At 36.1% G+C, this 260,717-nt stretch overlaps 96 non-coding genes across 96 annotated transcripts; all 96 read right to left on the bottom strand.

Annotated features, from left to right (window-relative positions):
* Positions 1-6,830: 6,830 nt before the first annotated feature.
* TRNAT-UGU (transfer RNA threonine (anticodon UGU)) lies at positions 6,831-6,923 on the bottom strand. Its single transcript is given in 2 exon segments — positions 6,831-6,866; positions 6,886-6,923. It is a non-coding gene; the product is annotated as a tRNA-Thr (tRNA).
* Positions 6,924-15,802: 8,879 nt separating this feature from the next.
* Positions 15,803-15,895, bottom strand: TRNAT-UGU (transfer RNA threonine (anticodon UGU)). The gene is given in 2 exon segments: positions 15,803-15,838; positions 15,858-15,895. It is a non-coding gene; the product is annotated as a tRNA-Thr (tRNA).
* A 1,713-nt stretch (positions 15,896-17,608) lies between these two features.
* Positions 17,609-17,701, bottom strand: TRNAT-UGU (transfer RNA threonine (anticodon UGU)). The gene is given in 2 exon segments: positions 17,609-17,644; positions 17,664-17,701. It is a non-coding gene; the product is annotated as a tRNA-Thr (tRNA).
* A 7,987-nt stretch (positions 17,702-25,688) lies between these two features.
* On the bottom strand, positions 25,689-25,781 carry TRNAT-UGU (transfer RNA threonine (anticodon UGU)). Its single transcript is given in 2 exon segments — positions 25,689-25,724; positions 25,744-25,781. It is a non-coding gene; the product is annotated as a tRNA-Thr (tRNA).
* Positions 25,782-27,494: 1,713 nt separating this feature from the next.
* TRNAT-UGU (transfer RNA threonine (anticodon UGU)) lies at positions 27,495-27,587 on the bottom strand. The gene is given in 2 exon segments: positions 27,495-27,530; positions 27,550-27,587. It is a non-coding gene; the product is annotated as a tRNA-Thr (tRNA).
* A 1,713-nt stretch (positions 27,588-29,300) lies between these two features.
* Positions 29,301-29,393, bottom strand: TRNAT-UGU (transfer RNA threonine (anticodon UGU)). The gene is given in 2 exon segments: positions 29,301-29,336; positions 29,356-29,393. It is a non-coding gene; the product is annotated as a tRNA-Thr (tRNA).
* A 1,712-nt stretch (positions 29,394-31,105) lies between these two features.
* On the bottom strand, positions 31,106-31,198 carry TRNAT-UGU (transfer RNA threonine (anticodon UGU)). Its single transcript is given in 2 exon segments — positions 31,106-31,141; positions 31,161-31,198. It is a non-coding gene; the product is annotated as a tRNA-Thr (tRNA).
* Positions 31,199-32,910: 1,712 nt separating this feature from the next.
* TRNAT-UGU (transfer RNA threonine (anticodon UGU)) lies at positions 32,911-33,003 on the bottom strand. The gene is given in 2 exon segments: positions 32,911-32,946; positions 32,966-33,003. It is a non-coding gene; the product is annotated as a tRNA-Thr (tRNA).
* A 4,402-nt stretch (positions 33,004-37,405) lies between these two features.
* TRNAT-UGU (transfer RNA threonine (anticodon UGU)) lies at positions 37,406-37,498 on the bottom strand. Its single transcript is given in 2 exon segments — positions 37,406-37,441; positions 37,461-37,498. It is a non-coding gene; the product is annotated as a tRNA-Thr (tRNA).
* Positions 37,499-39,209: 1,711 nt separating this feature from the next.
* Positions 39,210-39,302, bottom strand: TRNAT-UGU (transfer RNA threonine (anticodon UGU)). Its single transcript is given in 2 exon segments — positions 39,210-39,245; positions 39,265-39,302. It is a non-coding gene; the product is annotated as a tRNA-Thr (tRNA).
* Positions 39,303-40,111: 809 nt separating this feature from the next.
* On the bottom strand, positions 40,112-40,204 carry TRNAT-UGU (transfer RNA threonine (anticodon UGU)). Its single transcript is given in 2 exon segments — positions 40,112-40,147; positions 40,167-40,204. It is a non-coding gene; the product is annotated as a tRNA-Thr (tRNA).
* Positions 40,205-43,720: 3,516 nt separating this feature from the next.
* On the bottom strand, positions 43,721-43,813 carry TRNAT-UGU (transfer RNA threonine (anticodon UGU)). Its single transcript is given in 2 exon segments — positions 43,721-43,756; positions 43,776-43,813. It is a non-coding gene; the product is annotated as a tRNA-Thr (tRNA).
* A 13,447-nt stretch (positions 43,814-57,260) lies between these two features.
* On the bottom strand, positions 57,261-57,353 carry TRNAI-UAU (transfer RNA isoleucine (anticodon UAU)). The gene is given in 2 exon segments: positions 57,261-57,296; positions 57,316-57,353. It is a non-coding gene; the product is annotated as a tRNA-Ile (tRNA).
* Positions 57,354-59,066: 1,713 nt separating this feature from the next.
* Positions 59,067-59,159, bottom strand: TRNAI-UAU (transfer RNA isoleucine (anticodon UAU)). Its single transcript is given in 2 exon segments — positions 59,067-59,102; positions 59,122-59,159. It is a non-coding gene; the product is annotated as a tRNA-Ile (tRNA).
* Positions 59,160-59,969: 810 nt separating this feature from the next.
* Positions 59,970-60,062, bottom strand: TRNAI-UAU (transfer RNA isoleucine (anticodon UAU)). The gene is given in 2 exon segments: positions 59,970-60,005; positions 60,025-60,062. It is a non-coding gene; the product is annotated as a tRNA-Ile (tRNA).
* Positions 60,063-61,775: 1,713 nt separating this feature from the next.
* TRNAI-UAU (transfer RNA isoleucine (anticodon UAU)) lies at positions 61,776-61,868 on the bottom strand. Its single transcript is given in 2 exon segments — positions 61,776-61,811; positions 61,831-61,868. It is a non-coding gene; the product is annotated as a tRNA-Ile (tRNA).
* An 810-nt stretch (positions 61,869-62,678) lies between these two features.
* TRNAI-UAU (transfer RNA isoleucine (anticodon UAU)) lies at positions 62,679-62,771 on the bottom strand. The gene is given in 2 exon segments: positions 62,679-62,714; positions 62,734-62,771. It is a non-coding gene; the product is annotated as a tRNA-Ile (tRNA).
* Positions 62,772-65,387: 2,616 nt separating this feature from the next.
* On the bottom strand, positions 65,388-65,480 carry TRNAI-UAU (transfer RNA isoleucine (anticodon UAU)). Its single transcript is given in 2 exon segments — positions 65,388-65,423; positions 65,443-65,480. It is a non-coding gene; the product is annotated as a tRNA-Ile (tRNA).
* Positions 65,481-68,096: 2,616 nt separating this feature from the next.
* Positions 68,097-68,189, bottom strand: TRNAI-UAU (transfer RNA isoleucine (anticodon UAU)). The gene is given in 2 exon segments: positions 68,097-68,132; positions 68,152-68,189. It is a non-coding gene; the product is annotated as a tRNA-Ile (tRNA).
* Positions 68,190-69,902: 1,713 nt separating this feature from the next.
* TRNAI-UAU (transfer RNA isoleucine (anticodon UAU)) lies at positions 69,903-69,995 on the bottom strand. The gene is given in 2 exon segments: positions 69,903-69,938; positions 69,958-69,995. It is a non-coding gene; the product is annotated as a tRNA-Ile (tRNA).
* A 6,228-nt stretch (positions 69,996-76,223) lies between these two features.
* TRNAI-UAU (transfer RNA isoleucine (anticodon UAU)) lies at positions 76,224-76,316 on the bottom strand. Its single transcript is given in 2 exon segments — positions 76,224-76,259; positions 76,279-76,316. It is a non-coding gene; the product is annotated as a tRNA-Ile (tRNA).
* An 810-nt stretch (positions 76,317-77,126) lies between these two features.
* Positions 77,127-77,219, bottom strand: TRNAI-UAU (transfer RNA isoleucine (anticodon UAU)). The gene is given in 2 exon segments: positions 77,127-77,162; positions 77,182-77,219. It is a non-coding gene; the product is annotated as a tRNA-Ile (tRNA).
* An 810-nt stretch (positions 77,220-78,029) lies between these two features.
* Positions 78,030-78,122, bottom strand: TRNAI-UAU (transfer RNA isoleucine (anticodon UAU)). The gene is given in 2 exon segments: positions 78,030-78,065; positions 78,085-78,122. It is a non-coding gene; the product is annotated as a tRNA-Ile (tRNA).
* A 1,713-nt stretch (positions 78,123-79,835) lies between these two features.
* On the bottom strand, positions 79,836-79,928 carry TRNAI-UAU (transfer RNA isoleucine (anticodon UAU)). Its single transcript is given in 2 exon segments — positions 79,836-79,871; positions 79,891-79,928. It is a non-coding gene; the product is annotated as a tRNA-Ile (tRNA).
* An 810-nt stretch (positions 79,929-80,738) lies between these two features.
* Positions 80,739-80,831, bottom strand: TRNAI-UAU (transfer RNA isoleucine (anticodon UAU)). The gene is given in 2 exon segments: positions 80,739-80,774; positions 80,794-80,831. It is a non-coding gene; the product is annotated as a tRNA-Ile (tRNA).
* A 2,616-nt stretch (positions 80,832-83,447) lies between these two features.
* TRNAI-UAU (transfer RNA isoleucine (anticodon UAU)) lies at positions 83,448-83,540 on the bottom strand. Its single transcript is given in 2 exon segments — positions 83,448-83,483; positions 83,503-83,540. It is a non-coding gene; the product is annotated as a tRNA-Ile (tRNA).
* Positions 83,541-86,156: 2,616 nt separating this feature from the next.
* TRNAI-UAU (transfer RNA isoleucine (anticodon UAU)) lies at positions 86,157-86,249 on the bottom strand. Its single transcript is given in 2 exon segments — positions 86,157-86,192; positions 86,212-86,249. It is a non-coding gene; the product is annotated as a tRNA-Ile (tRNA).
* Positions 86,250-87,962: 1,713 nt separating this feature from the next.
* On the bottom strand, positions 87,963-88,055 carry TRNAI-UAU (transfer RNA isoleucine (anticodon UAU)). Its single transcript is given in 2 exon segments — positions 87,963-87,998; positions 88,018-88,055. It is a non-coding gene; the product is annotated as a tRNA-Ile (tRNA).
* Positions 88,056-89,768: 1,713 nt separating this feature from the next.
* TRNAI-UAU (transfer RNA isoleucine (anticodon UAU)) lies at positions 89,769-89,861 on the bottom strand. Its single transcript is given in 2 exon segments — positions 89,769-89,804; positions 89,824-89,861. It is a non-coding gene; the product is annotated as a tRNA-Ile (tRNA).
* Positions 89,862-91,566: 1,705 nt separating this feature from the next.
* TRNAI-UAU (transfer RNA isoleucine (anticodon UAU)) lies at positions 91,567-91,659 on the bottom strand. The gene is given in 2 exon segments: positions 91,567-91,602; positions 91,622-91,659. It is a non-coding gene; the product is annotated as a tRNA-Ile (tRNA).
* A 2,617-nt stretch (positions 91,660-94,276) lies between these two features.
* Positions 94,277-94,369, bottom strand: TRNAI-UAU (transfer RNA isoleucine (anticodon UAU)). The gene is given in 2 exon segments: positions 94,277-94,312; positions 94,332-94,369. It is a non-coding gene; the product is annotated as a tRNA-Ile (tRNA).
* Positions 94,370-100,593: 6,224 nt separating this feature from the next.
* On the bottom strand, positions 100,594-100,686 carry TRNAI-UAU (transfer RNA isoleucine (anticodon UAU)). Its single transcript is given in 2 exon segments — positions 100,594-100,629; positions 100,649-100,686. It is a non-coding gene; the product is annotated as a tRNA-Ile (tRNA).
* A 5,320-nt stretch (positions 100,687-106,006) lies between these two features.
* TRNAI-UAU (transfer RNA isoleucine (anticodon UAU)) lies at positions 106,007-106,099 on the bottom strand. The gene is given in 2 exon segments: positions 106,007-106,042; positions 106,062-106,099. It is a non-coding gene; the product is annotated as a tRNA-Ile (tRNA).
* A 1,712-nt stretch (positions 106,100-107,811) lies between these two features.
* On the bottom strand, positions 107,812-107,904 carry TRNAI-UAU (transfer RNA isoleucine (anticodon UAU)). The gene is given in 2 exon segments: positions 107,812-107,847; positions 107,867-107,904. It is a non-coding gene; the product is annotated as a tRNA-Ile (tRNA).
* An 810-nt stretch (positions 107,905-108,714) lies between these two features.
* On the bottom strand, positions 108,715-108,807 carry TRNAI-UAU (transfer RNA isoleucine (anticodon UAU)). The gene is given in 2 exon segments: positions 108,715-108,750; positions 108,770-108,807. It is a non-coding gene; the product is annotated as a tRNA-Ile (tRNA).
* Positions 108,808-112,320: 3,513 nt separating this feature from the next.
* On the bottom strand, positions 112,321-112,413 carry TRNAI-UAU (transfer RNA isoleucine (anticodon UAU)). Its single transcript is given in 2 exon segments — positions 112,321-112,356; positions 112,376-112,413. It is a non-coding gene; the product is annotated as a tRNA-Ile (tRNA).
* An 809-nt stretch (positions 112,414-113,222) lies between these two features.
* Positions 113,223-113,315, bottom strand: TRNAI-UAU (transfer RNA isoleucine (anticodon UAU)). The gene is given in 2 exon segments: positions 113,223-113,258; positions 113,278-113,315. It is a non-coding gene; the product is annotated as a tRNA-Ile (tRNA).
* An 811-nt stretch (positions 113,316-114,126) lies between these two features.
* Positions 114,127-114,219, bottom strand: TRNAI-UAU (transfer RNA isoleucine (anticodon UAU)). The gene is given in 2 exon segments: positions 114,127-114,162; positions 114,182-114,219. It is a non-coding gene; the product is annotated as a tRNA-Ile (tRNA).
* A 1,714-nt stretch (positions 114,220-115,933) lies between these two features.
* On the bottom strand, positions 115,934-116,026 carry TRNAI-UAU (transfer RNA isoleucine (anticodon UAU)). Its single transcript is given in 2 exon segments — positions 115,934-115,969; positions 115,989-116,026. It is a non-coding gene; the product is annotated as a tRNA-Ile (tRNA).
* A 2,610-nt stretch (positions 116,027-118,636) lies between these two features.
* On the bottom strand, positions 118,637-118,729 carry TRNAT-UGU (transfer RNA threonine (anticodon UGU)). The gene is given in 2 exon segments: positions 118,637-118,672; positions 118,692-118,729. It is a non-coding gene; the product is annotated as a tRNA-Thr (tRNA).
* A 6,394-nt stretch (positions 118,730-125,123) lies between these two features.
* TRNAI-UAU (transfer RNA isoleucine (anticodon UAU)) lies at positions 125,124-125,216 on the bottom strand. Its single transcript is given in 2 exon segments — positions 125,124-125,159; positions 125,179-125,216. It is a non-coding gene; the product is annotated as a tRNA-Ile (tRNA).
* A 1,714-nt stretch (positions 125,217-126,930) lies between these two features.
* TRNAI-UAU (transfer RNA isoleucine (anticodon UAU)) lies at positions 126,931-127,023 on the bottom strand. The gene is given in 2 exon segments: positions 126,931-126,966; positions 126,986-127,023. It is a non-coding gene; the product is annotated as a tRNA-Ile (tRNA).
* Positions 127,024-127,833: 810 nt separating this feature from the next.
* TRNAI-UAU (transfer RNA isoleucine (anticodon UAU)) lies at positions 127,834-127,926 on the bottom strand. The gene is given in 2 exon segments: positions 127,834-127,869; positions 127,889-127,926. It is a non-coding gene; the product is annotated as a tRNA-Ile (tRNA).
* Positions 127,927-129,634: 1,708 nt separating this feature from the next.
* On the bottom strand, positions 129,635-129,727 carry TRNAT-UGU (transfer RNA threonine (anticodon UGU)). The gene is given in 2 exon segments: positions 129,635-129,670; positions 129,690-129,727. It is a non-coding gene; the product is annotated as a tRNA-Thr (tRNA).
* Positions 129,728-133,243: 3,516 nt separating this feature from the next.
* TRNAI-UAU (transfer RNA isoleucine (anticodon UAU)) lies at positions 133,244-133,336 on the bottom strand. The gene is given in 2 exon segments: positions 133,244-133,279; positions 133,299-133,336. It is a non-coding gene; the product is annotated as a tRNA-Ile (tRNA).
* An 810-nt stretch (positions 133,337-134,146) lies between these two features.
* TRNAI-UAU (transfer RNA isoleucine (anticodon UAU)) lies at positions 134,147-134,239 on the bottom strand. The gene is given in 2 exon segments: positions 134,147-134,182; positions 134,202-134,239. It is a non-coding gene; the product is annotated as a tRNA-Ile (tRNA).
* Positions 134,240-135,946: 1,707 nt separating this feature from the next.
* On the bottom strand, positions 135,947-136,039 carry TRNAT-UGU (transfer RNA threonine (anticodon UGU)). The gene is given in 2 exon segments: positions 135,947-135,982; positions 136,002-136,039. It is a non-coding gene; the product is annotated as a tRNA-Thr (tRNA).
* A 3,513-nt stretch (positions 136,040-139,552) lies between these two features.
* Positions 139,553-139,645, bottom strand: TRNAI-UAU (transfer RNA isoleucine (anticodon UAU)). Its single transcript is given in 2 exon segments — positions 139,553-139,588; positions 139,608-139,645. It is a non-coding gene; the product is annotated as a tRNA-Ile (tRNA).
* An 810-nt stretch (positions 139,646-140,455) lies between these two features.
* Positions 140,456-140,548, bottom strand: TRNAI-UAU (transfer RNA isoleucine (anticodon UAU)). The gene is given in 2 exon segments: positions 140,456-140,491; positions 140,511-140,548. It is a non-coding gene; the product is annotated as a tRNA-Ile (tRNA).
* A 1,707-nt stretch (positions 140,549-142,255) lies between these two features.
* On the bottom strand, positions 142,256-142,348 carry TRNAT-UGU (transfer RNA threonine (anticodon UGU)). Its single transcript is given in 2 exon segments — positions 142,256-142,291; positions 142,311-142,348. It is a non-coding gene; the product is annotated as a tRNA-Thr (tRNA).
* A 10,854-nt stretch (positions 142,349-153,202) lies between these two features.
* TRNAI-UAU (transfer RNA isoleucine (anticodon UAU)) lies at positions 153,203-153,295 on the bottom strand. The gene is given in 2 exon segments: positions 153,203-153,238; positions 153,258-153,295. It is a non-coding gene; the product is annotated as a tRNA-Ile (tRNA).
* Positions 153,296-155,001: 1,706 nt separating this feature from the next.
* TRNAV-UAC (transfer RNA valine (anticodon UAC)) lies at positions 155,002-155,094 on the bottom strand. Its single transcript is given in 2 exon segments — positions 155,002-155,037; positions 155,057-155,094. It is a non-coding gene; the product is annotated as a tRNA-Val (tRNA).
* Positions 155,095-156,809: 1,715 nt separating this feature from the next.
* On the bottom strand, positions 156,810-156,902 carry TRNAI-UAU (transfer RNA isoleucine (anticodon UAU)). Its single transcript is given in 2 exon segments — positions 156,810-156,845; positions 156,865-156,902. It is a non-coding gene; the product is annotated as a tRNA-Ile (tRNA).
* Positions 156,903-158,608: 1,706 nt separating this feature from the next.
* On the bottom strand, positions 158,609-158,701 carry TRNAV-UAC (transfer RNA valine (anticodon UAC)). The gene is given in 2 exon segments: positions 158,609-158,644; positions 158,664-158,701. It is a non-coding gene; the product is annotated as a tRNA-Val (tRNA).
* Positions 158,702-160,412: 1,711 nt separating this feature from the next.
* Positions 160,413-160,505, bottom strand: TRNAV-UAC (transfer RNA valine (anticodon UAC)). The gene is given in 2 exon segments: positions 160,413-160,448; positions 160,468-160,505. It is a non-coding gene; the product is annotated as a tRNA-Val (tRNA).
* Positions 160,506-163,092: 2,587 nt separating this feature from the next.
* Positions 163,093-163,185, bottom strand: TRNAI-UAU (transfer RNA isoleucine (anticodon UAU)). Its single transcript is given in 2 exon segments — positions 163,093-163,128; positions 163,148-163,185. It is a non-coding gene; the product is annotated as a tRNA-Ile (tRNA).
* A 1,715-nt stretch (positions 163,186-164,900) lies between these two features.
* On the bottom strand, positions 164,901-164,993 carry TRNAI-UAU (transfer RNA isoleucine (anticodon UAU)). Its single transcript is given in 2 exon segments — positions 164,901-164,936; positions 164,956-164,993. It is a non-coding gene; the product is annotated as a tRNA-Ile (tRNA).
* Positions 164,994-166,699: 1,706 nt separating this feature from the next.
* TRNAV-UAC (transfer RNA valine (anticodon UAC)) lies at positions 166,700-166,792 on the bottom strand. Its single transcript is given in 2 exon segments — positions 166,700-166,735; positions 166,755-166,792. It is a non-coding gene; the product is annotated as a tRNA-Val (tRNA).
* A 1,711-nt stretch (positions 166,793-168,503) lies between these two features.
* Positions 168,504-168,596, bottom strand: TRNAV-UAC (transfer RNA valine (anticodon UAC)). Its single transcript is given in 2 exon segments — positions 168,504-168,539; positions 168,559-168,596. It is a non-coding gene; the product is annotated as a tRNA-Val (tRNA).
* Positions 168,597-172,086: 3,490 nt separating this feature from the next.
* On the bottom strand, positions 172,087-172,179 carry TRNAV-UAC (transfer RNA valine (anticodon UAC)). The gene is given in 2 exon segments: positions 172,087-172,122; positions 172,142-172,179. It is a non-coding gene; the product is annotated as a tRNA-Val (tRNA).
* A 1,712-nt stretch (positions 172,180-173,891) lies between these two features.
* On the bottom strand, positions 173,892-173,984 carry TRNAV-UAC (transfer RNA valine (anticodon UAC)). The gene is given in 2 exon segments: positions 173,892-173,927; positions 173,947-173,984. It is a non-coding gene; the product is annotated as a tRNA-Val (tRNA).
* A 1,711-nt stretch (positions 173,985-175,695) lies between these two features.
* On the bottom strand, positions 175,696-175,788 carry TRNAI-UAU (transfer RNA isoleucine (anticodon UAU)). The gene is given in 2 exon segments: positions 175,696-175,731; positions 175,751-175,788. It is a non-coding gene; the product is annotated as a tRNA-Ile (tRNA).
* A 1,685-nt stretch (positions 175,789-177,473) lies between these two features.
* Positions 177,474-177,566, bottom strand: TRNAI-UAU (transfer RNA isoleucine (anticodon UAU)). The gene is given in 2 exon segments: positions 177,474-177,509; positions 177,529-177,566. It is a non-coding gene; the product is annotated as a tRNA-Ile (tRNA).
* Positions 177,567-178,349: 783 nt separating this feature from the next.
* On the bottom strand, positions 178,350-178,442 carry TRNAI-UAU (transfer RNA isoleucine (anticodon UAU)). Its single transcript is given in 2 exon segments — positions 178,350-178,385; positions 178,405-178,442. It is a non-coding gene; the product is annotated as a tRNA-Ile (tRNA).
* Positions 178,443-179,248: 806 nt separating this feature from the next.
* On the bottom strand, positions 179,249-179,341 carry TRNAI-UAU (transfer RNA isoleucine (anticodon UAU)). The gene is given in 2 exon segments: positions 179,249-179,284; positions 179,304-179,341. It is a non-coding gene; the product is annotated as a tRNA-Ile (tRNA).
* Positions 179,342-180,124: 783 nt separating this feature from the next.
* Positions 180,125-180,217, bottom strand: TRNAV-UAC (transfer RNA valine (anticodon UAC)). The gene is given in 2 exon segments: positions 180,125-180,160; positions 180,180-180,217. It is a non-coding gene; the product is annotated as a tRNA-Val (tRNA).
* A 1,711-nt stretch (positions 180,218-181,928) lies between these two features.
* On the bottom strand, positions 181,929-182,021 carry TRNAI-UAU (transfer RNA isoleucine (anticodon UAU)). The gene is given in 2 exon segments: positions 181,929-181,964; positions 181,984-182,021. It is a non-coding gene; the product is annotated as a tRNA-Ile (tRNA).
* Positions 182,022-182,826: 805 nt separating this feature from the next.
* On the bottom strand, positions 182,827-182,919 carry TRNAI-UAU (transfer RNA isoleucine (anticodon UAU)). Its single transcript is given in 2 exon segments — positions 182,827-182,862; positions 182,882-182,919. It is a non-coding gene; the product is annotated as a tRNA-Ile (tRNA).
* Positions 182,920-183,724: 805 nt separating this feature from the next.
* TRNAI-UAU (transfer RNA isoleucine (anticodon UAU)) lies at positions 183,725-183,817 on the bottom strand. The gene is given in 2 exon segments: positions 183,725-183,760; positions 183,780-183,817. It is a non-coding gene; the product is annotated as a tRNA-Ile (tRNA).
* A 5,377-nt stretch (positions 183,818-189,194) lies between these two features.
* Positions 189,195-189,287, bottom strand: TRNAI-UAU (transfer RNA isoleucine (anticodon UAU)). The gene is given in 2 exon segments: positions 189,195-189,230; positions 189,250-189,287. It is a non-coding gene; the product is annotated as a tRNA-Ile (tRNA).
* Positions 189,288-191,020: 1,733 nt separating this feature from the next.
* Positions 191,021-191,113, bottom strand: TRNAI-UAU (transfer RNA isoleucine (anticodon UAU)). Its single transcript is given in 2 exon segments — positions 191,021-191,056; positions 191,076-191,113. It is a non-coding gene; the product is annotated as a tRNA-Ile (tRNA).
* A 1,684-nt stretch (positions 191,114-192,797) lies between these two features.
* TRNAI-UAU (transfer RNA isoleucine (anticodon UAU)) lies at positions 192,798-192,890 on the bottom strand. Its single transcript is given in 2 exon segments — positions 192,798-192,833; positions 192,853-192,890. It is a non-coding gene; the product is annotated as a tRNA-Ile (tRNA).
* Positions 192,891-193,673: 783 nt separating this feature from the next.
* On the bottom strand, positions 193,674-193,766 carry TRNAI-UAU (transfer RNA isoleucine (anticodon UAU)). Its single transcript is given in 2 exon segments — positions 193,674-193,709; positions 193,729-193,766. It is a non-coding gene; the product is annotated as a tRNA-Ile (tRNA).
* An 806-nt stretch (positions 193,767-194,572) lies between these two features.
* Positions 194,573-194,665, bottom strand: TRNAI-UAU (transfer RNA isoleucine (anticodon UAU)). Its single transcript is given in 2 exon segments — positions 194,573-194,608; positions 194,628-194,665. It is a non-coding gene; the product is annotated as a tRNA-Ile (tRNA).
* Positions 194,666-195,470: 805 nt separating this feature from the next.
* TRNAI-UAU (transfer RNA isoleucine (anticodon UAU)) lies at positions 195,471-195,563 on the bottom strand. Its single transcript is given in 2 exon segments — positions 195,471-195,506; positions 195,526-195,563. It is a non-coding gene; the product is annotated as a tRNA-Ile (tRNA).
* Positions 195,564-204,593: 9,030 nt separating this feature from the next.
* TRNAI-UAU (transfer RNA isoleucine (anticodon UAU)) lies at positions 204,594-204,686 on the bottom strand. Its single transcript is given in 2 exon segments — positions 204,594-204,629; positions 204,649-204,686. It is a non-coding gene; the product is annotated as a tRNA-Ile (tRNA).
* Positions 204,687-206,370: 1,684 nt separating this feature from the next.
* TRNAI-UAU (transfer RNA isoleucine (anticodon UAU)) lies at positions 206,371-206,463 on the bottom strand. The gene is given in 2 exon segments: positions 206,371-206,406; positions 206,426-206,463. It is a non-coding gene; the product is annotated as a tRNA-Ile (tRNA).
* Positions 206,464-207,246: 783 nt separating this feature from the next.
* Positions 207,247-207,339, bottom strand: TRNAI-UAU (transfer RNA isoleucine (anticodon UAU)). Its single transcript is given in 2 exon segments — positions 207,247-207,282; positions 207,302-207,339. It is a non-coding gene; the product is annotated as a tRNA-Ile (tRNA).
* An 806-nt stretch (positions 207,340-208,145) lies between these two features.
* Positions 208,146-208,238, bottom strand: TRNAI-UAU (transfer RNA isoleucine (anticodon UAU)). The gene is given in 2 exon segments: positions 208,146-208,181; positions 208,201-208,238. It is a non-coding gene; the product is annotated as a tRNA-Ile (tRNA).
* An 8,119-nt stretch (positions 208,239-216,357) lies between these two features.
* Positions 216,358-216,450, bottom strand: TRNAI-UAU (transfer RNA isoleucine (anticodon UAU)). Its single transcript is given in 2 exon segments — positions 216,358-216,393; positions 216,413-216,450. It is a non-coding gene; the product is annotated as a tRNA-Ile (tRNA).
* A 1,733-nt stretch (positions 216,451-218,183) lies between these two features.
* On the bottom strand, positions 218,184-218,276 carry TRNAI-UAU (transfer RNA isoleucine (anticodon UAU)). The gene is given in 2 exon segments: positions 218,184-218,219; positions 218,239-218,276. It is a non-coding gene; the product is annotated as a tRNA-Ile (tRNA).
* Positions 218,277-219,960: 1,684 nt separating this feature from the next.
* Positions 219,961-220,053, bottom strand: TRNAI-UAU (transfer RNA isoleucine (anticodon UAU)). The gene is given in 2 exon segments: positions 219,961-219,996; positions 220,016-220,053. It is a non-coding gene; the product is annotated as a tRNA-Ile (tRNA).
* Positions 220,054-220,836: 783 nt separating this feature from the next.
* Positions 220,837-220,929, bottom strand: TRNAI-UAU (transfer RNA isoleucine (anticodon UAU)). Its single transcript is given in 2 exon segments — positions 220,837-220,872; positions 220,892-220,929. It is a non-coding gene; the product is annotated as a tRNA-Ile (tRNA).
* Positions 220,930-225,020: 4,091 nt separating this feature from the next.
* Positions 225,021-225,113, bottom strand: TRNAI-UAU (transfer RNA isoleucine (anticodon UAU)). The gene is given in 2 exon segments: positions 225,021-225,056; positions 225,076-225,113. It is a non-coding gene; the product is annotated as a tRNA-Ile (tRNA).
* A 2,631-nt stretch (positions 225,114-227,744) lies between these two features.
* Positions 227,745-227,837, bottom strand: TRNAI-UAU (transfer RNA isoleucine (anticodon UAU)). The gene is given in 2 exon segments: positions 227,745-227,780; positions 227,800-227,837. It is a non-coding gene; the product is annotated as a tRNA-Ile (tRNA).
* Positions 227,838-229,518: 1,681 nt separating this feature from the next.
* On the bottom strand, positions 229,519-229,611 carry TRNAI-UAU (transfer RNA isoleucine (anticodon UAU)). The gene is given in 2 exon segments: positions 229,519-229,554; positions 229,574-229,611. It is a non-coding gene; the product is annotated as a tRNA-Ile (tRNA).
* Positions 229,612-234,564: 4,953 nt separating this feature from the next.
* On the bottom strand, positions 234,565-234,657 carry TRNAI-UAU (transfer RNA isoleucine (anticodon UAU)). The gene is given in 2 exon segments: positions 234,565-234,600; positions 234,620-234,657. It is a non-coding gene; the product is annotated as a tRNA-Ile (tRNA).
* Positions 234,658-236,338: 1,681 nt separating this feature from the next.
* TRNAI-UAU (transfer RNA isoleucine (anticodon UAU)) lies at positions 236,339-236,431 on the bottom strand. The gene is given in 2 exon segments: positions 236,339-236,374; positions 236,394-236,431. It is a non-coding gene; the product is annotated as a tRNA-Ile (tRNA).
* Positions 236,432-240,475: 4,044 nt separating this feature from the next.
* Positions 240,476-240,568, bottom strand: TRNAI-UAU (transfer RNA isoleucine (anticodon UAU)). The gene is given in 2 exon segments: positions 240,476-240,511; positions 240,531-240,568. It is a non-coding gene; the product is annotated as a tRNA-Ile (tRNA).
* A 2,630-nt stretch (positions 240,569-243,198) lies between these two features.
* TRNAI-UAU (transfer RNA isoleucine (anticodon UAU)) lies at positions 243,199-243,291 on the bottom strand. The gene is given in 2 exon segments: positions 243,199-243,234; positions 243,254-243,291. It is a non-coding gene; the product is annotated as a tRNA-Ile (tRNA).
* A 3,476-nt stretch (positions 243,292-246,767) lies between these two features.
* TRNAI-UAU (transfer RNA isoleucine (anticodon UAU)) lies at positions 246,768-246,860 on the bottom strand. Its single transcript is given in 2 exon segments — positions 246,768-246,803; positions 246,823-246,860. It is a non-coding gene; the product is annotated as a tRNA-Ile (tRNA).
* A 2,630-nt stretch (positions 246,861-249,490) lies between these two features.
* Positions 249,491-249,583, bottom strand: TRNAI-UAU (transfer RNA isoleucine (anticodon UAU)). The gene is given in 2 exon segments: positions 249,491-249,526; positions 249,546-249,583. It is a non-coding gene; the product is annotated as a tRNA-Ile (tRNA).
* Positions 249,584-251,264: 1,681 nt separating this feature from the next.
* On the bottom strand, positions 251,265-251,357 carry TRNAI-UAU (transfer RNA isoleucine (anticodon UAU)). The gene is given in 2 exon segments: positions 251,265-251,300; positions 251,320-251,357. It is a non-coding gene; the product is annotated as a tRNA-Ile (tRNA).
* A 4,949-nt stretch (positions 251,358-256,306) lies between these two features.
* TRNAI-UAU (transfer RNA isoleucine (anticodon UAU)) lies at positions 256,307-256,399 on the bottom strand. The gene is given in 2 exon segments: positions 256,307-256,342; positions 256,362-256,399. It is a non-coding gene; the product is annotated as a tRNA-Ile (tRNA).
* Positions 256,400-258,081: 1,682 nt separating this feature from the next.
* TRNAI-UAU (transfer RNA isoleucine (anticodon UAU)) lies at positions 258,082-258,174 on the bottom strand. The gene is given in 2 exon segments: positions 258,082-258,117; positions 258,137-258,174. It is a non-coding gene; the product is annotated as a tRNA-Ile (tRNA).
* A 783-nt stretch (positions 258,175-258,957) lies between these two features.
* On the bottom strand, positions 258,958-259,050 carry TRNAI-UAU (transfer RNA isoleucine (anticodon UAU)). Its single transcript is given in 2 exon segments — positions 258,958-258,993; positions 259,013-259,050. It is a non-coding gene; the product is annotated as a tRNA-Ile (tRNA).
* Positions 259,051-260,717: the final 1,667 nt, after the last annotated feature.

The following is a 260,717-nucleotide window of genomic DNA, read 5'->3' as shown; positions in this document are numbered from 1 at the left end:
AAGCAAGGATAAAATATCAACTCTAGTGATGAGACACTTGATGTAATGACTTCCAACTGAGATGGGACTTAAACCCACAACCATTGTCTTAGGAGAACAGTGCCTTATCCATTATGCCAGTGGTGCTTACTGATGTCCTAATTTAAGACTGATAGGTTTTTAATAGTCAATTATTTATTTTTGAAAAAAGTGAAGCTGTTTACTGTGTTCTTTGCATTACCAAGTCCAGCAAGAAATGTGCTGGTACTAACCAGAGCTGTCAGTATGGATTATCATGCTATATTGCAGAAAATCAATTTGATGCAACTGCTTTACCAACAGTATGTTAATCTTTTCCATTGCTGTTTTGTTGGCTGACTGAAGGAAGATATGCAGTGCATTTGAACCAAAGCAGATGTGTGCTGACAACTTAAATGCACAATCATGTTTGTGTTTTTTCTTTCTTTCTTCCATCCTTTGTAATATCATATTAAATATTAAGGTAGCAGATTATAATCAATGACTAATGACATAAGAAAAGAAAAAAAAATGTATACTAAGCTGCTCCAGGTGAGGCTTGAACTCACAACCTCGGCATTGCTCAACAGATACTGTCTTACAAGCGCCGCACGCTGACCAAGTGCACCACTGGAGAACTTTGCAGCATTTGTTGGTTATGCTAGATGTGGATTTTATTCAATACAATCAGTACAGTCATAAGAATTGAAAAAGAAAATCATTTTTGGTGATGAATGATGAGCAACAAAGGAACATGCATGCCAGATGGCACTTAAATAAGCTGTCCACGGTGATAGAAAAGGTTTAAAAAACAACAACAGTAATGTTATCATAATAAATGTCATATTTTAGCTTCTGTGGTCATTTTTTACAAGCTAAACACTGCAAGACTGTTTTACAGTTGAAGCAAGGATAAAATATCAACTCTAGTGATGAGACACTTGCTGTAATGACTTCCACCACAGATGGGACTTGGACCCACAACCCCTGGCTTAGGAGAACAGTGACTTATCCATTATGCCAGTGGTGCTTACTGATGTTCTTATTTAAGACTGATAGGTTTTTAATAGTCAATTATTTATTTTTGAGGAAAAAGTGAAGCTGTTTACTGTGTTCTTTTCATTACCAAGTCCAGCAAGAAATGTGCTGGTACTATACAGAGCTGTCAGTATGGATTATCATGCTATATTGCAGAAAATCAATTTGATGCAACTGCTTTACCAATAGTATGTTAATATTTCCCATTGTTGTTTTGTTGGCTGACTGAAGGAAGATATGCAGTGCATTAGAACCAAAGCAGATGTGTGCTGACAACTTAAATACTAACTCATGTTTGTGTTTTTTCTTTCTTTCTTCCATCCTTTGTAATATCATATTAAATATTAAGGTAGCAGATTATAATCAATGACTAATGACATAAGAAAAGAAAAAAAACCGTATACTAAGCTGCTCCAGGTGAGGCTTGAACGCAAAACCTCGGCATTGCTCAACAGATACTTTCTTACAAATACCGCATGCGGACCAAGTGCACCACTGGAGAACTTTGCAGCATTTATTGGTTATGCTAGATGTGGATTTTATTCAATACAATCAGTACAGTCATAAGAATTGAAAAAGAAAATAATTTTTGGTGATGAATGATGAGCAACAAAGGAACATGCATGCCAGATGGCACTTGAATAAGCTGTACACGGTGATAGAAAAGGTTTTAAAAAAACAACAACAATGTTATCATAATAAATGTCATATTTTAGCTTCTGTTGTCATATTTTACAAGCTAAACACTGCAAAACTGTTTTACAGTTGAAGCAAGGATAAAATATCAACTCTAGTGATGAGACACTTGCTGTAATGACTTACACCCCAGATAGGACTTGGACCCATAACCTCTAGCTTAGGAGAACAGTGACTTATCCATTATGCCAGTGGTGCTTACTGATGTTCTTATTTAAGACTGATAGGTTTTTAATAGTCAATTATTTATTTTTGAGGAAAAAGTGTAGCTGTTTACTGTGTTCTTTGCATTACCAAGTCCAGCAAGAGATGTGCTGGTACTATCCAGAGCTGTCAGTATGGATTATCATGCTATATTGCAGAAAATCAATTTGATGCAACTGCTTTACCAACAGTATGTTTATCTTTTCCATTGCTGTTTTGTTGGATGACTGAAGGAAGATATGCAGTGCATTTGATCCAAAGCAGATGTGTGCTGACAACTTAAATACAAACTCATGTTTGTGTTTTTTCTTTCTTTCTTCCATCCTTTGTAATATCATATTAAATATTAAGGTAGCAGATTATAATCTATGACTAATGACATAAGAAAAGGAAAAAAACAGTATACAAAGCTGAACTCACAACCTCGGCATTGCTCAACAGATACTGTCTTACAAGTACCGTGCGCTGACCAAGTGCACCACTGGAGCACTTTGCAGCATTTATTGGTTATGCTAGAAGTGGATTTTATTCAATACAATCAGTACAGTCATAAGAATTGAAAAAGAAAATCATTTTTGGTGATGAATGATGAGCAACAAACGAACGTGCATGCCAGATGGCACTTGAATAATCTGTCCACGGTGATAGAAAAGGTTTTTAAAAACAACAACAACAATGTTATCATAATAAATGTCATATTTTAGCTTCTGTGGTCATTTTTTACAAGCTAAACACTGCAAGACTGTTTTACAGTTGAAGCAAGGATAAAATATTAACTCTAGTGATGAGACACTTGCTGTAATGACTTCCACCCCAGATGGGACTTGGACCCACAACCACTGGCTTAAGAGAACAGTGCCTTATCCATTATGCCAGTGGTGCTTTCTGATGTCCTTATTTAAGACTGATAGGCTTTTAATAGTCAATTATTTATTTTTGAAAAAAAGCGAAGCTGTTTACTGTGTTCTTTGCATTACCAAATCCAGCAAGAAATGTGCTGGTACTAACCAGAGCTGTCAGTGTGGATTATCATGCTATATTGCAGAAAATCAATTTGATGCAACTGCTTTACCAACAGTATGTTAATCTTTTCCATTGCTGTTTTGTTGGCTGACTGAAGGAAGATATGCAGTGCATTTGAACCAAAGCAGATGTGTGCTGACAACTTAAATGCACAATCATGTTTGTGTTTTTTCTTTATTTCTTCCATCCTTTGTAATATCATATTAAATATTAAGGTAGCAGATTATAATCAATGACTAATGACATAAGAAAAGAAAAAAAAATGTATACTAAGCTGCTCCAGGTGAGGCTTGAACTCACAACCTCGGCATTGCTCAACAGATACTGTCTTACAAGCGCCGCACGCTGACCAAGTGCACCACTGGAGAACTTTGCAGCATTTGTTGGTTATGCTAGATGTGGATTTTATTCAATACAATCAGTACAGTCATAAGAATTGAAAAAGAAAATCATTTTTGGTGATGAATGATGAGCAACAAAGGAACATGCATGCCAGATGGCACTTAAATAAGCTGTCCACGGTGATAGAAAAGGTTTAAAAAACAACAACAATAATGTTATCATAATAAATGTCATATTTTAGCTTCTGTGGTCATTTTTTACAAGCTAAACACTGCAAGACTGTTTTACAGTTGAAGCAAGGATAAAATATCAACTCTAGTGATGAGACACTTGCTGTAATGACTTCCACCACAGATGGGACTTGGACCCACAACCCCTGGTTTAGGAGAACAGTGACTTATCCATTATGCCAGTGGTGCTTACTGATGTTCTTATTTAAGACTGATAGGTTTTTAATAGTCAATTATTTATTTTTGAGGAAAAAGTGAAGCTGTTTACTGTGTTCTTTTCATTACCAAGTCCAGCAAGAAATGTGCTGGTACTATACAGAGCTGTCAGTATGGATTATCATGCTATATTGCAGAAAATCAATTTGATGCAACTGCTTTACCAATAGTATGTTAATATTTCCCATTGTTGTTTTGTTGGCTGACTGAAGGAAGATATGCAGTGCATTAGAACCAAAGCAGATGTGTGCTGACAACTTAAATACTAACTCATGTTTGTGTTTTTTCTTTCTTTCTTCCATCCTTTGTAATATCATATTAAATATTAAGGTAGCAGATTATAATCAATGACTAATGACATAAGAAAAGAAAAAAACCGTATACTAAGCTGCTCCAGGTGAGGCTTGAACGCACAACCTCGGCATTGCTCAACAGATACTTTCTTACAAATACCGCATGCGGACCAAGTGCACCACTGGAGAACTTTGCAGCATTTATTGGTTATGCTAGATGTGGATTTTATTCAATACAATCAGTACAGTCATAAGAATTGAAAAAGAAAATCATTTTTGGTGATGAATGATGAGCAACAAAGGAACATGCATGCCAGATGGCACTTGAATAAGCTGTACACGGTGATAGAAAAGGTTTTAAAAAAACAACAACAATGTTATCATAATAAATGTCATATTTTAGCTTCTGTGGTCATTTTTTACAAGCTAAACACTGCAAAACTGTTTTACAGTTGAAGCAAGGATAAAATATCAACTCTAGTGATGAGACACTTGCTGTAATGACTTACACCCCAGATAGGACTTGGACCCATAACCCCTAGCTTAGGAGAACAGTGACTTATCCATTATGCCAGTGGTGCTTACTGATGTTCTTATTTAAGACTGATAGGTTTTTAATAGTCAATTATTTATTTTTGAGGAAAAAGTGTAGCTGTTTACTGTGTTCTTTGCATTACCAAGTCCAGCAAGAGATGTGCTGGTACTATCCAGAGCTGTCAGTATGGATTATCATGCTATATTGCAGAAAATCAATTTGATGCAACTGCTTTACCAACAGTATGTTTATCTTTTCCATTGCTGTTTTGTTGGATGACTGAAGGAAGATATGCAGTGCATTTGATCCAAAGCAGATGTGTGCTGACAACTTAAATACAAACTCATGTTTGTGTTTTTTCTTTCTTTCTTCCATCCTTTGTAATATCATATTAAATATTAAGGTAGCAGATTATAATCTATGACTAATGACATAAGAAAAGGAAAAAAACAGTATACAAAGCTGAACTCACAACCTCGGCATTGCTCAACAGATACTGTCTTACAAGTACCGTGCGCTGACCAAGTGCACCACTGGAGCACTTTGCAGCATTTATTGGTTATGCTAGATGTGGATTTTATTCAATACAATCAGTACAGTCATAAGAATTGAAAAAGAAATTCATTTTTGGTGATGAATGATGAGCAACAAACGAACGTGCATGCCAGATGGCACTTGAATAAGCTGTCCACGGTGATAGAAAAGGTTTTAAAAAAACAACAACAACAATGTTATCATAATAAATGTCATATTTTAGCTTCTGTGGTCATTTTTTACAAGCTAAACACTGCAAGACTGTTTTACAGTTGAAGCAAGGATAAAATATTAACTCTAGTGATGAGACACTTGCTGTAATGACTTCCACCCCAGATGGGACTTGGACCCACAACCACTGGCTTAAGAGAACAGTGCCTTATCCATTATGCCAGTGGTGCTTTCTGATGTCCTTATTTAAGACTGATAGGCTTTTAATAGTCAATTATTTATTTTTGAAAAAAAGTGAAGCTGTTTACTGTGTTCTTTGCATTACCAAATCCAGCAAGAAATGTGCTGGTACTAACCAGAGCTGTCAGTGTGGATTATCATGCTATATTGCAGAAAATCAATTTGATGCAACTGCTTTACCAACAGTATGTTAATCTTTTCCATTGCTGTTTTGTTGGCTGACTGAAGGAAGATATGCAGTGCATTTGAACCAAAGCAGATGTGTGCTGACAGCTTAAATGCACAATCATGTTTGTGTTTTTTCTTTCTTTCTTCCATCCTTTGTAATATCATATTAAATATTAAGGTAGCAGATTATAATCAATGACTAATGACATAAGAAAAGTAAAAAAAAAACGTATACTAAGCTGCTCCAGGTGAGGCTTGAACGCACAACCTCGGCATTGCTCAACAGATACTTTCTTACAAATACTGCATGCTGACCAAGTGCACCATTGGAGAACTTTGCAGCATTTATTGGTTATGCTAGATGTGGATTTTATTCAATACAATCAGTACAGTCATAAGAATTGAAAAAGAAAATCATATTTGGTGATGAATGATGAGCAACAAAGGAACATGCATGCCAGATGGCACTTGAATAAACTGTACACGGTGATAGAAAAGGTTTTAAAAAAAACAACAACAATGTTATCATAATAAATGTCATATTTTAGCTTCTGTGGTCATTTTTTACAAGCTAAACACTGCAAAACTGTTTTACAGTTGAAGCAAGGATAAAATATCAACTCTAGTGATGAGACACTTGCTGTAATGACTTACACCCCAGATGGGACTTGGACCCATAACCCCTGGCTTAGGAGAACAGTGACTTATCCATTATGCCAGTGGTGCTTACTGATGTTCTTATTTAAGACTGATAGGTTTTTAATAGTCAATTATTTATTTTTGAGGAAAAAGTGTAGCTGTTTACTGTGTTCTTTGCATTACCAAGTCCAGCAAGAGATGTGCTGATACTATCCAGAGCTGTCAGTATGGATTATCATGCTATATTGCAGAAAATCAATTTGATGCAACTGCTTTACCAACAGTATGTTAATCTTTTCCATTGCTGTTTTGTTGGCTGACTGAAGGAAGATATGCAGTGCATTTGATCCAAAGCAGATGTGTGCTGACAACTTAAATACAAACTCATGTTTGTGTTTTTTCTTTCTTTCTTCCATCCTTTGTAATATCATATTAAATATTAAGGTAGCAGATTATAATCTATGACTAATGACATAAGAAAAGGAAAAAAACAGTATACAAAGCTGCTCAAGGTGAGGCTTGAACTCACAACCTCGGCATTGCTCAACAGATACTGTCTTACAAGTACCGTGTGCTGACCAAGTGCACCACTGGAGCACTTTGCAGCATTTATTGGTTATGCTAGATGTGGATTTTATTCAATATTATCAGTACAGTCATAAGAATTGAAAAAGAAAATCATTTTTGGTGATGAATGATGAGCAACAAAGGAACTTGCATGCCAGATGGCACTTGAATAAGCTGTCCACGGTGATAGAAAAGGTTTTAAAAAAAACAACAACAATGTTATCATAATAAATGTCATATTTTAGCTTCTGTGGTCATTTTTTACAAGCTAAACACTGCAAGACTGTTTTACAGTTGAAGCAAGGATAAAATATCAACTCTAGTGATGAGACACTTGCTGCAATGACTTCCACCCCAGATGGGACTTGGACCCACAACCCCTGGCTTAGGAGAACAGTGACTTATCCATTATGCCAGTGCTGCTTACTGATGTTCTTATTTAAGACTGTTAGGTTTTTTATAGTCAATTATTTATTTTTGAGGAAAAAGTGAAGCTGTTTACTGTATTCTTTTCATTACCAAGTCCAGCAAGAAATGTGCAGGTACTATACAGAGCTGTCAGTATGCATTATCATGCTATATTGCAGAAAATCAATTTGATGCAACTGCTTTACCAACAGTATGTTAATCTTTTCCATTGCTGTTTTGTTGGCTGACTGAAGGAAGATATGCAGTGCATTAGAACCAAAGCAGATGTGTGCTGACAACTTAAATACAAACTCATGTTGTTGTTTTTTTCTTTCTTTCTTTCTTTCTTCCATCCTTTGTAATATCATATTAAATATTAAGGTAGCAGATTATAATCTATGACTAATGACATAAGAAAAGGAAAAAAACAGTATACAAAGATGAACTCAAAACCTCGGCATTGCTCAACAGATACTGTCTTACAAGTACCGCGCGCTGACCAAGTGCACCACTGGAGCACTTTGCAGCATTTATTGGTTATGCTAGATGTGGATTTTATTCAATACAATCAGTACAGTCATAAGAATTGAAAAAGAAATTCATTTTTGGTGATGAATGATGAGCAACAAAGGAACATGCATGCCAGATGGCACTTGAATAAGCTGTCCACGGTGATAAAAAAAGGTTTTAAAAAACAACAACAATGTTATCATAATAAATGTCATATTTTAGCTTCTGTGGTCATTTTTTACAAGCTAAACACTGCAAGACTGTTTTACAGTTGAAGCAAGGATAAAATATCAACTCTAGTGATGAGACACTTGCTGTAATGACTTACACCCCAGATAGGACTTGGACCCATAACCCCTAGCTTAGGAGAACAGTGACTTATCCATTATGCCAGTGGTGCTTACTGATGTTCTTATTTAAGACTGATAGGTTTTTAATAGTCAATTATTTATTTTTGAGGAAAAAGTGTAGCTGTTTACTGTGTTCTTTGCATTACCAAGTCCAGCAAGAGATGTGCTGGTACTATCCAGAGCTGTCAGTATGGATTATCATGCTATATTGCAGAAAATCAATTTGATGCAACTGCTTTACCAACAGTATGTTTATCTTTTCCATTGCTGTTTTGTTGGATGACTGAAGGAAGATATGCAGTGCATTTGATCCAAAGCAGATGTGTGCTGACAACTTAAATACAAACTCATGTTTGTGTTTTTTCTTTCTTTCTTCCATCCTTTGTAATATCATATTAAATATTAAGGTAGCAGATTATAATCTATGACTAATGACATAAGAAAAGGAAAAAAACAGTATACAAAGCTGAACTCACAACCTCGGCATTGCTCAACAGATACTGTCTTACAAGTACCGTGCGCTGACCAAGTGCACCACTGGAGCACTTTGCAGCATTTATTGGTTATGCTAGATGTGGATTTTATTCAATACAATCAGTACAGTCATAAGAATTGAAAAAGAAAATAATTTTTGGTGATGAATGATGAGCAACAAACGAACGTGCATGCCAGATGGCACTTGAATAAGCTGTCCACGGTGATAGAAAAGGTTTAAAAAACAACAACAACAATGTTATCATAATAAATGTCATATTTTAGCTTCTGTGGTCATTTTTTACAAGCTAAACACTGCAAGACTGTTTTACAGTTGAAGCAAGGATAAAATATTAACTCTAGTGATGAGACACTTGCTGTAATGACTTCCACCCCAGATGGGACTTGGACCCACAACCACTGGCTTAAGAGAACAGTGCCTTATCCATTATGCCAGTGGTGCTTTCTGATGTCCTTATTTAAGACTGATAGGCTTTTAATAGTCAATTATTTATTTTTGAAAAAAAGCGAAGCTGTTTACTGTGTTCTTTGCATTACCAAATCCAGCAAGAAATGTGCTGGTACTAACCAGAGCTGTCAGTGTGGATTATCATGCTATATTGCAGAAAATCAATTTGATGCAACTGCTTTACCAACAGTATGTTAATCTTTTCCATTGCTGTTTTGTTGGCTGACTGAAGGAAGATATGCAGTGCATTTGAACCAAAGCAGATGTGTGCTGACAGCTTAAATGCACAATCATGTTTGTGTTTTTTCTTTCTTTCTTCCATCCTTTGTAATATCATATTAAATATTAAGGTAGCAGATTATAATCAATGACTAATGACATAAGAAAAGAAAAAAAAACGTATACTAAGCTGCTCCAGGTGAGGCTTGAACGCACAACCTCGGCATTGCTCAACAGATACTTTCTTACAAATACTGCATGCTGACCAAGTGCACCATTGGAGAACTTTGCAGCATTTATTGGTTATGCTAGATGTGGATTTTATTCAATACAATCAGTACAGTCATAAGAATTGAAAAAGAAAATCATATTTGGTGATGAATGATGAGCAACAAAGGAACATGCATGCCAGATGGCACTTGAATAAACTGTACACGGTGATAGAAAAAGGTTTTAAAAAAAACAACAACAATGTTATCATAATAAATGTCATATTTTAGCTTCTGTGGTCATTTTTTACAAGCTAAACACTGCAAAACTGTTTTACAGTTGAAGCAAGGATAAAATATCAACTCTAGTGATGAGACACTTGCTGTAATGACTTACACCCCAGATGGGACTTGGACCCATAACCCCTGGCTTAGGAGAACAGTGACTTATCCATTATGCCAGTGGTGCTTACTGATGTTCTTATTTAAGACTGATAGGTTTTTAATAGTCAATTATTTATTTTTGAGGAAAAAGTGTAGCTGTTTACTGTGTTCTTTGCATTACCAAGTCCAGCAAGAGATGTGCTGATACTATCCAGAGCTGTCAGTATGGATTATCATGCTATATTGCAGAAAATCAATTTGATGCAACTGCTTTACCAACAGTATGTTAATCTTTTCCATTGCTGTTTTGTTGGCTGACTGAAGGAAGATATGCAGTGCATTTGATCCAAAGCAGATGTGTGCTGACAACTTAAATACAAACTCATGTTTGTGTTTTTTCTTTCTTTCTTCCATCCTTTGTAATATCATATTAAATATTAAGGTAGCAGATTATAATCTATGACTAATGACATAAGAAAAGGAAAAAAACAGTATACAAAGATGAACTCAAAACCTCGGCATTGCTCAACAGATACTGTCTTACAAGTACCGCGCGCTGACCAAGTGCACCACTGGAGCACTTTGCAGCATTTATTGGTTATGCTAGATGTGGATTTTATTCAATACAATCAGTACAGTCATAAGAATTGAAAAAGAAAATAATTTTTGGTGATGAATGATGAGCAACAAAGGAACATGCATGCCAGATGGCACTTGAATAAGCTGTCCACGGTGATAAAAAAAGTTTTTAAAAAACAACAACAATGTTATCATAATAAATGTCATATTTTAGCTTCTGTGGTCATTTTTTACAAGCTAAACACTGCAAGACTGTTTTACAGTTGAAGCAAGGATAAAATATCAACTCTAGTGATGAGACTCTTGCTGTAATGACTTCCACCACAGATGGGACTTGGACCCACAACCCCTGGCTTAGGAGAACAGTGTCTTATCCATTATGCCAGTGGTGCTTACTGATGTTCTTATTTAAGACTGATAGGTTTTTAATAGTCAATTATTTATTTTTGAGGAAAAAGTGAAGCTGTTTACTGTGTTCTTTTCATTACCAAGTCCAGCAAGAAATGTGCTGGTACTATACAGAGCTGTCAGTATGGATTATCATGCTATATTGCAGAAAATCAATTTGATGCAACTGCTTTACCAATAGTATGTTAATATTTTCCATTGTTGTTTTGTTGGCTGACTGAAGGAAGATATGCAGTGCATTAGAACCAAAGCAGATGTGTGCTGACAACTTAAATACTAACTCATGTTTGTGTTTTTTCTTTCTTTCTTCCATCCTTTGTAATATCATATTAAATATTAAGGTAGCAGTTTATAATCAATGACTATTGACATAAGAAAAAGAAAAAAAACAGTAAACAAATCTGCTCTAGGTGAGGCTTGAACTCACAACCTCAGCATTGCTCAACAGATACTGTCTTACAAGTACCGCGTGCTGACCAAGTGCACCACTGGAGCACTTTGCAGCATTTATTGGTTATGCTAGATGTGGATTTTATTCAATATTATCAGTACAGTCATAAGAATTGAAAAAGAAAATCATTTTTGGTGATGAATGATGAGCAACAAACGAACGTGCATGCCAGATGGCACTTGAATAAGCTGTCCACGGTGATAGAAAAGGTTTTAAAAAAACAACAACAATGTTATCATAATAAATGTCATTTTTTAGCTTCTGTGGTCATTTTTTGCAAGCTAAACACTGCAAGACTGTTCTACAGTTGAAGCAAGGATAAAATATCAACTCTAGTGATGAGACACTTGATGTAATGACTTCCAACTGAGATGGGACTTAAACCCACAACCATTGTCTTAGGAGAACAGTGCCTTATCCATTATGCCAGTGGTGCTTAATGATGTCCTAATTTAAGACTGATAGGTTTTTAATAGTCAATTATTTATTTTTGAAAAAAGTGAAGCTGTTTACTGTGTTCTTTGCATTACCAAGTCCAGCAAAAAATGTGCTGGTACTAACCAGAGCTGTCAGTATGGATTATCATGCTATATTGCAGAAAATCAATTTGATGCAACTGCTTTACCAACAGTATGTTAATCTTTTCCATTGCTGTTTTGTTGGCTGACTGAAGGAAGATATGCAGTGCATTTGAACCAAAGCAGATGTGTGCTGACAACTTAAATGCACAATCATGTTTGTGTTTTTTCTTTCTTTCTTCCATCCTTTGTAATATCATATTAAATATTAAGGTAGCAGATTATAATCAATGACTAATGACATAAGAAAAGAAAAAAAAATGTATACTAAGCTGCTCCAGGTGAGGCTTGAACTCACAACCTCGGCATTGCTCAACAGATACTGTCTTACAAGTGCCGCACGCTGACCAAGTGCACCACTGGAGAACTTTGTAGCATTTGTTGGTTATGCTAGATGTGGATTTTATTCAATACAATCAGTACAGTCATAAGAATTGAAAAAGAAAATCATTTTTGGTGATGAATGATGAGCAACAAAGGAACATGCATGCCAGATGGCACTTGAATAAGCTGTCCACGGTGATAGAAAAGGTTTAAAAAACAACAACAATAATGTTATCATAATAAATGTCATATTTTAGCTTCTGTGGTCATTTTTTACAAGCTAAACACTGCAAGACTGTTTTACAGTTGAAGCAAGGATAAAATATCAACTCTAGTGATGAGACACTTGCTGTAATGACTTCCACCACAGATGGGACTTGGACCCACAACCCCTGGCTTAGGAGAACAGTGACTTATCCATTATGCCAGTGGTGCTTACTGATGTTCTTATTTAAGACTGATAGGTTTTTAATAGTCAATTATTTATTTTTGAGGAAAAAGTGAAGCTGTTTACTGTGTTCTTTTCATTACCAAGTCCAGCAAGAAATGTGCTGGTACTATACAGAGCTGTCAGTATGGATTATCATGCTATATTGCAGAAAATCAATTTGATGCAACTGCTTTACCAATAGTATGTTAATATTTTCCATTGTTGTTTTGTTGGCTGACTGAAGGAAGATATGCAGTGCATTAGAACCAAAGCAGATGTGTGCTGACAACTTAAATACTAACTCATGTTTGTGTTTTTTCTTTCTTTCTTCCATCCTTTGTAATATCATATTAAATATTAAGGTAGCAGATTATAATCAATGACTAATGACATAAGAAAAGAAAAAAAAAACGTATACTAAGCTGCTAAAGGTGAGGCTTGAACGCACAACCTCAGCATTGCTCAACAGATACTTTCTTACAAATACCGCATGCTGACCAAGTGCACCACTGGAGAACTTTGCAGCATTTATTGGTTATGCTAGATGTGGATTTTATTCAATACAATCAGTACAGTCATAAGAATTGAAAAATAAAATCATTTTTGGTGATGAATGATGAGCAACAAAGGAACATGCATGCCAGATGGCACTTGAATAAGCTGTACACGGTGATAGAAAAGGTTTTAAAAAAACAACAACAATGTTATCATAATAAATGTCATATTTTAGCTTCTGTGGTCATTTTTTACAAGCTAAACACTGCAAAACTGTTTTACAGTTGAAGCAAGGATAAAATATCAACTCTAGTGATGAGACACTTGCTGTAATGACTTACACCCCAGATGGGACTTGGACCCATAACCCCTAGCTTAGGAGAACAGTGACTTATCCATTATGCCAGTGGTGCTTACTGATGTTCTTATTTAAGACTGATAGGTTTTAAATAGTCAATTATTTATTTTTGAGGAAAAAGTGTAGCTGTTTACTGTGTTCTTTGCATTACCAAGTCCAGCAAGAGATGTGCTGGTACTATCCAGAGCTGTCAGTATGGATTATCATGCTATATTGCAGAAAATCAATTTGATGCAACTGCTTTACCAACAGTATGTTTATCTTTTCCATTGCTGTTTTGTTGGATGACTGAAGGAAGATATGCAGTGCATTTGATCCAAAGCAGATGTGTGCTGACAACTTAAATACAAACTCATGTTTGTGTTTTTTCTTTCTTTCTTCCATCCTTTGTAATATCATATTAAATATTAAGGTAGCAGATTATAATCTATGACTAATGACATAAGAAAAGGAAAAAAAAACAGTATACAAAGCTGAACTCACAACCTCGGCATTGCTCAACAGATACTGTCTTACAAGTACCGCGCGCTGACCAAGTGCACCACTGGAGCACTTTGCAGCATTTATTGGTTATGCTAGATGTGGATTTTATTCAATACAATCAGTACAGTCATAAGAATTGAAAAAGAAAATCATTTTTGGTGATGAATGATGAGCAACAAACGAACGTGCATGCCAAATGGCACTTGAATAAGCTGTCCACGGTGATAGAAAAGGTTTAAAAAACAACAACAACAATGTTATCATAATAAATGTCATATTTTAGCTTCTGTGGTCATTTTTTACAAGCTAAACACTGCAAGACTGTTTTACAGTTGAAGCAAGGATAAAATATCAACTCTAGTGATGAGACACTTGCTGTAATGACTTCCACCCCAGATGGGACTTGGACCCACAACCACTGGCTTAAGAGAACAGTGCCTTATCCATTATGCCAGTGGTGCTTTCTGATGTCCTTATTTAAGACTGATAGGCTTTTAATAGTCAATGATTTATTTTTGAAAAAAAGTAAAGCTGTTTACTGTGTTCTTTGCATTACCAAATCCAGCAAGAAATGTGCTGGTACTAACCAGAGCTGTCAGTGTGGATTATCATGCTATATTGCAGAAAATCAATTTGATGCAACTGCTTTACCAAGAGTATGTTAATCTTTTCCATTGCTGTTTTGTTGGCTGACTGAAGGAAGATATGCAGTGCATTTGAACCAAAGCAGATGTGTGCTGACAGCTTAAATGCACAATCATGTTTGTGTTTTTTCTTTCTTTCTTCCATCCTTTGTAATATCATATTAAATATTAAGGTAGCAGATTATAATCAATGACTAATGACATAAGAAAAGAAAAAAAAACGTATACTAAGCTGCTCAAGGTGAGGCTTGAACGCACAACCTCGGCATTGCTCAACAGATACTTTCTTACAAATACTGCATGCTGACCAAGTGCACCATTGGAGAACTTTGCAGCATTTATTGGTTATGCTAGATGTGGATTTTATTCAATACAATCAGTACAGTCATAAGAATTGAAAAAGAAAATCATATTTGGTGATGAATGATGAGCAACAAAGGAACATGCATGCCAGATGGCACTTGAATAAACTGTACACGGTGATAGAAAAGGTTTAAAAAAAAACAACAACAATGTTATCATAATAAATGTCATATTTTAGCTTCTGTGGTCATTTTTTACAAGCTAAACACTGCAAAACTGTTTTACAGTTGAAGCAAGGATAAAATATCAACTCTAGTGATGAGACACTTGCTGTAATGACTTACACCCCAGATGGGACTTGGACCCATAACCCCTGGCTTAGGAGAACAGTGACTTATCCATTATGCCAGTGGTGCTTACTGATGTTCTTATTTAAGACTGATAGGTTTTTAATAGTCAATTATTTATTTTTGAGGAAAAAGTGTAGCTGTTTACTGTGTTCTTTGCATTACCAAGTCCAGCAAGAGATGTGCTGATACTATCCAGAGCTGTCAGTATGGATTATCATGCTATATTGCAGAAAATCAATTTGATGCAACTGCTTTACCAACAGTATGTTAATCTTTTCCATTGCTGTTTTGTTGGCTGACTGAAGGAAGATATGCAGTGCATTTGATCCAAAGCAGATGTGTGCTGACAACTTAAATACAAACTCATGTTTGTGTTTTTTCTTTCTTTCTTCCATCCTTTGTAATATCATATTAAATATTAAGGTAGCAGATTATAATCTATGACTAATGACATAAGAAAAGGAAAAAAACAGTATACAAAGTTGCTCAAGGTGAGGCTTGAACTCACAACCTCGGCATTGCTCAACAGATACTGTCTTACAAGTACCGCGTGCTGACCAAGTGCACCACTGGAGCACTTTGCAGCATTTATTGGTTATGCTAGATGTGGATTTTATTCAATATTATCAGTACAGTCATAAGAATTGAAAAAGAAAATCATTTTTGGTGATGAATGATGAGCAACAAACGAACGTGCATGCCAGATGGCACTTGAATAAGCTGTCCACGGTGATAGAAAAGGTTTAAAAAAAACAACAACTATGTTATCATAATAAATGTCATTTTTTAGCTTCTGTGGTCATTTTTTGCAAGCTAAACACTGCAAGACTGTTCTACAGTTGAAGCAAGGATAAAATATCAACTCTAGTGATGAGACACTTGATGTAATGACTTCCAACTGAGATGGGACTTAAACCCACAACCATTGTCTTAGGAGAACAGTGCCTTATCCATTATGCCAGTGGTGCTTACTGATGTCCTAATTTAAGACTGATAGGTTTTTAATAGTCAATTATTTATTTTTGAAAAAAAGTGAAGCTGTTTACTGTGTTCTTTGCATTACCAAGTCCAGCAAGAAATGTGCTGGTACTAACCAGAGCTGTCAGTATGGATTATCATGCTATATTGCAGAAAATCAATTTGATGCAACTGCTTTACCAACAGTATGTTAATCTTTTCCATTGCTGTTTTGTTGGCTGACTGAAGGAAGATATGCAGTGCATTTGAACCAAAGCAGATGTGTGCTGACAACTTAAATGCACAATCATGTTTGTGTTTTTTCTTTCTTTCATCCATCCTTTGTAATATCATATTAAATATTAAGGTAGCAGATTATAATCAATGACTAATGACATAAGAAAAGAAAAAAAAATGTATACTAAGCTGCTCCAGGTGAGGCTTGAACTCACAACCTCGGCATTGCTCAACAGATACTGTCTTACAAGCGCCGCACGCTGACCAAGTGCACCACTGGAGAACTTTGCAGCATTTGTTGGTTATGCTAGATGTGGATTTTATTCAATACAATCAGTACAGTCATAAGAATTGAAAAAGAAAATCATTTTTGGTGATGAATGATGAGCAACAAAGGAACATGCATGCCAGATGGCACTTGAATAAGCTGTCCACGGTGATAGAAAAGGTTTAAAAAAACAACAACAATAATGTTATCATAATAAATGTCATATTTTAGCTTCTGTGGTCATTTTTTACAAGCTAAACACTGCAAGACTGTTTTACAGTTGAAGCAAGGATAAAATATCAACTCTAGTGATGAGACACTTGCTGTAATGACTTCCACCACAGATGGGACTTGGACCCACAACCCCTGGCTTAGGAGAACAGTGACTTATCCATTATGTCAGTGGTGCTTACTGATGTTCTTATTTAAGACTGATAGGTTTTTAATGGTCAATTATTTATTTTTGAGGAAAAAGTGTAGCTGTTTACTGTGTTCTTTGCATTACCAAGTCCAGCAAGAGATGTGCTGATACTATCCAGAGCTGTCAGTATGGATTATCATGCTATATTGCAGAAAATCAATTTGATGCAACTGCTTTACCAACAGTATGTTAATCTTTTCCATTGCTGTTTTGTTGGATGACTGAAGGAAGATATGCAGTGCATTTGATCCAAAGCAGATGTGTGCTGACAACTTAAATACAAACTCATGTTTGTGTTTTTTCTTTCTTTCTTCCATCCTTTGTAATATCATATTAAATATTAAGGTAGCAGATTATAATCAATGACTAATGACATAAGAAAAGAAAAAAAAAATGTATACTAAGCTGCTCCAGGTGAGGCTTGAACTCACAACCTCGGCATTGCTCAACAGATACTGTCTTACAAGTACCGCGCGCTGACCAAGTGCACCACTGGAGCACTTTGCAGCATTTGTTGGTTATGCTAGATGTGGATTTTATTCAATACAATCAGTACAGTCATTAGAATTGAAAAAGAAAATAATTTTTGGTGATGAATGATGAGCAACAAAGGAACATGCATGCCAGATGGCACTTGAATAAGCTGTCCACGGTGATAGAAAAGGTTTTAAAAAAACAACAACAATGTTATCATAATAAATGTCATATTTTAGCTACTGTGGTCATTTTTTACAAGCTAAACACTGCAAGACTGTTTTACAGTTGAAGCAAGGATAAAATATCAACTCTAGTGATGAGACACTTGCTGTAATGACTTCCACCCCAGATGGGACTTTGACCCACAACCCCTGACTAAGGAGAACAGTGACTTATCCATTATGCCAGTGGTGCTTACTGATGTTCTTATTTAAGACTGATAGGTTTTTAATGGTCAATTATTTATTTTTGAGGAAAAAGTGAAGCTGTTTACAGTGTTCTTTTCATTACCAAGTCCAGCAAGAAATGTGCTGGTACTATACAGAGCTGTCAGTATGTATTATCATGCTATATTGCAGAAAATCAATTTGATGCAACTGCTTTACCAATAGTATGTTAATATTTTCCATTGTTGTTTTGTTGGCTGACTGAAGGAAGATATGCAATGCATTAGAACCAAAGCAGATGTGTGCTGACAACTTAAATACAAACTCATGTTTGTGTTTTTTCTTTCTTTCTTCCATCCTTTGTAATATCATATTAAATATTAAGGTAGCAGATCATAATCTATGACTATTGACATAAGAAAAAGAAAAATAACTGTAAACAAAGCTGCTTCAGGTGAGGTTTGAATTCACAACCTCGGCATTGCTCAACAGATACTGTCTTATAAGTACCGCGTGCTGACAAATTGCGCCACTGGATCACTTAGCATAATCAGATGGTTATGCTACATGTGGATTTTATTCAATACAATCAGTACAGTCATATGAATTGAAAAAGAAAATAATTTTTGGTGATGAATGATGAGCAACAAAGGAACATGCATGCCAGATGGCACTTGAGTAAGCTGCCCACGGTGATAGAAAAGGTTTAAAAAAAACAACAACAATGTTATCATAATAAATGTCATATTTTAGCTTCTGTGGTTATTTTTTACATGCTAAACACCGCAAGACTGTTTTACAGTTGAAGGAAGGATAAAATATCAACTCTAGTGATGAGACACTTGCTGTAATGACTTCCACCCCAGATGAGACTTGGACCCACAACCCCTGGCTTAGGAGGACAGTGACTTATCCATTATGCCAGTGGTGCTTTCTGATGTTTTTATTTAAGACTGATAGGTTTTTAATAGTCAATTATTTATTTTTGAGGAAAAAGTGAAGCTGTTTACTGTGTTCTTTGCATTACCAAGTCCAGCAAGAAATGTGCTGGTACTATCCAGAGCTGTCAGTATGGATTATCATGCATTATTTCAGAAAATCAATTTGATGCAACTGCTTTACCAACAGTATGTTAATCTTTTCCATTGCTGTTTTGTTGGCTGACTGAATGAAGATATGCAGTGCATTAGAACCAAAGCAGATGTGTGCTGACAACTTAAATACTAACTCATGTTTGTGTTTTTTCTTTCTTTCTTCCATCCTTTGTAATATCATATTAAATATTAAGGTAGCAGATTATAATCAATGACTAATGACATAAGAAAAGAAAAAAAAACATAAACTAAGCTGCTCCAGGTGAGGCTTGAACGCACAACCTCGGCATTGCTCAACAGATACTTTCTTACAAAAACCGCATGCTGACCAAGTGCACCACTGGAGAACTTTGCAACATTTATTGGTTATGCTAGATGTGGATTTTATTCAATACAATCAGTACAGTCATAAGAATTGAAAAAGAAAATCATTTGTGGTGATGAATGATGAGCAACAAAGGAACATGCATGCCAGATGGCACTTGAATAAGCTGTACACGGTGATAGAAAAGGTTTTAAAAAAACAACAACAGTGTTATCATAATAAATGTCAAATTTTAGCTTCTGTGGTCATTTTTTACAAGCTAAACACTGCAAAACTGTTTTACAGTTGAAGCAAGGATAAAATATCAACTCTAGTGATGAGACACTTGCTGTAATGACTTACACCCCAGATAGGACTTGGACCCATAACCCCTAGCTTAGGAGAACAGTGACTTATCCATTATGCCAGTGGTGCTTACTGATGTTCTTATTTAAGACTGATAGGTTTTTAATAGTCAATTATTTATTTTTGAGGAAAAAGTGTAGCTGTTTACTGTGTTCTTTGCATTACCAAGTCCAGCAAGAGATGTGCTGGTACTATCCAGAGCTGTCAGTATGGATTATCATGCTATATTGCAGAAATTCAATTTGATGCAACTGCTTTACCAACAGTATGTTAATCTTTTCCATTGCTGTTTTGTTGGATGACTGAAGGAAGATATGCAGTGCATTTGATCCAAAGCAGATGTGTGCTGACAACTTAAATACAAACTCATGTTTGTGTTTTTTCTTTCTTTCTTCCATCCTTTGTAATATCATATTAAATATTAAGGTAGCAGATTATAATCTATGACTAATGACATAAGAAAAGGAAAAAAACAGTATACAAAGCTGAACTCACAACCTCGGCATTGCTCAACAGATACTGTCTTACAAGTACCGTGCGCTGACCAAGTGCACCACTGGAGCACTTTGCAGCATTTATTGGTTATGCTAGATGTGGATTTTATTCAATACAATCAGTACAGTCATAAGAATTGAAAAAGAAAATCATTTTTGGTGATGAATGATGAGCAACAAACGAACGTGCATGCCAGATGGCACTTGAATAAGCTGTCCACGGTGATAGAAAAGGTTTAAAAAACAACAACAACAATGTTATCATAATAAATGTCATATTTTAGCTTCTGTGGTCATTTTTTACAAGCTAAACACTGCAAGACTGTTTTACAGTTGAAGCAAGGATAAAATATTAACTCTAGTGATGAGACACTTGCTGTAATGACTTCCACCCCAGATGGGACTTGGACCCACAACCACTGGCTTAAGAGAACAGTGCCTTATCCATTATGCCAGTGGTGCTTTCTGATGTCCTTATTTAAGACTGATAGGCTTTTAATAGTCAATTATTTATTTTTGAAAAAAAGTGAAGCTGTTTACTGTGTTCTTTGCATTACCAAATCCAGCAAGAAATGTGCTGGTACTAACCAGAGCTGTCAGTGTGGATTATCATGCTATATTGCAGAAAATCAATTTGATGCAACTGCTTTACCAACAGTATGTTAATCTTTTCCATTGCTGTTTTGTTGGCTGACTGAAGGAAGATATGCAGTGCATTTGAACCAAAGCAGATGTGTGCTGACAGCTTAAATGCACAATCATGTTTGTGTTTTTTCTTTCTTTCTTCCATCCTTTGTAATATCATATTAAATATTAAGGTAGCAGATTATAATCAATGACTAATGACATAAGAAAAGAAAAAAAAAGTATACTAAGCTGCTCCAGGTGAGGCTTGAACGCACAACCTCGGCATTGCTCAACAGATACTTTCTTACAAATACTGCATGCTGACCAAGTGCACCATTGGAGAACTTTGCAGCATTTATTGGTTATGCTAGATGTGGATTTTATTCAATACAATCAGTACAGTCATAAGAATTGAAAAAGAAAATCATATTTGGTGATGAATGATGAGCAACAAAGGAACATGCATGCCAGATGGCACTTGAATAAACTGTACACGGTGATAGAAAAGGTTTTAAAAAAAACAACAACAATGTTATCATAATAAATGTCATATTTTAGCTTCTGTGGTCATTTTTTACAAGCTAAACACTGCAAAACTGTTTTACAGTTGAAGCAAGGATAAAATATCAACTCTAGTGATGAGACACTTGCTGTAATGACTTACACCCCAGATGGGACTTGGACCCATAACCCCTAGCTTAGGAGAACAGTGACTTATCCATTATGCCAGTGGTGCTTACTGATGTTCTTATTTAAGACTGATAGGTTTTTAATAGTCAATTATTTATTTTTGAGGAAAAAGTGTAGCTGTTTACTGTGTTCTTTGCATTACCAAGTCCAGCAAGAGATGTGCTGATACTATCCAGAGCTGTCAGTATGGATTATCATGCTATATTGCAGAAAATCAATTTGATGCAACTGCTTTACCAACAGTATGTTTATCTTTTCCATTGCTGTTTTGTTGGATGACTGAAGGAAGATATGCAGTGCATTTGATCCAAAGCAGATGTGTGCTGACAACTTAAATACAAACTCATGTTTGTGTTTTTTCTTTCTTTCTTCCATCCTTTGTAATATCATATTAAATATTAAGGTAGCAGATTATAATCTATGACTAATGACATAAGAAAAGGAAAAAAAAACAGTATACAAAGCTGAACTCACAACCTCGGCATTGCTCAACAGATACTGTCTTACAAGTACCGCGCGCTGACCAAGTGCACCACTGGAGCACTTTGCAGCATTTATTGGTTATGCTAGATGTGGATTTTATTCAATACAATCAGTACAGTCATAAGAATTGAAAAAGAAAATCATTTTTGGTGATGAATGATGAGCAACAAACGAACGTGCATGCCAAATGGCACTTGAATAAGCTGTCCACGGTGATAGAAAAGGTTTAAAAAACAACAACAACAATGTTATCATAATAAATGTCATATTTTAGCTTCTGTGGTCATTTTTTACAAGCTAAACACTGCAAGACTGTTTTACAGTTGAAGCAAGGATAAAATATCAACTCTAGTGATGAGACACTTGCTGTAATGACTTCCACCCCAGATGGGACTTGGACCCACAACCACTGGCTTAAGAGAACAGTGCCTTATCCATTATGCCAGTGGTGCTTTCTGATGTCCTTATTTAAGACTGATAGGCTTTTAATAGTCAATTATTTATTTTTGAAAAAAAGTGAAGCTGTTTACTGTGTTCTTTGCATTACCAAATGCAGCAAGAAATGTGCTGGTACTAACCAGAGCTGTCAGTGTGGATTATCATGCTATATTGCAGAAAATCAATTTGATGCAACTGCTTTACCAACAGTATGTTAATCTTTTCCATTGCTGTTTTGTTGGCTGACTGAAGGAAGATATGCAGTGCATTTGAACCAAAGCAGATGTGTGCTGACAGCTTAAATGCACAATCATGTTTGTGTTTTTTCTTTCTTTCTTCCATCCTTTGTAATATCATATTAAACATTAAGGTAGCAGATTATAATCAATGACTAATGACATAAGAAAAGAAAAAAAAACGTATACTAAGCTGCTCCAGGTGAGGCTTGAACGCACAACCTCGGCATTGCTCAACAGATACTTTCTTACAAATACTGCATGCTGACCAAGTGCACCATTGGAGAACTTTGCAGCATTTATTGGTTATGCTAGATGTGGATTTTATTCAATACAATCAGTACAGTCATAAGAATTGAAAAAGAAAATCATATTTGGTGATGAATGATGAGCAACAAAGGAACATGCATGCCAGATGGCACTTGAATAAACTGTACACGGTGATAGAAAAGGTTTTAAAAAAAACAACAACAACAATGTTATCATAATAAATGTCATATTTTAGCTTCTGTGGTCATTTTTTACAAGCTAAACACTGCAAAACTGTTTTACAGTTTTAAGCAAGGATAAAATATCAACTCTAGTGATGAGACACTTGCTGTAATGACTTACACCCCAGATGGGACTTGGACCCATAACCCCTGGCTTAGGAGAACAGTGACTTATCCATTATGCCAGTGGTGCTTACTGATGTTCTTATTTAAGACTGATAGGTTTTTAATAGTCAATTATTTATTTTTGAGGAAAAAGTGTAGCTGTTTACTGTGTTCTTTGCATTACCAAGTCCAGCAAGAGATGTGCTGGTACTATCCAGAGCTGTCAGTATGGATTATCATGCTATATTGTAGAAAATCAATTTGATGCAACTGCTTTACCAACAGTATGTTAATCTTTTCCATTGCTGTTTTGTTGGCTGACTGAAGGAAGATATGCAGTGCATTTGATCCAAAGCAGATGTGTGCTGACAACTTAAATACAAACTCATGTTTGTGTTTTTTCTTTCTTTCTTCCATCCTTTGTAATATCATATTAAATATTAAGGTAGCAGATTATAATCTATGACTAATGACATAAGAAAAGGAAAAAAACAGTATACAAAGCTGAACTCACAACCTCGGCATTGCTCAACAGATACTGTCTTACAAGTACCGTGCGCTGACCAAGTGCACCACTGGAGCACTTTGCAGCATTTATTGGTTATGCTAGATGTGGATTTTATTTAATACAATCAGTACAGTCATAAGAATTGAAAAAGAAAATCATTTTTGGTGATGAATGATGAGCAATAAACGAACGTGCATGCCAGATGGCACTTGAATAAGCTGTCCACGGTGATAGAAAAGGTTTTAAAAAACAACAACAACAATGTTATCATAATAAATGTCATATTTTAGCTTCTGTGGTCATTTTTTACAAGCTAAACACTGCAAGACTGTTTTACAGTTGAAGCAAGGATAAAATATTAACTCTAGTGATGAGACACTTGCTGTAATGACTTCCACCCCAGATGGGACTTGGACCCACAACCACTGGCTTAAGAGAACAGTGCCTTATCTATTATGCCAGTGGTGCTTTCTGATGTCCTTATTTAAGACTGATAGGCTTTTAATAGTCAATGATTTATTTTTGAAAAAAAGTAAAGCTGTTTACTGTGTTCTTTGCATTACCAAATCCAGCAAGAAATGTGCTGGTACTAACCAGAGCTGTCAGTGTGGATTATCATGCTATATTGCAGAAAATCAATTTGATGCAACTGCTTTACCAAGAGTATGTTAATCTTTTCCATTGCTGTTTTGTTGGCTGACTGAAGGAAGATATGCAGTGCATTTGAACCAAAGCAGATGTGTGCTGACAGCTTAAATGCACAATCATGTTTGTGTTTTTTCTTTCTTTCTTCCATCCTTTGTAATATCATATTAAATATTAAGGTAGCAGATTATAATCAATGACTAATGACATAAGAAAAGAAAAAAAAACGTATACTAAGCTGCTCAAGGTGAGGCTTGAACGCACAACCTCGGCATTGCTCAACAGATACTTTCTTACAAATACTGCATGCTGACCAAGTGCACCATTGGAGAACTTTGCAGCATTTATTGGTTATGCTAGATGTGGATTTTATTCAATACAATCAGTACAGTCATAAGAATTGAAAAAGAAAATCATATTTGGTGATGAATGATGAGCAACAAAGGAACATGCATGCCAGATGGCACTTGAATAAACTGTACACGGTGATAGAAAAGGTTTAAAAAAAAACAACAACAATGTTATCATAATAAATGTCATATTTTAGCTTCTGTGGTCATTTTTTACAAGCTAAACACTGCAAAACTGTTTTACAGTTGAAGCAAGGATAAAATATCAACTCTAGTGATGAGACACTTGCTGTAATGACTTACACCCCAGATGGGACTTGGACCCATAACCCCTGGCTTAGGAGAACAGTGACTTATCCATTATGCCAGTGGTGCTTACTGATGTTCTTATTTAAGACTGATAGGTTTTTAATAGTCAATTATTTATTTTTGAGGAAAAAGTGTAGCTGTTTACTGTGTTCTTTGCATTACCAAGTCCAGCAAGAGATGTGCTGATACTATCCAGAGCTGTCAGTATGGATTATCATGCTATATTGCAGAAAATCAATTTGATGCAACTGCTTTACCAACAGTATGTTAATCTTTTCCATTGCTGTTTTGTTGGCTGACTGAAGGAAGATATGCAGTGCATTTGATCCAAAGCAGATGTGTGCTGACAACTTAAATACAAACTCATGTTTGTGTTTTTTCTTTCTTTCTTCCATCCTTTGTAATATCATATTAAATATTAAGGTAGCAGATTATAATCTATGACTAATGACATAAGAAAAGGAAAAAAACAGTATACAAAGTTGCTCAAGGTGAGGCTTGAACTCACAACCTCGGCATTGCTCAACAGATACTGTCTTACAAGTACCGCGTGCTGACCAAGTGCACCACTGGAGCACTTTGCAGCATTTATTGGTTATGCTAGATGTGGATTTTATTCAATATTATCAGTACAGTCATAAGAATTGAAAAAGAAAATCATTTTTGGTGATGAATGATGAGCAACAAACGAACGTGCATGCCAGATGGCACTTGAATAAGCTGTCCACGGTGATAGAAAAGGTTTAAAAAAAACAACAACTATGTTATCATAATAAATGTCATTTTTTAGCTTCTGTGGTCATTTTTTGCAAGCTAAACACTGCAAGACTGTTCTACAGTTGAAGCAAGGATAAAATATCAACTCTAGTGATGAGACACTTGATGTAATGACTTCCAACTGAGATGGGACTTAAACCCACAACCATTGTCTTAGGAGAACAGTGCCTTATCCATTATGCCAGTGGTGCTTACTGATGTCCTAATTTAAGACTGATAGGTTTTTAATAGTCAATTATTTATTTTTGAAAAAAAGTGAAGCTGTTTACTGTGTTCTTTGCATTACCAAGTCCAGCAAGAAATGTGCTGGTACTAACCAGAGCTGTCAGTATGGATTATCATGCTATATTGCAGAAAATCAATTTGATGCAACTGCTTTACCAACAGTATGTTAATCTTTTCCATTGCTGTTTTGTTGGCTGACTGAAGGAAGATATGCAGTGCATTTGAACCAAAGCAGATGTGTGCTGACAACTTAAATGCACAATCATGTTTGTGTTTTTTCTTTCTTTCGTCCATCCTTTGTAATATCATATTAAATATTAAGGTAGCAGATTATAATCAATGACTAATGACATAAGAAAAGAAAAAAAAATGTATACTAAGCTGCTCCAGGTGAGGCTTGAACTCACAACCTCAGCATTGCTCAACAGATACTGTCTTACAAGCGCCGCACGCTGACCAAGTGCACCACTGGAGAACTTTGCAGCATTTGTTGGTTATGCTAGATGTGGATTTTATTCAATACAATCAGTACAGTCATAAGAATTGAAAAAGAAAATCATTTTTGGTGATGAATGATGAGCAACAAAGGAACATGCATGCCAGATGGCACTTGAATAAGCTGTCCACGGTGATAGAAAAGGTTTAAAAAAACAACAACAATAATGTTATCATAATAAATGTCATATTTTAGCTTCTGTGGTCATTTTTTACAAGCTAAACACTGCAAGACTGTTTTACAGTTGAAGCAAGGATAAAATATCAACTCTAGTGATGAGACACTTGCTGTAATGACTTCCACCACAGATGGGACTTGGACCCACAACCCCTGGCTTAGGAGAACAGTGACTTATCCATTATGTCAGTGGTGCTTACTGATGTTCTTATTTAAGACTGATAGGTTTTTAATGGTCAATTATTTATTTTTGAGGAAAAAGTGTAGCTGTTTACTGTGTTCTTTGCATTACCAAGTCCAGCAAGAGATGTGCTGATACTATCCAGAGCTGTCAGTATGGATTATCATGCTATATTGCAGAAAATCAATTTGATGCAACTGCTTTACCAACAGTATGTTAATCTTTTCCATTGCTGTTTTGTTGGATGACTGAAGGAAGATATGCAGTGCATTTGATCCAAAGCAGATGTGTGCTGACAACTTAAATACAAACTCATGTTTGTGTTTTTTCTTTCTTTCTTCCATCCTTTGTAATATCATATTAAATATTAAGGTAGCAGATTATAATCAATGACTAATGACATAAGAAAAGAAAAAAAAAATGTATACTAAGCTGCTCCAGGTGAGGCTTGAACTCACAACCTCGGCATTGCTCAACAGATACTGTCTTACAAGTACCGCGCGCTGACCAAGTGCACCACTGGAGCACTTTGCAGCATTTGTTGGTTATGCTAGATGTGGATTTTATTCAATACAATCAGTACAGTCATTAGAATTGAAAAAGAAAATAATTTTTGGTGATGAATGATGAGCAACAAAGGAACATGCATGCCAGATGGCACTTGAATAAGCTGTCCACGGTGATAGAAAAGGTTTTAAAAAAACAACAACAATGTTATCATAATAAATGTCATATTTTAGCTACTGTGGTCATTTTTTACAAGCTAAACACTGCAAGACTGTTTTACAGTTGAAGCAAGGATAAAATATCAACTCTAGTGATGAGACACTTGCTGTAATGACTTCCACCCCAGATGGGACTTTGACCCACAACCCCTGACTAAGGAGAACAGTGACTTATCCATTATGCCAGTGGTGCTTACTGATGTTCTTATTTAAGACTGATAGGTTTTTAATGGTCAATTATTTATTTTTGAGGAAAAAGTGAAGCTGTTTACAGTGTTCTTTTCATTACCAAGTCCAGCAAGAAATGTGCTGGTACTATACAGAGCTGTCAGTATGTATTATCATGCTATATTGCAGAAAATCAATTTGATGCAACTGCTTTACCAATAGTATGTTAATATTTTCCATTGTTGTTTTGTTGGCTGACTGAAGGAAGATATGCAATGCATTAGAACCAAAGCAGATGTGTGCTGACAACTTAAATACAAACTCATGTTTGTGTTTTTTCTTTCTTTCTTCCATCCTTTGTAATATCATATTAAATATTAAGGTAGCAGATCATAATCTATGACTATTGACATAAGAAAAAGAAAAATAACTGTAAACAAAGCTGCTTCAGGTGAGGTTTGAATTCACAACCTCGGCATTGCTCAACAGATACTGTCTTATAAGTACCGCGTGCTGACAAATTGCGCCACTGGATCACTTAGCATAATCAGATGGTTATGCTACATGTGGATTTTATTCAATACAATCAGTACAGTCATATGAATTGAAAAAGAAAATAATTTTTGGTGATGAATGATGAGCAACAAAGGAACATGCATGCCAGATGGCACTTGAGTAAGCTGCCCACGGTGATAGAAAAGGTTTAAAAAAAACAACAACAATGTTATCATAATAAATGTCATATTTTAGCTTCTGTGGTTATTTTTTACATGCTAAACACCGCAAGACTGTTTTACAGTTGAAGGAAGGATAAAATATCAACTCTAGTGATGAGACACTTGCTGTAATGACTTCCACCCCAGATGAGACTTGGACCCACAACCCCTGGCTTAGGAGGACAGTGACTTATCCATTATGCCAGTGGTGCTTTCTGATGTTTTTATTTAAGACTGATAGGTTTTTAATAGTCAATTATTTATTTTTGAGGAAAAAGTGAAGCTGTTTACTGTGTTCTTTGCATTACCAAGTCCAGCAAGAAATGTGCTGGTACTATCCAGAGCTGTCAGTATGGATTATCATGCATTATTTCAGAAAATCAATTTGATGCAACTGCTTTACCAACAGTATGTTAATCTTTTCCATTGCTGTTTTGTTGGCTGACTGAATGAAGATATGCAGTGCATTAGAACCAAAGCAGATGTGTGCTGACAACTTAAATACTAACTCATGTTTGTGTTTTTTCTTTCTTTCTTCCATCCTTTGTAATATCATATTAAATATTAAGGTAGCAGATTATAATCAATGACTAATGACATAAGAAAAGAAAAAAAAAATGTATACTAAGCTGCTCCAGGTGAGGCTTGAACTCACAACCTCGGCATTGCTCAACAGATACTGTCTTACAAGTACCGCGCGCTGACCAAGTGCACCACTGGAGCACTTTGCAGCATTTGTTGGTTATGCTAGATGTGGATTTTATTCAATACAATCAGTACAGTCATTAGAATTGAAAAAGAAAATAATTTTTGGTGATGAATGATGAGCAACAAAGGAACATGCATGCCAGATGGCACTTGAATAAGCTGTCCACGGTGATAGAAAAGGTTTTAAAAAAACAACAACAATGTTATCATAATAAATGTCATATTTTAGCTACTGTGGTCATTTTTTACAAGCTAAACACTGCAAGACTGTTTTACAGTTGAAGCAAGGATAAAATATCAACTCTAGTGATGAGACACTTGCTGTAATGACTTCCACCCCAGATGGGACTTTGACCCACAACCCCTGACTAAGGAGAACAGTGACTTATCCATTATGCCAGTGGTGCTTACTGATGTTCTTATTTAAGACTGATAGGTTTTTAATGGTCAATTATTTATTTTTGAGGAAAAAGTGAAGCTGTTTACAGTGTTCTTTTCATTACCAAGTCCAGCAAGAAATGTGCTGGTACTATACAGAGCTGTCAGTATGTATTATCATGCTATATTGCAGAAAATCAATTTGATGCAACTGCTTTACCAATAGTATGTTAATATTTTCCATTGTTGTTTTGTTGGCTGACTGAAGGAAGATATGCAATGCATTAGAACCAAAGCAGATGTGTGCTGACAACTTAAATACAAACTCATGTTTGTGTTTTTTCTTTCTTTCTTCCATCCTTTGTAATATCATATTAAATATTAAGGTAGCAGATCATAATCTATGACTATTGACATAAGAAAAAGAAAAATAACTGTAAACAAAGCTGCTTCAGGTGAGGTTTGAATTCACAACCTCGGCATTGCTCAACAGATACTGTCTTATAAGTACCGCGTGCTGACAAATTGCGCCACTGGATCACTTAGCATAATCAGATGGTTATGCTACATGTGGATTTTATTCAATACAATCAGTACAGTCATATGAATTGAAAAAGAAAATAATTTTTGGTGATGAATGATGAGCAACAAAGGAACATGCATGCCAGATGGCACTTGAGTAAGCTGCCCACGGTGATAGAAAAGGTTTAAAAAAAACAACAACAATGTTATCATAATAAATGTCATATTTTAGCTTCTGTGGTTATTTTTTACATGCTAAACACCGCAAGACTGTTTTACAGTTGAAGGAAGGATAAAATATCAACTCTAGTGATGAGACACTTGCTGTAATGACTTCCACCCCAGATGAGACTTGGACCCACAACCCCTGGCTTAGGAGGACAGTGACTTATCCATTATGCCAGTGGTGCTTACTGATGTTCTTATTTAAGACTGATAGGTTTTTAATAGTCAATTATTTATTTTTGAGGAAAAAGTGTAGCTGTTTACTGTGTTCTTTGCATTACCAAGTCCAGCAAGAGATGTGCTGATACTATCCAGAGCTGTCAGTATGGATTATCATGCTATATTGCAGAAAATCAAGTTGATGCAACTGCTTTACCAACAGTATGTTAATCTTTTCCATTGCTGTTTTGTTGGCTGACTGAAGGAAGATATGCAGTGCATTTGATCCAAAGCAGATGTGTGCTGACAACTTAAATACAAACTCATGTTTGTGTTTTTTCTTTCTTTCTTCCATCCTTTGTAATATCATATTAAATATTAAGGTAGCAGATTATAATCTATGACTAATGACATAAGAAAAGGAAAAAACCAGTATACAAAGCTGCTCAAGGTGAGGCTTGAACTCACAACCTCGGCATTGCTCAACAGATACTGTCTTACAAGTACCGCGTGCTGACCAAGTGCACCACTGGAGCACTTTGCAGCATTTATTGGTTATGCTAGATGTGGATTTTATTCAATATTATCAGTACAGTCATAAGAATTGAAAAAGAAAATCATTTTTGGTGATGAATGATGAGCAACAAACGAACGTGCATGCCAGATGGCACTTGAATAAGCTGTCCACGGTGATAGAAAAGGTTTTAAAAAAACAACAACAATGTTATCATAATAAATGTCATTTTTTAGCTTCTGTGGTCATTTTTTGCAAGCTAAACACTGCAAGACTGTTCTACAGTTGAAGCAAGGATAAAATATCAACTCTAGTGATGAGACACTTGATGTAATGACTTCCAACTGAGATGGGACTTAAACCCACAACCATTGTCTTAGGAGAACAGTGCCTTATCCATTATGCCAGTGGTGCTTACTGATGTCCTAATTTAAGACTGATAGGTTTTTAATAGTCAATTATTTATTTTTGAAAAAAGTGAAGCTGTTTACTGTGTTCTTTGCATTACCAAGTCCAGCAAGAAATGTGCTGGTACTAACCAGAGCTGTCAGTATGGATTATCATGCTATATTGCAGAAAATCAATTTGATGCAACTGCTTTACCAACAGTATGTTAATCTTTTCCATTGCTGTTTTGTTGGCTGACTGAAGGAAGATATGCAGTGCATTTGAACCAAAGCAGATGTGTGCTGACAACTTAAATGCACAATCATGTTTGTGTTTTTTCTTTCTTTCTTCCATCCTTTGTAATATCATATTAAATATTAAGGTAGCAGATTATAATCAATGACTAATGACATAAGAAAAGAAAAAAAAATGTATACTAAGCTGCTCCAGTTGAGGCTTGAACTCACAACCTCGGCATTGCTCAACAGATACTGTCTTACAAGCGCCGCACGCTGACCAAGTGCACCACTGGAGAACTTTGCAGCATTTGTTGGTTATGCTAGATGTGGATTTTATTCACTACAATCAGTACAGTCATAAGAATTGAAAAAGAATATCATTTTTGGTGATGAATGATGAGCAACAAAGGTACATGCATGCCAGATGGCACTTGAATAAGCTGTCCACGGTGATAGAAAAGGTTTAAAAAAACAACAACAATAATGTTATCATAATAAATGTCATATTTTAGCTTCTTTGGTCATTTTTTACAAGCTAAACACTGCAAGACTGTTTTACAGTTGAAGCAAGGATAAAATATCAACTCTAGTGATGAGACACTTGCTGTAATGACTTCCACCACAGATGGGACTTGGACCCACAACCCCTGGCTTAGGAGAACAGTGACTTATCCATTATGCCAGTGGTGCTTACTGATGTTCTTATTTAAGACTGATAGGTTTTTAATAGTCAATTATTTATTTTTGAGGAAAAAGTGTAGCTGTTTACTGTGTTCTTTGCATTACCAAGTCCAGCAAGAGATGTGCTGATACTATCCAGAGCTGTCAGTATGGATTATCATGCTATATTGCAGAAAATCAATTTGATGCAACTGCTTTACCAACAGTATGTTAATCTTTTCCATTGCTGTTTTGTTGGATGACTGAAGGAAGATATGCAGTGCATTTGATCCAAAGCAGATGTGTGCTGACAACTTAAATACAAACTCATGTTTGTGTTTTTTCTTTCTTTCTTCCATCCTTTGTAATATCATATTAAATATTAAGGTAGCAGATTATAATCAATGACTAATGACATAAGAAAAGAAAAAAAAAATGTATACTAAGCTGCTCCAGGTGAGGCTTGAACTCACAACCTCGGCATTGCTCAACAGATACTGTCTTACAAGTACCGCGCGCTGACCAAGTGCACCACTGGAGCACTTTGCAGCATTTGTTGGTTATGCTAGATGTGGATTTTATTCAATACAATCAGTACAGTCATTAGAATTGAAAAAGAAAATAATTTTTGGTGATGAATGATGAGCAACAAAGGAACATGCATGCCAGATGGCACTTGAATAAGCTGTCCACGGTGATAGAAAAGGTTTTAAAAAAACAACAACAATGTTATCATAATAAATGTCATATTTTAGCTACTGTGGTCATTTTTTACAAGCTAAACACTGCAAGACTGTTTTACAGTTGAAGCAAGGATAAAATATCAACTCTAGTGATGAGACACTTGCTGTAATGACTTCCACCCCAGATGGGACTTTGACCCACAACCCCTGACTTAGGAGAACAGTGACTTATCCATTATGCCAGTGGTGCTTACTGATGTTCTTATTTTAGACTGATAGGTTTTTAATGGTCAATTATTTATTTTTGAGGAAAAAGTGAAGCTGTTTACAGTGTTCTTTTCATTACCAAGTCCAGCAAGAAATGTGCTGGTACTATACAGAGCTGTCAGTATGTATTATCATGCTATATTGCAGAAAATCAATTTGATGCAACTGCTTTACCAATAGTATGTTAATATTTTCCATTGTTGTTTTGTTGGCTGACTGAAGGAAGATATGCAATGCATTAGAACCAAAGCAGATGTGTGCTGACAACTTAAATACAAACTCATGTTTGTGTTTTTTCTTTCTTTCTTCCATCCTTTGTAATATCATATTAAATATTAAGGTAGCAGATCATAATCTATGACTATTGACATAAGAAAAAGAAAAATAACTGTAAACAAAGCTGCTTCAGGTGAGGCTTGAATTCACAACCTCGGCATTGCTCAACAGATACTGTCTTATAAGTACCGCGTGCTGACAAATTGCGCCACTGGAGCACTTAGCATAATCAGATGGTTATGCTACATGTGGATTTTATTCAATACAATCAGTACAGTCATATGAATTGAAAAAGAAAATAATTTTTGGTGATGAATGATGAGCAACAAAGGAACATGCATGCCAGATGGCACTTGAGTAAGCTGCCCACGGTGATAGAAAAGGTTTAAAAAAAACAACAACAATGTTATCATAATAAATGTCATATTTTAGCTTCTGTGGTTATTTTTTACATGCTAAACACCGCAAGACTGTTTTACAGTTGAAGGAAGGATAAAATATCAACTCTAGTGATGAGACACTTGCTGTAATGACTTCCACCCCAGATGAGACTTGGACCCACAACCCCTGGCTTAGGAGGACAGTGACTTATCCATTATGCCAGTGGTGCTTTCTGATGTTCTTATTTTAGACTGATAGGTTTTTAATAGTCAATTATTTATTTTTGAGGAAAAAGTGAAGCTGTTTACTGTGTTCTTTGCATTACCAAGTCCAGCAAGAAATGTGCTGGTACTATCCAGAGCTGTCAGTATGGATTATCATGCATTATTTCAGAAAATCAATTTGATGCAACTGCTTTACCAACAGTATGTTAATCTTTTCCATTGCTGTTTTGTTGGCTGACTGAATGAAGATATGCAGTGCATTAGAACCAAAGCAGATGTGTGCTGACAACTTAAATACTAACTCATGTTTGTGTTTTTTCTTTCTTTCTTCCATCCTTTGTAATATCATATTAAATATTAAGGTAGCAGATTATAATCAATGACTAATGACATAAGAAAAGAAAAAAAAACATAAACTAAGCTGCTCCAGGTGAGGCTTGAACGCACAACCTCGGCATTGCTCAACAGATACTTTCTTACAAAAACCGCATGCTGACCAAGTGCACCACTGGAGAACTTTGCAACATTTATTGGTTATGCTAGATGTGGATTTTATTCAATACAATCAGTACAGTCATAAGAATTGAAAAAGAAAATCATTTGTGGTGATGAATGATGAGCAACAAAGGAACATGCATGCCAGATGGCACTTGAATAAGCTGTACACGGTGATAGAAAAGGTTTTAAAAAAACAACAACAGTGTTATCATAATAAATGTCAAATTTTAGCTTCTGTGGTCATTTTTTACAAGCTAAACACTGCAAAACTGTTTTACAGTTGAAGCAAGGATAAAATATCAACTCTAGTGATGAGACACTTGCTGTAATGACTTACACCCCAGATAGGACTTGGACCCATAACCCCTAGCTTAGGAGAACAGTGACTTATCCATTATGCCAGTGGTGCTTACTGATGTTCTTATTTAAGACTGATAGGTTTTTAATAGTCAATTATTTATTTTTGAGGAAAAAGTGTAGCTGTTTACTGTGTTCTTTGCATTACCAAGTCCAGCAAGAGATGTGCTGGTACTATCCAGAGCTGTCAGTATGGATTATCATGCTATATTGCAGAAATTCAATTTGATGCAACTGCTTTACCAACAGTATGTTAATCTTTTCCATTGCTGTTTTGTTGGATGACTGAAGGAAGATATGCAGTGCATTTGATCCAAAGCAGATGTGTGCTGACAACTTAAATACAAACTCATGTTTGTGTTTTTTCTTTCTTTCTTCCATCCTTTGTAATATCATATTAAATATTAAGGTAGCAGATTATAATCTATGACTAATGACATAAGAAAAGGAAAAAAACAGTATACAAAGCTGAACTCACAACCTCGGCATTGCTCAACAGATACTGTCTTACAAGTACCGTGCGCTGACCAAGTGCACCACTGGAGCACTTTGCAGCATTTATTGGTTATGCTAGATGTGGATTTTATTCAATACAATCAGTACAGTCATAAGAATTGAAAAAGAAAATCATTTTTGGTGATGAATGATGAGCAACAAACGAACGTGCATGCCAGATGGCACTTGAATAAGCTGTCCACGGTGATAGAAAAGGTTTAAAAAACAACAACAACAATGTTATCATAATAAATGTCATATTTTAGCTTCTGTGGTCATTTTTTACAAGCTAAACACTGCAAGACTGTTTTACAGTTGAAGCAAGGATAAAATATTAACTCTAGTGATGAGACACTTGCTGTAATGACTTCCACCCCAGATGGGACTTGGACCCACAACCACTGGCTTAAGAGAACAGTGCCTTATCCATTATGCCAGTGGTGCTTTCTGATGTCCTTATTTAAGACTGATAGGCTTTTAATAGTCAATTATTTATTTTTGAAAAAAAGTGAAGCTGTTTACTGTGTTCTTTGCATTACCAAATCCAGCAAGAAATGTGCTGGTACTAACCAGAGCTGTCAGTGTGGATTATCATGCTATATTGCAGAAAATCAATTTGATGCAACTGCTTTACCAACAGTATGTTAATCTTTTCCATTGCTGTTTTGTTGGCTGACTGAAGGAAGATATGCAGTGCATTTGAACCAAAGCAGATGTGTGCTGACAGCTTAAATGCACAATCATGTTTGTGTTTTTTCTTTCTTTCTTCCATCCTTTGTAATATCATATTAAATATTAAGGTAGCAGATTATAATCAATGACTAATGACATAAGAAAAGAAAAAAAAAGTATACTAAGCTGCTCCAGGTGAGGCTTGAACGCACAACCTCGGCATTGCTCAACAGATACTTTCTTACAAATACTGCATGCTGACCAAGTGCACCATTGGAGAACTTTGCAGCATTTATTGGTTATGCTAGATGTGGATTTTATTCAATACAATCAGTACAGTCATAAGAATTGAAAAAGAAAATCATATTTGGTGATGAATGATGAGCAACAAAGGAACATGCATGCCAGATGGCACTTGAATAAACTGTACACGGTGATAGAAAAGGTTTTAAAAAAAACAACAACAATGTTATCATAATAAATGTCATATTTTAGCTTCTGTGGTCATTTTTTACAAGCTAAACACTGCAAAACTGTTTTACAGTTGAAGCAAGGATAAAATATCAACTCTAGTGATGAGACACTTGCTGTAATGACTTACACCCCAGATGGGACTTGGACCCATAACCCCTAGCTTAGGAGAACAGTGACTTATCCATTATGCCAGTGGTGCTTACTGATGTTCTTATTTAAGACTGATAGGTTTTTAATAGTCAATTATTTATTTTTGAGGAAAAAGTGTAGCTGTTTACTGTGTTCTTTGCATTACCAAGTCCAGCAAGAGATGTGCTGATACTATCCAGAGCTGTCAGTATGGATTATCATGCTATATTGCAGAAAATCAAGTTGATGCAACTGCTTTACCAACAGTATGTTAATCTTTTCCATTGCTGTTTTGTTGGCTGACTGAAGGAAGATATGCAGTGCATTTGATCCAAAGCAGATGTGTGCTGACAACTTAAATACAAACTCATGTTTGTGTTTTTTCTTTCTTTCTTCCATCCTTTGTAATATCATATTAAATATTAAGGTAGCAGATTATAATCTATGACTAATGACATAAGAAAAGGAAAAAACCAGTATACAAAGCTGCTCAAGGTGAGGCTTGAACTCACAACCTCGGCATTGCTCAACAGATACTGTCTTACAAGTACCGCGTGCTGACCAAGTGCACCACTGGAGCACTTTGCAGCATTTATTGGTTATGCTAGATGTGGATTTTATTCAATATTATCAGTACAGTCATAAGAATTGAAAAAGAAAATCATTTTTGGTGATGAATGATGAGCAACAAACGAACGTGCATGCCAGATGGCACTTGAATAAGCTGTCCACGGTGATAGAAAAGGTTTTAAAAAAACAACAACAATGTTATCATAATAAATGTCATTTTTTAGCTTCTGTGGTCATTTTTTGCAAGCTAAACACTGCAAGACTGTTCTACAGTTGAAGCAAGGATAAAATATCAACTCTAGTGATGAGACACTTGATGTAATGACTTCCAACTGAGATGGGACTTAAACCCACAACCATTGTCTTAGGAGAACAGTGCCTTATCCATTATGCCAGTGGTGCTTACTGATGTCCTAATTTAAGACTGATAGGTTTTTAATAGTCAATTATTTATTTTTGAAAAAAGTGAAGCTGTTTACTGTGTTCTTTGCATTACCAAGTCCAGCAAGAAATGTGCTGGTACTAACCAGAGCTGTCAGTATGGATTATCATGCTATATTGCAGAAAATCAATTTGATGCAACTGCTTTACCAACAGTATGTTAATCTTTTCCATTGCTGTTTTGTTGGCTGACTGAAGGAAGATATGCAGTGCATTTGAACCAAAGCAGATGTGTGCTGACAACTTAAATGCACAATCATGTTTGTGTTTTTTCTTTCTTTCTTCCATCCTTTGTAATATCATATTAAATATTAAGGTAGCAGATTATAATCAATGACTAATGACATAAGAAAAGAAAAAAAAATGTATACTAAGCTGCTCCAGTTGAGGCTTGAACTCACAACCTCGGCATTGCTCAACAGATACTGTCTTACAAGCGCCGCACGCTGACCAAGTGCACCACTGGAGAACTTTGCAGCATTTGTTGGTTATGCTAGATGTGGATTTTATTCACTACAATCAGTACAGTCATAAGAATTGAAAAAGAATATCATTTTTGGTGATGAATGATGAGCAACAAAGGTACATGCATGCCAGATGGCACTTGAATAAGCTGTCCACGGTGATAGAAAAGGTTTAAAAAAACAACAACAATAATGTTATCATAATAAATGTCATATTTTAGCTTCTTTGGTCATTTTTTACAAGCTAAACACTGCAAGACTGTTTTACAGTTGAAGCAAGGATAAAATATCAACTCTAGTGATGAGACACTTGCTGTAATGACTTCCACCACAGATGGGACTTGGACCCACAACCCCTGGCTTAGGAGAACAGTGACTTATCCATTATGCCAGTGGTGCTTACTGATGTTCTTATTTAAGACTGATAGGTTTTTAATAGTCAATTATTTATTTTTGAGGAAAAAGTGTAGCTGTTTACTGTGTTCTTTGCATTACCAAGTCCAGCAAGAGATGTGCTGATACTATCCAGAGCTGTCAGTATGGATTATCATGCTATATTGCAGAAAATCAATTTGATGCAACTGCTTTACCAACAGTATGTTAATCTTTTCCATTGCTGTTTTGTTGGATGACTGAAGGAAGATATGCAGTGCATTTGATCCAAAGCAGATGTGTGCTGACAACTTAAATACAAACTCATGTTTGTGTTTTTTCTTTCTTTCTTCCATCCTTTGTAATATCATATTAAATATTAAGGTAGCAGATTATAATCAATGACTAATGACATAAGAAAAGAAAAAAAAATGTATACTAAGCTGCTCCAGGTGAGGCTTGAACTCACAACCTCGGCATTGCTCAACAGATACTGTCTTACAAGTACCGCGCGCTGACCAAGTGCACCACTGGAGCACTTTGCAGCATTGTTGGTTATGCTAGATGTGGATTTTATTCAATACAATCAGTACAGTCATTAGAATTGAAAAAGAAAATAATTTTTGGTGATGAATGATGAGCAACAAAGGAACATGCATGCCAGATGGCACTTGAATAAGCTGTCCACGGTGATAGAAAAGGTTTTAAAAAAACAACAACAATGTTATCATAATAAATGTCATATTTTAGCTACTGTGGTCATTTTTTACAAGATAAACACTGCAAGACTGTTTTACAGTTGAAGCAAGGATAAAATATCAACTCTAGTGATGAGACACTTGCTGTAATGACTTCCACCCCAGATGGGACTTTGACCCACAACCCCTGACTTAGGAGAACAGTGACTTATCCATTATGCCAGTGGTGCTTACTGATGTTCTTATTTAAGACTGATAGGTTTTTAATGGTCAATTAATTATTTTTGAGGAAAAAGTGAAGCTGTTTACAGTGTTCTTTTCATTACCAAGTCCAGCAAGAAATGTGCTGGTACTATACAGAGCTGTCAGTATGTATTATCATGCTATATTGCAGAAAATCAATTTGATGCAACTGCTTTACCAATAGTATGTTAATATTTTCCATTGTTGTTTTGTTGGCTGACTGAAGGAAGATATGCAATGCATTAGAACCAAAGCAGATGTGTGCTGACAACTTAAATACAAACTCATGTTTGTGTTTTTTCTTTCTTTCTTCCATCCTTTGTAATATCATATTAAATATTAAGGTAGCAGTTTATAATCAATGACTATTGACATAAGAAAAAGAATAAAAACAGTAAACAAAGCAGCTCCAGGTGAGGCTTGAACTCACAACCTCAGCATTGCTCAACAGATACTGTCTTACAAGTACCGCGCGCTGACAAATTGCGCCACTGGAGCATTTAGCAGCATCAATTGGTTATACTAGATGGGAATTTTATTCAATACAATCAGTACAGTCATAAGAATTTAAAAAGAAAATTATTTTTGGTGATGAATGATGAGCAACAAACGAACGTGCATGCCAGATGGCACTTGAATAAGCTGTCCACGGTGATAGAAAAGGTTTAAAAAAAACAACAACAATGTTATCATAATAAATGTAATTTTTTAGCTTCTGTGGTCATTTTTTGCAAGCTAAACACTGCAAGACTGTTGTACAGTTGAAGCAAGGATAAAATATCAACTCTAGTGATGAGACACTTGCTGTAATGACTTCAAACTGAGATGGGACTTAAACCCACAACCATCGGCTTAGGAGAACAGTGCCTTATCCATTATGCCAGTGGTGCTTACTGATATCCTAATTTAAGACTGATAGGTTTTTAATAGTCAATTATTTATTTTTGAAAAAAAGTGAAGCTGTTTACTGTGTTCTTTGCATTACCAAGTCCAGCAAGAAATGTGCTGTTACTAACCAGAGCTGTCAGTATGGATTATCATGCTATATTGCAGAAAATCAATTTGATGCAACTGCTTTACCAACAGTATGTTAATCTTTTCCATTGCTGTTTTGTTGGCTGACTGAAGGAAGATATGCAGTGCATTTGAACCAAAGCAGATGTGTGCTGACAACTTAAATGCACAATCATGTTTGTGTTTTTTCTTTCTTTCTTCCATCCTTTGTAATATCATATTAAATATTAAGGTAGCAGATTATAATCAATGACTAATGACATAAGAAAAGAAAAAAAAACGTATACTAAGCTGCTCCAGGTGAGGCTTGAACTCACAACCTCGGCATTGCTCAACAGATACTGTCTTACAAGTACCACACGCTGACCAAGTGCACCACTGGAGAACTTTGCAGCATTTATTGGTTATGCTAGATGTGGATTTTATTCAATACAATCAGTACAGTCATAAGAATTGAAAAAGAAAATCATTTTTGGTGATGAATGATGAGCAACAAAGGAACATGCATGCCAGATGGCACTTGAATAAGCTGTCCACGGTGATAGAAAAGGTTTAAAAAACAACAACAATAATGTTATCATAATAAATGTCATATTTTAGCTTCTGTGGTCATTTTTTAAAAGCTAAACACTGCAAGACTGTTTTACAGTTGAAGCAAGGATAAAATATCAACTCTAGTGATGAGACACTTGCTGTAATGACTTCCACCCCAGATGGGACTTGGACCCACAACCCCTGGCTTAGGAGAACAGTGACTTATCCATTATGCCAGTGGTGCTTACTGATGTTCTTATTTAAGACTGATAGGTTTTTAATAGTCAATTATTTATTTTTGAGGAAAAAGTGAAGCTGTTTACAGTGTTCTTTTCATTACCAAGTCCAGCAAGAAATGTGCTGGTACTATACAGAGCTGTCAGTATGGATTATCATGCTATATTGCAGAAAATCAATTTGATGCAACTGCTTTACCAATAGTATGTTAATATTTTCCATTGTTGTTTTGTTGGCTGACTGAAGGAAGATATGCAGTGCATTAGAACTAAAGCAGATGTGTGCTGACAACTTAAATACTTACTCATGTTTGTGTTTTTTTCTTTCTTTCTTCCATCCTTTGTAATATCATATTAAATATTAAGGTAGCAGATCATAATCTATGACTATTGACATAAGAAAAAGAAAAAAAAAGTAAACAAAGCTGCTTCAGGTGAAGTTTGAACTCACAACCTCGGCATTGCTCAACAGATACTGTCTTATAAGTACCGTGCGCTGACCAATTGCGCCACTGGAGCACTTAGCAGCATCAATTGGTTATGCTAGATGTGGCTTTTATTCAATACAATCAGTACAGTCATAAGAAATGAAAAAGAAAATCATTTTTGGTGATGAATGATGAGCAACAAACGAACGTGCATGCCAGATGGCACTTGAATAAGTTGTCCACGGTGATAGAAAAGGTTTAAAAAAAACAACAACAATGTTATCATAATAAATGTCATTTTTTAGCTTCTGTGGTCATTTTTTGCAAGCTAAACACTGCAAGACTGTTGTACAGTTGAAGCAAGGATAAAATATCAACTCTAGTGATGAGACACTTGCTGTAATGACTTCAAACTCAGATGGGACTTAAACCCACAACCACTGGCTTAGGAGAACAGTGCCTTATCCATTATGCCAGTGGTGCTTACTGATGTCCTTATTTAAGACTGATCGGTTTTTAATAGTCAATTATTTATTTATTTTTAAAAAGTGAAGCTGTTTACTGTGTTCTTTGCATTACCAAGTCCAGCAAGAAATGTGCTGGTACTATCCAGAGCTGTCAGTATGGATTATCATGCTATATTGCAGAAAATCAATTTGATGCAACTGCTTTACCAACAGTATGTTAATCTTTTCCATTGCTGTTTTGTTGGCTGACTGAAGGAAGATATGCAGTGCATTTGAACCAAAGCAGATGTGTGCTGACAACTTAAATGCACAATCATGTTTGTGTTTTTTCTTTATTTCTTCCATCCTTTGTAATATCATATTAAATATTAAGGTAGCAGTTTATAATCAATGACTAATGACATAAGAAAAGGAAAAAAACATTATACAAAGCTGATCCAGGAGAAGCTTGAAGTCACAACCTCGGCATTGCTCAACAGATACTGTCTTAAAAGTATTGTGCACTGACCAATTGCACCAATGGAACACTTTGCAGCATTAATTGGTTATGCTAGATGTGGATTTTATTCAATACAATCAGTACAGTCATAAGAATTGAAAAAGAAAATCATTTTTGGTGATGAATGATGAGCAACAAAGGAACATGCATGCCAGATGGCACTTGAATAAGCTGTCCACGGTGATAGAAAAGGTTTAAAATAAGCCAACAACAATGTCATCTTAATAAATGCCATATTTAGCTTCTGTGGTCATTTTTTGCAAACTAAACACTGCAAGACTGTTGTACAGTTGAAGCAAGGATAAAATATCAACTCTAGTGATGAGACACTTGCTATAATGACATCAAACTCAGATGGGACTTAAACCCACAACCACTGGCTTAGGAGAACAGTGCCTTATCAATTATGCCAGTGGTGCTTACTGATGTCCTTATTTAAGACTGATCGGTTTTTAATAGTCAATTATTTATTTATTTTAAAAAGTGAAGCTGTTTACTGTATTCTTTGCATTACCAAGTCCAGCAAGAAATGTGCTGGTACTATCCAGAGCTGTCAGTATGGATTATCATGCTATATTGCAGAAAATCAATTTGATGCAACTGCTTTACCAACAGTATGTTAATCTTTTACATTGCTGTTTTGTTGGCTGACTGAAGGAAGATATGCAGTGCATTTGAACCAAAGCAGATGTGTGCTGACAACTTAAATGCACAATCATGTTTGTGTTTTTTCTTTCTTTCTTCAATACTTTGTAATATCATATTAAATATTAAGGTAGCAGTTTATAATCAATGACTATTGACATAAGAAAAAGAATAAAAACAGTAAACAAAGCAGCTCCAGGTGAGGCTTGAACTCACAACCTCAGCATTGCTCAACAGATACTGTCTTACAAGTACCGCGCGCTGACAAATTGCGCCACTGGAGCATTTAGCAGCATCAATTGGTTATACTAGATGGGAATTTTATTCAATACAATCAGTACAGTCATAAGAATTTAAAAAGAAAATTATTTTTGGTGATGAATGATGAGCAACAAACGAACGTGCATGCCAGATGGCACTTGAATAAGCTGTCCACGGTGATAGAAAAGGTTTAAAAAAAACAACAACAATGTTATCATAATAAATGTAATTTTTTAGCTTCTGTGGTCATTTTTTGCAAGCTAAACACTGCAAGACTGTTGTACAGTTGAAGCAAGGATAAAATATCAACTCTAGTGATGAGACACTTGCTGTAATGACTTCAAACTGAGATGGGACTTAAACCCACAACCATCGGCTTAGGAGAACAGTGCCTTATCCATTATGCCAGTGGTGCTTACTGATATCCTAATTTAAGACTGATAGGTTTTTAATAGTCAATTATTTATTTTTGAAAAAAAGTGAAGCTGTTTACTGTGTTCTTTGCATTACCAAGTCCAGCAAGAAATGTGCTGTTACTAACCAGAGCTGTCAGTATGGATTATCATGCTATATTGCAGAAAATCAATTTGATGCAACTGCTTTACCAACAGTATGTTAATCTTTTCCATTGCTGTTTTGTTGGCTGACTGAAGGAAGATATGCAGTGCATTTGAACCAAAGCAGATGTGTGCTGACAACTTAAATGCACAATCATGTTTGTGTTTTTTCTTTCTTTCTTCCATCCTTTGTAATATCATATTAAATATTAAGGTAGCAGATTATAATCAATGACTAATGACATAAGAAAAGAAAAAAAAACGTATACTAAGCTGCTCCAGGTGAGGCTTGAACTCACAACCTCGGCATTGCTCAACAGATACTGTCTTACAAGTACCACACGCTGACCAAGTGCACCACTGGAGAACTTTGCAGCATTTATTGGTTATGCTAGATGTGGATTTTATTCAATACAATCAGTACAGTCATAAGAATTGAAAAAGAAAATCATTTTTGGTGATGAATGATGAGCAACAAAGGAACATGCATGCCAGATGGCACTTGAATAAGCTGTCCACGGTGATAGAAAAGGTTTAAAAAACAACAACAATAATGTTATCATAATAAATGTCATATTTTAGCTTCTGTGGTCATTTTTTAAAAGCTAAACACTGCAAGACTGTTTTACAGTTGAAGCAAGGATAAAATATCAACTCTAGTGATGAGACACTTGCTGTAATGACTTCCACCCCAGATGGGACTTGGACCCACAACCCCTGGCTTAGGAGAACAGTGACTTATCCATTATGCCAGTGGTGCTTACTGATGTTCTTATTTAAGACTGATAGGTTTTTAATAGTCAATTATTTATTTTTGAGGAAAAAGTGAAGCTGTTTACAGTGTTCTTTTCATTACCAAGTCCAGCAAGAAATGTGCTGGTACTATACAGAGCTGTCAGTATGGATTATCATGCTATATTGCAGAAAATCAATTTGATGCAACTGCTTTACCAATAGTATGTTAATATTTTCCATTGTTGTTTTGTTGGCTGACTGAAGGAAGATATGCAGTGCATTAGAACTAAAGCAGATGTGTGCTGACAACTTAAATACTTACTCATGTTTGTGTTTTTTTCTTTCTTTCTTCCATCCTTTGTAATATCATATTAAATATTAAGGTAGCAGATCATAATCTATGACTATTGACATAAGAAAAAGAAAAAAAAAGTAAACAAAGCTGCTTCAGGTGAAGTTTGAACTCACAACCTCGGCATTGCTCAACAGATACTGTCTTATAAGTACCGTGCGCTGACCAATTGCGCCACTGGAGCACTTAGCAGCATCAATTGGTTATGCTAGATGTGGCTTTTATTCAATACAATCAGTACAGTCATAAGAAATGAAAAAGAAAATCATTTTTGGTGATGAATGATGAGCAACAAACGAACGTGCATGCCAGATGGCACTTGAATAAGTTGTCCACGGTGATAGAAAAGGTTTAAAAAAAACAACAACAATGTTATCATAATAAATGTCATTTTTTAGCTTCTGTGGTCATTTTTTGCAAGCTAAACACTGCAAGACTGTTGTACAGTTGAAGCAAGGATAAAATATCAACTCTAGTGATGAGACACTTGCTGTAATGACTTCAAACTCAGATGGGACTTAAACCCACAACCACTGGCTTAGGAGAACAGTGCCTTATCCATTATGCCAGTGGTGCTTACTGATGTCCTTATTTAAGACTGATCGGTTTTTAATAGTCAATTATTTATTTATTTTTAAAAAGTGAAGCTGTTTACTGTGTTCTTTGCATTACCAAGTCCAGCAAGAAATGTGCTGGTACTATCCAGAGCTGTCAGTATGGATTATCATGCTATATTGCAGAAAATCAATTTGATGCAACTGCTTTACCAACAGTATGTTAATCTTTTCCATTGCTGTTTTGTTGGCTGACTGAAGGAAGATATGCAGTGCATTTGAACCAAAGCAGATGTGTGCTGACAACTTAAATGCACAATCATGTTTGTGTTTTTTCTTTATTTCTTCCATCCTTTGTAATATCATATTAAATATTAAGGTAGCAGTTTATAATCAATGACTAATGACATAAGAAAAGGAAAAAAACATTATACAAAGCTGATCCAGGAGAAGCTTGAAGTCACAACCTCGGCATTGCTCAACAGATACTGTCTTAAAAGTATTGTGCACTGACCAATTGCACCAATGGAACACTTTGCAGCATTAATTGGTTATGCTAGATGTGGATTTTATTCAATACAATCAGTACAGTCATAAGAATTGAAAAAGAAAATCATTTTTGGTGATGAATGATGAGCAACAAAGGAACATGCATGCCAGATGGCACTTGAATAAGCTGTCCACGGTGATAGAAAAGGTTTAAAATAAGCCAACAACAATGTCATCTTAATAAATGCCATATTTAGCTTCTGTGGTCATTTTTTGCAAACTAAACACTGCAAGACTGTTGTACAGTTGAAGCAAGGATAAAATATCAACTCTAGTGATGAGACACTTGCTATAATGACATCAAACTCAGATGGGACTTAAACCCACAACCACTGGCTTAGGAGAACAGTGCCTTATCAATTATGCCAGTGGTGCTTACTGATGTCCTTATTTAAGACTGATCGGTTTTTAATAGTCAATTATTTATTTATTTTAAAAAGTGAAGCTGTTTACTGTATTCTTTGCATTACCAAGTCCAGCAAGAAATGTGCTGGTACTATCCAGAGCTGTCAGTATGGATTATCATGCTATATTGCAGAAAATCAATTTGATGCAACTGCTTTACCAACAGTATGTTAATCTTTTACATTGCTGTTTTGTTGGCTGACTGAAGGAAGATATGCAGTGCATTTGAACCAAAGCAGATGTGTGCTGACAACTTAAATGCACAATCATGTTTGTGTTTTTTCTTTCTTTCTTCAATACTTTGTAATATCATATTAAATATTAAGGTAGCAGTTTATAATCAATGACTATTGACATAAGAAAAAGAATGAAAACAGTAAACAAAGCTGCTCCAGGTGAGGTTTGAACTTACAACCTCGACATTGCTCAACAGATACTGTTTTATAAGAACCGCGCGCTGACCAATTGTGCCACTGGAGCACTTAGCAACATCTGTTGGTTATGCTAGAGGTGTATTTTATTCAATACAATCAGTACAGTCATAAGAATTGAAAAAGAAAATCATTTTTGGTGATGAATGATGAGCAACAAATGAACGTGCATGCCAGATGGCACTTGAATAAGCTGTCCACGGTGATAGAAAAGGTTTAAAAAAAACAACAACAATGTTATCATAATAAATGTCATTTTTTAGCTTCTGTGGTCATTTTTTGCCAGCTAAACACTGCAAGACTGTTGTACAGTTGAAGCAAGGATAAAATATTAACTCTAGTGATGAGACACTTGCTGTAATGACTTCCAACTCAGATTGGACTTAAACCCACAACCACTGGCTTAGGAGAACAGTGCCTTATCAATTATGCCAGTGGTGCTTACTGATGTCCTTATTTAAGACTGATCGGTTTTTAATAGTCAATTATTTATTTATTTTAAAAAGTGAAGCTGTTTACTGTATTCTTTGCATTACCAAGTCCAGCAAGAAATGTGCTGGTACTATCCAGAGCTGTCAGTATGGATTATCATGCTATATTGCAGAAAATCAATTTGATGCAACTGCTTTACCAACAGTATGTTAATCTTTTACATTGCTGTTTTGTTGGCTGACTGAAGGAAGATATGCAGTGCATTTGAACCAAAGCAGATGTGTGCTGACAACTTAAATGCACAATCATGTTTGTGTTTTTTCTTTCTTTCTTCAATACTTTGTAATATCATATTAAATATTAAGGTAGCAGTTTATAATCAATGACTATTGACATAAGAAAAAGAATGAAAACAGTAAACAAAGCTGCTCCAGGTGAGGTTTGAACTTACAACCTCGACATTGCTCAACAGATACTGTTTTATAAGAACCGCGCGCTGACCAATTGTGCCACTGGAGCACTTAGCAACATCTGTTGGTTATGCTAGAGGTGGATTTTATTCAATACAATCAGTACAGTCATAAGAATTGAAAAAGAAAATCATTTTTGGTGATGAATGATGAGCAACAAATGAACGTGCATGCCAGATGGCACTTGAATAAGCTGTCCACGGTGATAGAAAAGGTTTAAAAAAAACAACAACAATGTTATCATAATAAATGTCATTTTTTAGCTTCTGTGGTCATTTTTTGCAAGCTAAACACTGCAAGACTGTTGTACAGTTGAAGCAAGGATAAAATATCAACTCTAGTGATGAGACACTTGCTGTAATGACTTCCAACTCAGATTGGACTTAAACCCACATCCACTGGTTTAGGAGAACAGTGCCTTATCCATTATGCCAGTGGTGCTTACTGATGTCCTTATTTAAGACTGATAGGTTTTTAATAGTCAATTATTTATTTTTGAAAAAAAGTGAAGCTGTTTACTGTGTTCATTGCATGACCAAGTCCAGCATGAAATGATGCTGGTACTATGCAGAGCTGTCAGTATGGATTATCATGCTATATTGCAGAAAATCAATTTGATGCAACTGCTTTACCAACAGTATGTTAATCTTTCCATTGCTGTTTTGTTGGCTGACTGAAGGAAGATATGCAGTGCATTTGAACCAAAGCAGATGTGTGCTGACAACTTAAATGCACAATCATGTTTGTGTTTTTTCTTTCTTCCTTCCATCCTTTGTAATATCATATTAAATATTAAGGTAGCAGTTTATAATCAATGATTATTGACATAAGAAAAAGAATGAAAACAGTAAACAAAGCTGCTCCAGGTGAGGTTTGAACTTACAACCTCGACATTGCTCAACAGATACTGTCTTATAAGTACCACGCACTGACCAATTGCGCCACTGGAGCACTTAGCAGCATCTGTTGGTTATGCTAGAGGTGGATTTTATTCAATACAATCAGTACAGTCATAAGAATTGAAAAAGAAAATTATTTTTGGTGATGAATGATGAGCAACAAACGAACGTGCATGCCAGATGGCACTTGAATAAGCTGTCCACGGTGATAGAAAAGGTTTAAAATAAACCAACAACAATGTCATCATAATAAATGCCATATTTAGCTTCTGTGGTCATTTTTCACAGGCTAAACACTGCAAGACTGTTTTACAGTTGAAGCAAGGATAAAATATCAACTCTAGTGATGAGACACTTGCTGTAATGACTTCCACCCTAGATGGGACTTGGACCCACAACCCCTGGCTTAGGAGGACAGTAACTTATCCATTATGCCAGTGGTGCTTACTGATGTTCTTATTTAAGACTGTTAGGTTTTTAATTCTCAATTATTTATTTTTGAGGAAAAAGTGAAGCTGTTTACTGTGTTCTTTGCATTACCAAGTCCAGCAGGAAATGTGCTGGTACTATCCAGAGCTGTCAGTATGGATTATCATGCTATATTGCAGAAAATCAATTTGATGCAACTGCTTTACCAACAGTATGTTAATCTTTTCCATTGCTGTTTTGTTGGCTGACTGAAGGAAGATACGCAGTGCATTTGAACCAAAGCAGATGTGTGCTTACAACTTAAATGCACAATCATGTTTGTGTTTTTTCTTTCTTTCTTCCATCCTTTGTGATATCATATTAAATATTAAGGTAGCAGTTTATAATCAATGATTATTGACATAAGAAAAAGAATAAAAACAGTAAACAAAGCTGCTCCAGGTGAGGTTTGAACTCACAACCTCTGCATTGCTCAACAGATACTGTATTATAAGTACCACGCGCTGACCAATTGCGCCACTGGAGCACTTAGTAGCACCAGTTGGTTATGCTAGATGTGGATTTTATTCAATACAATCAGTGCAGTCATAAGAATTGAAAAAGAAAATCATTTTTGATGATGAATGATGAGCAACAAACGAACGTGCATGCCAGATGGCACTTGAATAAGCTGTCCACGGTGATAGAAAAGGTTTAAAAAAAAATAACAACAATGTTATCATAATAAATGTCATTTTGTAGCTTCTGTGGTAATTTTTTACAAGCTAAACACTGCAAGACTGTTTTACAGTTGAAGCAAGGATAAAATATCAACTCTAGTGATGATACACTTGCTGTAATGACTTCCAACTCAGATGGGACTAAAACCCACAACCACTGTCTTCGGAGAACAGTGCCATATCCATTATGCCAGTGGTGCTTACTGATGTCCTTATTTAAGACTGATAGGTTTTTAATAGTCAATTATTTATTTTTGAAAAAAAGTGAAGCTGTTTACTGTGTTCATTGCATTACCAAGTCCAGCATGAAATGTGCTGGTACTATGCAGAGCTGTCAGTATGGATTATCATGCTATATTGCAGAAAATCAATTTGATGCAACTGCTTTACCAACAGTATGTTTATCTTTTCCATTGCTGTTTTGTTGGCTGACTGAAGGAAGATATGCAGTGCATTTGAACCAAAGCAGATGTGTGCTGACAACTTAAATGCACAATTATGTTTGTGTTTTTTCTTTCTTCCTTCCATCCTTTGTAATATCATATTAAATATTAAGGTAGCAGTTTATAATCAATGATTATTGACATAAGAAAAAGAATGAAAACAGTAAACAAAGCTGCTCCAGGTGAGGTTTGAACTTACAACCTCGACATTGCTCAACAGATACTGTCTTATAAGTACCACACGCTGACCAATTGCGCCACTGGAGCACATAGCAGCATCTGTTGGTTATGCTAGAGGTGGATTTTATTCAATACAATCAGTACAGTCATAAGAATTGAAAAAGAAAATAATTTTTGGTGATGAATGATGAGCAACAAACGAACGTGCATGCCAGATGGCACTTGAATAAGCTGTCCACGGTGATAGAAAAGGTTTAAAATAAACCAACAACAATGTCATCATAATAAATGCCATATTTAGCTTCTGTGGTCATTTTTCACAGGCTAAACACTGCAAGACTGTTTTACAGTTGAAGCAAGGATAAAATATCAACTCTAGTGATGAGACACTTGCTGTAATGACTTCCACCCCAGATGGGACTTGGACCCACAACCCCTGGCTTAGGAGGACAGTGACTTATCCATTATGCCAGTGGTATTTACTGATGTTCTTATTTAAGACTGTTAGGTTTTTAATTCTCAATTATTTATTTTTGAGGAAAAAGTGAAGCTGTTTACTGTGTTCTTTGCGTTACCAAGTCCAGCAGGAAATGTGCTGGTACTATCCAGAGCTGTCAGTATGGATTATCATGCTATATTGCAGAAAATCAATTTGATGCAACTGCTTTACCAACAGTATGTTAATCTTTTCCATTGCTGTTTTGTTGGCTGACTGAAGGAAGATATGCAGTGCATTTGAACCAAAGCAGATGTGTGCTGACAACTTAAATGCACAATTATGTTTGTGTTTTTTCTTTCTTCCTTCCATCCTTTGTAATATCATATTAAATATTAAGGTAGCAGTTTATAATCAATGATTATTGACATAAGAAAAAGAATGAAAACAGTAAACAAAGCTGCTCCAGGTGAGGTTTGAACTTACAACCTCGACATTGCTCAACAGATACTGTCTTATAAGTACCACACGCTGACCAGTTGCGCCACTGGAGCACATAGCAGCATCTGTTGGTTATGCTAGAGGTGGATTTTATTCAATACAATCAGTACAGTCATAAGAATTGAAAAAGAAAATAATTTTTGGTGATGAATGATGAGCAACAAACGAACGTGCATGCCAGATGGCACTTGAATAAGCTGTCCACGGTGATAGAAAAGGTTTAAAATAAACCAACAACAATGTCATCATAATAAATGCCATATTTAGCTTCTGTGGTCATTTTTCACAGGCTAAACACTGCAAGACTGTTTTACAGTTGAAGCAAGGATAAAATATCAACTCTAGTGATGAGACACTTGCTGTAATGACTTCCACCCTAGATGGGACTTGGACCCACAACCCCTGGCTTAGGAGGACAGTAACTTATCCATTATGCCAGTGGTGCTTACTGATGTTCTTATTTAAGACTGTTAGGTTTTTAATTCTCAATTATTTATTTTTGAGGAAAAAGTGAAGCTGTTTACTGTGTTCTTTGCATTACCAAGTCCAGCAGGAAATGTGCTGGTACTATCCAGAGCTGTCAGTATGGATTATCATGCTATATTGCAGAAAATCAATTTGATGCAACTGCTTTACCAACAGTATGTTAATCTTTTCCATTGCTGTTTTGTTGGCTGACTGAAGGAAGATACGCAGTGCATTTGAACCAAAGCAGATGTGTGCTTACAACTTAAATGCACAATCATGTTTGTGTTTTTTCTTTCTTTCTTCCATCCTTTGTGATATCATATTAAATATTAAGGTAGCAGTTTATAATCAATGATTATTGACATAAGAAAAAGAATAAAAACAGTAAACAAAGCTGCTCCAGGTGAGGTTTGAACTCACAACCTCTGCATTGCTCAACAGATACTGTATTATAAGTACCACGCGCTGACCAATTGCGCCACTGGAGCACTTAGTAGCACCAGTTGGTTATGCTAGATGTGGATTTTATTCAATACAATCAGTGCAGTCATAAGAATTGAAAAAGAAAATCATTTTTGATGATGAATGATGAGCAACAAACGAACGTGCATGCCAGATGGCACTTGAATAAGCTGTCCACGGTGATAGAAAAGGTTTAAAAAAAAATAACAACAATGTTATCATAATAAATGTCATTTTGTAGCTTCTGTGGTAATTTTTTACAAGCTAAACACTGCAAGACTGTTTTACAGTTGAAGCAAGGATAAAATATCAACTCTAGTGATGATACACTTGCTGTAATGACTTCCAACTCAGATGGGACTAAAACCCACAACCACTGTCTTCGGAGAACAGTGCCATATCCATTATGCCAGTGGTGCTTACTGATGTCCTTATTTAAGACTGATAGGTTTTTAATAGTCAATTATTTATTTTTGAAAAAAAGTGAAGCTGTTTACTGTGTTCATTGCATTACCAAGTCCAGCATGAAATGTGCTGGTACTATGCAGAGCTGTCAGTATGGATTATCATGCTATATTGCAGAAAATCAATTTGATGCAACTGCTTTACCAACAGTATGTTTATCTTTTCCATTGCTGTTTTGTTGGCTGACTGAAGGAAGATATGCAGTGCATTTGAACCAAAGCAGATGTGTGCTGACAACTTAAATGCACAATTATGTTTGTGTTTTTTCTTTCTTCCTTCCATCCTTTGTAATATCATATTAAATATTAAGGTAGCAGTTTATAATCAATGATTAATGACATAAGAAAAAGAATGAAAACAGTAAACAAAGCTGCTCCAGGTGAGGTTTGAACTTACAACCTCGACATTGCTCAACAGATACTGTCTTATAAGTACCACACGCTGACCAATTGCGCCACTGGAGCACATAGCAGCATCTGTTGGTTATGCTAGAGGTGGATTTTATTCAATACAATCAGTACAGTCATAAGAATTGAAAAAGAAAATAATTTTTGGTGATGAATGATGAGCAACAAACGAACGTGCATGCCAGATGGCACTTGAATAAGCTGTCCACGGTGATAGAAAAGGTTTAAAATAAACCAACAACAATGTCATCATAATAAATGCCATATTTAGCTTCTGTGGTCATTTTTCACAGGCTAAACACTGCAAGACTGTTTTACAGTTGAAGCAAGGATAAAATATCAACTCTAGTGATGAGACACTTGCTGTAATGACTTCCACCCCAGATGGGACTTGGACCCACAACCCCTGGCTTAGGAGGACAGTGACTTATCCATTATGCCAGTGGTATTTACTGATGTTCTTATTTAAGACTGTTAGGTTTTTAATTCTCAATTATTTATTTTTGAGGAAAAAGTGAAGCTGTTTACTGTGTTCTTTGCGTTACCAAGTCCAGCAGGAAATGTGCTGGTACTATCCAGAGCTGTCAGTATGGATTATCATGCTATATTGCAGAAAATCAATTTGATGCAACTGCTTTACCAACAGTATGTTAATCTTTTCCATTGCTGTTTTGTTGGCTGACTGAAGGAAGATATGCAGTGCATTTGAACCAAAGCAGATGTGTGCTGACAACTTAAATGCACAATTATGTTTGTGTTTTTTCTTTCTTCCTTCCATCCTTTGTAATATCATATTAAATATTAAGGTAGCAGTTTATAATCAATGATTATTGACATAAGAAAAAGAATGAAAACAGTAAACAAAGCTGCTCCAGGTGAGGTTTGAACTTACAACCTCGACATTGCTCAACAGATACTGTCTTATAAGTACCACACGCTGACCAATTGCGCCACTGGAGCACATAGCAGCATCTGTTGGTTATGCTAGAGGTGGATTTTATTCAATACAATCAGTACAGTCATAAGAATTGAAAAAGAAAATAATTTTTGGTGATGAATGATGAGCAACAAACGAACGTGCATGCCAGATGGCACTTGAATAAGCTGTCCACGGTGATAGAAAAGGTTTAAAATAAACCAACAACAATGTCATCATAATAAATGCCATATTTAGCTTCTGTGGTCATTTTTCACAGGCTAAACACTGCAAGACTGTTTTACAGTTGAAGCAAGGATAAAATATCAACTCTAGTGATGAGACACTTGCTGTAATGACTTCCACCCCAGATGGGACTTGGACCCACAACCCCTGGCTTAGGAGGACAGTGACTTATCCATTATGCCAGTGGTATTTACTGATGTTCTTATTTAAGACTGTTAGGTTTTTAATTCTCAATTATTTATTTTTGAGGAAAAAGTGAAGCTGTTTACTGTGTTCTTTGCGTTACCAAGTCCAGCAGGAAATGTGCTGGTACTATCCAGAGCTGTCAGTATGGATTATCATGCTATATTGCAGAAAATCAATTTGATGCAACTGCTTTACCAACAGTATGTTAATCTTTTCCATTGCTGTTTTGTTGGCTGACTGAAGGAAGATATGCAGTGCATTTGAACCAAAGCAGATGTGTGCTGACAACTTAAATGCACAATCATGTTTGTGTTTTTTCTTTCTTTCTTCCATCCTCTGTAATATCATATTAAATATTAAGGTAGCAGTTTATAATCAATGATTATTGACATAAGAAAAATAATAAAAACAGTAAACAAAGCTGATCCAGGTGAGGTTTGAACTCACAACCTCAGCATTGCTCAACACAAACTGTCTTATAAGTACCGCGCGCTGACAAATTGCGCCACTGGAGCACTTAGCAGCAACAGCTGGTTATGCTAGATGTGGATTTTATTCAATACAATCAGTACAGTCATAAGAATTGAAAAAGAAAATCATTTTTGGTGATGAATGATGAGCAACAAACGAACGTGCATGCCAGATGGCACTTGAATAAGCTGTCCACGGTGATAGAAAAGGTTTAAAATAAACCAACAGCAATGTCATCATAATAAATGCCATATTTAGCTTCTGTGGTCATTTTTTACAAGCTAAACACTGCAAGACTGTTTTACAGTTGAAGCAAGGAAAAAATATCAACTCTAGTGATGAGATACTTGCTGTAATGACTTCCACCCCAGATGGGACTTGGACCCACAACCCCTGGCTTAGGAGGACAGTGACTTATCCATTATGCCAGTGGTGCTTACTGATGTTCTTATTTAAGACTGTTAGGTTTTTAATAGTCAATTATTTATTTTTGAGGAAAAAGTGAAGCTGTTTACTGTGTTCTTTGCGTTACCAATTCCAGCAGGAAATGTGCTGGTACTATCCAGAGCTGTCAGTATGGATTATCATGCTATATTGCAGAAAATCAATTTGATGCAACTGCTTTACCAACAGTATGTTAATCTTTTCCATTGCTGTTTTGTTGGCTGACTGAAGGAAGATATGCAGTGCATTTGAACCAAAGCAGATGTGTGCTGACAACTTAAATGCACAATCATGTTTGTGTTTTTTCTTTCTTTCTTCCATCCTCTGTAATATCATATTAAATATTAAGGTAGCAGTTTATAATCAATGATTATTGACATAAGAAAAAGAATAAAAACAGTAAACAAAGCTGATCCAGGTGAGGTTTGAACTCACAACCTCAGTATTGCTCAACAGATACTGTCTTATAAGTACCACGCGCTGACCAATTGCGCCACTGGAGCACTTAGCAGCATCAGTTGGTTATGCTAGATGTGGATTTTATTCAATACAATCAGTACAGTCATAAGAATTGAAAAATAAATTCATTTTTGGTGATGAATGATGAGCAACAAAGGAACATGCATGCCAGATGGCACTTGAATAAGCTGTCCACGGTGATAGAAAAGGTTTAAAATAAACCAACAACAATGTTATCATAATAAATGTCATATTTAGCTTCTGTGGTCATTTTTTACAAGCTAAACACTGCAAGACTGTTTTACAGTTGAAGCAAGGATAAAATATCAACTCTAGTGATGAGACACTTGCTGTAATGACTTCCACCCCAGATGGGATTTGGACCCACAACCCCTGGCTTAGGAGGACAGTGACTTATCCATTATGCCAGTGGTGCTTACCGATGTTCTTATTTAAGACTGTTAGGTTTTTAATAGTCAATTATTTATTTTAGAGGAAAAAGTGAAGCTGTTTACTGTGTTCTTTGCGTTACCAATTCCAGCAGGAATTGTGCTGGTACTATCCAGAGCTGTCAGTATGGATTATCATGCTATATTGCAGAAAATCAATTTGATGCAACTGCTTTACCAACAGTATGTTAATATTTTCCATTGCTGTTTTGTTGGCTGACTGAAGGAAGATATGCAGTGCATTTGAACCAAAGCAGATGTGTGCTGACAACTTAAATGCACAATCATGTTTGTGTTTTGTCTTTCTTTCTTCCATCCTCTGTAATATCATATTAAATATTAAGGTAGCAGTTTATAATCAATGATTATTGACATAAGAAAAAGAATAAAAACAGTAAACAAAGCTGCTCCAGGTGAGGTTTGAACTCACAACCTCGGCATTGCTTAACAGATACTGTCTTATAAGTACCGCGCGCTGACCAATTGCGCCACTGGAGCACTTAGCAGCATCAGTTGGTTATGCTAGATGTGGATTTTATTCAATACAATCAATACAGTCATAAGAATTGAAAAAGAAAATCATATTTGGTGATGAATGATGAGCAACAAACGAACATGCATGCCAGATGGCACTTGAATAAGCTGTCCACGGTGATAGAAAATTTTTAAAATAAATCAACAACAATGTTATCATAATAAATGTCATATTTAGCTTCTGTGGTCATTTTTTACAAGCTAAACACTGCAAGACTGTTTTACAGTTGAAGCAAGGATAAACTATCAACTCTAGTGATGAGACACTTGTTGTAATGACTTCCACCCCAGCTGGGACTTGGACCCACAACCCCTAGCTTAGGAGGACAGTGACTTATCCATTATGCCAGTGGTGCTTACTGATGTTCTTATTTAAGACTGTTAGGTTTTTAATAGTCAATTATTTTTTTTTGAGGAAAAAGTGAAGCTGTTTACTGTGTTCTTTGCGTTACCAAGTCCAGCAGGAAATGTGCTTTTACTATCCAGAGCTGTCAGTATGGATTATCATGCTATATTGCAGAAAATCAATTTGGTGCAACTGCTTTACCAACAGTATGTTAATCTTTTCCATTGCTGTTTTGTTGGCTGACTGAAGGAAGATATGCAGTGCATTTGAACCAAAGCAGATGTGTGCTGACAACTTAAATGCACAATCATGTTTGTGTTTTTTCTTTCTTTCTTCCATCCTCTGTAATATCATATTAAATATTAAGGTAGCAGTTTATAATCAATGATTATTGACATAAGAAAAAGAATAAAAACAGTAAACAAAGCTGATCCAGGTGAGGTTTGAACTCACAACCTCGGCATTGCTCAACAGATACTGTCTTATAAGGACCACGCGCTGACCAATTGCGCCACTGGAGCACTTAGCAGCATAAGTTGGTTATGCTAGATGTGGATTTTATTCAATACAATCAGTACAGTCATAAGAATTGAAAAAGAAATTCATTTTTGGTGATGAATGATGAGCAACAAAGGAACATGCATGCCAGATGGCACTTGAATAAGCTGTCCACGGTGAAAGAAAAGGTTTAAAATAAACCAACAACAATGTTATCATAATAAATGTCATATTTAGCTTCTGTGGTCATTTTTTACAAGCTAAACACTGCAAGACTGTTTTACAGTTGAAGCAAGGATAAAATATCAACTCTAGTGATGAGACACTTGCTGTAATGACTTCCACCCCAGATGGGATTTGGACCCACAACCCCTGGCTTAGGAGGACAGTGAGTTATCCATTATGCCAGTGGTGCTTACCGATGTTCTTATTTAAGACTGTTAGGTTTTTAATAGTCAATTATTTATTTTTGAGGATAAAGTGAAGCTGTTTACTGTGTTCTTTGCATTACCAATTCCAGCAGGAAATGTGCTGGTACTATCCAGAGCTGTCAGTATGGATTATCATGCTATATTGCAGAAAATCAATTTGATGCAACTGCTTTACCAACAGTATGTTAATATTTTCCATTGCTGTTTTGTTGGCTGACTGAAGGAAGATATGCAGTGCATTTGAACCAAAGCAGATGTGTGCTGACAACTTAAATGCACAATCATGTTTGTGTTTTTTCTTTCTTTCTTCCATCCTCTGTAATATCATATTAAATATTAAGGTAGCAGTTTATAATCAATGATTATTGACATAAGAAAAAGAATAAAAACAGTAAACAAAGCTGCTCCAGGTGAGGTTTGAACTCACAACCTCGGCATTGCTCAATAGATACTGTCTTATAAGTACCGCGCGCTGACCAATTGCGCCACTGGAGCACTTAGCAGCATCAGTTGGTTATGCTAGATGTGTATTTTATTCAATACAATCAATACAGTCATAAGAATTGAAAAAGAAAATCATTTTTGGTGATGAATGATGAGCAACAAACAAACATGCATGCCAGATGGCACTTGAATAAGCTGTCCACGGTGATAGAAAAGGTTTAAAATAAACCAACAACAATGTTATCATAATAAATGTCATATTTAGCTTCTGTGGTCATTTTTTACAAGCTAAACACTGCAAGACTGTTTTACAGTTGAAGCAAGGATAAACTATCAACTCTAGTGATGAGACACTTGTTGTAATGACTTCCACCCCAGCTGGGACTTGGACCCACAACCCCTGGCTTAGGAGGACAGTGACTTATCCATTATGCCAGTGGTGCTTACTGATGTTCTTATTTAAGACTGTTAGGTTTTTAATAGTCAATTATTTATTTTTGAGGAAAAAGTGAAGCTGTTTACTGTGTTCTTTGCGTTACCAATTCCAGCAGGAAATGTGCTGGTACTATCCAGAGCTGTCAGTATGGATTATCATGCTATATTGCAGAAAATCAATTTGATGCAACTGCTTTACCAACAGTATGTTAATATTTTCCATTGCTGTTTTGTTGGCTGACTGAAGGAAGATATGCAGTGCATTTGAACCAAAGCAGATGTGTGCTGACAACTTAAATGCACAATCATGTTTGTGTTTTTTCTTTCTTTCTTCCATCCTCTGTAATATCATATTAAATATTAAGGTAGCAGTTTATAATCAATGATTATTGACATAAGAAAAAGAATAAAAACAGTAAACAAAGCTGCTCCAGGTGAGGTTTGAACTCAGAACCTCGGCATTGCTTAACAGATACTGTCTTATAAGTACCGCGCGCTGACCAATTGCGCCACTGGAGCACTTAGCAGCATCAGTTGGTTATGCTAGATGTGGATTTTATTCAATACAATCAGTACAGTCATAAGAATTGAAAAAGAAATTCATTTTTGGTGATGAATGATGAGCAACAAAGGAACATGCATGCCAGATGGCACTTGAATAAGCTGTCCACGGTGATAGAAAAGGTTTAAAATAAACCAACAACAATGTTATCATAATAAATGTCATATTTAGCTTCTGTGGTCATTTTTTACAAGCTAAACACTGCAAGACTGTTTTACAGTTGAAGCATGGATAAAATATCAACTCTAGTGATGAGACACTTGTTGTAATGACTTCCACCCCAGATGGGACTTGGACCCACAACCCGTGGCTTAGGAGGACAGTGACTTATCCATTATGCTTGTGGTGCTTACCGATGTTCTTATTTAAGACTGTTAGGTTTTTAATAGTCAATTATTTATTTTTGAGGAAAAAGTGAAGCTGTTTACTGTGTTCTTTGCGTTACCAATTCCAGCAGGAAATGTGCTGGTACTATCCAGAGCTGTCAGTATGGATTATCATGCTATATTGCAGAAAATCAATTTGATGCAACTGCTTTACCAACAGTATGTTAATCTTTTCCATTGCTGTTTTGATGGCTGACTGAAGGAAGATATGCAGTGCATTTGAACCAAAGCAGATGTGTGCTGACAACTTAAATGCACAATCATGTTTGTGTTTTTTCTTTCTTTCTTCCATCCTCTGTAATATCATATTAAATATTAAGGTAGCAGTTTATAATCAATGATTATTGACATAAGAAAAAGAATAAAAACAGTAAACAAAGCTGATCCAGGTGAGGTTTGAACTCACAACCTCGGCATTGCTCAACAGATACTGTCTTATAAGTACCACGCGCTGACCAATTGCGCCACTGGAGCACTTAGCAGCATCAGTTGGTTATGCTAGATGTGGATTTTATTCAATACAATCAGTACAGTCATAAGAATTGAAAAAGAAATTCATTTTTGGTGATGAATGATGAGCAACAAAGGAACATGCATGCCAGATGGCACTTGAATAAGCTGTCCACGGTGATAGAAAAGGTTTAAAATAAACCAACAACAATGTTATCATAATAAATGTCATATTTAGCTTCTGTGGTCATTTTTTACAAGCTAAACACTGCAAGACTGTTTTACAGTTGAAGCAAGGATAAAATATCAACTCTAGTGATGAGACACTTGCTGTAATGACTTCCACCCCAGATGGGATTTGGACCCACAACCCCTGGCTTAGGAGGACAGTGACTTATCCATTATGCCAGTGGTGCTTACCGATGTTCTTATTTAAGACTGTTAGGTTTTTAATAGTCAATTATTTATTTTTGAGGAAAAAGTGAAGCTGTTTACTGTGTTCTTTGCATTACCAATTCCAGCAGGAAATGTGCTGGTACTATCCAGAGCTGTCAGTATGGATTATCATGCTATATTGCAGAAAATCAATTTGATGCAACTGCTTTACCAACAGTATGTTAATATTTTCCATTGCTGTTTTGTTGGCTGACTGAAGGAAGATATGCAGTGCATTTGAACCAAAGCAGATGTGTGCTGACAACTTAAATGCACAATCATGTTTGTGTTTTTTCTTTCTTTCTTCCATCCTCTGTAATATCATATTAAATATTAAGGTAGCAGTTTATAATCAATGATTATTGACATAAGAAAAAGAATAAAAACAGTAAACAAAGCTGCTCCAGGTGAGGTTTGAACTCACAACCTCGGCATTGCTCAACAGATACTGTCTTATAAGTACCACGCGCTGACCAATTGCGCCACTGGAGCACTTAGCAGCATCAGTTGGTTATGCTAGATGTGGATTTTATTCAATACAATCAGTACAGTCATAAGAATTGAAAAAGAAATTCATTTTTGGTGATGAATGATGAGCAACAAAGGAACATGCATGCCAGATGGCACTTGAATAAGCTGTCCACGGTGATAGAAAAGGTTTAAAATAAACCAACAACAATGTTATCATAATAAATGTCATATTTAGCTTCTGTGGTCATTTTTTACAAGCTAAACACTGCAAGACTGTTTTACAGTTGAAGCAAGGATAAAATATCAACTCTAGTGATGAGACACTTGTTGTAATGACTTCCACCCCAGATGGGACTTGGACCCACAACCCGTGGATTAGGAGGACAGTGACTTATCCATTATGCCAGTGGTGCTTACCGATGTTCTTATTTAAGACTGTTAGGTTTTTAATAGTCAATTATTTATTTTTGAGGAAAAAGTGAAGCTGTTTACTGTGTTCTTTGCGTTACCAATTCCAGCAGGAAATGTGCTGGTACTATCCAGAGCTGTCAGTATGGATTATCATGCTATATTGCAGAAAATCAATTTGATGCAACTGCTTTACCAACAGTATGTTAATCTTTTCCATTGCTGTTTTGTTGGCTGACTGAAGGAAGATATGCAGTGCATTTGAACCAAAGCAGATGTGTGCTGACAACTTAAATGCACAATCATGTTTGTGTTTTTTCTTTCTTTCTTCCATCCTTTGTAATATCATATTAAATATTAAAGTAGCAGTTTATAATCAATGATTATTGACATAAGAAAAAGAATAAAAACAGTAAACAAATCTGCTCCAGGTGAGGGTTGAACTCACAACCTCGGCATTGTTCAACGGATACTGTCTTATAAGTACCGCGCGCTGACCAATTGCGCCACTGGAGCACTTAGCAGCATCAGTTGGTTATGCTAGATGTGTATTTTATTCAATACAATCAATACAGTCATAAGAATTGAAAAAGAAAATCATTTTTGGTGATGAATGATGAGCAACAAACAAACATGCATGCCAGATGGCACTTGAATAAGCTGTCCACGGTGATAGAAAAGGTTTAAAATAAACCAACAACAATGTTATCATAATAAATGTCATATTTAGCTTCTGTGGTCATTTTTTACAAGCTAAACACTGCAAGACTGTTTTACAGTTGAAGCAAGGATAAACTATCAACTCTAGTGATGAGACACTTGTTGTAATGACTTCCACCCCAGCTGGGACTTGGACCCACAACCCCTGGCTTAGGAGGACAGTGACTTATCCATTATGCCAGTGGTGCTTACTGATGTTCTTATTTAAGACTGTTAGGTTTTTAATAGTCAATTATTTATTTTTGAGGAAAAAGTGAAGCTGTTTACTGTGTTCTTTGCATTACCAATTCCAGCAGGAAATGTGCTGGTACTATCCAGAGCTGTCAGTATGGATTATCATGCTATATTGCAGAAAATCAATTTGATGCAACTGCTTTACCAACAGTATGTTAATATTTTCCATTGCTGTTTTGTTGGCTGACTGAAGGAAGATATGCAGTGCATTTGAACCAAAGCAGATGTGTGCTGACAACTTAAATGCACAATCATGTTTGTGTTTTTTCTTTCTTTCTTCCATCCTCTGTAATATCATATTAAATATTAAGGTAGCAGTTTATAATCAATGATTATTGACATAAGAAAAAGAATAAAAACAGTAAACAAAGCTGCTCCAGGTGAGGTTTGTACTCAGAACCTCGGCATTGCTTAACAGATACTGTCTTATAAGTACCGCGCGCTGACCAATTGCGCCACTGGAGCACTTAGCAGCATCAGTTGGTTATGCTAGATGTGGATTTTATTCAATACAATCAGTACAGTCATAAGAATTGAAAAAGAAATTCATTTTTGGTGATGAATGATGAGCAACAAAGGAACATGCATGCCAGATGGCACTTGAATAAGCTGTCCACGGTGATAGAAAAGGTTTAAAATAAACCAACAACAATGTTATCATAATAAATGTCATATTTAGCTTCTGTGGTCATTTTTTACAAGCTAAACACTGCAAGACTGTTTTACAGTTGAAGCATGGATAAAATATCAACTCTAGTGATGAGACACTTGTTGTAATGACTTCCACCCCAGATGGGACTTGGACCCACAACCCGTGGCTTAGGAGGACAGTGACTTATCCATTATGCTTGTGGTGCTTACCGATGTTCTTATTTAAGACTGTTAGGTTTTTAATAGTCAATTATTTATTTTTGAGGAAAAAGTGAAGCTGTTTACTGTGTTCTTTGCGTTACCAATTCCAGCAGGAAATGTGCTGGTACTATCCAGAGCTGTCAGTATGGATTATCATGCTATATTGCAGAAAATCAATTTGATGCAACTGCTTTACCAACAGTATGTTAATCTTTTCCATTGCTGTTTTGATGGCTGACTGAAGGAAGATATGCAGTGCATTTGAACCAAAGCAGATGTGTGCTGACAACTTAAATGCACAATCATGTTTGTGTTTTTTCTTTCTTTCTTCCATCCTCTGTAATATCATATTAAATATTAAGGTAGCAGTTTATAATCAATGATTATTGACATAAGAAAAAGAATAAAAACAGTAAACAAAGCTGATCCAGGTGAGGTTTGAACTCACAACCTCGGCATTGCTCAACAGATACTGTCTTATAAGTACCACGCGCTGACCAATTGCGCCACTGGAGCACTTAGCAGCATCAGTTGGTTATGCTAGATGTGGATTTTATTCAATACAATCAGTACAGTCATAAGAATTGAAAAAGAAATTCATTTTTGGTGATGAATGATGAGCAACAAAGGAACATGCATGCCAGATGGCACTTGAATAAGCTGTCCACGGTGATAGAAAAGGTTTAAAATAAACCAACAACAATGTTATCATAATAAATGTCATATTTAGCTTCTGTGGTCATTTTTTACAAGCTAAACACTGCAAGACTGTTTTACAGTTGAAGCAAGGATAAAATATCAACTCTAGTGATGAGACACTTGTTGTAATGACTTCCACCCCAGATGGGACTTGGACCCACAACCCGTGGATTAGGAGGACAGTGACTTATCCATTATGCCAGTGGTGCTTACCGATGTTCTTATTTAAGACTGTTAGGTTTTTAATAGTCAATTATTTATTTTTGAGGAAAAAGTGAAGCTGTTTACTGTGTTCTTTGCGTTACCAATTCCAGCAGGAAATGTGCTGGTACTATCCAGAGCTGTCAGTATGGATTATCATGCTATATTGCAGAAAATCAATTTGATGCAACTGCTTTACCAACAGTATGTTAATCTTTTCCATTGCTGTTTTGTTGGCTGACTGAAGGAAGATATGCAGTGCATTTGAACCAAAGCAGATGTGTGCTGACAACTTAAATGCACAATCATGTTTGTGTTTTTTCTTTCTTTCTTCCATCCTTTGTAATATCATATTAAATATTAAAGTAGCAGTTTATAATCAATGATTATTGACATAAGAAAAAGAATAAAAACAGTAAACAAATCTGCTCCAGGTGAGGGTTGAACTCACAACCTCGGCATTGTTCAACAGATACTGTCTTATAAGTACCGCGCGCTGACCAATTGCGCCACTGGAGCACTTAGCAGCATCAGTTGGTTATGCTAGATGTGTATTTTATTCAATACAATCAATACAGTCATAAGAATTGAAAAAGAAAATCATTTTTGGTGATGAATGATGAGCAACAAACAAACATGCATGCCAGATGGCACTTGAATAAGCTGTCCACGGTGATAGAAAAGGTTTAAAATAAACCAACAACAATGTTATCATAATAAATGTCATATTTAGCTTCTGTGGTCATTTTTTACAAGCTAAACACTGCAAGACTGTTTTACAGTTGAAGCAAGGATAAACTATCAACTCTAGTGATGAGACACTTGTTGTAATGACTTCCACCCCAGCTGGGACTTGGACCCACAACCCCTGGCTTAGGAGGACAGTGACTTATCCATTATGCCAGTGGTGCTTACTGATGTTCTTATTTAAGACTGTTAGGTTTTTAATAGTCAATTATTTATTTTTGAGGAAAAAGTGAAGCTGTTTACTGTGTTCTTTGCGTTACCAATTCCAGCAGGAAATGTGCTGGTACTATCCGGAGCTGTCAGTATGGATTATCATGCTATATTGCAGAAAATCAATTTGATGCAACTGCTTTACCAACAGTATGTTAATATTTTCCATTGCTGTTTTGTTGGCTGACTGAAGGAAGATATGCAGTGCATTTGAACCAAAGCAGATGTGTGCTGACAACTTAAATGCACAATCATGTTTGTGTTTTTTCTTTCTTTCTTCCATCCTCTGTAATATCATATTAAATATTAAGGTAGCAGTTTATAATCAATGATTATTGACATAAGAAAAAGAATAAAAACAGTAAACAAAGCTGCTCCAGGTGAGGTTTGTACTCAGAACCTCGGCATTGCTTAACAGATACTGTCTTATAAGTACCGCGCGCTGACCAATTGCGCCACTGGAGCACTTAGCAGCATCAGTTGGTTATGCTAGATGTGGATTTTATTCAATACAATCAGTACAGTCATAAGAATTGAAAAAGAAATTCATTTTTGGTGATGAATGATGAGCAACAAAGGAACATGCATGCCAGATGGCACTTGAATAAGCTGTCCACGGTGATAGAAAAGGTTTAAAATAAACCAACAACAATGTTATCATAATAAATGTCATATTTAGCTTCTGTGGTCATTTTTTACAAGCTAAACACTGCAAGACTGTTTTACAGTTGAAGCATGGATAAAATATCAACTCTAGTGATGAGACACTTGTTGTAATGACTTCCACCCCAGATGGGACTTGGACCCACAACCCGTGGCTTAGGAGGACAGTGACTTATCCATTATGCTTGTGGTGCTTACCGATGTTCTTATTTAAGACTGTTAGGTTTTTAATAGTCAATTATTTATTTTTGAGGAAAAAGTGAAGCTGTTTACTGTGTTCTTTGCGTTGCCAATTCCAGCAGGAAATGTGCTGGTACTATCCAGAGCTGTCAGTATGGATTATCATGCTATATTGCAGAAAATCAATTTGATGCAACTGCTTTACCAACAGTATGTTAATCTTTTCCATTGCTGTTTTGATGGCTGACTGAAGGAAGATATGCAGTGCATTTGAACCAAAGCAGATGTGTGCTGACAACTTAAATGCACAATCATGTTTGTGTTTTTTCTTTCTTTCTTCCATCCTCTGTAATATCATATTAAATATTAAGGTAGCAGTTTATAATCAATGATTATTGACATAAGAAAAAGAATAAAAACAGTAAACAAAGCTGATCCAGGTGAGGTTTGAACTCACAACCTCGGCATTGCTCAACAGATACTGTCTTATAAGTACCACGCGCTGACCAATTGCGCCACTGGAGCACTTAGCAGCATCAGTTGGTTATGCTAGATGTGGATTTTATTCAATACAATCAGTACAGTCATAAGAATTGAAAAAGAAATTCATTTTTGGTGATGAATGATGAGCAACAAAGGAACATGCATGCCAGATGGCACTTGAATAAGCTGTCCACGGTGATAGAAAAGGTTTAAAATAAACCAACAACAATGTTATCATAATAAATGTCATATTTAGCTTCTGTGGTCATTTTTTACAAGCTAAACACTGCAAGACTGTTTTACAGTTGAAGCAAGGATAAAATATCAACTCTAGTGATGAGACACTTGCTGTAATGACTTCCACCCCAGATGGGATTTGGACCCACAACCCCTGGCTTAGGAGGACAGTGACTTATCCATTATGCCAGTGGTGCTTACCGATGTTCTTATTTAAGACTGTTAGGTTTTTAATAGTCAATTATTTATTTTTGAGGAAAAAGTGAAGCTGTTTACTGTGTTCTTTGCATTACCAATTCCAGCAGGAAATGTGCTGGTACTATCCAGAGCTGTCAGTATGGATTATCATGCTATATTGCAGAAAATCAATTTGATGCAACTGCTTTACCAACAGTATGTTAATATTTTCCATTGCTGTTTTGTTGGCTGACTGAAGGAAGATATGCAGTGCATTTGAACCAAAGCAGATGTGTGCTGACAACTTAAATGCACAATCATGTTTGTGTTTTTTCTTTCTTTCTTCCATCCTCTGTAATATCATATTAAATATTAAGGTAGCAGTTTATAATCAATGATTATTGACATAAGAAAAAGAATAAAAACAGTAAACAAAGCTGCTCCAGGTGAGGTTTGAACTCACAACCTCGGCATTGCTTAACAGATACTGTCTTATAAGTACCGCGCGCTGACCAATTGCGCCACTGGAGCACTTAGCAGCATCAGTTGGTTATGCTAGATGTGGATTTTATTCAATACAATCAATACAGTCATAAGAATTGAAAAAGAAAATCATTTTTGGTGATGAATGATGAGCAACAAACGAACATGCATGCCAGATTGCACTTGAATAAGCTGTCCACGGTGATAGAAAATTTTTAAAATAAATCAGCAACAATGTTATCATAATAAATGTCATATTTAGCTTCTGTGGTCATTTTTTACAAGCTAAACACAGCAAGACTATTTTACAGTTGAAGCAAGGATAAACTATCAACTCTAGTGATGAGACACTTGTTGTAATGACTTCCACCCCAGCTGGGACTTGGACCCACAACCCCTAGCTTAGGAGGACAGTGACTTATCCATTATGCCAGTGGTGCTTACTGATGTTCTTATTTAAGACTGTTAGGTTTTTAATAGTCAATTATTTATTTTTGAGGAAAAAGTGAAGCTGTTTACTGTGTTCTTTGCGTTACCAAGTCCAGCAGGAAATGTGCTGGTACTATCCAGAGCTGTCAGTATGGATTATCATGCTATATTGCAGAAAATCAATTTGATGCAACTGCTTTACCAACAGTATGTTAATCTTTTCCATTGCTGTTTTGTTGGCTGACTGAAGGAAGATATGCAGTGCATTTGAACCAAAGCAGATGTGTGCTGACAACTTAAATGCACAATCATGTTTGTGTTTTTTCTTTCTTTCTTCCATCCTCTGTAATATCATATTAAATATTAAGGTAGCAGTTTATAATCAATGATTATTGACATAAGAAAAAGAATAAAAACAGTAAACAAAGCTGATCCAGGTGAGGTTTGAACTCACAACCTCGGCATTGCTCAACAGATACTGTCTTATAAGTACCGCGCGCTGACCAATTGCGCCACTGGAGCACTTAGCAGCGTCAGTTGGTTATGCTAGATGTGTATTTTATTCAATACAATCAATACAGTCATAAGAATTGAAAAAGAAAATCATTTTTGGTGATGAATGATGAGCAACAAACAAACATGCATGCCAGATGGCACTTGAATAAGCTGTCCACGGTGATAGAAAAGGTTTAAAATAAACCAACAACAATGTTATCATAATAAATGTCATATTTAGCTTCTGTGGTCATTTTTTACAAGCTAAACACTGCAAGACTGTTTTACAGTTGAAGCAAGGATAAACTATCAACTCTAGTGATGAGACACTTGTTGTAATGACTTCCACCCCAGCTGGGACTTGGACCCACAACCCCTGGCTTAGGAGGACAGTGACTTATCCATTATGCCAGTGGTGCTTACTGATGTTCTTATTTAAGACTGTTAGGTTTTTAATAGTCAATTATTTATTTTTGAGGAAAAAGTGAAGCTGTTTACTGTGTTCTTTGCGTTACCAAGTCCAGCAGGAAATGTGCTGGTACTATCCAGAGCTGTCAGTATGGATTATCATGCTATATTGCAGAAAATCAATTTGGTGCAACTGCTTTACCAACAGTATGTTAATCTTTTCCATTGCTGTTTTGTTGGCTGACTGAAGGAAGATATGCAGTGCATTTGAACCAAAGCAGATGTGTGCTGACAACTTAAATGCACAATCATGTTTGTGTTTTTTCTTTCTTTCTTCCATCCTTTGTAATATCATATTAAATATTAAGGTAGCAGTTTATAATCAATGATTATTGACATAAGAAAAATAATAAAAACAGTAAACAAAGCTGCTCAAGGTGAGGTTTGAACTCACAACCTCGGCATTGCTCAACAGATACTGTCTTATAAGTACCGCGCGCTGACCAATTGCGCCACTGGAGCACTTAGCAGCATCAGCTGGTTATGCTAGATGTGGATTTTATTCAATACAATCAGTACAGTCATAAGAATTGAAAAAGAAAATAATTTTTGGTGATGAATGATGAGCAACAAACGAACGTGCATGCCAGATGGCACTTGAATAAGCTGTCCACGGTGATAGAAAAGGTTTAAAATAAACCAACAACAATGTCATCATAATAAATGCCATATTTAGCTTCTGTGGTCATTTTTTACAAGCTAAACACTGCAAGACTGTTTTACAGTTGAAGCAAGGATAAAATATCAACTCTAGTGATGAGACACTTGCTGTAATGACTTCCACCCCAGATGGGACTTGGACCCACAACCCCTGGCTTAGGAGGACAGTGACTTATCCATTATGCCAGTGGTGCTTACTGATGTTCTTATTTAAGACTGTTAGGTTTTTAATAGTCAATTATTTATTTTTGTTGAAAAAGTGAAGCTGTTTACTGTGTTCTTTGCGTTACCAATTCCAGCAGGAAATGTGCTGGTACTATCCAGAGCTGTCAGTATGGATTATCATGCTATATTGCAGAAAATCAATTTGATGCAACTGCTTTACCAACAGTATGTTAATCTTTTCCATTGCTGTTTTGATGGCTGACTGAAGGAAGATATGCAGTGCATTTGAACCAAAGCAGATGTGTGCTGACAACTTAAATGCACAATCATGTTTGTGTTTTTTCTTTCTTTCTTCCATCCTCTGTAATATCATATTAAATATTAAGGTAGCAGTTTATAATCAATGATTATTGACATAAGAAAAAGAATAAAAACAGTAAACAAAGCTGATCCAGGTGAGGTTTGAACTCACAACCTCGGCATTGCTCAACAGATACTGTCTTATAAGTACCACGTGCTGACCAATTGCGCCACTGGAGCACTTAGCAGCATCAGTTGGTTATGCTAGATGTGGATTTTATTCAATACAATCAGTACAGTCATAAGAATTGAAAAAGAAATTCATTTTTGGTGATGAATGATGAGCAACAAAGGAACATGCATGCCAGATGGCACTTGAATAAGCTGTCCACGGTGATAGAAAAGGTTTAAAATAAACCAACAACAATGTTATCATAATAAATGTCATATTTAGCTTCTGTGGTCATTTTTTACAAGCTAAACACTGCAAGACTGTTTTACAGTTGAAGCAAGGATAAAATATCAACTCTAGTGATGAGACACTTGCTGTAATGACTTCCACCCCAGATGGGATTTGGACCCACAACCCCTGGCTTAGGAGGACAGTGACTTATCCATTATGCCAGTGGTGCTTACCGATGTTCTTATTTAAGACTGTTAGGTTTTTAATAGTCAATTATTTATTTTTGAGGAAAAAGTGAAGCTGTTTACTGTGTTCTTTGCATTACCAATTCCAGCAGGAAATGTGCTGGTACTATCCAGAGCTGTCAGTATGGATTATCATGCTATATTGCAGAAAATCAATTTGATGCAACTGCTTTACCAACAGTATGTTAATATTTTCCATTGCTGTTTTGTTGGCTGACTGAAGGAAGATATGCAGTGCATTTGAACCAAAGCAGATGTGTGCTGACAACTTAAATGCACAATTATGTTTGTGTTTTTTCTTTCTTCCTTCCATCCTTTGTAATATCATATTAAATATTAAGGTAGCAGTTTATAATCAATGATTAATGACATAAGAAAAAGAATGAAAACAGTAAACAAAGCTGCTCCAGGTGAGGTTTGAACTTACAACCTCGACATTGCTCAACAGATACTGTCTTATAAGTACCACACGCTGACCAATTGCGCCACTGGAGCACATAGCAGCATCTGTTGGTTATGCTAGAGGTGGATTTTATTCAATACAATCAGTACAGTCATAAGAATTGAAAAAGAAAATCATTTTTGATGATGAATGATGAGCAACAAACGAACGTGCATGCCAGATGGCACTTGAATAAGCTGTCCACGGTGATAGAAAAGGTTTAAAAAAAAATAACAACAATGTTATCATAATAAATGTCATTTTGTAGCTTCTGTGGTAATTTTTTACAAGCTAAACACTGCAAGACTGTTTTACAGTTGAAGCAAGGATAAAATATCAACTCTAGTGATGATACACTTGCTGTAATGACTTCCAACTCAGATGGGACTAAAACCCACAACCACTGTCTTCGGAGAACAGTGCCATATCCATTATGCCAGTGGTGCTTACTGATGTCCTTATTTAAGACTGATAGGTTTTTAATAGTCAATTATTTATTTTTGAAAAAAAGTGAAGCTGTTTACTGTGTTCATTGCATTACCAAGTCCAGCATGAAATGTGCTGGTACTATGCAGAGCTGTCAGTATGGATTATCATGCTATATTGCAGAAAATCAATTTGATGCAACTGCTTTACCAACAGTATGTTTATCTTTTCCATTGCTGTTTTGTTGGCTGACTGAAGGAAGATATGCAGTGCATTTGAACCAAAGCAGATGTGTGCTGACAACTTAAATGCACAATTATGTTTGTGTTTTTTCTTTCTTCCTTCCATCCTTTGTAATATCATATTAAATATTAAGGTAGCAGTTTATAATCAATGATTAATGACATAAGAAAAAGAATGAAAACAGTAAACAAAGCTGCTCCAGGTGAGGTTTGAACTTACAACCTCGACATTGCTCAACAGATACTGTCTTATAAGTACCACACGCTGACCAATTGCGCCACTGGAGCACATAGCAGCATCTGTTGGTTATGCTAGAGGTGGATTTTATTCAATACAATCAGTACAGTCATAAGAATTGAAAAAGAAAATAATTTTTGGTGATGAATGATGAGCAACAAACGAACGTGCATGCCAGATGGCACTTGAATAAGCTGTCCACGGTGATAGAAAAGGTTTAAAATAAACCAACAACAATGTCATCATAATAAATGCCATATTTAGCTTCTGTGGTCATTTTTCACAGGCTAAACACTGCAAGACTGTTTTACAGTTGAAGCAAGGATAAAATATCAACTCTAGTGATGAGACACTTGCTGTAATGACTTCCACCCCAGATGGGACTTGGACCCACAACCCCTGGCTTAGGAGGACAGTGACTTATCCATTATGCCAGTGGTATTTACTGATGTTCTTATTTAAGACTGTTAGGTTTTTAATTCTCAATTATTTATTTTTGAGGAAAAAGTGAAGCTGTTTACTGTGTTCTTTGCGTTACCAAGTCCAGCAGGAAATGTGCTGGTACTATCCAGAGCTGTCAGTATGGATTATCATGCTATATTGCAGAAAATCAATTTGATGCAACTGCTTTACCAACAGTATGTTAATCTTTTCCATTGCTGTTTTGTTGGCTGACTGAAGGAAGATATGCAGTGCATTTGAACCAAAGCAGATGTGTGCTGACAACTTAAATGCACAATTATGTTTGTGTTTTTTCTTTCTTCCTTCCATCCTTTGTAATATCATATTAAATATTAAGGTAGCAGTTTATAATCAATGATTATTGACATAAGAAAAAGAATGAAAACAGTAAACAAAGCTGCTCCAGGTGAGGTTTGAACTTACAACCTCGACATTGCTCAACAGATACTGTCTTATAAGTACCACACGCTGACCAATTGCGCCACTGGAGCACATAGCAGCATCTGTTGGTTATGCTAGAGGTGGATTTTATTCAATACAATCAGTACAGTCATAAGAATTGAAAAAGAAAATAATTTTTGGTGATGAATGATGAGCAACAAACGAACGTGCATGCCAGATGGCACTTGAATAAGCTGTCCACGGTGATAGAAAAGGTTTAAAATAAACCAACAACAATGTCATCATAATAAATGCCATATTTAGCTTCTGTGGTCATTTTTCACAGGCTAAACACTGCAAGACTGTTTTACAGTTGAAGCAAGGATAAAATATCAACTCTAGTGATGAGACACTTGCTGTAATGACTTCCACCCCAGATGGGACTTGGACCCACAACCCCTGGCTTAGGAGGACAGTGACTTATCCATTATGCCAGTGGTATTTACTGATGTTCTTATTTAAGACTGTTAGGTTTTTAATTCTCAATTATTTATTTTTGAGGAAAAAGTGAAGCTGTTTACTGTGTTCTTTGCGTTACCAAGTCCAGCAGGAAATGTGCTGGTACTATCCAGAGCTGTCAGTATGGATTATCATGCTATATTGCAGAAAATCAATTTGATGCAACTGCTTTACCAACAGTATGTTAATCTTTTCCATTGCTGTTTTGTTGGCTGACTGAAGGAAGATATGCAGTGCATTTGAACCAAAGCAGATGTGTGCTGACAACTTAAATGCACAATCATGTTTGTGTTTTTTCTTTCTTTCTTCCATCCTCTGTAATATCATATTAAATATTAAGGTAGCAGTTTATAATCAATGATTATTGACATAAGAAAAATAATAAAAACAGTAAACAAAGCTGATCCAGGTGAGGTTTGAACTCACAACCTCAGCATTGCTCAACACAAACTGTCTTATAAGTACCGCGCGCTGACAAATTGCGCCACTGGAGCACTTAGCAGCAACAGCTGGTTATGCTAGATGTGGATTTTATTCAATACAATCAGTACAGTCATAAGAATTGAAAAAGAAAATCATTTTTGGTGATGAATGATGAGCAACAAACGAACGTGCATGCCAGATGGCACTTGAATAAGCTGTCCACGGTGATAGAAAAGGTTTAAAATAAACCAACAGCAATGTCATCATAATAAATGCCATATTTAGCTTCTGTGGTCATTTTTTACAAGCTAAACACTGCAAGACTGTTTTACAGTTGAAGCAAGGAAAAAATATCAACTCTAGTGATGAGATACTTGCTGTAATGACTTCCACCCCAGATGGGACTTGGACCCACAACCCCTGGCTTAGGAGGACAGTGACTTATCCATTATGCCAGTGGTGCTTACTGATGTTCTTATTTAAGACTGTTAGGTTTTTAATAGTCAATTATTTATTTTTGAGGAAAAAGTGAAGCTGTTTACTGTGTTCTTTGCGTTACCAATTCCAGCAGGAAATGTGCTGGTACTATCCAGAGCTGTCAGTATGGATTATCATGCTATATTGCAGAAAATCAATTTGATGCAACTGCTTTACCAACAGTATGTTAATCTTTTCCATTGCTGTTTTGTTGGCTGACTGAAGGAAGATATGCAGTGCATTTGAACCAAAGCAGATGTGTGCTGACAACTTAAATGCACAATCATGTTTGTGTTTTTTCTTTCTTTCTTCCATCCTCTGTAATATCATATTAAATATTAAGGTAGCAGTTTATAATCAATGATTATTGACATAAGAAAAAGAATAAAAACAGTAAACAAAGCTGATCCAGGTGAGGTTTGAACTCACAACCTCAGTATTGCTCAACAGATACTGTCTTATAAGTACCACGCGCTGACCAATTGCGCCACTGGAGCACTTAGCAGCATCAGTTGGTTATGCTAGATGTGGATTTTATTCAATACAATCAGTACAGTCATAAGAATTGAAAAATAAATTCATTTTTGGTGATGAATGATGAGCAACAAAGGAACATGCATGCCAGATGGCACTTGAATAAGCTGTCCACGGTGATAGAAAAGGTTTAAAATAAACCAACAACAATGTTATCATAATAAATGTCATATTTAGCTTCTGTGGTCATTTTTTACAAGCTAAACACTGCAAGACTGTTTTACAGTTGAAGCAAGGATAAAATATCAACTCTAGTGATGAGACACTTGCTGTAATGACTTCCACCCCAGATGGGATTTGGACCCACAACCCCTGGCTTAGGAGGACAGTGACTTATCCATTATGCCAGTGGTGCTTACCGATGTTCTTATTTAAGACTGTTAGGTTTTTAATAGTCAATTATTTATTTTAGAGGAAAAAGTGAAGCTGTTTACTGTGTTCTTTGCGTTACCAATTCCAGCAGGAATTGTGCTGGTACTATCCAGAGCTGTCAGTATGGATTATCATGCTATATTGCAGAAAATCAATTTGATGCAACTGCTTTACCAACAGTATGTTAATATTTTCCATTGCTGTTTTGTTGGCTGACTGAAGGAAGATATGCAGTGCATTTGAACCAAAGCAGATGTGTGCTGACAACTTAAATGCACAATCATGTTTGTGTTTTGTCTTTCTTTCTTCCATCCTCTGTAATATCATATTAAATATTAAGGTAGCAGTTTATAATCAATGATTATTGACATAAGAAAAAGAATAAAAACAGTAAACAAAGCTGCTCCAGGTGAGGTTTGAACTCACAACCTCGGCATTGCTTAACAGATACTGTCTTATAAGTACCGCGCGCTGACCAATTGCGCCACTGGAGCACTTAGCAGCATCAGTTGGTTATGCTAGATGTGGATTTTATTCAATACAATCAATACAGTCATAAGAATTGAAAAAGAAAATCATATTTGGTGATGAATGATGAGCAACAAACGAACATGCATGCCAGATGGCACTTGAATAAGCTGTCCACGGTGATAGAAAATTTTTAAAATAAATCAACAACAATGTTATCATAATAAATGTCATATTTAGCTTCTGTGGTCATTTTTTACAAGCTAAACACTGCAAGACTGTTTTACAGTTGAAGCAAGGATAAACTATCAACTCTAGTGATGAGACACTTGTTGTAATGACTTCCACCCCAGCTGGGACTTGGACCCACAACCCCTAGCTTAGGAGGACAGTGACTTATCCATTATGCCAGTGGTGCTTACTGATGTTCTTATTTAAGACTGTTAGGTTTTTAATAGTCAATTATTTTTTTTTGAGGAAAAAGTGAAGCTGTTTACTGTGTTCTTTGCGTTACCAATTCCAGCAGGAAATGTGCTGGTACTATCCAGAGCTGTCAGTATGGATTATCATGCTATATTGCAGAAAATCAATTTGATGCAACTGCTTTACCAACAGTATGTTAATATTTTCCATTGCTGTTTTGTTGGCTGACTGAAGGAAGATATGCAGTGCATTTGAACCAAAGCAGATGTGTGCTGACAACTTAAATGCACAATCATGTTTGTGTTTTTTCTTTCTTTCTTCCATCCTCTGTAATATCATATTAAATATTAAGGTAGCAGTTTATAATCAATGATTATTGACATAAGAAAAAGAATAAAAACAGTAAACAAAGCTGCTCCAGGTGAGGTTTGAACTCACAACCTCGGCATTGCTCAATAGATACTGTCTTATAAGTACCGCGCGCTGACCAATTGCGCCACTGGAGCACTTAGCAGCATCAGTTGGTTATGCTAGATGTGTATTTTATTCAATACAATCAATACAGTCATAAGAATTGAAAAAGAAAATCATTTTTGGTGATGAATGATGAGCAACAAACAAACATGCATGCCAGATGGCACTTGAATAAGCTGTCCACGGTGATAGAAAAGGTTTAAAATAAACCAACAACAATGTTATCATAATAAATGTCATATTTAGCTTCTGTGGTCATTTTTTACAAGCTAAACACTGCAAGACTGTTTTACAGTTGAAGCAAGGATAAACTATCAACTCTAGTGATGAGACACTTGTTGTAATGACTTCCACCCCAGCTGGGACTTGGACCCACAACCCCTGGCTTAGGAGGACAGTGACTTATCCATTATGCCAGTGGTGCTTACTGATGTTCTTATTTAAGACTGTTAGGTTTTTAATAGTCAATTATTTATTTTTGAGGAAAAAGTGAAGCTGTTTACTGTGTTCTTTGCGTTACCAATTCCAGCAGGAAATGTGCTGGTACTATCCAGAGCTGTCAGTATGGATTATCATGCTATATTGCAGAAAATCAATTTGATGCAACTGCTTTACCAACAGTATGTTAATATTTTCCATTGCTGTTTTGTTGGCTGACTGAAGGAAGATATGCAGTGCATTTGAACCAAAGCAGATGTGTGCTGACAACTTAAATGCACAATCATGTTTGTGTTTTTTCTTTCTTTCTTCCATCCTCTGTAATATCATATTAAATATTAAGGTAGCAGTTTATAATCAATGATTATTGACATAAGAAAAAGAATAAAAACAGTAAACAAAGCTGCTCCAGGTGAGGTTTGAACTCAGAACCTCGGCATTGCTTAACAGATACTGTCTTATAAGTACCGCGCGCTGACCAATTGCGCCACTGGAGCACTTAGCAGCATCAGTTGGTTATGCTAGATGTGGATTTTATTCAATACAATCAGTACAGTCATAAGAATTGAAAAAGAAATTCATTTTTGGTGATGAATGATGAGCAACAAAGGAACATGCATGCCAGATGGCACTTGAATAAGCTGTCCACGGTGATAGAAAAGGTTTAAAATAAACCAACAACAATGTTATCATAATAAATGTCATATTTAGCTTCTGTGGTCATTTTTTACAAGCTAAACACTGCAAGACTGTTTTACAGTTGAAGCATGGATAAAATATCAACTCTAGTGATGAGACACTTGTTGTAATGACTTCCACCCCAGATGGGACTTGGACCCACAACCCGTGGCTTAGGAGGACAGTGACTTATCCATTATGCTTGTGGTGCTTACCGATGTTCTTATTTAAGACTGTTAGGTTTTTAATAGTCAATTATTTATTTTTGAGGAAAAAGTGAAGCTGTTTACTGTGTTCTTTGCGTTACCAATTCCAGCAGGAAATGTGCTGGTACTATCCAGAGCTGTCAGTATGGATTATCATGCTATATTGCAGAAAATCAATTTGATGCAACTGCTTTACCAACAGTATGTTAATCTTTTCCATTGCTGTTTTGATGGCTGACTGAAGGAAGATATGCAGTGCATTTGAACCAAAGCAGATGTGTGCTGACAACTTAAATGCACAATCATGTTTGTGTTTTTTCTTTCTTTCTTCCATCCTCTGTAATATCATATTAAATATTAAGGTAGCAGTTTATAATCAATGATTATTGACATAAGAAAAAGAATAAAAACAGTAAACAAAGCTGATCCAGGTGAGGTTTGAACTCACAACCTCGGCATTGCTCAACAGATACTGTCTTATAAGTACCACGCGCTGACCAATTGCGCCACTGGAGCACTTAGCAGCATCAGTTGGTTATGCTAGATGTGGATTTTATTCAATACAATCAGTACAGTCATAAGAATTGAAAAAGAAATTCATTTTTGGTGATGAATGATGAGCAACAAAGGAACATGCATGCCAGATGGCACTTGAATAAGCTGTCCACGGTGATAGAAAAGGTTTAAAATAAACCAACAACAATGTTATCATAATAAATGTCATATTTAGCTTCTGTGGTCATTTTTTACAAGCTAAACACTGCAAGACTGTTTTACAGTTGAAGCAAGGATAAAATATCAACTCTAGTGATGAGACACTTGCTGTAATGACTTCCACCCCAGATGGGATTTGGACCCACAACCCCTGGCTTAGGAGGACAGTGACTTATCCATTATGCCAGTGGTGCTTACCGATGTTCTTATTTAAGACTGTTAGGTTTTTAATAGTCAATTATTTATTTTTGAGGAAAAAGTGAAGCTGTTTACTGTGTTCTTTGCATTACCAATTCCAGCAGGAAATGTGCTGGTACTATCCAGAGCTGTCAGTATGGATTATCATGCTATATTGCAGAAAATCAATTTGATGCAACTGCTTTACCAACAGTATGTTAATATTTTCCATTGCTGTTTTGTTGGCTGACTGAAGGAAGATATGCAGTGCATTTGAACCAAAGCAGATGTGTGCTGACAACTTAAATGCACAATCATGTTTGTGTTTTTTCTTTCTTTCTTCCATCCTCTGTAATATCATATTAAATATTAAGGTAGCAGTTTATAATCAATGATTATTGACATAAGAAAAAGAATAAAAACAGTAAACAAAGCTGCTCCAGGTGAGGTTTGAACTCACAACCTCGGCATTGCTCAACAGATACTGTCTTATAAGTACCACGCGCTGACCAATTGCGCCACTGGAGCACTTAGCAGCATCAGTTGGTTATGCTAGATGTGGATTTTATTCAATACAATCAGTACAGTCATAAGAATTGAAAAAGAAATTCATTTTTGGTGATGAATGATGAGCAACAAAGGAACATGCATGCCAGATGGCACTTGAATAAGCTGTCCACGGTGATAGAAAAGGTTTAAAATAAACCAACAACAATGTTATCATAATAAATGTCATATTTAGCTTCTGTGGTCATTTTTTACAAGCTAAACACTGCAAGACTGTTTTACAGTTGAAGCAAGGATAAAATATCAACTCTAGTGATGAGACACTTGTTGTAATGACTTCCACCCCAGATGGGACTTGGACCCACAACCCGTGGATTAGGAGGACAGTGACTTATCCATTATGCCAGTGGTGCTTACCGATGTTCTTATTTAAGACTGTTAGGTTTTTAATAGTCAATTATTTATTTTTGAGGAAAAAGTGAAGCTGTTTACTGTGTTCTTTGCGTTACCAATTCCAGCAGGAAATGTGCTGGTACTATCCAGAGCTGTCAGTATGGATTATCATGCTATATTGCAGAAAATCAATTTGATGCAACTGCTTTACCAACAGTATGTTAATCTTTTCCATTGCTGTTTTGTTGGCTGACTGAAGGAAGATATGCAGTGCATTTGAACCAAAGCAGATGTGTGCTGACAACTTAAATGCACAATCATGTTTGTGTTTTTTCTTTCTTTCTTCCATCCTTTGTAATATCATATTAAATATTAAAGTAGCAGTTTATAATCAATGATTATTGACATAAGAAAAAGAATAAAAACAGTAAACAAATCTGCTCCAGGTGAGGGTTGAACTCACAACCTCGGCATTGTTCAACGGATACTGTCTTATAAGTACCGCGCGCTGACCAATTGCGCCACTGGAGCACTTAGCAGCATCAGTTGGTTATGCTAGATGTGTATTTTATTCAATACAATCAATACAGTCATAAGAATTGAAAAAGAAAATCATTTTTGGTGATGAATGATGAGCAACAAACAAACATGCATGCCAGATGGCACTTGAATAAGCTGTCCACGGTGATAGAAAAGGTTTAAAATAAACCAACAACAATGTTATCATAATAAATGTCATATTTAGCTTCTGTGGTCATTTTTTACAAGCTAAACACTGCAAGACTGTTTTACAGTTGAAGCAAGGATAAACTATCAACTCTAGTGATGAGACACTTGTTGTAATGACTTCCACCCCAGCTGGGACTTGGACCCACAACCCCTGGCTTAGGAGGACAGTGACTTATCCATTATGCCAGTGGTGCTTACTGATGTTCTTATTTAAGACTGTTAGGTTTTTAATAGTCAATTATTTATTTTTGAGGAAAAAGTGAAGCTGTTTACTGTGTTCTTTGCGTTACCAATTCCAGCAGGAAATGTGCTGGTACTATCCAGAGCTGTCAGTATGGATTATCATGCTATATTGCAGAAAATCAATTTGATGCAACTGCTTTACCAACAGTATGTTAATATTTTCCATTGCTGTTTTGTTGGCTGACTGAAGGAAGATATGCAGTGCATTTGAACCAAAGCAGATGTGTGCTGACAACTTAAATGCACAATCATGTTTGTGTTTTTTCTTTCTTTCTTCCATCCTCTGTAATATCATATTAAATATTAAGGTAGCAGTTTATAATCAATGATTATTGACATAAGAAAAAGAATAAAAACAGTAAACAAAGCTGCTCCAGGTGAGGTTTGTACTCAGAACCTCGGCATTGCTTAACAGATACTGTCTTATAAGTACCGCGCGCTGACCAATTGCGCCACTGGAGCACTTAGCAGCATCAGTTGGTTATGCTAGATGTGGATTTTATTCAATACAATCAGTACAGTCATAAGAATTGAAAAAGAAATTCATTTTTGGTGATGAATGATGAGCAACAAAGGAACATGCATGCCAGATGGCACTTGAATAAGCTGTCCACGGTGATAGAAAAGGTTTAAAATAAACCAACAACAATGTTATCATAATAAATGTCATATTTAGCTTCTGTGGTCATTTTTTACAAGCTAAACACTGCAAGACTGTTTTACAGTTGAAGCATGGATAAAATATCAACTCTAGTGATGAGACACTTGTTGTAATGACTTCCACCCCAGATGGGACTTGGACCCACAACCCGTGGCTTAGGAGGACAGTGACTTATCCATTATGCTTGTGGTGCTTACCGATGTTCTTATTTAAGACTGTTAGGTTTTTAATAGTCAATTATTTATTTTTGAGGAAAAAGTGAAGCTGTTTACTGTGTTCTTTGCGTTACCAATTCCAGCAGGAAATGTGCTGGTACTATCCAGAGCTGTCAGTATGGATTATCATGCTATATTGCAGAAAATCAATTTGATGCAACTGCTTTACCAACAGTATGTTAATCTTTTCCATTGCTGTTTTGATGGCTGACTGAAGGAAGATATGCAGTGCATTTGAACCAAAGCAGATGTGTGCTGACAACTTAAATGCACAATCATGTTTGTGTTTTTTCTTTCTTTCTTCCATCCTCTGTAATATCATATTAAATATTAAGGTAGCAGTTTATAATCAATGATTATTGACATAAGAAAAAGAATAAAAACAGTAAACAAAGCTGATCCAGGTGAGGTTTGAACTCACAACCTCGGCATTGCTCAACAGATACTGTCTTATAAGTACCACGCGCTGACCAATTGCGCCACTGGAGCACTTAGCAGCATCAGTTGGTTATGCTAGATGTGGATTTTATTCAATACAATCAGTACAGTCATAAGAATTGAAAAAGAAATTCATTTTTGGTGATGAATGATGAGCAACAAAGGAACATGCATGCCAGATGGCACTTGAATAAGCTGTCCACGGTGATAGAAAAGGTTTAAAATAAACCAACAACAATGTTATCATAATAAATGTCATATTTAGCTTCTGTGGTCATTTTTTACAAGCTAAACACTGCAAGACTGTTTTACAGTTGAAGCAAGGATAAAATATCAACTCTAGTGATGAGACACTTGTTGTAATGACTTCCACCCCAGATGGGACTTGGACCCACAACCCGTGGATTAGGAGGACAGTGACTTATCCATTATGCCAGTGGTGCTTACCGATGTTCTTATTTAAGACTGTTAGGTTTTTAATAGTCAATTATTTATTTTTGAGGAAAAAGTGAAGCTGTTTACTGTGTTCTTTGCGTTACCAATTCCAGCAGGAAATGTGCTGGTACTATCCAGAGCTGTCAGTATGGATTATCATGCTATATTGCAGAAAATCAATTTGATGCAACTGCTTTACCAACAGTATGTTAATCTTTTCCATTGCTGTTTTGTTGGCTGACTGAAGGAAGATATGCAGTGCATTTGAACCAAAGCAGATGTGTGCTGACAACTTAAATGCACAATCATGTTTGTGTTTTTTCTTTCTTTCTTCCATCCTTTGTAATATCATATTAAATATTAAAGTAGCAGTTTATAATCAATGATTATTGACATAAGAAAAAGAATAAAAACAGTAAACAAATCTGCTCCAGGTGAGGGTTGAACTCACAACCTCGGCATTGTTCAACAGATACTGTCTTATAAGTACCGCGCGCTGACCAATTGCGCCACTGGAGCACTTAGCAGCATCAGTTGGTTATGCTAGATGTGTATTTTATTCAATACAATCAATACAGTCATAAGAATTGAAAAAGAAAATCATTTTTGGTGATGAATGATGAGCAACAAACAAACATGCATGCCAGATGGCACTTGAATAAGCTGTCCACGGTGATAGAAAAGGTTTAAAATAAACCAACAACAATGTTATCATAATAAATGTCATATTTAGCTTCTGTGGTCATTTTTTACAAGCTAAACACTGCAAGACTGTTTTACAGTTGAAGCAAGGATAAACTATCAACTCTAGTGATGAGACACTTGTTGTAATGACTTCCACCCCAGCTGGGACTTGGACCCACAACCCCTGGCTTAGGAGGACAGTGACTTATCCATTATGCCAGTGGTGCTTACTGATGTTCTTATTTAAGACTGTTAGGTTTTTAATAGTCAATTATTTATTTTTGAGGAAAAAGTGAAGCTGTTTACTGTGTTCTTTGCGTTACCAATTCCAGCAGGAAATGTGCTGGTACTATCCGGAGCTGTCAGTATGGATTATCATGCTATATTGCAGAAAATCAATTTGATGCAACTGCTTTACCAACAGTATGTTAATATTTTCCATTGCTGTTTTGTTGGCTGACTGAAGGAAGATATGCAGTGCATTTGAACCAAAGCAGATGTGTGCTGACAACTTAAATGCACAATCATGTTTGTGTTTTTTCTTTCTTTCTTCCATCCTCTGTAATATCATATTAAATATTAAGGTAGCAGTTTATAATCAATGATTATTGACATAAGAAAAAGAATAAAAACAGTAAACAAAGCTGCTCCAGGTGAGGTTTGTACTCAGAACCTCGGCATTGCTTAACAGATACTGTCTTATAAGTACCGCGCGCTGACCAATTGCGCCACTGGAGCACTTAGCAGCATCAGTTGGTTATGCTAGATGTGGATTTTATTCAATACAATCAGTACAGTCATAAGAATTGAAAAAGAAATTCATTTTTGGTGATGAATGATGAGCAACAAAGGAACATGCATGCCAGATGGCACTTGAATAAGCTGTCCACGGTGATAGAAAAGGTTTAAAATAAACCAACAACAATGTTATCATAATAAATGTCATATTTAGCTTCTGTGGTCATTTTTTACAAGCTAAACACTGCAAGACTGTTTTACAGTTGAAGCATGGATAAAATATCAACTCTAGTGATGAGACACTTGTTGTAATGACTTCCACCCCAGATGGGACTTGGACCCACAACCCGTGGCTTAGGAGGACAGTGACTTATCCATTATGCTTGTGGTGCTTACCGATGTTCTTATTTAAGACTGTTAGGTTTTTAATAGTCAATTATTTATTTTTGAGGAAAAAGTGAAGCTGTTTACTGTGTTCTTTGCGTTGCCAATTCCAGCAGGAAATGTGCTGGTACTATCCAGAGCTGTCAGTATGGATTATCATGCTATATTGCAGAAAATCAATTTGATGCAACTGCTTTACCAACAGTATGTTAATCTTTTCCATTGCTGTTTTGATGGCTGACTGAAGGAAGATATGCAGTGCATTTGAACCAAAGCAGATGTGTGCTGACAACTTAAATGCACAATCATGTTTGTGTTTTTTCTTTCTTTCTTCCATCCTCTGTAATATCATATTAAATATTAAGGTAGCAGTTTATAATCAATGATTATTGACATAAGAAAAAGAATAAAAACAGTAAACAAAGCTGATCCAGGTGAGGTTTGAACTCACAACCTCGGCATTGCTCAACAGATACTGTCTTATAAGTACCACGCGCTGACCAATTGCGCCACTGGAGCACTTAGCAGCATCAGTTGGTTATGCTAGATGTGGATTTTATTCAATACAATCAGTACAGTCATAAGAATTGAAAAAGAAATTCATTTTTGGTGATGAATGATGAGCAACAAAGGAACATGCATGCCAGATGGCACTTGAATAAGCTGTCCACGGTGATAGAAAAGGTTTAAAATAAACCAACAACAATGTTATCATAATAAATGTCATATTTAGCTTCTGTGGTCATTTTTTACAAGCTAAACACTGCAAGACTGTTTTACAGTTGAAGCAAGGATAAAATATCAACTCTAGTGATGAGACACTTGCTGTAATGACTTCCACCCCAGATGGGATTTGGACCCACAACCCCTGGCTTAGGAGGACAGTGACTTATCCATTATGCCAGTGGTGCTTACCGATGTTCTTATTTAAGACTGTTAGGTTTTTAATAGTCAATTATTTATTTTTGAGGAAAAAGTGAAGCTGTTTACTGTGTTCTTTGCATTACCAATTCCAGCAGGAAATGTGCTGGTACTATCCAGAGCTGTCAGTATGGATTATCATGCTATATTGCAGAAAATCAATTTGATGCAACTGCTTTACCAACAGTATGTTAATATTTTCCATTGCTGTTTTGTTGGCTGACTGAAGGAAGATATGCAGTGCATTTGAACCAAAGCAGATGTGTGCTGACAACTTAAATGCACAATCATGTTTGTGTTTTTTCTTTCTTTCTTCCATCCTCTGTAATATCATATTAAATATTAAGGTAGCAGTTTATAATCAATGATTATTGACATAAGAAAAAGAATAAAAACAGTAAACAAAGCTGCTCCAGGTGAGGTTTGAACTCACAACCTCGGCATTGCTTAACAGATACTGTCTTATAAGTACCGCGCGCTGACCAATTGCGCCACTGGAGCACTTAGCAGCATCAGTTGGTTATGCTAGATGTGGATTTTATTCAATACAATCAATACAGTCATAAGAATTGAAAAAGAAAATCATTTTTGGTGATGAATGATGAGCAACAAACGAACATGCATGCCAGATTGCACTTGAATAAGCTGTCCACGGTGATAGAAAATTTTTAAAATAAATCAGCAACAATGTTATCATAATAAATGTCATATTTAGCTTCTGTGGTCATTTTTTACAAGCTAAACACAGCAAGACTATTTTACAGTTGAAGCAAGGATAAACTATCAACTCTAGTGATGAGACACTTGTTGTAATGACTTCCACCCCAGCTGGGACTTGGACCCACAACCCCTAGCTTAGGAGGACAGTGACTTATCCATTATGCCAGTGGTGCTTACTGATGTTCTTATTTAAGACTGTTAGGTTTTTAATAGTCAATTATTTATTTTTGAGGAAAAAGTGAAGCTGTTTACTGTGTTCTTTGCGTTACCAAGTCCAGCAGGAAATGTGCTGGTACTATCCAGAGCTGTCAGTATGGATTATCATGCTATATTGCAGAAAATCAATTTGATGCAACTGCTTTACCAACAGTATGTTAATCTTTTCCATTGCTGTTTTGTTGGCTGACTGAAGGAAGATATGCAGTGCATTTGAACCAAAGCAGATGTGTGCTGACAACTTAAATGCACAATCATGTTTGTGTTTTTTCTTTCTTTCTTCCATCCTCTGTAATATCATATTAAATATTAAGGTAGCAGTTTATAATCAATGATTATTGACATAAGAAAAAGAATAAAAACAGTAAACAAAGCTGATCCAGGTGAGGTTTGAACTCACAACCTCGGCATTGCTCAACAGATACTGTCTTATAAGTACCGCGCGCTGACCAATTGCGCCACTGGAGCACTTAGCAGCGTCAGTTGGTTATGCTAGATGTGTATTTTATTCAATACAATCAATACAGTCATAAGAATTGAAAAAGAAAATCATTTTTGGTGATGAATGATGAGCAACAAACAAACATGCATGCCAGATGGCACTTGAATAAGCTGTCCACGGTGATAGAAAAGGTTTAAAATAAACCAACAACAATGTTATCATAATAAATGTCATATTTAGCTTCTGTGGTCATTTTTTACAAGCTAAACACTGCAAGACTGTTTTACAGTTGAAGCAAGGATAAACTATCAACTCTAGTGATGAGACACTTGTTGTAATGACTTCCACCCCAGCTGGGACTTGGACCCACAACCCCTGGCTTAGGAGGACAGTGACTTATCCATTATGCCAGTGGTGCTTACTGATGTTCTTATTTAAGACTGTTAGGTTTTTAATAGTCAATTATTTATTTTTGAGGAAAAAGTGAAGCTGTTTACTGTGTTCTTTGCGTTACCAAGTCCAGCAGGAAATGTGCTGGTACTATCCAGAGCTGTCAGTATGGATTATCATGCTATATTGCAGAAAATCAATTTGGTGCAACTGCTTTACCAACAGTATGTTAATCTTTTCCATTGCTGTTTTGTTGGCTGACTGAAGGAAGATATGCAGTGCATTTGAACCAAAGCAGATGTGTGCTGACAACTTAAATGCACAATCATGTTTGTGTTTTTTCTTTCTTTCTTCCATCCTTTGTAATATCATATTAAATATTAAGGTAGCAGTTTATAATCAATGATTATTGACATAAGAAAAATAATAAAAACAGTAAACAAAGCTGCTCAAGGTGAGGTTTGAACTCACAACCTCGGCATTGCTCAACAGATACTGTCTTATAAGTACCGCGCGCTGACCAATTGCGCCACTGGAGCACTTAGCAGCATCAGCTGGTTATGCTAGATGTGGATTTTATTCAATACAATCAGTACAGTCATAAGAATTGAAAAAGAAAATAATTTTTGGTGATGAATGATGAGCAACAAACGAACGTGCATGCCAGATGGCACTTGAATAAGCTGTCCACGGTGATAGAAAAGGTTTAAAATAAACCAACAACAATGTCATCATAATAAATGCCATATTTAGCTTCTGTGGTCATTTTTTACAAGCTAAACACTGCAAGACTGTTTTACAGTTGAAGCAAGGATAAAATATCAACTCTAGTGATGAGACACTTGCTGTAATGACTTCCACCCCAGATGGGACTTGGACCCACAACCCCTGGCTTAGGAGGACAGTGACTTATCCATTATGCCAGTGGTGCTTACTGATGTTCTTATTTAAGACTGTTAGGTTTTTAATAGTCAATTATTTATTTTTGTTGAAAAAGTGAAGCTGTTTACTGTGTTCTTTGCGTTACCAATTCCAGCAGGAAATGTGCTGGTACTATCCAGAGCTGTCAGTATGGATTATCATGCTATATTGCAGAAAATCAATTTGATGCAACTGCTTTACCAACAGTATGTTAATCTTTTCCATTGCTGTTTTGATGGCTGACTGAAGGAAGATATGCAGTGCATTTGAACCAAAGCAGATGTGTGCTGACAACTTAAATGCACAATCATGTTTGTGTTTTTTCTTTCTTTCTTCCATCCTCTGTAATATCATATTAAATATTAAGGTAGCAGTTTATAATCAATGATTATTGACATAAGAAAAAGAATAAAAACAGTAAACAAAGCTGATCCAGGTGAGGTTTGAACTCACAACCTCGGCATTGCTCAACAGATACTGTCTTATAAGTACCACGTGCTGACCAATTGCGCCACTGGAGCACTTAGCAGCATCAGTTGGTTATGCTAGATGTGGATTTTATTCAATACAATCAGTACAGTCATAAGAATTGAAAAAGAAATTCATTTTTGGTGATGAATGATGAGCAACAAAGGAACATGCATGCCAGATGGCACTTGAATAAGCTGTCCACGGTGATAGAAAAGGTTTAAAATAAACCAACAACAATGTTATCATAATAAATGTCATATTTAGCTTCTGTGGTCATTTTTTACAAGCTAAACACTGCAAGACTGTTTTACAGTTGAAGCAAGGATAAAATATCAACTCTAGTGATGAGACACTTGCTGTAATGACTTCCACCCCAGATGGGATTTGGACCCACAACCCCTGGCTTAGGAGGACAGTGACTTATCCATTATGCCAGTGGTGCTTACCGATGTTCTTATTTAAGACTGTTAGGTTTTTAATAGTCAATTATTTATTTTTGAGGAAAAAGTGAAGCTGTTTACTGTGTTCTTTGCATTACCAATTCCAGCAGGAAATGTGCTGGTACTATCCAGAGCTGTCAGTATGGATTATCATGCTATATTGCAGAAAATCAATTTGATGCAACTGCTTTACCAACAGTATGTTAATATTTTCCATTGCTGTTTTGTTGGCTGACTGAAGGAAGATATGCAGTGCATTTGAACCAAAGCAGATGTGTGCTGACAACTTAAATGCACAATCATGTTTGTGTTTTTTCTTTCTTTCTTCCATCCTCTGTAATATCATATTAAATATTAAGGTAGCAGTTTATAATCAATGATTATTGACATAAGAAAAAGAATAAAAACAGTAAACAAAGCTGCTCCAGGTGAGGTTTGAACTCACAACCTCGGCATTGCTTAACAGATACTGTCTTATAAGTACCGCGCGCTGACCAATTGCGCCACTGGAGCACTTAGCAGCATCAGTTGGTTATGCTAGATGTGGATTTTATTCAATACAATCAATACAGTCATAAGAATTGAAAAAGAAAATCATTTTTGGTGATGAATGATGAGCAACAAACGAACATGCATGCCAGATGGCACTTGAATAAGCTGTCCACGGTGATAGAAAATTTTTAAAATAAACCAACAACAATGTTATCATAATAAATGTCATATTTAGCTTCTGTGGTCATTTTTTACAAGCTAAACACAGCAAGACTGTTTTACAGTTGAAGCAAGGATAAACTATCAACTCTAGTGATGAGACACTTGTTGTAATGACTTCCACCCCAGCTGGGACTTGGACCCACAACCCCTAGCTTAGGAGGACAGTGACTTATCCATTATGCCAGTGGTGCTTACTGGTGTTCTTATTTAAGACTGTTAGGTTTTTAATAGTCAATTATTTATTTTTGAGGAAAAAGTGAAGCTGTTTACTGTGTTCTTTGCGTTACCAAGTCCAGCAGGAAATGTGCTGGTACTATCCAGAGCTGTCAGTATGGATTATCATGCTATATTGCAGAAAATCAATTTGATGCAACTGCTTTACCAACAGTATGTTAATCTTTTCCATTGCTGTTTTGTTGGCTGACTGAAGGAAGATATGCAGTGCATTTGAACCAAAGCAGATGTGTGCTGACAACTTAAATGCACAATCATGTTTGTGTTTTTTCTTTCATCCTCTGTAATATCATATTAAATATTAAGGTAGCAGTTTATAATCAATGATTATTGACATAAGAAAAAGAATAAAAACAGTAAACAAAGCTGATCCAGGTGAGGTTTGAACTCACAACCTCGGCATTGCTCAACAGATACTGTCTTATAAGTACCACGCGCTGACCAATTGCGCCACTGGAGCACTTAGCAGCATCAGTTGGTTATGCCAGATGTGGATTTTATTCAATATAATCAGTACAGTCATAAGAATTGAAAAAGAAATTCATTTTTGGTGATGAATGATGAGCAACAAAGGAACATGCATGCCAGATGGCACTTGAATAAGCTGTCCACGGTGATAGAAAAGGTTTAAAATAAACCAACAACAATGTTATCATAATAAATGTCATATTTAGCTTCTGTGGTCATTTTTTACAAGCTAAACACTGCAAGACTGTTTTACAGTTGAAGCAAGGATAAAATATCAACTCTAGTGATGAGACACTTGCTGTAATGACTTCCACCCCAGATGGGATTTGGACCCACAACCCCTGGCTTAGGAGGACAGTGACTTATCCATTATGCCAGTGGTGCTTACCGATGTTCTTATTTAAGACTGTTAGGTTTTTAATAGTCAATTATTTATTTTTGAGGAAAAAGTGAAGCTGTTTACTGTGTTCTTTGCATTACCAATTCCAGCAGGAAATGTGCTGGTACTATCCAGAGCTGTCAGTATGGATTATCATGCTATATTGCAGAAAATCAATTTGATGCAACTGCTTTACCAACAGTATGTTAATATTTTCCATTGCTGTTTTGTTGGCTGACTGAAGGAAGATATGCAGTGCATTTGAACCAAAGCAGATGTGTGCTGACAACTTAAATGCACAATCATGTTTGTGTTTTTTCTTTCTTTCTTCCATCCTCTGTAATATCATATTAAATATTAAGGTAGCAGTTTATAATCAATGATTATTGACATAAGAAAAAGAATAAAAACAGTAAACAAAGCTGCTCCAGGTGAGGTTTGAACTCACAACCTCGGCATTGCTCAACAGATACTGTCTTATAAGTACCACGCGCTGACCAATTGCGCCACTGGAGCACTTAGCAGCATCAGTTGGTTATGCTAGATGTGGATTTTATTCAATACAATCAGTACAGTCATAAGAATTGAAAAAGAAAATCATATTTGGTGATGAATGATGAGCAACAAAGGAACATGCATGCCAGATGGCACTTGAATAAGCTGTCCACGGTGATAGAAAAGGTTTAAAATAAACCAACAACAATGTTATCATAATAAATGTCATATTTAGCTTCTGTGGTCATTTTTTACAAGCTAAACACTGCAAGACTGTTTAACAGTTGAAGCAAGGATAAAATATCAACTCTAGTGATGAGACACTTGCTGTAATGACTTCCACCCCAGATGGGATTTGGACCCACAACCCCTGGCTTAGGAGGACAGTGACTTATCCATTATGCCAGTGGTGCTTACCGATGTTCTTATTTAAACACTGTTAGGTTTTTAATAGTCAATTATTTATTTTTGAGGAAAAAGTGAAGCTGTTTACTGTGTTCTTTGCGTTACCAATTCCAGCAGGAAATGTGCTGGTACTATCCAGAGCTGTCAGTATGGATTATCATGCTATATTGCAGAAAATCAATTTGATGCAACTGCTTTACCAACAGTATGTTAATCTTTTCCATTGCTGTTTTGTTGGCTGACTGAAGGAAGATATGCAGTGCATTTGAACCAAAGCAGATGTGTGCTGACAACTTAAATGCACAATCATGTTTGTGTTTTTTCTTTCTTTCTTCCATCCTCTGTAATATCATATTAAATATTAAGGTAGCAGTTTATAATCAATGATTATTGACATAAGAAAAAGAATAAAAACAGTAAACAAAGCTGATCCAGGTGAGGTTTGAACTCACAACCTCAGCATTGCTCAACAGATACTGTCTTATAAGTACCACGCGCTGACCAATTGCGCCACTGGAGCACTTAGCAGCATCAGTTGGTTATGCTAGATGTGGATTTTATTCAATACAATCAGTACAGTCATAAGAATTGAAAAAGAAATTCATTTTTGGTGATGAATGATGAGCAACAAAGGAACATGCATGCCAGATGGCACTTGAATAAGCTGTCCACGGTGATAGAAAAGGTTTAAAATAAACCAACAACAATGTTATCATAATAAATGTCATATTTAGCTTCTGTGGTCATTTTTTACAAGCTAAACACTGCAAGACTGTTTTACAGTTGAAGCAAGGATAAAATATTAACTCTAGTGATGAGACACTTGCTGTAATGACTTCCACCCCAGATATGATTTGGACCCACAACCCCTGGCTTAGGAGGACAGTGACTTATCCATTATGCCAGTGGTGCTTACCGATGTTCTTATTTAAGACTGTTAGGTTTTTAATAGTCAATTATTTATTTTTGAGGAAAAAGTGAAGCTGTTTACTGTGTTCTTTGCGTTACCAATTCCAGCAGGAAATGTGCTGGTACTATCCAGAGCTGTCAGTATGGATTATCATGCTATATTGCAGAAAATCAATTTGATGCAACTGCTTTACCAACAGTATGTTAATATTTTCCATTGCTGTTTTGTTGGCTGACTGAAGGAAGATATGCAGTGCATTTGAACCAAAGCAGATGTGTGCTGACAACTTAAATGCACAATCATGTTTGTGTTTTTTCTTTCTTTCTTCCGTCCTCTGTAATATCATATTAAATATTAAGGTAGCAGTTTATAATCAATGATTATTGACATAAGAAAAAGAATAAAAACAGTAAACAAAGCTGCTCCAGGTGAGGTTTGAACTCAGAACCTCAGCATTGCTTAACAGATACTGTCTTATAAGTACCGCGCGCTGACCAATTGCGCCACTGGAGCACTTAGCAGCATCAGTTGGTTATGCTAGATGTGGATTTTATTCAATACAATCAATACAGTCATAAGAATTGAAAAAGAAAATCATTTTTGGTGATGAATGATGAGCAACAAAGGAACATGCATGCCAGATGGCACTTGAATAAGCTGTCCACGGTGATAGAAAAGGTTTAAAATAAACCAACAACAATGTTATCATAATAAATGTCATATTTAGCTTCTGTGGTCATTTTTTACAAGCTAAACACTGCAAGACTGTTTTACAGTTGAAGCAAGGATAAAATATCAACTCTAGTGATGAGACACTTGCTGTAATGACTTCCACCCCAGATGGGATTTGGACCCACAACCCCTGGCTTAGGAGGACAGTGACTTATCCATTATGCCAGTGGTGCTTACCGATGTTCTTATTTAAGACTGTTAGGTTTTTAATAGTCAATTATTTATTTTTGAGGAAAAAGTGAAGCTGTTTACTGTGTTCTTTGCATTACCAATTCCAGCAGGAAATGTGCTGGTACTATCCAGAGCTGTCAGTATGGATTATCATGCTATATTGCAGAAAATCAATTTGATGCAACTGCTTTACCAACAGTATGTTAATATTTTCCATTGCTGTTTTGTTGGCTGACTGAAGGAAGATATGCAGTGCATTTGAACCAAAGCAGATGTGTGCTGACAACTTAAATGCACAATCATGTTTGTGTTTTTTCTTTCTTTCTTCCATCCTCTGTAATATCATATTAAATATTAAGGTAGCAGTTTATAATCAATGATTATTGACATAAGAAAAAGAATAAAAACAGTAAACAAAGCTGCTCCAGGTGAGGTTTGAACTCACAACCTCGGCATTGCTCAACAGATACTGTCTTATAAGTACCACGCGCTGACCAATTGCGCCACTGGAGCACTTAGCAGCATCAGTTGGTTATGCTAGATGTGGATTTTATTCAATACAATCAGTACAGTCATAAGAATTGAAAAAGAAAATCATATTTGGTGATGAATGATGAGCAACAAAGGAACATGCATGCCAGATGGCACTTGAATAAGCTGTCCACGGTGATAGAAAAGGTTTAAAATAAACCAACAACAATGTTATCATAATAAATGTCATATTTAGCTTCTGTGGTCATTTTTTACAAGCTAAACACTGCAAGACTGTTTAACAGTTGAAGCAAGGATAAAATATCAACTCTAGTGATGAGACACTTGCTGTAATGACTTCCACCCCAGATGGGATTTGGACCCACAACCCCTGGCTTAGGAGGACAGTGACTTATCCATTATGCCAGTGATGCTTACCGATGTTCTTATTTAAACACTGTTAGGTTTTTAATAGTCAATTATTTATTTTTGAGGAAAAAGTGAAGCTGTTTACTGTGTTCTTTGCGTTATCAATTCCAGCAGGAAATGTGCTGGTACTATCCAGAGCTGTCAGTATGGATTATCATGCTATATTGCAGAAAATCAATTTGATGCAACTGCTTTACCAACAGTATGTTAATCTTTTCCATTGCTGTTTTGTTGGCTGACTGAAGGAAGATATGCAGTGCATTTGAACCAAAGCAGATGTGTGCTGACAACTTAAATGCACAATCATGTTTGTGTTTTTTCTTTCTTTCTTCCATCCTCTGTAATATCATATTAAATATTAAGGTAGCAGTTTATAATCAATGATTATTGACATAAGAAAAATAATAAAAACAGTAAACAAAGCTAATCCAGGTGAGGTTTGAACTCACAACCACGGCATTGCTCAACACATACTGTCTTATAAGTACCGCGCGCTGACCAATTGCGCCACTGGAGCACTTAGCAGCATCAGCTGGTTATGCTAGATGTGGATTTTATTCAATACAATCAGTACAGTCATAAGAATTGAAAAAGAAAATCATTTTTGGTGATGAATGATGAGCAACAAACGAACGTGCATGCCAGATGGCACTTGAATAAGCTGTCCACGGTGATAGAAAAGGTTTAAAATAAACCAACAACAATGTCATCATAATAAATGCCATATTTAGCTTCTGTGGTCATTTTTTACAAGCTAAACACTGCAAGACTGTTTTACAGTTGAAGCAAGGATAAAATATCAACTCTAGTGATGAGATACTTGCTGTAATGACTTCCACCCCAGATGGGACTTGGACCCACAACCCCTGGCTTAGGAGGACAGTGACTTATCCATTATGCCAGTGGTGCTTACTGATGTTCTTATTTAAGACTGTTAGGTTTTTAATAGTCAATTATTTATTTTTGAGGAAAAAGTGAAGCTGTTTACTGTGTTCTTTGCGTTACCAAGTCCAGCAGGAAATGTGCTGGTACTATCCAGAGCTGTCAGTATGGATTATCATGCTATATTGCAGAAAATCAATTTGGTGCAACTGCTTTACCAACAGTATGTTAATCTTTTCCATTGCTGTTTTGTTGGCTGACTGAAGGAAGATATGCAGTGCATTTGAACCAAAGCAGATGTGTGCTGACAACTTAAATGCACAATCATGTTTGTGTTTTTTCTTTCTTTCTTCCATCCTCTGTAATATCATATTAAATATTAAGGTAGCAGTTTATAATCAATGATTATTGACATAAGAAAAAGAATAAAAACAGTAAACAAAGCTGATCCAGGTGAGGTTTGAACTCACAACCTCGGCATTGCTCAACAGATACTGTCTTATAAGTACCACGCGCTGACCAATTGCGCCACTGGAGCACTTAGCAGCATCAGTTGGTTATGCTAGATGTGGATTTTATTCAATACAATCAGTACAGTCATAAGAATTGAAAAAGAAATTCATTTTTTGTGATGAATGATGAGCAACAAAGGAACATGCATGCCAGATGGCACTTGAATAAGCTGTCCACGGTGATAGAAAAGGTTTAAAATAAACCAACAACAATGTTATCATAATAAATGTCATATTTAGCTTCTGTGGTCATTTTTTACAAGCTAAACACTGCAAGACTGTTTTACAGTTGAAGCAAGGATAAAATATCAACTCTAGTGATGAGACACTTGCTGTAATGACTTCCACCCCAGATGGGATTTGGACCCACAACCCCTGGCTTAGGAGGACAGTGACTTATCCATTATGCCAGTGGTGCTTACCGATGTTCTTATTTAAGACTGTTAGGTTTTTAATAGTCAATTATTTATTTTTGAGGAAAAAGTGAAGCTGTTTACTGTGTTCTTTGCATTACCAATTCCAGCAGGAAATGTGCTGGTACTATCCAGAGCTGTCAGTATGGATTATCATGCTATATTGCAGAAAATCAATTTGATGCAACTGCTTTACCAACAGTATGTTAATATTTTCCATTGCTGTTTTGTTGGCTGACTGAAGGAAGATATGCAGTGCATTTGAACCAAAGCAGATGTGTGCTGACAACTTAAATGCCCAATCATGTTTGTGTTTTTTTTTTCTTCCATCTTTTGTAATATCATATTAAATATTAAGGTAGCAGTTTATAATCAATGACTAATGACATAAGAAAAGGAAAAAAAACAGTATACAAAGCTGATCCAGGAGAAGCTTGAACTCACAACCTCGGCATTGCTCAACGGATACTGTCTTATAAGTACCGCGCGCTGACCAATTGCGCCACTGGAGCACTTAGCAGCATCAGTTGGTTATGCTAGATGTGGATTTTATTCAATACAATCAGTACAGTCATAAGAATTGAAAAAGAAAATCATTTTTGGTGATGAATGATGAGCAACAAACGAACGTGCATGCCAGATGGCACTTGAATAAGCTGTCCACGGTGATAGAAAAGGTTTAAAATAAACCAACAACAATGTTATCATAATAAATGTCATATTTAGCTTCTGTGGTCATTTTTTACAAGCTAAACACTGCAAGACTGTTTTACAGTTGAAGCAAGGATAAAATATCAACTCTAGTGATGATACACTTGCTGTAATGACTTCCAACTCAGAATGGACTAAAACCCACAACCACTGGCTTAGGAGTACAGTGCCTTATCCATTATGCCAGTGGTGCTTACTGATGTCCTTATTTAAGACTGATAGGTTTTTAATAGTCAATTATTTATTTTTGAAAAAAAGTGAAGCTGTTTACTGTGTTCATTGCATTACCAAGTCCAGCATAAAATGTGCTGGTACTATGCAGAGCTGTCAGTATGGATTATCATGCTATATTGCAGAAAATCAATTTGATGCAACTGCTTTACCAACAGTATGTTTATCTTTTCCATTGCTGTTTTGTTGGCTGACTGAAGGAAGATATGCAGTGCATTTGAACCAAAGCAGATGTGTGCTGACAACTTAAATGCACAATCATGTTTGTGTTTTTTCTTTCTTTCTTCCATCCTCTGTAATATCATATTAAATATTAAGGTAGCAGTTTATAATCAATGATTATTGACATAAGAAAAAGAATAAAAACAGTAAACAAAGCTGCTCCAGGTGAGGTTTGAACTCACAACCTCGGCATTGCTCAACGGATACTGTCTCATAAGTATCTCGCGCTGACCAATTGCGCCACTGGAGCACTTAGCAGCATCAGTTGGTTATGCTAGATGTGGATTTTATTCAATACAATCAGTACAGTCATAAGAATTGAAAAAGAAATTCATTTTTGGTGATGAATGATGAGCAACAAAGGAACATGCATGCCAGATGGCACTTGAATAAGCTGTCCACGGTGATAGAAAAGGTTTAAAATAAACCAACAACAATGTTATCATAATAAATGTCATATTTAGCTTCTGTGGTCATTTTTTACAAGCTAAACACTGCAAGACTGTTTTACAGTTGAAGCATGGATAAAATATCAACTCTAGTGATGAGACACTTGTTTTAATGACTTCCACCCCAGATGGGACTTGGACCCACAACCCGTGGCTTAGGAGGACAGTGACTTATCCATTATGCTTGTGGTGCTTACCGATGTTCTTATTTAAGACTGTTAGGTTTTTAATAGTCAATTATTTATTTTTGAGGAAAAAGTGAAGCTGTTTACTGTGTTCTTTGCGTTACCAATTCCAGCTGGAAATGTGCTGGTACTATCCAGAGCTGTCAGTATGGATTATCATGCTATATTGCAGAAAATCAATTTGATGCAACTGCTTTACCAACAGTATGTTAATCTTTTCCATTGCTGTTTTGTTGGCTGACTGAAGGAAGATATGCAGTGCATTTGAACCAAAGCAGATGTGTGCTGACAACTTAAATGCACAATCATGTTTGTGTTTTTTCTTTCTTTCTTCCATCCTTTGTAATATCACATTAAATATTAAGGTAGCAGTTTATAATCAATGATTATTGACATAAGAAAAAGAATAAAAACAGTAAACAAAGCTGCTCAAGGTGAGGTTTGAACTCACAACCTCTGCATTGCTCAACGTATACTGTCTTATAAGTACCGTGCGCTGACCAATTGCGCCACTGGAGCACTTAGCAGCAGTAGTTGGTTATGCTAGATGTGGATTTTATTCAATACAATCAGTACAGTCGTAAGAATTGAAAAAGAAAATCATTTTTGGTGATGAATGATGAGCAACAAACGAACGTGCATGCCAGATGGCACTTGAATAAGCTGTCCACGGTGATAGAAAAGGTTTAAAATAAACCAACAACAATGTCATCATAATAAATGCCATATTTAGCTTCTGTGGTCATTTTTTACCAGCAAAACACTGCAAGACTGTTTTACAGTTGAAGCAAGGATAAAATATCAACTCTAGTGATGAGACACTTGCTGTAATGACTTCCACCCCAGATGGGACTTGGACCCACAACCCCTGGCTTAGGAGGACAGTGACTTATCCATTATGCCAGTGGTGCTTACTGATGTTCTTATTTAAGACTGTTAGGTTTTTAATAGTCAATTATTTATTTTTGAGGAAAAAGTGAAGCTGTTTACTGTGTTCTTTGCGTTACCAATTCCAGCAGGAAATGTGCTGGTACTATCCAGAGCTGTCAGTATGGATTATCATGCTATATTGCAGAAAATCAATTTGATGCAACTGCTTTACCAACAGTATGTTAATCTTTTCCATTGCTGTTTTGTTGGCTGACTGAAGGAAGATATGCAGTGCATTTGAACCAAAGCAGATGTGTGCTGACAACTTAAATGCACAATCATGTTTGTGTTTTTTCTTTCTTTCTTCCATCCTCTGTAATATCATATTAAATATTAAGGTAGCAGTTTATAATCAATGATTATTGACATAAGAAAAAGAATAAAAACAGTAAACAAAGCTGATCCGGGTGAGGTTTGAACTCACAACCTCGGCATTGCTCAACAGATACTGTCTTATAAGTACCACGCGCTGACCAATTGCGCCACTGGAGCACTTAGCAGCATCAGTTGGTTATGCTAGATGTGGATTTTATTCAATACAATCAGTACAGTCATAAGAATTGAAAAAGAAATTCATTTTTGGTGATGAATGATGAGCAACAAAGGAACATGCATGCCAGATGGCACTTGAATAAGCTGTCCACGGTGATAGAAAAGGTTTAAAATAAACCAACAACAATGTTATCATAATAAATGTCATATTTAGCTTCTGTGGTCATTTTTTACAAGCTAAACACTGCAAGACTGTTTTACAGTTGAAGCAAGGATAAAATATCAACTCTAGTGATGAGACACTTGTTGTAATGACTTCCACCCCAGATGGGACTTGGACCCACAACCCGTGGATTAGGAGGACAGTGACTTATCCATTATGCCAGTGGTGCTTACCGATGTTCTTATTTAAGACTGTTAGGTTTTTAATAGTCAATTATTTATTTTTGAGGAAAAAGTGAAGCTGTTTACTGTGTTCTTTGCGTTACCAATTCCAGCAGGAAATGTGCTGGTACTATCCAGAGCTGTCAGTATGGATTATCATGCTATATTGCAGAAAATCAATTTGATGCAACTGCTTTACCAACAGTATGTTAATCTTTTCCATTGCTGTTTTGTTGGCTGACTGAAGGAAGATATGCAGTGCATTTGAACCAAAGCAGATGTGTGCTGACAACTTAAATGCACAATCATGTTTGTGTTTTTTCTTTCTTTCTTCCATCCTCTTTAATATCATATTAAATATTAAAGTAGCTGTTTATAATCAATGATTATTGACATAAGAAAAAGAATAAAAACAGTAAACAAAGCTGCTCCAGGTGAGGTTTGAACTCACAACCTCGGCATTGTTCAACGGATACTGTCTTATAAGTACCACGCGCTGACCAATTGCGCCACTGGAGCACTTAGCAGCATAAGTTGGTTATGCTAGATGTGGATTTTATTCAATACAATCAGTACAGTCATAAGAATTGAAAAAGAAATTCATTTTTGGTGATGAATGATGAGCAACAAACGAACGTGCATGCCAGATGGCACTTGAATAAGCTGTCCACGGTGATAGAAAAGGTTTAAAATAAACCAACAACAATGTCATCATAATAAATGCCATATTTAGCTTCTGTGGTCATTTTTTACAAGCTAAACACTGCAAGACTGTTTTACAGTTGAAGCAAGGATAAAATATCAACTCTAGTGATGAGATACTTGCTGTAATGACTTCCACCCCAGATGGGACTTGGACCCACAACCCCTGGCTTAGGAGGACAGTGACTTATCCATTATGCCAGTGGTGCTTACTGATGTTCTTATTTAAGACTGTTAGGTTTTTAATAGTCAATTATTTATTTTTGAGGAAAAAGTGAAGCTGTTTACTGTGTTCTTTGCGTTACCAAGTCCAGCAGGAAATGTGCTGGTACTATCCAGAGCTGTCAGTATGGATTATCATGCTATATTGCAGAAAATCAATTTGGTGCAACTGCTTTACCAACAGTATGTTAATCTTTTCCATTGCTGTTTTGTTGGCTGACTGAAGGAAGATATGCAGTGCATTTGAACCAAAGCAGATGTGTGCTGACAACTTAAATGCACAATCATGTTTGTGTTTTTTCTTTCTTTCTTCCATCCTCTGTAATATCATATTAAATATTAAGGTAGCAGTTTATAATCAATGATTATTGACATAAGAAAAAGAATAAAAACAGTAAACAAAGCTGATCCAGGTGAGGTTTGAACTCACAACCTCGGCATTGCTCAACAGATACTGTCTTATAAGTACCACGCGCTGACCAATTGCGCCACTGGAGCACTTAGCAGCATCAGTTGGTTATGCTAGATGTGGATTTTATTCAATACAATCAGTACAGTCATAAGAATTGAAAAAGAAATTCATTTTTTGTGATGAATGATGAGCAACAAAGGAACATGCATGCCAGATGGCACTTGAATAAGCTGTCCACGGTGATAGAAAAGGTTTAAAATAAACCAACAACAATGTTATCATAATAAATGTCATATTTAGCTTCTGTGGTCATTTTTTACAAGCTAAACACTGCAAGACTGTTTTACAGTTGAAGCAAGGATAAAATATCAACTCTAGTGATGAGACACTTGCTGTAATGACTTCCACCCCAGATGGGATTTGGACCCACAACCCCTGGCTTAGGAGGACAGTGACTTATCCATTATGCCAGTGGTGCTTACCGATGTTCTTATTTAAGACTGTTAGGTTTTTAATAGTCAATTATTTATTTTTGAGGAAAAAGTGAAGCTGTTTACTGTGTTCTTTGCATTACCAATTCCAGCAGGAAATGTGCTGGTACTATCCAGAGCTGTCAGTATGGATTATCATGCTATATTGCAGAAAATCAATTTGATGCAACTGCTTTACCAACAGTATGTTAATATTTTCCATTGCTGTTTTGTTGGCTGACTGAAGGAAGATATGCAGTGCATTTGAACCAAAGCAGATGTGTGCTGACAACTTAAATGCCCAATCATGTTTGTGTTTTTTTTTTCTTCCATCTTTTGTAATATCATATTAAATATTAAGGTAGCAGTTTATAATCAATGACTAATGACATAAGAAAAGGAAAAAAAACAGTATACAAAGCTGATCCAGGAGAAGCTTGAACTCACAACCTCGGCATTGCTCAACGGATACTGTCTTATAAGTACCGCGCGCTGACCAATTGCGCCACTGGAGCACTTAGCAGCATCAGTTGGTTATGCTAGATGTGGATTTTATTCAATACAATCAGTACAGTCATAAGAATTGAAAAAGAAAATCATTTTTGGTGATGAATGATGAGCAACAAACGAACGTGCATGCCAGATGGCACTTGAATAAGCTGTCCACGGTGATAGAAAAGGTTTAAAATAAACCAACAACAATGTTATCATAATAAATGTCATATTTAGCTTCTGTGGTCATTTTTTACAAGCTAAACACTGCAAGACTGTTTTACAGTTGAAGCAAGGATAAAATATCAACTCTAGTGATGATACACTTGCTGTAATGACTTCCAACTCAGAATGGACTAAAACCCACAACCACTGGCTTAGGAGTACAGTGCCTTATCCATTATGCCAGTGGTGCTTACTGATGTCCTTATTTAAGACTGATAGGTTTTTAATAGTCAATTATTTATTTTTGAAAAAAAGTGAAGCTGTTTACTGTGTTCATTGCATTACCAAGTCCAGCATAAAATGTGCTGGTACTATGCAGAGCTGTCAGTATGGATTATCATGCTATATTGCAGAAAATCAATTTGATGCAACTGCTTTACCAACAGTATGTTTATCTTTTCCATTGCTGTTTTGTTGGCTGACTGAAGGAAGATATGCAGTGCATTTGAACCAAAGCAGATGTGTGCTGACAACTTAAATGCACAATCATGTTTGTGTTTTTTCTTTCTTTCTTCCATCCTCTGTAATATCATATTAAATATTAAGGTAGCAGTTTATAATCAATGATTATTGACATAAGAAAAAGAATAAAAACAGTAAACAAAGCTGCTCCAGGTGAGGTTTGAACTCACAACCTCGGCATTGCTCAACGGATACTGTCTCATAAGTATCTCGCGCTGACCAATTGCGCCACTGGAGCACTTAGCAGCATCAGTTGGTTATGCTAGATGTGGATTTTATTCAATACAATCAGTACAGTCATAAGAATTGAAAAAGAAATTCATTTTTGGTGATGAATGATGAGCAACAAAGGAACATGCATGCCAGATGGCACTTGAATAAGCTGTCCACGGTGATAGAAAAGGTTTAAAATAAACCAACAACAATGTTATCATAATAAATGTCATATTTAGCTTCTGTGGTCATTTTTTACAAGCTAAACACTGCAAGACTGTTTTACAGTTGAAGCATGGATAAAATATCAACTCTAGTGATGAGACACTTGTTGTAATGACTTCCACCCCAGATGGGACTTGGACCCACAACCCGTGGCTTAGGAGGACAGTGACTTATCCATTATGCTTGTGGTGCTTACCGATGTTCTTATTTAAGACTGTTAGGTTTTTAATAGTCAATTATTTATTTTTGAGGAAAAAGTGAAGCTGTTTACTGTGTTCTTTGCGTTACCAATTCCAGCTGGAAATGTGCTGGTACTATCCAGAGCTGTCAGTATGGATTATCATGCTATATTGCAGAAAATCAATTTGATGCAACTGCTTTACCAACAGTATGTTAATCTTTTCCATTGCTGTTTTGTTGGCTGACTGAAGGAAGATATGCAGTGCATTTGAACCAAAGCAGATGTGTGCTGACAACTTAAATGCACAATCATGTTTGTGTTTTTTCTTTCTTTCTTCCATCCTTTGTAATATCACATTAAATATTAAGGTAGCAGTTTATAATCAATGATTATTGACATAAGAAAAAGAATAAAAACAGTAAACAAAGCTGCTCAAGGTGAGGTTTGAACTCACAACCTCTGCATTGCTCAACGTATACTGTCTTATAAGTACCGTGCGCTGACCAATTGCGCCACTGGAGCACTTAGCAGCAGTAGTTGGTTATGCTAGATGTGGATTTTATTCAATACAATCAGTACAGTCGTAAGAATTGAAAAAGAAAATCATTTTTGGTGATGAATGATGAGCAACAAACGAACGTGCATGCCAGATGGCACTTGAATAAGCTGTCCACGGTGATAGAAAAGGTTTAAAATAAACCAACAACAATGTCATCATAATAAATGCCATATTTAGCTTCTGTGGTCATTTTTTACCAGCAAAACACTGCAAGACTGTTTTACAGTTGAAGCAAGGATAAAATATCAACTCTAGTGATGAGACACTTGCTGTAATGACTTCCACCCCAGATGGGACTTGGACCCACAACCCCTGGCTTAGGAGGACAGTGACTTATCCATTATGCCAGTGGTGCTTACTGATGTTCTTATTTAAGACTGTTAGGTTTTTAATAGTCAATTATTTATTTTTGAGGAAAAAGTGAAGCTGTTTACTGTGTTCTTTGCGTTACCAATTCCAGCAGGAAATGTGCTGGTACTATCCAGAGCTGTCAGTATGGATTATCATGCTATATTGCAGAAAATCAATTTGATGCAACTGCTTTACCAACAGTATGTTAATCTTTTCCATTGCTGTTTTGTTGGCTGACTGAAGGAAGATATGCAGTGCATTTGAACCAAAGCAGATGTGTGCTGACAACTTAAATGCACAATCATGTTTGTGTTTTTTCTTTCTTTCTTCCATCCTCTGTAATATCATATTAAATATTAAGGTAGCAGTTTATAATCAATGATTATTGACATAAGAAAAAGAATAAAAACAGTAAACAAAGCTGATCCGGGTGAGGTTTGAACTCACAACCTCGGCATTGCTCAACAGATACTGTCTTATAAGTACCACGCGCTGACCAATTGCGCCACTGGAGCACTTAGCAGCATCAGTTGGTTATGCTAGATGTGGATTTTATTCAATACAATCAGTACAGTCATAAGAATTGAAAAAGAAATTCATTTTTGGTGATGAATGATGAGCAACAAAGGAACATGCATGCCAGATGGCACTTGAATAAGCTGTCCACGGTGATAGAAAAGGTTTAAAATAAACCAACAACAATGTTATCATAATAAATGTCATATTTAGCTTCTGTGGTCATTTTTTACAAGCTAAACACTGCAAGACTGTTTTACAGTTGAAGCAAGGATAAAATATCAACTCTAGTGATGAGACACTTGTTGTAATGACTTCCACCCCAGATGGGACTTGGACCCACAACCCGTGGATTAGGAGGACAGTGACTTATCCATTATGCCAGTGGTGCTTACCGATGTTCTTATTTAAGACTGTTAGGTTTTTAATAGTCAATTATTTATTTTTGAGGAAAAAGTGAAGCTGTTTACTGTGTTCTTTGCGTTACCAATTCCAGCAGGAAATGTGCTGGTACTATCCAGAGCTGTCAGTATGGATTATCATGCTATATTGCAGAAAATCAATTTGATGCAACTGCTTTACCAACAGTATGTTAATCTTTTCCATTGCTGTTTTGTTGGCTGACTGAAGGAAGATATGCAGTGCATTTGAACCAAAGCAGATGTGTGCTGACAACTTAAATGCACAATCATGTTTGTGTTTTTTCTTTCTTTCTTCCATCCTCTTTAATATCATATTAAATATTAAAGTAGCTGTTTATAATCAATGATTATTGACATAAGAAAAAGAATAAAAACAGTAAACAAAGCTGCTCCAGGTGAGGTTTGAACTCACAACCTCGGCATTGTTCAACGGATACTGTCTTATAAGTACCACGCGCTGACCAATTGCGCCACTGGAGCACTTAGCAGCATAAGTTGGTTATGCTAGATGTGGATTTTATTCAATACAATCAGTACAGTCATAAGAATTGAAAAAGAAATTCATTTTTGGTGATGAATGATGAGCAACAAAGGAACCTGCATGCCAGATGGCACTTGAATAAGCTGTCCACGGTGAAAGAAAAGGTTTAAAATAAACCAACAACAATGTTATCATAATAAATGTCATATTTAGCTTCTGTGGTCATTTTTTACAAGCTAAACACTGCAAGACTGTTTTACAGTTGAAGCAAGGATAAAATATCAACTCTAGTGATGAGACACTTGCTGTAATGACTTCCACCCCAGATGGGACTTGGACCCACAACCCCTGGCTTAGGAGGACAGTGACTTATCCATTATGCCAGTGGTGCTTACCGATGTTCTTATTTAAGACTGTTAGGTTTTTAATAGTCAATTATTTATTTTTGAGGAAAAAGTGAAGCTGTTTACTGTGTTCTTTGCGTTACCAATTCCAGCAGGAAATGTGCTGGTACTATCCAGAGCTGTCAGTATGGATTATCATGCTATATTGCAGAAAATCAATTTGATGCAACTGCTTTACCAACAGTATGTTAATCTTTTCCATTGCTGTTTTGTTGGCTGACTGAAGGAAGATATGCAGTGCATTTGAACCAAAGCAGATGTGTGCTGACAACTTAAATGCACAATCATGTTTGTGTTTTTTCTTTCTTTCTTCCATCCTTTGTAATATCATATTAAATATTAAGGTAGCAGTTTATAATCAATGATTATTGACATAAGTAAAGGAAAAAAACAGTATACAAAGCTGATCCAGGAGAAGCTTGAACTCAAAACCTCGGCATTGCTCAACAGATACTGTCTTACAAGCACCGCGCACTGACCAATTGCACCAATGGAACACTTTGCAGCATTAATTGGTTATGCTAGATATGGATTTTATTCAATACAATCAGTACAGTCATAAGAATTGAAAAAGAAAATCATTTTTGGTGATGAATGATGAGCAACAAAGGAACATGCATGCCAGATGGCACTTGAATAAGCTGTCCACTGTGATAGAAAAGGTTTAAAATAAATCAACAACAATGACATCTTAATAAATGTCATATTTAGCTTCTGTGGTAATTTTTTACAAGCTAAACACTGCAAGACTGTTTTACAGTTGAAGAAAGGATAAAATATCAACTCTAGTGATGAGACACTTGCTGTAATGACTTCCACCCCAGATGGGACTTGGACCCACAACCCCTGGCTTAGGAGGACAGTGACTTATCCATTATGCCAGTGGTGCTTACCGATGTTCTTATTTAAGACTGTTAGGTTTTTAATAGTCAATTATTTATTTTTGAGGAAAAAGTGAAGCTGTTTACTGTGTTCTTTGCGTTACCAATTCCAGCAGGAAATGTGCTGGTACTATCCAGAGCTGTCAGTATGGATTATCATGCTATATTGCAGAAAATCAATTTGATGCAACTGCTTTACCAACAGTATGTTAATCTTTTCCATTGCTGTTTTGTTGGCTGACTGAAGGAAGATATGCAGTGCATTTGAACCAAAGCAGATGTGTGCTGACAACTTAAATGCACAATCATGTTTGTGTTTTTTCTTTCTTTCTTCCATCCTCTGTAATATCATATTAAATATTAAGGTAGCAGTTTATAATCAATGATTATTGACATAAGAAAAAGAATAAAAACAGTAAACAAAGCTGCTCCAGGTGAGGTTTGAACTCACAACCTCGGCATTGCTCAACGGATACTGTCTTATAAGTACCGCGCGCTGACCAATTGCGCCACTGGAGCACTTAGCAGCATCAGTTGGTTATGCTAGATGTGGATTTTATTCAATACAATCAGTACAGTCATAAGAATTGAAAAAGAAAATCATTTTTGGTGATGAATGATGAGCAACAAACGAACATGCATGCCAGATGGACCTTGAATAAGCTGTCCACGGTGATAGAAAAGGTTTAAAATAAACCAACAACAATGTTATCATAATAAATGTCATATTTAGCTTCTGTGGTCATTTTTTACAAGCTAAACACTGCAAGACTGTTTTACAGTTGAAGCAAGGATAAAATATTAACTCTAGTGATGAGACACTTGTTGTAATGACTTCCACCCCAGATGGGACTTGGACCCACAACCCGTGGCTTAGGAGGACAGTGACTTATCCATTATGCCAGTGGTGCGTACCGATGATCTTATTTAAGACTGTTAGGTTTTTAATAGTTAATTATTTATTTTTTAGGAAAAAGTGAAGCTGTTTACTGTGTTCTTTGCATTACCAATTCCAGCAGGAAATGTGCTGGTACTATCCAGAGCTGTCAGTATGGATTATCATGCTATATTGCAGAAAATCAATTTGATGCAACTGCTTTACCAACAGTATGTTAATATTTTCCATTGCTGTTTTGTTGGCTGACTGAAGGAAGATATGCAGTGCATTTGAACCAAAGCAGATGTGTGCTGACAACTTAAATGCACAATCATGTTTGTGTTTTTTCTTTCTTTCTTCCATCCTCTGTAATATCATATTAAATATTAAGGTAGCAGTTTATAATCAATGATTATTGACATAAGAAAAAGAATAAAAACAGTAAACAAAGCTGCTCCAGGTGAGGTTTGAACTCACAACCTCGGCATTGCTTAACAGATACTGTCTTATAAGTACCGCGCGCTGACCAATTGCGCCACTGGAGCACTTAGCAGCATCAGTTGGTTATGCTAGATGTGGATTTTATTCAATACAATCAATACAGTCATAAGAATTGAAAAAGAAAATCATTTTTGGTGATGAATGATGAGCAACAAACGAACATGCATGCCAGATGGCACTTGAATAAGCTGTCCACGGTGATAGAACATTTTTAAAATAAATCAACAACAATGTTATCATAATAAATGTCATATTTAGCTTCTGTGGTCATTTTTTACAAGCTAAACACTGCAAGACTGTTTTACAGTTGAAGCAAGGATAAACTATCAACTCTAGTGATCAGACACTTGTTGTAATGACTTCCACCCCAGCTGGGACTTGGACCCACAACCCCTAGCTTAGGAGGACAGTGACTTATCCATTATGCCAGTGGTGCTTACTGATGTTCTTATTTAAGACTGTTAGGTTTTTAATAGTCAATTATTTATTTTTGAGGAAAAAGTGAAGCTGTTTACTGTGTTCTTTGCGTTACCAAGTCCAGCAGGAAATGTGCTGGTACTATCCAGAGCTGTCAGTATGGATTATCATGCTATATTGCAGAAAATCAATTTGGTGCAACTGCTTTACCAACAGTATGTTAATCTTTTCCATTGCTGTTTTGTTGGCTGACTGAAGGAAGATATGCAGTGCATTTGAACCAAAGCAGATGTGTGCTGACAACTTAAATGCACAATCATGTTTGTGTTTTTTCTTTCTTTCTTCCATCCTCTGTAATATCATATTAAATATTAAGGTAGCAGTTTATAATCAATGATTATTGACATAAGAAAAAGAATAAAAACAGTAAACAAAGCTGATCCAGGTGAGGTTTGAACTCACAACCTCGGCATTGCTCAACAGATACTGTCTTATAAGTACCACGCGCTGACCAATTGCGCCACTGGAGCACTTAGCAGCATCAGTTGGTTATGCTAGATGTGGATTTTATTCAATACAATCAGTACAGTCATAAGAATTGAAAAAGAAATTCATTTTTGGTGATGAATGATGAGCAACAAAGGAACATGCATGCCAGATGGCACTTGAATAAGCTGTCCACGGTGATAGAAAAGGTTTAAAATAAACCAACAACAATGTTATCATAATAAATGTCATATTTAGCTTCTGTGGTCATTTTTTACAAGCTAAACACTGCAAGACTGTTTTACAGTTGAAGCAAGGATAAAATATCAACTCTAGTGATGCGACACTTGCTGTAATGACTTCCAACTCAGAATGGACTAAAACCCACAACCACTGGCTTAGGAGTACAGTGCCTTATCCATTATGCCAGTGGTGCTTACTGATGTCCTTATTTAAGACTGATAGGTTTTTAATAGTCAATTATTTATTTTTGAAAAAAAGTGAAGCTGTTTACTGTGTTCATTGCATTACCAAGTCCAGCATGAAATGTGCTGGTACTATGCAGAGCTGTCAGTATGGATTATCATGCTATATTGCAGAAAATCAATTTGATGCAACTGCTTTACCAACAGTATGTTTATCTTTTCCATTGCTGTTTTGTTGGCTGACTGAAGGAAGATATGCAGTGCATTTGAACCAAAGCAGATGTGTGCTGACAACTTAAATGCACAATCATGTTTGTGTTTTTTCTTTCTTTCTTCCATCCTCTGTAATATCATATTAAATATTAAGGTAGCAGTTTATAATCAATGATTATTGACATAAGAAAAAGAATAAAAACAGTAAACAAAGCTGCTCCAGGTGAGGTTTGAACTCACAACCTCGGCATTGCTCAACGGATACTGTCTCATAAGTACCTCGCGCTGACCAATTGTGCCACTGGAGCACTTAGCAGCATCAGTTGGTTATGCTAGATGTGGATTTTATTCAATACAATCAATACAGTCATAAGAATTGAAAAAGAAAATCATTTTTGGTGATGAATGATGAGCAACAAATGAACATGCATGCCAGATGGCACTTGAATAAGCTGTCCACGGCGATAGAAAATTTTTAAAATAAATCAACAACAATGTTATCATAATAAATGTCATATTTAGCTTCTGTGGTCATTTTTTACAAGCTAAACACTGCAAGACTGTTTTACAGTTGAAGCAAGGATAAACTATCAACTCTAGTGATGAGACACTTGTTGTAATGACTTCCACCCCAGCTGGGACTTGGACCCACAACCCCTAGCTTAGGAGGACAGTGACTTATCCATTATGCCAGTGGTGCTTACTGATGTTCTTATTTAAGACTGTTAGGTTTTTAATAGTCAATTATTTATTTTTGAGGAAAAAGTGAAGCTGTTTACTGTGTTCTTTGCGTTACCAAGTCCAGCAGGAAATGTGCTGGTACTATCCAGAGCTGTCAGTATGGATTATCATGCTATATTGCAGAAAATCAATTTGGTGCAACTGCTTTACCAACAGTATGTTAATCTTTTCCATTGCTGTTTTGTTGGCTGACTGAAGGAAGATATGCAGTGCATTTGAACCAAAGCAGATGTGTGCTGACAACTTAAATGCACAATCATGTTTGTGTTTTTTTTTTCTTCCATCTTTTGTAATATCATATTAAATATTAAGGTAGCAGTTTATAATCAATGACTAATGACATAAGAAAAGGAAAAAAACAGTATACAAAGCTGATCCAGGAGAAGCTTGAACTCACAACCTCGACATTGCTCAACAGATACTATCTTACAAGTCCTGCGCACTGACCAATTGCACCAATGGAACACTTTGCAGCATTAATTGGTTATGCTAGATGTGGATTTTATTCAAAACAATCAGTACAGTCATAAGAATTGAAAAAGAAAATCATTTTTGGAGATGATTGATGAGCAACAAAGGAACATGCATGCCAGATGGCACTTGAATAAGCTGTCCACGGTGATAGAAAAGGTTTAAAATAAACCAACAACAATGTCATCATAATAAATGCCATATTTAGCTTCTGTGGTCATTTTTTACAAGCTAAACACTGCAAGACTGTTTTACAGTTGAAGCAAGGATAAAATATCAACTCTAGTGATGAGACACTTGCTGTAATGACTTCCACCCCAGATGGGACTTGGACCCACAACCCCTGGCTTAGGAGGACAGTGACTTATCCATTATGCCAGTGGTGCTTACTGATGTTCTTATTTAAGACTGTTAGGTTTTTAATAGTCAATTATTTATTTTTGAGGAAAAAGTGAAGCTGTTTACTGTGTTCTTTGCGTTACCAATTCCAGCAGGAAATGTGCTGGTACTATCCAGAGCTGTCAGTATGGATTATCATGCTATATTGCAGAAAATCAATTTGATGCAACTGCTTTACCAACAGTATGTTAATCTTTTCCATTGTTGTTTTGTTGGCTGACTGAAGGAAGATATGCAGTGCATTTGAACCAAAGCAGATGTGTGCTGACAACTTAAATGCACAATCATGTTTGTGTTTTTTCTTTCTTTCTTCCATCCTCTGTAATATCATATTAAATATTAAGGTAGCAGTTTATAATCAATGATTATTGACATAAGAAAAAGAATAAAAACAGTAAACAAAGCTGCTCCAGGTGAGGTTTGAACTCACAACCTCGGCATTGCTCAACGCATACTGTCTTATAAGTACTGCGCGCTGACCAATTGCGCCACTGGAGCACTTAGCATCATCACTTGGTTATGCTAGATGTGGATTTTATTCAATACAATCAGTACAGTCATAAGAATTGAAAAAGAAAATCATTTTTGGTGATGAATGATGAGCAACAAACGAACATGCATGCCAGATGGCACTTGAATAAGCTGTCCACGGTGATAGAAAAGGTTTAAAATAAACCAACAACAATGTTATCATAATAAATGTCATATTTAGCTTCTGTGGTCATTTTTTACAAGCTAAACACTGCAAGACTGTTTTACAGTTGAAGCAAGGATAAAATATCAACTCTAGTGATGATACACTTGCTGTAATGACTTCCAACTCAGAATGGACTAAAACCCACAACCACTGGCTTAGGAGTACAGTGCCTTATCCATTATGCCAGTGGTGCTTACTGATGTCCTTATTTAAGACTGATAGGTTTTTAATAGTCAATTATTTATTTTTGAAAAAAAGTGAAGCTGTTTACTGTGTTCATTGCATTACCAAGTCCAGCATGAAATGTGCTGGTACTATGCAGAGCTGTCAGTATGGATTATCATGCTATATTGCAGAAAATCAATTTGATGCAACTGCTTTACCAACAGTATGTTTATCTTTTCCATTGCTGTTTTGTTGGCTGACTGAAGGAAGATATGCAGTGCATTTGAACCAAAGCAGATGTGTGCTGACAACTTAAATGCACAATCATGTTTGTGTTTTTTCTTTCTTTCTTCCATCCTCTGTAATATCATATTAAATATTAAGGTAGCAGTTTATAATCAATGATTATTGACATAAGAAAAAGAATAAAAACAGTAAACAAAGCTGCTCCAGGTGAGGTTTGAACTCACAACCTCGGCATTGCTCAACGGATACTGTCTCATAAGTACCTCGCGCTGACCAATTGCGCCACTGGAGCACTTAGCAGCATCAGTTGGTTATGCTAGATGTGGATTTTATTCAATACAATCAGTACAGTCATAAGAATTGAAAAAGAAAATCATTTTTGGTGATGAATGATGAGCAACAAACGAACATGCATGCCAGATGGCACTTGAATAAGCTGTTCCCGGTGATAGAAAAGGTTTAAAATAAACCAACAACAATGTTATCATAATAAATGTCATATTTTAGCTTCTGTGGTCATTTTTTACAAGCTAAACACTGCAAGACTGTTTTACAGTTGAAGCATGGATAAAATATCAACTCTAGTGATGAGACACTTGTTGTAATGACTTCCACCCCAGATGGGACTTGGACCCACAACCCGTGGCTTAGGAGGACAGTGACTTATCCATTATGCTTGTGGTGCTTACCGATGTTCTTATTTAAGACTGTTAGGTTTTTAATAGTCAATTATTTATTTTTGAGGAAAAAGTGAAGCTGTTTACTGTGTTCTTTGCGTTACCAATTCCAGCTGGAAATGTGCTGGTACTATCCAGAGCTGTCAGTATGGATTATCATGCTATATTGCAGAAAATCAATTTGATGCAACTGCTTTACCAACAGTATGTTAATCTTTTCCATTGCTGTTTTGTTGGCTGACTGAAGGAAGATATGCAGTGCATTTGAACCAAAGCAGATGTGTGCTGACAACTTAAATGCACAATCATGTTTGTGTTTTTTCTTTCTTTCTTCCATCCTCTGTAATATCATATTAAATATTAAGGTAGCAGTTTATAATCAATGATTATTGACATAAGAAAAAGAATAAAAACAGTAAACAAAGCTGCTCCAGGTGAGGTTTGAACTCACAACCTCTGCATTGCTCAACGTATACTGTCTTATAAGTACCGTGCGCTGACCAATTGCGCCACTGGAGCACTTAGCAGCATTAGTTGGTTATGCTAGATGTTGATTTTATTCAATACAATCAGTACAGTCATAAGAATTGAAAAAGAAAATCATTTTTGGTGATGAATGATGAGCAACAAACGAACGTGCATGCCAGATGGCACTTGAATAAGCTGTCCACGGTGATAGAAAAGGTTTAAAATAAACCAACAACAATGTCATCATAATAAATGCCATATTTAGCTTCTGTGGTCATTTTTTTACCAGCAAAACACTGCAAGACTGTTTTACAGTTGAAGCAAGGATAAAATATCAACTCTAGTGATGAGACACTTGCTGTAATGACTTCCACCCCAGATGGGACTTGGACCCACAACCCCTGGCTTAGGAGGACAGTGACTTATCCATTATGCCAGTGGTGCTTACTGATGTTCTTATTTAAGACTGTTAGGTTTTTAATAGTCAATTATTTATTTTTGAGGAAAAAGTGAAGCTGTTTACTGTGTTCTTTGCGTTACCAATTCCAGCAGGAAATGTGCTGGTACTATGCAGAGCTGTCAGTATGGATTATCATGCTATATTGCAGAAAATCAATTTGATGCAACTGCTTTACCAACAGTATGTTAATCTTTTCCATTGCTGTTTTGTTGGCTGACTGAAGGAAGATATGCAGTGCATTTGAACCAAAGCAGATGTGTGCTGACAACTTAAATGCACAATCATGTTTGTGTTTTTTCTTTCTTTCTTCCATCCTCTGTAATATCATATTAAATATTAAGGTAGCAGTTTATAATCAATGATTATTGACATAAGAAAAAGGATAAAAACAGTAAACAAAGCTGATCCGGGTGAGGTTTGAACTCACAACCTCGGCATTGCTCAACAGATACTGTCTTATAAGTACCACGCGCTGACCAATTGCGCCTCTGGAGCACTTAGCAGCATCAGTTGGTTATGCTAGATGTGGATTTTATTCAATACAATCAGTACAGTCATAAGAATTGAAAAAGAAATTCATTTTTGGTGATGAATGATGAGCAACAAAGGAACATGCATGCCAGATGGCACTTGAATAAGCTGTCCACGGTGATAGAAAAGGTTTAAAATAAACCAACAACAATGTTATCATAATAAATGTCATATTTAGCTTCTGTGGTCATTTTTTACAAGCTAAACACTGCAAGACTGTTTTACAATTGAAGCAAGGATAAAATATCAACTCTAGTGATGAGACACTTGTTGTAATGACTTCCACCCCAGATGGGACTTGGACCCACAACCCGTGGATTAGGAGGACAGTGACTTATCCATTATGCCAGTGGTGCTTACCGATGTTCTTATTTAAGACTGTTAGGTTTTTAATAGTCAATTATTTATTTTTGAGGAAAAAGTGAAGCTGTTTACTGTGTTCTTTGCGTTACCAATTCCAGCAGGAAATGTGCTGGTACTATCCAGAGCTGTCAGTATGGATTATCATGCTATATTGCAGAAAATCAATTTGATGCAACTGCTTTACCAACAGTATGTTAATCTTTTCCATTGCTGTTTTGTTGGCTGACTGAAGGAAGATATGCAGTGCATTTGAACCAAAGCAGATGTGTGCTGACAACTTAAATGCACAATCATGTTTGTGTTTTTTCTTTCTTTCTTCCATCCTCTTTAATATCATATTAAATATTAAAGTAGCAGTTTATAATCAATGATTATTGACATAAGAAAAAGAATAAAAACAGTAAACAAAGCTGCTCCAGGTGAGGTTTGAACTCACAACCTCGGCATTGTTCAACGGATACTGTCTTATAAGTACCACGCGCTGACCAATTGCGCCACTGGAGCACTTAGCAGCATAAGTTGGTTATGCTAGATGTGGATTTTATTCAATACAATCAGTACAGTCATAAGAATTGAAAAAGAAATTCATTTTTGGTGATGAATGATGAGCAACAAAGGAACCTGCATGCCAGATGGCACTTGAATAAGCTGTCCACGGTGAAAGAAAAGGTTTAAAATAAACCAACAACAATGTTATCATAATAAATGTCATATTTAGCTTCTGTGGTCATTTTTTACAAGCTAAACACTGCAAGACTGTTTTACAGTTGAAGCAAGGATAAAATATCAACTCTAGTGATGAGACACTTGCTGTAATGACTTCCACCCCAGATGGGATTTGGACCCACAACCCCTGGCTTAGGAGGACAGTGACTTATCCATTATGCCAGTGGTGCTTACCGATGTTCTTATTTAAGACTGTTAGGTTTTTAATAGTCAATTATTTATTTTTGAGGAAAAAGTGAAGCTGTTTACTGTGTTCTTTGCATTACCAATTCCAGCAGGAAATGTGCTGGTACTATCCAGAGCTGTCAGTATGGATTATCATGCTATATTGCAGAAAATCAATTTGATGCAACTGCTTTACCAACAGTATGTTAATATTTTCCATTGCTGTTATGTTGGCTGACTGAAGGAAGATATGCAGTGCATTTGAACCAAAGCAGATGTGTGCTTACAACTTAAATGCACAATCATGTTTGTGTTTTTTCTTTCTTTCTTCCATCCTCTGTAATATCATATTAAATATTAAGGTAGCAGTTTATAATCAATGATTATTGACATAAGAAAAAGAATAAAAACAGTAAACAAAGCTGCTCCAGGTGAGGTTTGAGCTCACAACCTCGGCATTGCTCAATAGATACTGTCTTATAAGCACCGCGCGCTGACCAATTGCGCCACTGGAGCACTTAGCAGCATCAGTTGGTTATGCTAGATGTGTATTTTATTCAATACAATCAATACAGTCATAAGAATTGAAAAAGAAAATCATTTTTGGTGATGAATGATGAGCAACAAACAAACATGCATGCCAGATGGCACTTGAATAAGCTGTCCACGGTGATAGAAAAGGTTTAAAAAAAAACAACAACAATGTTATCATAATAAATGTCATTTTGTAGCTTCTGTGGTCATTTTTTACAAGCTAAACACTGCAAGACTGTTTTACAGTTGAAGCAAGGATAAAATATCAACTCTAGTGATGATACACTTGCTGTAATGACTTCCAACTCAGACGGGACTAAAACCCACAACCACTGGCTTAGGAGAACAGTGCCTTATCCATTATGAAAGTGGTGCTTACTGATGTCCTTATTTAAGACTGATAGGTTTTTAATAGTCAATTATTTATTTTTGAAAAAAAGTGAAGCTGTTTACTGTGTTCATTGCATTACCAAGTCCAGCATGAAATGTGCTGGTACTATGCAGAGCTGTCAGTATGGATTATCATGCTATATTGCAGAAAATCAATTTGATGCAACTGCTTTGCCAACAGTATGTTTATCTTTTCCATTGCTGTTTTGTTGGCTGACTGAAGGAAGATATGCAGTGCATTTGAACCAAAGCACATGTGTGCTGACAACTTAATTGCACATTCATGTTTGTGTTTTTTTTTCTTCCATCTTTTGTAATATCATATTAAATATTAAGGTAGCAGTTTATAATCAATGACTAATGACATAAGAAAAGGGAAAAAACAGTATACAAAGCTGATCCAGGAGAAGCTTGAACTCACAACCTCGACATTGCTCAACAGATACTGTCTTACAAGTACTGCGCACTGACCAATTGCACCAATGGAACACTTTGCAGCATAAATTGGTTATGCTAGATGTGGATTTTATTCAATACTATCAGTACAGTCATAAGAATTGAAAAAGAAAATCATTTTTGGTGATGAATGATGAGCAACAAAGGAACATGCATGCCTGATGACAGTTGAATAAGCTGTCCACGGTGATAGAAAAGGTTTAAAATAAACCAACAACAATGTCATCATAATAAATGCCATATTTAGCTTCTGTGGTCATTTTTTACAAGCTAAACACTGCAAGACTGTTTTACAGTTGAAGCAAGGATAAAATATCAACTCTAGTGATGAGACACTTGCTGTAATGACTTCCACCCCAGATGGGACTTGGACCCACAACTCCTGGCTTAGGAGGACAGTGACTTATCCATTATGCCAGTGGTGCTTACTGATGTTCTTATTTAAGACTGTTAGGTTTTTAATAGTCAATTATTTATTTTTGTGGAAAAAGTGAAGCTGTTTACTGTGTTCTTTGCGTTACCAAGTCCAGCAGGAAATGTGCTGGTACTATCCAGAGCTGTCAGTATGGATTATCATGCTATATTGCAGAAAATCAATTTGATGCAACTGCTTTACCAACAATATGTTAATCTTTTCCATTGCTGTTTTGTTGGCTGACTGAAGGAAGATATGCAGTGCATTTGAACCAAAGCAGATGTGTGCTGACAACTTAAATGCACAATCATGTTTGTGTTTTTTCTTTCTTTCTTCCATCCTTTGTAATATCACATTAAATATTAAGGTAGCAGTTTATAATCAATGATTATTGACATAAGAAAAAGAATAAAAACAGTAAACAAAGCTGCTCCAGGTGAGGTCTGAACTCACAACCTCGGCATTGCTCAACAGATACTGTCTTACAAGTACCGCGTGCTGACCAATTGCGCCACTGGAGCACTTAGCAGCATCAGTTGGTTATGCTAGATGTGGATTTTATTCAATACAATCAGTACAGTCATAAGAATTGAAAAAGAAAATCATTTTTGGTGATGAATGATGAGCAACAAACGAACATGCATGCCAGATGGCACTTGAATAAGCTGTCCACGGTGATAGAAAAGGTTTAAAAAACAACAACAACAATGTTATCATAATAAATGTCATTTTTTAGCTTCTGTGGTCATTTTTTACAAGCTAAACACTGCAAGACTGTTTTACAGTTGAAGCAAGGATAAAATATCAACTCTAGTGATGATACACTTGCTGTAATGACTTCCAACACAGACGGGACTAAAACCCACAACCACTGGCTTAGGAGAAAAGTGCCTTATCCATTATGCCAGTGGTGCTTACTGATGTCCTTATTTAAGACTGATAGGTTTTTAATAGTCAATTATTTATTTTTGAAAAAAAGTGAAGCTGTTTACTGTGTTCATTGCATTACCAAGTCCAGCATGAAATGTGCTGGTACTATGCAGAGCTGTCAGTATGGATTATCATGCTATATTGCAGAATATCAATTTGATGCAACTGCTTTACCAACAGTATGTTTATCTTTTCCATTGCTGTTTTGTTGGCTGACTGAAGGAAGATATGCAGTGCATTTGAACCAAAGCACATGTGTGCTGACAACTTAAATGCACAATCATGTTTGTGTTTATTTTTTCTTCCATCTTTTGTAATATCATATTAAATATTAAGGTAGCAGTTTATAATCAATGACTAATGACATAAGAAAAGGAAAAAAACAGTATACAAAGCTGATCCAGGAGAAGCTTGAACTCACAACCTCGACATTGCTCAACAGATACTGTCTTACAAGTACTGCGCACTGACCAATTGCACCAATGGAACACTTTGCCGCATTAATTGGTTATGCTAGATGTGGATTTTATTCAATACAATCAGTACAGTCATAAGAATTGAAAAAGAAAATCATTTTTGGTGATGAATGATGAGCAACAAAGGAACATGCATGCCAGATGGCACTTGAATAAGCTGTCCACGGTGATAGAAAAGGTTTAAAATAAACCAACAACAATGTCATCATAATAAATGCCATATTTAGCTTCTGTGGTCATTTTTTACAAGCTAAACACTGCAAGACTGTTTTACAGTTGAAGCAAGGATAAAATATCAACTCTAGTGATGAGACACTTGCTGTAATGACTTCCACCCCAGATGGGACTTGGACCCACAACCCCTTGCTTAAGAGGACAGTGACTTATCCATTATGCCAGTGGTGCTTACTGATGTTCTTATTTAAGACGGATAGGTTTTTAATAGTCAATTATTTATTTTTGTGGAAAAAGTGAAGCTGTTTACTGTGTTCTTTGCGTTACCAAGTCCAGCAGGAAATGTGCTGGTACTATCCAGAGCTGTCAGTATGGATTATCATGCTATATTGCAGAAAATCAATTTGATGCAACTGCTTTACCAACAGTATGTTAATCTTTTCCATTGCTGTTTTGTTGGCTGACTGAAGGAAGATATGCAGTGCATTTGAACCAAAGCAGATGTGTGCTGACAACTTAAATGCACAATCATGTTTGTGTTTTTTTTTCTTTCTTCCATCCTTTGTAATATCATATTAAATATTAAGGTAGCAGTTTATAATCAATGACTAATGACATAAGAAAAGGAAAAAAACAGTATACAAAGCTGATCCAGGAGAAGCTTGAACTCACAACCTCGACATTGCTCAACAGATACTGTCTTACAAGTACTGCGCACTGACCAATTGCACCAATGGTACACTTTGCAGCATTAATTGGTTATGCTAGATGTGGATTTTATTCAATACAATCAGTACAGTCATAAGAATTGAAAAAGAAAATCATTTTTGGTGATGAATGATGAGCAACAAAGGAACATGCATGCCAGATGACACTTGAATTTGCTGTCCACGCTGATAGAAAAGGTTTAAAATAAACCAACAACAATGTCATCATAATAAATGCCATATTTAGCTTCTGTGGTCATTTTTTACAAGCTAAACACTGCAAGACTGTTTTACAGTTGAAGCAAGGATAAAATATCAACTCTAGTGATGAGACACTTGCTGTAATGACTTCCACCCCAGATGGGACTTGAACCCACAACCCCCGGCTTAGGAGGACAGTGACTTATCCATTATGCCAGTGGTGCTTACTGATGTTCTTATTTAAGACTGTTAGGTTTTTAATAGTCAATTATTTATTTTTGTGGAAAAAGTGAAGCTGTTTACTGTGTTCTTTGCGTTACCAAGTCCAGCAGGAAATGTGCTGGTACTATCCAGAGCTGTCAGTATGGATTATCATGCTATATTGCAGAAAATCAATTTGATGCAACTGCTTTACCAACAGTATGTTAATCTTTTCCATTGCTGTTTTGTTGGCTGACTGAAGGAAGATATGCAGTGCATTTGAACCAAAGCAGATGTGTGCTGACAACTTAAATGCACAATCATGTTTGTGTTTTTTCTTTCTTTCTTCCATCCTTTGTAATATCATATTAAATATTAAGGTAGCAGTTTATAATCAATGATTATTGACATAAGAAAAAGAATAAAAACAGGAAACAAAGCTGCTCCAGGTGAGGTCTGAACTCACAACCTCGGCATTGCTCAACAGATACTGGCTTACAAGTACCGCGCGCTGACCAAGTGTGCCACTGTAGCACTTAGAAGCATCAGTTGGTTATGCTAGATGTGGGTTTTATTCAATACAATCGTAAGAATACAGTAATAATACATAATAATAATAATAATAATATAATAATATAATAATAATAGTAATAATAATATATAAGAATACAGTAATAATACAGTCATAAGAATTGAAAAAGAAAATCATTTTTGGTGATGAATGATGAGCAACAAACGAACGTTCATGCCAGATGGCACTTGAATAAGCTGTCCACGGTGATAGAAAAGGTTTAAAAAAAAACAACAACAATGTTATCATAATAAATGTCATTTTGTAGCTTCTGTGGTCATTTTTTGCAAGCTAAACACTGCAAGACTGTTGTACAGTTGAAGCAAGGATAAAATATCAACTCTAGTGATGATACACTTGCTGTAATGACTTCCAACTCAGACGGGACTAAAACCCACAACCACTGGCTTAGGAGAACAGTGCCTTATCCATTATGCCAGTGGTGCTTACTGGTGTCCTTATTTAAGACGGATAGGTTTTTAATAGTAAATTATTTATTTTTGAAAAAAAGTGAAGCTGTTTACTGTGTTCTTTGCATTACCAAGTCCAGCATGAAATGTGCTGGTACTATGCAGAGCTGTCAGTATGGATTATCATGCTATATTGCAGAATATCAATTGGATGCAACTGCTTTACCAACAGTATGTTTATCTTTTCCATTGCTGTTTTGTTGGCTGACTGAAGGAAGATATGCAGTGCATTTGAACCAAAGCACATGTGTGCTGACAACTTAAATGCACAATCATGTTTGTGTTTATTTTTTCTTCCATCTTTTGTAATATCATATTAAATATTAAGGTAGCAGTTTATAATCAATGACTAATGACATAAGAAAAGGAAAAAAACAGTATACAAAGCTGATCCAGGAGAAGCTTGAACTCACAACCTCGACATTGCTCAACAGATACTGTCTTACAAGTACTGCGCACTGACCAATTGCACCAATGGAACACTTTGCAGCATTAATTGGTTATGCTAGATGTGGATTTTATTCAATACAATCAGTACAGTCATAAGAATTGAAAAAGAAAATCATTTTTGGTGATGAATGATGAGCAACAAAGGAACATGCATGCCAGATGGCACTTGAATAAGCTGTCCACGGTGATAGAAAAGGTTTAAAATAAACCAACAACAATGTCATCATAATAAATGCCATATTTAGCTTCTGTGGTCATTTTTTACAAGCTAAACACTGCAAGACTGTTTTACAGTTGAAGCAAGGATAAAATATCAACTCTAGTGATGAGACACTTGCTGTAATGACTTCCACCCCAGATGGGACTTGGACCCACAACCCCTTGCTTAAGAGGACAGTGACTTATCCATTATGCCAGTGGTGCTTACTGATGTTCTTATTTAAGACGGATAGGTTTTTAATAGTCAATTATTTATTTTTGTGGAAAAAGTGAAGCTGTTTACTGTGTTCTTTGCGTTACCAAGTCCAGCAGGAAATGTGCTGGTACTATCCAGAGCTGTCAGTATGGATTATCATGCTATATTGCAGAAAATCAATTTGATGCAACTGCTTTACCAACAGTATGTTAATCTTTTCCATTGCTGTTTTGTTGGCTGACTGAAGGAAGATATGCAGTGCATTTGAACCAAAGCAGATGTGTGCTGACAACTTAAATGCACAATCATGTTTGTGTTTTTTTTTCTTTCTTCCATCCTTTGTAATATCATATTAAATATTAAGGTAGCAGTTTATAATCAATGACTAATGACATAAGAAAAGGAAAAAAACAGTATACAAAGCTGATCCAGGAGAAGCTTGAACTCACAACCTCGACATTGCTCAACAGATACTGTCTTACAAGTACTGCGCACTGACCAATTGCACCAATGGTACACTTTGCAGCATTAATTGGTTATGCTAGATGTGGATTTTATTCAATACAATCAGTACAGTCATAAGAATTGAAAAAGAAAATCATTTTTGGTGATGAATGATGAGCAACAAAGGAACATGCATGCCAGATGACACTTGAATTTGCTGTCCACGCTGATAGAAAAGGTTTAAAATAAACCAACAACAATGTCATCATAATAAATGCCATATTTAGCTTCTGTGGTCATTTTTTACAAGCTAAACACTGCAAGACTGTTTTACAGTTGAAGCAAGGATAAAATATCAACTCTAGTGATGAGACACTTGCTGTAATGACTTCCACCCCAGATGGGACTTGAACCCACAACCCCCGGCTTAGGAGGACAGTGACTTATCCATTATGCCAGTGGTGCTTACTGATGTTCTTATTTAAGACTGTTAGGTTTTTAATAGTCAATTATTTATTTTTGTGGAAAAAGTGAAGCTGTTTACTGTGTTCTTTGCGTTACCAAGTCCAGCAGGAAATGTGCTGGTACTATCCAGAGCTGTCAGTATGGATTATCATGCTATATTGCAGAAAATCAATTTGATGCAACTGCTTTACCAACAGTATGTTAATCTTTTCCATTGCTGTTTTGTTGGCTGACTGAAGGAAGATATGCAGTGCATTTGAACCAAAGCAGATGTGTGCTGACAACTTAAATGCACAATCATGTTTGTGTTTTTTCTTTCTTTCTTCCATCCTTTGTAATATCATATTAAATATTAAGGTAGCAGTTTATAATCAATGATTATTGACATAAGAAAAAGAATAAAAACAGGAAACAAAGCTGCTCCAGGTGAGGTCTGAACTCACAACCTCGGCATTGCTCAACAGATACTGGCTTACAAGTACCGCGCGCTGACCAAGTGTGCCACTGTAGCACTTAGAAGCATCAGTTGGTTATGCTAGATGTGGGTTTTATTCAATACAATCGTAAGAATACAGTAATAATACATAATAATAATAATAATAATATAATAATATAATAATAATAGTAATAATAATATATAAGAATACAGTAATAATACAGTCATAAGAATTGAAAAAGAAAATCATTTTTGGTGATGAATGATGAGCAACAAACGAACGTTCATGCCAGATGGCACTTGAATAAGCTGTCCACGGTGATAGAAAAGGTTTAAAAAAAAACAACAACAATGTTATCATAATAAATGTCATTTTGTAGCTTCTGTGGTCATTTTTTGCAAGCTAAACACTGCAAGACTGTTGTACAGTTGAAGCAAGGATAAAATATCAACTCTAGTGATGATACACTTGCTGTAATGACTTCCAACTCAGACGGGACTAAAACCCACAACCACTGGCTTAGGAGAACAGTGCCTTATCCATTATGCCAGTGGTGCTTACTGGTGTCCTTATTTAAGACGGATAGGTTTTTAATAGTAAATTATTTATTTTTGAAAAAAAGTGAAGCTGTTTACTGTGTTCTTTGCATTACCAAGTCCAGCATGAAATGTGCTGGTACTATGCAGAGCTGTCAGTATGGATTATCATGCTATATTGCAGAAAATCAATTTGATGCAACTGCTTTACCAACAGTATGTTTATCTTTTCCATTGCTGTTTTGTTGGCTGACTGAAGGAAGATATGCAGTGCATTTGAACCAAAGCAGATGTGAGCTGACAACTTAAATGCACAATCATGTTTGTGTTTTTTCTTTCTTTCTTCCATCCTCTGTAATATCATATTAAATATTAAGGTAGCAGTTTATAATCAATGATTATTGACATAAGAAAAAGAATAAAAACAGTAAACAAAGCTGCTCCAGGTGAGGTTTGAACTCACAACCTCTGCATTGCTCAACGTATACTGTCTTATAAGTACCGTGCGCTGACCAATTGCGCCACTGGAGCACTTAGCAGCATTAGTTGGTTATGCTAGATGTTGATTTTATTCAATACAATCAGTACAGTCATAAGAATTGAAAAAGAAAATCATTTTTGGTGATGAATGATGAGCAACAAACGAACGTGCATGCCAGATGGCACTTGAATAAGCTGTCCACGGTGATAGAAAAGGTTTAAAATAAACCAACAACAATGTCATCATAATAAATGCCATATTTAGCTTCTGTGGTCATTTTTTTACCAGCAAAACACTGCAAGACTGTTTTACAGTTGAAGCAAGGATAAAATATCAACTCTAGTGATGAGACACTTGCTGTAATGACTTCCACCCCAGATGGGACTTGGACCCACAACCCCTGGCTTAGGAGGACAGTGACTTATCCATTATGCCAGTGGTGCTTACTGATGTTCTTATTTAAGACTGTTAGGTTTTTAATAGTCAATTATTTATTTTTGAGGAAAAAGTGAAGCTGTTTACTGTGTTCTTTGCGTTACCAATTCCAGCAGGAAATGTGCTGGTACTATCCAGAGCTGTCAGTATGGATTATCATGCTATATTGCAGAAAATCAATTTGATGCAACTGCTTTACCAACAGTATGTTAATCTTTTCCATTGCTGTTTTGTTGGCTGACTGAAGGAAGATATGCAGTGCATTTGAACCAAAGCAGATGTGTGCTGACAACTTAAATGCACAATCATGTTTGTGTTTTTTCTTTCTTTCTTCCATCCTCTGTAATATCATATTAAATATTAAGGTAGCAGTTTATAATCAATGATTATTGACATAAGAAAAAGGATAAAAACAGTAAACAAAGCTGATCCGGGTGAGGTTTAAACTCACAACCTCGGCATTGCTCAACAGATACTGTCTTATAAGTACCACGCGCTGACCAATTGCGCCTCTGGAGCACTTAGCAGCATCAGTTGGTTATGCTAGATGTGGATTTTATTCAATACAATCAGTACAGTCATAAGAATTGAAAAAGAAATTCATTTTTGGTGATGAATGATGAGCAACAAAGGAACATGCATGCCAGATGGCACTTGAATAAGCTGTCCACGGTGATAGAAAAGGTTTAAAATAAACCAACAACAATGTTATCATAATAAATGTCATATTTAGCTTCTGTGGTCATTTTTTACAAGCTAAACACTGCAAGACTGTTTTACAGTTGAAGCAAGGATAAAATATCAACTCTAGTGATGAGACACTTGTTGTAATGACTTCCACCCCAGATGGGACTTGGACCCACAACCCGTGGATTAGGAGGACAGTGACTTATCCATTATGCCAGTGGTGCTTACCGATGTTCTTATTTAAGACTGTTAGGTTTTTAATAGTCAATTATTTATTTTTGAGGAAAAAGTGAAGCTGTTTACTGTGTTCTTTGCGTTACCAATTCCAGCAGGAAATGTGCTGGTACTATCCAGAGCTGTCAGTATGGATTATCATGCTATATTGCAGAAAATCAATTTGATGCAACTGCTTTACCAACAGTATGTTAATCTTTTCCATTGCTGTTTTGTTGGCTGACTGAAGGAAGATATGCAGTGCATTTGAACCAAAGCAGATGTGTGCTGACAACTTAAATGCACAATCATGTTTGTGTTTTTTCTTTCTTTCTTCCATCCTCTTTAATATCATATTAAATATTAAAGTAGCAGTTTATAATCAATGATTATTGACATAAGAAAAAGAATAAAAACAGTAAACAAAGCTGCTCCAGGTGAGGTTTGAACTCACAACCTCGGCATTGTTCAACGGATACTGTCTTATAAGTACCACGCGCTGACCAATTGCGCCACTGGAGCACTTAGCAGCATAAGTTGGTTATGCTAGATGTGGATTTTATTCAATACAATCAGTACAGTCATAAGAATTGAAAAAGAAATTCATTTTTGGTGATGAATGATGAGCAACAAAGGAACCTGCATGCCAGATGGCACTTGAATAAGCTGTCCACGGTGAAAGAAAAGGTTTAAAATAAACCAACAACAATGTTATCATAATAAATGTCATATTTAGCTTCTGTGGTCATTTTTTACAAGCTAAACACTGCAAGACTGTTTTACAGTTGAAGCAAGGATAAAATATCAACTCTAGTGATGAGACACTTGCTGTAATGACTTCCACCCCAGATGTGATTTGGACCCACAACCCCTGGCTTTTGAGGACAGTGACTTATCCATTATGCCAGTGGTGCTTACCGATGTTCTTATTTAAGACTGTTAGGTTTTTAATAGTCAATTATTTATTTTTGAGGAAAAAGTGAAGCTGTTTACTGTGTTCTTTGCATTACCAATTCCAGCAGGAAATGTGCTGGTACTATCCAGAGCTGTCAGTATGGATTATCATGCTATATTGCAGAAAATCAATTTGATGCAACTGCTTTACCAACAGTATGTTAATATTTTCCATTGCTGTTATGTTGGCTGACTGAAGGAAGATATGCAGTGCATTTGAACCAAAGCAGATGTGTGCTTACAACTTAAATGCACAATCATGTTTGTGTTTTTTCTTTCTTTCTTCCATCCTCTGTAATATCATATTAAATATTAAGGTAGCAGTTTATAATCAATGATTATTGACATAAGAAAAAGAATAAAAACAGTAAACAAAGCTGCTCCAGGTGAGGTTTGAGCTCACAACCTCGGCATTGCTCAATAGATACTGTCTTATAAGTACCGCGCGCTGACCAATTGCGCCACTGGAGCACTTAGCAGCATCAGTTGGTTATGCTAGATGTGTATTTTATTCAATACAATCAATACAGTCATAAGAATTGAAAAAGAAAATCATTTTTGGTGATGAATGATGAGCAACAAACAAACATGCATGCCAGATGGCACTTGAATAAGCTGTCCACGGTGATAGAAAAGGTTTAAAAAAAAAACAACAACAATGTTATCATAATAAATGTCATTTTGTAGCTTCTGTGGTCATTTTTTACAAGCTAAACACTGCAAGACTGTTTTACAGTTGAAGCAAGGATAAAATATCAACTCTAGTGATGATACACTTGCTGTAATGACTTCCAACTCAGACGGGACTAAAACCCACAACCACTGGCTTAGGAGAACAGTGCCTTATCCATTATGAAAGTGGTGCTTACTGATGTCCTTATTTAAGACTGATAGGTTTTTAATAGTCAATTATTTATTTTTGAAAAAAAGTGAAGCTGTTTACTGTGTTCATTGCATTACCAAGTCCAGCATGAAATGTGCTGGTACTATGCAGAGCTGTCAGTATGGATTATCATGCTATATTGCAGAAAATCAATTTGATGCAACTGCTTTGCCAACAGTATGTTTATCTTTTCCATTGCTGTTTTGTTGGCTGACTGAAGGAAGATATGCAGTGCATTTGAACCAAAGCACATGTGTGCTGACAACTTAAATGCACATTCATGTTTGTGTTTTTTTTTCTTCCATCTTTTGTAATATCATATTAAATATTAAGGTAGCAGTTTATAATCAATGACTAATGACATAAGAAAAGGGAAAAAACAGTATACAAAGCTGATCCAGGAGAAGCTTGAACTCACAACCTCGACATTGCTCAACAGATACTGTCTTACAAGTACTGCGCACTGACCAATTGCACCAATGGAACACTTTGCAGCATAAATTGGTTATGCTAGATGTGGATTTTATTCAATACTATCAGTACAGTCATAAGAATTGAAAAAGAAAATCATTTTTGGTGATGAATGATGAGCAACAAAGGAACATGCATGCCAGATGACACTTGAATAAGCTGTCCACGGTGATAGAAAAGGTTTAAAATAAACCAACAACAATGTCATCATAATAAATGCCATATTTAGCTTCTGTGGTCATTTTTTACAAGCTAAACACTGCAAGACTGTTTTACAGTTGAAGCAAGGATAAAATATCAACTCTAGTGATGAGACACTTGCTGTAATGACTTCCACCCCAGATGGGACTTGGACCCACAACCCCTGGCTTAGGAGGACAGTGACTTATCCATTATGCCAGTGGTGCTTACTGATGTTCTTATTTAAGACTGTTAGGTTTTTAATAGTCAATTATTTATTTTTGTGGAAAAAGTGAAGCTGTTTACTGTGGTCTTTGCGTTACCAAGTCCAGCAGGAAATGTGCTGGTACTATCCAGAGCTGTCAGTATGGATTATCATGCTATATTGCAGAAAATCAATTTGATGCAACTGCTTTACCAACAGTATGTTAATCTTTTCCATTGCTGTTTTGTTGGCTGACTGAAGGAAGATATGCAGTGCATTTGAACCAAAGCAGATGTGTGCTGACAACTTAAATGCACAATCATGTTTGTGTTTTTTCTTTCTTTCTTCCATCCTTTGTAATATCACATTAAATATTAAGGTAGCAGTTTATAATCAATGATTATTGACATAAGAAAAAGAATAAAAACAGTAAACAAAGCTGCTCCAGGTGAGGTCTGAACTCACAACCTCGGCATTGCTCAACAGATACTGTCTTACAAGTACCGCGCGCTGACCAATTGCGCCACTGGAGCACTTAGCAGCATCAGTTGGTTATGCTAGATGTGGATTTTATTCAATACAATCAGTACAGTCATAAGAATTGAAAAAGAAAATCATTTTTGGTGATGAATGATGAGCAACAAACGAACATGAATGCCAGATGGCACTTGAATAACCTGTCCACGGTGATAGAAAAGGTTTAAAAAACAACAACAACAATGTTATCATAATAAATGTCATTTTTTAGCTTCTGTGGTCATTTTTTACAAGCTAAACACTGCAAGACTGTTTTACAGTTGAAGCAAGGATAAAATATCAACTCTAGTGATGATACACTTGCTGTAATGACTTCCAACTCAGACGGGACTAAAACCCACAACCACTGGCTTAGGAGAAAAGTGCCTTATCCATTATGCCAGTGGTGCTTACTGATGTCCTTATTTAAGACTGATAGGTTTTTAATAGTCAATTATTTATTTTTGAAAAAAAGTGAAGCTGTTTACTGTGTTCATTGCATTACCAAGTCCAGCATGAAATGTGCTGGTACTATGCAGAGCTGTCAGTATGGATTATCATGCTATATTGCAGAATATCAATTTGATGCAACTGCTTTACCAACAGTATGTTTATCTTTTCCATTGCTGTTTTGTTGGCTGACTGAAGGAAGATATGCAGTGCATTTGAACCAAAGCACATGTGTGCTGACAACTTAAATGCACAATCATGTTTGTGTTTATTTTTTCTTCCATCTTTTGTAATATCATATTAAATATTAAGGTAGCAGTTTATAATCAATGACTAATGACATAAGAAAAGGAAAAAAACAGTATACAAAGCTGATCCAGGAGAAGCTTGAACTCACAACCTCGACATTGCTCAACAGATACTGTCTTACAAGTACTGCGCACTGACCAATTGCACCAATGGAACACTTTGCAGCATTAATTGGTTATGCTAGATGTGGATTTTATTCAATACAATCAGTACAGTCATAAGAATTGAAAAAGAAAATCATTTTTGGTGATGAATGATGAGCAACAAAGGAACATGCATGCCAGATGGCACTTGAATAAGCTGTCCACGGTGATAGAAAAGGTTTAAAATAAACCAACAACAATGTCATCATAATAAATGCCATATTTAGCTTCTGTGGTCATTTTTTACAAGCTAAACACTGCAAGACTGTTTTACAGTTGAAGCAAGGATAAAATATCAACTCTAGTGATGAGACACTTGCTGTAATGACTTCCACCCCAGATGGGACTTGGACCCACAACCCCTTGCTTAAGAGGACAGTGACTTATCCATTATGCCAGTGGTGCTTACTGATGTTCTTATTTAAGACGGATAGGTTTTTAATAGTCAATTATTTATTTTTGTGGAAAAAGTGAAGCTGTTTACTGTGTTCTTTGCGTTACCAAGTCCAGCAGGAAATGTGCTGGTACTATCCAGAGCTGTCAGTATGGATTATCATGCTATATTGCAGAAAATCAATTTGATGCAACTGCTTTACCAACAGTATGTTAATCTTTTCCATTGCTGTTTTGTTGGCTGACTGAAGGAAGATATGCAGTGCATTTGAACCAAAGCAGATGTGTGCTGACAACTTAAATGCACAATCATGTTTGTGTTTTTTTTTCTTTCTTCCATCCTTTGTAATATCATATTAAATATTAAGGTAGCAGTTTATAATCAATGACTAATGACATAAGAAAAGGAAAAAAACAGTATACAAAGCTGATCCAGGAGAAGCTTGAACTCACAACCTCGACATTGCTCAACAGATACTGTCTTACAAGTACTGCGCACTGACCAATTGCACCAATGGTACACTTTGCAGCATTAATTGGTTATGCTAGATGTGGATTTTATTCAATACAATCAGTACAGTCATAAGAATTGAAAAAGAAAATCATTTTTGGTGATGAATGATGAGCAACAAAGGAACATGCATGCCAGATGACACTTGAATTTGCTGTCCACGGTGATAGAAAAGGTTTAAAATAAACCAACAACAATGTCATCATAATAAATGCCATATTTAGCTTCTGTGGTCATTTTTTACAAGCTAAACACTGCAAGACTGTTTTACAGTTGAAGCAAGGATAAAATATCAACTCTAGTGATGAGACACTTGCTGTAATGACTTCCACCCCAGATGGGACTTGAACCCACAACCCCCGGCTTAGGAGGACAGTGACTTATCCATTATGCCAGTGGTGCTTACTGATGTTCTTATTTAAGACTGTTAGGTTTTTAATAGTCAATTATTTATTTTTGAGGAAAAAGTGAAGCTGTTTACTGTGTTCTTTGCGTTACCAATTCCAGCAGGAAATGTGCTGGTACTATCCAGAGCTGTCAGTATGGATTATCATGCTATATTGCAGAAAATCAATTTGATGCAACTGCTTTACCAACAGTATGTTAATCTTTTCCATTGCTGTTTTGTTGGCTGACTGAAGGAAGATATGCAGTGCATTTGAACCAAAGCAGATGTGTGCTGACAACTTAAATGCACAATCATGTTTGTGTTTTTTCTTTCTTTCTTCCATCCTCTGTAATATCATATTAAATATTAAGGTAGCAGTTTATAATCAATGATTATTGACATAAGAAAAAGGATAAAAACAGTAAACAAAGCTGATCCGGGTGAGGTTTGAACTCACAACCTCGGCATTGCTCAACAGATACTGTCTTATAAGTACCACGCGCTGACCAATTGCGCCTCTGGAGCACTTAGCAGCATCAGTTGGTTATGCTAGATGTGGATTTTATTCAATACAATCAGTACAGTCATAAGAATTGAAAAAGAAATTCATTTTTGGTGATGAATGATGAGCAACAAAGGAACATGCATGCCAGATGGCACTTGAATAAGCTGTCCACGGTGATAGAAAAGGTTTAAAATAAACCAACAACAATGTTATCATAATAAATGTCATATTTAGCTTCTGTGGTCATTTTTTACAAGCTAAACACTGCAAGACTGTTTTACAGTTGAAGCAAGGATAAAATATCAACTCTAGTGATGAGACACTTGTTGTAATGACTTCCACCCCAGATGGGACTTGGACCCACAACCCGTGGATTAGGAGGACAGTGACTTATCCATTATGCCAGTGGTGCTTACCGATGTTCTTATTTAAGACTGTTAGGTTTTTAATAGTCAATTATTTATTTTTGAGGAAAAAGTGAAGCTGTTTACTGTGTTCTTTGCGTTACCAATTCCAGCAGGAAATGTGCTGGTACTATCCAGAGCTGTCAGTATGGATTATCATGCTATATTGCAGAAAATCAATTTGATGCAACTGCTTTACCAACAGTATGTTAATCTTTTCCATTGCTGTTTTGTTGGCTGACTGAAGGAAGATATGCAGTGCATTTGAACCAAAGCAGATGTGTGCTGACAACTTAAATGCACAATCATGTTTGTGTTTTTTCTTTCTTTCTTTCTTCCATCCTCTTTAATATCATATTAAATATTAAAGTAGCAGTTTATAATCAATGATTATTGACATAAGAAAAAGAATAAAAACAGTAAACAAAGCTGCTCCAGGTGAGGTTTGAACTCACAACCTCGGCATTGTTCAACGGATACTGTCTTATAAGTACCACGCGCTGACCAATTGCGCCACTGGAGCACTTAGCAGCATAAGTTGGTTATGCTAGATGTGGATTTTATTCAATACAATCAGTACAGTCATAAGAATTGAAAAAGAAATTCATTTTTGGTGATGAATGATGAGCAACAAAGGAACCTGCATGCCAGATGGCACTTGAATAAGCTGTCCACGGTGAAAGAAAAGGTTTAAAATAAACCAACAACAATGTTATCATAATAAATGTCATATTTAGCTTCTGTGGTCATTTTTTACAAGCTAAACACTGCAAGACTGTTTTACAGTTGAAGCAAGGATAAAATATCAACTCTAGTGATGAGACACTTGCTGTAATGACTTCCACCCCAGATGGGATTTGGACCCACAACCCCTGGCTTAGGAGGACAGTGACTTATCCATTATGCCAGTGGTGCTTACCGATGTTCTTATTTAAGACTGTTAGGTTTTTAATAGTCAATTATTTATTTTTGAGGAAAAAGTGAAGCTGTTTACTGTGTTCTTTGCATTACCAATTCCAGCAGGAAATGTGCTGGTACTATCCAGAGCTGTCAGTATGGATTATCATGCTATATTGCAGAAAATCAATTTGATGCAACTGCTTTACCAACAGTATGTTAATATTTTCCATTGCTGTTATGTTGGCTGACTGAAGGAAGATATGCAGTGCATTTGAACCAAAGCAGATGTGTGCTTACAACTTAAATGCACAATCATGTTTGTGTTTTTTCTTTCTTTCTTCCATCCTCTGTAATATCATATTAAATATTAAGGTAGCAGTTTATAATCAATGATTATTGACATAAGAAAAAGAATAAAAACAGTAAACAAAGCTGCTCCAGGTGAGGTTTGAGCTCACAACCTCGGCATTGCTCAATAGATACTGTCTTATAAGTACCGCGCGCTGACCAATTGCGCCACTGGAGCACTTAGCAGCATCAGTTGGTTATGCTAGATGTGTATTTTATTCAATACAATCAATACAGTCATAAGAATTGAAAAAGAAAATCATTTTTGGTGATGAATGATGAGCAACAAACAAACATGCATGCCAGATGGCACTTGAATAAGCTGTCCACGGTGATAGAAAAGGTTTAAAAAAAAACAACAACAATGTTATCATAATAAATGTCATTTTGTAGCTTCTGTGGTCATTTTTTACAAGCTAAACACTGCAAGACTGTTTTACAGTTGAAGCAAGGATAAAATATCAACTCTAGTGATGATACACTTGCTGTAATGACTTCCAACTCAGACGGGACTAAAACCCACAACCACTGGCTTAGGAGAACAGTGCCTTATCCATTATGAAAGTGGTGCTTACTGATGTCCTTATTTAAGACTGATAGGTTTTTAATAGTCAATTATTTATTTTTGAAAAAAAGTGAAGCTGTTTACTGTGTTCATTGCATTACCAAGTCCAGCATGAAATGTGCTGGTACTATGCAGAGCTGTCAGTATGGATTATCATGCTATATTGCAGAAAATCAATTTGATGCAACTGCTTTGCCAACAGTATGTTTATCTTTTCCATTGCTGTTTTGTTGGCTGACTGAAGGAAGATATGCAGTGCATTTGAACCAAAGCACATGTGTGCTGACAACTTAAATGCACATTCATGTTTGTGTTTTTTTTTCTTCCATCTTTTGTAATATCATATTAAATATTAAGGTAGCAGTTTATAATCAATGACTAATGACATAAGAAAAGGGAAAAAACAGTATACAAAGCTGATCCAGGAGAAGCTTGAACTCACAACCTCGACATTGCTCAACAGATACTGTCTTACAAGTACTGCGCACTGACCAATTGCACCAATGGAACACTTTGCAGCATAAATTGGTTATGCTAGATGTGGATTTTATTCAATACTATCAGTACAGTCATAAGAATTGAAAAAGAAAATCATTTTTGGTGATGAATGATGAGCAACAAAGGAACATGCATGCCAGATGACACTTGAATAAGCTGTCCACGGTGATAGAAAAGGTTTAAAATAAACCAACAACAATGTCATCATAATAAATGCCATATTTAGCTTCTGTGGTCATTTTTTACAAGCTAAACACTGCAAGACTGTTTTACAGTTGAAGCAAGGATAAAATATCAACTCTAGTGATGAGACACTTGCTGTAATGACTTCCACCCCAGATGGGACTTGGACCCACAACCCCTGGCTTAGGAGGACAGTGACTTATCCATTATGCCAGTGGTGCTTACTGATGTTCTTATTTAAGACTGTTAGGTTTTTAATAGTCAATTATTTATTTTTGTGGAAAAAGTGAAGCTGTTTACTGTGTTCTTTGCGTTACCAAGTCCAGCAGGAAATGTGCTGGTACTATCCAGAGCTGTCAGTATGGATTATCATGCTATATTGCAGAAAATCAATTTGATGCAACTGCTTTACCAACAGTATGTTAATCTTTTCCATTGCTGTTTTGTTGGCTGACTGAAGGAAGATATGCAGTGCATTTGAACCAAAGCAGATGTGTGCTGACAACTTAAATGCACAATCATGTTTGTGTTTTTTCTTTCTTTCTTCCATCCTTTGTAATATCACATTAAATATTAAGGTAGCAGTTTATAATCAATGATTATTGACATAAGAAAAAGAATAAAAACAGTAAACAAAGCTGCTCCAGGTGAGGTCTGAACTCACAACCTCGGCATTGCTCAACAGATACTGTCTTACAAGTACCGCGCGCTGACCAATTGCGCCACTGGAGCACTTAGCAGCATCAGTTGGTTATGCTAGATGTGGATTTTATTCAATACAATCAGTACAGTCATAAGAATTGAAAAAGAAAATCATTTTTGGTGATGAATGATGAGCAACAAACGAACATGCATGCCAGATGGCACTTGAATAAGCTGTCCACGGTGATAGAAAAGGTTTAAAAAACAACAACAACAATGTTATCATAATAAATGTCATTTTTTAGCTTCTGTGGTCATTTTTTACAAGCTAAACACTGCAAGACTGTTTTACAGTTGAAGCAAGGATAAAATATCAACTCTAGTGATGAGACACTTGCTGTAATGACTTCCACCCCAGATGGGACTTGGACCCACAACCCCTTGCTTAAGAGGACAGTGACTTATCCATTATGCCAGTGGTGCTTACTGATGTTCTTATTTAAGACGGATAGGTTTTTAATAGTCAATTATTTATTTTTGTGGAAAAAGTGAAGCTGTTTACTGTGTTCTTTGCGTTACCAAGTCCAGCAGGAAATGTGCTGGTACTATGCAGAGCTGTCAGTATGGATTATCATGCTATATTGCAGAATATCAATTTGATGCAACTGCTTTACCAACAGTATGTTTATCTTTTCCATTGCTGTTTTGTTGGCTGACTGAAGGAAGATATGCAGTGCATTTGAACCAAAGCACATGTGTGCTGACAACTTAAATGCACAATCATGTTTGTGTTTATTTTTTCTTCCATCTTTTGTAATATCATATTAAATATTAAGGTAGCAGTTTATAATCAATGACTAATGACATAAGAAAAGGAAAAAAACAGTATACAAAGCTGATCCAGGAGAAGCTTGAACTCACAACCTCGACATTGCTCAACAGATACTGTCTTACAAGTACTGCGCACTGACCAATTGCACCAATGGAACACTTTGCAGCATTAATTGGTTATGCTAGATGTGGATTTTATTCAATACAATCAGTACAGTCATAAGAATTGAAAAAGAAAATCATTTTTGGTGATGAATGATGAGCAACAAAGGAACATGCATGCCAGATGGCACTTGAATAAGCTGTCCACGGTGATAGAAAAGGTTTAAAATAAACCAACAACAATGTCATCATAATAAATGCCATATTTAGCTTCTGTGGTCATTTTTTACAAGCTAAACACTGCAAGACTGTTTTACAGTTGAAGCAAGGATAAAATATCAACTCTAGTGATGAGACACTTGCTGTAATGACTTCCACCCCAGATGGGACTTGGACCCACAACCCCTTGCTTAAGAGGACAGTGACTTATCCATTATGCCAGTGGTGCTTACTGATGTTCTTATTTAAGACGGATAGGTTTTTAATAGTCAATTATTTATTTTTGTGGAAAAAGTGAAGCTGTTTACTGTGTTCTTTGCGTTACCAAGTCCAGCAGGAAATGTGCTGGTACTATCCAGAGCTGTCAGTATGGATTATCATGCTATATTGCAGAAAATCAATTTGATGCAACTGCTTTACCAACAGTATGTTAATCTTTTCCATTGCTGTTTTGTTGGCTGACTGAAGGAAGATATGCAGTGCATTTGAACCAAAGCAGATGTGTGCTGACAACTTAAATGCACAATCATGTTTGTGTTTTTTTTTCTTTCTTCCATCCTTTGTAATATCATATTAAATATTAAGGTAGCAGTTTATAATCAATGACTAATGACATAAGAAAAGGAAAAAAACAGTATACAAAGCTGATCCAGGAGAAGCTTGAACTCACAACCTCGACATTGCTCAACAGATACTGTCTTACAAGTACTGCGCACTGACCAATTGCACCAATGGTACACTTTGCAGCATTAATTGGTTATGCTAGATGTGGATTTTATTCAATACAATCAGTACAGTCATAAGAATTGAAAAAGAAAATCATTTTTGGTGATGAATGATGAGCAACAAAGGAACATGCATGCCAGATGACACTTGAATTTGCTGTCCACGGTGATAGAAAAGGTTTAAAATAAACCAACAACAATGTCATCATAATAAATGCCATATTTAGCTTCTGTGGTCATTTTTTACAAGCTAAACACTGCAAGACTGTTTTACAGTTGAAGCAAGGATAAAATATCAACTCTAGTGATGAGACACTTGCTGTAATGACTTCCACCCCAGATGGGACTTGAACCCACAACCCCCGGCTTAGGAGGACAGTGACTTATCCATTATGCCAGTGGTGCTTACTGATGTTCTTATTTAAGACTGTTAGGTTTTTAATAGTCAATTATTTATTTTTGAGGAAAAAGTGAAGCTGTTTACTGTGTTCTTTGCGTTACCAATTCCAGCAGGAAATGTGCTGGTACTATCCAGAGCTGTCAGTATGGATTATCATGCTATATTGCAGAAAATCAATTTGATGCAACTGCTTTACCAACAGTATGTTAATCTTTTCCATTGCTGTTTTGTTGGCTGACTGAAGGAAGATATGCAGTGCATTTGAACCAAAGCAGATGTGTGCTGACAACTTAAATGCACAATCATGTTTGTGTTTTTTCTTTCTTTCTTCCATCCTCTGTAATATCATATTAAATATTAAGGTAGCAGTTTATAATCAATGATTATTGACATAAGAAAAAGGATAAAAACAGTAAACAAAGCTGATCCGGGTGAGGTTTGAACTCACAACCTCGGCATTGCTCAACAGATACTGTCTTATAAGTACCACGCGCTGACCAATTGCGCCTCTGGAGCACTTAGCAGCATCAGTTGGTTATGCTAGATGTGGATTTTATTCAATACAATCAGTACAGTCATAAGAATTGAAAAAGAAATTCATTTTTGGTGATGAATGATGAGCAACAAAGGAACATGCATGCCAGATGGCACTTGAATAAGCTGTCCACGGTGATAGAAAAGGTTTAAAATAAACCAACAACAATGTTATCATAATAAATGTCATATTTAGCTTCTGTGGTCATTTTTTACAAGCTAAACACTGCAAGACTGTTTTACAGTTGAAGCAAGGATAAAATATCAACTCTAGTGATGAGACACTTGTTGTAATGACTTCCACCCCAGATGGGACTTGGACCCACAACCCGTGGATTAGGAGGACAGTGACTTATCCATTATGCCAGTGGTGCTTACCGATGTTCTTATTTAAGACTGTTAGGTTTTTAATAGTCAATTATTTATTTTTGAGGAAAAAGTGAAGCTGTTTACTGTGTTCTTTGCGTTACCAATTCCAGCAGGAAATGTGCTGGTACTATCCAGAGCTGTCAGTATGGATTATCATGCTATATTGCAGAAAATCAATTTGATGCAACTGCTTTACCAACAGTATGTTAATCTTTTCCATTGCTGTTTTGTTGGCTGACTGAAGGAAGATATGCAGTGCATTTGAACCAAAGCAGATGTGTGCTGACAACTTAAATGCACAATCATGTTTGTGTTTTTTCTTTCTTTCTTCCATCCTCTTTAATATCATATTAAATATTAAAGTAGCAGTTTATAATCAATGATTATTGACATAAGAAAAAGAATAAAAACAGTAAACAAAGCTGCTCCAGGTGAGGTTTGAACTCACAACCTCGGCATTGTTCAACGGATACTGTCTTATAAGTACCACGCGCTGACCAATTGCGCCACTGGAGCACTTAGCAGCATAAGTTGGTTATGCTAGATGTGGATTTTATTCAATACAATCAGTACAGTCATAAGAATTGAAAAAGAAATTCATTTTTGGTGATGAATGATGAGCAACAAAGGAACCTGCATGCCAGATGGCACTTGAATAAGCTGTCCACGGTGAAAGAAAAGGTTTAAAATAAACCAACAACAATGTTATCATAATAAATGTCATATTTAGCTTCTGTGGTCATTTTTTACAAGCTAAACACTGCAAGACTGTTTTACAGTTGAAGCAAGGATAAAATATCAACTCTAGTGATGAGACACTTGCTGTAATGACTTCCACCCCAGATGGGATTTGGACCCACAACCCCTGGCTTAGGAGGACAGTGACTTATCCATTATGCCAGTGGTGCTTACCGATGTTCTTATTTAAGACTGTTAGGTTTTTAATAGTCAATTATTTATTTTTGAGGAAAAAGTGAAGCTGTTTACTGTGTTCTTTGCATTACCAATTCCAGCAGGAAATGTGCTGGTACTATCCAGAGCTGTCAGTATGGATTATCATGCTATATTGCAGAAAATCAATTTGATGCAACTGCTTTACCAACAGTATGTTAATATTTTCCATTGCTGTTATGTTGGCTGACTGAAGGAAGATATGCAGTGCATTTGAACCAAAGCAGATGTGTGCTTACAACTTAAATGCACAATCATGTTTGTGTTTTTTCTTTCTTTCTTCCATCCTCTGTAATATCATATTAAATATTAAGGTAGCAGTTTATAATCAATGATTATTGACATAAGAAAAAGAATAAAAACAGTAAACAAAGCTGCTCCAGGTGAGGTTTGAGCTCACAACCTCGGCATTGCTCAATAGATACTGTCTTATAAGTACCGCGCGCTGACCAATTGCGCCACTGGAGCACTTAGCAGCATCAGTTGGTTATGCTAGATGTGTATTTTATTCAATACAATCAATACAGTCATAAGAATTGAAAAAGAAAATCATTTTTGGTGATGAATGATGAGCAACAAACAAACATGCATGCCAGATGGCACTTGAATAAGCTGTCCACGGTGATAGAAAAGGTTTAAAAAAATACAACAACAATGTTATCATAATAAATGTCATTTTGTAGCTTCTGTGGTCATTTTTTACAAGCTAAACACTGCAAGACTGTTTTACAGTTGAAGCAAGGATAAAATATCAACTCTAGTGATGATACACTTGCTGTAATGACTTCCAACTCAGACGGGACTAAAACCCACAACCACTGGCTTAGGAGAACAGTGCCTTATCCATTATGAAAGTGGTGCTTACTGATGTCCTTATTTAAGACTGATAGGTTTTTAATAGTCAATTATTTATTTTTGAAAAAAAGTGAAGCTGTTTACTGTGTTCATTGCATTACCAAGTCCAGCATGAAATGTGCTGGTACTATGCAGAGCTGTCAGTATGGATTATCATGCTATATTGCAGAAAATCAATTTGATGCAACTGCTTTGCCAACAGTATGTTTATCTTTTCCATTGCTGTTTTGTTGGCTGACTGAAGGAAGATATGCAGTGCATTTGAACCAAAGCACATGTGTGCTGACAACTTAAATGCACATTCATGTTTGTGTTTTTTTTTCTTCCATCTTTTGTAATATCATATTAAATATTAAGGTAGCAGTTTATAATCAATGACTAATGACATAAGAAAAGGGAAAAAACAGTATACAAAGCTGATCCAGGAGAAGCTTGAACTCACAACCTCGACATTGCTCAACAGATACTGTCTTACAAGTACTGCGCACTGACCAATTGCACCAATGGAACACTTTGCAGCATAAATTGGTTATGCTAGATGTGGATTTTATTCAATACTATCAGTACAGTCATAAGAATTGAAAAAGAAAATCATTTTTGGTGATGAATGATGAGCAACAAAGGAACATGCATGCCAGATGACACTTGAATAAGCTGTCCACGGTGATAGAAAAGGTTTAAAATAAACCAACAACAATGTCATCATAATAAATGCCATATTTAGCTTCTGTGGTCATTTTTTACAAGCTAAACACTGCAAGACTGTTTTACAGTTGAAGCAAGGATAAAATATCAACTCTAGTGATGAGACACTTGCTGTAATGACTTCCACCCCAGATGGGACTTGGACCCACAACCCCTGGCTTAGGAGGACAGTGACTTATCCATTATGCCAGTGGTGCTTACTGATGTTCTTATTTAAGACTGTTAGGTTTTTAATAGTCAATTATTTATTTTTGTGGAAAAAGTGAAGCTGTTTACTGTGTTCTTTGCGTTACCAAGTCCAGCAGGAAATGTGCTGGTACTATCCAGAGCTGTCAGTATGGATTATCATGCTATATTGCAGAAAATCAATTTGATGCAACTGCTTTACCAACAGTATGTTAATCTTTTCCATTGCTGTTTTGTTGGCTGACTGAAGGAAGATATGCAGTGCATTTGAACCAAAGCAGATGTGTGCTGACAACTTAAATGCACAATCATGTTTGTGTTTTTTCTTTCTTTCTTCCATCCTTTGTAATATCACATTAAATATTAAGGTAGCAGTTTATAATCAATGATTATTGACATAAGAAAAAGAATAAAAACAGTAAACAAAGCTGCTCCAGGTGAGGTCTGAACTCACAACCTCGGCATTGCTCAACAGATACTGTCTTACAAGTACCGCGCGCTGACCAATTGCGCCACTGGAGGACTTAGCAGCATCAGTTGGTTATGCTAGATGTGGATTTTATTCAATACAATCAGTACAGTCATAAGAATTGAAAAAGAAAATCATTTTTGGTGATGAATGATGAGCAACAAACGAACATGCATGCCAGATGGCACTTGAATAAGCTGTCCACGGTGATAGAAAAGGTTTAAAAAACAACAACAACAATGTTATCATAATAAATGTCATTTTTTAGCTTCTGTGGTCATTTTTTACAAGCTAAACACTGCAAGACTGTTTTACAGTTGAAGCAAGGATAAAATATCAACTCTAGTGATGATACACTTGCTGTAATGACTTCCAACTCAGACGGGACTAAAACCCACAACCACTGGCTTAGGAGAAAAGTGCCTTATCCATTATGCCAGTGGTGCTTACTGATGTCCTTATTTAAGACTGATAGGTTTTTAATAGTCAATTATTTATTTTTGAAAAAAAGTGAAGCTGTTTACTGTGTTCATTGCATTACCAAGTCCAGCATGAAATGTGCTGGTACTATGCAGAGCTGTCAGTATGGATTATCATGCTATATTGCAGAATATCAATTTGATGCAACTGCTTTACCAACAGTATGTTTATCTTTTCCATTGCTGTTTTGTTGGCTGACTGAAGGAAGATATGCAGTGCATTTGAACCAAAGCACATGTGTGCTGACAACTTAAATGCACAATCATGTTTGTGTTTATTTTTTCTTCCATCTTTTGTAATATCATATTAAATATTAAGGTAGCAGTTTATAATCAATGACTAATGACATAAGAAAAGGAAAAAAACAGTATACAAAGCTGATCCAGGAGAAGCTTGAACTCACAACCTCGACATTGCTCAACAGATACTGTCTTACAAGTACTGCGCACTGACCAATTGCACCAATGGAACACTTTGCAGCATTAATTGGTTATGCTAGATGTGGATTTTATTCAATACAATCAGTACAGTCATAAGAATTGAAAAAGAAAATCATTTTTGGTGATGAATGATGAGCAACAAAGGAACATGCATGCCAGATGGCACTTGAATAAGCTGTCCACGGTGATAGAAAAGGTTTAAAATAAACCAACAACAATGTCATCATAATAAATGCCATATTTAGCTTCTGTGGTCATTTTTTACAAGCTAAACACTGCAAGACTGTTTTACAGTTGAAGCAAGGATAAAATATCAACTCTAGTGATGAGACACTTGCTGTAATGACTTCCACCCCAGATGGGACTTGGACCCACAACCCCTTGCTTAAGAGGACAGTGACTTATCCATTATGCCAGTGGTGCTTACTGATGTTCTTATTTAAGACGGATAGGTTTTTAATAGTCAATTATTTATTTTTGTGGAAAAAGTGAAGCTGTTTACTGTGTTCTTTGCGTTACCAAGTCCAGCAGGAAATGTGCTGGTACTATCCAGAGCTGTCAGTATGGATTATCATGCTATATTGCAGAAAATCAATTTGATGCAACTGCTTTACCAACAGTATGTTAATCTTTTCCATTGCTGTTTTGTTGGCTGACTGAAGGAAGATATGCAGTGCATTTGAACCAAAGCAGATGTGTGCTGACAACTTAAATGCACAATCATGTTTGTGTTTTTTTTTCTTTCTTCCATCCTTTGTAATATCATATTAAATATTAAGGTAGCAGTTTATAATCAATGACTAATGACATAAGAAAAGGAAAAAAACAGTATACAAAGCTGATCCAGGAGAAGCTTGAACTCACAACCTCGACATTGCTCAACAGATACTGTCTTACAAGTACTGCGCACTGACCAATTGCACCAATGGTACACTTTGCAGCATTAATTGGTTATGCTAGATGTGGATTTTATTCAATACAATCAGTACAGTCATAAGAATTGAAAAAGAAAATCATTTTTGGTGATGAATGATGAGCAACAAAGGAACATGCATGCCAGATGACACTTGAATTTGCTGTCCACGGTGATAGAAAAGGTTTAAAATAAACCAACAACAATGTCATCATAATAAATGCCATATTTAGCTTCTGTGGTCATTTTTTACAAGCTAAACACTGCAAGACTGTTTTACAGTTGAAGCAAGGATAAAATATCAACTCTAGTGATGAGACACTTGCTGTAATGACTTCCACCCCAGATGGGACTTGAACCCACAACGCCCGGCTTAGGAGGACAGTGACTTATCCATTATGCCAGTGGTGCTTACTGATGTTCTTATTTAAGACTGTTAGGTTTTTAATAGTCAATTATTTATTTTTGTGGAAAAAGTGAAGCTGTTTACTGTGTTCTTTGCGTTACCAAGTCCAGCAGGAAATGTGCTGGTACTATCCAGAGCTGTCAGTATGGATTGTCATGCTATATTGCAGAAAATCAATTTGATGCAACTGCTTTACCAACAGTATGTTAATCTTTTCCATTGCTGTTTTGTTGGCTGACTGAAGGAAGATATGCAGTGCATTTGAACCAAAGCAGATGTGTGCTGACAACTTAAATGCACAATCATGTTTGTGTTTTTTCTTTCTTTCTTCCATCCTTTGTAATATCATATTAAATATTAAGGTAGCAGTTTATAATCAATGATTATTGACATAAGAAAAAGAATAAAAACAGTAAACAAAGCTGCTCCAGGTGAGGTCTGAACTCACAACCTCGGCATTGCTCAACAGATACTGGCTTACAAGTACCGCGCGCTGACCAAGTGTGCCACTGTAGCACTTAGAAGCATCAGTTGGTTATGCTAGATGTGGGTTTTATTCAATACAATCGTAAGAATACAGTAATAATACATAATAATAATAATAATATAATAATATAATAATAATAGTAATAATAATATATAAGAATACAGTAATAATACAGTCATAAGAATTGAAAAAGAAAATCATTTTTGGTGATGAATGATGAGCAACAAACGAACGTTCATGCCAGATGGCACTTGAATAAGCTGTCCACGGTGATAGAAAAGGTTTAAAAAAAAACAACAACAATGTTATCATAATAAATGTCATTTTGTAGCTTCTGTGGTCATTTTTTGCAAGCTAAACACTGCAAGACTGTTGTACAGTTGAAGCAAGGATAAAATATCAACTCTAGTGATGATACACTTGCTGTAATGACTTCCAACTCAGACGGGACTAAAACCCACAACCACTGGCTTAGGAGAACAGTGCCTTATCCATTATGCCAGTGGTGCTTACTGGTGTCCTTATTTAAGACGGATAGGTTTTTAATAGTCAATTATTTATTTTTGAAAAAAAGTGAAGCTGTTTACTGTGTTCTTTGCATTACCAAGTCCAGCATGAAATGTGCTGGTACTATGCAGAGCTGTCAGTATGGATTATCATGCTATATTGCAGAAAATCAATTTGATGCAACTGCTTTACCAACAGTATGTTTATCTTTTCCATTGCTGTTTTGTTGGCTGACTGAAGGAAGATATGCAGTGCATTTGAACCAAAGCAGATGTGAGCTGACAACTTAAATGCACAATCATGTTTGTGTTTTTTCTTTCTTTCTTCCATCCTTTGTAATATCATATTAAATATTAAGGTAGCAGTTTATAATCAATGATTATTGACATAAGAAAAAGAATAAAAACAGTAAACAAAGCTGCTCCAGGTGAGGTTTGAACTCACAACCTCGGCATTGCTCAACAGATACTGGCTTATAAGTACAGTGCGCGGACCAATTGCGCCACTGGAGCACTTAGCAGCATCAGTTGGTTATGCTAGATGTGGATTTTATTCAATACAATCAGTACAGTCATAAGAATTGAAAAAGAAAATCATTTTTGGTGATGAATGATGAGCAACAAACGAACGTGCATGTTAGATGGCACTTGAATAAGCTGTCCTCGGTGATAGAAAAGGTTTAAAAAAAACAACAACAATGTTATCATAATAAATGTCATTTTTTAGCTTCTGTGGTCATTTTTTGCCAGCTAAACACTGCAAGACTGTTGTACAGTTTAAGCAAGGATAAAATATCAACTCTAGTGATGAGACACTTGCTGTAATGACTTCCAACTCAGACGGGACTAAAACCCGCAACCACTGGCTTAGGAGAACAGTGCCTTATCCATTATGCCAGTGGTGCTTACTGATGTCCTTATTTAAGACTGATAGGTTTTTAATAGTAAATTATTTATTTTTGAAAAAAAGTGAAGCTGTTTACTGTGTTCTTTGCATTACCAAGTCCAGCAAGAAATGTGCTGGTACTATCCAGAGCTGTCAGTATGGATTATCATGCTATATTGCAGAAAATCAATTTGATGGAACTGCTTTACCAACAGTATGTTAATCTTTTCCATTGCTGTTATGTTGGCTGACTGAAGGAAGATATGCAGTGCATTTGAACCAAAGCACATGTGTGCTGACAACTTAAATGCACAATCATGTTTGTGTTTTTTCTTTCTTTCTTCCATCCTTTGTAATATCATATTAAATATTAAGGTAGCAGATTATAATCAATGACTAATGACATAAGAAAAGGAAAAAAACAGTATACAAAGCTGATCCAGGTGAAGCTTGAACTCACAACCTCGGCATTGCTCAACAGATACTGTCTTACACGTATCGCGCACTGACCAATTGCACCAATGGAACACTTTGCAGCATTAGTTGGTTATGCTAGATGTGGATTTTATTCAATACAATCAGTACAGTCATAAGAATTGAAAAAGAAAATCATTTTTGGTGATGAATGATGAGCAACAAACGAACGTGCATGCCAGATGGCACTTGAATAAGCTGTCCTCGGTGATATAAAAGTTTAAAAAAAAACAACAACAATGTTATCATAATAAATGTCATATTTAGCTTCTGTGGTCATTTTTTACAAGCTAAACACTGCAAGACTGTTTTACAGTTGAAGCAAGGATAAAATATCAACTCTAGTGATGAGACACTTGCTGTAATGACTTCCACCCCAGATGGGACTTGGACCCACAACCCCTGGCTTAGGAGGACAGTGACTTATCCATTATGCCAGTGGTGCTTACTGATGTTCTTATTTAAGACTGTTAGGTTTTTAATAGTCAATTATTTATTTTTGAGGAAAAAGTGAAGCTGTTTACTGTGTTCATTGCATTACCAAGTTCAGCATGAAATGTGCTGGTACTATGCAGAGCTGTCAGTATGGATTATCATGCTATATTGCAGAAAATCAATTTGATGCAACTGCTTTACCAACAGTATGTTTATCTTTTCCATTGCTGTTTTGTTGGCTGACTGAAGGAAGATATGCAGTGCATTTGAACCAAAGCAGATGTGTGCTGACAACATAAATGCACAATCATGTTTGTGGTTTTTTTTCTTTCTTCCATCCTTTGTAATATCATATTAAATATTAAGGTAGCAGTTTATAATCAATGACTAATGACATAAGAAAAGGAAAAAAACAGTATAAAAAGCTGATCCAGGAGAAGCTTGAACTCACAACCTCGGCATTGCTCAACAGATTCTGTCTTACAAGTACCGCGCACTGACCAATTGCACCAATGGAACACTTTGCAGCATTAATTGGTTATGCTAGATGTGGATTTTATTCAATACAATCAGTACAGTCATAAGAATTGAAAAAGAAAATCATTTTTGGTGATGAATGATGAGCAACAAACGAACGTACATGCCAGATGGCACTTGAATAAGCTGTCCTCGGTGATAGAAAAGGTTTAAAAAAAACAACAACAATGTTATCATAATAAATGTCATTTTTTAGCTTCTGTGGTCATTTTTTGCCAGCTAATCACTGCAAGACTGTTGTACAGTTGAAGCAAGGATAAAATATCAACTCTAGTGATGAGACACTTGCTGTAATGACTTTCAACTCAGACGGGACTAAAACCCACAACCACTGGCTTAGGAGAACAGTGCCTTATCCATTATGCCAGTGGTGCTTACTGGTGTCCTTATTTAAGACTGATAGGTTTTTAATAGTCAATTATTTATTTTTTTTAAAAAGTGAAGCTGTTTACTGTGTTCTTTGCATTACCAAGTCCAGCATGAAATGTGCTGGTACTATGCAGAGCTGTCAGTATGGATTATCATGCTATATTGCAGAAAATCAATTTGATGCAACTGCTTTACCAACAGTATGTTAATCTTTTCCATTGCTGTTTTGTTGGCTGACTGAAGGAAGATATGCAGTGCATTTGAACGAAAGCACATGTGTGCTGACAACTTAAATGCACAATCATGTTTGTGTTTTTTCTTTCTTTCTTCCATCCTTTGTAATATCATATTAAATATTAAGGTAGCAGTTTATAATCAATGATTATTGACATAAGAAAAAGAATAAAAACAGTAAACAAAGCTGCTCCAGGTGAGGTTTGAACTCACAACCTCGGCATTGCTCAACAGATACTGGCTTATAAATACAGTGCGCGGACCAATTGCGCCACTGGAGCACTTAGCAGCATCAGTTGGTTATGCTAGATGTGGGTTTTATTCAATACAATCAGTACAGTCATAAGAATTGAAAAAGAAAATAATTTTTGGTGATGAATGATGAGCAACAAACGAACGTGCATGCCAGATGGCACTTGAATAAGCTGTCCTCGGTGATATAAAAGTTTTAAAAAAAACAACAACAATGTTATCATAATAAATGTCATATTTAGCTTCTGTGGTCATTTTTTACAAGCTAAACACTGCAAGACTGTTTTACAGTTGAAGCAAGGATAAAATATCAACTCTAGTGATAAGACACTTGCTGTAATGACTTCCACCCCAGATGGGACTTGGACCCCCAACCCCTGGCTTAGGAGGACAGTGACTTATCTATTATGCCAGTGGTGCTTACTGATGTTCTTATTTAAGACTGTTAGGTTTTTAATAGTCAATTATTTATTTTTGGGGAAAAAGTGAAGCTGTTTACTGTGTTCTTTGCGTTACCAAGTCCAGCAGGAAATGTGCTGGTACTATCCAGAGCTGTCAGTATGGATTATCATGCTATATTGCAGAAATCAATGTGATGCAACTGCTTTACCAACAGTATGTTAATCTTTTCCATTGCTGTTTTGTTGGCTGACTGAAGGAAGATATGCAGTGCATTTGAACCAAAGCGGATGTGTGCTGACAACTTAAATGCACAATCATGTTTGTGTTTTTTCTTTCTTTCTTCCATCCTTTGTAATATCATATTAAATATTACGGTAGCAGTTTATAATCTATGATTATTGACATAAGAAAAAGAATAAAAACAGTAAACAAAGCTGCTCCAGGTGAGGCAAAGGTGCTCCAGGTGACGTTTGAACTTACAACCTCGGCATTGCTCAACAGATACTGTCTTATAAGTACCAAGCGCTGACCAATTGCGCCACTGGAGCACTTAGCAGCATGTGTTGGTTATGCTACATGTGGATTTTATTCAATACAATCAGTACAGTCATAAGAATTGAAAAAGAAAATCATTTTTGGTGATGAATGATGAGCAACAAACGAACGTGCATGCCAGATGGCACTTGAATAAGCTGTCCTCGGTGATAGAAAAGGTTTAAAAAAAACATCAACAATGTTATCATAATAAATGTCATTTTTTAGCTTATGTGGTCATTTTTTGCCAGCTAAACACTGCAAGACTGTTGTACAGTTGAAGCAAGGATAAAATATCAACTCTAGTGATGAGACACTTGCTGTAATGACTTCCAACTCAGACGGGACTAAAACCCACAACCACTGGCTTAGGAGAACAGTGCCTTATCCATTATGCCAGTGGTGCTTACTGGTGTCCTTATTTAAGACTGATAGGTTTTTAATAGTCAATTATTTATTTTTAAAAAAAAGTGAAGCTGTTTACTGTGTTCTTTGCATTACCAAGTCCAGCATGAAATGTGCTGGTACTATGCAGAGCTGTCAGTATGGATTATCATGCTATATTGCAGAAAATCAATTTGATTCAACTGCTTTACCAACAGTATGTTTATCTTTTCCATTGCTGTTTTGTTGGCTGACTGAAGGAAGATATGCAGTGCATTTGAACGAAAGCACATGTGTGCTGACAACTTAAATGCACAATCATGTTTGTGTTTTTTCTTTCTTTCTTCCATCCTTTGTAATATCATATTAAATATTAAGGTAGCAGTTTATAATCAATGATTATTGACATAAGAAAAAGAATAAAAACAGTAAACAAAGCTGCTCCAGGTGAGGTTTGAACTCACAACCTCGGCATTGCTCAACAGATACTGGCTTATAAGTACAGTGCGCGGACCAATTGCGCCACTGGAGCACTTAGCAGCATCAGTTGGTTATGCTAGATGTGTGTTTTATTCAATACAATCAGTACAGTCATAAGAATTGAAAAATAAAATAATTTTTGGTGATGAATGATGAGCAACAAACGAACATGCATGCCAGATGGCACTTGAATAAGCTGTCCTCGGTGATATAAAAGTTTTAAAAAAAACAACAACAATGTTATCATAATAAAAGTCATATTTAGCTTCTGTGGTCATTTTTTACAAGCTAAACACTGCAAGACTGTTTTACAGTTGAAGCAAGGATAAAATATCAACTCTAGTGATAAGACACTTGCTGTAATGACTTCCACCCCAGATGGGACTTGGACCCACAACCCCTGGCTTAGGAGGACAGTGACTTATCCATTATGCCAGTGGTGCTTACTGATGTTCTTATTTAAGACTGTTAGGTTTTTAATAGTCAATTATTTATTTTTGAGGAAAAAGTGAAGCTGTTTACTGTGTTCTTTGCGTTACCAAGTCCAGCAGGAAATGTGCTGGTACTATCCAGAGCTGTCAGTATGGATTATCATGCTATATTGCAGAAATCAATGTGATGCAACTGCTTTACCAACAGTATGTTAATCTTTTCCATTGCTGTTTTGTTGGCTGACTGAAGGAAGATATGCAGTGCATTTGAACCAAAGCGGATGTGTGCTGACAACTTAAATGCACAATCATGTTTGTGTTTTTTCTTTCTTTCTTCCATCCTTTGTAATATCATATTAAATATTAAGGTAGCAGTTTATAATCTATGATTGTTGACATAAGAAAAAGAATAAAAACAGTGAACAAAGCTGCTCCAGGTGAGGCAAAGGTGCTCCAGGTGACGTTTGAACTTACAACCTCGGCATTGCTCAACAGATACTGTCTTATAAGTACCGCGCGCTGACCAATTGCGCCACTGGAGCACTTAGCAGCATTTGTTGGCTATGCTAGATGTGGGTTTTATTCAATACAATCAGTACAGTTATAAGAATTGAAAAAGAAAATCATTTTTGGTGATGAATGATGAGCAACAAACGAACGTGCATGCCAGATGGCACTTGAATAAGCTGTCCACGGTGATAGAAAAGGTTTAATAAAAAACAACAACAATGTTATCATAATAAATGTCATTTTGTAGCTTCTGTGGTCATTTTTTGCAAGCTAAACACTGCAAGACTGTTGTACAGTTGAAGCAAGGATAAAATATCAACTCTAGTGATCATACACTTGCTGTAATGACTTCCAACTCAGACGGGACTAAAACCCACAACCACTGGCTTAGGAGAACAGTGCCTTATCCATTATGCCAGTGGTGCTTACTGGTGTCCTTATTTAAGACTGATAGGTTTTTAATAGTCAATTATTTATTTTTGAAAAAAAGTGAAGCTGTTTACTGTGTTCTTTGCATTACCAAGTCCAGCATGAAATGTGCTGGTACTATGCAGAGCTGTCAGTATGGATTATCATGCTATATTGCAGAAAATCAATTTGATGAAACTGCTTTACCAACAGTATGTTTATCTTTTCCATTGCTGTTTTGTTGGCTGACTGAAGGAAGATATGCAGTGCATTTGAACCAAAGCAGATGTGTGCGCTTACAACTTAAATGCACAATCATATTTTTGGGTTTTTTTTTCTTTCTTCCATAATTTGTAATATCATATTAAATATTAAGGTAGCAGTTTATAATCAATGACTAATGACATAAGTAAAGGAAAAAAACAGTATACAAAGCTGATCCAGGAGAAGCTTGAACTCACAACCTCGGCATTGCTCAACAGATACTGTCTTACAAGTACCGCGCACTGACCTATTGCACCAATGGAACACTTTGCAGCATTAATTGGTTATGCTAGATGTGGATTTTATTCAATACAATCAGTACAGTCATAAGAATTGAAAAAGAAAATCATTTTTGGTGATGAATGATGAGCAACAAAGGAACATGCATGCCAGATGGCACTTGAATAAGCTGTCCACGGTGATAGAAAAGTTTTAAAATAAACCAACAACAATGTCATCATAATAAATGTCATATTTAGCTTCTGTGGTCATTTTTTACAAGCTAAACATTGCAAGACTGTTTTACAGTTGAAGCAAGGATAAAATATCAACTCTAGTGATGAGACACTTGCTGTAATGACTTTCACCCCAGATGGGACTTGGACCCACAACCCCTGGCTTAGGAGGACAGTGACTTATCCATTATGCCAGTGGTGCTTACTGATGTTCTTATTTAAGACTGTTAGGTATTTAATAGTCAATTATTTATTTTTGAGGAAAAAGTGAAGCTGTTTACTGTGTTCTTTGCGTTACCAAGTCCAGCAGGAAATGTGCTGGTACTATCCAGAGCTGTCAGTATGGATTATCATGCTATATTGCAGAAAATCAATTTGATGCAACTGCTTTACCAACAATATGTTAATCTTTTCCATTGCTGTTTTGTTGGCTGACTGAAAGAAGATATGCAGTGCATTTGAACCAAAGCAGATTTGTGCTGACAACTTAAATGTACAATCATGTTTGTGTTTTTTCTTTCTTTCTTCCATCCTTTGTAATATCATATTAAATATTAAGGTAGCAGTTTATAATCAATAATTATTGACATAAGAAAAATAATAAAAACAGTAAACAAAGCTGCTCCAGGTGAGGTTTGAACTCACAACCTCAGCATTGCTCAACAGATACTGTCTTATAAGTACAGCGCGCTGACCAATTGCGCCACTGGAGCACTTAGCATTATCAGTTGGTTATGCTAGATGTGGGTTTTATTCAATACAATCAGTACAGTCATAAGAATTAAAAAAGAAAATCATTTTTGGTGATGAATGATGAGCAACAAACGAACGTGCATGCCAGATGGCACTAGAATAAGCTGTCCTCGGTGATAGAAAAGGTTTAAAAAAAACAACAACAATGTTATCATAAAAAATGTCATTTTGTAGCTTCTGTGGTCATTTTTTGCCAGCTAAACACTGCAAGACTGTTGTACAGTTGAAGCAAGGATAAAATATCAACTCTAGTGATGAGACACTTGCTGTAATGACTTCCAACTCAGACGGGACTAAAACCCACAACCACTGGCTTAGGAGAACAGTGCCTTATCCATTATGCCAGTGGTGCTTACTGATGTCCTTATTTAAGACTGATAGGTTTTTAATAGTCAATTATTTATTTTTGAAAAAAAGTGAAGCTGTTTACTGTGTTCTTTGCATTACCAAGTCCAGCAAGAAATGTGCTGGTACTATCCAGAGCTGTCAGTATGGATTATCATGCTATATTGCAGAAAATCAATTTGATGCAACTGCTTTACCAACAGTATGTTAATCTTTTCCATTGCTGTTATGTTGGCTGACTGAAGGAAGATATGCAGTGCATTTGACCCAAAGCACATGTGTGCTGACAACTTAAATGCACAATCATGTTTGTGTTTTTTTTTCTACCATCATTTGTAACATCATATTAAATATTAAGGTACCAGTTTATAATCAATGACTAATGACATAAGTAAAGGAAAAAAACAGTATACAAAGCTGATCCAGGTGAGGCTTGAACTCACAACCTCGGCATTGCTCAACAGATACTGTCTTACAAGTACCGCGCACTGACCAATTGCACCAATGGAACACTTTGCAGCATTAATTGGTTATGCTAGATGTGGATTTTATTCAATACAATCAGTACAGTCATAAGAATTGAAAAAGAAAATAATTTTTGGTGATGAATGATGAGCAACAAAGGAACATGCATGCCAGATGGCACTTGAATTAGCTGTCCACGGTGATAGAGAAGGTTTAAAATAAACCAACAACAATGTCATCATAATAAATGTCATATTTAGCTTCTGTGGTCATTTTTTACAAGCTAAACACTGCAAGACTGTTTTACAGTTGAAGCAAGGATAAAATATCAACTCTAGTGATGAGACACTTGCTGTAATGACTTCCACCCCAGATGGGACTTGGACCCACAACCCCTGGCTTAGGAGGACAGTGACTTATCCATTATGCCAGTGGTGCTTACTGATGTTCTTATTTAAGACTGTTAGGTTTTTAATAGTCAATTATTTATTTTTGAGGAAAAAGTGAAGCTGTTTACTGTGTTCTTTGCGTTACCAAGTTCAGCAGGAAATGTGCTGATACTAACCAGAGCTGTCAGTATGGATTATCATGCTATATTGCAGAAAATCAATTTGATGCAACTGCTTTACAAACAGTATGTTAATCTTTTCCATTGCTGTTTTGTTGGCTGACTGAAGGAAGATACGCAGTGCATGTGAACCAAAGCAGATGTGTGCTTACAACTTAAATGCACAATCATGTTTGTGTTTTTTCTTTCTTTCTTCCATCCTTTGTAATATCATATTAAATATTAAGGAAGCTGTTTATAATCAATGATTATTGACATAAGAAAAAGAATAAAAACAGTAAACAAAGCTGCTCCAGGTGAGGTTTGAACTCACAACCTCGGCATTGCTCAACAGATACTGTCTTGTAAGTACCGTGTGCTGACCAATTGCGCCACTGGAGCACTTAGCAGCATCAGTTGGTTATGCTAGATGTGGATTTTATTCAATACAATCAGTACAGTCATAAGAATTGAAAAAGAAAATCATTTTTGGTGATGAATGATGAGCAACAAATGAACGTGCATGCCAGATGGCACTTGAATAAGCTGTCCACGGTGATAGAAAAGGTTTTAAAAAAAACAACAACAATGTTATCATAATAAATGTCATTTTGCAGCTTCTGTGGTCATTTTTTACAAGCTAAACACTGCTAGACTGTTTTAAAGTTGATGCAAGGACAAAATATCAACTCTAGTGATGATACACTTGCTGTATTGACTTCCAACTCAGACGGGACTAAAACCCACAACCACTGGCTTAGGAGAACAGTGCCTTATCCATTATGCCAGTGGTGCTTACTGGTGTCCTTATTTAAGACTGATAGGTTTTTAATAGTCAATTATTTATTTTTGAAAAAAAGTGAAGCTGTTTACTGTGTTCTTTGCATTACCAAGTCCAGCATGAAATGTGCTGGTACTATGCAGAGCTGTCAGTATGGATTATCATGCTATATTGCAGAAAATCAATTTGATGAAACTGCTTTACCAACAGTATGTTTATCTTTTCCATTGCTGTTTTGTTGGCTGACTGAAGGAAGATATGCAGTGCATTTGAACCAAAGCAGATGTGTGCGCTTACAACTTAAATGCACAATCATATTTTTGGGTTTTTTTTTCTTTCTTCCATAATTTGTAATATCATATTAAATATTAAGGTAGCAGTTTATAATCAATGACTAATGACATAAGTAAAGGAAAAAAACAGTATACAAAGCTGATCCAGGAGAAGCTTGAACTCACAACCTCTGCATTGCTCAACAGATACTGTCTTACAAGTACCGCGCACTGACCTATTGCACCAATGGAACACTTTGCAGCATTAATTGGTTATGCTAGATGTGGATTTTATTCAATACAATCAGTACAGTCATAAGAATTGAAAAAGAAAATCATTTTTGGTGATGAATGATGAGCAACAAAGGAACATGCATGCCAGATGGCACTTGAATAAGCTGTCCACGGTGATAGAAAAGTTTTAAAATAAACCAACAACAATGTCATCATAATAAATGTCATATTTAGCTTCTGTGGTCATTTTTTACAAGCTAAACATTGCAAGACTGTTTTACAGTTGAAGCAAGGATAAAATATCAACTCTAGTGATGAGACACTTGCTGTAATGACTTTCACCCCAGATGGGACTTGGACCCACAACCCCTGGCTTAGGAGGACAGTGACTTATCCATTATGCCAGTGGTGCTTACTGATGTTCTTATTTAAGACTGTTAGGTATTTAATAGTCAATTATTTATTTTTGAGGAAAAAGTGAAGCTGTTTACTGTGTTCTTTGCGTTACCAAGTCCAGCAGGAAATGTGCTGGTACTATCCAGAGCTGTCAGTATGGATTATCATGCTATATTGCAGAAAATCAATTTGATGCAACTGCTTTACCAACAATATGTTAATCTTTTCCATTGCTGTTTTGTTGGCTGACTGAAAGAAGATATGCAGTGCATTTGAACCAAAGCAGATTTGTGCTGACAACTTAAATGTACAATCATGTTTGTGTTTTTTCTTTCTTTCTTCCATCCTTTGTAATATCATATTAAATATTAAGGTAGCAGTTTATAATCAATAATTATTGACATAAGAAAAATAATAAAAACAGTAAACAAAGCTGCTCCAGGTGAGGTTTGAACTCACAACCTCAGCATTGCTCAACAGATACTGTCTTATAAGTACAGCGCGCTGACCAATTGCGCCACTGGAGCACTTAGCATTATCAGTTGGTTATGCTAGATGTGGGTTTTATTCAATACAATCAGTACAGTCATAAGAATTAAAAAAGAAAATCATTTTTGGTGATGAATGATGAGCAACAAACGAACGTGCATGCCAGATGGCACTAGAATAAGCTGTCCTCGGTGATAGAAAAGGTTTAAAAAAAACAACAACAATGTTATCATAAAAAATGTCATTTTGTAGCTTCTGTGGTCATTTTTTGCCAGCTAAACACTGCAAGACTGTTGTACAGTTGAAGCAAGGATAAAATATCAACTCTAGTGATGAGACACTTGCTGTAATGACTTCCAACTCAGACGGGACTAAAACCCACAACCACTGGCTTAGGAGAACAGTGCCTTATCCATTATGCCAGTGGTGCTTACTGATGTCCTTATTTAAGACTGATAGGTTTTTAATAGTCAATTATTTATTTTTGAAAAAAAGTGAAGCTGTTTACTGTGTTCTTTGCATTACCAAGTCCAGCAAGAAATGTGCTGGTACTATCCAGAGCTGTCAGTATGGATTATCATGCTATATTGCAGAAAATCAATTTGATGCAACTGCTTTACCAACAGTATGTTAATCTTTTCCATTGCTGTTATGTTGGCTGACTGAAGGAAGATATGCAGTGCATTTGACCCAAAGCACATGTGTGCTGACAACTTAAATGCACAATCATGTTTGTGTTTTTTTTTCTACCATCATTTGTAACATCATATTAAATATTAAGGTACCAGTTTATAATCAATGACTAATGACATAAGTAAAGGAAAAAAACAGTATACAAAGCTGATCCAGGTGAGGCTTGAACTCACAACCTCGGCATTGCTCAACAGATACTGTCTTACAAGTACCGCGCACTGACCAATTGCACCAATGGAACACTTTGCAGCATTAATTGGTTATGCTAGATGTGGATTTTATTCAATACAATCAGTACAGTCATAAGAATTGAAAAAGAAAATAATTTTTGGTGATGAATGATGAGCAACAAAGGAACATGCATGCCAGATGGCACTTGAATTAGCTGTCCACGGTGATAGAGAAGGTTTAAAATAAACCAACAACAATGTCATCATAATAAATGTCATATTTAGCTTCTGTGGTCATTTTTTACAAGCTAAACACTGCAAGACTGTTTTACAGTTGAAGCAAGGATAAAATATCAACTCTAGTGATGAGACACTTGCTGTAATGACTTCCACCCCAGATGGGACTTGGACCCACAACCCCTGGCTTAGGAGGACAGTGACTTATCCATTATGCCAGTGGTGCTTACTGATGTTCTTATTTAAGACTGTTAGGTTTTTAATAGTCAATTATTTATTTTTGAGGAAAAAGTGAAGCTGTTTACTGTGTTCTTTGCGTTACCAAGTTCAGCAGGAAATGTGCTGATACTAACCAGAGCTGTCAGTATGGATTATCATGCTATATTGCAGAAAATCAATTTGATGCAACTGCTTTACAAACAGTATGTTAATCTTTTCCATTGCTGTTTTGTTGGCTGACTGAAGGAAGATACGCAGTGCATGTGAACCAAAGCAGATGTGTGCTTACAACTTAAATGCACAATCATGTTTGTGTTTTTTCTTTCTTTCTTCCATCCTTTGTAATATCATATTAAATATTAAGGAAGCTGTTTATAATCAATGATTATTGACATAAGAAAAAGAATAAAAACAGTAAACAAAGCTGCTCCAGGTGAGGTTTGAACTCACAACCTCGGCATTGCTCAACAGATACTGTCTTGTAAGTACCGTGTGCTGACCAATTGCGCCACTGGAGCACTTAGCAGCATCAGTTGGTTATGCTAGATGTGGATTTTATTCAATACAATCAGTACAGTCATAAGAATTGAAAAAGAAAATCATTTTTGGTGATGAATGATGAGCAACAAATGAACGTGCATGCCAGATGGCACTTGAATAAGCTGTCCACGGTGATAGAAAAGGTTTTAAAAAAAACAACAACAATGTTATCATAATAAATGTCATTTTGCAGCTTCTGTGGTCATTTTTTACAAGCTAAACACTGCTAGACTGTTTTAAAGTTGATGCAAGGACAAAATATCAACTCTAGTGATGATACACTTGCTGTATTGACTTCCAACTCAGACGGGACTAAAACCCACAACCACTGGCTTAGGAGAACAGTGCCTTATCCATTATGCCAGTGGTTCTTACTGATGTCCTTATTTAAGACTGATAGGTTTTTAATAGTCAATTATTTATTTTTGAAAAAAAGTGAAGCTGTTTACTGTGTTCATTGCATTACCAAGTCCAGCATGAAATGTGCTGGTACTATGCAGAGCTGTCAGTATGGATTATCATGCTATATTGCAGAAAATCAATTTGATGCAACTGCTTTACCAACAATATGTTTATCTTTTCCATTGCTGTTTTGTTGGCTGACTGAAGGAAGATATGCAGTGCATTTGAACCAAAGCAGATGTGTGCTGACAACTTAAATGCACAATCATGTTTGTGTTTTTTTTTCTTTCTTCCATCATTTGTAATATCATATTAAATATTAAGGTAGCAGTTTATAATCAATGACTAATGACATAAGTAAAGGAAAAAAACAGTATACAAAGCTGATCCAGGAGAGGCTTGAACTCCCAACCTCGGCATTGCTCAACAGATACTGTCTTACAAGTACCGCGCACTGACCAATTGCACCAATGGAACACTTTGCAGCATTAATTGGTTATGCTAGATGTGGATTTTATTCAATACAATCAGTACAGTCATAAGAATTGAAAAAGAAATTCATTTTTGGTGATGAATGATGAGCAACAAAGGAACATGCATGCCAGATGGCACTTGAATAAGCTGTCCACGGTGATAGAGAAGGTTTAAAATAAACCAACAACAATGTCATCATAATAAATGTCATATTTTGCTTCTGTGGTCATTTTTTACAAGCTAAACACTGCAAGACTGTTTTACAGTTGAAGCAAGGATAAAATATCAACTCTAGTGATGAGACACTTGCTGTAATGACTTCCACCCCAGATGGGACTTGGACCCACAACCCCTGGCTTAGGAGGACAGTGACTTATCCATTATGCCAGTGGTGCTTACTGATGTTCTTATTTAAGACTGTTAGGTTTTTAATAGTCAATTATTTATTTTTGAGGATAAAGTGAAGCTGTTTACTGTGTTCTTTGCGTTACCAAGTCCAGCAGGAAATGTGCTGGTACTATCCAGAGCTGTCAGTATGGATTATCATGCTATATTGCAGAAAATCAATTTGATGCAACCGCTTTACCAACAGTATGTTAATCTTTTCCATTGCTGTTTTGTTGGCTGACTGAAGGAAGATATGCAGTGCATGTGAACCAAAGCAGATGTGTGCTTACAACTTAAATGCACAATCATGTTTGTGTTTTTTCTTTCTTTCTTCCATCCTTTGTAATATCATATTAAATATTAAGGTAGCAGTTTATAATCAATGATTATTGACATAAGAAAAAGAATAAAAACAGTAAACAAAGCTGCTCCAGGTGAGGTTTGAACTCACAACCTCGGCATTGCTCAACAGATACTGTCTTGTAAGTACCGTGCGCTGACCAATTGCGCCACTGGAGCACTTAGCAGCATCAGTTGGTTATGCTAGATGTGGGTTTTATTCAATACAATCAGTACAGTCATAAGAATTGAAAAAGAAAATCATTTTTGGTGATGAATGATGAGCAACAAATGAACGTGCATGCCAGATGGCACTTGAATAAGCTGTCCACGGTGATAGAAAAGGTTTTAAAAAAAACAACAACAATGTTATCATAATAAATGTCATTTTGTAGCTTCTGTGGTCATTTTTTACAAGCTATACACTGCTAGACTGTTTTACAGTTGAAGCAAGGACAAAATATCAACTCTAGTGATGATACACTTGCTGTATTGACTTCCAACTCAGACGGGACTAAAACCCACAACCACTGGCTTAGGAGAACAGTGCTTTATCCATTATGCCAGTGGTTCTTACTGATGTCCTTATTTAAGACTGATAGGTTTTTAATAGTCAATTATTTATTTTTGAAAAAAAGTGAAGCTGTTTACTGTGTTCATTGCATTACCAAGTCCAGCATGAAATGTGCTGGTACTATGCAGAGCTGTCAGTATGGATTATCATGCTATATTGCAGAAAATCAATTTGATGCAACTGCTTTACCAACAGTATGTTTATCTTTTCCATTGCTGTTTTGTTGGCTGACTGAAGGAAGATATGCAGTGCATTTGAACCAAAGCACATGTGTGCTGACAACTTACATGCACAATCATGTTTGTGTTTTTTTTTCTTTCTTCCATCATTTGTAATATCATATTAAATATTAAGGTAGCAGTTTATAATCAATGACTAATGACATAAGAAAAGGAAAAAAACAGTATACAAAGCTGATCCAGGAGAAGCTTGAACTCACAACCTCGGCATTGCTCAACAGATACTGTCTTACAAGTACTGTGCACTGACCAATTGCACCAATGGAACACTTTGCAGCATTAATTGGTTATGCTAGATGTGGATTTTATTCAATACAATCCGTACAGTCATAAGAATTGAAAAAGAAAATCATTTTTGGTGATGAATGATGAGCAACAAAGGAACATGCATGCCAGATGGCACTTGAATAAGCTGTCCACGGTGATAGAAAAGGTTTAAAATAAACCAACAACAATGTCATCATAATAAATGCCATATTTAGCTTCTGTGGTCATTTTTTACAAGCTAAACACTGCAAGACTGTTTTACAGTTGAAGCAAGGATAAAATATCAACTCTAGTGATGAGACACTTGCTGTAATGACTTTCACCCCAGATGGGACTTGGACCCACAACCCCTGGCTTAGGAGGACAGTGACTTATCCATTATGCCAGTGGTGCTTACTGATGTTCTTATTTAAGACTGTTAGGTTTTTAATAGTCAATTATTTATTTTTGAGGAAAAAGTGAAGCTGTTTACTGTGTTCTTTGCGTTACCAAGTCCAGCAGGAAATGTGCTGGTACTATCCAGAGCTGTCAGTATGGATTATCATGCTATATTGCAGAAAATCAATTTGATGCAACTGCTTTACCAACAATATGTTAATCTTTTCCATTGCTGTTTTGTTGGCTGACTGAAGGAAGATATGCAGTGCATTTGAACCAAAGCAGATGTGTGCTGACAACTTAAATGCACAATCATGTTTGTGTTTTTTCTTTCTTTCTTCCATCCTTTGTAATATCATATTAAATATTAAGGTAGCAGTTTATAATCAATGATTATTGACATAAGAAAAATAATAAAAACAGTAAACAAAGCTGCTCCAGGTGAGGTTTGAACTCACAACCTCGGCATAGCTCAACAGATACTGTCTTATAAGTACCGAATGCTGACCAATTGCGCCACTGGAGCACTTAGCAGCATCAGTTGGTTATGCTAGATGTGGATTTTATTCAATACAATCAGTACAGTCATAAGAATTGAAAAAGAAAATCATTTTTGGTGATGAATGATGAGCAACAAACGAACATGCATGCCAGATGGCACTTGAATAAGCTGTCCACGGTGATAGAAAAGGTTTAAAATAAACCAACAACAATGTTATCATAATAAATGTCATATTTAGCTTCTGTGGTCATTTTTTACAAGCTAAACACTGCAAGACTGTTGTACAGTTGAAGCAAGGATAAAATATCAACTCTAGTGATGAGACACTTGTTGTAATGACTTCCACCCCAGATGGGACTTGGACCCACAACCCCTGGCTTAGGAGGACAGTGACTTATCCATTATTTAAGACTGTTAGGTTTTTAATAGTCAATTATTTATTTCTGAGGAAAAAGTGAAGCTGTTTACTGTGTTCTTTGCGTTACCAAGTCCAGCAGGAAATGTGCTGGTACTATCCAGAGCTGTCAGTATGGATTATTATGCTATATTGCAGAAAATCAATTTGATGCAACTGCTTTACCAACAGTATGTTAATCTTTTCCATTGCTGTTTTGTTGGCTGACTGAAGGAAGATATGCAGTGCATTTGAACCAAAGCAGATGTGTGCTGACAACTTAAATGCACAATCATGTTTGTGTTTTTTCTTTCTTTCTTCCATCCTTTGTAATATCATATTAAATATTAAGGTAGCAGTTTATAATCAATGATTATTGACATAAGAAAAAGAATAAAAACAGTAAACAAAGCTGCTCCAGGTGAGGTTTGAACTTACAACCTCGGCATTGCTCAACAGATACTGTCTTATAAGTACCGCGCGCTGACCAATTGCGCCACTGGAGCACTTAGCAACATTTGTTGGCTATGCTAGATGTGGGTTTTATTCAATACAATCAGTACAGTTATAAGAATTGAAAAAGAAAATCATTTTTGGTGATGAATGATGAGCAACAAACGAACGTGCATGCCAGATGGCACTTGAATAAGCTGTCCACGGTGATAGAAAAGGTTTAATAAAAAACAACAACAATGTTATCATAATAAATGTCATTTTGTAGCTTCTGTGGTCATTTTTTGCAAGCTAAACACTGCAAGACTGTTGTACAGTTGAAGCAAGGATAAAATATCAACTCTAGTGATCATACACTTGCTGTAATGACTTCCAACTCAGACGGGACTAAAACCCACAACCACTGGCTTAGGAGAACAGTGCCTTATCCATTATGCCAGTGGTGCTTACTGGTGTCCTTATTTAAGACTGATAGGTTTTTAATAGTCAATTATTTATTTTTGAAAAAAAGTGAAGCTGTTTACTGTGTTCTTTGCATTACCAAGTCCAGCATGAAATGTGCTGGTACTATGCAGAGCTGTCAGTATGGATTATCATGCTATATTGCAGAAAATCAATTTGATGAAACTGCTTTACCAACAGTATGTTTATCTTTTCCATTGCTGTTTTGTTGGCTGACTGAAGGAAGATATGCAGTGCATTTGAACCAAAGCAGATGTGTGCGCTTACAACTTAAATGCACAATCATATTTTTGGGGGTTTTTTTCTTTCTTCCATAATTTGTAATATCATATTAAATATTAAGGTAGCAGTTTATAATCAATGACTAATGACATAAGTAAAGGAAAAAAACAGTATACAAAGCTGATCCAGGAGAAGCTTGAACTCACAACCTCGGCATTGCTCAACAGATACTGTCTTACAAGTACCGCGCACTGACCTATTGCACCAATGGAACACTTTGCAGCATTAATTGGTTATGCTAGATGTGGATTTTATTCAATACAATCAGTACAGTCATAAGAATTGAAAAAGAAAATCATTTTTGGTGATGAATGATGAGCAACAAAGGAACATGCATGCCAGATGGCACTTGAATAAGCTGTCCACGGTGATAGAAAAGGTTTAAAATAAACCAACAACAATGTCATCATAATAAATGTCATATTTAGCTTCTGTGGTCATTTTTTACAAGCTAAACATTGCAAGACTGTTTTACAGTTGAAGCAAGGATAAAATATCAACTCTAGTGATGAGACACTTGCTGTAATGACTTCCACCCCAGATGGGACTTGGACCCACAACCCCTGGCTTAGGAGGACAGTGACTTATCCATTATGCCAGTGGTGCTTACTGATGTTCTTATTTAAGACTGTTAGGTATTTAATAGTCAATTATTTATTTTTGAGGAAAAAGTGAAGCTGTTTACTGTGTTCTTTGCGTTACCAAGTCCAGCAGGAAATGTGCTGGTACTATCCAGAGCTGTCAGTATGGATTATCATGCTATATTGCAGAAAATCAATTTGATGCAACTGCTTTACCAACAATATGTTAATCTTTTCCATTGCTGTTTTGTTGGCTGACTGAAAGAAGATATGCAGTGCATTTGAACCAAAGCAGATTTGTGCTGACAACTTAAATGTACAATCATGTTTGTGTTTTTTCTTTCTTTCTTCCATCCTTTGTAATATCATATTAAATATTAAGGTAGCAGTTTATAATCAATAATTATTGACATAAGAAAAATAATAAAAACAGTAAACAAAGCTGCTCCAGGTGAGGTTTGAACTCACAACCTCAGCATTGCTCAACAGATACTGTCTTATAAGTACAGCGCGCTGACCAATTGCGCCACTGGAGCACTTAGCATTATCAGTTGGTTATGCTAGATGTGGGTTTTATTCAATACAATCAGTACAGTCATAAGAATTAAAAAAGAAAATCATTTTTGGTGATGAATGATGAGCAACAAACGAACGTGCATGCCAGATGGCACTAGAATAAGCTGTCCTCGGTGATAGAAAAGGTTTAAAAAAAACAACAACAATGTTATCATAAAAAATGTCATTTTGTAGCTTCTGTGGTCATTTTTTGCCAGCTAAACACTGCAAGACTGTTGTACAGTTGAAGCAAGGATAAAATATCAACTCTAGTGATGAGACACTTGCTGTAATGACTTCCAACTCAGACGGGACTAAAACCCACAACCACTGGCTTAGGAGAACAGTGCCTTATCCATTATGCCAGTGGTGCTTACTGATGTCCTTATTTAAGACTGATAGGTTTTTAATAGTCAATTATTTATTTTTGAAAAAAAGTGAAGCTGTTTACTGTGTTCTTTGCATTACCAAGTCCAGCAAGAAATGTGCTGGTACTATCCAGAGCTGTCAGTATGGATTATCATGCTATATTGCAGAAAATCAATTTGATGCAACTGCTTTACCAACAGTATGTTAATCTTTTCCATTGCTGTTATGTTGGCTGACTGAAGGAAGATATGCAGTGCATTTGACCCAAAGCACATGTGTGCTGACAACTTAAATGCACAATCATGTTTGTGTTTTTTTTTCTACCATCATTTGTAACATCATATTAAATATTAAGGTACCAGTTTATAATCAATGACTAATGACATAAGTAAAGGAAAAAAACAGTATACAAAGCTGATCCAGGAGAGGCTTGAACTCACAACCTCGGCATTGCTCAACAGATACTGTCTTACAAGTACCGCGCACTGACCTATTGCACCAATGGAACACTTTGCAGCATTAATTGGTTATGCTAGATGTGGATTTTATTCAATACAATCAGTACAGTCATAAGAATTGAAAAAGAAAATAATTTTTGGTGATGAATGATGAGCAACAAAGGAACATGCATGCCAGATGGCACTTGAATTAGCTGTCCACGGTGATAGAGAAGGTTTAAAATAAACCAACAACAATGTCATCATAATAAATGTCATATTTAGCTTCTGTGGTCATTTTTTACAAGCTAAACACTGCAAGACTGTTTTACAGTTGAAGCAAGGATAAAATATCAACTCTAGTGATGAGACACTTGCTGTAATGACTTCCACCCCAGATGGGACTTGGACCCACAACCCCTGGCTTAGGAGGACAGTGACTTATCCATTATGCCAGTGGTGCTTACTGATGTTCTTATTTAAGACTGTTAGGTTTTTAATAGTCAATTATTTATTTTTGAGGAAAAAGTGAAGCTGTTTACTGTGTTCTTTGCGTTACCAAGTTCAGCAGGAAATGTGCTGATACTAACCAGAGCTGTCAGTATGGATTATCATGCTATATTGCAGAAAATCAATTTGATGCAACTGCTTTACAAACAGTATGTTAATCTTTTCCATTGCTGTTTTGTTGGCTGACTGAAGGAAGATACGCAGTGCATGTGAACCAAAGCAGATGTGTGCTTACAACTTAAATGCACAATCATGTTTGTGTTTTTTCTTTCTTTCTTCCATCCTTTGTAATATCATATTAAATATTAAGGAAGCTGTTTATAATCAATGATTATTGACATAAGAAAAAGAATAAAAACAGTAAACAAAGCTGCTCCAGGTGAGGTTTGAACTCACAACCTCGGCATTGCTCAACAGATACTGTCTTGTAAGTACCGTGTGCTGACCAATTGCGCCACTGGAGCACTTAGCAGCAATAGTTGGTTATGCTAGATGTGGATTTTATTCAATACAATCAGTACAGTCATAAGAATTGAAAAAGAAAATCATTTTTGGTGATGAATGATGAGCAACAAATGAACGTGCATGCCAGATGGCACTTGAATAAGCTGTCCACGGTGATAGAAAAGGTTTTAAAAAAAACAACAACAATGTTATCATAATAAATGTCATTTTGCAGCTTCTGTGGTCATTTTTTACAAGCTAAACACTGCTAGACTGTTTTACAGTTGATGCAAGGACAAAATATCAACTCTAGTGATGATACACTTGCTGTATTGACTTCCAACTCAGACGGGACTAAAACCCACAACCACTGGCTTAGGAGAACAGTGCCTTATCCATTATGCCAGTGGTTCTTACTGATGTCCTTATTTAAGACTGATAGGTTTTTAATAGTCAATTATTTATTTTTGAAAAAAAGTGAAGCTGTTTACTGTGTTCATTGCATTACCAAGTCCAGCATGAAATGTGCTGGTACTATGCAGAGCTGTCAGTATGGATTATCATGCTATATTGCAGAAAATCAATTTGATGCAACTGCTTTACCAACAATATGTTTATCTTTTCCATTGCTGTTTTGTTGGCTGACTGAAGGAAGATATGCAGTGCATTTGAACCAAAGCAGATGTGTGCTGACAACTTAAATGCACAATCATGTTTGTGTTTTTTTTTCTTTCTTCCATCATTTGTAATATCATATTAAATATTAAGGTAGCAGTTTATAATCAATGACTAATGACATAAGTAAAGGAAAAAAACAGTATACAAAGCTGATCCAGGAGAGGCTTGAATTCCCAACCTCGGCATTGCTCAACAGATACTGTCTTACAAGTACCGCGCACTGACCAATTGCACCAATGGAACACTTTGCAGCATTAATTGGTTATGCTAGATGTGGATTTTATTCAATACAATCAGTACAGTCATAAGAATTGAAAAAGAAATTCATTTTTGGTGATGAATGATGAGCAACAAAGGAACATGCATGCCAGATGGCACTTGAATAAGCTGTCCACGGTGATAGAGAAGGTTTAAAATAAACCAACAACAATGTCATCATAATAAATGTCATATTTTGCTTCTGTGGTCATTTTTTACAAGCTAAACACTGCAAGACTGTTTTACAGTTGAAGCAAGGATAAAATATCAACTCTAGTGATGAGACACTTGCTGTAATGACTTCCACCCCAGATGGGACTTGGACCCACAACCCCTGGCTTAGGAGGACAATGACTTATCCATTATGCCAGTGGTGCTTACTGATGTTCTTATTTAAGACTGTTAGGTTTTTAATAGTCAATTATTTATTTTTGAGGATAAAGTGAAGCTGTTTACTGTGTTCTTTGCGTTACCAAGTCCAGCAGGAAATGTGCTGGTACTATCCAGAGCTGTCAGTATGGATTATCATGCTATATTGCAGAAAATCAATTTGATGCAACCGCTTTACCAACAGTATGTTAATCTTTTCCATTGCTGTTTTGTTGGCTGACTGAAGGAAGATATGCAGTGCATGTGAACCAAAGCAGATGTGTGCTTACAACTTAAATGCACAATCATGTTTGTGTTTTTTCTTTCTTTCTTCCATCCTTTGTAATATCATATTAAATATTAAGGTAGCAGTTTATAATCAATGATTATTGACATAAGAAAAAGAATAAAAACAGTAAACAAAGCTGCTCCAGGTGAGGTTTGAACTCACAACCTCGGCATTGCTCAACAGATACTGTCTTGTAAGTACCGTGCGCTGACCAATTGCGCCACTGGAGCACTTAGCAGCATCAGTTGGTTATGCTAGATGTGGGTTTTATTCAATACAATCAGTACAGTCATAAGAATTGAAAAAGAAAATCATTTTTGGTGATGAATGATGAGCAACAAATGAATGTGCATGCCAGATGGCACTTGAATAAGCTGTCCACGGTGATAGAAAAGGTTTTAAAAAAAACAACAACAATGTTATCATAATAAATGTCATTTTGTAGCTTCTGTGGTCATTTTTTACAAGCTATACACTGCTAGACTGTTTTACAGTTGAAGCAAGGACAAAATATCAACTCTAGTGATGATACACTTGCTGTATTGACTTCCAACTCAGACGGGACTAAAACCCACAACCACTGGCTTAGGAGAACAGTGCTTTATCCATTATGCCAGTGGTTCTTACTGATGTCCTTATTTAAGACTGATAGGTTTTTAATAGTCAATTATTTATTTTTGAAAAAAAGTGAAGCTGTTTACTGTGTTCATTGCATTACCAAGTCCAGCATGAAATGTGCTGGTACTATGCAGAGCTGTCAGTATGGATTATCATGCTATATTGCAGAAAATCAATTTGATGCAACTGCTTTACCAACAGTATGTTTATCTTTTCCATTGCTGTTTTGTTGGCTGACTGAAGGAAGATATGCAGTGCATTTGAACCAAAGCACATGTGTGCTGACAACTTACATGCACAATCATGTTTGTGTTTTTTTTTCTTTCTTCCATCATTTGTAATATCATATTAAATATTAAGGTAGCAGTTTATAATCAATGACTAATGACATAAGAAAAGGAAAAAAACAGTATACAAAGCTGATCCAGGAGAAGCTTGAACTCACAACCTCGGCATTGCTCAACAGATACTGTCTTACAAGTACTGTGCACTGACCAATTGCACCAATGGAACACTTTGCAGCATTAATTGGTTATGCTAGATGTGGATTTTATTCAATACAATCAGTACAGTCATAAGAATTGAAAAAGAAAATCATTTTTGGTGATGAATGAAGAGCAACAAAGGAACATGCATGCCAGATGGCACTTGAATAAGCTGTCCACGGTGATAGAAAAGGTTTAAAATAAACCAACAACAATGTCATCATAATAAATGCCATATTTAGCTTCTGTGGTCATTTTTTACAAGCTAAACACTGCAAGACTGTTTTACAGTTGAAGCAAGGATAAAATATCAACTCTAGTGATGAGACACTTGCTGTAATGACTTTCACCCCAGATGGGACTTGGACCCACAACCCCTGGCTTAGGAGGACAGTGACTTATCCATTATGCCAGTGGTGCTTACTGATGTTCTTATTTAAGACTGTTAGGTTTTTAATAGTCAATTATTTATTTTTGAGGAAAAAGTGAAGCTGTTTACTGTGTTCTTTGCGTTACCAAGTCCAGCAGGAAATGTGCTGGTACTATCCAGAGCTGTCAGTATGGATTATCATGCTATATTGCAGAAAATCAATTTGATGCAACTGCTTTACCAACAATATGTTAATCTTTTCCATTGCTGTTTTGTTGGCTGACTGAAGGAAGATATGCAGTGCATTTGAACCAAAGCAGATGTGTGCTGACAACTTAAATGCACAATCATGTTTGTGTTTTTTCTTTCTTTCTTCCATCCTTTGTAATATCATATTAAATATTAAGGTAGCAGTTTATAATCAATGATTATTGACATAAGAAAAATAATAAAAACAGTAAACAAAGCTGCTCCAGGTGAGGTTTGAACTCACAACCTCGGCATAGCTCAACAGATACTGTCTTATAAGTACCGAATGCTGACCAATTGCGCCACTGGAGCACTTAGCAGCATCAGTTGGTTATGCTAGATGTGGATTTTATTCAATACAATCAGTACAGTCATAAGAATTGAAAAAGAAAATCATTTTTGGTGATGAATGATGAGCAACAAACGAACATGCATGCCAGATGGCACTTGAATAAGCTGTCCACGGTGATAGAAAAGGTTTAAAATAAACCAACAACAATGTTATCATAATAAATGTCATATTTAGCTTCTGTGGTCATTTTTTACAAGCTAAACACTGCAAGACTGTTGTACAGTTGAAGCAAGGATAAAATATCAACTCTAGTGATGAGACACTTGTTGTAATGACTTCCACCCCAGATGGGACTTGGACCCACAACCCCTGGCTTAGGAGGACAGTGACTTATCCATTATTTAAGACTGTTAGGATTTTAATAGTCAATTATTTATTTCTGAGGAAAAAGTAAAGCTGTTTACTGTGTTCTTTGCGTTACCAAGTCCAGCAGGAAATGTGCTGGTACTATCCAGAGCTGTCAGTATGGATTATTATGCTATATTACAGAAAATCAATTTGATGCAACTGCTTTACCAACAGTATGTTAATCTTTTCCATTGCTGTTTTGTTGGCTGACTGAAGGAAGATATGCAGTGCATTTGAACCAAAGCAGATGTGTGCTAACAACTTAAATGCACAATCATGTTTGTGTTTTTTCTTTCTTTCTTCCATCCTTTGTAATATCATATTAAATATTAAGGTAGCAGTTTATAATCAATGATTATTGACATAAGAAAAAGAATAAAAACAGTAAACAAAGCTGCTCCAGGTGAGGTTTGAACTTACAACCTCGGCATTGCTCAACAGATACTGTCTTATAAGTACCGTGTGCTGACCAATTGCGCCACTGGAGCACTTAGCAGCATCTGTCGGTTATGCTAGATGTGGATTTGATTCAATACAATCAGTATAGTCATAAGAATTGAAATAGAAAATCATATTTGGTGATGAATGTTGAGCAACAAACGAACGTGCATGCCAGATGGCACTTGAATAAGCTGTCCACGGTGATAGAAAAGGTTTAAAAAAAATAAACAACAATGTTATCATAATAAATGTCATTTTTTAGCTTCTGTGTTCATTTTTTGCAAGCTAAACACTGCAAGACTGTTGTACAGTAGAAGCAAGGATAAAATATCAACTCTAGTGATGAGACACTTGCTGTAATGACTTCCAACTCAGACGGGACTAAAACCCACAACCACTGGCTTAGGAGAACAGTGCCTTAACCATTATGCCAGTGGTGCTTAATGATGTCCTTATTTAAGACTGATAGGTTTTTAATAGTCAATTATTTATTTTTGAAAAAAAGTGAAGCTGTTTACTGTGTTCATTGCATTACCAAGTCCAGCATGAAATGTGCTGGTACTATGCAGAGCTGTCAGTATGGATTATCATGCTATATTGCAGAAAATCAATTTGATGCAACTGCTTTACCAACAATATGTTAATCTTTTCCATTGCTGTTTTGTTGGCTGACTGAAGGAAGATATGCAGTGCATGTGAACCAAAGCAGATGTGTGCTTACAACTTAAATGCACAATCATGTTTGTGTTTTTTCTTTCTTTCTTCCATCCTTTGTAATATCATATTAAATATTAAGGTAGCAGTTTATAATCAATGATTATTGACATAAGAAAAAGAATAAAAACAGTAAACAAAGCTGCTCCAGGTGAGGTTTGAACTCACAACCTCGGCATTGCTCAACAGATATTGTCTTGTAAGTACCGTGCGCTGACCAATTGCGCCACTGAAGCACTTAGCAGCATCAGTTGGTTATGCTAGATGTGGGTTTTATTCAATACAATCAGTACAGTCATAAGAATTGAAAAAGAAAATCATTTTTGGTGATGAATGATGAGCAACAAATGAACGTGCATGCCAGATGGCACTTGAATAAGCTGTCCACGGTGATAGAAAAGGTTTTAAAAAAAACAACAACAATGTTATCATAATAAATGTCATTTTGTAGCTTCTGTGGTCATTTTTTACAAGCTAAACACTGCTAGACTGTTTTACAGTTGAAGCAAGGACAAAATATCAACTCTAGTGATGATACACTTGCTGTATTGACTTCCAACTCAGACGGGACTAAAACCCACAACCACTGGCTTAGGAGAACAGTGCTTTATCCATTATGCCAGTGGTTCTTACTGATGTCCTTATTTAAGACTGATAGGTTTTTAATAGTCAATTATTTATTTTTGAAAAAAAGTGAAGCTGTTTACTGTGTTCATTGCATTACCAAGTCCAGCATGAAATGTGCTGGTACTATGCAGAGCTGTCAGTATGGATTATCATGCTATATTGCAGAAAATCAATTTGATGCAACTGCTTTACCAACAATATGTTTATCTTTTCCATTGCTGTTTTGTTGGCTGACTGAAGGAAGATATGCAGTGCATTTGAACCAAAGCAGATGTGTGCTGACAACTTAAATGCACAATCATGTTTGTGTTTTTTTTTTCTTTCTTCCATCATTTGTAATATCATATTAAATATTAAGGTAGCAGTTTATAATCAATGACTAATGACATAAGAAAAGGAAAAAAACAGTATACAAAGCTGATCCAGGAGAAGCTTGAACTCACAACCTCTGCATTGCTCAACAGATACTGTCTTACAAGTACTGTGCACTGACCAATTGCACCAATGGAACACTTTGCAGCATTAATTGGTTATGCTAGATGTGGATTTTCTTCAATACAATCAGTACAGTCATAAGAATTGAAAAAGAAAATCATTTTTGGTGATGAATGATGAGCAACAAAGGAACATGCATGCCAGATGGCACTTGAATAAGCTATCCACGGTGATAGAAAAGGTTTAAAATAAACCAACAACAATGTCATCATAATAAATGCCATATTTAGCTTCTGTGGTCATTTTTTACAAGCTAAACACTGCAAGACTGTTTTACAGTTGAAGCAAGGATAAAATATCAACTCTAGTGATGAGACACTTGCTGTAATGACTTTCACCCCAGATGGGACTTGGACCCACAACCCCTGGCTTAGGAGGACAGTGACTTATCCATTATGCCAGTGGTGCTTACTGATGTTCTTATTTAAGACTGTTAGGTTTTTAATAGTCAATTATTTATTTTTGAGGAAAAAGTGAAGCTGTTTACTGTGTTCTTTGCGTTACCAAGTCCAGCAGGAAATGTGCTGGTACTATCCAGAGCTGTCAGTATGGATTATCATGCTATATTGCAGAAAATCAATGTGATGCAACTGCTTTACCAACAATATGTTAATCTTTTCCATTGCTGTTTTGTTGGCTGACTTAAGGAAGATATGCAGTGCATGTGAACCAAAGCAGATGTGTGCTTACAACTTAAATGCACAATCATGTTTGTGTTTTTTCTTTCTTTCTTCCATCCTTTGTAATATCATATTAAATATTAAGGTAGCAGTTTATAATCAATGATTATTGACATAAGAAAAAGAATAAAAACAGTAAACAAAGCTGCTCCAGGTGAGGTTTGAACTCACAACCTCGGCATTGCTCAACAGATACTGTCTTGTAAGTACCGAGCGCTGACTAATTGCGCCACTGGAGCACTTAGCAGCATCAGTTGGTTATGCTAGATGTGGGTTTTATTCAATACAATCAGTACAGTCATAAGAATTGAAAAAGAAAATCATTTTTGGTGATGAATGATGAGCAACAAATGAACGTGCATGCCAGATGGCACTTGAATAAGCTGTCCACGGTGATAGAAATGGTTTTAAAAAAAACAACAACAATGTTATCATAATAAATGTCATTTTGTAGCTTCTGTGGTCATTTTTTACAAGCTAAACACTGCTAGACTGTTTTACAGTTGAAGCAAGGACAAAATATCAACTCTAGTGATGATACACTTGCTGTATTGACTTCCAACTCAGACGGGACTAAAACCCACAACCACTGGCTTAGGAGAACAGTGCTTTATCCATTATGCCAGTGGTTCTTACTGATGTCCTTATTTAAGACTGATAGGTTTTTAATAGTCAATTATTTATTTTTGAAAAAAAGTGAAGCTGTTTACTGTGTTCATTGCATTACCAAGTCCTGCATGAAATGTGCTGGTACTATGCAGAGCTGTCAGTATGGATTATCATGCTATATTGCAGAAAATCAATTTGATGCAACTGCTTTACCAACAGTATGTTTATCTTTTCCATTGCTGTTTTGTTGGCTGACTGAAGGAAGATATGCAGTGCATTTGAACCAAAGCAGATGTGTGCTGACAACTTAAATGCACAATCATGTTTGTGGTTTTTTTTCTTTCTTCCATCATTTGTAATATCATATTAAATATTAAGGTAGCAGTTTATAATCAATGACTAATGACATAAGAAAAGGAAAAAAACAGTATACAAAGCTGATCCAGGAGAAGCTTGAACTCACAACCTCTGCATTGCTCAACAGATACTGTCTTACAAGTACTGTGCACTGACCAATTGCACCAATGGAACACTTTGCAGCATTAATTGGTTATGCTAGATGTGGATTTTATTCAATACAATCAGTACAGTCATAAGAATTGAAAAAGAAAATCATTTTTGGTGATGAATGATGAGCAACAAAGGAACATGCATGCCAGATGGCACTTGAATAAGCTGTCCACGGTGATAGAAAAGGTTTAAAATAAACCAACAACAATGTCATCATAATAAATGCCATATTTAGCTTCTGTGGTCATTTTTTACAAGCTAAACACTGCAAGACTGTTTTACAGTTGAAGCAAGGATAAAATATCAACTCTAGTGATGAGACACTTGCTGTAATGACTTTCACCCCAGATGGGACTTGGACCCACAACCCCTGGCTTAGGAGGACAGTGACTTATCCATTATGCCAGTGGTGCTTACTGATGTTCTTATTTAAGACTGTTAGGTTTTTAATAGTCAATTATTTATTTTTGAGGAAAAAGTGAAGCTGTTTACTGTGTTCTTTGCGTTACCAAGTCCAGCAGGAAATGTGCTGGTACTATCCAGAGCTGTCAGTATGGATTATCATGCTATATTGCAGAAAATCAATTTGATGCAACTGCTTTACCAACAATATGTTAATCTTTTCCATTGCTGTTTTGTTGGCTGACTGAAGGAAGATATGCAGTGCATTTGAACCAAAGCAGATGTGTGCTGACAACTTAAATGCACAATCATGTTTGTGTTTTTTCTTTCTTTCTTCCATCCTTTGTAATATCATATTAAATATTAAGGTAGCAGTTTATAATCAATGATTATTGACATAAGAAAAATAATAAAAACAGTAAACAAAGCTGCTCCAGGTGAGGTTTGAACTCACAACCTCGGCATAGCTCAACAGATACTGTCTTATAAGTACCGAACGCTGACCAATTGCGCCACTGGAGCACTTAGCAGCATCAGTTTGTTATGCTAGATGTGGATTTTATTCAATACAATCAGTACAGTCATAAGAATTGAAAAAGAAAAATATTTTTGGTGATGAATGATGAGCAACAAACGAACATGCATGCCAGATGGCACTTGAATAAGCTGTCCACGGTGATAGAAAAGGTTTAAAATAAACCAACAACAATGTTATCATAATGAATGTCATATTTAGCTTCTGTGGTCATTTTTTACAAGCTAAACACTGCAAGACTGTTTTACAGTTGAAGCAAGGATAAAATATCAACTCTAGTGATGAGACACTTGTTGTAATGACTTCCACCCCAGATGGGACTTGGACCCACAACCCCTGGCTTAGGAGGACAGTGACTTATCCATTATTTAAGACTGTTAGGTTTTTAATAGTCAATTATTTATTTTTGAGGAAAAAGTGAAGCTGTTTACTGTGTTCTTTGCGTTACCAAGTCCAGCAGGAAATGTGCTGGTACTATCCAGAGCTGTCAGTATGGATTATCATGCTATATTGCAGAAAATCAATGTGATGCAACTGCTTTACCAACAATATGTTAATCTTTTCCATTGCTGTTTTGTTGGCTGACTTAAGGAAGATATGCAGTGCATGTGAACCAAAGCAGATGTGTACTTACAACTTAAATGCACAATCATGTTTGTGTTTTTTCTTTCTTTCTTCCATCCTTTGTAATATCATATTAAATATTAAGGTAGCAGTTTATAATCAATGACTAATGACATAAGAAAAGGAAAAAAACAGTATACAAAGCTGATCCAGGAGAAGCTTGAACTCACAACCTCTGCATTGCTCAACAGAAACTGTCTTACAAGTACTGTGCACTGACCAATTGCACCAATGGAACACTTTGCAGCATTAATTGGTTATGCTAGATGTGGATTTTATTCAATACAATCAGTACAGTCATAAGAATTGAAAAAGAAAATAATTTTTGGTGATGAATGATGAGCAAAAAAGGAACATGCATGCCAGATGGCACTTGAATAAGCTGTCCACGGTGATAGAAAAGGTTTAAAATAAACCAACAACAATGTCATCATAATAAATGCCATATTTAGCTTCTGTGGTCATTTTTTACAAGCTAAACACTGCAAGACTGTTTTACAGTTGAAGCAAGGATAAAATATCAACTCTAGTGATGAGACACTTGCTGTAATGACTTTCACCCCAGATGGGACTTGGACCCACAACCCCTTGCTTAGGAGGACAGTGACTTATCCATTATGCCAGTGGTGCTTACTGATGTTCTTATTTAAGACTGTTAGGTTTTTAATAGTCAATTATTTATTTTTGAGGAAAAAGTGAAGCTGTTTACTGTGTTCTTTGCATTACCAAGTCCAGCAGGAAATGTTCTGGTACTATCCAGAGCTGGCAGTATGGATTATCATGCTATATTGCAGAAAATCAATTTGATGCAACTGCTTTACCAACAATATGTTAATCTTTTCCCTTGCTGTTTTGTTGGCTGACTGAAGGAAGATATGCAGTGCATTTGAACCAAAGCAGATGTGTGCTGACAACTTAAATGCACAATCATGTTTGTGTTTTTTCTTTCTTTCTTCCATCCTTTGTAATATCATATTAAATATTAAGGTAGCAGTTTATAATCAATGATTATTGACATAAGAAAAATAATAAAAACAGTAAACAAAGCTGCTCCAGGTGAGGTTTGAACTCACAACCACGGCATAGCTCAACAGATACTGTCTTATAAGTACCGAACGCTGACCAATTGCGCCACTGGAGCACTTAGCAGCGTCAGTTGGTTATGCTAGATGTGGATTTTATTCAATACAATCAGTACAGTCATAAGAATTGAAAAAGAAATTCATTTTTGGTGATGAATGATGAGCAACAAACGAACATGCATGCCAGATGGCACTTGAATAAGCTGTCCACGGTGATAGAAAAGGTTTAATATAAACCAACAACAATGTTATCATAATAAATGTCATATTTAGCTTCTGTGGTCATTTTTTACAAGCTAAACACTGCAAGACTGTTTTACAGTTGAAGCAAGGATAAAATATCAACTCTAGTGATGAGACACTTGTTGTAATGACTTCCACCCCAGATGGGACTTGGACCCACAACCCCTGGCTTAGGAGGACAGTGACTTATCCATTATTTAAGACTGTTAGGTTTGTAATAGTCAATTATTTATTTTTGAGGAAAAAGTGAAGCTGTTTACTGTGTTCTTTGCGTTACCAAGTCCAGCAGGAAATGTGCTGGTACTATCCAGAGCTGTCAGTATGGATTATTATGCTATATTGCAGAAAATCAATTTGATGCAACTGCTTTACCAACAGTATGTTAATCTTTTCCATTGCTGTTTTGTTGGCTGATTGAAGGAAGATATGCAATGCATTTGAACCAAAGCAGATGTGTGCTGACAACTTAAATGCACAATCATGTTTGTGTTTTTTCTTTCTTTCTTCCATCCTTTGTAATATCATATTAAATATTAAGGTAGCAGTTTATAATCAATGATTATTGACATAAGAAAAAGAATAAAAACAGTAAACAAAGCTGCTCCAGGTGAGGTTTGAACTTACAACCTCGGCATTGCTCAACAGATACTGTCTTATAAGTACCGTGCGCTGACCAATTGCGCCACTGGAGCACTTAGCAGCATCTGTCGGTTATGCTAGATGTGGATTTTATTCAATACAATCAGTATAGTCATAAGAATTGAAATAGAAAATCATATTTGGTGATGAATGATGAGCAATAAACGAACGTGCATGCCAGGTAGCACTTGAATAAGCTGTCCACGGTGATAGAAAAGGTTTAAAAAAAATAAACAACAATGTTATCATAATAAATGTCATTTTTTAGCTTCTGTGTTCATTTTTTGCAAGCTAAACACTGCAAGACTGTTGTACAGTTGAAGCAAGGATAAAATATCAACTCTAGTGATGAGACACTTGCTGTAATGACTTCCAACTCAGACGGGACTAAAACCCACAACCACTGGCTTACGAGAACAGTGCCTTAACCATTATGCCAGTGGTGCTTAATGATGTCCTTATTTAAGACTGATAGGTTTTTAATAGTCAATTATTTATTTTTGAAAAAAAGTGAAGCTGTTTACTGTGTTCTTTGCATTACCAAGTCCAGCAAGAAATGTGCTGGTACTATCCAGAGCTGTCAGTATGGATTATCATGCTATATTGCAGAAAATCAATTTGATGCAACTGCTTTACCAACAGTATGTTTATCTTTTCCATTGCTGTTTTGTTGGCTGACTGAAGGAAGATATGCAGTGCATTTGAACTAAAGCAAATGTGTGCTTACAACTTAAATGCACAATCATATTTGTGTTTTTTTTTTTCTTCCATCATTTGTAATATCATATTAAATATTAAGGTAGCAGTTTATAATCAATGACTAATGACATAAGTAAAGGAAAAAAACAGTATACAAAGCTGCTCCAGGTGGGGTTTGAACTCACAACCTCGGCATTGCACAACAGATACTGTTTTATAAGTACCGCGCGCTAACCAATTGCGCCACTGGAGCACTTAGCAGAATCATTTGGTTATGCTAGATGTGGATTTTATTCAATACAATCAGTACAGTCATAAGTATTGAAAAAGAAAATAATTTTTGGTGTTGAATGATTAGCAACAAACGAACATGCATGCCAGATGGCACTTGAATAAGCTGTCCACGGTGATAGAAAAGGTTTACAATAAACCAACAACAATGTTATCATAATAAATGTCATATTTAGCTTCTGTGGTCATTTTTTACAAGCTAAACACTGCAAGACTGTTGTACAGTTGAAGCAAGGATAAAATATCAACTCTAGTGATGAGACACTTGGTGTAATGACTTCCACCCCAGATGGGACTTGGACCCACAACCCCTGGCTTAGGATGACAGTGACTTATCCATTATTTAAGACTGTTAGGTTTTTAATAGTCAATTATTTATTTTTGAGGAAAAAGTGAAGCTGTTTACTGTGTTCTTTGCGTTACCAAGTCCAGCAGGAAATGTGCTGGTACTATCCAGAGCTGTCAGTATGGATTATCATGCTATATTGCAGAAAATCAATGTGATGCAACTGCTTTACCAACAATATGTTAATCTTTTCCATTGCTGTTTTGTTGGCTGACTTAAGGAAGATATGCAGTGCATGTGAACCAAAGCAGATGTGTGCTTACAACTTAAATGCACAATCATGTTTGTGTTTTTTCTTTCTTTCTTCCATCCTTTGTAATATCATATTAAATATTAAGGTAGCAGTTTATAATCAATGATTATTGACATAAGAAAAAGAATAAAAACAGTAAACAAAGCTGCTCCAGGTGAGGTTTGAACTCACAACCTCGGCATTGCTGAACAGATACTGTCTTGTAAGTACCGAGCGCTGACCAATTGCGCCACTGGAGCACTTAGCAGCATCAGTTGGTTATGCTAGATGTGGGTTTTATTCAATACAATCAGTACAGTCATAAGAATTGAAAAAGAAAATCATTTTTGGTGATGAATGATGAGCAACAAATGAACGTGCATGCCAGATGGCACTTGAATAAGCTGTCCACGGTGATAGAAAAGGTTTTAAAAAAAACAACAACAATGTTATCATAATAAATGTCATTTTGTAGCTTCTGTGGTCATTTTTTACAAGCTAAACACTGCTAGACTGTTTTACAGTTGAAGCAAGGACAAAATATCAACTCTAGTGATGATACACTTGCTGTATTGACTTCCAACTCAGACGGGACTAAAACCCACAACCACTGGCTTAGGAGAACAGTGCTTTATCCATTATGCCAGTGGTTCTTACTGATGTCCTTATTTAAGACTGATAGGTTTTTAATAGTCAATTATTTATTTTTGAAAAAAAGTGAAGCTGTTTACTGTGTTCATTGCATTACCAAGTCCAGCATGAAATGTGCTGGTACTATGCAGAGCTGTCAGTATGGATTATCATGCTATATTGCAGAAAATCAATTTGATGCAACTGCTTTACCAACAGTATGTTTATCTTTTCCATTGCTGTTTTGTTGGCTGACTGAAGGAAGATATGCAGTGCATTTGAACCAAAGCAGATGTGTGCTGACAACTTAAATGCACAATCATGTTTGTGTTTTTTTTTCTTTCTTCCATCATTTGTAATATCATATTAAATATTAAGGTAGCAGTTTATAATCAATGACTAATGACATAAGAAAAGGAAAAAAACAGTATACAAAGCTGATCCAGGAGAAGCTTGAACTCACAACCTCTGCATTGCTCAACAGATACTGTCTTACAAGTACTGTGCACTGACCAATTGCACCAATGGAACACTTTGCAGCATTAATTGGTTATGCTAGATGTGGATTTTATTCAATACAATCAGTACAGTCATAAGAATTGAAAAAGAAAATCATTTTTGGTGATGAATGATGAGCAACAAAGGAACATGCATGCCAGATGGCACTTGAATAAGCTGTCCACGGTGATAGAAAAGGTTTAAAATAAACCAACAACAATGTCATCATAATAAATGCCATATTTAGCTTCTGTGGTCATTTTTTACAAGCTAAACACTGCAAGACTGTTTTACAGTTGAAGCAAGGATAAAATATCAACTCTAGTGATGAGACACTTGCTGTAATGACTTTCACCCCAGATGGGACTTGGACCCACAACCCCTGGCTTAGGAGGACAGTGACTTATCCATTATGCCAGTGGTGCTTACTGATGTTCTTATTTAAGACTGTTAGGTTTTTAATAGTCAATTATTTATTTTTGAGGAAAAAGTGAAGCTGTTTACTGTGTTCTTTGCGTTACCAAGTCCAGCAGGAAATGTGCTGGTACTATGCAGAGCTGTCAGTATGGATTATTATGCTATATTGCAGAAAATCAATTTGATGCAACTGCTTTGCCAACAGTATGTTAATCTTTTCCATTGCTGTTTTGTTGGCTGACTGAAGGAAGATATGCAGTGCATTTGAACCAAAGCAGATGTGTGCTGACAACTTAAATGCACAATCATGTTTGTGTTTTTTCTTTCTTTCTTCCATCCTTTGTAATATCATATTAAATATTAAGGTAGCAGTTTATAATCAATGATTATTGACATAAGAAAAAGAATAAAAACAGTAAACAAAGCTGCTCCAGGTGAGGTTTGAACTTACAACCTCGGCATTGCTCAACAGATACTGTCTTATAAGTACCGTGCGCTGACCAATTGCGCCACTGGAGCACTTAGCAGCATCTGTCGGTTATGCTAGATGTGGATTTTATTCAATACAATCAGTATAGTCATAAGAATTGAAATAGAAAATCATATTTGGTGATGAATGATGAGCAACAAACGAACGTGCATGCCAGATGGCACTTGAATAAGCTGTCCACGGTGATAGAAAAGGTTTAAAAAAAATAAACAACAATGTTATCATAATAAATGTCATTTTTTAGCTTCTGTGTTCATTTTTTGCAAGCTAAACACTGCAAGACTGTTGTACAGTTGAAGCAAGGATAAAATATCAACTCTAGTGATGAGACACTTGCTGTAATGACTTCCAACTCAGACGGGACTAAAACCCACAACCACTGGCTTAGGAGAACAGTGCCTTAACCATTATGCCAGTGGTGCTTAATGATGTCCTTATTTAAGACTGATAGGTTTTTAATAGTCAATTATTTATTTTTGAAAAAAAGTGAAGCTGTTTACTGTGTTCTTTGCATTACCAAGTCCAGCAAGAAATGTGCTGGTACTATCCAGAGCTGTCCGTATGGATTATCATGCTATATTGCAGAAAATCAATTTGATGCAACTGCTTTACCAACAGTATGTTTATCTTTTCCATTGCTGTTTTGTTGGCTGACTGAAGGAAGATATGCAGTGCATTTGAACTAAAGCAAATGTGTGCTTACAACTTAAATGCACAATCATATTTGTGTTTTTTTTTTCTTCCATCATTTGTAATATTATATTAAATATTAAGGTAGCAGTTTATTATCAATGACTAATGACATAAGTAAAGGAAAAAAACAGTATACAAAGCTGCTCCAGGTGAGGTTTGAACTCACAACCTCGGCATTGCACAACAGATACTGTCTTATAAGTACCGCGCGCTGACCAATTGCGCCACTGGAGCACTTTGCAGAACCAGTTGGTTATGCTAGATGTGGATTTTATTCAATACAATCAGTACAGTCATAAGTATTGAAAAAGAAAATAATTTTTGGTGTTGAATGATTAGCAACAAACGAACATGCATGCCAGATGGCACTTGAATAAGCTGTCCACGGTGATAGAAAAGGTTTAAAATAAACCAACAACAATGTTATCATAATAAATGTCATATTTAGCTTCTGTGGTCATTTTTTACAAGCTAAACACTGCAAGACTGTTGTACAGTTGAAGCAAGGATAAAATATCAACTCTAGTGATGAGACACTTGGTGTAATGACTTCCAACCCAGATGGGACTTGGACCCACAACCCCTGGCTTAGGAGGACAGTGACTTATCCATTATGCCAGTGGTGCTTACTGATGTTCTTATTTAAGACTGTTAGGTTTTTAATATTCAATTATTTATTTTTGAGGAAAAAGTGAAGCTGTTTACTGTGTTCTTTGCGTTACCAAGTCCAGCAGGAAATGTGCTGGTACTATCCAGAGCTGTCAGTATGGATTATCATGCTATATTGCAGAAAATCAATTTGATGCAACTGCTTTACCAACAGTATGTTTATCTTTTCCATTGCTGTTTTGTTGGCTGACTGAAGGAAGATATGCAGTGCATTTGAACTAAAGCAGATGTGTGCTTACAACTTAAATGCACAATCATATTTGTGTTTTTTTTTTCTTCCATCATTTGTAATATCATATTAAATATTAAGGTAGCAGTTTATAATCAATGACTAATGACATAAGTAAAGGAAAAAAACAGTAAACAAAGCTGCTCCAGGTGAGGTTTGAACTCACAACCTCGGCATTGCTCAACAGATACTGTCTTATAAGTACCGCGCACTGACCAATTGCGCCACTGGAGCACTTAGCCGTATCGGTTGGTTATGCTAGATGTGGATTTTATTCAATACAATCAGTACAGTCATAAGTATTGAAAAAGAAAATAATTTTTGGTGATGAATGATGAGCAACAAACAAACATGCATGCCAGATGGCACTTGAATAAGCTGTCCACGGTGATAGAAAAGGTTTAAAATAAACCAACAACAATGTTATCATAATAAATGTCATATTTAGCTTCTGTGGTCATTTTTTACAAGCTTAACACTGCAAGACTGTTGTACAGTTGAAGCAAGGATAAAATATCAACTCTAGTGATGAGACACTTGTTGTAATGACTTCCACCCCAGATGGGACTTGGACCCACAACCCCTGGCTTAGGAGGACAGTGACTTATCCATTATGCCAGTGGTGCTTACTGATGTCCTTATTTAAGACTGATAGGTTTTTAATAGTCAATTATTTATTTTTGAGGAAAAAGTGAAGCTGTTTACTGTGTTCTTTGCATTACCATGTCCAGCAGGAAATGTGCTGGTACTATCCAGAGCTGTCAGTATGGATTATCATGCTATATTGCAGAAAATCAATTTGATGCAACTGCTTTACCAACAGTATGTTAATCTTTTCCATTGCTGTTTTGTTGGCTGACTGAAGGAAGATATGCAGTGCATTTGAACCAAAGCAGATGTGTGCTGAAAACTTAAATGCACAATCATGTTTGTGTTTTTTCTTTCTTTCTTCCATCCTTTGTAATATCATATTAAATATTAAGGTAGCAGTTTACAATCAATGATTATTGACATAAGAAAAAGAATAAAAACAGTAAACAAAGCTGCTCCAGGTGAGTCAAAGGTGCTCCAGGTGAGGTTTGAACTTACAACCTCTGCATTGCTTAACAGATACTGTCTTATAAGTACTGTGCGCTGACCAATTGCGCCACTGGAGCACTTAGCAGCATCTGTTGGTTATGCTAGATGTGGATTTTATTCAATACAACCAGTACAGTCATAAAAATTGAAAAAGAAAATAATTTTTGGTGATGAATGATGAGCAACAAACGAACGTGCATGCTAGATGGCACTTGAATAAGCTGTCCTCGGTGATAGAAAAGGTTTAAAAAAAACAACAACAATGTTATCATAATAAATGTCATTTTTTAGCTTCTGTGGTCATTTTTTGCCAGCTACACACTGCAAGACTGTTGTACAGTTGAAGCAAGGATAAAATATCAACTCTAGTGATGAGACACTTGCTGTAATGACTTCCAACTCAGACCGGACTAAAACCCACAACCACTGGCTTAGGAGAACAGTGCCTTATCCATTATGCCAGTGGTGCTTACTGATGTCCTTATTTAAGACTGATAGGTTTTTAATAGTCAATTATTTATTTTTGAAAAAAAGTGAAGCTGTTTACTGTGTTCTTTGCATTACCAAGTCCAGCATGAAATGTGCTGGTACTATGCAGAGCTGTCAGTATGGATTATCATGCTATATTGCAGAAAATCAATTTGATGCAACTGCTTTACCAACAGTATGTTTATCTTTTCCATTGCTGTTTTGTTGGCTGACTGAAGGAAGATATGCAGTGCATTTGAACCAAAGCAGATGTGTGCTTACAACTTAAATGCACAATCATATTTGTGTTTTTTTTTTCTTTCTTCCATCATTTGTAATATCATATTAAATATTAAGGTAGCAGTTTATAATCAATGACTAATGACATAAGTAAAGGAAAAAAATAGTATACAAAGCTGATCCAGGAGAAGCTTGAACTCACAACCTCGGCATTGCTCAACAGATACTGTCTTACAAGTACCGCGCACTGACCAATTGCACCAATGGAACACTTTGCAGCATTAATTGGTTATGCTAGATGTGGATTTTATTCAATACAATCAGTACAGTCATAAGAATTGAAAAAGAAAATCATTTTTTATGATGAATGATGAGCAACAAAGGAACATGCATGCCAGATGGCACTTGAATAAGCTGTCCACGGTGATAGAAAAGGTTTAAAATAAACCAACAACAATGTCATCATAATAAATGTCATATTTAACTTCTGTGGTCATTTTTTTACAAGCTAAACACTGCAAGACTGTTTTACAGTTGAAGCAAGGATAAAATATCAACTCTAGTGATGAGACACTTGCTGTAATGACTTCCACCCCAGATGGGACTTGAACCCACAACCCCTGCCTTAGGAGGACAGTGACTTATCCATTATGCCAGTGGTGCTTACTGATGTTCTTTTTTAAGACTGTTAGGTTTTTAATAGTCAATTATTTATTTTTGAGGAAAAAGTGAAGCTGTTTACTGTGTTCTTTGCGTTACCAAGTCCAGCAGGAAATGTGCTGGTACTATCCAGAGCTGTCAGTATGGATTATCATGCTATATTGCAGAAAATCAATTTGATGCAACTGCTTTACCAACAGTATGTTAATCTTTTCCATTGCTGTTTTGTTGGCTGACTGAAGGAAGATATGCAGTGCATTTGAACCAAAGCAGATGTGTGCTGACAACTTAAATGCACAATCATGTTTGTGTTTTTTCTTTCTTTCTTCCATCCTTTGTAATATCATATTAAATATTAAGGTAGCAGTTTATAATCAATGATTATTGACATAAGAAAAAGAATAAAAACAGTAAACAGAGCTGCTCCAGGTGAGGCAAAGGTGCGCCAGGTGAGGTTTGAACTGACAACCTCACCATTGCTCAACAGATACTGTCTTATAAGTACCGCGCGCTGACCAATTGCGCCACTGGAGCACTTAGCAACATCTGTTGGTTATGCTAGATGTGGATTTTATTCAATACAATCAGTACAGTCATAAGAATTGAAAAAGAAAATAATTTTTGGTGATGAATGATGAGCAACAAAGGAACATGCATGCCAGATGGCACTTGAATAAGCTGTCCACGGTGATAGAAAAGGTTTAAATTAAACCAACAGCAATGGTATCATAATAAATGTCATTTTTAGCTTCTGTGGTCATTTTTTACAAGCTAAACACTGCAAGACTGTTTTACAGTTGAAGCAAGGATAAAATATCAACTCTAGTGATGAGGCATTTGCTGTAATGACTTCCACCCCAGATCGGACTTGGACCCACATCCCCTGGCTTAGGAGGACAGCGACTTATCCATTATGCCAGTGGTGCTTACTGATGTTCTTATTTAAGACTGTTAGGTTTTTAATAGTCAATTATTTATTTTTGAGGAAAAAGTGAAGCTGTTTACTGTGTTCTTTGCATTACCATGTCCAGCAGGAAATGTGCTGGTACTATCCAGAGCTGTCAGTATGGATTATCATGCTATATTGCAGAAAATCAATTTGATGCAACTGCTTTACCAACAGTATGTTAATCTTTTCCATTGCTGTTTTGTTGGCTGACTGAAGGAAGATATGCAGTGCATTTGAACCAAAGCAGATGTGTGCTGACAACTTGAATGCACAATCATGTTTGTGTTTTTTCTTTCTTTCTTCCATCCTTTGTAATATCATATTAAATATTAAGGTAGCAGTTTACAATCAATGATTATTGACATAAGAAAAAGAATAAAAAACAGTAAACAAAGCTGCTCCAGGTGAGTCAAAGGTGCTCCAGGTGAGGTTTGAACTTACAACCTCGGCATTGTTCAACAGATATTGTCTTATAAGTACTGTGCGCTGACCAATTGCGCCACTGGAGCACTTAGCAGCATCTCTTGGTTATGCTATATGTGGATTTTATTCAATACAACCAGTACAGTCATAAAAATTGAAAAAGAAAATAATTTTTGGTAATGAATGATGAGCAACAAACGAACGTGCATGCCAGATGGCACTTGAATAAGCTGTCCTCGGTGATAGAAAAGGTTTAAAAAAAACAACAACAATGTTATCATAATAAGTGTCATTTTTTAGCTTCTGTTGTCATTTTTTGCCAGCTAAACACTGCAAGACTGTTGTACAGTTGAAGCAAGGATAAAATATCAACTCTAGTGATGAGACACTTGCTGTAATGACTTCCAACTCAGACGGGACTAAAACCCACAACCACTGGCTTAGGAGAACAGTGCCTTATCCATTATGCCAGTGGTGCTTACTGATGTCCTTATTTAAGACTGATAGGTTTTTAATAGTCAATTATTTATTTTTGAAAAAAGTGAAGCTGTTTACTGTGTTCTTTGCATTACCAAGTCCAGCATGAAATGTGCTGGTACTATGCAGAGCTGTCAGTATGGATTATCATGCTATATTGCAGAAAATCAATTTGATGCAACTGCTTTACCAACAGTATGTTTATCTTTTCCATTGCTGTTTTGTTGGCTGACTGAAGGAAGATATGCAGTGCATTTGAACCAAAGCAGATGTGTGCTTACAACTTAAATGCACAATCATATTTGTGTTTTTTTTTTTTTCCATCATTTGTAATATCATATTAAATATTAAGGTACCAGTTTATAATCAATGACTAATGACATAAGTAAAGAAAAAAAACAGCATACAAAGCTGATCCAGGAGAAGCTTGAACTCACAACCTCGGCATTGCTCAACAGATACTGTCTTACAAGTACCACGCACTGACCAATTGCACCAATGGAACACTTTGCAGCATTTATTGGTTATGCTAGATGTGGATTTTATTCAATACAATCAGTACAGTCATAAGAATTGAAAAAGAAAATCATTTTTGATGATGAATGATGAGCAACAAAGGAACATGCATGCCAGATGGCACTTGAATAAGCTGTCCACGGTGATAGAAAAGGTTTAAAATAAACCAACAACAATGTCATCATAATAAATGTAATATTTAGCTTCTGTGGTCATTTTTTACAAGCTAAACACTGCAAGACTGTTTTACAGTTGAAGCAAGGATAAAATATCAACTCTAGTGATGAGACACTTGCTGTAATGACTTCCACCCCAGATGGGACTTGGACCCACAACCCCTGGCTTAGGAGGACAGTGACTTATCCATTATGCCAGTGGTGCTTACTGATGTTCTTATTTAAGACTGTTAGGTTTTTAATAGTCAATTATTTATTTTTGAGGAAAAAGTGAAGCTGTTTACTGTGTTCTTTGCGTTACCAAGTCCAGCAGGAAATGTGCTGGTACTATGCAGAGCTGTCAGTATGGATTATCATGCTATATTGCAGAAAATCAATTTGATGCAACTGCTTTACCAACAGTATGTTAATCTTTTCCATTGCTGTTTTGTTGGCTGACTGAAAGAAGATATGCAGTGCATTTGAACCAAAGCAGATGTGTGCTGACAACTTAAATGTACAATCATGTTTGTGTTTTTTCTTTCTTTCTTCCATCCTTTGTAATATCATATTAAATATTAAGGTAGCAGTTTATAATCAATGACTAATGACATAAGTAAAGGAAAAAAACAGTATACAAAGCTGCTCCAAGTGAGGTTTGAACTCACAACCTCGGCATTGCACAACAGATACTGTCTTATAAGTACCGCGCGCTGACCAATTGCGCCACTGGAGCACTTAGCAGAATCAGTTGGTTATGCTAGATGTGGATTTTATTCAATACAATCAGTACAGTCATAAGTATTGAAAAAGAAAATAATTTTTGGTGTTGAATGATTAGCAACAAACGAACATGCATGCCAGATGGCACTTGAATAAGCTGTCCACGGTGATAGAAAAGGTTTAAAATAAACCAACAACAATGTTATCATAATAAATGTCATATTTAGCTTCTGTGGTCATTTTTTACAAGCTAAACACTGCAAGACTGTTGTACAGTTGAAGCAAGGATAAAATATCAACTCTAGTGATGAGACACTTGTTGTAATGACTTCCACCCCAGATGGGACTTGGACCCACAACCCCTGGCTTAGGAGGACAGTGACTTATCCATTATGCCAGTGGTGCTTACTGATGTCCTTATTTAAGACTGATAGGTTTTTAATAGTCAATTATTTATTTTTGAGGAAAAAGTGAAGCTGTTTACTGTGTTCTTTGCATTACCATGTCCAGCAGGAAATGTGCTGGTACTATCCAGAGCTGTCAGTATGGATTATCATGCTATATTGCAGAAAATCAATTTGATGCAACTGCTTTACCAACAGTATGTTAATCTTTTCCATTGCTGTTTTGTTGGCTGACTGAAGGAAGATATGCAGTGCATTTGAACCAAAGCAGATGTGTGCTGACAACTTAAATGCACAATCATGTTTGTGTTTTTTCTTTCTTTCTTCCATCCTTTGTAATATCATATTAAATATTAAGGTAGCAGTTTACAATCAATGATTATTGACATAAGAAAAAGAATAAAAACAGTAAACAAAGCTGCTCCAGGTGAGTCAAAGGTGCTCCAGGTGAGGTTTGAACTTACAACCTCTGCATTGCTCAACAGATACTGTCTTATAAGTACTGTGCGCTGACCAATTGCGCCACTGGAGCACTTAGCAGTGTCTGTTGGTTATGCTAGATGTGGATTTTATTCAATACAACCAGTACAGTCATAAAAATTGAAAAAGAAAATAATTTTTGGAGATGAATGATGAGCAACAAACGAACGTGCATGCTAGATGGCACTTGAATAAGCTATCCTCGGTGATAGAAAAGGTTTAAAAAAAACAACAACAATGTTATCATAATAAATGTCATTTTTTAGCTTCTGTGGTCATTTTTTGCCAGCTAAACACTGCAAGACTGTTGTACAGTTGAAGCAAGGATAAAATATCAACTCTAGTGATGAGACACTTGCTGTAATGACTTCCAACTCAGACCGGACTAAAACCCACAACCACTGGCTTAGGAGAACAGTGCCTTATCCATTATGCCAGTGGTGCTTACTGATGTCCTTATTTAAGACTATTAGGTTTTTAATAGTCAATTATTTATTTTTGAGGAAAAAGTGAAGCTGTTTACTGTGTTCTTTGCGTTACCAAGTCCAGCAGGAAATGTGCTGGTACTATCCAGAGCTGTCAGTATGGATTATCATGCTATATTGCAGAAAATCAATTTGATGCAACTGCTTTACCAACAATATGTTAATCTTTTTCATTGCTGTTTTGTTGGCTGACTGAAGGAAGATATGCAGTGCATTTGAACCAAAGCAGATGTGTGCTGACAACTTAAATGCACAATCATGTTTGTGTTTTTTCTTTCTTTCTTCCATCCTTTGTAATATCATATTAAATATTAAGGTAGCAGTTTATAATCAATGATTATTGACATAAGAAAAATAATAAAAACAGTAAACAAAGATGCTCCAGGTGAGGTTTGAACTCACAACCTCGGCATAGCTCAACAGATACTGTCTTATAAGTACCGAACGCTGACCAATTGCGCCACTGGAGCACTTAGCAGCATCAGTTGGTTATGCTAGATGTGGATTTTATTCAATACAATCAGTACAGTCATAAGAATTGAAAAAGAAAATAATTTTTGGTGATGAATGATGAGCAACAAACGAACATGCATGCCAGATGGCACTTGAATAAGCTGTCCACGGTGATAGAAAAGGTTTAATATAAACCAACAACAATGTTATCATAATAAATGTCATATTTAGCTTCTGTGGTCATTTTTTACAAGCTAAACACTGCAAGACTGTTTTACAGTTGAAGCAAGGATAAAATATCAACTCTAGTGATGAGACACTTGTTGTAATGACTTCCACCCCAGATGGGACTTGGACCCACAACCCCTGGCTTAGGAGGACAGTGACTTATCCATTATTTAAGACTGTTAGGTTTTTAATAGTCAATTATTTATTTTTGAGGAAAAAGTGAAGCTGTTTACTGTGTTCTTTGCGTTACCAAGTCCAGCAGGAAATGTGCTGGTACTATCCAGAGCTGTCAGTATGGATTATTATGCTATATTGCAGAAAATCAATTTGATGCAACTGCTTTACCAACAGTATGTTAATCTTTTCCATTGCTGTTTTGTTGGCTGATTGAAGGAAGATATGCAGTGCATTTGAACCAAAGCAGATGTGTGCTGACAACTTAAATGCACAATCATGTTTGTGTTTTTTCTTTCTTTCTTCCATCCTTTGTAATATCATATTAAATATTAAGGTAGCAGTTTATAATCAATGATTATTGACATAAGAAAAAGAATAAAAACAGTAAACAAAGCTGCTCCAGGTGAAGTTTGAACTTACAACCTCGGCATTGCTCAACAGATACTGTCTTATAAGTACCGTGCGCTGACCAATTGCGCCATTGGAGCACTTAGCAGCATCTGTCGGTTATGCTAGATGTGGATTTTATTCAATACAATCAGTATAGTCATAAGAATTGAAATAGAAAATCATATTTGGTGATGAATGATGAGCAACAAACGAACGTGCATGCCAGGTAGCACTTGAATAAGCTGTCCACGGTGATAGAAAAGGTTTAAAAAAAATAAACAACAATGTTATCATAATAAATGTCATTTTTTAGCTTCTGTGTTCATTTTTTGCAAGCTAAACACTGCAAGACTGTTGTACAGTTGAAGCAAGGATAAAATATCAACTCTAGTGATGAGACACTTGCTGTAATGACTTCCAACTCAGACGGGACTAAAACCCACAACCACTGGCTTAGGAGAACAGTGCCTTAACCATTATGCCAGTGGTGCTTAATGATGTCCTTATTTAAGACTGATAGGTTTTTAATAGTCAATTATTTATTTTTGAAAAAAAGTGAAGCTGTTTACTGTGTTCTTTGCATTACCAAGTCCAGCAAGAAATGTGCTGGTACTATCCAGAGCTGTCAGTATGGATTATCATGCTATATTGCAGAAAATCAATTTGATGCAACTGCTTTACCAACAGTATGTTTATCTTTTCCATTGCTGTTTTGTTGGCTGACTGAAGGAAGATATGCAGTGCATTTGAACTAAAGCAAATGTGTGCTTACAACTTAAATGCACAATCATATTTGTGTTTTTTTTTTTTTCTTCCATCATTTGTAATATCATATTAAATATTAAGGTAGCAGTTTATAATCAATGACTAATGACATATGTAAAGGAAAAAAACAGTATACAAAGCTGCTCCAGGTGAGGTTTGAACTCACAACCTCGGCATTGCACAACAGATACTGTTTTATAAGTACCGCGCGCTAACCAATTGCGCCACTGGAGCACTTAGCAGAATCATTTGGTTATGCTAGATGTGGATTTTATTCAATACAATCAGTACAGTCATAAGTATTGAAAAAGAAAATAATTTTTGGTGTTGAATGATTAGCAACAAACGAACATGCATGCCAGATGGCACTTGAATAAGCTGTCCACGGTGATAGAAAAGGTTTACAATAAACCAACAACAATGTTATCATAATAAATGTCATATTTAGCTTCTGTGGTCATTTTTTACAAGCTAAACACTGCAAGACTGTTGTACAGTTGAAGCAAGGATAAAATATCAACTCTAGTGATGAGACACTTGGTGTAATGACTTCCACCCCAGATGGGACTTGGACCCACAACCCCTGGCTTAGGATGACAGTGACTTATCCATTATTTAAGACTGTTAGGTTTTTAATAGTCAATTATTTATTTTTGAGGAAAAAGTGAAGCTGTTTACTGTGTTCTTTGCGTTACCAAGTCCAGCAGGAAATGTGCTGGTACTATCCAGAGCTGTCAGTATGGATTATTATGCTATATTGCAGAAAATCAATTTGATGCAACTGCTTTACCAACAGTATGTTAATCTTTTCCATTGCTGTTTTGTTGGCTGACTGAAGGAAGATATGCAGTGCATTTGAACCAAAGCAGATGTGTGCTGACAACTTAAATGCACAATCATGTTTGTGTTTTTTCTTTCTTTCTTCCATCCTTTGTAATATAATATTAAATATTAAGGTAGCAGTTTATAATCAATGATTATTGACATAAGAAAAAGAATAAAAACAGTAAACAAAGCTGCTCCAGGTGAGGTTTGAACTTACAACCTCGGCATTGCTCAACAGATACTGTGTTATAAGTACCGTGCGCTGACCAATTGCGCCACTGGAGCACTTAGAAGCATCTGTTGGTTATGCTAGATGTGGATTTTATTCAATACAATCAGTATAGTCATAAGAATTGAAATAGAAAATCATATTTGGTGATGAATGATGAGCAACAAACGAACGTGCATGCCAGATGGCACTTGAATAAGCTGTCCACGGTGATAGAAAAGGTTTAAAAAAAATAAACAACAATGTTATCATAATAAATGTCATTTTTTAGCTTCTGTGTTCATTTTTTGCAAGCTAAACACTGCAAGACTGTTGTACAGTTGAAGCAAGGATAAAATATCAACTCTAGTGATGAGACACTTGCTGTAATGACTTCCAACTCAGACGGGACTAAAACCCACAACCACTGGCTTAGGAAAACAGTGCCTTAACCATTATGCCAGTGGTGCTTAATGATGTCCTTATTTAAGACTGATAGGTTTTTAATAGTCAATTATTTATTTTTGAAAAAAAGTGAAGCTGTTTACTGTGTTCTTTGCATTACCAAGTCCAGCAAGAAATGTGCTGGTACTATCCAGAGCTGTCCGTATGGATTATCATGCTATATTGCAGAAAATCAATTTGATGCAACTGCTTTACCAACAGTATGTTTATCTTTTCCATTGCTGTTTTGTTGGCTGACTGAAGGAAGATATGCAGTGCATTTGAACTAAAGCAAATGTGTGCTTACAACTTAAATGCACAATCATATTTGTGTTTTTTTTTTTCTTCCATCATTTGTAATATTATATTAAATATTAAGGTAGCAGTTTATTATCAATGACTAATGACATAAGTAAAGGAAAAAAACAGTATACAAAGCTGCTCCAGGTGAGGTTTGAACTCACAACCTCGGCATTGCACAACAGATACTGTCTTATAAGTACCGCGCGCTGACCAATTGCGCCACTGGAGCACTTTGCAGAACCAGTTGGTTATGCTAGATGTGGATTTTATTCAATACAATCAGTACAGTCATAAGTATTGAAAAAGAAAATAATTTTTGGTGTTGAATGATTAGCAACAAACGAACATGCATGCCAGATGGCACTTGAATAAGCTGTCCACGGTGATAGAAAAGGTTTAAAATAAACCAACAACAATGTTATCATAATAAATGTCATATTTAGCTTCTGTGGTCATTTTTTACAAGCTAAACACTGCAAGACTGTTGTACAGTTGAAGCAAGGATAAAATATCAACTCTAGTGATGAGACACTTGGTGTAATGACTTCCACCCCAGATGGGACTTGGACCCACAACCCCTGGCTTAGGAGGACAGTGACTTATCCATTATGCCAGTGGTGCTTACTGATGTTCTTATTTAAGACTGTTAGGTTTTTAATATTCAATTATTTATTTTTGAGGAAAAAGTGAAGCTGTTTACTGTGTTCTTTGCGTTACCAAGTCCAGCAGGAAATGTGCTGGTACTATCCAGAGCTGTCAGTATGGATTATCATGCTATATTGCAGAAAATCAATTTGATGCAACTGCTTTACCAACAGTATGTTTATCTTTTCCATTGCTGTTTTGTTGGCTGACTGAAGGAAGATATGCAGTGCATTTGAACTAAAGCAGATGTGTGCTTACAACTTAAATGCACAATCATATTTGTGTTTTTTTTTTCTTCCATCATTTGTAATATCATATTAAATATTAAGGTAGCAGTTTATAATCAATGACTAATGACATAAGTAAAGGAAAAAAACAGTAAACAAAGCTGCTCCAGGTGAGGTTTGAACTCACAACCTCGGCATTGCTCAACAGATACTGTCTTATAAGTACCGCGCACTGACCAATTGCGCCACTGGAGCACTTAGCAGTATCGGTTGGTTATGCTAGATGTGGATTTTATTCAATACAATCAGTACAGTCATAAGTATTGAAAAAGAAAATAATTTTTGGTGATGAATGATGAGCAACAAACAAACATGCATGCCAGATGGCACTTGAATAAGCTGTCCACGGTGATAGAAAAGGTTTAAAATAAACCAACAACAATGTTATCATAATAAATGTCATATTTAGCTTCTGTGGTCATTTTTTACAAGCTTAACACTGCAAGACTGTTGTACAGTTGAAGCAAGGATAAAATATCAACTCTAGTGATGAGACACTTGTTGTAATGACTTCCACCCCAGATGGGACTTGGACCCACAACCCCTGGCTTAGGAGGACAGTGACTTATCCATTATGCCAGTGGTGCTTACTGATGTCCTTATTTAAGACTGATAGGTTTTTAATAGTCAATTATTTATTTTTGAGGAAAAAGTGAAGCTGTTTACTGTGTTCTTTGCATTACCATGTCCAGCAGGAAATGTGCTGGTACTATCCAGAGCTGTCAGTATGGATTATCATGCTATATTGCAGAAAATCAATTTGATGCAACTGCTTTACCAACAGTATGTTAATCTTTTCCATTGCTGTTTTGTTGGCTGACTGAAGGAAGATATGCAGTGCATTTGAACCAAAGCAGATGTGTGCTGAAAACTTAAATGCACAATCATGTTTGTGTTTTTTCTTTCTTTCTTCCATCCTTTGTAATATCATATTAAATATTAAGGTAGCAGTTTACAATCAATGATTATTGACATAAGAAAAAGAATAAAAACAGTAAACAAAGCTGCTCCAGGTGAGTCAAAGGTGCTCCAGGTGAGGTTTGAACTTACAACCTCTGCATTGCTTAACAGATACTGTCTTATAAGTACTGTGCGCTGACCAATTGCGCCACTGGAGCACTTAGCAGCATCTGTTGGTTATGCTAGATGTGGATTTTATTCAATACAACCAGTACAGTCATAAAAATTGAAAAAGAAAATAATTTTTGGTGATGAATGATGAGCAACAAACGAACGTGCATGCTAGATGGCACTTGAATAAGCTGTCCTCGGTGATAGAAAAGGTTTAAAAAAAACAACAACAATGTTATCATAATAAATGTCATTTTTTAGCTTCTGTGGTCATTTTTTGCCAGCTACACACTGCAAGACTGTTGTACAGTTGAAGCAAGGATAAAATATCAACTCTAGTGATGAGACACTTGCTGTAATGACTTCCAACTCAGACCGGACTAAAACCCACAACCACTGGCTTAGGAGAACAGTGCCTTATCCATTATGCCAGTGGTGCTTACTGATGTCCTTATTTAAGACTGATAGGTTTTTAATAGTCAATTATTTATTTTTGAAAAAAAGTGAAGCTGTTTACTGTGTTCTTTGCATTACCAAGTCCAGCATGAAATGTGCTGGTACTATGCAGAGCTGTCAGTATGGATTATCATGCTATATTGCAGAAAATCAATTTGATGCAACTGCTTTACCAACAGTATGTTTATCTTTTCCATTGCTGTTTTGTTGGCTGACTGAAGGAAGATATGCAGTGCATTTGAACCAAAGCAGATGTGTGCTTACAACTTAAATGCACAATCATATTTGTGTTTTTTTTTTTCTTTCTTCCATCATTTGTAATATCATATTAAATATTAAGGTAGCAGTTTATAATCAATGACTAATGACATAAGTAAAGGAAAAAAATAGTATACAAAGCTGATCCAGGAGAAGCTTGAACTCACAACCTCGGCATTGCTCAACAGATACTGTCTTACAAGTACCGCGCACTGACCAATTGCACCAATGGAACACTTTGCAGCATTAATTGGTTATGCTAGATGTGGATTTTATTCAATACAATCAGTACAGTCATAAGAATTGAAAAAGAAAATCATTTTTTATGATGAATGATGAGCAACAAAGGAACATGCATGCCAGATGGCACTTGAATAAGCTGTCCACGGTGATAGAAAAGGTTTAAAATAAACCAACAACAATGTTATCATAATAAATGTCATATTTAGCTTCTGTGGTCATTTTTTACAAGCTAAACACTGCAAGACTGTTGTACAGTTGAAGCAAGGATAAAATATCAACTCTAGTGATGAGACACTTGTTGTAATGACTTCCACCCCAGATGGGACTTGGACCCACAACCCCTGGCTTAGGAGGACAGTGACTTATCCATTATGCCAGTGGTGCTTACTGATGTCCTTATTTAAGACTGATAGGTTTTTAATAGTCAATTATTTATTTTTGAGGAAAAAGTGAAGCTGTTTACTGTGTTCTTTGCATTACCATGTCCAGCAGGAAATGTGCTGGTACTATCCAGAGCTGTCAGTATGGATTATCATGCTATATTGCAGAAAATCAATTTGATGCAACTGCTTTACCAACAGTATGTTAATCTTTTCCATTGCTGTTTTGTTGGCTGACTGAAGGAAGATATGCAGTGCATTTGAACCAAAGCAGATGTGTGCTGAAAACTTAAATGCACAATCATGTTTGTGTTTTTTCTTTCTTTCTTCCATCCTTTGTAATATCATATTAAATATTAAGGTAGCAGTTTACAATCAATGATTATTGACATAAGAAAAAGAATAAAAACAGTAAACAAAGCTGCTCCAGGTGAGTCAAAGGTGCTCCAGGTGAGGTTTGAACTTACAACCTCTGCATTGCTTAACAGATACTGTCTTATAAGTACTGTGCGCTGACCAATTGCGCCACTGGAGCACTTAGCAGCATCTGTTGGTTATGCTAGATGTGGATTTTATTCAATACAACCAGTACAGTCATAAAAATTGAAAAAGAAAATAATTTTTGGTGATGAATGATGAGCAACAAACGAACGTGCATGCTAGATGGCACTTGAATAAGCTGTCCTCGGTGATAGAAAAGGTTTAAAAAAAACAACAACAATGTTATCATAATAAATGTCATTTTTTAGCTTCTGTGGTCATTTTTTGCCAGCTACACACTGCAAGACTGTTGTACAGTTGAAGCAAGGATAAAATATCAACTCTAGTGATGAGACACTTGCTGTAATGACTTCCAACTCAGACCGGACTAAAACCCACAACCACTGGCTTAGGAGAACAGTGCCTTATCCATTATGCCAGTGGTGCTTACTGATGTCCTTATTTAAGACTGATAGGTTTTTAATAGTCAATTATTTATTTTTGAAAAAAAGTGAAGCTGTTTACTGTGTTCTTTGCATTACCAAGTCCAGCATGAAATGTGCTGGTACTATGCAGAGCTGTCAGTATGGATTATCATGCTATATTGCAGAAAATCAATTTGATGCAACTGCTTTACCAACAGTATGTTTATCTTTTCCATTGCTGTTTTGTTGGCTGACTGAAGGAAGATATGCAGTGCATTTGAACCAAAGCAGATGTGTGCTTACAACTTAAATGCACAATCATATTTGTGTTTTTTTTTTTCTTTCTTCCATCATTTGTAATATCATATTAAATATTAAGGTAGCAGTTTATAATCAATGACTAATGACATAAGTAAAGGAAAAAAATAGTATACAAAGCTGATCCAGGAGAAGCTTGAACTCACAACCTCGGCATTGCTCAACAGATACTGTCTTACAAGTACCGCGCACTGACCAATTGCACCAATGGAACACTTTGCAGCATTAATTGGTTATGCTAGATGTGGATTTTATTCAATACAATCAGTACAGTCATAAGAATTGAAAAAGAAAATCATTTTTTATGATGAATGATGAGCAACAAAGGAACATGCATGCCAGATGGCACTTGAATAAGCTGTCCACGGTGATAGAAAAGGTTTAAAATAAACCAACAACAATGTCATCATAATAAATGTCATATTTAACTTCTGTGGTCATTTTTTTACAAGCTAAACACTGCAAGACTGTTTTACAGTTGAAGCAAGGATAAAATATCAACTCTAGTGATGAGACACTTGCTGTAATGACTTCCACCCCAGATGGGACTTGAACCCACAACCCCTGCCTTAGGAGGACAGTGACTTATCCATTATGCCAGTGGTGCTTACTGATGTTCTTTTTTAAGACTGTTAGGTTTTTAATAGTCAATTATTTATTTTTGAGGAAAAAGTGAAGCTGTTTACTGTGTTCTTTGCGTTACCAAGTCCAGCAGGAAATGTGCTGGTACTATCCAGAGCTGTCAGTATGGATTATCATGCTATATTGCAGAAAATCAATTTGATGCAACTGCTTTACCAACAGTATGTTAATCTTTTCCATTGCTGTTTTGTTGGCTGACTGAAGGAAGATATGCAGTGCATTTGAACCAAAGCAGATGTGTGCTGACAACTTAAATGCACAATCATGTTTGTGTTTTTTCTTTCTTTCTTCCATCCTTTGTAATATCATATTAAATATTAAGGTAGCAGTTTATAATCAATGATTATTGACATAAGAAAAAGAATAAAAACAGTAAACAGAGCTGCTCCAGGTGAGGCAAAGGTGCGCCAGGTGAGGTTTGAACTGACAACCTCACCATTGCTCAACAGATACTGTCTTATAAGTACCGCGCGCTGACCAATTGCGCCACTGGAGCACTTAGCAACATCTGTTGGTTATGCTAGATGTGGATTTTATTCAATACAATCAGTACAGTCATAAGAATTGAAAAAGAAAATAATTTTTGGTGATGAATGATGAGCAACAAAGGAACATGCATGCCAGATGGCACTTGAATAAGCTGTCCACGGTGATAGAAAAGGTTTAAATTAAACCAACAGCAATGGTATCATAATAAATGTCATTTTTAGCTTCTGTGGTCATTTTTTACAAGCTAAACACTGCAAGACTGTTTTACAGTTGAAGCAAGGATAAAATATCAACTCTAGTGATGAGGCATTTGCTGTAATGACTTCCACCCCAGATCGGACTTGGACCCACATCCCCTGGCTTAGGAGGACAGCGACTTATCCATTATGCCAGTGGTGCTTACTGATGTTCTTATTTAAGACTGTTAGGTTTTTAATAGTCAATTATTTATTTTTGAGGAAAAAGTGAAGCTGTTTACTGTGTTCTTTGCATTACCATGTCCAGCAGGAAATGTGCTGGTACTATCCAGAGCTGTCAGTATGGATTATCATGCTATATTGCAGAAAATCAATTTGATGCAACTGCTTTACCAACAGTATGTTAATCTTTTCCATTGCTGTTTTGTTGGCTGACTGAAGGAAGATATGCAGTGCATTTGAACCAAAGCAGATGTGTGCTGACAACTTGAATGCACAATCATGTTTGTGTTTTTTCTTTCTTTCTTCCATCCTTTGTAATATCATATTAAATATTAAGGTAGCAGTTTACAATCAATGATTATTGACATAAGAAAAAGAATAAAAAACAGTAAACAAAGCTGCTCCAGGTGAGTCAAAGGTGCTCCAGGTGAGGTTTGAACTTACAACCTCGGCATTGTTCAACAGATATTGTCTTATAAGTACTGTGTGCTGACCAATTGCGCCACTGGAGCACTTAGCAGCATCTCTTGGTTATGCTATATGTGGATTTTATTCAATACAACCAGTACAGTCATAAAAATTGAAAAAGAAAATAATTTTTGGTAATGAATGATGAGCAACAAACGAACGTGCATGCCAGATGGCACTTGAATAAGCTGTCCTCGGTGATAGAAAAGGTTTAAAAAAAACAACAACAATGTTATCATAATAAGTGTCATTTTTTAGCTTCTGTTGTCATTTTTTGCCAGCTAAACACTGCAAGACTGTTGTACAGTTGAAGCAAGGATAAAATATCAACTCTAGTGATGAGACACTTGCTGTAATGACTTCCAACTCAGACGGGACTAAAACCCACAACCACTGGCTTAGGAGAACAGTGCCTTATCCATTATGCCAGTGGTGCTTACTGATGTCCTTATTTAAGACTGATAGGTTTTTAATAGTCAATTATTTATTTTTGAAAAAAGTGAAGCTGTTTACTGTGTTCTTTGCATTACCAAGTCCAGCATGAAATGTGCTGGTACTATGCAGAGCTGTCAGTATGGATTATCATGCTATATTGCAGAAAATCAATTTGATGCAACTGCTTTACCAACAGTATGTTTATCTTTTCCATTGCTGTTTTGTTGGCTGACTGAAGGAAGATATGCAGTGCATTTGAACCAAAGCAGATGTGTGCTTACAACTTAAATGCACAATCATATTTGTGTTTTTTTTTTTTTTCCATCATTTGTAATATCATATTAAATATTAAGGTACCAGTTTATAATCAATGACTAATGACATAAGTAAAGAAAAAAAACAGCATACAAAGCTGATCCAGGAGAAGCTTGAACTCACAACCTCGGCATTGCTCAACAGATACTGTCTTACAAGTACCACGCACTGACCAATTGCACCAATGGAACACTTTGCAGCATTTATTGGTTATGCTAGATGTGGATTTTATTCAATACAATCAGTACAGTCATAAGAATTGAAAAAGAAAATCATTTTTGATGATGAATGATGAGCAACAAAGGAACATGCATGCCAGATGGCACTTGAATAAGCTGTCCACGGTGATAGAAAAGGTTTAAAATAAACCAACAACAATGTCATCATAATAAATGTAATATTTAGCTTCTGTGGTCATTTTTTACAAGCTAAACACTGCAAGACTGTTTTACAGTTGAAGCAAGGATAAAATATCAACTCTAGTGATGAGACACTTGCTGTAATGACTTCCACCCCAGATGGGACTTGGACCCACAACCCCTGGCTTAGGAGGACAGTGACTTATCCATTATGCCAGTGGTGCTTACTGATGTTCTTATTTAAGACTGTTAGGTTTTTAATAGTCAATTATTTATTTTTGAGGAAAAAGTGAAGCTGTTTACTGTGTTCTTTGCGTTACCAAGTCCAGCAGGAAATGTGCTGGTACTATGCAGAGCTGTCAGTATGGATTATCATGCTATATTGCAGAAAATCAATTTGATGCAACTGCTTTACCAACAGTATGTTAATCTTTTCCATTGCTGTTTTGTTGGCTGACTGAAAGAAGATATGCAGTGCATTTGAACCAAAGCAGATGTGTGCTGACAACTTAAATGTACAATCATGTTTGTGTTTTTTCTTTCTTTCTTCCATCCTTTGTAATATCATATTAAATATTAAGGTAGCAGTTTATAATCAATGACTAATGACATAAGTAAAGGAAAAAAACAGTATACAAAGCTGCTCCAAGTGAGGTTTGAACTCACAACCTCGGCATTGCACAACAGATACTGTCTTATAAGTACCGCGTGCTGACCAATTGCGCCACTGGAGCACTTAGCAGAATCAGTTGGTTATGCTAGATGTGGATTTTATTCAATACAATCAGTACAGTCATAAGTATTGAAAAAGAAAATAATTTTTGGTGTTGAATGATTAGCAACAAACGAACATGCATGCCAGATGGCACTTGAATAAGCTGTCCACGGTGATAGAAAAGGTTTAAAATAAACCAACAACAATGTTATCATAATAAATGTCATATTTAGCTTCTGTGGTCATTTTTTACAAGCTAAACACTGCAAGACTGTTGTACAGTTGAAGCAAGGATAAAATATCAACTCTAGTGATGAGACACTTGTTGTAATGACTTCCACCCCAGATGGGACTTGGACCCACAACCCCTGGCTTAGGAGGACAGTGACTTATCCATTATGCCAGTGGTGCTTACTGATGTCCTTATTTAAGACTGATAGGTTTTTAATAGTCAATTATTTATTTTTGAGGAAAAAGTGAAGCTGTTTACTGTGTTCTTTGCATTACCATGTCCAGCAGGAAATGTGCTGGTACTATCCAGAGCTGTCAGTATGGATTATCATGCTATATTGCAGAAAATCAATTTGATGCAACTGCTTTACCAACAGTATGTTAATCTTTTCCATTGCTGTTTTGTTGGCTGACTGAAGGAAGATATGCAGTGCATTTGAACCAAAGCAGATGTGTGCTGACAACTTAAATGCACAATCATGTTTGTGTTTTTTCTTTCTTTCTTCCATCCTTTGTAATATCATATTAAATATTAAGGTAGCAGTTTACAATCAATGATTATTGACATAAGAAAAAGAATAAAAACAGTAAACAAAGCTGCTCCAGGTGAGTCAAAGGTGCTCCAGGTGAGGTTTGAACTTACAACCTCTGCATTGCTCAACAGATACTGTCTTATAAGTACTGTGCGCTGACCAATTGCGCCACTGGAGCACTTAGCAGTGTCTGTTGGTTATGCTAGATGTGGATTTTATTCAATACAACCAGTACAGTCATAAAAATTGAAAAAGAAAATAATTTTTGGAGATGAATGATGAGCAACAAACGAACGTGCATGCTAGATGGCACTTGAATAAGCTATCCTCGGTGATAGAAAAGGTTTAAAAAAAACAACAACAATGTTATCATAATAAATGTCATTTTTTAGCTTCTGTGGTCATTTTTTGCCAGCTAAACACTGCAAGACTGTTGTACAGTTGAAGCAAGGATAAAATATCAACTCTAGTGATGAGACACTTGCTGTAATGACTTCCAACTCAGACCGGACTAAAACCCACAACCACTGGCTTAGGAGAACAGTGCCTTATCCATTATGCCAGTGGTGCTTACTGATGTCCTTATTTAAGACTATTAGGTTTTTAATAGTCAATTATTTATTTTTGAGGAAAAAGTGAAGCTGTTTACTGTGTTCTTTGCGTTACCAAGTCCAGCAGGAAATGTGCTGGTACTATCCAGAGCTGTCAGTATGGATTATCATGCTATATTGCAGAAAATCAATTTGATGCAACTGCTTTACCAACAATATGTTAATCTTTTTCATTGCTGTTTTGTTGGCTGACTGAAGGAAGATATGCAGTGCATTTGAACCAAAGCAGATGTGTGCTGACAACTTAAATGCACAATCATGTTTGTGTTTTTTCTTTCTTTCTTCCATCCTTTGTAATATCATATTAAATATTAAGGTAGCAGTTTATAATCAATGATTATTGACATAAGAAAAATAATAAAAACAGTAAACAAAGATGCTCCAGGTGAGGTTTGAACTCACAACCTCGGCATAGCTCAACAGATACTGTCTTATAAGTACCGAACGCTGACCAATTGCGCCACTGGAGCACTTAGCAGCATCAGTTGGTTATGCTAGATGTGGATTTTATTCAATACAATCAGTACAGTCATAAGAATTGAAAAAGAAAATAATTTTTGGTGATGAATGATGAGCAACAAACGAACATGCATGCCAGATGGCACTTGAATAAGCTGTCCACGGTGATAGAAAAGGTTTAATATAAACCAACAACAATGTTATCATAATAAATGTCATATTTAGCTTCTGTGGTCATTTTTTACAAGCTAAACACTGCAAGACTGTTTTACAGTTGAAGCAAGGATAAAATATCAACTCTAGTGATGAGACACTTGTTGTAATGACTTCCACCCCAGATGGGACTTGGACCCACAACCCCTGGCTTAGGAGGACAGTGACTTATCCATTATTTAAGACTGTTAGGTTTTTAATAGTCAATTATTTATTTTTGAGGAAAAAGTGAAGCTGTTTACTGTGTTCTTTGCGTTACCAAGTCCAGCAGGAAATGTGCTGGTACTATCCAGAGCTGTCAGTATGGATTATTATGCTATATTGCAGAAAATCAATTTGATGCAACTGCTTTACCAACAGTATGTTAATCTTTTCCATTGCTGTTTTGTTGGCTGATTGAAGGAAGATATGCAGTGCATTTGAACCAAAGCAGATGTGTGCTGACAACTTAAATGCACAATCATGTTTGTGTTTTTTCTTTCTTTCTTCCATCCTTTGTAATATCATATTAAATATTAAGGTAGCAGTTTATAATCAATGATTATTGACATAAGAAAAAGAATAAAAACAGTAAACAAAGCTGCTCCTGGTGAAGTTTGAACTTACAACCTCGGCATTGCTCAACAGATACTGTCTTATAAGTACCGTGCGCTGACCAATTGCGCCATTGGAGCACTTAGCAGCATCTGTCGGTTATGCTAGATGTGGATTTTATTCAATACAATCAGTATAGTCATAAGAATTGAAATAGAAAATCATATTTGGTGATGAATGATGAGCAACAAACGAACGTGCATGCCAGGTAGCACTTGAATAAGCTGTCCACGGTGATAGAAAAGGTTTAAAAAAAATAAACAACAATGTTATCATAATAAATGTCATTTTTTAGCTTCTGTGTTCATTTTTTGCAAGCTAAACACTGCAAGACTGTTGTACAGTTGAAGCAAGGATAAAATATCAACTCTAGTGATGAGACACTTGCTGTAATGACTTCCAACTCAGACGGGACTAAAACCCACAACCACTGGCTTAGGAGAACAGTGCCTTAACCATTATGCCAGTGGTGCTTAATGATGTCCTTATTTAAGACTGATAGGTTTTTAATAGTCAATTATTTATTTTTGAAAAAAAGTGAAGCTGTTTACTGTGTTCTTTGCATTACCAAGTCCAGCAAGAAATGTGCTGGTACTATCCAGAGCTGTCAGTATGGATTATCATGCTATATTGCAGAAAATCAATTTGATGCAACTGCTTTACCAACAGTATGTTTATCTTTTCCATTGCTGTTTTGTTGGCTGACTGAAGGAAGATATGCAGTGCATTTGAACTAAAGCAAATGTGTGCTTACAACTTAAATGCACAATCATATTTGTGTTTTTTTTTTTTTCTTCCATCATTTGTAATATCATATTAAATATTAAGGTAGCAGTTTATAATCAATGACTAATGACATAAGTAAAGGAAAAAAACAGTATACAAAGCTGCTCCAGGTGAGGTTTGAACTCACAACCTCGGCATTGCACAACAGATACTGTTTTATAAGTACCGCGCGCTAACCAATTGCGCCACTGGAGCACTTAGCAGAATCATTTGGTTATGCTAGATGTGGATTTTATTCAATACAATCAGTACAGTCATAAGTATTGAAAAAGAAAATAATTTTTGGTGTTGAATGATTAGCAACAAACGAACATGCATGCCAGATGGCACTTGAATAAGCTGTCCACGGTGATAGAAAAGGTTTACAATAAACCAACAACAATGTTATCATAATAAATGTCATATTTAGCTTCTGTGGTCATTTTTTACAAGCTAAACACTGCAAGACTGTTGTACAGTTGAAGCAAGGATAAAATATCAACTCTAGTGATGAGACACTTGGTGTAATGACTTCCACCCCAGATGGGACTTGGACCCACAACCCCTGGCTTAGGATGACAGTGACTTATCCATTATTTAAGACTGTTAGGTTTTTAATAGTCAATTATTTATTTTTGAGGAAAAAGTGAAGCTGTTTACTGTGTTCTTTGCGTTACCAAGTCCAGCAGGAAATGTGCTGGTACTATCCAGAGCTGTCAGTATGGATTATTATGCTATATTGCAGAAAATCAATTTGATGCAACTGCTTTACCAACAGTATGTTAATCTTTTCCATTGCTGTTTTGTTGGCTGACTGAAGGAAGATATGCAGTGCATTTGAACCAAAGCAGATGTGTGCTGACAACTTAAATGCACAATCATGTTTGTGTTTTTTCTTTCTTTCTTCCATCCTTTGTAATATAATATTAAATATTAAGGTAGCAGTTTATAATCAATGATTATTGACATAAGAAAAAGAATAAAAACAGTAAACAAAGCTGCTCCAGGTGAGGTTTGAACTTACAACCTCGGCATTGCTCAACAGATACTGTGTTATAAGTACCGTGCGCTGACCAATTGCGCCACTGGAGCACTTAGCAGCATCTGTTGGTTATGCTAGATGTGGATTTTATTCAATACAATCAGTATAGTCATAAGAATTGAAATAGAAAATCATATTTGGTGATGAATGATGAGCAACAAACGAACGTGCATGCCAGATGGCACTTGAATAAGCTGTCCACGGTGATAGAAAAGGTTTAAAAAAAATAAACAACAATGTTATCATAATAAATGTCATTTTTTAGCTTCTGTGGTCATTTTTTACAAGCTAAACACTGCAAGACTGTTGTACAGTTGAAGCAAGGATAAAATATCAACTCTAGTGATGAGACACTTGGTGTAATGACTTCCACCCCAGATGGGACTTGGACCCACAACCCCTGGCTTAGGAGGACAGTGACTTATCCATTATGCCAGTGGTGCTTACTGATGTTCTTATTTAAGACTGTTAGGTTTTTAATATTCAATTATTTATTTTTGAGGAAAAAGTGAAGCTGTTTACTGTGTTCTTTGCGTTACCAAGTCCAGCAGGAAATGTGCTGGTACTATCCAGAGCTGTCAGTATGGATTATCATGCTATATTGCAGAAAATCAATTTGATGCAACTGCTTTACCAACAGTATGTTTATCTTTTCCATTGCTGTTTTGTTGGCTGACTGAAGGAAGATATGCAGTGCATTTGAACTAAAGCAGATGTGTGCTTACAACTTAAATGCACAATCATATTTGTGTTTTTTTTTTCTTCCATCATTTGTAATATCATATTAAATATTAAGGTAGCAGTTTATAATCAATGACTAATGACATAAGTAAAGGAAAAAAACAGTAAACAAAGCTGCTCCAGGTGAGGTTTGAACTCACAACCTCGGCATTGCTCAACAGATACTGTCTTATAAGTACCGCGCACTGACCAATTGCGCCACTGGAGCACTTAGCAGTATCGGTTGGTTATGCTAGATGTGGATTTTATTCAATACAATCAGTACAGTCATAAGTATTGAAAAAGAAAATAATTTTTGGTGATGAATGATGAGCAACAAACAAACATGCATGCCAGATGGCACTTGAATAAGCTGTCCACGGTGATAGAAAAGGTTTAAAATAAACCAACAACAATGTTATCATAATAAATGTCATATTTAGCTTCTGTGGTCATTTTTTACAAGCTTAACACTGCAAGACTGTTGTACAGTTGAAGCAAGGATAAAATATCAACTCTAGTGATGAGACACTTGTTGTAATGACTTCCACCCCAGATGGGACTTGGACCCACAACCCCTGGCTTAGGAGGACAGTGACTTATCCATTATGCCAGTGGTGCTTACTGATGTCCTTATTTAAGACTGATAGGTTTTTAATAGTCAATTATTTATTTTTGAGGAAAAAGTGAAGCTGTTTACTGTGTTCTTTGCATTACCATGTCCAGCAGGAAATGTGCTGGTACTATCCAGAGCTGTCAGTATGGATTATCATGCTATATTGCAGAAAATCAATTTGATGCAACTGCTTTACCAACAGTATGTTAATCTTTTCCATTGCTGTTTTGTTGGCTGACTGAAGGAAGATATGCAGTGCATTTGAACCAAAGCAGATGTGTGCTGAAAACTTAAATGCACAATCATGTTTGTGTTTTTTCTTTCTTTCTTCCATCCTTTGTAATATCATATTAAATATTAAGGTAGCAGTTTACAATCAATGATTATTGACATAAGAAAAAGAATAAAAACAGTAAACAAAGCTGCTCCAGGTGAGTCAAAGGTGCTCCAGGCGAGGTTTGAACTTACAACCTCTGCATTGCTTAACAGATACTGTCTTATAAGTACTGTGCGCTGACCAATTGCGCCACTGGAGCACTTAGCAGCATCTGTTGGTTATGCTAGATGTGGATTTTATTCAATACAACCAGTACAGTCATAAAAATTGAAAAAGAAAATAATTTTTGGTGATGAATGATGAGCAACAAACGAACGTGCATGCTAGATGGCACTTGAATAAGCTGTCCTCGGTGATAGAAAAGGTTTAAAAAAAACAACAACAATGTTATCATAATAAATGTCATTTTTTAGCTTCTGTGGTCATTTTTTGCCAGCTACACACTGCAAGACTGTTGTACAGTTGAAGCAAGGATAAAATATCAACTCTAGTGATGAGACACTTGCTGTAATGACTTCCAACTCAGACCGGACTAAAACCCACAACCACTGGCTTAGGAGAACAGTGCCTTATCCATTATGCCAGTGGTGCTTACTGATGTCCTTATTTAAGACTGATAGGTTTTTAATAGTCAATTATTTATTTTTGAAAAAAAGTGAAGCTGTTTACTGTGTTCTTTGCATTACCAAGTCCAGCATGAAATGTGCTGGTACTATGCAGAGCTGTCAGTATGGATTATCATGCTATATTGCAGAAAATCAATTTGATGCAACTGCTTTACCAACAGTATGTTTATCTTTTCCATTGCTGTTTTGTTGGCTGACTGAAGGAAGATATGCAGTGCATTTGAACCAAAGCAGATGTGTGCTTACAACTTAAATGCACAATCATATTTGTGTTTTTTTTTTCTTTCTTCCATCATTTGTAATATCATATTAAATATTAAGGTAGCAGTTTATAATCAATGACTAATGACATAAGTAAAGGAAAAAAATAGTATACAAAGCTGATCCAGGAGAAGCTTGAACTCACAACCTCGGCATTGCTCAACAGATACTGTCTTACAAGTACCGCGCACTGACCAATTGCACCAATGGAACACTTTGCAGCATTAATTGGTTATGCTAGATGTGGATTTTATTCAATACAATCAGTACAGTCATAAGAATTGAAAAAGAAAATCATTTTTGATGATGAATGATGAGCAACAAAGGAACATGCATGCCAGATGGCACTTGAATAAGCTGTCCACGGTGATAGAAAAGGTTTAAAATAAACCAACAACAATGTCATCATAATAAATGTCATATTTAACTTCTGTGGTCATTTTTTTACAAGCTAAACACTGCAAGACTGTTTTACAGTTGAAGCAAGGATAAAATATCAACTCTAGTGATGAGACACTTGCTGTAATGACTTCCACCCCAGATGGGACTTGAACCCACAACCCCTGCCTTAGGAGGACAGTGACTTATCCATTATGCCAGTGGTGCTTACTGATGTTCTTTTTTAAGACTGTTAGGTTTTTAATAGTCAATTATTTATTTTTGAGGAAAAAGTGAAGCTGTTTACTGTGTTCTTTGCGTTACCAAGTCCAGCAGGAAATGTGCTGGTACTATCCAGAGCTGTCAGTATGGATTATCATGCTATATTGCAGAAAATCAATTTGATGCAACTGCTTTACCAACAGTATGTTAATCTTTTCCATTGCTGTTTTGTTGGCTGACTGAAGGAAGATATGCAGTGCATTTGAACCAAAGCAGATGTGTGCTGACAACTTAAATGCACAATCATGTTTGTGTTTTTTCTTTCTTTCTTCCATCCTTTGTAATATCATATTAAATATTAAGGTAGCAGTTTATAATCAATGATTATTGACATAAGAAAAAGAATAAAAACAGTAAACAGAGCTGCTCCAGGTGAGGCAAAGGTGCGCCAGGTGAGGTTTGAACTGACAACCTCACCATTGCTCAACAGATACTGTCTTATAAGTACCGCACGCTGACCAATTGCGCCACTGGAGCACTTAGCAACATCTGTTGGTTATGCTAGATGTGGATTTTATTCAATACAATCAGTACAGTCATAAGAATTGAAAAAGAAAATAATTTTTGGTGATGAATGATGAGCAACAAAGGAACATGCATGCCAGATGGCACTTGAATAAGTTGTCCACGGTGATAGAAAAGGTTTAAATTAAACCAACAGCAATGGTATCATAATAAATGTCATTTTTAGCTTCTGTGGTCATTTTTTACAAGCTAAACACTGCAAGACTGTTTTACAGTTGAAGCAAGGATAAAATATCAACTCTAGTGATGAGGCACTTGCTGTAATGACTTCCACCCCAGATCGGACTTGGACCCACATCCCCTGGCTTAGGAGGACAGCGACTTATCCATTATGCCAGTGGTGCTTACTGATGTTCTTATTTAAGACTGTTAGGTTTTTAATAGTCAATTATTTATTTTTGAGGAAAAAGTGAAGCTGTTTACTGTGTTCTTTGCATTACCATGTCCATCAGGAAATGTGCTGGTACTATCCAGAGCTGTCAGTATGGATTATCATGCTATATTGCAGAAAATCAATTTGATGCAACTGCTTTACCAACAGTATGTTAATCTTTTCCATTGCTGTTTTGTTGGCTGACTGAAGGAAGATATGCAGTGCATTTGAACCAAAGCAGATGTGTGCTGACAACTTGAATGCACAATCATGTTTGTGTTTTTTCTTTCTTTCTTCCATCCTTTGTAATATCATATTAAATATTAAGGTAGCAGTTTACAATCAATGATTATTGACATAAGAAAAAGAATAAAAAACAGTAAACAAAGCTGCTCCAGGTGAGTCAAAGGTGCTCCAGGTGAGGTTTGAACTTACAACCTCGGCATTGTTCAACAGATATTGTCTTATAAGTACTGTGCGCTGACCAATTGCGCCACTGGAGCACTTAGCAGCATCTCTTGGTTATGCTATATGTGGATTTTATTCAATACAACCAGTACAGTCATAAAAATTGAAAAAGAAAATAATTTTTGGTAATGAATGATGAGCAACAAACGAACGTGCATGCCAGATGGCACTTGAATAAGCTGTCCTCGGTGATAGAAAAGGTTTAAAAAAAACAACAACAATGTTATCATAATAAGTGTCATTTTTTAGCTTCTGTTGTCATTTTTTGCCAGCTAAACACTGCAAGACTGTTGTACAGTTGAAGCAAGGATAAAATATCAACTCTAGTGATGAGACACTTGCTGTAATGACTTCCAACTCAGACGGGACTAAAACCCACAACCACTGGCTTAGGAGAACAGTGCCTTATCCATTATGCCAGTGGTGCTTACTGATGTCCTTATTTAAGACTGATAGGTTTTTAATAGTCAATTATTTATTTTTGAAAAAAGTGAAGCTGTTTACTGTGTTCTTTGCATTACCAAGTCCAGCATGAAATGTGCTGGTACTATGCAGAGCTGTCAGTATGGATTATCATGCTATATTGCAGAAAATCAATTTGATGCAACTGCTTTACCAACAGTATGTTTATCTTTTCCATTGCTGTTTTGTTGGCTGACTGAAGGAAGATATGCAGTGCATTTGAACCAAAGCAGATGTGTGCTTACAACTTAAATGCACAATCATATTTGTGTTTTTTTTTTTTCCATCATTTGTAATATCATATTAAATATTAAGGTACCAGTTTATAATCAATGACTAATGACATAAGTAAAGAAAAAAAACAGCATACAAAGCTGATCCAGGAGAAGCTTGAACTCACAACCTCGGCATTGCTCAACAGATACTGTCTTACAAGTACCACGCACTGACCAATTGCACCAATGGAACACTTTGAAGCATTTATTGGTTATGCTAGATGTGGATTTTATTCAATACAATCAGTACAGTCATAAGAATTGAAAAAGAAAATCATTTTTGATGATGAATGATGAGCAACAAAGGAACATGCATGCCAGATGGCACTTGAATAAGCTGTCCACGGTGATAGAAAAGGTTTAAAATAAACCAACAACAATGTCATCATAATAAATGTAATATTTAGCTTCTGTGGTCATTTTTTACAAGCTAAACACTGCAAGACTGTTTTACAGTTGAAGCAAGGATAAAATATCAACTCTAGTGATGAGACACTTGCTGTAATGACTTCCACCCCAGATGGGACTTGGACCCACAACCCCTGGCTTAGGAGGACAGTGACTTATCCATTATGCCAGTGGTGCTTACTGATGTTCTTTTTTAAGACTGTTAGGTTTTTAATAGTCAATTATTTATTTTTGAGGAAAAAGTGAAGCTGTTTACTGTGTTCTTTGCGTTACCAAGTCCAGCAGGAAATGTGCTGGTACTATCCAGAGCTGTCAGTATGGATTATCATGCTATATTGCAGAAAATCAATTTGATGCAACTGCTTTACCAACAGTATGTTAATCTTTTCCATTGCTGTTTTGTTGGCTGACTGAAGGAAGATATGCAGTGCATTTGAACCAAAGCAGATGTGTGCTGACAACTTAAATGCACAATCATGTTTGTGTTTTTTCTTTCTTTCTTCCATCCTTTGTAATATCATATTAAATATTAAGGTAGCAGTTTATAATCAATGATTATTGACATAAGAAAAAGAATAAAAACAGTAAACAGAGCTGCTCCAGGTGAGGCAAAGGTGCGCCAGGTGAGGTTTGAACTGACAACCTCACCATTGCTCAACAGATACTGTCTTATAAGTACCGCGCGCTGACCAATTGCGCCACTGGAGCACTTAGCAACATCTGTTGGTTATGCTAGATGTGGATTTTATTCAATACAATCAGTACAGTCATAAGAATTGAAAAAGAAAATAATTTTTGGTGATGAATGATGAGCAACAAAGGAACATGCATGCCAGATGGCACTTGAATAAGCTGTCCACGGTGATAGAAAAGGTTTAAATTAAACCAACAGCAATGGTATCATAATAAATGTCATTTTTAGCTTCTGTGGTCATTTTTTACAAGCTAAACACTGCAAGACTGTTTTACAGTTGAAGCAAGGATAAAATATCAACTCTAGTGATGAGGCACTTGCTGTAATGACTTCCACCCCAGATCGGACTTGGACCCACATCCCCTGGCTTAGGAGGACAGCGACTTATCCATTATGCCAGTGGTGCTTACTGATGTTCTTATTTAAGACTGTTAGGTTTTTAATAGTCAATTATTTATTTTTGAGGAAAAAGTGAAGCTGTTTACTGTGTTCTTTGCATTACCATGTCCATCAGGAAATGTGCTGGTACTATCCAGAGCTGTCAGTATGGATTATCATGCTATATTGCAGAAAATCAATTTGATGCAACTGCTTTACCAACAGTATGTTAATCTTTTCCATTGCTGTTTTGTTGGCTGACTGAAGGAAGATATGCAGTGCATTTGAACCAAAGCAGATGTGTGCTGACAACTTGAATGCACAATCATGTTTGTGTTTTTTCTTTCTTTCTTCCATCCTTTGTAATATCATATTAAATATTAAGGTAGCAGTTTACAATCAATGATTATTGACATAAGAAAAAGAATAAAAAACAGTAAACAAAGCTGCTCCAGGTGAGTCAAAGGTGCTCCAGGTGAGGTTTGAACTTACAACCTCGGCATTGTTCAACAGATATTGTCTTATAAGTACTGTGCGCTGACCAATTGCGCCACTGGAGCACTTAGCAGCATCTCTTGGTTATGCTATATGTGGATTTTATTCAATACAACCAGTACAGTCATAAAAATTGAAAAAGAAAATAATTTTTGGTAATGAATGATGAGCAACAAACGAACGTGCATGCCAGATGGCACTTGAATAAGCTGTCCTCGGTGATAGAAAAGGTTTAAAAAAAAAAACAACAATGTTATCATAATAAGTGTCATTTTTTAGCTTCTGTTGTCATTTTTTGCCAGCTAAACACTGCAAGACTGTTGTACAGTTGAAGCAAGGATAAAATATCAACTCTAGTGATGAGACACTTGCTGTAATGACTTCCAACTCAGACGGGACTAAAACCCACAACCACTGGCTTAGGAGAACAGTGCCTTATCCATTATGCCAGTGGTGCTTACTGATGTCCTTATTTAAGACTGATAGGTTTTTAATAGTCAATTATTTATTTTTGAAAAAAGTGAAGCTGTTTACTGTGTTCTTTGCATTACCAAGTCCAGCATGAAATGTGCTGGTACTATGCAGAGCTGTCAGTATGGATTATCATGCTATATTGCAGAAAATCAATTTGATGCAACTGCTTTACCAACAGTATGTTTATCTTTTCCATTGCTGTTTTGTTGGCTGACTGAAGGAAGATATGCAGTGCATTTGAACCAAAGCAGATGTGTGCTTACAACTTAAATGCACAATCATATTTGTGTTTTTTTTTTTTTCCATCATTTGTAATATCATATTAAATATTAAGGTACCAGTTTATAATCAATGACTAATGACATAAGTAAAGAAAAAAAACAGCATACAAAGCTGATCCAGGAGAAGCTTGAACTCACAACCTCGGCATTGCTCAACAGATACTGTCTTACAAGTACCACGCACTGACCAATTGCACCAATGGAACACTTTGCAGCATTTATTGGTTATGCTAGATGTGGATTTTATTCAATACAATCAGTACAGTCATAAGAATTGAAAAAGAAAATCATTTTTGATGATGAATGATGAGCAACAAAGGAACATGCATGCCAGATGGCACTTGAATAAGCTGTCCACGGTGATAGAAAAGGTTTAAAATAAACCAACAACAATGTCATCATAATAAATGTAATATTTAGCTTCTGTGGTCATTTTTTACAAGCTAAACACTGCAAGACTGTTTTACAGTTGAAGCAAGGATAAAATATCAACTCTAGTGATGAGACACTTGCTGTAATGACTTCCACCCCAGATGGGACTTGGACCCACAACCCCTGGCTTAGGAGGACAGTGACTTATCCATTATGCCAGTGGTGCTTACTGATGTTCTTATTTAAGACTGTTAGGTTTTTAATAGTCAATTATTTATTTTTGAGGAAAAAGTGAAGCTGTTTACTGTGTTCTTTGCGTTACCAAGTCCAGCAGGAAATGTGCTGGTACTATGCAGAGCTGTCAGTATGGATTATCATGCTATATTGCAGAAAATCAATTTGATGCAACTGCTTTACCAACAGTATGTTAATCTTTTCCATTGCTGTTTTGTTGGCTGACTGAAAGAAGATATGCAGTGCATTTGAACCAAAGCAGATGTGTGCTGACAACTTAAATGTACAATCATGTTTGTGTTTTTTCTTTCTTTCTTCCATCCTTTGTAATATCATATTAAATATTAAGGTAGCAGTTTATAATCAATGGCTAATGACATAAGTAAAGGAAAAAAACAGTATACAAAGCTGCTCCAAGTGAGGTTTGAACTCACAACCTCGGCATTGCACAACAGATACTGTCTTATAAGTACCGCGCGCTGACCAATTGCGCCACTGGAGCACTTAGCAGAATCAGTTGGTTATGCTAGATGTGGATTTTATTCAATACAATCAGTACAGTCATAAGTATTGAAAAAGAAAATAATTTTTGGTGTTGAATGATTAGCAACAAACGAACATGCATGCCAGATGGCACTTGAATAAGCTGTCCACGGTGATAGAAAAGGTTTAAAATAAACCAACAACAATGTTATCATAATAAATGTCATATTTAGCTTCTGTGGTCATTTTTTACAAGCTAAACACTGCAAGACTGTTGTACAGTTGAAGCAAGGATAAAATATCAACTCTAGTGATGAGACACTTGTTGTAATGACTTCCACCCCAGATGGGACTTGGACCCACAACCCCTGGCTTAGGAGGACAGTGACTTATCCATTATGCCAGTGGTGCTTACTGATGTCCTTATTTAAGACTGATAGGTTTTTAATAGTCAATTATTTATTTTTGAGGAAAAAGTGAAGCTGTTTACTGTGTTCTTTGCATTACCATGTCCAGCAGGAAATGTGCTGGTACTATCCAGAGCTGTCAGTATGGATTATCATGCTATATTGCAGAAAATCAATTTGATGCAACTGCTTTACCAACAGTATGTTAATCTTTTCCATTGCTGTTTTGTTGGCTGACTGAAGGAAGATATGCAGTGCATTTGAACCAAAGCAGATGTGTGCTGACAACTTAAATGCACAATCATGTTTGTGTTTTTTCTTTCTTTCTTCCATCCTTTGTAATATCATATTAAATATTAAGGTAGCAGTTTACAATCAATGATTATTGACATAAGAAAAAGAATAAAAACAGTAAACAAAGCTGCTCCAGGTGAGTCAAAGGTGCTCCAGGTGAGGTTTGAACTTACAACCTCTGCATTGCTCAACAGATACTGTCTTATAAGTACTGTGCGCTGACCAATTGCGCCACTGGAGCACTTAGCAGTGTCTGTTGGTTATGCTAGATGTGGATTTTATTCAATACAACCAGTACAGTCATAAAAATTGAAAAAGAAAATAATTTTTGGAGATGAATGATGAGCAACAAACGAACGTGCATGCTAGATGGCACTTGAATAAGCTATCCTCGGTGATAGAAAAGGTTTAAAAAAAACAACAACAATGTTATCATAATAAATGTCATTTTTTGGCTTCTGTGGTCATTTTTTGCCAGCTAAACACTGCAAGACTGTTGTACAGTTGAAGCAAGGATAAAATATCAACTCTAGTGATGAGACACTTGCTGTAATGACTTCCAACTCAGACCGGACTAAAACCCACAACCACTGGCTTAGGAGAACAGTGCCTTATCCATTATGCCAGTGGTGCTTACTGATGTCCTTATTTAAGACTATTAGGTTTTTAATAGTCAATTATTTATTTTTGAGGAAAAAGTGAAGCTGTTTACTGTGTTCTTTGCGTTACCAAGTCCAGCAGGAAATGTGCTGGTACTATCCAGAGCTGTCAGTATGGATTATCATGCTATATTGCAGAAAATCAATTTGATGCAACTGCTTTACCAACAATATGTTAATCTTTTTCATTGCTGTTTTGTTGGCTGACTGAAGGAAGATATGCAGTGCATTTGAACCAAAGCAGATGTGTGCTGACAACTTAAATGCACAATCATGTTTGTGTTTTTTCTTTCTTTCTTCCATCCTTTGTAATATCATATTAAATATTAAGGTAGCAGTTTATAATCAATGATTATTGACATAAGAAAAATAATAAAAACAGTAAACAAAGATGCTCCAGGTGAGGTTTGAACTCACAACCTCGGCATAGCTCAACAGATACTGTCTTATAAGTACCGAACGCTGACCAATTGCGCCACTGGAGCACTTAGCAGCATCAGTTGGTTATGCTAGATGTGGATTTTATTCAATACAATCAGTACAGTCATAAGAATTGAAAAAGAAAATAATTTTTGGTAATGAATGATGAGCAACAAACGAACATGCATGCCAGATGGCACTTGAATAAGCTGTCCACGGTGATAGAAAAGGTTTAATATAAACCAACAACAATGTTATCATAATAAATGTCATATTTAGCTTCTGTGGTCATTTTTTACAAGCTAAACACTGCAAGACTGTTTTACAGTTGAAGCAAGGATAAAATATCAACTCTAGTGATGAGACACTTGTTGTAATGACTTCCACCCCAGATGGGACTTGGACCCACAACCCCTGGCTTAGGAGGACAGTGACTTATCCATTATTTAAGACTGTTAGGTTTTTAATAGTCAATTATTTATTTTTGAGGAAAAAGTGAAGCTGTTTACTGTGTTCTTTGCGTTACCAAGTCCAGCAGGAAATGTGCTGGTACTATCCAGAGCTGTCAGTATGGATTATTATGCTATATTGCAGAAAATCAATTTGATGCAACTGCTTTACCAACAGTATGTTAATCTTTTCCATTGCTGTTTTGTTGGCTGATTGAAGGAAGATATGCAGTGCATTTGAACCAAAGCAGATGTGTGCTGACAACTTAAATGCACAATCATGTTTGTGTTTTTTCTTTCTTTCTTCCATCCTTTGTAATATCATATTAAATATTAAGGTAGCAGTTTATAATCAATGATTATTGACATAAGAAAAAGAATAAAAACAGTAAACAAAGCTGCTCCAGGTGAAGTTTGAACTTACAACCTCGGCATTGCTCAACAGATACTGTCTTATAAGTACCGTGCGCTGACCAATTGCGCCATTGGAGCACTTAGCAACATCTGTCGGTTATGCTAGATGTGGATTTTATTCAATACAATCAGTATAGTCATAAGAATTGAAATAGAAAATCATATTTGGTGATGAATGATGAGCAACAAACGAACGTGCATGCCAGGTAGCACTTGAATAAGCTGTCCACGGTGATAGAAAAGGTTTAAAAAAAATAAACAACAATGTTATCATAATAAATGTCATTTTTTAGCTTCTGTGTTCATTTTTTGCAAGCTAAACACTGCAAGACTGTTGTACAGTTGAAGCAAGGATAAAATATCAACTCTAGTGATGAGACACTTGCTGTAATGACTTCCAACTCAGACGGGACTAAAACCCACAACCACTGGCTTAGGAGAACAGTGCCTTAACCATTATGCCAGTGGTGCTTAATGATGTCCTTATTTAAGACTGATAGGTTTTTAATAGTCAATTATTTATTTTTGAAAAAAAGTGAAGCTGTTTACTGTGTTCTTTGCATTACCAAGTCCAGCAAGAAATGTGCTGGTACTATCCAGAGCTGTCAGTATGGATTATCATGCTATATTGCAGAAAATCAATTTGATGCAACTGCTTTACCAACAGTATGTTTATCTTTTCCATTGCTGTTTTGTTGGCTGACTGAAGGAAGATATGCAGTGCATTTGAACTAAAGCAAATGTGTGCTTACAACTTAAATGCACAATCATATTTGTGTTTTTTTTTTTTTCTTCCATCATTTGTAATATCATATTAAATATTAAGGTAGCAGTTTATAATCAATGACTAATGACATAAGTAAAGGAAAAAAACAGTATACAAAGCTGCTCCAGGTGAGGTTTGAACTCACAACCTCGGCATTGCACAACAGATACTGTTTTATAAGTACCGCGCGCTAACCAATTGCGCCACTGGAGCACTTAGCAGAATCATTTGGTTATGCTAGATGTGGATTTTATTCAATACAATCAGTACAGTCATAAGTATTGAAAAAGAAAATAATTTTTGGTGTTGAATGATTAGCAACAAACGAACATGCATGCCAGATGGCACTTGAATAAGCTGTCCACGGTGATAGAAAAGGTTTACAATAAACCAACAACAATGTTATCATAATAAATGTCATATTTAGCTTCTGTGGTCATTTTTTACAAGCTAAACACTGCAAGACTGTTGTACAGTTGAAGCAAGGATAAAATATCAACTCTAGTGATGAGACACTTGGTGTAATGACTTCCACCCCAGATGGGACTTGGACCCACAACCCCTGGCTTAGGATGACAGTGACTTATCCATTATTTAAGACTGTTAGGTTTTTAATAGTCAATTATTTATTTTTGAGGAAAAAGTGAAGCTGTTTACTGTGTTCTTTGCGTTACCAAGTCCAGCAGGAAATGTGCTGGTACTATCCAGAGCTGTCAGTATGGATTATTATGCTATATTGCAGAAAATCAATTTGATGCAACTGCTTTACCAACAGTATGTTAATCTTTTCCATTGCTGTTTTGTTGGCTGACTGAAGGAAGATATGCAGTGCATTTGAACCAAAGCAGATGTGTGCTGACAACTTAAATGCACAATCATGTTTGTGTTTTTTCTTTCTTTCTTCCATCCTTTGTAATATAATATTAAATATTAAGGTAGCAGTTTATAATCAATGATTATTGACATAAGAAAAAGAATAAAAACAGTAAACAAAGCTGCTCCAGGTGAGGTTTGAACTTACAACCTCGGCATTGCTCAACAGATACTGTGTTATAAGTACCGTGCGCTGACCAATTGCGCCACTGGAGCACTTAGCAGCATCTGTTGGTTATGCTAGATGTGGATTTTATTCAATACAATCAGTATAGTCATAAGAATTGAAATAGAAAATCATATTTGGTGATGAATGATGAGCAACAAACGAACGTGCATGCCAGATGGCACTTGAATAAGCTGTCCACGGTGATAGAAAAGGTTTAAAAAAAATAAACAACAATGTTATCATAATAAATGTCATTTTTTAGCTTCTGTGTTCATTTTTTGCAAGCTAAACACTGCAAGACTGTTGTACAGTTGAAGCAAGGATAAAATATCAACTCTAGTGATGAGACACTTGCTGTAATGACTTCCAACTCAGACGGGACTAAAACCCACAACCACTGGCTTAGGAAAACAGTGCCTTAACCATTATGCCAGTGGTGCTTAATGATGTCCTTATTTAAGACTGATAGGTTTTTAATAGTCAATTATTTATTTTTGAAAAAAAGTGAAGCTGTTTACTGTGTTCTTTGCATTACCAAGTCCAGCAAGAAATGTGCTGGTACTATCCAGAGCTGTCAGTATGGATTATCATGCTATATTGCAGAAAATCAATTTGATGTGGATTTTATTCAATACAATCAGTACAGTCATAAGTATTGAAAAAGAAAATAATTTTTGGTGATGAATGATGAGCAACAAACAAACATGCATGCCAGATGGCACTTGAATAAGCTGTCCACGGTGATAGAAAAGGTTTAAAATAAACCAACAACAATGTTATCATAATAAATGTCATATTTAGCTTCTGTGGTCATTTTTTACAAGCTTAACACTGCAAGACTGTTGTACAGTTGAAGCAAGGATAAAATATCAACTCTAGTGATGAGACACTTGTTGTAATGACTTCCACCCCAGATGGGACTTGGACCCACAACCCCTGGCTTAGGAGGACAGTGACTTATCCATTATGCCAGTGGTGCTTACTGATGTCCTTATTTAAGACTGATAGGTTTTTAATAGTCAATTATTTATTTTTGAGGAAAAAGTGAAGCTGTTTACTGTGTTCTTTGCATTACCATGTCCAGCAGGAAATGTGCTGGTACTATCCAGAGCTGTCAGTATGGATTATCATGCTATATTGCAGAAAATCAATTTGATGCAACTGCTTTACCAACAGTATGTTAATCTTTTCCATTGCTGTTTTGTTGGCTGACTGAAGGAAGATATGCAGTGCATTTGAACCAAAGCAGATGTGTGCTGACAACTTAAATGCACAATCATGTTTGTGTTTTTTCTTTCTTTCTTCCATCCTTTGTAATATCATATTAAATATTAAGGTAGCAGTTTATAATCAATGATTATTGACATAAGAAAAAGAATAAAAACAGTAAACAGAGCTGCTCCAGGTGAGGCAAAGGTGCTCCAGGTGAGGTTTGAACTGACAACCTCACCATTGCTCAACAGATACTGTCTTATAAGTACCGCGCGCTGACCAAGTGCGCCACTGGAGCACTTAGCAGCATCTGTTGGTTATGCTAGATGTGGATTTTATTCAATACAATCAGTACAGTCATAAGAATTGAAAAAGAAAATAATTTTTGGTGATGAATGATTTATCAACAAAGGAACATGCATGCCAGATGGCACTTGAATAAGCTGTCCACGGTGATAGAAAAGGTTTAAATTAAACCAACAGCAATGGTATCATAATAAATGTCATTTTTAGCTTCTGTGGTCATTTTTTACAAGCTAAACACTGCAAGACTGTTTTACAGTTGAAGCAAGGATAAAATATCAACTCTAGTGATGAGGCACATGCTGTAATGACTTCCACCCCAGATCGGACTTGGACCCACATCCCCTGGCTTAGGAGGACAGCGACTTATCCATTATGCCAGTGGTGCTTACTGATGTTCTTATTTAAGACTGTTAGGTTTTTAATAGTCAATTATTTATTTTTGAGGAAAAAGTGAAGCTGTTTACTGTGTTCTTTGCATTACCATGTCCAGCAGGAAATGTGCTGGTACTATCCAGAGCTGTCAGTATGGATTATCATGCTATATTGCAGAAAATCAATTTGATGCAACTGCTTTACCAACAGTATGTTAATCTTTTCCATTGCTGTTTTGTTGGCTGACTGAAGGAAGATATGCAGTGCATTTGAACCAAAGCAGATGTGTGCTGACAACTTGAATGCACAATCATGTTTGTGTTTTTTCTTTCTGTCTTCCATCCTTTGTAATATCATATTAAATATTAAGGTAGCAGTTTACAATCAATGATTATTGACATAAGAAAAAGAATAAAAAACAGTAAACAAAGCAGCTCCAGGTGAGTCAAAGGTGCTCCAGGTGAGGTTTGAACTAACAACCTCGGCATTGTTCAACAGATATTGTCTTATAAGTACTGTGCGCTGACCAATTGCGCCACTGGAGCACTTAGCAGCATCTCTTGGTTATGCTATATGTGGATTTTATTCAATACAACCAGTACAGTCATAAAAATTGAAAAAGAAAATAATTTTTGGTAATGAATGATGAGCAACAAACGAACGTGCATGCCAGATGGCACTTGAATAAGCTGTCCTCGGTGATAGAAAATTTTTAAAAAAAACAACAACAATGTTATCATAATAAGTGTCATTTTTTAGCTTCTGTGGTCATTTTTTGCCAGCTAAACACTGCAAGACTGTTGTACAGTTGAAGCAAGGATAAAATATCAACTCTAGTGATGAGACACTTGCTGTAATGACTTCCAACTCAGACGGGACTAAAACCCACAACCACTGGCTTAGGAGAACAGTGCCTTATCCATTATGCCAGTGGTGCTTACTGATGTCCTTATTTAAGACTGATAGGTTTTTAATAGTCAATTATTTATTTTTGAAAAAAGTAAAGCTGTTTACTGTGTTCTTTGCATTACCAAGTCCAGCATGAAATGTGCTGGTACTATGCAGAGCTGTCAGTATGGATTATCATGCTATATTGCAGAAAATCAATTTGATGCAACTGCTTTACCAACAGTATGTTTATCTTTTCCATTGCTGTTTTGTTGGCTGACTGAAGGAAGATATGCAGTGCATTTGAACCAAAGCAGATGTGTGCTTACAACTTAAATGCACAATTATATTTGTGTTTTTTTTTCTTCCATCATTTGTAATATCATATTAAATATTAAGGTACCAGTTTATAATCAATGACTAATGACATAAGTAAAGAAAAAAAACAGTATACAAAGCTGATCCAGGAGAAGCTTGAACTCACAACCTCGGCATTGCTCAACAGATACTGTCTTACAAGTACCACGCACTGACCAATTGCACCAATGGAACACTTTGCAGCATTTATTGGTTATGCTAGATGTGGATTTTATTCAATACAATCAGTACAGTCATAAGAATTGAAAAAGAAAATCATTTTTGATGATGAATGATGAGCAACAAAGGAACATGCATGCCAGATGGCACTTGAATAAGCTGTCCACGGTGATAGAAAAGGTTTAAAATAAACCAACAACAATGTCATCATAATAAATGTAATATTTAGCTTCTGTGGTCATTTTTTACAAGCTAAACACTGCAAGACTGTTTTACAGTTGAAGCAAGGATAAAATATCAACTCTAGTGATGAGACACTTGCTGTAATGACTTCCACCCCAGATGGGACTTGGACCCACAACCCCTGGCTTAGGAGGACAGTGACTTATCCATTATGCCAGTGGTGCTTACTGATGTTCTTATTTAAGACTGTTAGGTTTTTAATAGTCAATTATTTATTTTTGAGGAAAAAGTGAAGCTGTTTACTGTGTTCTTTGCGTTACCAAGTCCAGCAGGAAATGTGCTGGTACTATCCAGAGCTGTCAGTATGGATTATCATGCTATATTGCAGAAAATCAATTTGATGCAACTGCTTTACCAACAGTATGTTAATCTTTTCCATTGCTGTTTTATAGCTGACTGAAAGAAGATATGCAGTGCATTTGAACCAAAGCAGATGTGTGCTGACAACTTAAATGTACAATCATGTTTGTGTTTTTTCTTTCTTTCTTCCATCCTTTGTAATATCATATTAAATATTAAGGTAGCAGTTTATAATCAATGACTAATGACATAAGTAAAGGAAAAAAACAGTATACAAAGCTGCTCCAAGTGAGGTTTGAACTCACAACCTCGGCATTGCACAACAGATACTGTCTTATAAGTACCGCGCGCTGACCAATTGCGCCACTGGAGCACTTAGCAGAACCAGTTGGTTATGCTAGATGTGGATTTTATTCAATACAATCAGTACAGTCATAAGTATTGAAAAAGAAAATAATTTTTGGTGTTGAATGATTAGCAACAAACGAACATGCATGCCAGATGGCACTTGAATAAGCTGTCCACGGTGATAGAAAAGGTTTAAAATAAACCAACAACAATGTTATCATAATAAATGTCATATTTAGCTTCTGTGGTCATTTTTTACAAGCTAAACACTGCAAGACTGTTGTACAGTTGAAGCAAGGATAAAATATCAACTCTAGTGATGAGACACTTGGTGTAATGACTTCCACCCCAGATGGGACTTGGACCCACAACCCCTGGCTTAGGAGGACAGTGACTTATCCATTATGCCAGTGGTGCTTACTGATGTTCTTATTTAAGACTGTTAGGTTTTTAATATTCAATTATTTATTTTTGAGGAAAAAGTGAAGCTGTTTACTGTGTTCTTTGCGTTACCAAGTCCAGCAGGAAATGTGCTGGTACTATCCAGAGCTGTCAGTATGGATTATCATGCTATATTGCAGAAAATCAATTTGATGCAACTGCTTTACCAACAGTATGTTTATCTTTTCCATTGCTGTTTTGTTGGCTGACTGAAGGAAGATATGCAGTGCATTTGAACCAAAGCAGATGTGTGCTTACAACTTAAATGCACAATCATATTTGTGTTTTTTTTTTTCTTCCATCATTTGTAATATCATATTAAATATTAAGGTAGCAGTTTATAATCAATGACTAATGACATAAGTAAAGGAAAAAAACAGTAAACAAAGCTGTTCCAGGTGAGGTTTGAACTCACAACCTCAGCATTGCACAACAGATACTGTCTTATAAGTACTGCGCACTGACCAATTGCGCCACTGGAGCACTTAGCTGTATCGGTTGGTTATGCTAGATGTGGATTTTATTCAATACAATCAGTACAGTCATAAGTATTGAAAAAGAAAATAATTTTTGGTGATGAATGATGAGCAACAAAGGAACATGCATGCCAGATGGCACTTGAATAAGCTGTCCACGGTGATAGAAAAGGTGTAAAATAAACAACAACAATGTTATCATAATAAATGTCATATTTAGCTTCTGTGGTCATTTTTTACAAGCTTAACACTGCAAGACTGTTGTACAGTTGAAGCAAGGATAAAATATCAACTCTAGTGATGAGACACTTGTTGTAATGACTTCCACCCCAGATGGGACTTGGACCCACAACCCCTGGCTTAGGAGGACAGTGACTTATCCATTATGCCAGTGGTGCTTACTGATGTCCTTATTTAAGACTGATAGGTTTTTAATAGTCAATTATTTATTTTTGAGGAAAAAGTGAAGCTGTTTACTGTGTTCTTTGCATTACCATGTCCAGCAGGAAATGTGCTGGTACTATCCAGAGCTGTCAGTATGGATTATCATGCTATATTGCAGAAAATCAATTTGATGCAACTGCTTTACCAACAGTATGTTAATCTTTTCCATTGCTGTTTTGTTGGCTGACTGAAGGAAGATATGCAGTGCATTTGAACCAAAGCAGATGTGTGCTGACAACTTAAATGCACAATCATGTTTGTGTTTTTTCTTTCTTTCTTCCATCCTTTGTAATATCATATTAAATATTAAGGTAGCAGTTTACAATCAATGATTATTGACATAAGAAAAAGAATAAAAACAGTAAACAAAGCTGCTCCTGGTGAGTCAAAGGTGCTCCAGGTGAGGTTTGAAATTACAACCTCTGCATTGCTCAACAGATACTGTCTTATAAGTACTGTGCGCTGACCAATTGCGCCACTGGAGCACTTAGCAGCGTCTGTTGGTTATGCTAGATGTGGATTTTATTCAATACAACCAGTACAGTCATAAAAATTGAAAAAGAAAATAATTTTTGGTGATGAATGATGAGCAACAAACGAACGTGCATGCTAGATGGCACTTGAATAAGCTATCCTCGGTGATAGAAAAGGTTTAAAAAAAACAACAACAATGTTATCATAATAAATGTCATTTTTTAGCTTCTGTGGTCATTTTTTGCCAGCTAAACACTGCAAGACTGTTGTACAGTTGAAGCAAGGATAAAATATCAACTCTAGTGATGAGACACTTGCTGTAATGACTTCCAACTCAGACCGGACTAAAACCCACAACCACTGGCTTAGGAGAACAGTGCCTTATCCATTATGCCAGTGGTGCTTACTGATGTCCTTATTTAAGACTGTTAGGTTTTTAATAGTCAATTATTTATTTTTGAGGAAAAAGTGAAGCTGTTTACTGTGTTCTTTGCGTTACCAAGTCCAGCAGGAAATGTGCTGGTACTATCCAGAGCTGTCAGTATGGATTATCATGCTATATTGCAGAAAATCAATTTGATGCAACTGCTTTACCAACAATATGTTAATCTTTTTCATTGCTGTTTTGTTGGCTGACTGAAGGAAGATATGCAGTGCATTTGAACCAAAGCAGATGTGTGCTGACAACTTAAATGCACAATCATGTTTGTGTTTTTTCTTTCTTTCTTCCATCCTTTGTAATATCATATTAAATATTAAGGTAGCAGTTTATAATCAATGATTATTGACATAAGAAAAATAATAAAAACAGTAAACAAAGATGCTCCAGGTGAGGTTTGAACTCACAACCTCGGCATAGCTCAACAGATACTGTCTTATAAGTACCGAACGCTGACCAATTGCGCCACTGGAGCACTTAGCAGCATCAGTTGGTTATGCTAGATGTGGATTTTATTCAATACAATCAGTACAGTCATAAGAATTGAAAAAGAAAATCATTTTTGGTGATGAATGATGAGCAACAAACGAACATGCATGCCAGATGGCACTTGAATAAGCTGTCCACGGTGATAGAAAAGGTTTAATATAAACCAACAACAATGTTATCATAATAAATGTCATATTTAGCTTCTGTGGTCATTTTTTACAAGCTAAACACTGCAAGACTGTTTTACAGTTGAAGCAAGGATAAAATATCAACTCTAGTGATGAGACACTTGTTGTAATGACTTCCACCCCAGATGGGACTTGGAACCACAACCCCTGGCTTAGGAGGACAGTGACTTATCCATTATTTAAGACTGTTAGGTTTTTAATAGTCAATTATTTATTTTTGAGGAAAAAGTGAAGCTGTTTACTGTGTTCTTTGCGTTACCAAGTCCAGCAGGAAATGTGCTGGTACTATCCAGAGCTGTCAGTATGGATTATTATGCTATATTGCAGAAAATCAATTTGATGCAACTGCTTTACCAACAGTATGTTAATCTTTTCCATTGCTGTTTTGTTGGCTGATTGAAGGAAGATATGCAGTGCATTTGAACCAAAGCAGATGTGTGCTGACAACTTAAATGCACAATCATGTTTGTGTTTTTTCTTTCTTTCTTCCATCCTTTGTAATATCATATTAAATATTAAGGTAGCAGTTTATAATCAATGATTATTGACATAGGAAAAAGAATAAAAACAGTAAACAAAGCTGCTCCAGGTGAGGTTTGAACTTACAACCTCGGCATTGCTCAACAGATACTGTTTTATAAGTACCGTGCGCTGACCAATTGCGCCATTGGAGCACTTAGCAGCATCTGTCGTTTATACTAGATGTGGATTTTATTCAATACAATCAGTATAGTCATAAGAATTGAAATAGAAAATCATATTTGGTGATGAATGATGAGCAACAAACGAACGTGCATGCCAGGTAGCACTTGAATAAGCTGTCCACGGTGATAGAAAAGGTTTAAAAAAAATAAACAACAATGTTATCATAATAAATGTCATTTTTTAGCTTCTGTGTTCATTTTTTGCAAGCTAAACACTGCAAGACTGTTGTACAGTTGAAGCAAGGATAAAATATCAACTCTAGTGATGAGACACTTGCTGTAATGACTTCCAACTCAGACGGGACTAAAACCCACAACCACTGGCTTAGGAGAACAGTGCCTTAACCATTATGCCAGTGGTGCTTAATGATGTCCTTATTTAAGACTGATAGGTTTTTAATAGTCAATTATTTATTTTTGAAAAAAAGTGAAGCTGTTTACTGTGTTCTTTGCATTACCAAGTCCAGCAAGAAATGTGCTGGTACTATCCAGAGGTGTCAGTATGGATTATCATGCTATATTGCAGAAAATCAATTTGATGCAACTGCTTTACCAACAGTATGTTTATCTTTTCCATTGCTGTTTTGTTGGCTGACTGAAGGAAGATATGCAGTGCATTTGAACTAAAGCAAATGTGTGCTTACAACTTAAATGCACAATCATATTTGTGTTTTTTTTTTCTTCCATCATTTGTAATATCATATTAAATATTTAGGTAGCAGTTTATAATCAATGACTAATGACATAAGTAAAGGAAAAAAACAGTATACAAAGCTGCTCCAGGTGAGGTTTGAACTCACAACCTCGGCATTGCACAACAGATACTGTTTTATAAGTACCGCGCACTAACCAATTGCGCCACTGGAGCACTTAGCAGAATCATTTGGTTATGCTAGATGTGGATTTTATTCAATACAATCAGTACAGTCATAAGTATTGAAAAAGAAAATTATTTTTGGTGTTGAATGATTAGCAACAAACGAACATGCATGCCAGATGGCACTTGAATAAGCTGTCCACGGTGATAGAAAAGGTTTAAAATAAACCAACAACAATGTTATCATAATAAATGTCATATTTAGCTTCTGTGGTCATTTTTTACAAGCTAAACACTGCAAGACTGTTGTACAGTTGAAGCAAGGATAAAATATCAACTCTAGTGATGAGACACTTGGTGTAATGACTTCCACCCCAGATGGGACTTGGACCCACAACCCCTGGCTTAGGATGATAGTGACTTATCCATTATTTAAGACTGTTAGGTTTTTAATAGTCAATTATTTATTTTTGAGGAAAAAGTGAAGCTGTTTACTGTGTTCTTTGCGTTACCAAGTCCAGCAGGAAATGTGCTGGTACTATCCAGAGCTGTCAGTATGGATTATTATGCTATATTGCAGAAAATCAATTTGATGCAACTGCTTTACCAACAGTATGTTAATCTTTTCCATTGCTGTTTTGTTGGCTGACTGAAGAAAGATATGCAGTGCATTTGAACCAAAGCAGATGTGTGCTGACAACTTAAATACACAATCATGTTTGTGTTTTTTCTTTCTTTCTTCCATCCTTTGTAATATCATATTAAATATTAAGGTAGCAGTTTATAATCAATGATTATTGACATAAGAAAAAGAATAAAAACAGTAAACAAAGCTGCTCCAGGTGAGGTTTGAACTTACAACCTCGGCATTGCTCAACAGATACTGTCTTATAAGTACCGTGCACTGACCAATTGCGCCACTGGAGCACTTAGCAGCATCTGTTGGTTATGCTAGATGTGGATTTTATTCAATACAATCAGTATAGTCATAAGAATTGAAATAGAAAATCATATTTGGTGATGAATGATGAGCAACAAACGAACGTGCATGCCAGATGGCACTTGAATAAGCTGTCCACGGTGATAGAAAAGGTTTAAAAAAAATAAACAACAATGTTATCATAATAAATGTCATTTTTTAGCTTCTGTGTTCATTTTTTGCAAGCTAAACACTGCAAGACTGTTGTACAGTTGAAGCAAGGATAAAATATCAACTCTAGTGATGAGACACTTGCTGTAATGACTTCCAACTCAGACGGGACTAAAACCCACAACCACTGGCTTAGGAGAACAGTGCCTTAACCATTATGCCAGTGCTGCTTAATGATGTCCTTATTTAAGACTGATAGGTTTTTAATAGTCAATTATTTATTTTTGAAAAAAAGTGATGCTGTTTACTGTGTTCTTTGCATTACCAAGTCCAGCAAGAAATGTGCTGGTACTATCCAGAGCTGTCAGTATGGATTATCATGCTATATTGCAGAAAATCAATTTGATGTGGATTTTATTCAATACAATCAGTACAGTCATAAGTATTGAAAAAGAAAATAATTTTTGGTGATGAATGATGAGCAACAAACAAACATGCATGCCAGATGGCACTTGAATAAGCTGTCCACGGTGATAGAAAAGGTTTAAAATAAACCAACAACAATGTTATCATAATAAATGTCATATTTAGCTTCTGTGGTCATTTTTTACTAGCTTAACACTGCAAGACTGTTGTACAGTTGAAGCAAGGATAAAATATCAACTCTAGTGATGAGACACTTGTTGTAATGACTTCCACCCCAGATGGGACTTGGACCAACAACCCCTGGCTTAGGAGGACAGTGACTTATCCATTATGCCAGTGGTGCTTACTGATGTCCTTATTTAAGACTGATAGGTTTTTAATAGTCAATTATTTATTTTTGAGGAAAAAGTGAAGCTGTTTACTGTGTTCTTTGCATTACCATGTCCAGCAGGAAATGTGCTGGTACTATCCAGAGCTGTCAGTATGGATTATCATGCTATATTGCAGAAAATCAATTTGATGCAACTGCTTTACCAACAATATGTTAATCTTTTCCATTGCTGTTTTGTTGGCTGACTGAAGGAAGATATGCAGTGCATTTGAACCAAAGCAGATGTGTGCTGAAAACTTAAATGCACAATCATGTTTGTGTTTTTTCTTTCTTTCTTCCATCCTTTGTAATATCATATTAAATATTAAGGTAGCAGTTTACAATCAATGATTATTGACATAAGAAAAAGAATAAAAACAGTAAACAAAGCTGCTCCAGGTGAGTCAAAGGTGCTCCAGGTGAGGTTTGAACTTACAATTTCTGCATTGCTCAACATATACTGTCTTATAAATACTGTGCGCTGACCAATTGCGCCACTGGAGCACTTAGCAGCATCTGTTGGTTATGCTAGATGTGGATTTTATTCAATACAACCAGTACAGTCATAAGAATTGAAAAAGAAAATAATTTTTGGTGATGAATGATGAGCAACAAACGAACGTGCATGCTAGATGGCACTTGAATAAGCTGTCCTCGGTGATAGAAAAGGTTTAAAAAAAACAACAACAATGTTATCATAATAAATGTCATTTTTTAGCTTCTGTGGTCATTTTTTGCCAGCTACACACTGCAAGACTGTTGTACAGTTGAAGCAAGGATAAAATATCAACTCTAGTGATGAGACACTTGCTGTAATGACTTCCAACTCAGACCGGACTAAAACCCACAACCACTGGCTTAGGAGAACAGTGCCTTATCCATTATGCCAGTGGTGCTTACTGATGTCCTTATTTAAGACTGATAGGTTTTTAATAGTCAATTATTTATTTTTGAAAAAAAGTGAAGCTGTTTACTGTGTTCTTTGCATTACCAAGTCCAGCATGAAATGTGCTGGTACTATGCAGAGCTGTCAGTATGGATTATCATGCTATATTGCAGAAAATCAATTTGATGCAACTGCTTTACCAACAGTATGTTTATCTTTTCCATTGCTGTTTTGTTGGCTGACTGAAGGAAGATATGCAGTGCATTTGAACCAAAGCAGATGTGTGCTTACAACTTAAATGCACAATCATATTTGTGTGTTTTTTTTCTTTCTTCCATCATTTGTAATATCATATTAAATATTAAGGTAGCAGTTTATAATCAATTACTAATGACATAAGTAAAGGAAAAAAATAGTATACAAAGCTGATCCAGGAGAAGCTTGAACTCACAACCTCGGCATTGCTCAACAGATACTGTCTTACAAGTACCGCGCACTGACCAATTGCACCAATGGAACACTTTGCAGCATTAATTGGTTATGCTAGATGTGGATTTTATTCAATACAATCAGTACAGTCATAAGAATTGAAAAAGAAAATCATTTTTGGTGATGAATGATGAGCAACAAAGGAACATGCATGCCAGATGGCACTTGAATAAGCAGTCCACGGTGATAGAAAAGGTTTAAAATAAACCAACAACAATGTCATCATAATAAATGTCATATTTAACTTCTGTGGTCATTTTTTACAAGCTAAACACTGCAAGACTGTTTTACAGTTGAAGCAAGGATAAAATATCATCTCTAGTGATGAGACACCTGCTGTAATGACTTCCACCCCAGATGGGACTTGAACCCACAAACCCTTGCTTAGGAGGACAGTGACTTATCCATTATGCCAGTGGTGCTTACTGATGTTCTTTTTTAAGACTGTTAGGTTTTTAATAGTCAATTATTTATTTTTGAGGAAAAAGTGAAGCTGTTTACTGTGTTCTTTGCGTTACCAAGTCCAGCAGGAAATGTGCTGGTACTATCCAGAGCTGTCAGTATGGATTATCATGCTATATTGCAGAAAATCAATTTGATGCAACTGCTTTACCAACAGTATGTTAATCTTTTCCATTGCTGTTTTGTTGGCTGACTGAAAGAAGATATGCAGTGCATTTGAACCAAAGCAGATGTGTGCTGACAACTTAAATGTACAATCATGTTTGTGTTTTTTCTTTCTTTCTTTCTTCCATCCTTTGTAATATCATATTAAATATTAAGGTAGCAGTTTATAATCAATGATTATTGACATAAGAAAAATAATAAAAACAGTAAACAAAGCTGATCCAGGTGAGGTTTGAACTCACAACCTCGGCATTGCTCAACAGATACTGTCTTATAAGTACCGTGCGCTGACCAATTGCGCCACTGGAGCACTTAGCAGCATCTGTCGGTTATGCTAGATGTGGATTATATTCAATACAATCAGTATAGTCATAAGAATTGAAATAGAAAATCATGTTTGGTGATGAATGATGAGCAACAAACGAACGTGCATGCCAGATGGCACTTGAATAAGCTGTCCACGGTGATAGAAAAGGTTTAAAAAAAATAAACAACAATGTTATCATAATAAATGTCATTTTTTTAGCTTCTGTGTTCATTTTTTGCAAGCTAAACACTGCAAGACTGTTGTACAGTTGAAGCAAGGATAAAATATCAACTCTAGTGATGAGACACTTGCTGTAATGACTTCCAACTCAGACGGGACTAAAACCCACAACCACTGGCTTAGGAGAACAGTGCCTTAACCATTATGCCAGTGGTGCTTAATGATGTCCTTATTTAAGACTGATAGGTTTTTAATAGTCAATTATTTATTTTTGAAAAAAAGTGAAGCTGTTTACTGTGTTCTTTGCATTACCAAGTCCAGCAAGAAATGTGCTGGTACTATCCAGAGCTGTCAGTATGGATTATCATGCTATATTGCAGAAAATCAATTTGATGCAACTGCTTTACCAACAGTATGTTTATCTTTTCCATTGCTGTTTTGTTGGCTGACTGAAGGAAGATATGCAGTGCATTTGAACCAAAGCAGATGTGTGCTGACAACTTAAATGCACAATCATATTTGTGTTTTTTTTTTCTTCCATCATTTGTAATATCATATTAAATATTAAGGTAGCAGTTTATAATCAATGACTAATGACATAAGTAAAGGAAAAAAACAGTATACAAAGCTGCTCCAGGTGAGGTTTGAACTCACAACCTCGGCATTGCACAACAGATACTGTCTTATAAGTACCGCGCGCTGACCAATTGCGCCACTGGAGCACTTAGCAGCATCAGTTGGTTATGCTAGATGTGGATTTTATTCAATACAATCAGTACAGTCATAAGAATTGAAAAAGAAAATCATTTTTGGTGATGAATGATGAGCAACAAACGAACATGCATGCCAGATGGCACTTGAATAAGCTGTCCACGGTGATAGAAAAGGTTTAATATAAACCAACAACAATGTTATCATAATAAATGTCATATTTAGCTTCTGTGGTCATTTTTTACAAGCTAAACACTGCAAGACTGTTTTACAGTTGAAGCAAGGATAAAATATCAACTCTAGTGATGAGACACTTGTTGTAATGACTTCCACCCCAGATGGGACTTGGACCCACAACCCCTGGCTTAGGAGGACAGTGACTTATCCATTATTTAAGACTGTTAGGTTTTTAATAGTCAATTATTTATTTTTGAGGAAAAAGTGAAGCTGTTTACTGTGTTCTTTGCGTTACCAAGTCCAGCAGGAAATGTGCTGGTACTATCCAGAGCTGTCAGTATGGATTATTATGCTATATTGCAGAAAATCAATTTGATGCAACTGCTTTACCAACAGTATGTTAATCTTTTCCATTGCTGTTTTGTTGGCTGATTGAAGGAAGATATGCAGTGCATTTGAACCAAAGCAGATGTGTGCTGACAACTTAAATGCACAATCATGTTTGTGTTTTTTCTTTCTTTCTTCCATCCTTTGTAATATCATATTAAATATTAAGGTAGCAGTTTATAATCAATGATTATTGACATAAGAAAAAGAATAAAAACAGTAAACAAAGCTGCTCCAGGTGAGGTTTGAACTTACAAGCTCGGCATTGCTCAACAGATACTGTCTTATAAGTACCGTGCGCTGACCAATTGCGCCATTGGAGCACTTAGCAGCATCTGTCGGTTATGCTAGATGTGGATTTTATTCAATACAATCAGTATAGTCATAAGAATTGAAATAGAAAATCATATTTGGTGATGAATGATGAGCAACAAACGAACGTGCATGCCAGGTAGCACTTGAATAAGCTGTCCACGGTGATAGAAAAGGTTTAAAAAAAATAAACAACAATGTTATCATAATAAATGTCATTTTTTAGCTTCTGTGTTCATTTTTTGCAAGCTAAACACTGCAAGACTGTTGTACAGTTGAAGCAAGGATAAAATATCAACTCTAGTGATGAGACACTTGCTGTAATGACTTCCAACTCAGACGGGACTAAAACCCACAACCACTGGCTTAGGAGAACAGTGCCTTAACCATTATGCCAGTGGTGCTTAATGATGTCCTTATTTAAGACTGATAGGTTTTTAATAGTCAATTATTTATTTTTGAAAAAAAGTGAAGCTGTTTACTGTGTTCTTTGCATTACCAAGTCCAGCAAGAAATGTGCTGGTACTATCCAGAGCTGTCAGTATGGATTATCATGCTATATTGCAGAAAATCAATTTGATGCAACTGCTTTACCAACAGTATGTTTATCTTTTCCATTGCTGTTTTGTTGGCTGACTGAAGGAAGATATGCAGTGCATTTGAACTAAAGCAAATGTGTGCTTACAACTTAAATGCACAATCATATTTGTGTTTTTTTTTTCTTCCATCATTTGTAATATCATATTAAATATTTAGGTAGCAGTTTATAATCAATGACTAATGACATAAGTAAAGGAAAAAAACAGTATACAAAGCTGCTCCAGGTGAGGTTTGAACTCACAACCTCGGCATTGCAAAACAGATACTGTTTTATAAGTACCGCGCGCTAACCAATTGCGCCACTGGAGCACTTAGCAGAATCATTTGGTTATGCTAGATGTGGATTTTATTCAATACAATCAGTACAGTCATAAGTATTGAAAAAGAAAATAATTTTTGGTGTTGAATGATTAGCAACAAACGAACATGCATGCCAGATGGCACTTGAATAAGCTGTCCACGGTGATAGAAAAGGTTTACAATAAACCAACAACAAAGTTATCATAATAAATGTCATATTTAGCTTCTGTGGTCATTTTTTACAAGCTAAACACTGCAAGACTGTTGTACAGTTGAAGCAAGGATAAAATATCAACTCTAGTGATGAGACACTTGGTGTAATGACTTCCACCCCAGATGGGACTTGGACCCACAACCCCTGGCTTAGGATGACAGTGACTTATCCATTATTTAAGACTGTTAGGTTTTTAATAGTCAATTATTTATTTTTGAGGAAAAAGTGAAGCTGTTTACTGTGTTCTTTGCGTTACCAAGTCCAGCAGGAAATGTGCTGGTACTATCCAGAGCTGTCAGTATGGATTATTATGCTATATTGCAGAAAATCAATTTGATGCAACTGCTTTACCAACAGTATGTTAATCTTTTCCATTGCTGTTTTGTTGGCTGACTGAAGGAAGATATGCAGTGCATTTGAACCAAAGCAGATGTGTGCTGACAACTTAAATGCACAATCATGTTTGTGTTTTTTCTTTCTTTCTTCCATCCTTTGTAATATCATATTAAATATTAAGGTAGCAGTTTATAATCAATGATTATTGACATAAGAAAAAGAATAAAAACAGTAAACAAAGCTGCTCCAGGTGAGGTTTGAACTTACAACCTCGGCATTGCTCAACAGATACTGTCTTATAAGTACCGTGCGCTGACCAATCGCGCCACTGGAGCACTTAGCAGCATCTGTTGGTTATGCTAGATGTGGATTTTATTCAATACAATCAGTATAGTCATAAGAATTGAAATAGAAAATCATATTTGGTGATGAATGATGAGCAACAAACGAACGTGCATGCCAGATGGCACTTGAATAAGCTGTCCACGGTGATAGAAAAGGTTTAAAAAAAATAAACAACAATGTTATCATAATAAATGTCATTTTTTAGCTTCTGTGTTCATTTTTTGCAAGCTAAACACTGCAAGACTGTTGTACAGTTGAAGCAAGGATAAAATATCAACTCTAGTGATGAGACACTTGCTGTAATGACTTCCAACTCAGACGGGACTAAAACCCACAACCACTGGCTTAGGAGAACAGTGCCTTAACCATTATGCCAGTGGTGCTTAATGATGTCCTTATTTAAGACTGATAGGTTTTTAATAGTCAATTATTTATTTTTGAAAAAAAGTGAAGCTGTTTACTGTGTTCTTTGCATTACCAAGTCCAGCAAGAAATGTGCTGGTACTATCCAGAGCTGTCAGTATGGATTATCATGCTATATTGCAGAAAATCAATTTGATGTGGATTTTATTCAATACAATCAGTACAGTCATAAGTATTGAAAAAGAAAATAATTTTTGGTGATGAATGATGAGCAACAAACAAACATGCATGCCAGATGGCACTTGAATAAGCTGTCCACGGTGATAGAAAAGGTTTAAAATAAACCAACAACAATGTTATCATAATAAATGTCATATTTAGCTTCTGTGGTCATTTTTTACAAGCTTAACACTGCAAGACTGTTGTACAGTTGAAGCAAGGATAAAATATCAACTCTAGTGATGAGACACTTGTTGTAATGACTTCCACCCCAGATGGGACTTGGACCCACAACCCCTGGCTTAGGAGGACAGTGACTTATCCATTATGCCAGTGGTGCTTACTGATGTCCTTATTTAAGACTGATAGGTTTTTAATAGTCAATTATTTATTTTTGAGGAAAAAGTGAAGCTGTTTACTGTGTTCTTTGCATTACCATGTCCAGCAGGAAATGTGCTGGTACTATCCAGAGCTGTCAGTATGGATTATCATGCTATATTGCAGAAAATCAATTTGATGCAACTGCTTTACCAACAGTATGTTAATCTTTTCCATTGCTGTTTTGTTGGCTGACTGAAGGAAGATATGCAGTGCATTTGAACCAAAGCAGATGTGTGCTGACAACTTAAATGCACAATCATGTTTGTGTTTTTTCTTTCTTTCTTCCATCCTTTGTAATATCATATTAAATATTAAGGTAGCAGTTTATAATCAATGATTATTGACATAAGAAAAAGAATAAAAACAGTAAACAAAGCAGCTCCAGGTGAGTCAAAGGTGCTCCAGGTGAGGTTTGAACTAACAACCTCGGCATTGTTCAACAGATATTGTCTTATAAGTACTGTGCGCTGACCAATTGCGCCACTGGAGCACTTAGCAGCATCTCTTGGTTATGCTATATGTGGATTTTATTCAATACAACCAGTACAGTCATAAAAATTGAAAAAGAAAATAATTTTTGGTAATGAATGATGAGCAACAAACGAACGTGCATGCCAGATGGCACTTGAATAAGCTGTCCTCGGTGATAGAAAAGGTTTAAAAAAAACAACAACAATGTTATCATAATAAGTGTCATTTTTTAGCTTCTGTGGTCATTTTTTGCCAGCTAAACACTGCAAGACTGTTGTACAGTTGAAGCAAGGATAAAATATCAACTCTAGTGATGAGACACTTGCTGTAATGACTTCCAACTCAGACGGGACTAAAACCCACAACCACTGGCTTAGGAGAACAGTGCCTTATCCATTATGCCAGTGGTGCTTACTGATGTCCTTATTTAAGACTGATAGGTTTTTAATAGTCAATTATTTATTTTTGAAAAAAGTAAAGCTGTTTACTGTGTTCTTTGCATTACCAAGTCCAGCATGAAATGTGCTGGTACTATGCAGAGCTGTCAGTATGGATTATCATGCTATATTGCAGAAAATCAATTTGATGCAACTGCTTTACCAACAGTATGTTTATCTTTTCCATTGCTGTTTTGTTGGCTGACTGAAGGAAGATATGCAGTGCATTTGAACCAAAGCAGATGTGTGCTTACAACTTAAATGCACAATCATATTTGTGTTTTTTTTTTCTTCCATCATTTGTAATATCATATTAAATATTAAGGTACCAGTTTATAATCAATGACTAATGACATAAGTAAAGAAAAAAAACAGTATACAAAGCTGATCCAGGAGAAGCTTGAACTCACAACCTCGGCATTGCTCAACAGATACTGTCTTACAAGTACCACGCACTGACCAATTGCACCAATGGAACACTTTGCAGCATTTATTGGTTATGCTAGATGTGGATTTTATTCAATACAATCAGTACAGTCATAAGAATTGAAAAAGAAAATCATTTTTGATGATGAATGATGAGCAACAAAGGAACATGCATGCCAGATGGCACTTGAATAAGCTGTCCACGGTGATAGAAAAGGTTTAAAATAAACCAACAACAATGTCATCATAATAAATGTAATATTTAGCTTCTGTGGTCATTTTTTACAAGCTAAACACTGCAAGACTGTTTTACAGTTGAAGCAAGGATAAAATATCAACTCTAGTGATGAGACACTTGCTGTAATGACTTCCACCCCAGATGGGACTTGGACCCACAACCCCTGGCTTAGGAGGACAGTGACTTATCCATTATGCCAGTGGTGCTTACTGATGTTCTTATTTAAGACTGTTAGGTTTTTAATAGTCAATTATTTATTTTTGAGGAAAAAGTGAAGCTGTTTACTGTGTTCTTTGCGTTACCAAGTCCAGCAGGAAATGTGCTGGTACTATCCAGAGCTGTCAGTATGGATTATCATGCTATATTGCAGAAAATCAATTTGATGCAACTGCTTTACCAACAGTATGTTTATCTTTTCCATTGCTGTTTTGTTGGCTGACTGAAGGAAGATATGCAGTGCATTTGAACCAAAGCAGATGTGTGCTGACAACTTAAATGTACAATCATGTTTGTGTTTTTTCTTTCTTTCTTCCATCCTTTGTAATATCATATTAAATATTAAGGTAGCAGTTTATAATCAATGACTAATGACATAAGTAAAGGAAAAAAACAGTATACAAAGCTGCTCCAAGTGAGGTTTGAACTCACAACCTCGGCATTGCACAACAGATACTGTCTTATAAGTACCGCGCGCTGACCAATTGCGCCACTGGAGCACTTAGCAGAATCAGTTGGTTATGCTAGATGTGGATTTTATTCAATACAATCAGTACAGTCATAAGTATTGAAAAAGAAAATAATTTTTGGTGTTGAATGATTAGCAACAAACGAACATGCATGCCAGATGGCACTTGAATAAGCTGTCCACGGTGATAGAAAAGGTTTAAAATAAACCAACAACAATGTTATCATAATAAATGTCATATTTAGCTTCTGTGGTCATTTTTTACAAGCTAAACACTGCAAGACTGTTGTACAGTTGAAGCAAGGATAAAATATCAACTCTAGTGATGAGACACTTGGTGTAATGACTTCCACCCCAGATGGGACTTGGACCCACAACCCCTGGCTTAGGAGGACAGTGACTTATCCATTATGCCAGTGGTGCTTACTGATGTTCTTATTTAAGACTGTTAGGTTTTTAATATTCAATTATTTATTTTTGAGGAAAAAGTGAAGCTGTTTACTGTGTTCTTTGCGTTACCAAGTCCAGCAGGAAATGTGCTGGTACTATCCAGAGCTGTCAGTATGGATTATCATGCTATATTGCAGAAAATCAATTTGATGCAACTGCTTTACCAACAGTATGTTTATCTTTTCCATTGCTGTTTTGTTGGCTGACTGAAGGAAGATATGCAGTGCATTTGAACCAAAGCAGATGTGTGCTTACAACTTAAATGCACAATCATATTTGTGTTTTTTTTTTCTTCCATCATTTGTAATATCATATTAAATATTAAGGTAGCAGTTTATAATCAATGACTAATGACATAAGTAAAGGAAAAAAACAGTAAACAAAGCCTTTCCAGGTGAGGTTTGAACTCACAACCTCAGCATTGCACAACAGATACTGTCTTATAAGTACTGCGCACTGACCAATTGCGCCACTGGAGCACTTAGCAGTGTCGGTTGGTTATGCTAGATGTGGATTTTATTCAATACAATCAGTACAGTCATAAGTATTGAAAAAGAAAATAATTTTTGGTGATGAATGATGAGCAACAAAGGAACATGCATGCCAGATGGCACTTGAATAAGCTGTCCACGGTGATAGAAAAGGTGTAAAATAAACAACAACAATGTTATCATAATAAATGTCATATTTAGCTTCTGTGGTCATTTTTTACAAGCTTAACACTGCAAGACTGTTGTACAGTTGAAGCAAGGATAAAATATCAACTCTAGTGATGAGACACTTGTTGTAATGACTTCCACCCCAGATGGGACTTGGACCCACAACCCCTGGCTTAGGAGGACAGTGACTTATCCATTATGCCAGTGGTGCTTACTGATGTCCTTATTTAAGACTGATAGGTTTTTAATAGTCAATTATTTATTTTTGAGGAAAAAGTGAAGCTGTTTACTGTGTTCTTTGCATTACCATGTCCAGCAGGAAATGTGCTGGTACTATCCAGAGCTGTCAGTATGGATTATCATGCTATATTGCAGAAAATCAATTTGATGCAACTGCTTTACCAACAGTATGTTAATCTTTTCCATTGCTGTTTTGTTGGCTGACTGAAGGAAGATATGCAGTGCATTTGAACCAAAGCAGATGTGTGCTGACAACTTAAATGCACAATCATGTTTGTGTTTTTTCTTTCTTTCTTCCATCCTTTGTAATATCATATTAAATATTAAGGTAGCAGTTTACAATCAATGATTATTGAAATAAGAAAAAGAATAAAAACAGTAAACAAAGCTGCTCCTGGTGAGTCAAAGGTGCTCCAGGTGAGGTTTGAACTTACAACCTCTGCATTGCTCAACAGATACTGTCTTATAAGTACTGTGCGCTGACCAATTGCGCCACTGGAGCACTTAGCAGCGTCTGTTGGTTATGCTAGATGTGGATTTTATTCAATACAACCAGTACAGTCATAAAAATTGAAAAAGAAAATAATTTTTGGTGATGAATGATGAGCAACAAACGAACGTGCATGCTAGATGGCACTTGAATAAGCTATCCTCGGTGATAGAAAAGGTTTAAAAAAAACAACAACAATGTTATCATAATAAATGTCATTTTTTAGCTTCTGTGGTCATTTTTTGCCAGCTAAACACTGCAAGACTGTTGTACAGTTGAAGCAAGGATAAAATATCAACTCTAGTGATGAGACACTTGCTGTAATGACTTCCAACTCAGACCGGACTAAAACCCACAACCACTGGCTTAGGAGAACAGTGCCTTATCCATTATGCCAGTGGTGCTTACTGATGTCCTTATTTAAGACTGTTAGGTTTTTAATAGTCAATTATTTATTTTTGAGGAAAAAGTGAAGCTGTTTACTGTGTTCTTTGCGTTACCAAGTCCAGCAGGAAATGTGCTGGTACTATCCAGAGCTGTCAGTATGGATTATCATGCTATATTGCAGAAAATCAATTTGATGCAACTGCTTTACCAACAATATGTTAATCTTTTTCATTGCTGTTTTGTTGGCTGACTGAAGGAAGATATGCAGTGCATTTGAACCAAAGCAGATGTGTGCTGACAACTTAAATGCACAATCATGTTTGTGTTTTTTCTTTCTTTCTTCCATCCTTTGTAATATCATATTAAATATTAAGGTAGCAGTTTATAATCAATGATTATTGACATAAGAAAAATAATAAAAACAGTAAACAAAGATGCTCCAGGTGAGGTTTGAACTCACAACCTCGGCATAGCTCAACAGATACTGTCTTATAAGTACCGAACGCTGACCAATTGCGCCACTGGAGCACTTAGCAGCATCAGTTGGTTATGCTAGATGTGGATTTTATTCAATACAATCAGTACAGTCATAAGAATTGAAAAAGAAAATCATTTTTGGTGATGAATGATGAGCAACAAACGAACATGCATGCCAGATGGCACTTGAATAAGCTGTCCACGGTGATAGAAAAGGTTTAATATAAACCAACAACAATGTTATCATAATAAATGTCATATTTAGCTTCTGTGGTCATTTTTTACAAGCTAAACACTGCAAGACTGTTTTACAGTTGAAGCAAGGATAAAATATCAACTCTAGTGATGAGACACTTGTTGTAATGACTTCCACCCCAGATGGGACTTGGACCCACAACCCCTGGCTTAGGAGGACAGTGACTTATCCATTATTTAAGACTGTTAGGTTTTTAATAGTCAATTATTTATTTTTGAGGAAAAAGTGAAGCTGTTTACTGTGTTCTTTGCGTTACCAAGTCCAGCAGGAAATGTGCTGGTACTATCCAGAGCTGTCAGTATGGATTATTATGCTATATTGCAGAAAATCAATTTGATGCAACTGCTTTACCAACAGTATGTTAATCTTTTCCATTGCTGTTTTGTTGGCTGATTGAAGGAAGATATGCAGTGCATTTGAACCAAAGCAGATGTGTGCTGACAACTTAAATGCACAATCATGTTTGTGTTTTTTCTTTCTTTCTTCCATCCTTTGTAATATCATATTAAATATTAAGGTAGCAGTTTATAATCAATGATTATTGACATAAGAAAAAGAATAAAAACAGTAAACAAAGCTGCTCCAGGTGAGGTTTGAACTTACAACCTCGGCATTGCTCAACAGATACTGTCTTATAAGTACCGTGCGCTGACCAATTGCGCCATTGGAGCACTTAGCAGCATCTGTCGGTTATGCTAGATGTGGATTTTATTCAATACAATCAGTACAGTCATAAGAATTGAAAAAGAAAATCATTTTTGGTGATGAATGATGAGCAACAAACGAACATGCATGCCAGATGGCACTTGAATAAGCTGTCCACGGTGATAGAAAAGGTTTAATATAAACCAACAACAATGTTATCATAATAAATGTCATATTTAGCTTCTGTGGTCATTTTTTACAAGCTAAACACTGCAAGACTGTTTTACAGTTGAAGCAAGGATAAAATATCAACTCTAGTGATGAGACACTTGTTGTAATGACTTCCACCCCAGATGGGACTTGGACCCACAACCCCTGGCTTAGGAGGACAGTGACTTATCCATTATTTAAGACTGTTAGGTTTTTAATAGTCAATTATTTATTTTTGAGGAAAAAGTGAAGCTGTTTACTGTGTTCTTTGCATTACCATGTCCAGCAGGAAATGTGCTGGTACTATCCAGAGCTGTCAGTATGGATTATCATGCTATATTGCAGAAAATCAATTTGATGCAACTGCTTTACCAACAGTATGTTAATCTTTTCCATTGCTGTTTTGTTGGCTGACTGATGGAAGATATGCAGTGCATTTGAACCAAAGCAGATGTGTGCTGACAACTTAAATGCACAATCATGTTTGTGTTTTTTCTTTCTTTCTTCCATCCTTTGTAATATCATATTAAATATTAAGGTAGCAGTTTATAATCAATGATTATTGACATAAGAAAAAGAATAAAAACAGTAAACAAAGCAGCTCCAGGTGAGTCAAAGGTGCTCCAGGTGAGGTTTGAACTAACAACCTCGGCATTGTTCAACAGATATTGTCTTATAAGTACTGTGCGCTGACCAATTGCGCCACTGGAGCACTTAGCAGCATCTCTTGGTTATGCTATATGTGGATTTTATTCAATACAACCAGTACAGTCATAAAAATTGAAAAAGAAAATAATTTTTGGTAATGAATGATGAGCAACAAACGAACGTGCATGCCAGATGGCACTTGAATAAGCTGTCCTCGGTGATAGAAAAGGTTTAAAAAAAACAACAACAATGTTATCATAATAAGTGTCATTTTTTAGCTTCTGTGGTCATTTTTTGCCAGCTAAACACTGCAAGACTGTTGTACAGTTGAAGCAAGGATAAAATATCAACTCTAGTGATGAGACACTTGCTGTAATGACTTCCAACTCAGACGGGACTAAAACCCACAACCACTGGCTTAGGAGAACAGTGCCTTATCCATTATGCCAGTGGTGCTTACTGATGTCCTTATTTAAGACTGATAGGTTTTTAATAGTCAATTATTTATTTTTGAAAAAAGTAAAGCTGTTTACTGTGTTCTTTGCATTACCAAGTCCAGCATGAAATGTGCTGGTACTATGCAGAGCTGTCAGTATGGATTATCATGCTATATTGCAGAAAATCAATTTGATGCAACTGCTTACCAACAGTATGTTAATCTTTTCCATTGCTGTTTTGTTGGCTGACTGAAGGAAGATATGCAGTGCATTTGAACCAAAGCAGATGTGTGCTTACAACTTAAATGCACAATCATATTTGTGTTTTTTTTTTCTTCCATCATTTGTAATATCATATTAAATATTAAGGTACCAGTTTATAATCAATGACTAATGACATAAGTAAAGAAAAAAAACAGTATACAAAGCTGATCCAGGAGAAGCTTGAACTCACAACCTCGGCATTGCTCAACAGATACTGTCTTACAAGTACCACGCACTGACCAATTGCACCAATGGAACACTTTGCAGCATTTATTGGTTATGCTAGATGTGGATTTTATTCAATACAATCAGTACAGTCATAAGAATTGAAAAAGAAAATCATTTTTGATGATGAATGATGAGCAACAAAGGAACATGCATGCCAGATGGCACTTGAATAAGCTGTCCACGGTGATAGAAAAGGTTTAAAATAAACCAACAACAATGTCATCATAATAAATGTAATATTTAGCTTCTGTGGTCATTTTTTACAAGCTAAACACTGCAAGACTGTTTTACAGTTGAAGCAAGGATAAAATATCAACTCTAGTGATGAGACACTTGCTGTAATGACTTCCACCCCAGATGGGACTTGGACCCACAACCCCTGGCTTAGGAGGACAGTGACTTATCCATTATGCCAGTGGTGCTTACTGATGTTCTTATTTAAGACTGTTAGGTTTTTAATAGTCAATTATTTATTTTTGAGGAAAAAGTGAAGCTGTTTACTGTGTTCTTTGCGTTACCAAGTCCAGCAGGAAATGTGCTGGTACTATCCAGAGCTGTCAGTATGGATTATCATGCTATATTGCAGAAAATCAATTTGATGCAACTGCTTTACCAACAGTATGTTAATCTTTTCCATTGCTGTTTTGTTGGCTGACTGAAAGAAGATATGCAGTGCATTTGAACCAAAGCAGATGTGTGCTGACAACTTAAATGTACAATCATGTTTGTGTTTTTTCTTTCTTTCTTCCATCCTTTGTAATATCATATTAAATATTAAGGTAGCAGTTTATAATCAATGACTAATGACATAAGTAAAGGAAAAAAACAGTATACAAAGCTGCTCCAAGTGAGGTTTGAACTCACAACCTCGGCATTGCACAACAGATACTGTCTTATAAGTACCGCGCGCTGACCAATTGCGCCACTGGAGCACTTAGCAGAATCAGTTGGTTATGCTAGATGTGGATTTTATTCAATACAATCAGTACAGTCATAAGTATTAAAAAAGAAAATAATTTTTGGTGTTGAATGATTAGCAACAAACGAACATGCATGCCAGATGGCACTTGAATAAGCTGTCCACGGTGATAGAAAAGGTTTAAAATAAACCAACAACAATGTTATCATAATAAATGTCATATTTAGCTTCTGTGGTCATTTTTTACAAGCTAAACACTGCAAGACTGTTGTACAGTTGAAGCAAGGATAAAATATCAACTCTAGTGATGAGACACTTGGTGTAATGACTTCCACCCCAGATGGGACTTGGACCCACAACCCCTGGCTTAGGAGGACAGTGACTTATCCATTATGCCAGTGGTGCTTACTGATGTTCTTATTTAAGACTGTTAGGTTTTTAATATTCAATTATTTATTTTTGAGGAAAAAGTGAAGCTGTTTACTGTGTTCTTTGCGTTACCAAGTCCAGCAGGAAATGTGCTGGTACTATCCAGAGCTGTCAGTATGGATTATCATGCTATATTGCAGAAAATCAATTTGATGCAACTGCTTTACCAACAGTATGTTTATCTTTTCCATTGCTGTTTTGTTGGCTGACTGAAGGAAGATATGCAGTGCATTTGAACCAAAGCAGATGTGTGCTTACAACTTAAATGCACAATCATATTTGTGTTTTTTTTTTCTTCCATCATTTGTAATATCATATTAAATATTAAGGTAGCAGTTTATAATCAATGACTAATGACATAAGTAAAGGAAAAAAACAGTAAACAAAGCCTTTCCAGGTGAGGTTTGAACTCACAACCTCAGCATTGCACAACAGATACTGTCTTATAAGTACTGCGCACTGACCAATTGCGCCACTGGAGCACTTAGCAGTATCGGTTGGTTATGCTAGATGTGGATTTTATTCAATACAATCAGTACAGTCATAAGTATTGAAAAAGAAAATAATTTTTGGTGATGAATGATGAGCAACAAAGGAACATGCATGCCAGATGGCACTTGAATAAGCTGTCCACGGTGATAGAAAAGGTGTAAAATAAACAACAACAATGTTATCATAATAAATGTCATATTTAGCTTCTGTGGTCATTTTTTACAAGCTTAACACTGCAAGACTGTTGTACAGTTGAAGCAAGGATAAAATATCAACTCTAGTGATGAGACACTTGTTGTAATGACTTCCACCCCAGATGGGACTTGGACCCACAACCCCTGGCTTAGGAGGACAGTGACTTATCCATTATGCCAGTGGTGCTTACTGATGTCCTTATTTAAGACTGATAGGTTTTTAATAGTCAATTATTTATTTTTGAGGAAAAAGTGAAGCTGTTTACTGTGTTCTTTGCATTACCATGTCCAGCAGGAAATGTGCTGGTACTATCCAGAGCTGTCAGTATGGATTATCATGCTATATTGCAGAAAATCAATTTGATGCAACTGCTTTACCAACAGTATGTTAATCTTTTCCATTGCTGTTTTGTTGGCTGACTGAAGGAAGATATGCAGTGCATTTGAACCAAAGCAGATGTGTGCTGACAACTTAAATGCACAATCATGTTTGTGTTTTTTCTTTCTTTCTTCCATCCTTTGTAATATCATATTAAATATTAAGGTAGCAGTTTACAATCAATGATTATTGAAATAAGAAAAAGAATAAAAACAGTAAACAAAGCTGCTCCTGGTGAGTCAAAGGTGCTCCAGGTGAGGTTTGAACTTACAACCTCTGCATTGCTCAACAGATACTGTCTTATAAGTACTGTGCGCTGACCAATTGCGCCACTGGAGCACTTAGCAGCGTCTGTTGGTTATGCTAGATGTGGATTTTATTCAATACAACCAGTACAGTCATAAAAATTGAAAAAGAAAATAATTTTTGGTGATGAATGATGAGCAACAAACGAACGTGCATGCTAGATGGCACTTGAATAAGCTATCCTCGGTGATAGAAAAGGTTTAAAAAAAACAACTACAATGTTATCATAATAAATGTCATTTTTTAGCTTCTGTGGTCATTTTTTGCCAGCTAAACACTGCAAGACTGTTGTACAGTTGAAGCAAGGATAAAATATCAACTCTAGTGATGAGACACTTGCTGTAATGACTTCCAACTCAGACCGGACTAAAACCCACAACCACTGGCTTAGGAGAACAGTGCCTTATCCATTATGCCAGTGGTGCTTACTGATGTCCTTATTTAAGACTGTTAGGTTTTTAATAGTCAATTATTTATTTTTGAGGAAAAAGTGAAGCTGTTTACTGTGTTCTTTGCGTTACCAAGTCCAGCAGGAAATGTGCTGGTACTATCCAGAGCTGTCAGTATGGATTATCATGCTATATTGCAGAAAATCAATTTGATGCAACTGCTTTACCAACAATATGTTAATCTTTTTCATTGCTGTTTTGTTGGCTGACTGAAGGAAGATATGCAGTGCATTTGAACCAAAGCAGATGTGTGCTGACAACTTAAATGCACAATCATGTTTGTGTTTTTTCTTTCTTTCTTCCATCCTTTGTAATATCATATTAAATATTAAGGTAGCAGTTTATAATCAATGATTATTGACATAAGAAAAATAATAAAAACAGTAAACAAAGATGCTCCAGGTGAGGTTTGAACTCACAACCTCGGCATAGCTCAACAGATACTGTCTTATAAGTACCGAACGCTGACCAATTGCGCCACTGGAGCACTTAGCAGCATCAGTTGGTTATGCTAGATGTGGATTTTATTCAATACAATCAGTACAGTCATAAGAATTGAAAAAGAAAATCATTTTTGGTGATGAATGATGAGCAACAAACGAACATGCATGCCAGATGGCACTTGAATAAGCTGTCCACGGTGATAGAAAAGGTTTAATATAAACCAACAACAATGTTATCATAATAAATGTCATATTTAGCTTCTGTGGTCATTTTTTACAAGCTAAACACTGCAAGACTGTTTTACAGTTGAAGCAAGGATAAAATATCAACTCTAGTGATGAGACACTTGTTGTAATGACTTCCACCCCAGATGGGACTTGGACCCACAACCCCTGGCTTAGGAGGACAGTGACTTATCCATTATTTAAGACTGTTAGGTTTTTAATAGTCAATTATTTATTTTTGAGGAAAAAGTGAAGCTGTTTACTGTGTTCTTTGCGTTACCAAGTCCAGCAGGAAATGTGCTGGTACTATCCAGAGCTGTCAGTATGGATTATTATGCTATATTGCAGAAAATCAATTTGATGCAACTGCTTTACCAACAGTATGTTAATCTTTTCCATTGCTGTTTTGTTGGCTGATTGAAGGAAGATATGCAGTGCATTTGAACCAAAGCAGATGTGTGCTGACAACTTAAATGCACAATCATGTTTGTGTTTTTTCTTTCTTTCTTCCATCCTTTGTAATATCATATTAAATATTAAGGTAGCAGTTTATAATCAATGATTATTGACATAAGAAAAAGAATAAAAACAGTAAACAAAGCTGCTCCAGGTGAGGTTTGAACTTACAACCTCGGCATTGCTCAACAGATACTGTCTTATAAGTACCGTGCGCTGACCAATTGCGCCATTGGAGCACTTAGCAGCATCTGTCGGTTATGCTAGATGTGGATTTTATTCAATACAATCAGTATAGTCATAAGAATTGAAATAGAAAATCATATTTGGTGATGAATGATGAGCAACAAACGAACGTGCATGCCAGGTAGCACTTGAATAAGCTGTCCACGGTGATAGAAAAGGTTTAAAAAAAATAAACAACAATGTTATCATAATAAATGTCATTTTTTAGCTTCTGTGTTCATTTTTTGCAAGCTAAACACTGCAAGACTGTTGTACAGTTGAAGCAAGGATAAAATATCAACTCTAGTGATGAGACACTTGCTGTAATGACTTCCAACTCAGACGGGACTAAAACCCACAACCACTGGCTTAGGAAAACAGTGCCTTAACCATTATGCCAGTGGTGCTTAATGATGTCCTTATTTAAGACTGATAGGTTTTTAATAGTCAATTATTTATTTTTGAAAAAAAGTGAAGCTGTTTACTGTGTTCTTTGCATTACCAAGTCCAGCAAGAAATGTGCTGGTACTATCCAGAGCTGTCAGTATGGATTATCATGCTATATTGCAGAAAATCAATTTGATGCAACTGCTTTACCAACAGTATGTTTATCTTTTCCATTGCTGTTTTGTTGGCTGACTGAAGGAAGATATGCAGTGCATTTGAACTAAAGCAAATGTGTGCTTACAACTTAAATGCACAATCATATTTGTGTTTTTTTTTTCTTCCATCATTTGTAATATCATATTAAATATTTAGGTAGCAGTTTATAATCAATGACTAATGACATAAGTAAAGGAAAAAAACAGTATACAAAGCTGCTCCAGGTGAGGTTTGAACTCACAACCTCGGCATTGCACAACAGATACTGTTTTATAAGTACCGCGCACTAACCAATTGCGCCACTGGAGCACTTAGCAGAATCATTTGGTTATGCTAGATGTGGATTTTATTCAATACAATCAGTACAGTCATAAGTATTGAAAAAGAAAATTATTTTTGGTGTTGAATGATTAGCAACAAACGAACATGCATGCCAGATGGCACTTGAATAAGCTGTCCACGGTGATAGAAAAGGTTTACAATAAACCAACAACAATGTTATCATAATAAATGTCATATTTAGCTTCTGTGGTCATTTTTTACAAGCTAAACACTGCAAGACTGTTGTACAGTTGAAGCAAGGATAAAATATCAACTCTAGTGATGAGACACTTGGTGTAATGACTTCCACCCCAGATGGGACTTGGACCCACAACCCCTGGCTTAGGATGATAGTGACTTATCCATTATTTAAGACTGTTAGGTTTTTAATAGTCAATTATTTATTTTTGAGGAAAAAGTGAAGCTGTTTACTGTGTTCTTTGCGTTACCAAGTCCAGCAGGAAATGTGCTGGTACTATCCAGAGCTGTCAGTATGGATTATTATGCTATATTGCAGAAAATCAATTTGATGCAACTGCTTTACCAACAGTATGTTAATCTTTTCCATTGCTGTTTTGTTGGCTGACTGAAGGAAGATATGCAGTGCATTTGAACCAAAGCAGATGTGTGCTGACAACTTAAATGCACAATCATGTTTGTGTTTTTTCTTTCTTTCTTCCATCCTTTGTAATATCATATTAAATATTAAGGTAGCAGTTTATAATCAATGATTATTGACATAAGAAAAAGAATAAAAACAGTAAACAAAGCTGCTCCAGGTGAGGTTTGAACTTACAACCTCGGCATTGCTGAACAGATACTGTCTTATAAGTACCGTGCACTGACCAATTGCGCCACTGGAGCACTTAGCAGCATCTGTTGGTTATGCTAGATGTGGATTTTATTCAATACAATCAGTATAGTCATAAGAATTGAAATAGAAAATCATATTTGGTGATGAATGATGAGCAACAAACGAACGTGCATGCCAGATGGCACTTGAATAAGCTGTCCACGGTGATAGAAAAGGTTTAAAAAAAATAAACAACAATGTTATCATAATAAATGTCATTTTTTAGCTTCTGTGTTCATTTTTTGCAAGCTAAACACTGCAAGACTGTTGTACAGTTGAAGCAAGGATAAAATATCAACTCTAGTGATGAGACACTTGCTGTAATGACTTCCAACTCAGACGGGACTAAAACCCACAACCACTGGCTTAGGAGAACAGTGCCTTAACCATTATGCCAGTGCTGCTTAATGATGTCCTTATTTAAGACTGATAGGTTTTTAATAGTCAATTATTTATTTTTGAAAAAAAGTGATGCTGTTTACTGTGTTCTTTGCATTACCAAGTCCAGCAAGAAATGTGCTGGTACTATCCAGAGCTGTCAGTATGGATTATCATGCTATATTGCAGAAAATCAATTTGATGTGGATTTTATTCAATACAATCAGTACAGTCATAAGTATTGAAAAAGAAAATAATTTTTGGTGATGAATGATGAGCAACAAACAAACATGCATGCCAGATGGCACTTGAATAAGCTGTCCACGGTGATAGAAAAGGTTTAAAATAAACCAACAACAATGTTATCATAATAAATGTCATATTTAGCTTCTGTTGTCATTTTTTACTAGCTTAACACTGCAAGACTGTTGTACAGTTGAAGCAAGGATAAAATATCAACTCTAGTGATGAGACACTTGTTGTAATGACTTCCACCCCAGATGGGACTTGGACCAACAACCCCTGGCTTAGGAGGACAGTGACTTATCCATTATGCCAGTGGTGCTTACTGATGTCCTTATTTAAGACTGATAGGTTTTTAATAGTCAATTATTTATTTTTGAGGAAAAAGTGAAGCTGTTTACTGTGTTCTTTGCATTACCATGTCCAGCAGGAAATGTGCTGGTGCTATCCAGAGCTGTCAGTATGGATTATCATGCTATATTGCAGAAAATCAATTTGATGCAACTGCTTTACCAACAATATGTTAATCTTTTCCATTGCTGTTTTGTTGGCTGACTGAAGGAAGATATGCAGTGCATTTGAACCAAAGCAGATGTGTGCTGAAAACTTAAATGCACAATCATGTTTGTGTTTTTTCTTTCTTTCTTCCATCCTTTGTAATATCATATTAAATATTAAGGTAGCAGTTTACAATCAATGATTATTGACATAAGAAAAAGAATAAAAACAGTAAACAAAGCTGCTCCAGGTGAGTCAAAGGTGCTCCAGGTGAGGTTTGAACTTACAATTTCTGCATTGCTCAACAGATACTGTCTTATAAGTACTGTGCGCTGACCAATTGCGCCACTGGAGCACTTAGCAGCATCTGTTGGTTATGCTAGATGTGGATTTTATTCAATACAACCAGTACAGTCATAAAAATTGAAAAAGAAAATAATTTTTGGTGATGAATGATGAGCAACAAACGAACGTGCATGCTAGATGGCACTTGAATAAGCTGTCCTCGGTGATAGAAAAGGTTTAAAAAAAACAACAACAATGTTATCATAATAAATGTCATTTTTTAGCTTCTGTGGTCATTTTTTGCCAGCTACACACTGCAAGACTGTTGTACAGTTGAAGCAAGGATAAAATATAAACTCTAGTGATGAGACACTTGCTGTAATGACTTCCAACTCAGACCGGACTAAAACCCACAACCACTGGCTTAGGAGAACAGTGCCTTATCCATTATGCCAGTGGTGCTTACTGATGTCCTTATTTAAGACTGATAGGTTTTTAATAGTCAATTATTTATTTTTGAAAAAAAGTGAAGCTGTTTACTGTGTTCTTTGCATTACCAAGTCCAGCATGAAATGTGCTGGTACTATGCAGAGCTGTCAGTATGGATTATCATGCTATATTGCAGAAAATCAATTTGATGCAACTGCTTTACCAACAGTATGTTTATCTTTTCCATTGCTGTTTTGTTGGCTGACTGAAGGAAGATATGCAGTGCATTTGAACCAAAGCAGATGTGTGCTTACAACTTAAATGCACAATCATATTTGTGTGTTTTTTTTTCTTTCTTCCATCATTTGTAATATCATATTAAATATTAAGGTAGCAGTTTATAATCAATTACTAATGACATAAGTAAAGGAAAAAAATAGTATACAAAGCTGATCCAGGAGAAGCTTGAACTCACAACCTCGGCATTGCTCAACAGATACTGTCTTACAAGTACCGCGCACTGACCAATTGCACCAATGGAACACTTTGCAGCATTAATTGGTTATGCTAGATGTGGATTTTATTCAATACAATCAGTACAGTCATAAGAATTGAAAAAGAAAATCATTTTTGGTGATGAATGATGAGCAACAAAGGAACATGCATGCCAGATGGCACTTGAATAAGCAGTCCACGGTGATAGAAAAGGTTTAAAATAAACCAACAACAATGTCATCATAATAAATGTCATATTTAACTTCTGTGGTCATTTTTTACAAGCTAAACACTGCAAGACTGTTTTACAGTTGAAGCAAGGATAAAATATCATCTCTAGTGATGAGACACCTGCTGTAATGACTTCCACCCCAGATGGGACTTGAACCCACAAACCCTTGCTTAGGAGGACAGTGACTTATCCATTATGCCAGTGGTGCTTACTGATGTTCTTTTTTAAGACTGTTAGGTTTTTAATAGTCAATTATTTATTTTTGAGGAAAAAGTGAAGCTGTTTACTGTGTTCTTTGCGTTACCAAGTCCAGCAGGAAATGTGCTGGTACTATCCAGAGCTGTCAGTATGGATTATCATGCTATATTGCAGAAAATCAATTTGATGCAACTGCTTTACCAACAGTATGTTAATCTTTTCCATTGCTGTTTTGTTGGCTGACTGAAAGAAGATATGCAGTGCATTTGAACCAAAGCAGATGTGTGCTGACAACTTAAATGTACAATCATGTTTGTGTTTTTTCTTTCTTTCTTCCATCCTTTGTAATATCATATTAAATATTAAGGTAGCAGTTTATAATCAATGATTATTGACATAAGAAAAATAATAAAAACAGTAAACAAAGCTGATCCAGGTGAGGTTTGAACTCACAACCTCGGCATTGCTCAACAGATACTGTCTTATAAGTACCGCGCGCTGACCAATTGCGCCACTGGAGCACTTAGCAGCATCTGTCGGTTATGCTAGATGTGGATTATATTCAATACAATCAGTATAGTCATAAGAATTGAAATAGAAAATCATGTTTGGTGATGAATGATGAGCAACAAACGAACGTGCATGCCAGATGGCACTTGAATAAGCTGTCCACAGTGATAGAAAAGGTTTAAAAAAAATAAACAACAATGTTATCATAATAAATGTCATTTTTTAGCTTCTGTGTTCATTTTTTGCAAGCTAAACACTGCAAGACTGTTGTACAGTTGAAGCAAGGATAAAATATCAACTCTAGTGATGAGACACTTGCTGTAATGACTTCCAACTCAGACGGGACTAAAACCCACAACCACTGGCTTAGGAGAACAGTGCCTTAACCATTATGCCAGTGGTGCTTAATGATGTCCTTATTTAAGACTGATAGGTTTTTAATAGTCAATTATTTATTTTTGAAAAAAAGTGAAGCTGTTTACTGTGTTCTTTGCATTACCAAGTCCAGCAAGAAATGTGCTGGTACTATCCAGAGCTGTCAGTATGGATTATCATGCTATATTGCAGAAAATCAATTTGATGCAACTGCTTTACCAACAGTATGTTTATCTTTTCCATTGCTGTTTTGTTGGCTGACTGAAGGAAGATATGCAGTGCATTTGAACCAAAGCAGATGTGTGCTGACAACTTAAATGCACAATCATATTTGTGTTTTTTTTTTCTTCCATCATTTGTAATATCATATTAAATATTAAGGTAGCAGTTTACAATCAATGACTAATGACATAAGTAAAGGAAAAAAACAGTATACAAAGCTGCTCCAGGTGAGGTTTGAACTCACAACCTCAGCATTGCACAACAGATACTGTCTTATAAGTACCGCGCGCTGACCAATTGCGCCACTGGAGCACTTAGCAGCATCAGTTGGTTATGCTAGATGTGGATTTTATTCAATACAATCAGTACAGTCATAAGAATTGAAAAAGAAAATCATTTTTGGTGATGAATGATGAGCAACAAACGAACATGCATGCCAGATGGCACTTGAATAAGCTGTCCACGGTGATAGAAAAGGTTTAATATAAACCAACAACAATGTTATCATAATAAATGTCATATTTAGCTTCTGTGGTCATTTTTTACAAGCTAAACACTGCAAGACTGTTTTACAGTTGAAGCAAGGATAAAATATCAACTCTAGTGATGAGACACTTGTTGTAATGACTTCCACCCCAGATGGGACTTGGACCCACAACCCCTGGCTTAGGAGGACAGTGACTTATCCATTATTTAAGACTGTTAGGTTTTTAATAGTCAATTATTTATTTTTGAGGAAAAAGTGAAGCTGTTTACTGTGTTCTTTGCGTTACCAAGTCCAGCAGGAAATGTGCTGGTACTATCCAGAGCTGTCAGTATGGATTATTATGCTATATTGCAGAAAATCAATTTGATGCAACTGCTTTACCAACAGTATGTTAATCTTTTCCATTGCTGTTTTGTTGGCTGATTGAAGGAAGATATGCAGTGCATTTGAACCAAAGCAGATGTGTGCTGACAACTTAAATGCACAATCATGTTTGTGTTTTTTCTTTCTTTCTTCCATCCTTTGTAATATCATATTAAATATTAAGGTAGCAGTTTATAATCAATGATTATTGACATAAGAAAAAGAATAAAAACAGTAAACAAAGCTGCTCCAGGTGAGGTTTGAACTTACAACCTCGGCATTGCTCAACAGATACTGTCTTATAAGTACCGTGCGCTGACCAATTGCGCCATTGGAGCACTTAGCAGCATCTGTCGGTTATGCTAGATGTGGATTTTATTCAATACAATCAGTATAGTCATAAGAATTGAAATAGAAAATCATATTTGGTGATGAATGATGAGCAACAAACGAACGTGCATGCCAGGTAGCACTTGAATAAGCTGTCCACGGTGATAGAAAAGGTTTAAAAAAAATAAACAACAATGTTATCATAATAAATGTCATTTTTTAGCTTCTGTGTTCATTTTTTGCAAGCTAAACACTGCAAGACTGTTGTACAGTTGAAGCAAGGATAAAATATCAACTCTAGTGATGAGACACTTGCTGTAATGACTTCCAACTCAGACGGGACTAAAACCCACAACCACTGGCTTAGGAGAACAGTGCCTTAACCATTATGCCAGTGGTGCTTAATGATGTCCTTATTTAAGACTGATAGGTTTTTAATAGTCAATTATTTATTTTTGAAAAAAAGTGAAGCTGTTTACTGTGTTCTTTGCATTACCAAGTCCAGCAAGAAATGTGCTGGTACTATCCAGAGCTGTCAGTATGGATTATCATGCTATATTGCAGAAAATCAATTTGATGCAACTGCTTTACCAACAGTATGTTTATCTTTTCCATTGCTGTTTTGTTGGCTGACTGAAGGAAGATATGCAGTGCATTTGAACTAAAGCAGATGTGTGCTTACAACTTAAATGCACAATCATATTTGTGTTTTTTTTTTTCTTCCATCATTTGTAATATCATATTAAATATTTAGGTAGCAGTTTATAATCAATGACTAATGACATAAGTAAAGGAAAAAAACAGTATACAAAGCTGCTCCAGGTGAGGTTTGAACTCACAACCTCGGCATTGCAAAACAGATACTGTTTTATAAGCACCGCGCGCTAACCAATTGCGCCACTGGAGCACTTAGCAAAATCATTTGGTTATGCTAGATGTGGATTTTATTCAATACAATCAGTACAGTCATAAGTATTGAAAAAGAAAATAATTTTTGGTGTTGAATGATTAGCAACAAACGAACATGCATGCCAGATGGCACTTGAATAAGCTGTCCACGGTGATAGAAAAGGTTTACAATAAACCAACAACAAAGTTATCATAATAAATGTCATATTTAGCTTCTGTGGTCATTTTTTACAAGCTAAACACTGCAAGACTGTTGTACAGTTGAAGCAAGGATAAAATATCAACTCTAGTGATGAGACACTTGGTGTAATGACTTCCACCCCAGATGGGACTTGGACCCACAACCCCTGGCTTAGGATGACAGTGACTTATCCATTATTTTAGACTGTTAGGTTTTTAATAGTCAATTATTTATTTTTGAGGAAAAAGTGAAGCTGTTTACTGTGTTCTTTGCGTTACCAAGTCCAGCAGGAAATGTGCTGGTACTATCCAGAGCTGTCAGTATGGATTATTATGCTATATTGCAGAAAATCAATTTGATGCAACTGCTTTACCAACAGTATGTTAATCTTTTCCATTGCTGTTTTGTTGGCTGACTGAAGGAAGATATGCAGTGCATTTGAACCAAAGCAGATGTGTGCTGACAACTTAAATGCACAATCATGTTTGTGTTTTTTCTTTCTTTCTTCCATCCTTTGTAATATCATATTAAATATTAAGGTAGCAGTTTATAATCAATGATTATTGACATAAGAAAAAGAATAAAAACAGTAAACAAAGCTGCTCCAGGTGAGGTTTGAACTTACAACCTCGGCATTGCTCAACAGATACTGTCTTATAAGTACCGTGCGCTGACCAATTGCGCCACTGGAGCACTTAGCAGCATCTGTTGGTTATGCTAGATGTGGATTTTATTCAATACAATCAGTATAGTCATAAGAATTGAAATAGAAAATCATATTTGGTGATGAATGATGAGCAACAAACGAACGTGCATGCCAGATGGCACTTGAATAAGCTGTCCACGGTGATAGAAAAGGTTTAAAAAAAATAAACAACAATGTTATCATAATAAATGTCATTTTTTAGCTTCTGTGTTCATTTTTTGCAAGCTAAACACTGCAAGACTGTTGTACAGTTGAAGCAAGGATAAAATATCAACTCTAGTGATGAGACACTTGCTGTAATGACTTCCAACTCAGACGGGACTAAAACCCACAACCACTGGCTTAGGAGAACAGTGCCTTAACCATTATGCCAGTGGTGCTTAATGATGTCCTTATTTAAGACTGATAGGTTTTTAATAGTCAATTATTTATTTTTGAAAAAAAGTGAAGCTGTTTACTGTGTTCTTTGCATTACCAAGTCCAGCAAGAAATGTGCTGGTACTATCCAGAGCTGTCAGTATGGATTATCATGCTATATTGCAGAAAATCAATTTGATGTGGATTTTATTCAATACAATCAGTACAGTCATAAGTATTGAAAAAGAAAATAATTTTTGGTGATGAATGATGAGCAACAAACAAACATGCATGCCAGATGGCACTTGAATAAGCTGTCCACGGTGATAGAAAAGGTTTAAAATAAACCAACAACAATGTTATCATAATAAATGTCATATTTAGCTTCTGTGGTCATTTTTTACAAGCTTAACACTGCAAGACTGTTGTACAGTTGAAGCAAGGATAAAATATCAACTCTAGTGATGAGACACTTGTTGTAATGACTTCCACCCCAGATGGGACTTGGACCCACAACCCCTGGCTTAGGAGGACAGTGACTTATCCATTATGCCAGTGGTGCTTACTGATGTCCTTATTTAAGACTGATAGGTTTTTAATAGTCAATTATTTATTTTTGAGGAAAAAGTGAAGCTGTTTACTGTGTTCTTTGCGTTACCAAGTCCAGCAGGAAATGTGCTGGTACTATCCAGAGCTGTCAGTATGGATTATCATGCTATATTGCAGAAAATCAATTTGATGCAACTGCTTTACCAACAGTATGTTAATCTTTTCCATTGCTGTTTTGTTGGCTGACTGAAGGAAGATATGCAGTGCATTTGAACCAAAGCAGATGTGTGCTGACAACTTAAATGCACAATCATGTTTGTGTTTTTTCTTTCTTTCTTCCATCCTTTGTAATATCATATTAAATATTAAGGTAGCAGTTTATAATCAATGATTATTGACATAAGAAAAAGAATAAAAACAGTAGACAGAGCTGCTCCAGGTGAGGCAAAGGTGCTCCAGGTGAGGTTTGAACTGACAACCTCACCATTGCTCAACAGATACTGTCTTATAAGTACCGCACGCTGACCAATTGCGCCACTGGAGCACTTAGCAGCATCTGTTGGTTATGCTAGATGTGGATTTTATTCAATACAATCAGTACAGTCATAAGAATTGAAAAAGAAAATAATTTTTGGTGATGAATGATGAGCAACAAAGGAACATGCATGCCAGATGGCACTTGAATAAGCTGTCCACGGTGATAGAAAAGGTTTAAATTAAACCAACAGCAATGTTATCATAATAAATG

The sequence above is a fragment of the Pseudophryne corroboree genome, chromosome 11 (assembly GCF_028390025.1).
Source record: "Pseudophryne corroboree isolate aPseCor3 chromosome 11, aPseCor3.hap2, whole genome shotgun sequence".
In the NCBI taxonomy this organism is placed as follows: Eukaryota; Metazoa; Chordata; class Amphibia; order Anura; family Myobatrachidae; genus Pseudophryne; species Pseudophryne corroboree.
This window is presented reverse-complemented; position numbering and strand designations above follow the sequence as displayed.